The sequence below is a fragment of the Panthera pardus genome, unplaced genomic scaffold, assembly GCF_024362965.1.
Source record: "Panthera pardus isolate Hobbes unplaced genomic scaffold, ASM2436296v1 HiC_scaffold_6, whole genome shotgun sequence".
In the NCBI taxonomy this organism is placed as follows: Eukaryota; Metazoa; Chordata; class Mammalia; order Carnivora; family Felidae; genus Panthera; species Panthera pardus.
In genome coordinates, this window is record NW_026526991.1 from 111113997 (window position 1) to 111402354 (window position 288358).

Here is a 288358-nt window from a genome sequence, read left to right on the forward strand (position 1 = left end):
CAGGGCTGCTGGGCAGGGGGGGAGAAGCAGATGGTGGGGAAGCCAGCAAGAAGGCTGTCGCAGTAGTGTGAGTGAAACAGAAGCATAAAGATCTTCCTCTGTTATGCGGGCAAACTGTAACAAAGAGACCCAAGCAGGCCACAGCTCAACACAAGAGGCATTTCCTGGGCAGTGGGTCAGCACCGGGGGTAGTTCCTCCACATGGGTTGTGCCATCCGCATCTCCACCACCTCATGGGGACTCATGGCGAGCAGTGTACAACCAACAGAAAATGAAAGAGCACAGAAGACCTCGTGTGGCAGGTTCTCAGAGACCACACCTGAAAAAAACACATTTCTATTCTGTGTCCCATTGGCATGGCCTGGATGATACAACAGAGTCTGGGAAAACCATGTACTCCTTGACAGTCCCAGGAAGACAAAAACTTTTGGAAAACTACTGGAAGTGTCTGCTACAAGATGTGAGCTGACAAAGTAGCAAAGACAATAAGATGAGGGAAGGATGGAATTAGGAGACATTTCTGAGATTAAATCACAGAATGTGGTGACAATTTGGAAGGAAGCTAGGGAACGAAAGGGAGACATTTGGTGATGACCCTGAAATTTCTAGCTTAGTAAACTGAAATTAAAAATATTGCCAATAAGAAATAATGTTTTTGAAGGGCAACTTAGTGTTATCCATCAAAACTTCAAATGGAGCATATCTTTCATACAGACATTCTACTCTAGGAACTTCTATATAGAAAAATTGATTCTCTCTCTCTCTCTCTCTCTCTCTCTCACACACACACACACACACACACACACACACACTTACACACACACATACACACATGCAAAAGCATTTCTTGCAACATAGCTTGCATTAGTCAAATAAGGGAAAACTACTTAAATGTCCATCAAAGAATACAATAGGATGAAATATGATATAGCCACATAAGTGACAACCATTAAAAATTGCAAGAGTGATCTATATGTATTGACAAGAAAAGATGTTTAAATTGTACTGTCACATTTAAAAAGCAAGTTGCAGAATGATATATACAACTGTTTTTGGAATAAAAATATATGTATGCATATTCATTGAAGAAAAATTCTAAAATAATATACCAAAAACCATTAAGTCATTACTTTGAGAATTATGTATTATTTAAGTTTATTTTTATAGAGTTTCTATCTTCACTTGAATAATCAGGAAAATATATGATTAGGGGTTTTATTATTCATCTATTCATCTAGCTAGCTAGCTATCTAATTTATTTCCCAGGATCTAATTTATTTCAAGGAGTACATAGTTTCCCATGCCTGTTTAGGTTTAGGAGAATGGTCAGAATGTGAACATGTATGTGTGCATGTGTGGAAATGTGTGTTATTTTTGCTGTTCCTCCAAAACGCTTCATAACATCAGCAGCTTTCCCATTTTAGACAAGAGTCTCTGAGAAGTTAATGTGCTTCCTCCATATCACAAACATCCATATGAAGGATCTTTCCTTGGGCTTCAGGGAAAATATGAAGGCCTTCTTCTGCTATCCTTGTCTGCACAAGACCCCCACAGGCAGACATTAGTGGTGGCTTGGTGGCAGAAGGGTGGGCTGAGTGGGCAGAGAGGGAAAGGCAATGAGCAAAATAAAGAAAGCTGTGTCTTCTTTTGGAAGATCATGTGGAATGTCAGCTAAAACAACCCCCTGTCTATTTTCACTTTTCCTAGTTCTTGTTTCCCTTTTCTCTTGATCCTTCTCTCTGACTCTGTTTTTCTCCCCTCTGCCTTTCAGCAAAAGATGATAATGAGAAGAGATATAAAAGCCAACAAACCTTTAGCTGTTTTTGATATTTGGAAATGTTGCCTTAGTATTTTTTTGTTTGTTTTGTTTTTGTTTTTGTTTCTGATCACAAGCCCTTGAGAGATACAAGCCGTGCAATTTTGAATTTTTGTTTGTTTGTTTGTTTGTTTGTTTGTTTAGAAAGAGCAGGAGGTATGTAGAGAGAGGGAGGGAGAGAGAATCCCAAGCAGGCTCCACACCATCAGCACAGAGCTCAATATGGGGCCTGAACTCACAAACCACAAGATCATGACCTGAGCCAAAACCACGAATCAGATGTTAAACAACTGAGCTACCAAGGCATCCCACAATTTGAAAATTGTGTACCCTGTCTTCTAGAGGGACATAGTCATGCCCATAAAATTCTATTATTAAGCTCTTGATCACAGGTACCATTTGAGAAATAAACAGCAATTGTTGAGTTTTTTAGTTGTATATTGATGTTACCAGTTAATTTTTGTTTTTCTCTTTCTTCTCAATCCAGTTATCTCTCTCAAATGTATTGAGTGAAATAAATAACAAGGGTGTACATTTTGTCTTCCTGTCTTGTTTTTTTATTTCTTTTTTTTTTTTAACATTTTATTTATCTTTGAGAGACAGAGCATGAGCAGGGGAGGGGCAGAGAAAGACAGAGAATTCGAAGAAGGCTCCAGGCTCTAGCACAGAGCCAGATGCAGGGCTTGTGAACTGTGTGATCATGACCTGAGCCAAAGTCAGAGACTCAACTAAATGAGCCACCCAGGTGCCCCTGCCTGTCTTGTTTTTGATGAATCATAAAAGGATCCATATCAAAAAAAGGAAAAGTCGTTTCACATGCAAAATATTTCACAAAAAATGAAACTAAGACATAAGATATCACATATATTTGTATCAGCTCACAGAAACCTGTTATTTCCATGTAATAAGACATTTCATAAGCTACCCATGAAGTCTGTTTCTTAATATTATAGCCACTACACACACACACACACACACACACACGCACGCACACACACATGTACACACACACAGCGAGTTGGGGGAGAGACAAAGACTGACTTGGCTTAGCAAATATCACTAATAGCCAGTATTGTTGAAAATTCATCTTTATTGCTTTATGTATAAAAATAAATTTAAGTATATATTTAATATGCATCTAATGTAACAATAAATTTGTTATAAAAATAATCATTAGAATGCAGATGGTAAGATTTGTTTCTAAATAAAGTCGGCAAAAATTACTAAAAATGGTTTATTAGGTTCTTTTTTAAATAAAGGAAAATGATAAGCCTCAGTGTGTGTAGGATATGTCTGCATCATGCAGGTTTACTTGGAGCATAAGAATGCATACTGCTTCAGTAATTCGGATGAGAAGAAAGAAGTTACGATATTTTAACTTGTAATAAAAATCCATCAAATATGCTTTTCAAAAAATATTATTGTGTGAATGTCTTAAATGGCTATCATTTCTAGGAATCTTCTTTAGCTATCTCTGCCCTCAAGAAAATCAAATAAATTACACTAGACCAAGCATTAATTGGTTGCCAAGATTCATTTTGGTAAAAATCATTCTGGAGTTATAGATGTTCATAAAAAGACTAATTGCAAAGTGGTTTAAATTATTGTTATTATGATTTAATTGTTCAAAACAATTTTCCTTTAGGAGTATTTTTTCCAAGTCATTTATTTCACTTTACCAAATGACCTTTTAAGAAGTTCTGTAATCAGCATACTTTGTCAAGCCAAAATAGGAAATATGCAGAAATACTCTGGACTGTTTGCTCTCTTTTCTTCTCTGTCTCTTTCTTTCTTTAGGAAAGCCATGAATTTTATTATTAAAGTAATTCAAAAAGATAGGCACCTATAAAATTAAAAACAAAAGCTCAACCTTAATGCCATTAGGCTCATTAATTTTATGTGAAAAATAGAAACAGTATGTTAAAGTAGTATGCTGAATATTTAATATGAAAAATAATGTGAAATGGCTTAAACATATTAGATGTAATATTAATATATAATATAATATAAATATAAAATTAAAATATAAAATGCAATACCTAAATATATGATGTGAATATATTTATCTTGTAACACTTTGTATTTAAAGTCTTCTTTATAGGGAGTCTTTGAAAGGCCCCAAATATTTTCCTTTCCACAGCGTATAATTTAGCAACATGTCCTTTCTGTGCACTGACTGATATCAAAGTGGTTCAATAATCAAAATATATACAGAAAAAGAAATTCAACTCAGTATATTTGCATCTGCTTAATGTGAAAAATTTTATTGTCATCTGAGTTCCCAAAATAAAGAGGAGGATTGGAGACTGACAGTCTAGCTTGTGGCCCTTTTTCTATCCACACATTGAGCACAGGGTCCATGGGGTAAATATGAAGATGTGGGCCAGCTGACCTTCCCATCTTATGAAGAACCTGAGTAAATAATAAAGCTAGGAAACAGGATGGAGTTCATCTACAGATGATCAAACTCAATATTTTTTCATAGTTAAAAGCTGGGTGTATTTAAAATAGAATTTACTCTTGGGGCGCCTGGGTGGCTCAGTTGGTTGAGCATCGGACTTCGGCTCAGGTCATGATCTCACGGTCTGTGAGTTCGAGCGCCGCATCGGGCTCTGTGCTGACAGCTCAGAGCCTGGAGCCTGCTTCAGATTCTGTGTCTCTCTCTCTCTCTGCCCCTCCCCTGTTCATGCTCTGTCTCTCTCTGTCTCAAAATTAAATAAACGTTTAAAAAAATTTTTATAAAATAGAATGTACTCTTGATAATAGTTTGAGATTTCATCTATATAATATTAATCAGTAAAAACACAGGTTTATCAGATTCTCTTTTAAATCTAGCATTTATCTCTGGTCTTCAAATGGTATAAGAAGGTGGTGACCAGTGTCACGTATGCACAAAAGGTGTCTTCTACCAAAAAAGAAAAAAGAAAGAAAGAAAGAAAGAGAAATCAGCAGATGTAGTATGCATTAACTGTTCTTTAAAACTTTGTGGCCATGGTAGGAATATGGAGGAAAAACAGAAGGTGAAAATGTATGCAGATGAAAGGATCTTGTTATGGACTGAATTGTGCTCCTTCCCCCAAATTCATATGTTGAAGCCCTAACTTCCAATGTGACTATATTTGGATATAAGACATTTAGGGAATAATTAAGGTTAACAAAAGTCAAATGGGTGGGGTCCTATTCTAACACCGATGGTGGCCTTATAAGAACACAAAGAGACACCAGAGTTCTCTCTTTCTGCTAGTGCACAGAGGAATTCCATAGGAAGACACCATGAGAAGGTGGCCAACTGCAAGCCAAGAAAAGAAGTCTCATTAGAAACCAACCCTAACAACACCTTCACCTTGGACATTTAGCCTTCAGAACTGTGAGAAAATTAGTGTTTTGTTGTTTAAGCCACCCAGCCTGTGGCATTCTGTTATGGCAGCCCAGAAAGACAATGCCAGTTTAAAAAGTGCTTCCATTTGTTAGCTAATGGAAGGTGAATGAAAAGAAAAAGGAGACACAGGACAGGGGCAACAACTGATTGAACAAGTCCCAGAGGAGACTAAAGATGATGGAGTCTTGAACACAGAACACAGTTCACAGAACACAGATGACTTTCATTGAATAAATCAATTGCTCTAGAACATTTTAGACAGAATTTAGAGAACTTAACAAGCATTCTGACTTAGTAGGTGCAGTATTTTCAAAAATGCTTCAAAACAGTACCCTTTCCCTTTTATCTCAGAAGAAATAGCTCCTACTCCAGAACCAAACCTTCCACTTGTGCTTAGGATTTCAAAACTTCCCACCCCCTGAAGACATCTTAGACTTTCTCTTCATTACATTCCTGGCCAGGCCTCTCCTTGAGGTCTCTCCCCACCAACAACCACACCCATATACCCTATGCCCAGGCTTGAATTTTCTAGCCTCTTGTGACTTACAAACCCCTTTCATAATGATCTTGCAAATCATCTCCTTTAAATTTCTCCATGGTATAAAATGAGTAAATTTTAAGTTAAATTTTTTTTAAATTTTACATCAGTGTATTATTAAAAATTATATCACAAAATTCATTTAAAATACTCTCCTATAATATTAAATCTGTGTATAAAAATGTTTAGCTTTTTCCATTTATTATATGACATAGTACTGTTTGATTTGCTTTAATTATGTAAAAAAAAAAAAAAAAAGATGGTTTAGTAACAAATCCCAAAATGATACTGTATGCAATTTGGAGACTGATGTATATTAAAATGTAGATTAAAATTTAATTACGTGTTACATCATCAGGATTTGACTACTTTAGTAGCTGATGTTTAGAATCCCTATATTTTGCAGTTTAAAAATCAACTGGTTCATTTATATAATTGTTAAGTTCTAATGATGATATGAAAGGAGTTTTCAGGCTGTTATTTGCAAGCACTTTCCAAATAACGTATCTTTATTAGATGAAAAGCCAAACTAGATATGATAACTACTCTATTTTTTTCTCTTTTTATGTTTTTTTTAAGCATTTGAGGCATCTTGAAGAGCTTCTTCAGAATTTTGATATATGACTTAGGTGGATTAGGTGAAAATCACATAGAGGCAAACATGCAGAAATATTATCATGTGCTTTTCAATAATTTCTATTCTGACATCAACATTCCTTACTTTATGCCTTAAACCCAGAGGCCCCTTTGTCAGCTCCAAGACGAAATTGAACAAATTGCTTAAAAATTATATGATGATTAAAACCAGTGGTATTCAGTCTAGTGACAACCTTGTTATTTCCATCTCCACTTTCTACCATGCTTGCCTATCTGGTGTGTATAGGGACTCTGGCATCCTGCTGCTATTACTTACTAGGGCACAAATCCCTTGGAAAATCTTGGGGAATCTCTGGGTGTCCACAGATCACAGATCAGAACACATTGCTTTAGCCCCTTGCTCTCAAACTTGAGTGAGCATCAGAATCAAATGAAGGAACTGTTAAAGCACAAACTGCTGGGCCCCAGAAAATCCAAATTTTCTGATTCAGTAAATCTGGAGAGGTGCAACAATTTGCATCTCTAGTGAGTTCTCAGATGATGCTGAAGCTGCCAGGTCCAGAAGCAGGCAGGAAGAAGCACTGCTCCACCATTGCAGACTGTTTAAAGTGTTCCCATTTGTATCCAGGGTCCAGGTCTCAGCTTTTTCCCTTCCTGGAATGCCACTCCCCCAGCTCTTCCCATCCTCTGAGTTCTACCTGTGGAAACTCCACCCCCACCTGTCCTTCAAGGCAAATTTACTACACTTCCTCTAGCCAGCTTTCTATTCTGCCCAGAGTTCCCCATGTTCTCCCCTGTGAGACAGCCAGGTGGATGCTTGCCCAGCATGCACACATTGAGCACAGACTACGGGCTAGGCTGCAAGGAAAATGTCCAGGATACAAAGATGTGTAAGCTGCAGATCTTCCCTTTAAGGAGACCTCATTTATGGATCTCACTCTTGTTGGCTGAGTTGAAAACGCCTGGATTGTGACAACTATGTCTTATTAATCTCTATATCCCCTAAAGAGCCTCATGCACATTTAGGCATTTAATAAGGTTACTTCTAATTTTAATTGACTCATGAAAAATATTATTTACTTATTCAACAAATACTTATTGGATGTGCCATGATGGATGAGGAAGACCTAATCCCAGCCCTTATAATAATAATGACACATGATGGTTTATTGAGTGCTTATTATGTGTCAGACACTGTACTGAGTGCTTTATATTTATCAACTCATTTAAACCTCAAAACAAGTCTATATGATGAGTACTGTAATTACTTTGACTTTACATTGAGGAAGTCTAGGTAATCTGCTCAAGGTCACACAGCTAGGAAGAAAAGGAACCAGGATTTAGGGCCCAGGCAATCTGGCCCTAGAGTTTGCCATTTACCATGACAGTACAGCTGATGAAACCTATTTTATTTAGTAAGGGAGGAGGGCAGTAATGCTGAATGAATTACACACAATCCTAATATGTACTATGAAATGAGAAGTACAAGATGTTGTAATACTAGATGATGTAGGGGCAAACTTGGTCTTTGGGGATGGTCAGGAAAAGCTTTCTTGAAAAAATAATTTCAAGCTAAAATACAAAGTGCAAACAGGAGTAAAGAAAGCAAAAGAGAAAGAGGGTAAAGTGGTGTTACAAGTCAAAGAAAAGGTATGTGCTTAGTTTGAAAGGGGTGAAATATGTTTAAGGAACTGAATGCTGGGGCGCCTGGGTGGTTCAGTCAGTTGGGTGTCAGCTCAGGTGGTGATCTCAGGGTTCCTGAGTTCAAGCCCCGCATCCACCTCTGTGCTGACAGCTTGGAGCCTGGAACCTGCTTCAGATTCTGTGACTCCCTCTCTCTCTGCCCCTCCCCCATTCACACTCTCTCTGTCTCTCCAAAATAAATAAAACGTTAAAAATTTTTTTTTAATTAAAAAATTTTTAAAAAGGAACTGAATGCTTATGTCTGAAAAGATGCAGCTGAAAAACACTGGAAGCAGATCAGTCAGATTTAGGCATCCTGTTGGGGATTCTGAAAATCATCCTAAGAACAATGGGAAGCCACTGAAGTTGTCTATGTAAGACAGTTGTATGATTGGATGTACACAGATTGGAAAAGAACAAGTACAAATATGGACACTGGCTGGTAGGCTACTTCTATAGACTAAGCAAGAGAGGAAGATGGCTTATATTATGGTGTTGGCAGTGGAAAAATTGAGAAATGAATGGATTTTAGCAAGACTGAGAGAGAAGATAAAACTTATTGCTAACTGAATGGGAGGGCTGAGGGAGAAGTGCCAAAAAGGACTCTGATTTCTGTCATGCAGAGGGAGGTGACAGAGAGTGACTGAAGGGTGACTTTTAAATTGAAACCAGAGTGATAAAGAAGAACCAGAAATGTAGGGATCTAGACGAGGAAATTGCAGGCAGAGGTGAAAGTAAGTTCCAAAGCCCTGATGTGGGAATGAGCTTGATGTGTGTGGGATGGCAGTGTGACTGGGGCACAGTGGGAGAAGCAGGGTGTGGAGGAGAGCAAAAAAGAAGACTAGACCTGAGTCATCACAGCCTTGAGAGTGAAGGCAGAGAATTTAGAATTATTCTAAGTGAAATGGGAGCCACAGAAGAGTTGCCACATAATGGAGACATACATGCACATGTTTAAAAATTGTTTTAGCGGGGTGCCCGAGTGGTGCAGCTGGTTAAGGATCTGACTCTTGTTCTCGGCTCAGGTCATGATTTTGTGGTTCATGAGTTTGAGCCCAGCATCTAGGTCTGTGCTGCTGGTGCAGAGCCTGCTTGGGATTCTGTCTCTCCTTCTCTCTGCCCCTCCTCCATTTGTTCTCTCTCTCTCTCTCTCTCTCTCTCAATCTTAAAATAAATAAATAAACATAAAAAATTGTTTTAGCTGCTTTTGTAGAGAATTGTTTATAGCGAAGTCAGAGTATACATAGAAAGACTTGCAAGAAGCTACTATAATAGATCAGGTGAGAGATACTGGAAGCTTTAACTGGGGAAATGATTATACTTAACATTTAAAAGATCATGGGTGTTAGATTTTGGCCTAGACAACTTATGAATGGTGGTATTTACTACTTACTAATGTGGTGCATGCTGGGGAAGAACTTCTCAGGTGGACAAATATCAAGGGTTCTGTTTCCAATGTGTAGTTTAAGATGCCCAGCAGACTTCCCAGTGGAGTTACACTGACAATCAGGTATGTGGGTCCAGGGCTCAAGACGAGAGCTACTAAGAGTACATTTGGAGCTTTGCTTGAAGCCATGGGACTGAATAAGATCACTGAGTGAAACATGGAAAGGGAAGGGACAAACCCTGAGCTCTGGGACACCTCAAATATGGGCCACCTGGATCGTTAGGATGAAACTAAAGAAGTGACCACCACGTATGGCCACCTGCACATCATTGTGACCTTGACCAGGGCGATGTCAGTGGTATGGTGGCAGCGATAGCCTCACGGAATTCCAGTGAGGAGACAAATCAGAGGGAATGACACTGACTACTTGTGTCTTAAGTTGTGTTGTGATGAAACCCAGGGGAGTGGCGGGGGGCTGGAGAGGGTGTGGGAAATACTATAGCATATCTGGGTGCAGGGGAGAATGACTTTGAATAAAGGAGTGGCAGGGAGTGGGTAGCGAGAGAGAGAGAGAAAGAATAACCATAGGACTTAGTCCTTGAGAAGGCCAAAGGGGGTGACAGAAGTAGAGGAGATGGCTTTAGACAGCAACAGGGATAGCTCATCAACTGAAATAAGAGAGAAGGAATACTATATGGGTGCAGATAGTTAGGTTGGTACAGATAGGTTAGATAGATACAGATAGCAGTTAAGTTGTTAGATAACGTGGAGGGAAGATGAATTAATTCAGTTTCACTCTCTGCTTATATTTTTCAATGAAGTATGAGTTGAGGTCATCAGCTGAGCAAGATGGGAAATTGAATACAGATATTAAAAGCAAATAAAAAGTGACATAGTCAGAGAAGCAAGTGGAAAAAGAAACTACCAGAGAAATAAAGCAGGGTTGTACAACAATGTCCAGTACAGATTGTGGTTATGAATATAAGTGAGACCGGTCAGCACAGTTATGTGATCTTTTCCCCCAACATTGTTCAGCTGTTTTGGTGAAGCGTGGATGCATGGAAAGATGGATAATTGGTTGAAGCAAGGGTGTACATATGCCAAGCAGGTGCAATGAAAGAAGAGAGGGACAACAAAATGAAGGAAGTGGTTGTAATTATGGGCTGTGCAAATAAAGGTAGGTGAGGAGGGAAGGAAGAGAGGCACTAGATTTGAGATCTTGATAACATTTAAGAATCTCCGGTATAAGGTACCAGAGCATGTAATAGGGTAGCAAGGATAGGCTGTGGTGTCTCAAAAGAATTATGTTTAAAACCAAGCTAGTTTCTCTTGCATTATAGGTCATAATCACTTATTCAAAGCTAATCTGGCCAGATGCATTCACTATTCAGAATTTTTCAAATTTCCCAAAACATAGTGCATATGTGTCATATTCCAATGGGAAACAGGGGCACTCTCCAATCAAACACATTAATATTTCTGTAGCAAAACCACGAATTTTCATGTGAAGTAGGATAAAGACTATTAATACCCTTGGAACAAATCAGATCAGGTCATCTTGCCAGATGAGTTGTCAGAACTGGTGGGATGTGGCCTCCAAATGAGTGGCAAATAAATAAATAATCAAATAAACAAAGGTGTCAGAGCTATTTGATTGGGGATTTCAGATAAGAGATTGTGAATACAACAACCTCTGTGCCCCCAAGTCATTTGATTTTTAATTTTCTCTCGTTTTCTTTTTCTCCAAGAAATTTCATATACTTCCCAATTAACACAGCCATAATGCTCAAACAATAGCCATAATTTTAAAGGTCACACATGTTTACAATTGCTCACCTAGAGGAATAAAGTTTTACACCAACCCATGAAAAACTTAACCTCCTGTAAAAATATGTGAACAAATGTAGACTTGCTTCCGTAGGGAAGGGAAGCAGGGGGCAATTATCCCAGAGTGTGCCAGCTCTGGAATTGCTCTGGGGTCAGCTCCATCCTCTGGTTTACATTCGTGGGGAGCATCCACCCAACAGCTGTGTTTCAATCATCTATAGAGATACTGTCTCCCACCCACTACCCTAAGTTAGTGAATTGTAATAAAAAGCACAGAATTGAATGTGCTGCGAAATATACATTATGTTCCATTGTGTAACTGTGTAATTACTGTACTATACATGCTGGGCCAGAGAATGACTGAAAACTGAAGAATTAACCAAAGTTATGGCTAATCCTGGGCCAGATCCAGCAGGAAGATGAAAGGGAAAGTCCTGATATTTTGCCAAGGCCAGGGCTGTAGATAACTGAGCGACACATGGGGTAATCGAAAGAATTAATTGACTGAAAGTTCAGATTAGAAGGTTGTTGAGTGTGGCAAGCTTTGTCCAGAATGGTCTCTTGGGATGTGGTGTTAAAACAAACAAAGAAAACCACATAGGATATTAATATTATTTTAATAATCAATAAAAATCTACATAACCTTAAGTTTTAATAATCTTTCTCTGTATCAAGCAATGTTTCCATTCCACCATTTAGCAATGTTTCATCATGTTGTTGCAAGTATCAACCTTCTTCCTTGTTTCTTTTGTAATTTACTGAGGTAAATCTGTTTTCTTTTAGGATAATCTTTCTAGCCCAACATTCCTAAGCAGACAGAGTTTGCAAGAGTGGTCCATTAAGAATTTCATCTTTCCAAAAGCTTAAGAAAACCATACATTTAATTAGGATAAGGCTAAGAAGCTAATTAACCTTGCAAGTATATTCCTGAGAAAGTACATTCCAAGTGGGAGAAAGAGTGAATGAAAGTAGAAAGGTAGAGAGATGTAGATGCCCAGGGAGTTCATTCCAGCAGGACAGAGAGTGTAGGTAGAATTAAGGAAATTGAAGAGCAGAAATGAATGTCACCATCCAGTTTTGAGTCTCTTAAATGCTAGCCTGACAAATTGGAATTTATTTAGTTTGTTTGCAAAGACAACACGAAGGTTTTTGAATAAGACAATGGCATTATCATATTTATATAGCTTTTTTCCGTAGAACTCAAACCACTTCACGTTCTTCTGAGTCATTAAATATGTCTGTGGCTTTAGGGTAACATCAAGTTAATTTGAGTCCTTGTCCTAGTTTTTACTGACTTCCAAGACCTGGAATCTATAAATTAAAGTCTGCCAGTGACTCAAACTCTCTGAACTTCATTTTACTTCTATGTAAGTGGGGATAATAATACTAATTTTATAAAGTCCCTGTGAGGATCAAATGAGAGAATATGTAAACCACATTGTGGAGTATATGGTACAAAGTCAATGCTCATTATAAGTCAGTTCTCCTCCCAGGCCTTCCATGTCTTCTAATAATTAGAATGATAACATCAGAAAGAAAATATCCCTCCTGTAAGCCTTTTCATTTTCTCTTTATTCAATTTGAGAGACTTTTATATGGCAACTTGCTAGATCCTAGGACACCAAGATGAATAAAATAAGGCTCTTTTTCTCAAGAATTCCACAGGCTAGTGAAGGGAGCAGAAACCACATCAATAACCAGAACACCAAGTAAGGAGAATTAACAAAACACTGGAGGCTTAGAGGATGGGAGCTAATCCTTGCCAGTGGATCTGAGATTTCACAGGAGAGCTGATAGTTTAGCTAGGCTTTCAAGAATGAGGAGGTAGACATGTGAGCAAATCACAGAGGCATAGAGGGTGAGTTCCTAAAACAAGAAGGCCAATAGGTTGGACTAACCCAGTATGAATCCGGAAGGAATATGAGAACAGGTTATTAAGGAATGTATTTATCCTACTGTGAGTATGAGTTTCATCCTACATAGAAGCAGAAACCACAAAAAGCGTTCAAGCTGATTTGATATTTTAGGCAGTGGTGCAATAGGATATACTGGAACACCAGAGCAGGACCACCTCCAAGATCCACAGAGACCTTCATGTTTCCAGCATTGGTATCACGATGGAAACTGTAACCAAGATGAAGGGTCCAAGGAGAAGAAAAGTAGGGAGAAGTGGGTTGAGGAGTGAGATGAAATTATTTGGGAGCCCTTAGACTTGCATTGGCTGTGGCACAACCAGATTAAATCTGCTTTGAAGTTCAGTAAAGAGATCATGATGGATTCAAGGAATCACAGGTTATAGGTAAGGGCTGAAGCCTCGCATGTGACCAGGTTCAACCATGAAAATATGGAGTGTGAAGGAAAGAGGGCTAAGGGTGAAATGAATGATGGGGATCACAGGGTAAAACATGGTGTGAAGAAAAGAAAGGATTGGTAACAATAACACAGGGGCACCTAGCAGGCTTGAGCTATACAGCATGCAACTTTTAATCCCGAGGTTGTGAGTTCAAACTGTATGTTGGGTATAGATATTACTTAAAAAAATAAAAAATAAAATAAGTAATACAAGTGGAAAAAAAACAGAAAAAGAATGTCTATGAAGTCAATGGAGAAAGCCAGAAAAGACCAACTGTGTTGTTGTTTTTTTCTAATGTTTTTATTTGTTTTTGAGGCAGAGAGAGAGAGCATGAGCAGGGGAGGGGCAGAGAGAGAGGGAGACACAGAATCCGAAGCAGGCTCCAGGCTCTGCGCTGTCGGCACAGAGCCCGACGCTGGGCTTGAACTCACCGACCATGAGATAATGACTTGAGCTGAAGCCAGAGGCTTAACTGACTGAGCCACCCAGGGGCCCCAGACCAACTGCATTTTATGCAGAAAGAAGGTCAAAACATGTTTAGAGTGAAAATACATATATAGGTCTTTTTCCTTTATTCCTTTATTTATGTATAAATAAATATAATAAAATATAATATAGAATAAAAATAAATATATATAATATAAATTTAATACATAAAACATATCTTTTATCGCCATTTAACAAACAAGATGAAATGCTTACCTGATTTTTTCCATGTATTATGTAATGGCTCCAAGTAGAAAACATTTCCTGAAGAGAATATCATTTTTTCTCATTCTTAGATGATCTAGATGGCATCATTCAGTCTTTTGTGTCCACACTCATTATAATACAATCAATCCTATATAATGACACAAGATACATTTTCCTGAGACTACCAATCTGCTACTTTCCTATTCAAAGAACTTTGAGTTACTCCTAATTGCTTACAGGATAAAGAATAAATCTTTTCCTTTGTCATTAATGACCCTTCGTATGCAAGCAACAACTTCCTGTCCTGTTACTCTATTACATGAATCTTCTCTCTCTGGTTTATTCATTGTCCTCAAACAAATCTTATGCATTTATGCTTCTAATAGTTTTTTAATACCTGATATAATTCCCTTTATCCGACCCTTAGAAACAAAACGAAATGCTGCTATGTAATTCCTGAGCATCCTGGAAGGCTTATCTCAAGTATCATTCCCACTAAAGTCCACTCTGCTTTCTAGACCTTTGATAGTTTTCATTTGGTACTTATCAGGCCAGAGATGAGAGAATCTGAGCAGGGCCCCTGAAAGACTGTGTGACCTTTGGAAATATCTCCAGCCCTCGGTTTTCTCATCTGTAAAATGAGATAATTTTTAAGATTCTCAAGCTCCAAAATCATTTTGTTAGAGTGGGCAGTAGGTTCTAACAGGATACTAGAGGCCAGCAAAGAGGAAGACATGGGGCAACACTCCACAAGAGTTGGATCAAACCAGACAGCCCAAGATGGTGGATGCCATGACAGGAACCACCCCCCAACCCCGACCAAATTAGGAAGAAAAAGCAGGAAACACTGCTTCCCACCCCAAGAGATGAATATTCCATCCCCTAGCTAACAACTATCAATACAAGATAGAAACCCAACCCCCAGGGCATGCAGCACCTGTGCAGTGCTCTATCTCTGTCTCTCTCTCCCACTCTCATATCTCCAGAGTGTACTTTTTGCTTTCATTTTCATAAACTTTCTTGCTTGTGTTGCTCATCCCCTGTGTTGTACGTCTGTCCTCGAATTCTTTCTTGAGACAAGACCAAGAACCATCTGCACCTCCTTCAGGATGGGCTAGGTCTAGGCCCTAGGGTTCAGGGTCTCCCCAGTTCACCCAGCAACAATTTGATCCTATATGTTATAGTGCGTGTCTAGCTAAAGAGATAGGCACAGAACAAAACAGAACAGAATAAAACAAACCATGATACTAGGCACACACATGCGGATGTGCACGCACAGACACACACAGACACACACAATATTCCAGCAAGGAATGAAATTGAATATCTTCTAATGAAATGAATGTACTAATACTGATGAAGGAGCATGAGGTAGGCGGAGGGGCGAAACACAAGCTAGCACACACCCCCTCCCAAGGTGGGATTTGTGTGATATTCCTTGGACACTCCCGGCTGCCCAAAAACAAGACAGGACAAAAAAATAAATTGTTAAACTGATAGGAGTCTCCACCAGCTTACCAGAAAAAAGCAATCCCATCAACAGCCTAAAGTCCAGGAACTGCCTACTGTCTTAATGTTAATGTTTTGCTGGAGGGAAAAACAACCTTAGCTTGACAATAGCTAGGCCTCCGATTGTCTGTGAGCCTTTACCATATGACAATCCCTTTAGGAACTTCCTCTTTACTTTATCTCCCCCACTCTATAAAATGGTCACCCCTGACACTTACAGCGACGCTCTTCCTGCCCATGGGTACTGTCCCCATGCTTCAATAAAATTACCTTTTTGCAGCAGAGACGTCTTTAAGAATTTTTTCTTGGCCTCCATCTCCGGACGGCCCCTCCCCCCCACCATCACCTCAAAATTTCATCAATACTAAGACTTTGCCAATGAACTTGAGTTTGGAAAAGAACATATATATGGAATAGAATGACAGTAACACAGGAATCAATTCAAGCACCTCACAAAATTGGAAGCTAAAAGTGTAGAACAAACTTAAGCTTTTAAAAAACGTTGTCAATAAAATGAACTTAGGGTCCCTATTTTCTGACTTTGATGACCTCCTGGGATTCATTTCATGTTCCCCTCTCATGCACACTGTCCCATTTTGACATACAATATCCTCTCAAATCTCTCTGAGTATATTAGTCATAGTTTCCATATTTTTTTAAGTTCTTTTTTTCCTCCCTGAATTTTCTCTCTTTCTTATCTATCTATTTTTGTTTTCTGGTGTTTTGCTTTCACACTGCAGGATTTTCTCAAATGCTTTGTGATCCATGGTTGGCCCTTCAGACTTAAGATGAGGGAGCAAAACAGTTGTTTATATATCTGCTTTTCTTACTGAACAGTAAGTCCTTTGACCAGAAGGATTATGTTTTGTTTACCTTTTTTTTCTTAAACACTTTTGCAAACTTGACATGCAATATTAAAATTATAGTATTTAGAACACAGGAACTGACCCACTCTTTTCTATCCATACCATATTTGGAGTAAGAGTACCATTAACAACCAATAAGGAAGACTGAATCAGTTATGAAACTTCATTCTGTAATCAAAAGTTGAATAGTTATATCATTGATCACACAAATGGAGAGGTCACCTGGAAAAGAACAGGCAGAAGGAAGTAAGGAAAAATGGGACATTAAAGGCAAGTCAGATATCTGAATGACTAGACATGACTGTTGTACAAATACCATTACTATGATAGGCACTCTCCCTATATCAGGCACTATCCTGAAAATTAAACATCTAACTCTTGCAGTCCTATGAGGTAGGTATTATTTTTTGCCCCATTTTACAGATGTGAGATCAAAAGGCAAAAATACTAAGTACTTTGCCCAAGGCAACACTGTTCATAATTGGCAAAGCTGAAATTTGTACCTAGGCTATTCCTAGAATAGTCATTTAATCTCTATAGACCTAATTATCATACATTAAGGGCTTTAGAATTTGGAAGTGAATGGAATTTATTAGAATTTAGAATTTCAATCAGAAATTCAATTCAATTAGAATTTCCCAGTGATGAACTAATAGAATCAAATGTCAGGGACATCAAGAGGGCATGTTTGCAATGGTCAAGAAGTTAAGTCTTCAAGATCTACTCTAAATCCAAGAGTCTCTGATGGCAGTTTTATGTGCATATATGTAGTCATCCTTTCCAAGTAAAATGTAAGATTCTTGGAGGTATGAATAATGTCTTAACCTTTTCCGTGTTCTATGTTCTCTCCATACTGTTCTGTATGCATAGTAAGCAACAACTATTTGTTGTTTAATTTTGAAATACTTTCCACTGACTAGCCTTTTAGAACAGGGTCGATTATCTCTTCTCTGTGATGTTTAGCATGAAGGCAACAGAACAGATTGATGACTTCTAAAGCTCCCTTCCAGAGCTATGATTTGGTAGGGGACAAAAATAGACAGGAAAAAGCACCAACATCCTTATGTCCCTCTGTGGCACAGTTGGAGAGTGCTATGCCAGGGTTTCTGATTTTAAAGGTTGTTTTAAAAAAGAGAGAGAGAGAAAGAGAGAAAGATAAAATGAAGTTCTGAGCAAGTCTCAAAATGGCTTATTGATCATGTCACGCAGGTCTTCTAAACACCATCCTGAGTATATACAAAATATCAAATACGTGTTGGGAAAAGGAGCTAGCCTTTCTGATGGCCTCAAGGATATGTCAGATATAGCAGCAAGTTATCTAAATATTTCAAGACTACAACATTGAAGACAAGACAAGAGGAGCAATCACAAAGATTTTGCAAAACAATTGTCAGCAATAAGAACATATCTGACAAGTTTGGGGGTAATACTTCTTAAATATCTCTCTAGGTTGTTTAAATCCATTTGAAATCATCATTTTGTCTCCAAACAATGACAATTTGATATTACAAGTAGAACATTACAGTAATTTTGAAGCAAATGTTACTGGGTCACTTTGTAACTGACACTACATTTAAATACATTATATTATTTTTTTAAAAGCTGAATGAAAGTGCAAAAAATATTACTGAGTTAAGAAAGTGAGAGTATAGGATAATAATAATGATACTTTAAACCTAGTCTTGAAATTTTTAGACAGCATACATAACTATTTTCATCCAATAGCAAAAGCATACAGACATAAAGATTTGAACAAAGAGAATTAGATGTTCTTGTGTTGAGAGAGAACTGAAGAGCAGACCTCAAAAGTCTTTGAAAGCATCAAATGATCCTATAATAGTGAGATATGGTTGCTTATAAAGTTATAATTATATCCACATTGACTAAAACAGCTCCTAACCTCCAAAAAAGCCATTTACAGAGAAGATAGAAATTCTACTTACCTGTGGCCCCACCCTCCCAAACCACAAAGCCTCACTGATGGCAGCTGTTCCCTCTCACCCTCATCTTCAACTGCATGTCTTTGGCTGATCAGGCTCTTCCTTCAGGAATATGAGTACTATCAGGACCTCAACCAAGGCACTTCTTTAGAGCCCCACTATCCAGAAAATTTCCCCTCACAATCCTAGGAGTAGAACCCAGCTGCCAAAGCCTGGCTTTTTTGAGCTTTTCCCTATTATTACCCTATTGACTTAGTGTCCTTGCCCTTCTTAAAAATAACCAGGTCTAGGATCATAAGAAGCCTCACAGCTCATGGCTACCAATAATGAAAGTTCAGCTATGGGTGAGTTTACAATGTCTTAGTGAACTGGCCTGTTGCCTATCTTGTAAAACCTTGTCTCTGTGGGGAACCATGTACAACCCTAACCAACTAATTTTGAAACAGATATCTAGAGCATAACCCATGCCTAGGCTAGGGACCACCCATAATAATAATCACCCCCAAATAAGCAGCAGGAGCTAAAACTACAAATTGAAAATATTCCACCAGGGAAAGAAGAGGAACTAAGACATTGGGAATGCATATTTAATAGTTGTAGCTATAGAAAAAGAAAATAAATTAATACCCAAAAACAAAAGCAAATTAAGAAGGCTTTTTAGGTGAAACTACTAGCTAATAATGCTGTCATGGGAACTCTGATAAAATGCTTACATTGCAGTCTGACAGATCCCAGAATCCTCTGATGGTCTAGGAAATCAAGTTATTGAAAACAGTGTCTTTTGTATTTAGAATGTCTTCTCTGCTTTGGAGTAAAAAAAATGTGTCCACACTGGATGTTAAAAATAACCAAAAGGAAAAGAAAGGAAACAAGCAAACAAACAAAAATCACTCTCTTTTTTTTCTTCTTTTCCAATGGAAGCACTAGAAGGAACAGTAAAATAACAAGGCCATGGTATCAATCTGTCAGAATTAAAAGGGACATAGTAAAGGTCACAATTGCGTAGAGTGCACGAACTCAACACCAAGAAGATTTGGAAGTCATTTGACTTTGACTTAATACCGTAAAAGTGTTTGTGCTTAATTATGGAAGCCCTTGGGGACTCGTCCCTTTCCCCTTTGAAGGTGGGGAGTCACCAGTAATGGAAATTACCTGGTTGTGAGATTAAGAAAGACAATGTGCTGGACACCAACGAGGGGCCAACATGGTTCTGACAAATTACAACCAAGCCTCTCTTTTAGGGCAGCAGGATATCACTCTGGGGGATTTTTCCATCAACCAAAGTACACCTACCTGGATCTTTGTAGATGTGACCTTCAATTAAGGCAATGATTTCCTCATTACCCATTTTCCACAGGCTTATTTTACAGAGAAACTCCCAGGGAGCATGAAATAGGAAAACTCAGAAGGAACAACAAAAGGGATTTTAAAATCAGGATAGTCATTACAGCCTCAGGGGAAAAGGAAGAATGTTTTGGGAGCCTTTATAAAACTTTTATTTTATTTATATTGTTTTCCAAGGACAGCTTTTACTAAGGGATGTGGTTGTTAAAATCACAGCAAAGGTACGCTTTGTCAGATAGATGAAGAAGCTCTACTCTGACCTCCTCATGCTTTGGGCCAGCAAGACACTGAGGAATATTTTTATCTTAGCCACAAAAACAAACCTATCTTCTGGACTTAATAACATGGGGAATATTTGCTAGAGCCAACCACAGCTTAATCAGTATGAGCTCATCTAATACCCCTATGAAGAACCAAAAATTGCCCCAGAAAATGCTCCTGTGTCAAAAGCATGGTACTGGGTAGGTAGAGCTTTCAATCTCACGAGCAAGTCTGCAACTGAGGTCCAGATTAATCTGAAAAATACTCTGAAACATAATGTGCCCTTGATATGGAAGCTAGAGGTAACATAAAAGGAGACCCACAAACCAAATGTGTTATTTTTTGTCTTCAACTTGACCTAGCACTGGCAAGTCTCCATTATTGCTCCCTGAAGGGAAGTGGGAATGAAAGAGCAGAAACCCAGCTTGGTGCATATCCCGCTTCCATTGACAAGGGTACCCAGAAAGGCAGAGCATGTCCATTAGCACAACAGCACATGGTCAGAGAAACATAAAGAGGAACAGCCTTGCTTTAACCTGTACTTTCTCAATAAACCTTTTCTTAAATTTTTAATCTAGTTAACTCACAAAGATCCTTTATGAAATAAGTACTCCTGTTCCCAGCTGAATAGGAATGCTGACTTGCCCTATACTTATGAGAAATCAGGCAAAGAAGAGTTTTGGTGAGGGGTGTTTTGTGGTTTCTTTATTTTGCTTTCTCTTATGGTTTTCGTCACTCCCTGCCATTCCTCCAATAGTACTATTTTTTTTTTATTTTATTTTATTTTATTTTATTTTATTTTATTTTATTTTATTTTATTTTATTTTAATTTCTTACTGACAGTATATACAGATGGACACAGGACACAGTCTTCAAGTCCACTGCAAAGCTTCATGGTCCATGTTAGGAAAACAATTCAGAAAGAAAATACACTGGGAAGGTTTTAAATATCACATGAGCAAAGGAGCCAGTGTGAGAGACTCCCTGAGATGTCCTGGAATAGCACCCATACATTCAAGGTCTTACAGAATATTGGAGAATGAGACACCCACTCTAATGTTTAAAAAAAAAAACTGCTCTCAAATAGTAAAATTATCATCCAATTTTGCCACTGATAAGGCCTTGAAAGATTACTGAATCCAATGCCTGTGTTTTACAGATGAAAACCCTGGCAGCCCAGCAGGATGAAGCGATGTGTTCAGTACTGCACAGAGTTGTGGTAAAATGGTAGCCTGGACCCTCTGGGTCTGGACTCTCAGCACAGTGCTCTGAAATTAAGTTGTACTTTCCTGTTATATGCTTTCATAGGTAAGCATCTCTCTGACATTGTTCACATCCTTATTTAAGCATGTATCTTAAAAAATTTTTAGGGACAGCTGGTGGCTCAGCCAGTTAAGTTTCTGACTCTTGATTTCAGCTCAGGTCATGATTTCACAGTTAATGAGATCGAGCCCCAAGTGGGGGCTCTGTGCTGACAACAGGAACCTGCTTGGGATTCTCTCTCCCTCTTTCTCTTCTCCACGCCCCCCAACCCCTCTCTCTCTCAAAATATACATTAAAAAATACTATTTTTAAAGAGTAACATTATGTAAAAAAAAAAAGTCTGGTACTATAAATGTGTGTGGGCCTGTTCCAAATATGTCTCAATATAGTCAAGTAGTTCTTTTGTTCCATGAGGCTTAACATACCTCAAGAAAACGTACCACATAAGACCTGCATTAGAACATATTGTTCCGAGTTCTTTTTAGGATGTGATTACTGTTTATTGCGAACTTCACACCAGAGTCTACCAATCATGTCACCCTAAAAACTGTTTATTTGTTGAAGAAAACAAATTATTTTATAAGTGATTCTTAGGCTGTGTCTTCACAGCAATCTCCCCAAAGTAGATATGTTTTTATTTCCCCCTTGAAGGCAACTTAACATTTTGGAACCCCAGTGGTGGTACTCTGACACCATTGTGCACAGATTCCTTATTCATATCCTTATGAAGGTATCCTGAAAATTTCCTGGCCTCTAAGAGCTTACTAACTTGGATTACATAGCCCCTGAAATTTCACCATTCTGTGGGTCTTGTGCTCTTACAGTGAGTGCTATATTTTTTTTAAAGGCCTTTGTGAAGGAGCAGGGAGAAGAGAAATAAAATGCAGGAGAGTCACTGAAAAGAAGGTGGAGTTAAAAAGGAACTCCTTGGGGCGCCTGGATGGCGCAGTCGGTTGAGCGTCCGACTTCAGCCAGGTCACGATCTCGCGGTCCGTGAGTTCGAGCCCCGCGTCAGGCTCTGGGCTGATGGCTCGGAGCCTGGAGCCTGTTTCCGATTCTGTGTCTCCCTCTCTCTCTGCCCCTCCCCCGTTCATGCTCTGTCTCTCTCTGTCCCAAAAATAAATAAAAAACGTTGAAAAAATTTTAAAAAAAAAGGAACTCCTTCACCTGCTTTATCATTTTACTGACAGCTAACCTTAAATGAAGTTTGAAATAAAAACTATAGATGCATGCTATGTCACAGTTGGATATTTGGATAAAAATCTAAAAACAAAGGAAAGCAAAACAAACACACACTGTCATCCACCATAATAAAAATGAAGAACTGAAAGTTTGGTAACTGGTCACTCCCAAACAACAAAGAGACTGGTCTGCTGAATAGTGGACACTTGTGGCTTCTGGTGACCTGGCATTCCTTCCTACTTCTTCCAGGAAACTAGAGACCCTCTTTTTCTTTTGGAGACTGCCTCTCTGCACTCTGTCTATCATGCGCCCTCATGCCCACAGCTCTGGTTGGGCAAGTGACCTGGGATGACGAACAAGAGGAATCCATCTCCCTTGACAACTGTCTGCTCCAGGGATGGGCACATAAACCAAGGAGATCCATCTGGATTTTATGGAAGGTAAGTACATATTTTGGGAAAGAAAGCCTACCTCTGAACCCTTTCTCTACTAACACAATCTACAAAGAAGGAAGCTTTAAGTATGGACTTGCTATTACCCTTGACACTGCCTGGAGAGTGCCCGTTGGAGAATGAAGCCAGCTCAGATGAAAACACACATATCCTGCTGATTGGCACCAATTGAACCTTTGGCCTAGCTATGCCTGAGGCTAGGTCCACATCTTGATTTCCCAATTAGGACCATTAAATCACTTTTTTGTTTAAGCTAAAACGGACTGACAAGTGACAACCTTGATTACCCCTCATCAACCTGGAATTTAGGAGATGCTTCCTTTTATACCTGCCAGGAAAGTTGCTGTCTTATATCTACATAATAAAAGATATTCACCTGACATGATCAGAGCTAATAGGAACTACACAGATATCAAGAGTTGATCTGTTTCCTACAGTAGCACCTGTTTAAAAACCCAAGGCAGACCATTTCAAACCAAGGTCCAAAGAATCTTAAAAATCAATGAGACAAGAGTTTGCTTAGGCAGGCAACATTAAATTTGAGTATGTTTGAGTAAATCTGAGAATGAGTTAAATTTGACTACATCCAGTCCGTGTCTCAATATAATTCCAAAGTCTGAGATATCACAAAGGAATTTTAAAATCCAATGGAGAAATATGCCTTTGAATGCCAGACTAGAGACAATAGCACAGTGTGAATTTAAGATGCCATTTGACCTCATAAAACACAAGCTAGTGGATATTTTATGAATTTTCTAAAGAATAAACCAATTGTGTTAAACTTATTTTATAGTTTTACTTCTATCTTCCTTAAGATACAAAGGAACATCAGTTGGTAAAGATAAATTCAGAACATCAATTTCCCACAGTTTATTCCATCATAGAATTGCTGCATAATCTTGCCAGATTTGAATTCTCCATGTATCTTGGTTCTTCAACCTGTGGCATAAGAGGGAGAAATGATCTCTTTAGAGGCTGGTGAGACCCAGGTCCACTTTGAACTCTGAATGCAAATTGTAAGTAGTAAAGTTCTCATGGATGCTTGCTTTTTGTTTCTTTCTTTCTTTTTCTTTTTTTTTTTTTTTTGCTTTTCATTTCAAAATGCAAGCCCATATATTTTGTTTTATCACCTATCGCTTAACAATTTTGCTGTCTCAACTTTTACATTTCTATTATTTTTAATTTCTACAACTAAAAGTTACACCAACAAAATTGAGAAGAGAAAGTGCAGGAGTGTCTCTTACTAAATATTTTCCCTTCCTGTCTACATTGCTATTTATTGTCCCTGCTGAAGTGTTTATAGCATTTGTGCAGGAGGAGAATGTGCCTGCAAAAGGTAACTTGTTGAATGACTAGTCTGAGGAACTTTTACAGTACAAAGTTTCCCCAAAGGCTTCCCTTGTTCTGCATGCCTTCCTCAGGTCATACAAACTTTTATGTGGCATTAGGACAAGTCCATCAAAGCAATGAATTTTGTAGCTGAAAATCAACCAGCAAGTATATGTTACCTCTTATATAGGAGAAAAGGTGCTTTGACAATCTATTGGTTTAACATAATAAACTGAAGGAAGAGGGCTTGTTGAAAATGATGCCCACTGACAATAGTCTATCAAATACATTTGACTGAACTATCAAGGCAGGAAATTGTATAACAACTCAAAGTAAGCAAAACAATCACCTATGTATCTATGGAAAGTGTGTGCAATATTGTTGTTGAATCTTGACTTTCCAAAGTTGAAGAAACAGTTTATTTCACATGGGATATCCAAACAAGCAAGTCTGTGGATGGCTTCTATAGGGTGTAAGTGAACATTTAAAATTCTTCTTTGGCCATCTCCAGAAGGATAAAAGACAAAGAAGAGATTGGGTGGGAGTGGAAGACATTGCAAAGAGTTATTTGGAGTGACACTTTCCTGTACATTAGTAGACACATTCATTAATTTGTTATAAATAATAGTTAGAAAAATTCCCTTTTATTAAGGCATTATTAAACACCTACTTTGAGTCACTAAAACTGAAATAATACCATGAATATTTGATTACTAGGTCAGTAGGGGTTAAGCAAGCTTTTATGTTTCATGGAAGCCAATTTTTCTAGGAAAAGTGTCCCTAGTTCAAATTTTCAACCTACAAAATTATCAAAACAACAGGAACAGCTTCTCTGGTCAGTCTGTTCTTCATTCCAATTATGCTCATCTCCAGAGACTTTCAATACCTCTCTCTCTCCCTCTTATCGCATGGGACAGGAGAAAATGGAAGACACTGGAGAGAAACTGTCCCCTACCAGGACAGCAAACCTCCATGCAATTACATCCACCAGCTCCTCTTTCCTCACATGGCTATGACAGAGAGGCTGTGCCTTATTTTCAATATCTTTCCCAATACTAGATTCTACCCATTGGCGTTCAAGAGTGTTCGAGAGCACCCATCTTGAAAGCAAACAAGAAAGAGAAAAAATCAACCTCCCTCCACACTTCTTCTTCCAGGGCTATTTTCTGTCTCCCCCACCTTCAGTAGAAACTTGCAAACAGAATTATCTTTGCTCATTGTCGCTATTTCCTTACCTTCCACTCATTCACTAGCCTCCTCCACGCTGGCCTCTAGCCCTGTCCCTCCATCACTCCACTGGAAAGACTATTGTCAAAGTCACTGTCAGTAGTGATTGGCCACTACATCCAATTGCATTTCAGTCCTCATCCAACTAGGACTCTCAACAGTATTTCAACTTGCTTGTCTAGCATTTCCTGTTTGAAATCTCCCTTCTACTTGACTTTTATGACAATATACTCTCCTGGTTTTCCTTCTACTTCTCCAGCTGCTCGTTCTCCAGACCTTTTGTTGAATCACCCTGACAATCCAGTCTTTAAATGTTCCTCAGCATTCTGTCTTGCTCTCCTTTTCCAATTCCCTTAGTAATTTAATCCATTCCTTCCACTTCAATTACTAAATTCTTATAATTACTGGATTGTAATATCACAATCTATTGCTACATACCAAAGACTACGAATGTATATCTCCAATCCAAACCACTCCTCTGTATTCCTACCTCATTTGATTGTCTCAAAGACACTAAACACTAAACCTGGATCAGATCAAACTCATGATCTTCTTTCCACACTAGTCTTTCTTCCAGTGTCTTTTGCCTGTTTGAAGACTATCACCACCAATTATGAAAGCCATAACCTTAGGGGTTGTCCTTGACCACACCCTCTTCTTCATTAGCATAGCCATTTCACCATCTGTCCTGTTATTACACCTTCTAAATACACCAGAAATACATCTTTTTCCAACCTCCACTGCTATGATCTTTGTTCATGTTCATATTCAGATTCTACCATAGTTACTTCCTAACTGGTCTCTTGGCTTCTTCCCTTATTCTACTCTTAACCTATTCCCCACATAGCAGCTGGAATCATCTGATATGAACACAAAACAAAATTAAATTCTGCTAACATAAATTCTACAATTCTTAACTGTGGGTTTGTTTTGTTTTGTTGTTTTTGTTGTTGTTTTGATTTTTGTTTTCAACTTTTAAATTAGTTTTTACTAGTTTTTTTTTTCAAAATTCCTTAAAATTTTAGTTCTCTGTATAAAACTATGATTAAATGTTAAGAGAGAACTACTTCCCTGTTTGATTGCTCAAATTATATTTTATACATTGTCCTACTTAAAAACAATCCCTTGGAAATTTTGAATATGTTCTCCGTAATGTTTTTATTGGTCTGATGAGTGTTTCTATTGGTTATTATTACCTTAATTTTCCTAATTAAAAAGTAATTCAATAAAGGCAGAACAATCTAAGAATATTCTTTTAGACAAATAATACATAATTTTCAAATTCTAGCCCTGACCTCTAACACCAAAAACTGTTTTAAATCCGATAACATGCTTCCAATTTTAGCATTGTCTTCCTGCATCTTGTTATTGCATGTACTGTATTATAACTTTGTCTTAAAACTTTAGATGGTAGCATTTTCTCCAACATGTGAAGAATTTTTAAAGTAATTTTTTATTTACTTAAATTTTTTTTAACATTTATTTTGAGAGACAGAGACATAGAATGAGCAGGGGAGGGGCAGAGAGAGAGGGAAACACAGAATCTGAAGCAGGCTCCAGGCTCTGAGTTGTCAGCACAGAGCCTGACACGGGGCTCAAACCCATGAACCATGAGATCAGGACCTGAGCCTAAATTGGATACTTAACTGACTGAGCCACCCAGGTGCCCCTTAAAGTAATTTTTAAAAGGCCAAAACTGAAAGATAAGAAAGTAAAGGTTCATTTGTTTATTTTCTTCCTTCCTCTGCCAATCCAAATTAATGACATACCTGTGGATGAGGTCCAAAAGACACCTCCTGAATAGCAGAGTCCTTTGACAGAAGTGTCATTTGTAATATAATTTTAAAAAATAGTAGTAGGGACTCCTGGCTGGCTCAGTAGGAAGAGTATGCAACTCTTGATCTCAGGGTTGTAAGTTCGAGCCCCACCTTGGGTGTAGAGATTACTAAAAATAAATAAATAAACCTAAAATAAAATAAAATAATAGTAAATTAATTTAAATTTAAATTTCTAATCTTTCCCCAGTTTCACTTCTTCCATCCTTACATTTCAAATGTAGGTTAGCTCCTGCTAAAAATATGTTGTTTTATTGCTTTTCTGAAATATGTGGGCTTGGTGCTTTAAAAAACTTGCCTAGACTTGATATAGTTTTGAAATACCAACCTCAATCTCCATATTGCATCAACCTGGAATACTTTGAGGAAGTTTGTGGCTCAAATGGCCCTCCCGGAGCAATGGATCTCATCTTATTTCTGATAAATTGATGAGAGCTTGATGAAAAGAACCAAACATTTACCACCCAGTCTATTCTTAATGGCGGGCAAAGATTCCAGCCCTGCTAGGGAGGTCTGAGTCCCTTATTCCTCTGCAGTTCCAGTGTGGGAGTCTATGGGCCTCGGTGTTGCCCACCCAGGGCCTCCGCCTGGCATTCTGGAAGTATGCTCCATGAATCTTCCCTTCACTGAAACTGGGTCCTATCTAGTCTGGGGATTTGTGATGTCAGGAAGAGCAATGTGTTCGTGGGATCAAAATAAAATCAACCTAGGAACACTGCCAAATTCTTCCTCTGTCTATCACTTATTCTCATATAAAGGTCGGTCTGTCTCCCTTGCTGGAGAATTGCGGAAATCTAAAACTGACCCTCTTCAGCACTTAAGCGGAATCTAACAGCAGAGGAAAGAGGTTGTTAGCAAGGACAATTTGCTCTGTACCAACCCACTAGCTGGCAATTATCAATCAGTGTGGTAGGGCTCCATTCCCCAGTACTGTGTAGAAACTAAGAAGTCTAGAAAAGCCTCAGATCAGGTAAGCCCAGAAAAATCAGAGGCAGAACTTAAATTTGATATTTCCCCCCAGCACTTAGTGCAAGTCTTATTAGTTGCTTGGAGAAAGCCTGGCTAAAGTGTTCACCGGTGAGCAAGAGAGAAGACAGGAGTTTTTTTGTTTTTTTGTTTTTGTTTTTGTTTTTTTCCTGCGTGTTGACACGCTGGAGGAGCCCTTCCTCCGGGAAAGGAGGAAGGGAGCCAGAGGGGGCGGCGAGGTTGCAGAGTGGGGGTAGTCCCTCTCTGAGCGTCTGATCTGGTGGCTTTATTTGTTAGCGCGGTGGGTCCAGGCTGGGAACTGCACACTCAGCAGGGAAAGGGGAAGAGAGATTGGCGGCAGTTTTATAAAAACAATACAGCTCAAGTCTCCCGCGTGTGCCCCCTCGCTCACCCCGCGGAGGCACAGTCCGGTCAGAAACGGCTCCCTGGAGCGAGTGCGGCCTCCTAGTTCCCAGTAGGAAGAAGGCGGGTGTTTGCGACTGGAGGACGCCCTGACCGCTGCACGCCCCTCCCCATTCCCCTTCTCTGTCAAACCGCCAGGTTCTGAGAGGCGCCTTTCTCTCCGAGCCCGGGACGGAGGTCGCTCGGGGTCACCCCAAATCTGATGATGCCGCTCGCCCTGCGCAGCTGGGGCTTGGGACTGGCGGGGGTGCGCTGGAGGCAGAGAGGACACGGGGAGGAGGCGACGTGCGCCTGTCGTAGCCAAGCGCCGGGGCTTTCCTCCGCAGCGCCTGCTCCCCCGGGTCTGCGCTGGGCGCGGCTGGCGCCCTGGTCTCGCCTCCCTCCCGCCCTCCCGCCGGCCGCCTGGGCCCCCGGACGCCGGGCTGCCCACCGCCCCGCCACTGTCCCTTCCGCTCAACCCGGGCATTTGACTCCCGGCCTCGTAGCGCCACCTCCCCACCCAGCGCCTCCCGGGGGTCCGAGAGCCAAGACTCGGGAAACTGATGAGGGGAAGGAGGCGCCCTGAGGCCGGGTCTCCAGCTTGGAGGCGGGGGCTTCCCGCACGCCCGCAGCGGGAAGGAAAGCTGGACCCGGAGAGAGCGCGCGGTGAATGCCGGCGCCACGGCTGCACCTCCGCCCGGCCACTAGCCCGCCGGCACCCCGAGGGGCGCGCGCCATCGCGCGTTGCCGGGGCCGCGCGCCTCGGGCTGCCCTCCTCCCGTCCCGCCCCTAGTTCTTCCGCCAAAACCCTTGACCAGAGTCTCCTGGCCAACATTCTTAAATCTCTTTTGCCAGCTCTTTGCGCCAGGTAGGAATAAAGCTCTGCTTTCAGGGTGTGTGAAGAACGCCTATTCCCAGAAGGTGTAGTGACCTTTTCACCTCCCGCACGAACTCCTTGGGAGGGGGGTCCGAGGGCATTTACCCTCTCAAGGGCCTGATCGGTGGCCGAAACGTTTGTTCCCTATTCTTGCTATCCATATCCTCAGAGGCCTTATGCAGCAGTTCCGGGAAAGCCTTTGGGGATGGAACTGGGGGGCATCCAGTCCACAGTGAGGACGCGCCGCCACGGGAGGTGGGGGTGGACAGGAGCTGGAGGACTGGCATGACAATTGCCTGTGGCCTGGGGCGGGCACCGTGCGAGCCCTGCCAAGAGCCCTCCTACCCCGCTACCGTTCTCCCTCCCAGCAGAGGCACAGAAACGGGGGCCCCTGGACCCCTAATTGCCAACCCCCGGGAACACCTGGGCTCCAGAGAGACAAGAGTCTGGGCGGGGTCGGGCGACGGCTGCCCCCTAGCTGAAGGCGCACCACTTCCCACCCTCCCGCGTTCCCTCTGTCCCGCAGGAGAGGGCCCCAGATCTCAGTTAACAATGGAGCCCCCGGTGCGCGGCGGGCACCCGGGCACCACTGGCGCCCGGCAGCGCGCCCTGCTGCGGGACAGGGAGGCCGTGTGCGGCTGCAGCACAGCCTCGCCCGCTCGAGTGGTCTGATTCGGATTTACGTGGCAGCGACACTGTCAACCCTTGCCTGGCTCTGTGGTGCGTCTCCCACTCCAGCCTAGCTTTCCCCGGTCTCCCTCGTCCTGGCCCGGAGCGCCAGGGGAGCCCTGCTCCTCCTCGCCCCAGGCCTCGGGCCGGCACAGCGGGAGTGACCCGGCAGGCCCAGCGCTCCTCGCCGCCGCGGGTCGGGGATTTGAAGTTGCTCGAAGCTGCAGCCAGCTCCCGGGCGCGCCGCACTCCTCCGCGGCCGGATCCCGGGGATCCTCCACCAGCTGCCGGGCTCTCCCCCGGGGGTCCTGAGCGAGCGCGCAGAGGTAGGCTAGCCTGACCCAGTCAGTCGCTGGCACCGACCTCGATGCTTTCTTTCCAAACACACACACACACACACACACACACACACACACACACACACACACAGACGCCCTGGGCGCAGACCCCCCAACGCCTCCCTTCCCGTGGATATCCTTCAGGGCCTCCGGGAGAGACCGACAGACGGACGGGGAAAGCACACGGAGGGAAACTTGTTCCTTCCAGTCTCCTGTCAGGCAATTACTGGCGAGCCTGTGCCGGCAGAGGGGAGGGAGGAAGCGAGGGAAGGGCTCCAGAAGGGGAGGGGGAGGACGAAGGAGGTGGGGGAGGCGGGGGTGCAGTTGGTGAAACTCCTCTGTCTCCCGCTCATCTTTTCATTGCGTGCTCCTCTCCTTCGCGCAGACACCCCAGACCTCCCCTGGGCGCCAGCTCCTCGGCTCCAACGGGTCCAGAAACAAGCCGGATTTTTTTTTTTTTTTTTTTTTTTTTCTGGAAATTGGCTTTGGTGTGTTTCCCTACCTCCCTCCTCCCCCGTCTAGCCCCCCCTCCCTTTTTTTTTTTTTTTTTTTTTTTTTTTTTTTTTTTTTTTGAGACATGGCCCGGGCAGTGGCTCCTGGAAGAGGAACAAGTGTGGGAAAAGAGAGAGGAAACCGGAGCTAAATGACAGGATGCAGACGACTTGAGACACAAAAAGAGAAGCATTTCTCTCGGATCAAGGCATTGCATCGCTGCTCTCCTTTCTCCAAGACGGACTGAGGATTTTACGGCTCTAGGCGGAGTTGAAGCTCTTCAGATTGTTTAGATTCCCCGCTTTGCTCTATTTTCCCCGCACGTTCTGGTTCTCCCGCGTCTGCCTGGGGATCCGGCGAAGGGAGAATGGAGAGGGGGCTGCCGCTCCTCTGCGCCGCGCTCGCCGTCGCCTTCGCCCCGGCCAGCGCTTTTCGAAACGGTAAGTGACAGGCGGAGGCGCGTGTGACAGCGCGGCGCCCGGGCTCCCCCGCTGCCCGCGTCCGGCCGGGACTTGGGCTTCCCGCTCCAGCCACGGGACTCACGCGGAACTGCCGGGATGCACCGGGAATAGCCACCTCCTGGGCGGAGGAAACTTTTGTCCAGGAGGAGAAATAAAAAAATAAGAACGGTCGGTTCTGGGCAGGAAGATTTCAAGTCCTCCGCCTCCCTCCCGAAGTTGGTTGTTTGGTTATGGGGGTTTTCCTACCTCTGTTACAAGGCAAAGCTGCCTACCTTCCCAGATCAGCACACCAATTATCTTAATAATGTTTCCTCCCAAAGGCAATTAGATGAGACTCCCTTTCAAAAATCTGATGGCTGTTGAAAGTTAATGAACACTTTGCCGGGAGAACTTCCTGGTTGTTTTGCAGCTCTTTGAAACCATCTCCTCTGGTGGGTGCCTGCAAGAGATAGCGGCTTGCTGGACCTCCCTCCTCTGTCTTTACATATCGCCCCTCATCTGTCTGAAGTATGAATGAAAGTTACATAGTGTCAATAAAGGAATCTGATATATACAGTGTAAGACACCGGGATATCTGAAAATCCCTAACCTAGCTACAGCTTCCACTTAGCTTCTAACACCACTCACTGCTAAGTAAATGAAAGAGTGCTGGGATATAAACAGTATTCTGTAAACTAAATAATATATTTTAAAATGTGATCTGGTTATAGGCATGTTTAACTTACACTTTAAAGTAGGTGAAGGCAAGGATATGGAATTATCTTTACAGTAATTCTTCAGCAATTATTATTAACTATTTATCAAATATTTACTTTTGTCTGGCTTAGGTTTCAATCAAAGTAATTAGGAAAAAAAAAGAACACCCACTACTTACTGTGGTATATTGTTTTAATAAGAGGCCACAAGTGGAGGGGTTCATACCAAGAGGAATTTAAATCACGTCTTTATGATAGGAGTTAATCTCTCTAATATGCTTTTTGGAGGTTTTGTGTTTGAAGCAATAGATTTCCCCCAACAGCCACCAAGCAGTGTTCTAAAAGAAAAGCTTAGAGGTGACACACACACACACACACACACACACACACACACACACACACCTGTAAATATGGAGTTCAGTTTATTAATGAACCTGAGTTAGTGGCATCTTTCTATTATCTGGCTGGCAAGGGATGAAAAACATTCTCCTCCAATTGAAAGAGGTCAAGTGGTTAGACTTTAGAAATTACAGTAACCCAACCTCTGCCCTCTACAACTCCCGAGATTAAGTCCTTAGTAGGGATATTCACAGGATGGATTCGTAGCCTAATGCAAATAGCTTCCAGACTTTAGATTGTGAAGTCCATGGAGATATATATATATATATATATATATATATATATATATGGTATATTTTTAAATTTTCTTAGCAGAAATCTGGGGAATGCTGAGAACCTGAGCTCCAGTCTGTGAGCTTGCCTGGTTAAAGCCATGTTGCTATGCGTTCAGTGACCAGAGCCAGTAAATGCCTCTGTAACACAGCAGACCTCTTAAAGCCATGTCCACCTCCACCAAGTACCAGTGTCTGCTAAATTAATTCATTAACCTTATTTAGGTCTAATGGTCCAGAGTCATTAGAAATTGCTCTTTCTTAATCAACTGTTAGAGAGATTTAACAGAGCCAGGGAGTCTAGCAGTCCACATTATCTTATTACACTGTCACTTTCTCAGAAGTCACAGATTAAAGAGCTCTGGTGTGGTACCGAGTCTACCTAAATGTCTTCTGAAGTGACTCTGTGGAGTGACTAGAAACAGTGCTGTTTTATTTCACTCCTCTTACGGATGCCAGACACTGCCATGATGTTTGTATAGAGCTGGATGAGACTTAATGAGATGGGGTCACTTTCCAAGTTTTCTACACATTTGAAATAATGGAAAAGCCTCAGTAGAATCACATAACAGAGTCCAACATGATCATTAGTTGAGATCCTGAACTCTAGTTGCAACATTTCTTCTTGGCAAGCCTTAAGCTTTTAAAAGCCAAGGCAAAGGAAACCAGTAGAAGGGTACCCCCCAGTCTAAGAAACAGGGTCAGAAACATCTAGCAATTGAGAAAAACAATGTGATTTATATTGTCTTCTTTTTAATTTATGGGAAATGATTTCTGTAATGCATGTAGCTTTATGCATTTTTGATGTGCACTTCATCTTTCATTTCCATTTGACCTGGTTTTCCTGTAATAAAATTCTGTAGATTTATAAATTCATGCTGAGAGCAAAGAATGCCATTCTCTTTCCACAGGGAATCTATTAGATGCAATATTAAAATCTATATATACCATTACTGAAAATTTGTGATTGATAGGCTTATATATTTCACTGCTTTCATACCTATTCCTCTTACATAGTTTATGCACCAAATTTTTATTGCTTAAAATTAAGCATCAATAAATGTGGCAGCATTTCAGGCTGAGACTCTCCAGCATGAAATCCATCATAAAAAGTGACAATGAGAATCTATGCTGAACAATAAAGCAGCCCAGTGACTGGTTTATTTGGCTCTCAGTGAATCACTTCAGCATTTGGTTTTTGTTTTTGTTTTTTAAATGAGGGCTCAAAACTAGTTAGCTCACCTTTCGCAGAATGTGAGACTATGGCTTACCATACCCGGACCTCATGTGTGGTAGGATTTTTTTTTCAACATATAGGGAATTAGAATTAATGCTGGGTGGCTATTTATTTTTCTTTCTGCCCAGTAGCTTTGATCTAGTCTCTAGGACTGAACAACTTTACTTGGAGCGGTAGAGCAGAATTATTTCTGCTTCACCAAATACACTTTGTTCTCTGTTGATCTGGATCTCCAGAGCAGAGATAACTCAAAATCACTTAGATTTATGGGCAGATAAAACAACAACACAAAAGGTTTGGCTTTAAGCCAATCGAAATCTTGGATGACAATCCCCACTGATCAATGACATAGACCAGGCTTATCATCAAAAAGCCACACAAGGGGTCGAATCACTTCTTTTAGTCACCTTCCACTCAGAACTTGCTACTTAATGCGATTACACTTCTTGGGGGATAATTAAGTCTAGTAGAAGCTCCCTGGGGACCATGTTAACATCCATTGAGAGGATTTAATGTTTTTAACGCTAGAAGACCTTTTTTCTTGGGAAGGAACTTTGTGGGGGTAAGGGTGGAGTCCTGTCAGATGTCAGTCTACTTTTCTCCTGTGCTAACCTTCCTGGGATCAAAGAGTGTTCCTTGGTGGGGGGTTGCTATCAGTGCCACCTGAAGGGCCTGTGGGGACCTCTTGGAGTTCCCCCTACAGAGTTGTGGAATGTTTAATAACCAGTAATGTTTGTATAAAGCTAGAATACCTAAATGGTTGTCAGGGAAAGATGTTATAAAAATGTTATTTTTATTACAGATAAATGTGGTGATACTATAAAAATTGAAAGCCCAGGGTACCTTACATCTCCTGGTTATCCTCATTCTTATCACCCAAGTGAAAAATGTGAATGGCTGATTCAGGCTCCTGACCCATACCAGAGAATTATGATCAACTTCAACCCTCACTTTGATTTGGAGGACAGAGACTGCAAGTAAGTGAGAAAGTATTTGAACAGGGCACCACACCACCATCTAGTGGTCATGGATGCCTAAGGGGGGAAGTCTGTGTGTACAGTATGGGATATAAATGGATCCAGGAGGGATTCTGATCTAGACCAGATCATGTATCAATGGTATGGAAATTAAATTATGTTAAGTAATTTCTGAGTTCCCCAAACTAGCATATTATGTTTAAATGTATAATCTCTCAATTTTTTTTTTCCTGTTAACACTTATGGTTTCAGAACTCTTTTGTTAAGAAATGTATATTTACATTTCTTTCTCTCTTTTTTTTTGTTCCTGGAAAGGGGAAGAACTAGAAACCCAAACTTTCACTTCAGATTTTTTTTTAATATTGTGGGGTACTAACATATATAGCATCAACAGATGATGAGGTTGGGTATTTTTTAACAAATCTGTGACACATTTTGTGATTTAAGGACTGAATCTTATTGAGTTTGACATGACAAAAGCAAAGTGTCATTGAATAAAAATAAGGCATATAGTGTAAGCTGGATGAGGGGTTTTCGTTGTAGATTAATGATTGCAAGTGTCTTATGGAAAATGCAAAAAAAAATGTTAATGCATAATGAATACAATGGGGCTCAAATGTAAATTATTATTTCATCTATCTGCTTTCATCTTGCTAACGCCTTCTACTGTGAAGTAAATAAGCATCAATTTATGCCAGATTTCCTTATTATCAAAATATCCTCACTATAGATACAGTCTAAATTTTATCTCTTCACTTTATATGAATGAGCTAGTGTGTGGGTCTTGCTTTGCACAGTGTAGAAAATGTGTTTTAACATTGCAGGCAGCAGTCTTCTCAGATCCAGGATTTGCTCTTCTCTCTGGACATCCACGAGACCACCTGTCTCTGTCTTGTCCACGTTACCACATTCTGCCACCCTGCATGTGATGTGTTCTCCAGACACTTGAACCTGAGTATCTATCTTTAATGAATGTTTGGACAACGAAATAGTTTTAGCCAAGGAAAACAATCTACTTAAATCTCAGTTCTAAAGTGTTTCTCGGGGACCAATATGTTTTCCCAAGTTTTAAAATGGATCAGTTTGATATAATTTCATACGATGTGAGTAGGCTATGGTTTCCATTGGATATGAACATTATTATGCAGGCACATTCGTTATTAAAAATGTTCTATTTGCAAACACATAGCCTTTTTAGGGAAGAACAGAGTAATATGAAAACGTTCCCACCTGTAGGAAGTCCTTAACGACCTGTTGAGTTGGTGGGGTAAACTAGTGTTTCATGGGCAGGGAAATGAGGTCATCGGACTAATTCAACATTCTGGTACCTAGAGAATTAGCATACATTCATACACTGTTGATCAATTTCCAAATAATCAGCATACACTAGGGTGTAAAAAAAGTATGCTGATTCCAATTTAATCCTTGTTCTGTGCCTCAGGGCATTATATTGACTTCTTAATCTTATATGAAAGTTGCCATTAATAGAGTGTTCCAGTGACTGCTAAGAAACAGGGAGTTTATTGTTGTTGCCAATATTCTGTATGGTGGTTTTACAGCATCAGTCACCTAGAGAAGCTGGATATTTGTTCTCTCTTTCATTTTATTTTGTTTTATTTTTTGCTTTTTGAAAATATTTAAACTGCTATAAGAGATATTTTTAAGAGATGGTAAAACATGTTCAAGTAATAACATTTTTCCAAAGATAAGATGCCATTACATTTTAGTAAACTCATGTCTACTAAATCCTGATCTGAAAATCATGACCACAACTGCATATGATATAATAGCTAAAACATTCAAAATAATCAGTAGTCAGTAGCAATGGTGTGCTGGTAAGGGTTGAACAACTGGTTCTTGGAAGGGGGTGGGTCAAGTCCTCATTTGTAACATTTGCCAATTTCTGTAGTGTAAATATTCCCACCATGGCCAGTTTCAAACTATCTATGTGATGTCACTGTATGCAGACTTGCAAAGAGACGTGCATGAGGGGTTCTTGTGAGCTGGTGCAAGCTGGAGTAGAAGTGTATGAAGGGGAAGCCAGTCAAGTGAGTTAATATGTGTTAAGTGCGTATCACAGTGTCTGGCAGGCAGTAAGTCTGCAATAACTATTTGCTATTTCATAATGGGAGGTGGAGGGTTGTGGAATTGGAAGAGCACTTTTTCAATGTTCTTTCTTAAACATGACAAGAAAAGGGATAATTATAATTTATAGCAAGGGAAAATTTTAGTGATGTCGACAAGGTATTCAAGAAACTGACATGACCAAGAAGATTGTTGCTGTTGTTCTGATAGAGGCGAGACTTTTCAAGGCTACAGAGTGAAGTGGTTTCTTAACTGTAGCGAGTAGGGATTTGTTCTCTGTGAAGGTGCCATCTCCTGGCCAGCCTTGAAAGGCTGATAATGTTTAGCCTGATGAAGTCAACGGAGATGATGGCATAGAAAAATAGCTTTGTGCCCTGTTTTGAAGTGTTGCTACCTGATTGTTTTATCAATAAAAATTCAAAAAATGATATAGGAAGAGCAGCTTAAGACATTGCTGTCACTATATTTTCAGGCTGGTCCATATGTGACTCCTGGTCACTGTTGCACGTTGCAGTTGAGATATAAGTGTAGCACAATTCTGACAATCTTTTGTGAAGGCTGTGAGAATAATCTACAGCTTTAATTTAAAATTAAAATTCCCTACAAAAATGAAAAATACCAATAACCCTTGGGAGAACAAATTCATAGGCAAAAATTTTTTGTTGGATGTGCAAGAGCATAGTTTCTTTGTTTTTTACATTTTAGTGGGTTTGGGGTGGGTTTTTGTTTTTGTTTTTGTTTGTTTGTTTGTTTTTTGGTCATTTATAATAGGCTCCTTCCAAAAACATATTTGAGTTGATACAAAATTAGGTACAATAAACCAAATACAGCGAGCTGGCAAGCTTTTAGTTATCATTCCTGTTAAGATCAAACTGATTGTCTTATTTGAGATATTTAATATCTTCCCCTGTTTCAGCTACATTTTATATCTAAGAGCAGTAAAAAGTCCAATGTCATTGGGTTATTGGCAAGATAAAATAGGGTAGTGGCTATGAAAGCCCTTTGAAAAGTTAAAAAGCTTCCCTCAAAAGAAGTTGCCACTGTTATTATGATACCTTTAACAACTTGGTGATGGTTAGAACATTTAGAAATATGAAACTTAAGCATATGTCAAACTAAATACATAGATCCAGTAATGGGATGATCCACATAAAATATACCTGGCAATTTCTCTTGAAGCTTTCTAATATTTGTACAGTCAACTTCCACCATGTGAAAGTTTAAGAAATCAATTCCCTAGCACATTTGCTTATTGAGGAACATCCTTAAAACCCAGGTAAAATTCTTTTTGTGGAGTGTAGTGATGGGTAAGTAATTAAATAGATTAGCTCTGGTAGGAAAAATATTTACTTATTTAAATTGGTATTGTTTTATTTATAATTAAATTAAAAACTATGTGATATTTTTTAACAATATACTAATGCAGTATCAATTTTTCATGTGAAGAGCTCCAAGACCAACCCAACACATAAGCACTATGAACCTAACCTTACAAAAGGTTTTTAGAATGGATATCAAGGCGTTACTTCCTTAGGGAAAATGGATGTGCAAGTTTGTGCCTGATAATTTTAAAATGCAACAATCTATGCTTCAGGTTGCAGTATGAAAGTCAGGTTTCATTACTAATAAACATAAAGACATACTATTATAACTACCAGAGTTCTTTTATTGAACAATGTATAGTATTGATCAATCAATCAATCAACCAATAGAGCAGTAGAGAATCTGTCTGTGGCTAACATTGCACTAAGACGTTTAGCTAGAATTACCACCTGGTTTTATTGTTATGTTGATAAAAGAGAGGTGGCTAGAGAATATTCTGAAGGAGGAGAAGGTATGGAAGGAATGTACCAGTAAAATCCTCCATACCTGTGAAGTGTCAAAGCATAGTTACAAACAGAAAAGAAAGAAAAAGGCAACCTGCTGAAGTGTTTTTCAGAAAACAGTGTTCATTGTGACCTGTAAATGGTTTTCAGCATTTACATTGAGCTAGTTAGCTCTTACTCAGCTACAGTTTTCTTCGGTGGTAAAGCAGACATCTTGAATCTCATAAAACTTTATATCTGCATAATAAACAAGAATGTCATTGATACAGTAGTTAGAATTTATGGAACTTTTCCGGTTTCCCAGCAATGCAAACTATCAGCATGATAATTTATAATGGGTTGTGACAAATACTGCTGAGCAAAGAGGTGTGTGATTACATTCAGATCAGATGTCCTCATCTAGGGAGCAATAAAAATTTCACAGACTTTGGGTTAAAAACATTAAGAAAATGAATGTGGAGCTCCAGAAAGAGTCTAAAAAGGTGGTAGTATTGGAGGGAGCAAACTCAGTAGTGGTCTTCTTACTGACTGGTTCCTGGCTCCAATGGCTGATTTGTCAGTTGCTGTTTTGCAGGATTTCACCAAGACACAAGCTAACATGGTACAGATGCTTTTTTGTCTATAAGAGATTTGTAATCTGTTCTTTGTGTAACCAAAAGTAGGTTTTTTTTCTAATTCAATGGAATCAAAGGAGATTTCACTCTTGTAACTTCATGTGAAGTTTAGTTATAAGAAAATTCTAACTAAACAGAGATAATACTCAAGTTTGGGCATTTTGTTGGAATAGATCACACACTGTTTCTTTAGTGCCACTTTTAAAATTACCTAAGTTATTACGAACTTAGAAACACTGGTCATTTCATTTATTTTCATAGACTATAAACTCACTGAATGAAAATTAATGTTATGCTAGTTTCTCAGGTCTGATAATTTCCACCAATTTAATTATCCAATGGCCACTTTGTCATTTATTGCCAATTTGGGGAAGTATAAGTTCCATTTTTGGTTTCCCTGAGTGCTATTTTCTGTTTCAGTCTTTTCTTATTTTCCTTTGTTCCACATGGGTTTTTTTTTTCCCCAATTAATTTTGATTTTTTTAAATGCTGCATTAAAATATTATTTATCTTGATTGGTAAGTTTTTCATTTTTTTGTTTTTGAGGTGAGTGCCTTACTCTAGTCCCAGTCTTGCATTTGAGAGCATCACTTACACCCAGACAAAGTCTTTGTTTTATGGAAAACAGTATTTTAAACCAAAATACTTCTCCATTTTCTATATGAAATATAGAAGTATAGGTTCTTTTAATTAAGGTATGATATGTATGTAGAAAATACACACAGTGTGAAGTTTGATAAAATTTTATAAGGTGAGCACATCCATATAACCAATCCAAAGTAAACATTTCCAGCTTCCTATGAAGAAGCCCCTTATGTTCGCTTTCAGTCACTAGCCTTTAGCTTTTTAAGGATGACTACTATCCTAACTTCTGTGATTCCATTTCTATAAATTTCAAAGTCAGACAAAACTAAACTATAGTCTTAGAAGTCTGTATGCACTATCCTTCAATATGATAAAACTCTTTGGAATAGAGATAGAACAATGCATACTATTCCCTTTCTAATAATAATAATAGTAATAATAGTAATAACAATCATACTGAAGTGTACTCTAATATTTTTTAGTAACTCCTGTAGAAATCTCTTGTATTTGTTACATATATTATGCATATGTTAAAATATACACAAAGTTTTCAATCTGGAGCTTGCTTTAGATTCAAGGCAAATGCAGAAAAATCTTCCTTTGCTTTACTTTTCAGTTTTTCATTGTTGATTTTCATCCCAAGTAACTTCCTGACATGGTCAGTGTGAGAGACACCACTCAATTAAAAACTTTTGAGTGGATAAGAATGAACCCTTCTTAGAACAACTGCTGGCCAATGTTGTTGCTACCACCTGCAGCCTCCTTGGTTACTACTCAGGCAGATAATTATCTACTTTCTTCCTTTTGATTTTTTTTTCCATTAGCACTGATTCAATTTGAACAAAACCCCATGTGTTTAATAAAATTAACTTTCTTTATTATTTTTTACTATAAGCAGTCACATTTGATCATAATGAATTTTGAGTATTATAGGGTTGTTTCGCGTTAGGCATTTTGGTAATTTGAAAGAAGAAACCTTTATGAGAAACTAAAAGAGAAGGTTAGTTGAAATCTTATCAAATTGAATCAACATGTGCATGGCATTTCCAACCAGATTTCACTTGGGGAGCAGACACTTAAAAATTGATCCAAATGAGACATATGCCTTCAGCCGGCATGCATATTCTCAGCTCCTTTCTTTCCAGCATAAAACTTGATACTTGCATGCATGCTGACATACTCCGGCAGAAGCACACACACAAACACATATGTGCATGTGTGTGTGTGCTTGTAAAGGAGGCTACAAAATAAACTTAACTAATTGCTGTTGTAGTATTCATCAAGGCTGATCATTAAGCCCAAAGAAGAACAAGAGACAAGATTAGTGTTCAGATCAGGTTCCAAATGCCTCTTAATTGGGTGTTTGTAATCAATCCTGATTGTAGGAGTCAGTGACTTGGCAGAACATAGCACCTCAAAAAAAGATTTTTCCTGCTATTCTGTGGTTGATAGAACTGTGTCTAGTATCTAGGTCAGTTAGGGATGGCATGAGGTCAGGATAACTCTCAGATTGGCTGTGAAGCATGCCAAACACATTATGCTGCTTATGTTTGAAATCACTTAGTCTTTGCAGTTAGCTTAGCAAATGAACTTCATTCATTCAGAACTCTACTAAATTCTGCAGAAGAGCAGAGAGGAAAAATAATCTTTTGGCTTCTGTCCACTCAATTGCCTTGTAACTTGGATTCTTTCCTGATCACACCCAGGTCTATATTGTACACATTTTATATCTTATTCAGTCAACATGTTTTTTTCCCCTTTAATTTAAATAGTTGATAGAGTGTTTAGAAAGTAATGGTCATGGCTGGTTCTTATTGTTGGGTCCTCACTCCATGCCTGCCATGGCACTCACTAAGCACTATGTACGTGCACGGGATGTCACTTAATCTTCCTATCATCCCAATTTTACAGATGGCAGCACTGAGGTTTACAAAAGTTAGACTGAGCCCAAATGCTCAGCTGCTGCACCAAATCTCTTTCCATCTTTGTGACTGATGTGGCTTGTGATGTCCCTTTTGAATGAGAAAATTCTTATGAAGGGTTGCCACCTTATCTTTTATTCAAGTAGCCATTTTCTTCTATGAAACACCTCACACAAAACTTTGAATACAAACCAACTAACTCTGGGGAAGGACTCAGTTTTGGAACTCTCAGTTCAGATTAGGTAAGAACCGCTAAAAATGGTGCACAGAAACTTCACACCAATTGGTGATTTTCCACTCAGTTAAAACTTGCCTTGGGGTTGGGTGGCTTAGTTAGTTGAGTGTCGAGTCTTGATTTTGGCTCAGGTCATGATCCCAGGGTTGTGGGATTGAGCCCCGCATAGGGCTCCACACTCAGTGTGGAGCCTGCTTAAGATTCTCTCTCTCCCCCTTTCCCTCTCCCTGCTCACTCTCTCTCTCTCTCTCTCTGTCTGTCTCTCTCTCTCTCAAAAATAAATAAAAAATAATATAAAACAAAATAAAATAAAATGAAATTAAAGTAAAGTAAAATAACTTGCCTTAACTTGGGGATGAAATCCTGGGGGGGAAATATCTAAATTCTGGTCCCTTTGGTTGGTGGAGTTGGAAAGCACAAAGCACATACAAACACAATATTTATGTAAAGCCTGATAACCAGGCAGCACAAGCGTTAGATTTATGCAATTGGTTCGGGGGACATGTGAGATCCCAGCTGGGTCCAGGGCTTTTTCGCAGGCCCAGAAGGCAGCAGGATGCCTAGTCTTCCAAGCATGGCTCATTTACTTAATCTCAGGCAAATGTCAGGAAAGTTTTGCTCTCTCATGTCTTCCCTGTCTGTAAAGTTTTGATACTTCTCTTTGCCATCATGACTCTGTAAGGGTTAAATGGAGAATGTTTGCTCAGGCACTGGATTCCTATGAGAAACAGAAGAGTGTTTTTTGAGAAGAAACAGATGCTCCAGAGTATTTTGTTTTTATCTGGTCAGATACTTGTATAATCAGCTGGCCAGGTTGGAGGTGATGGCTTGTTGCTTCTGATTGACTGGCATGTCACAGAGAGAGCAGCCAGTCCCAGGCTGAAAGAGGATGCTGAATGTCTCCTTATTCAACTTCTTAAATTTCTTTAGAACAGCCAGAGGTGCCAAAGGCCAGTCAATATATTTGTGATTCCAACTTCTTGCCTGACTCTCCAACCAGCAGATGCTATGAGCAGGGAAGCTATTGTGTGAAATATAAGCAGTCACTGAAATGGCATGGAAAAAAAATTAAATGTGCTCAAAATCTTGTTCTGAGAGAGATAACTTTAAAAAAAAAATTGAAGGCACTAGGGATGCCTGGGTGGCTCAGTCGGTTAAGCATCCAACTTCAGCTCAAGTCATGATCTCCCTGTTTCCTGAGTTCGAGCCCCACACTGGGCTCTGCACTGTCAGTTGTCAGCGCACAGCCTGCTTGGGATTCTCTCTCCCTCTCTCTTTCTCTGCCCTTCCCCACTCATGTGCTCTCTCTCTTTCAAAATAAGTGAACTTAAAAAAAAAATTAAGAGCACTAAATTCCCAAATTTAAAGAAAAAAGAACAGGCTCTTGACCCAAACAAAATAAAGGACACAAAACCCCACAAGCATGGTAGCTTGACTTCATCTCGTTTGGGATGATGATTTTTAGACAGAGCAATCCCTGGCAAATGAGACTGATATTTTACCTTTTATCTCAGTTCATACCTGCCTGTTCATTCTTGAATAGCTTGAGAAAACAGGCGTTTATTTGTAACACAGTTGGTCACAGAAAAAGATGATTAAAATTTTAATTTCTGGATCAATCCACTGTTGAAAAAATTTCAGCCACTAGAAATGACAAATTCTCATTAGTTCGACAATGAGAGTGCATTTGCATCTCTCTCCTACCACCCATCTGTTCAGGTTCTTCATTGTAACAGTACAGGTAAAGGTTGGTCTCCCCATTGGGTAGTGAACTCTTTGGAAGTAGACACTGTGTCTTACTTTCATTTCTACTCTCTACCATCCCCACAGTGCTTTGCACATATAAGTTAGTGGAACTGCACAGCTGACTTTTCTTGAAATTGAAGTCTGGAAAGAAGAGAAGAGAAGAAAACAATGTTGCCCTGAGTAGAGTTCACAGTGGGCAGTCTGGGGGACAGACTAGCAAAAGTCAGTGAAGGGAGAGCAAAGGAGCAATTCTGGTAACTGTCCAAGTGGGTGTTCTCTTGGTCTCAGTGCCAGTTTTTCGAAAAGACATGATGGCAGCCACTCCCCAGACACGGAGGTGCGTTACCGAAATCTGGCCAGGTTCCCCCTCCTCCATCCCCACCTGCCTAGTCAGAGGCATCAGAACTGGAACTTTCTTTGTTTTTTGTTTTGTTTTGTTTTGTTTTGTTTTGTTTGTTTGTTTTAATTTATTGTCAAGTGAGCTAACATACAGTGTAGTCTTGGCTTCAGGAGTAGATTCCGTGATTCATCCCTTACTGATGACACTCAGTGCTCATCCCAACAAGTACCCTTCTCAATGCCCATCACCCATTTTCCCCGCCTTCTCCAACCCCCCACCCCCATCAACCCTCAGTTTCTTCTCTGTATTTAAGAGTCTCTTATGGTTTGCCTCCCTCTCTGTATCTTATCTTTCCTTCCCTTCCCCCTATGGTCTTCTGTTAAGTTTCTCAAAGTCCACATATCAGTGAAATCATATGATATCTGTCTTTCTCTGACTGACTTATTTTGCTTAGCATAACTTTGGAGTCTCAGTTCCCAGCCACACAGGCAAGGCTGGCTGATCAGCTGGGGAGTGATCAAGCAGAAGGTGGGGGGGGGGGGGCAGGGGTTAGCCTCTCATACATGTACAGCCCACTGCTCTTACCCTGTGTATGTTTGAAATGCATTTTAGCCCTGGTTCCACTGGAGCCAAAACATCACCAGAACTGCCCTAGAAGCGTCTTCCCTTCTACAAGCGGTAGCCCGTAATTTCATTTTTCAGTGAAGGTTGTTGACCCCGGGCAGAAGGAAGAGTGAGGTTTTTTTATAGAACTGATTGGATTTTCTTTCTTTCTTTCTTTCTTTCTTTCTTTCTTTCTTTCTTTCTTTCTTTCTTTCTTTCTTTCTTTCTTTCTTTTGAAAAAGTTTTATGTTTTCCTTATCCTTTATTCCATTGCCAATTTTTTTGTCCCTGAGCAACTGTTAGGTTATCTTGGTTCAGTCCGTTAAGACATCCTCCTTTCCCTCCTTAGCGGATCTAGCCTCATATCTGGTGTGTGTTAGTTCATTAACAGGAGCTGGAGATTTCTGATTGTCGGGGGAACATGTTAGCAGCTCCTGTGAAAAGTGTTCTGGTGAGGATCAGGGGCATGGAGTATAATTGCACGTCTGCCCTTCATTTCCATCTGTGAGGCAGGACACAGGGAAGGTGGGCGGGGTCACAATCTGTGAATGGCTGGGTTGTGGCGCTGTGAATACTGTGGTTTTCACAACGTCAACCAGTGCATCTCAGGCAGATGTAACAACATCAGGCTCTGATGGAGCAACACAGCCTAGACATAGCTTCAATTCCTCTTTTTCCTTCTCTTTCTGGAGAAAAAAAAAATTGCTTTCCTTCCTCTACCTATCTCGGTGACACAGTGTTGATGAGATAACGTAGGTGGAAGTAGCTTAGGAATACAAGAGAAATATGTTAAATAAAGCCTAGGTATTACTATAACAGGAAGTGCATCCGCAGGTTTTGTTCCTCAAAATAAGTTCAGACTGTAAACAATAACGTCTGCATCCTTACGAGGAGGCACTTATAAATATTTCAAAAGCACTGCACATGTCTACAATGGAGATAGTATCTCATGCCCAGCATGTATTCAGCAAACAAGAATTTCTGAACGTTCTTATACTAAGTTTGGCTGGATAAGTGGGCTATAATTGCTGTCTTCTAAAACTCTGGATGGGTGGAGTTTCTGGAAAAATCTCATGGAAGATGCTATCTCAATGTCACAGACTTGATAATAAAATTCATGGCTTTAAAAACATAATTTTCTCAAGTTTGCCTGAGGACTTATAAATATATGGTACATTCAGACAGTAAACCAGCCAATACTTTATGTACAGCAGGAGCCAATATCATGGTGGCTGTTACAGGAGGGATGCCAGTCCTTTCCGACCAGTTAACCAAAATTGTGCCAGTCCATTCATGTCCACAAAAGAGGAAATTAGACGGATTTTGTGTTAGAAATTTGTACAGAAAAGCAACTGGGAAAATACATGTCTTTAAATTGATGATTCATTGCATTCCTGTCCCTGTCCCTGCACTTCTGGTGGCCCCGGGTCTTTTAACTTTGCTGTCTCCTTCCCCTATTTCTGGTTGTGAGAGATTTCCCAATCGTGAGGAGATGTCTCGGTGGCTGTGATGAAAAGCACGTTCTCAGGAAGTCCCTTGAGAGAGTGGCAGAGGAGAGATTGCTGTTTTAGCCCCCTCTCCCCACTTCACCCTCATAAATGGCCTTAGATGATACAGTCATATCTGTAGCTTCTCAAATGCACTTTCAATTCTGTTTTCATTTGAAATGCCTTCAGGTGCGTGTGTCCGGGAGCTCCAGCAGAAGTGGTTTGCTTTCCTTCTTGTGGGACCATTGTGGTTCTTCACAGGTCAGATAGATTCTGTAGGACTTTCTTACTCATGAGTAAAAGAAATCCTCCTGGGAACTTGTTACCCTTCACACAAATATTTCATCTCTCTCTCTCCCTTTCCTCTTACTGCCACAAATACTACACTCCACAACTCTACCTTCTCACTTAACTCTTTTCCACATAATTCCTGTCCCCTCCAGTTGATTGAAACCTCTTGTTGAAACGTTACATTCCAATTATTCTTCTAATGCCTCGACCACTAGCCTTGCCTTGGCTCTAATTTCAATCTATGTACAACATTATACACAATTTGCTACTCTCTACACGTCGGGGCTTCCTTCTTTCCTGCATCTCGTCATACTGAACCATCATGGTTTCCTCCCCACCTCTTTTTTTCTGACTTTCTCTTTCTCTTCTAACTAAAAGACAGGCCCTTGCCAAGTTTCTGCCTTTGCCCTGAATGTCTTCTCCCTGAATTGCCTTGTTGATCTTAGTCACTCAGCTCAGATAATACCCAAATTTCTGTCCAGCCCTAGACTTGACCTACGCATTGGACTCAAACTTCCAAATTCATATGGGATGATGTTGACTGCCTGAGTGGTAGACCATTGCTACAAATGAAAAATCCGATTTTGTCCCACCCCTGCATTTTCTTTCTCTTATTGACTCCTTTCTTTCCTGTTTATCCAAACTCGACACTCTGGAATGTCTCCCAATGCCTATTTGTCCCCCAGGTGCAGTCAGTTTAAAGGCCTCTAAATTACAAATCTAGAAGGTCTTTTTTGTTACATTTCTTCTGTAACCACTCAAGCCCTAACACTTTTAACCCCTTCTTGGTGCTATTGCGCTAGCCTTATAAAGGGACTTTCCTTATTCTTCTTTGCTTAGAAACATGGAGCTTCCCATTTCTCCTTGCTTCTGTCTGTACTTCTCAGTCCGTCTTTCACAACATAATTTCCCCCATCCCTCTGGCCTATCTCCTGTGGTTCCCCTATACATCCTAACCAAAATACATTGTAGTTCTTTAGACTTACTCCTGCTTTCCCACCCCACACCTATTCATAAGATGTTTCCTTCAGAAAGGTGGGAAGGGTAAACACCGTTCCCTGTGAAAATGTTACATATCATTCTAGTTGAATCTGAAATGCTGCTTCCTTCATAAAACCATTCACCGAATAAACATGGTTTCTCTTTCTCTGTCCTCCAACACCTTAAAAACTGTATTTATACCTCATTCATGTTCTTTAAAATATTCTACATTGTGTCACAATCATTAATATTCTGCTACTCTTCATTCAACTAGTTCGTGAGTTGCTCAAGAATGGAGGATGACATTGATTTCCACTGCTTGCAGGGCCTTGCGTAGTGTTTCAGCTATTATAGGTGTTTAATTAACATTTCCGAACTGAACTGACCAACTGACACCCAGCGAGTCTTCTCCAGTGTGTCTATCTAGCGTGGAAGAACCAAGCCAGCTTTACAGGGAAAGCTCTAACTTAATCAGACTATTAAAATGCACACTTACACTTCTCATTTACATAGTAAACCCTTCATTTTCACGGGTAGTGGAGTCAAACTTACATTTTCCTTCTAAAAACTGCTAGTTTTAAAAACCTAGATTTCAACAGGTGAATTGCTTTAGCTAAATCTCGAAAAAATATGCAGAGGTAGTGCTTGACTGAAAGCTTTGCTTTCTGTCTTACACTCATCTCCATAACCTGTTTTGGATTTAGAGACATAACATGAATACTATTGTATAGGTATATGTCCTGATTGCTGAGTGTTTTCTGATATCCCCACAACTCTTAAGACCTTGTGTCACTACTCTGAATATTTTGTCCATTGTATATTTATATCTGGGCTCATGTTCAAACCACCTTTATGTAAATTTAACACAAATAATTTAGAGCTTTCGTCCATTCCAGCTGGCAACCTCAGTATATGCACATGTTAACTTCCCAGCAGATCACTGGGGAAGTTGTATAAAGTTAGGTTCTCTATGATAGAAGTCAACAGGGCATACAAACTGTGCAGAATGGTGTAAGTTTGTTAGTCTATATCGCCAGATAAATACCATGCCCCAGGCCTTGGTACAGCCACTTGTAAATACCACTCTGGGGAGGTGTTAGATTGAGCTAGCCCAGGGGTTGCTGCAGTGGGGTGTTTTCTAAAATGGACAGTACAGGGTTTCAGCTACTCCTCTGGTTGACAGCATGGCAGTGTTTCCTAAGTGTTTCTTAAAGTTGTGTGTCACAATGAGCTAGTGTCAACCCAAGGGGAAGACACAAAGAAAATTGTAGGTTCATGGCTACACCTACAATAGCAAGTAACCTCAGCCACCATGGCTCATTTTTAGATTTCTTACTACTTTACACTGAGTTCTCTGGGATAGTTCCAGATGTTTCTGTTATCTGTCTTATCTAGAAACCCACAGCACATCCTCATTCTCCCATGTCCAGGTTGCCTGCAACCAGAGAACAGAATGACTTAGATGACAAACTCTTGCATTTCCATGGGTATAAAAGATTAGCTGGGGCAGAGGTGGGAGTGCTACCTGACCAGGCCCTCATTTTATGCTACTTTGTGCCAGTCTGTGTTGACCATGTTCATCGGTCCCTCGGGAGACTTGCTTAGTTAACAGTGTGCCCTTCATGTATGATGCCTATAGGAACCTATAGTGATCCTGAATTCTAGAAGCGATTCAGCCTTTATGTAGCTGTGGGCTCCAGTATTTCATCTTTCTGGGCTTGCATTTCCTCATCTGTGAAGTGAGAGGATTGGGCTCTGTGCTTTCAGCTGTCTTGCCTCTAATATAACAAGAGTGAATGTGTGCAGGGGAATTCTGCTGCCATAAGAGCATATTCCAAAGATGTCTTTTCTGGCGATTTTTCCTGGCCCTGATCCCTGGGCCTTCCTTTTTCTTTGACAAGACCCCTGCCCCTTTTTCTTTTGTCTGTCTTAGCTGTAAGCTATCCCCACTCAGCCTTTTGTAAAATGGCCCCTCCCATTTCCTTACTCTTTTTTTTTTTTTTTTTTTTTTTTTGCCTCTGAGACACTCTTATGTCAGAGACACTCTTTTATGTCAGTTTTCTACCCCCAAATGGTATCAGACATTTTAAACTCTATTTCAGCAACATTTATTCCGAGGAATTGCCCATTTTCCCACCTGACTTTAATCTTCCCCATTACCAGGTCTGTTTCAGCTAATCAGTCATTTGGAAGAACTGAGAATGTGGTCCTCAGAAATACTCATCTCTCGTTCTGCTGTCGTTGAATATATTTGCGGGCAGTGGAAATTTCGCATAGGAATGAGTTGTTTATTCTTGAAACTAAATGAGCCACAGGCCAAGTTCGAAGTGTAATTTAACTGCAATTGATAGCCTAAGTGTTAATCGAAACTTGGATTTGATCACTAACACAGAAGTAGCTCTACCTTACCTTTTTGTTTAACATAGTTTCTTAAAATTAGATTATAAAAAATAGAAATTACATTGGAAAAAATACAAAGGAATGACAACAGCGATTTTGTTAATGAATCCCACCTCACTCTTTATGTCTCAGAGGCAGTGTAAACTGTGTAATAAGCTATGCATCTATTTGTAAAACAGCCTCGAATTAAGGAGCTTGTTCAGATGCCATTGTAAAAATAATTTTCTGAAATTGTGGTCTATCAACAGGAGATAAGATGGCACTTTGTTGTCGCCTGCTGAGGCCCATTATGAATATTCTATTTCAGAAGCAAATCACACTGTAAATACAATGTTCAGATTCATTTATTTCCACAATAGCATTTTTGCAAAGGTGCAATTTCATAATTTGACTTAGCATTGATAGCACATCATCATTTCAAAGCTCTTTATAACCACTGGTTAATTCACACATCCTTAGGAAATTGTTTATTTGTACCAGCCCCATTTTACAGTGAAATCACCAAAATGTACACAGATAAAGCAACTTACCAAAGACTAAACAGGGAGAGAGATGTGATTAAAATGTGCTGTCCTTCTCCTGAGCACATCTGACTAGGCACTTCTGAACATACATGTGTTCCCAATAAAAACTAAGAGCTCTCTTAATGATTCTATTACAGGCAGGAAACTTGGTTTAAAACAATAAATCCAAGTCATTCAAGATGCAAATGTAAACAGGACCTGAAATGAAAGAACATATTAATTGTACTTTTCTCCTCCCTTTGGTCCCCCGAGCCATATTTTTGTTAAAGCAAGTGATCAATGGTGGACTAATGTCTAAAGTTATTTAGCTAATTCCCAGCATTAATTGGAAAATGTCTAGTATTTCTAAACACCGCAATAAAAAAAGAACTTGAACTGTCAACCCCCATTATTTTTGTCATTACATCCTTCCTAGGACTGACTCTGGGATTTAAGCTCTTCATGCTTCTTATCCATGTTGTTTTAGGGTTTGGTGTAGATATCATTTATACAGGCCCTGAGGCTGATGATGATCATGAGTTTACCGTTCAACATCCATCACAACATATTCTTAAAAAAATACATGGTGATAAATTCAGAACTTATAACCTTGGAAGTTGAGGTCAATTCAGGCACTTTCCAAAACATTGTTTATTTGGACACCAACATTCCTCCTTTGAATACCTCAACTGTTGCCTACTATTTCATTCATTTGACAAGTAATTATTGACTACACAGTATGTGCCAATGACTGTTCGGTGATATAGCAGTGACTGTAACAGACATCATCCCCTTCCATCATGGCACTTATATTCTAGAAAGACGGTGATAAACAGAAGAGAGCCTCTGTGGCAGGAGCTGTCCTTTGTGCTCACTCTGTGCCCTTCCATCTTGATCCTCATTATCTTCACCTGCAGTTTCCAGACTGTCCCACCTGGGACCTGACTCTCTCTCCAAATAAGATGCATATAAAAACATCTGGCTTAGGCAATTGTTGGTTGAGTGTCATGTTTGTTCCTGGTTGCTGATGCTCTCTACATGTAACCTCTGCTGAGGTTCCAGACCCTCTCTGATTCAGCCTTCAGTCACTACTCTTGCTTCCCAAGCTCACTCAATCTCCAGCCCTAAATACTTGACCGGTGCATGCCGGCTATCCACATCTGACACTGGCTAGGAAGGTCCTGCCTCGGGTCCTGGCTCCTTTGACTATAATTATGGATCCCAGTCCATCCTCTTTTACTCTCCAGCAGGCTCTGAGTGACAGGTTTCAGGAAGCAGTGGACATGGACAGAGTGAACATGTGGCCTCCAAAGTTCCAGGATGGTTTTGGGTTGCTTTAAAGTATATGTTTGCTAGAGCCGGCTCGACAGGGCTGCAGGGGACATGGCCTCTGGGTGATTCATATACAAGAATCTCTCAGTGGGGACCAAGCTCAATCAGCCCTCACATTTTAGAGTTGGCTTATAGCCTGAGCAACCATTTTACTCTTTCTTCAAGTGGCAGAAATTAAAGAGAAGACAGAAGGAAACTATAGGAAATCTTTTCTCTCTCATATCCCTAGCTGGAGTATAAAAATAATAATACTTTAACAAAAATGGAGCAGAATGCTTTACCTTACCATTCCATCTTCGTCTCTTTCCATTAAAGGTCCCCATCCACTTCCTGAACATAGTGAGGGGTAATAGAAATAGAAAGGAAGAGATAATCCTCAAGGAGACATGGACAGAACTTGACCAATGATTGGATCTAAGGGGAGATGGAGGCTGGGATTAGCGACTCTGGGTATCCCTGTCTTCAAGACCTGAAAAAACAATAGTACCAGTAACATAGATAGTAAAAAAGCAAGGTAGTAGGTCCCATTATGGACATTTTGAGATGCTTTTGAAATGTATACACAACATTCGATTGCTTTCGAAGTAAGATGATCCAGTTCAATGCTGATAAAAATGGGTTTGACCATTTCGTCTTAAGAGAAGGAGGAAAACTAGAATTCACCTACCAAATCTGTCAAAGATGGCAAATATGTTTGGTATGGATTAGCAGTGGCCTTCTGTAGTACATTTGAGAAAACTTCTTGGAAAGGAATGGCACAGTAGAATGCAGTGCCTCCCACAGGCTTGAGAAAGAGGTGGTAGTTCAAGTGCTACAAATAGCCATCTTTAGTCCGTACACAGAAGCAACCTCTTTTGGAAATAGGCTAACCACAGAATGGTAGACAAGAGTTTTATGTAGAACAAACATTTTTGTTGATTAAGTTAAGGCACGAGTATTTTTTTTTCTTGAGCACAGAGTTATCCGAAATAGATTTTTAAATCTAATTGTTATCAGCCCAATGACAATTTTTGGATTATTTGTCTTGAAAGAAGTCTTATGTATATATTCTATAGAATCAATTTTAAAAACTCAAGATTTGCAGATACTGTGAAAATATACATTATCATTTTTATAGTTCTAAATAAAGATTTTCTCTGTGGCTTGGCAAACTCTACGTTCTGATTTACACAATAGGCCTTCTATAGAGACATGCACACCACACTGAGGTTGCATATATATGATGGACTCATGCTGCATATTTTTCCTTTGAATAAATATTTGAAAAAAAAAAGACACAAGAAAATAAGTTACCCGTAATCCTACCACTCAAAGATAACACTGTCTTCTTTTTGTGTATCTTTTTTTAGGCTTTTCTCTTTGCATTTGGAAATATGCATATGTTAAAAAAAATGAGACAATTCTCTGTAAACACTTTTTATCCTACCATTTTCTCTTCAAATTACATTTTAAGTATTATATTAGGCCCTTAAATAGCTTTTAAGACATGACTTTTATAAATCACATTGTCTTTGCAAAAATAATAATTTTTATTAAACTGCTTAGGACATTTATTTTCAATTATTCAAAATTATAAGTAATAACAATAATGGTGAGATGAACATCTCTATGCACATCGTTTTGTATCTTTGAGAATTTCTTTGGAAGAGATTTCTAGAATTATGATTTCTGAACTGAACAGTAAGGACAGTATTAAGCCTCTTGAATACAAATTAGCAGCTTGCTTAAGAGGGTAATTCTCAGAGATAGGGGAGGTTGGTGAGATTTACTTTAAAATCATCTACATTTTCAAAGAAGCTGATATTTTTATGACATAAATTGACACTTTAAATCAGGAATTGGCACACTTTCTGAAAAGGATCAGCTAGTAAATATTTTAGGTTTTGCTGACAAGATGATCTCAATCTCAACTTCTCAGCTCCTCCATGATAGTGTGAAAGCCCTAGACAAGTAAATGAATGAGCATGGCTGTGTTTCAATAAAACTTTATTTACAAAAACACACAGACCAGTTTGCTGTGCTGACCATAGTTTCCCAACCCCTGTCTCACCTGAAAATTCTGCCAGTCTGTGAAAACATCTAAATTTGTCACCAGCAAGATTTGGGAGCCATGTTTTGCAGTGTTCCCTTTGTAAAGATTTGAGCTTGTAGGATTGTAAATCCCAACTATAGTCTAGGGAAGGGAGTAAATTTGCTATTGTTGAAAGGCAATTTGGAAACTAAGCAAGGAAGCTATGAATCAGCCTGTTGTTTCAACATATGTAGACTATGAAGAAGTCTATACAGTTAAGCTTCTGTTTGCCTCTGTTGGGCAGCTGTAGCTCTGCCTTGCATCTTTTCTTAGTGTGCTTCCTTGAGATATTCACTCTAGCTTCCACAAAAGTAGTCCCATCTATGTACACAAACTAATTTAACTCAACATTGATTCAATCAAGGGCTCCATCACTCATTAATTCCAGCATTACTGCACAATTCCTAGGAAAACAAAGCTGATGCTGGAAGAAAAAAAAAATCTTATGAGAAATAACTTTGTTCTCATGAAACTTACTGAACAGGGAATATTTTTCCCAGATGTTAATCATGTAATTGCTTTTCCTTAGGTGACCCTTTATGGACCAGCTAAAAGACATCACTGACTACCTTTAACAAAGGTATAAAACAAAGGAAATAAACCAAGTGTAGTCTAAATAATGCTACTATGTCATAGATAACTAGCAATTATTTGTCAAGGAAATTAGTAAACTAGCCACAGGTGTAATATATATTTTAACAGTCTTTATGGCAAAATAGAGGATGAAGGAAATTACTTTCAGTGACTGTCGGATCTTACAGAAATGGGCATGCATGTGCGTGTACACACACACACACACACACACACACACACAGACACCCCCTTATGACTTTAAGAATGCAAAAGCAGCTGCCTTGGTAAACACCACATCTGAGTCCAGCAGTAGTTTTATGCTCATTGTTTCTGTCTCTTTTATTTATGCTAGGGAAACAATGTGAGCTAGATGCAGACAGCATCTCTGCCAATAATAGAACTGTGTTTGCTGGGGAGCCCAAGCAAATAACAAAGAGTTAGAAAAAAATGGATTTGACCTTAGCAAATTAATATAAACAATAACTTCCCTGCACACACGCACCCGTACTCATACACACATACACATATTCACACCATGTATGTATAACAGCTACAGTTAAAATTTTGGTTAGAATTTTTTTGTTTTACTAAAGGACCCCAAATTGTGTTCCTATCATAAGCTTTTAGGTCTAACATAGTTTTTAAAATGTATGGAAGTTATAAACACATACACTGCTTGGCAGTTAGCTAAAATGATAACCCCAGATTTATATTCTGACCCTTCTGTTGGGTGGATGAAGAAACTGGAGATTTAACAGTGAGTGACTTTCCCAGTGAGTGAGGCTGTGTTACAAGCTTGTTTCTCCTGATTCCCAGAACAATAATTCCTTCACCCATTCACACTGCCTCTGTACCTATGTTTCTTTTCCTATTTGTTGTTTGTTCTGGGTAGTATATATTCATGATTTGTTGTTTGGGACACATGTATCTCTTCTGCAGCTTGTCCTTCAAGAGGTTGAGAACTTATTCTGTGTCATCTTGAAAGGTAGGACTGGGACCAGTGAGTAAAAATGATGGTCCTAACACACCATCACAACCCTTCTAATTGTCATAAAATATGACTTCCTGGGAATGTAAGCTCAATCTTGAGCTATTTTAATTTGAAAGGTTTACACGTTAAAAAAATAGTTTTAGTACATTATATATGTTTATACAAATGCAATTCAGTACCTTATAATAGTTGCTATATGACAGAAAATCTTCAGACAGAGTTATCAGTGAGGTCACGCAAATCAATGATTCCCACTATCACTGTGTGCTGTGAATTGGTCCATGGTAATGTCACAGAGTGCCCATTTGTAGCCTGGCAGAACACACGTTCCTGATGCACAGTGTTCTATAGCAAATCACTTTTCAATTACAAAGAATTGATTTGATTCTTTACATTACTTTAAATCAAGCTGGATGCTTTTGCTTTTCTGACTTTCATTGTTTAGACTCAAAGTATGTGGTTTTCTACTCAATTTCTACTCTAGTGAGGGACTATTTCATAAAGCAGTGGGCTCCCATTACCCCCAGAAGCTTTCAAGCAGTGGCTTGATGCCATCTGTGAGGAGTGTCATGCAATTCTGTAAAATTTCAGACCGAGACTGAATCGGGTCCACAAATAAATGGAGATGAGTAGATTGAATGCCAACGCCATGGCCATTGGTTTAGATGGAGTCATTTTCATTTCATTCCCCAGAGTGCATAATGAAAGACACAGCTTATCTCAGAGCTAAGTTTGACTTGGAAAATAGCATCACAACAGCTGCTATGGGACAATCATCATGTTGTAGAGTCCTGGTGCCCTTGGGTACTGAGAAGCAAAGGAACCAGTGAGGCAGTATGGATTAAAAATAAATAAATAAATAAATAAATAAATAAATAAATAAATAAATAAAAGGCATCCCAACCAGGATGACAGAGAACCTCACTGAAGACAAAATGCTACCAACTGTCTCTTATGGTTGGGGTTTGGTTTCTTCCCCATTCTTTTCTTAGCTTTCTCAGTCTTTTGCAGTGATGAGTTAGTACTCCTGGGGGGCTAGGGGTTCAGTTCAAATAAAGAGAAGTAAATCAGTGAAAGAAGAGGAAAGGGAAGCCAAAAATAAAAGGTACTATAGTGAAAACATGTCTTGGGTCAACTCCTAAACTAATTATTATAATGTATTTCAGTTACCTTCAACCGTTTGACCTTTTTTTTCGTGTGTTAACCAAATTACTTTTCGTTATTTCCCAAGAACAGCTAAGTATCATACAGGGAATATTTGTTCTGTCATATGATTTGGTTGAATCCCCCATTTATATCTTGATGGAAAAATGGATTCTCAAAATTTGAAAAAATCAGAATCTTCATTTCTTCTTCCTTATCACGATACCAATACTGTTTTATTCTATTCAGTAAAAACAAAAGGCAGGGGCATATATCGCATGAAGTACCACAGTGGGCAGTGGGCACTGGGCTCAGGATGATGAATAACGCCTTGTTTACCATCCTCAAAGGGGCTACAGTAAATGGGGGAAGCAGGACTGGTAAACAGATGTTTTATAATTTAAGATGGTAAATGCTATAACTGATGAGTAAATGAGGCGGTTTCCAAGTTTGGTTATGTGGGCAAAGCTTCACTTTTCTCCTGCCACTTCCATCCCATTTAACATTATTTACTTTTTTCTCATTAACCACCAACCTCCCATTTAGAGAGGAAACTGAATATCCATTCACACCCACAAATTTTGGCCTTTCACTTCATTTCCCTATTATAATGAAATAAGGCCCTAATCATTGTCAACTGGAAACTAAATAAGGTAGAGTTTAAACATGAATTGTTATTGATCTGTACCACCTACAACTGCATGAAAGGCAGAGACAAAGAACTGTACCCTGGAATGCATCCCTTGATATTTAAAAGTTTATCATCTCTTTTGGAATATGGAGTTTATCCAAATAATGAGATAGCAAATGAAACAAGGCAGTCTGGAAGTGCCAGCTGAGTGTTACAGAGGAATGTGTGATAAGAATTCAAAGCACCCGTTTTTCCTTGTCAGGTAATTAAAAAGAAGAATGAGTTCTACAGATAAGACGAATACAAGAGAGAAGGTCTTTTAGAAATGTTTGTTTGTTTGAGTACACTTTGATCTATTTGTCCAATTTAGAGAGAAGGTAACTGATAGCGTTGATTGCTCTCTCTCACTTCACTCTTACATAATGAGGTTCACATACAGGTGTGATTCACTAGAAAGGAATGCAAAATCTCGCTATGGTGGAGGGACAAATTTTGCCTGAAATTGGTAGATTGTAGTGAAATTACAGAGGGGTGATTAACTGCCTTGGACAAAGATGTATTCAACTTTGGAAATATGAGCTGTGACTATAAAATGATAAAGTTTACTTTATAAACAATCATACCCAGAATTTCTGCCTGGAATGATGTCTCTACCTTTTAAGTCATTGACTGTGCTCCCATTTGTCAAAACCAGTTTCAAAGTGACCTCAGGGCCCTTACTAACCACAGGGATAGAAGCGATCTTTGTGTTTACAGTTATTATTTTTATTTCTAAACTTCGAGGTCCCCAAACTTGCCAGAGCACCTCCCACACCTCTCCTGTCCCCCTTTGTACTGTGAACAGGTCTGATCAGCTTGCCTTCCTTGGCTGTTAATCAGGACAGAGGCTCCAGGCCTGGGCCTGGATTTCTCAGAGGAAATCTTAACTTTTCTCCAAGCCCCACCTCCTCATTAACAGACCAGCTACAACTTACTCTTCCTGCATTTTCTGTGTGGCTCTTGCAGTCCTGGCAAGATGCCGGCACCTCTGCCACGGATGGTAATAAAGTGCCCTCCAAGAGAACATCTGATCTGCAAAGTGTTAATGGTGAAAAACTGGGGGGAAGTCCTTATCCAAAAGCCATCTTTTGATCAAGGAGGGGCCCTCTGCCTCAGAGGAAATCTTTCCTGTTTACAGACTTCTGGGGCTTTGAAAAGCCTTGGCAGACAGTGGGCCAGGCTCCTTAGCTTTTACAGAGGGGCAAACAGGATGAGACCAGGATGGAAACTACATATCATAGGAACCCAGAAGGACAGGAAGTAACAACATGAGAGGGAACTCTTGATTAAAAGTATAATTGGAAAGGTTTGTGGGAGGTGGGAAGGGGATAATGACATTAAAATATGTCTGTAGATTTTGTTCGTGTTTGTGATAGTACAGCCATTAGCCCACCTTTTCTTCAATTGGTTTTCTTTGTCACATTATTCTCCAGTTTGGAGAAATTTGATCTTTTTTTTTTTTTTTTTTTCCCCTGCATGAAGATTTTGTGCTAAGTCTATTTGGGAGAAAAGGCAATCACACTTCATTATTTTGATTATTATTAATTTCTTTTTTTTTCTTTTTTTAAATATGAAATTTATCATCAAATTGGTTTCCATACAACACCCAGTGCTCATCCCAACAGGTGCCCTCCTCAATACCCATCACCCACCCTCTCCTACCTCCCAACACCCATCAACCTTCAGTTTGTTCTCAGTTTCTAAGAGTCTCTTATGTTTTGGCTCCCTCCCTCTCTAACCTCTTTTTTTTTCCTTCCCAATCCCCATGGTCTTCTGTTAAGTTTCTCAGGATCCACATAAGAGTGAAAACATATGGTATCTGTCTTTCTCTGTATAACTTGTTAAGTGAAATAAGTCATTCAGATTATTATTAATTTCTATGTGAAGTGGAACTTGGGAAAGACCTTATTATCCTTTGTAGAATTAATTATTCTAGAATTAATAATGAGGATATTGAAAATAAAAGAAGTAGGTAAAGGATGAAATTGCCATTCACTATGCTTTTCCTACATCCATCCTGTTCTCCAAGAATGACATAGATGGTTGTGAATTCTTTTTAAAAAATGGCTCAAAATTAGACATTACTATTAAAGGAACATTTTTTTCTCCCTTCAAAAACTGTGTTGTGTGTGTGTGGTGGTGGTGGTGGTGGTGGCCATTGAACTCCCACTTGTGGATGGGGATGTCCACGAAATGCCCCACTAATCTTTACTCCATTTCCTGGCTCCACCCAGCCTTCATGTCACCACTGAGCCACACCCACCCAGCTCTGTATCCCACACTACAGGGTGAGCCATGATCATCTGTTTCCAGACAGAAGTCAGTAGTAACATGTTTTATAATTGTAGTCCTATGCCAACTAGAGAATAAATTGTCATTACCAGATGGCTCCATGTTGCAGAAAATGTGCTAGTACAGAATTCTGCATCAGCCTCCTTGACTTGCACCCAGCAGGTGATATTTATGGACTGTTTACAAGTTGCTCACATATGGCATTCTAAAGAGGTTTGTAACTTTTATATGCTGTCATCCAGTTTATTTATTTTATGAAAATCCCACTCCAAAGGTCAGTCTCGTTCTGTCTACCTCCCTAACTTCAGACTGAAGGAAAAATCCTGAATGTAATCTCAGGACAAAAGAGCTAAACAAAGGGACTTTCAAACTCTCCAAATGTAGTGCTCCCCCACACACACACACGTCCCTGCCACGCTGCTCATCCTGACTGCGGGCGTAACCCCAGTGAGAATGGGGTAGCATCTCTCACTTATTCAAATGATACAACATTCATGTGCTTCTGTGTGGAATCATCTGCCAGCACTGGGCTTGGTTCAGCTCATATGGAGGAGAGACCCCAGCAGCAACCCTGCGGAGTGAAGTGTAGTCAGTCACATGGGAGGGCAAGCCATGGGCACAGAAGCAGAAGTGCCCACAGACCCCTCCTGCCACGCACGCCTGCCTCAGTCCTCAATGGGCCCTGGCCATCAGGTAGGAGCCTTGCCTGGCCACCGTCCAAAGTGGAGCATCAGGGCTCCCACCTGAGACAGTGACACATCGGTTCCTGAAAATAGTTCTTCCTGACCTGGATGCACTTTGCTCTGGACATTGGCATTCCCGACTTCATCATCCTTGGTCCAGGTAGACACTCAAGATGCGTGGAAATTCTACTCATTTTTAGGTCAAGGAAAATAGGAAGAAGATGTTTTCTTGTCCTCGGGAGAGCTAATCTACAGGAGTGACATTATTTGGTCATTGGAAACATTTCAATACTGAAATGAACACAAGGTGTCCCCATGGTGGAAAGAAGGGGCAGGAAAGAGGGGAGAAAGAGGGGGCAGGCTGCCCAGGAGCCACAAGGTCCAAGGACCATGAAGATTTTAGACGTCTTGAAAGTCAAGTTCTTCATCTTCATTTGGTAGGAAATAGGAGACAGCAGGAAATTTTTTAGAGCATGAACTTTTCAAGTGACTTTTCCAAGTCACATAGGTAATCTTTTCCCTTTTCACAGATTTCTTTAGGTAATTAGAGAGCATATCATAACACAGAGTTCATATGGGGAAAATGGAGGCCAGTGATTCCCCCACAGTTCAACAGGCACTGTCAAGCTAACCAGGATCCAGTCGTTATTCTCAACTGATTGCACCCCTCCGAATCAGTTCCTGCAGCAACTTGTATTTTTATTTTTTCAAAACGTTTATTTGCTTATTTTTTAGAGAGTGCAAGTGGGGGAGGGGCAGAGAGAGGGGACAGAGAATCCAAAGCAGGCTCTGAGCTGACGGTCTGACAGCAGCAAGCCCAATGTGGGGCTGGAACTCAGGAACAGTGAGATCATGACCTGACTGGAAGTCCGACTCAACCAACTGAGCCACCCAGGTGCCCCTGCAGCAATTTTTTAAAAAATACCTAAAACTGGGCCCTCAGATAATCCTGAGCTAAGAGCCTGGGGATGGTGCTCAATACTGGTGAGCGGAACAGACAGAGACCCTGCCTCAGCACCCAGGCCTCTGGCCCACAGGTCAGCCTGCAAGGCTGATGGACCCCTGCCTGGGAGAGCCAGTGGGTCTAGGGAAGGCTGCTTCTGGGGGAAAGGAGACAAGGCTTCTATGGTAGGGGTGGGGCAGGTTTGGCTCAGCCTCTAGAAAGAGTAGGGCATGGTTTATAGAGCCCTTTCTCTGGACCACACTGACCCAGGGTCAGCCACTTACTCTGTGACCTTGGGCAATGTAATCTCATTAAGCCTCATTTCTCTCAAGGACAAAGTGGACCTAAAAATAGTACCTGGTGGGGTTATTGGAGTATGGAATGAGATTATACAGGGCAAGTGCCTAGAAAAGCTCCTGGCGCACGTAAATGCTCATGAATAGTAGGTGGTAACAGTAGTGGCGGTGGTGGGAGTATTTTGATTAGTGGGAAGAATCTGGGGTTTCCATTCTGGCAACATTCCAGCCTCAGCCTATAACAATAACAGCTACGGTTCCTGTGGTGTCTACTGCGTGCCTGATGGCATGTGTATATCTTTAATCCTCACAAGCATGCTGCAAGATATTGCCATCCCCATTTTATGAAAGAGAAATGAAGTATAAAAAAGTTAAAAGATCTGGCTAAAACCACAGAACTTGCAGTGGCAGAACAAGGGTTTGAAGCCAGAGGTCCTTCTGATGCCAAAACCACTGGAGGATCTAGGTTACCTGACCAGATACTGAATTATGGGAACTTGTGTTCCCTTCCAGCTGAGCAGGGATCCCAGAACCCCTGACCACATGACTGGTACTAATGTGCTTATTTCCGGGGCAATAACTGAAAAGCACTTGGGATCTTGGGAATTCAGGCATGACATAAGGTTAGGACATTAAATTGGACCTCCAACTCTGAAGTTGAAAAATCAGGCTTTTCTCAGGGCAAAAGATGGCTGTGAATAATGAACAGGGGCTGCCTAGATGGGTGGGTGTTGGCTGTGTGCAGGCAGACCCCTCAGATCCCCGAGACTCCCTTCAACCTGGGCAGCACACCCTAATGGAGCAGGAACCACATGAGCCCACCTGCTGGTAAGTCCCTAGTCACCCAGGGTAGAAAGAAGACTTTCACATGCTGCTCCTGGGACCAGTGCTGGAAATAGGCTCTCTTAAAGTTCCCTATCACAAACTGAAAAAAAATTTCCTAGGGATCCCAAGATCTTAAAAATCTGCTTGGCTCCAGAAAAACAGGTACATTTAATGCTCATCTTGAGCAAGATTAACAGGATAACGTGAATTTCCACTGTGAACTGACGTTGATAAGTATATTATTAATAGGAAAATGTAGTACTCGTTTTCAGAGAATAATGTAATTCCTAAGAATGTTTTCTTAGAGCAGTGTCCAAGGGTCTAATTATTTTTTAAGTTTATTTATTTATTTATTTATTTATTTTGAGAGAGACTGACACAGCACGAGCTGGGAAGGGGCAGAGAGAGAGGGGGGCAGAGAGAATCTCAAGCAGGCTCCACACTGCCAGCACAGAGCCCAGTGAGGGGCTTGAACTCACAGACTGTGAGATCATGACCTGAGCTGAAACCAAGAGTCGGTCACTTAACCAACTGAGCCATCCAGGTGCCCCAAGTCTAATTTTCTAGAGCCATGAGATCCATCTGACTACAGGATCTCAGGACATCATTGAGAAGGTGGTCCTCTGTTTTTTTCCCCTCCCCTCCCTCTGTCCTCAGACCTGCACAATTTAAGGCAGTTAAACCCTACCTTGAGGCCCAAAGTGTTTGAAGGAAAAGTAGGTTTGCTGGAATGGAGTGCACTTTGACAATATGAGATACAAGATGGAAAGTAAAACTGCAGAGTCCCCAGAAATATTTCAGAATCCATATTTATATTCAATTGAAATCTAAAGAAACAGAAATTCATGCAGGTGGCTTATAGGAACACCCTTGAAGAAAACAGTTCATTAATAGACTACAAGTGAAATATTCACCCCTTAAACAGTGTGCTGCTTTTTATAATAAGACACACAGGCTGTGGCCATAACTAAATTTGCCATAAATTATATGGCATCACCACAGACAGTAGTGTTTAGTGTTGGGTTACAGTACAGATTGTGTAGACTCCCAATCTGTAATTTATAATCAATTTGTAGAGTATTTAAAGTTGCAGTGAAGGAAAGATTTTTATTTGTTTAAATTGGATTATTAGGACTGACATGCTAATGCTGTCTGGACTCTGGTAGCCCAGTAGGTGCCTTCCAGGGAACTGACTGACTTGCCTAAACCAAACTTGGTGTGTGGCCTTGGAGCACTTGGCTGCCAGATTACCTGTTCCCATCCTATCCCTGCAGCTCTAGAGTAAGAACAGACCCCTTGTGCCACTCCTGGGTAGTGACTGCTCCAGATCAACCTTCCTGGCACTCCTGTCTGCATTAGGCCTACCCTGAGAGTGCAGAAACTTCTTGTGCTTCTCATCAAAGAAAAAGCTTATTTCCAGCTGGCTCTGGGCTGGTTTGGGTATAAGAAGCAGGATTAAGATGAAAGGAATCATTTTTCATAGGTCTACTTAAAGTAACTAAAAGGAAAAGGAGATGGAGAGTTCCAGAACAGTCAAACTAACCTCCTGAGAGGTCAGTGGACCAGGGGCAGCTTGCCTTCAAACAGATCTTCCTGTCTGGCTGTCGGTTCCTGCCCTCACTGAAAAGCCTGAGGATACAGCTGAAAGAAAAGTGTTTCCCAAACTTAAGGAATATACTTATCCCCCCTTCAAGAAAAGCATTCCCGCCAACCTTTAGTGTTGAAAATTATTTTATTATTATATTGCTTACTATATACGTACAAACATGTGTTCATGTCCTATTTATGTTTAGCATTCCCACAGAATAAATAAAATAATGCAAGTTTACACATTAATCTTGACATAACAACAAAACCAAAACACTCAGATAACAGCGTCAATTTTACGTGATGAATCATGGCATTTGGTAGAAACAAAATCCCTGTCATTGAGTAACGTAATAATAGCATGATGGGTTTGCAGTTTTATACTTAACTTATTATTAACTTAATTTTCTTGAGTTTCAGCACAATGGACAACCCTTCTGGCTACTAGCATGGCCTTTGCTGTTTTTCCTTTTTAATTTTTTATTGTTTAATTTGTTTTAGCCACTGATGGTGGTTTAAAGTAATGACGTATTAACGATGGATTAATTTAATGGTGTAGCCCAAAATATTATTATGTTGGAAAATAATAAAAAGTTGTTCACTGCCTATTTATGTCTGGAGTTGTCACTTGTGAACTACTGCCTATTAGTTCCCCAGTGACTAGACCATGGTGCCAATGGCCAGGATCCCAGTGTTTTAGGGTTCAGTTCTATGTTACTCCTGTGTTATCTGGTATGACTCGCCCACCCCAACCACTTGTGTCTGTTTGAATGAACGGGAAGCCTTTGTCTACACAGGGAGCCATGCCTTCAGGTGGTCTGCACTGCTCACTCATTTAATCATAAACGCAAATACACGCGTGACTACAGAAAGACATGGCAATGTTCCTTATATGATGGTTATCGAGGCGATCTAGAATATGTTTGCAGTGCAGGTTTTTAAAAAGATAATCATCAGAAGGAAAACCCCATAATGTTAAATTCTTTTATAACTGTTTGACACTTGAAGAATGACTGGCCTTAGGTCCAAGTGCCCACATATGACGTATTAGAGATCGTATCAGGGCAAGCCACAGGCTCTGGATCTTGATCATAGCTATGGTAAAACCAGAACCAACATGACTATTTTTAAATCCTGGTGTGTTGTTAATGGAAAAGGCCTTTGAGATCTTCTGGGGCAATACCTTTAGGTTACAGATGAAACAAAGGCCCAGACCAGTCAAGTGACCTACCCAGCATCACCCGAGTCCCTCCTGACTCTTTGACCAAGGCTGTCCTGTCACTGCATTGGCTTCAGAGGGGCAGTCAACCCTGGCAGCTCAGCAAGTTGGTAGCTGTGGCACAGAGGAAATGTTCCTTGTTTAATGTTATGGATTTTGCTCAGATACAAAGTGGATGTCGGTTCTCTCCCAGGTTTCACTTACATCGGGTGAACCCTTCAGGATTTCACAAAGACTGGCTTATTACTGCTTTTCTTCCTCATTAACTTTCCAGTGCTTATCCTTCTGGCCCTTTCTATCTCTGAGCAGTTGCTAGAAATGAGTTTTGCTGAAACATTATTTTGTGAAAAAGATCACACCCAGAAATAAGGACTTACATATGTTAGCAGGAAGTTAGATGTCACTTTAGACTTCGTTACGATTCTCACATTCTAAGAGCTTAACCCAAAGCTTTTGAGAAATGTAGGGACCTCACCACTACATAAAACGTCACATATACATAAAAATCAGTAAGTGATCAACACCTTACATTGCAAGAAATAACATCAATTTTAACTTGAGGTTGTAAACCCCACTCTGATTTTATATAAAGTTCTACTTTGTTGAATTTGCTCACACATGTTATTGTTCAAGGTAACATGAAGTAAAGAATATATTTAGCTGGTATTAGTGACCTCTTTGAGTTGTCTGAAGAAGGAACATTATCCACGCTACAACTGTGATGGAGGACTACACATTGGATATGGGGGAGTGAAATTCATTCATTCACATGGTAATGCAAAAATTGATAAATCCTCAGTATGGTGATAATGCCACATACCTATTATACAAATCAGCTATGTTTTAAGGGATGTTTGTGACTTTTAAGCATGTGTGTGTGTGTGTGTGTGTGTGTGTGTGTGTGCTGTTGGCAGATGTCAAGCATTCCTCCTTCAAAGATAACAAATATGTTTTTTGTCTTCTCCCTCTTGCTGAATGCTGAGTGAGTGTGTTTTAATAGAAATGCTGGAATGGGGAGAGACAATCCAGAGTCCACTACTGACTCTGCTGCAGTCTCCTGGTCGTATGACCTGTAGCAGTCACATCACTTACTAGGGGCTCTGTTTCCTTATCTGTAACATTTAGGGGTCAGAGAAGATGCCTGCCAAATTCCCTTCTGTAATTCTTGTTCTTGATAGCTTTCTTTGTTTCTAGCACGATGAAACAAATTGTGTGTGATTAAATACACCATCACCATTATAAAGATGTAATAGTCCAAACAGGTTGTAAAATTCTAAGGATGCAACGCTCTTTCTGTTTTCTTCCACACTGGAAGCCAAGGTATCTACTAAAGATGTTAGAATCAAAATTGGCTGGGCCAAAAACATTCCAGGGAAGGAAAAGCCTGGAAAATTCCTTCTCAGATTACTATATTAAAGTCTATATTTCATAAATGTCTCTTATCTCATCTCAAAAGAAATAGAGAATCTAAGTATTCTGGAATAAAAATAGATTGTTATTTAAGTATATGTGCATGCGTACATTGAAATAAATTGGAGAAAAGAAGAAATGTTCTGAAACTGAAACGAAACAGGTTGGAACTGTCTTCAAAAATTTTCTTTAAAGTAGAGGTTACAGAATGCAGGAATAAGTTACTAGGGAAGCTGTGGAATTTCCTTCTTCAATGGGTTTTAAACGTAGGACAGACACAAATCTGCTCATCTGCCTGAACTGGATTAGGTTGTACAAATGAACTCAAGCCCTTCATTGTTGATTCCCATGAAAATGCTCAGATGCCTTTCTCTGCCCATTAAGGTTCAGGGTCAAAGTCAGCACAATGGTACATGCATAGAAAACTTAATTTCCTCTCCTCCCATATTTGTAGCTAAACATTAACTGAGCCCATCAGAAGGCTTGAAATCATTTATTTTTTTCAAGTGGGGACTTTAAAAATCACTTTGCTTGCTGTTCACATATGTGCTAGAGAAACAAAGGAGCCAACAACTGTAGAATCCTGTTATTCAAGAAAAATCAGGGCAAAAGTAAATTTGTAGAGAAAGTTCATGTTCTTAAACCATGCAAGTGAAAACATGTTTAGGAAGTCTGTGGAAAAATAGTAGCTAGGGTATCAGGATGTTAAAACTCACTCTGATCTTGGCTACTCCACTTCTCTGTCTCAGTTTCCATATTTAAAAATAAGGAGCTCAAACAGACAATTTTCAAGGACATTTCAACTTGAAAATAGATATATAAAAACCTTTCTCCCTCCCTCGCTCTCTCTCTTTATGTAATATATGGCAATATATATATGACTGTATATGGCATATATGTGACTATATATATAAGATAGATATGTGTGTGTGTGTGTGTGTGTGTGTGTGTGTGTGTGTGTGGAGAGAGAGAGAGAGAGAGAGGGAGAGAGAGAGACAGACAGACAGAGAGAGAGAGACAAGGTATATAGATATATACGTATCTTCTAAATTTTGTCCCCATTTAATTGACTCTCTAATTCCAGGAAACACTTTTTGACCCATGTTTTAAATGTTTATTATAAATGAGTTTGCAAGCCCTCGGTTTTCTCTAGAATTCATGCCGACACTCTTTTGAAGATTCTATTTGCATCTACTCTACGTACCCCACAGATGTCTTACTGCTCTCCACGTCTCCACAACACAGCTCTGTTTAGTGGCGCGCTATGGTTGCTGTTGTTCGTAGTTGTCTGGAAAAGTCTTGTCTCCAAATTACAGTGGCTTTCTTTTCTCTTGCCCTGAAGCAACAAATGATGGGAGAAATCTGTGTATGTTTCTGTTCTTCAGAGTCAGAGCTGCCTCAGGCGTAGAATTCTTAACCCTCTAGTTTATTCCAAATGCAATGAATTGCTAAATAAATGAGAACCATGGGCTGCCTATCAGGGCATTTGTGTAAGTTAAATTAATTTTTAGAACCAGATTGCATTAGTTAAGGCTGGGATCTTAATGTGCGCCGACAAAAATGTCCAATCAGCCTACCAAGGTGCCTGAGATGTATTGCCCAGATAATAGCTGAAAATTTGAACTTGGCATTTTTATGGATTGGTTTGTGTCTAAAAGGCAGGCAGCTTTTAAAAGCCCTGCATAAACACTGCTTTCTGTGGACACCTATGGCGTGACTATTTATAAAAGTACCCAATCATTTTTCCCCTCCTAAAAGTGCTATTGGCAGAGGAGGGCTTGATATTTAATCCATAACCTGCAACTCACTGCACCCCACAGTGGCAAAGAACACACAAGAGCCAGAAGAAAGAGATCAAGAAAGCATTAAAAATGTCAGGCCACAAGACCATGTTTAAATTATTAGGTGAGATGCTGTCCTGCATTTAACAATGGCCCAGCACACCTCCAGGCCCAACTTCCTCTCCACTTGCTCTGTTTTGATGGGTTACTGCAATCTGTTCTGAAATTGAATTTCAGTTTGTTTCAATAGCATTTTGCAGTAAATAAGAGTGACTCTGGTATCTTGTTTGCGAATCTTGATGTAATAATCAGAAGTAATTGAAGCATGCACAAGCCACAGAGACTTATGACATGTTTTTAAACAAGTATTGACTGATATGAAACTAATTTAACTAAAACTGGAAATCGGACTCCTCGGAGAAGGCGTGCACAGAACACAGGGTCTGTTGCAGTTGCACTGAATTGGCCTTAAAAAATGGCTCGTTCAAGTCTCCTTACCTTTCCTGAGGAGTTTAGGTGCAAGTTAGTGGCAGGCAAGGTTGTGACCCCATGAATAGGGCTAATCATCTGACAACCGGAATTAATCATTTGTCAGTCCTGTGGTTTGGATTAAGTGGGGTCAGTCATCCACGACTGCCTCGGTGGCTCCTATGGATAAGAAAACCTCTTGGTAACAGAGGCACACAAAATCGACTGCAAATGACAACATTTTGTGTAAACCAGCACAGATTTGGAATCTTTTTGTTTTATAAGTGAAACTTCCTTAGATAAGATTGTAATCTTTTGTATTTATGCTCATGCTTACATGGATCTATGTAACTACAGACATCCCACATAACCATCATATACATTCTCACTTGCAGTGTGCCTGCTGGACTTATATTCCACTTAATGCTACTTAGGTACTGAAAAGGAGAAATAAAAGAACAAACCTATAATTTACATCTCTAAGCCTTATTACAGACAAAGATTATTAGAACAGGCCGTGCTATTCTCCTTAGGCTCCGGATTTAAAGCAGGTGAAAAGCGTTTGAGGATAAGAATTTGGAATTCAAGTGATGGAAAAAAATAGTCTAAAATGTTGGCTTCCACAGATACTGACCTTAGGTACAAATGGTGGTGAATTCTTTTGTTCACACACTAAAGAAAAGAGAATGGATTGTGTTTAGTGCACTCAGATTAGTGATAAAGTCTCTGAAACCTTTTGATGCTTGCCCCCTAATTGAAGGAAGTAGAAGAGAGTGATAATGCAGAGAGGGAACATAACAGAAAGAAAATAATTAACAGCTTCATTAGGCAAATTTTACCATTTGAATGTGTTTCTAGCACACAACTAATGTCAGTTGGATTGAGACTTTATGTGGAGCAAATTTCTTTAAAAGACAATGAATTACAACATATAATTTGAAATGCATAAATGCTGCCCTTATCAGTAACACTACCAGAGATCACAGAAAAGTTGAGGTCTAAACAGTATATTTTCCTAAATAGAATCTTGAAGACATGGACCTCATTAGAATCATCATTCCACCTGTGGAAACAGGATTGACAGAGCGACTGGGGATTTATAGACGTAATACCTATTATCACTAATAGGAGTTAGGTACCCAAATCCCAGAACGGTAGATGAGACTATGCCCCTAAGTATTTGGCATACTCCTCTGCAGAGGTGTTGTTGTCGTGATGGCTATTTTAATAAGGTTTAATGTAATTGGAACAAAAGTAGAACCACCCGGGGTCTTGAGTTTTCCCCACAGTGATTGATATCATTTGTAGAAAAAATTTCTTAGAGCATAATATGTTTTCTTCCAGAACCTTTAGTAAGCAAATTAGACAATGCAGCTGAAATGTTGTTACAATATCAATACCAAAGAGTTGGACTACCTGAGTTATGTGATGTTTGTTGCGATTTTTCTTGTTTATTCATTTTCTCCATAAGCATGAGCTTTTTTCCAGGGAGGCAGTTTTGTTTCTGATTCTCATAAAAGCCCGAGATAAATAGAGAGACATATTTTCTACCTACCAGAAATCTTATCAGGGAAAAAACTAGGGCATGGCAACACCTAAAAACCAATTCCAGGGCAACACTGGGCAAATATAATTACCTGGTCCATACTGGCTAACAAAGGGCTCCATAAATTCAAGTGGAGGAAACATCTACAGATGACTGACTATAAGGAAAGCTTCACAGAACAGATGAACCTTGAGTTGGGCTTTGAAAGAATGGAATTTGGTTTGGCAAAAATAAGAAAAGAGGAACTTCTAGGAAAAGAGATGCCAGAACAATTCTGTGCAGTTAATCTTAGGTGAGGGGTGTTAGGGAAGTTGTCTCTGGTCTTTGGAAGAGTAGTACTATCCCAGGGGTGGTGACTGGGCAGAGAGGCTGGGAGCAGAGGCCCACAGGAGTAGCCAGGAGAAGACTCTTTGGGTTTGTGTCTTCAGACGACACACATTTGCCTTCAAGTCATCGTTTCTAATTTCCTTTTTACCCTGCCATTTCTCTAGTAGGCCTTTTTTTAAGGCCATTATCAGCATTTCTATCTACATTTAAACACTGTTTTTCAAAAGTCCAGGGGAGAACAAGGGAGAGATGTGTCATGTTGTTTGCAGCCCCAGAAGAGCCTGGCTGACACTCTACCTTGAGCCAGCTCTGAAGTACTGAACGAGCAGAGCGTGCTTGAGAGGCAGTGGGAAACACCTTGCTAGAGAGATATCTTCACATCATCTTCAACTGGCACGACTTCTATTTCTTGGACTTTCCGTCTAGCATCCATGCTATTGGTTTGCTTTTTGGTCCCTGACAGTGAGGTCGAGAGCCAAGGATGAGAAGTCAGCTCTGTCTACACTGCCACTCATACCCTTGACTCTATTCCAGGCACTTCTGTGCGACTCTAGGTGAGCAATTCAGGAGTTAATTCAGCTTATTCATTAGTAAGTTCAGTAAAGAATTGCCTGTGACACCAATGGTTTAACAAAATCGACCAGCTACTCTGGTCATGATGTGGACATAGCTGCAGTAAAGACACCCTCACATGTCACAGGACACCATGTATTCACTCTTTCCTTTCAAGCCTTTAAAACAATGCCAAGTGTAAAAGCTCTGTCAGCTTTGCAGAAAAAGAGTGCTGCATAAATATAAGCTATTATTGCTTTTCTCACCAAAAATTATATATACACATATATGTGTCACACATGCTAAGAATACTTTCCTCCTTAATTGCAAAGCATAATGGGAGTAAAAATCAAAGCTTTTGCTAATAGTCTGCCATTTGTACAGAACATTTCCATTGAACAGATCAATATTATTACTGTTCAAACATTTACACAGCCTGTGTTTAACACGTCTGTCACACATTAAGGGGCAAGTATTTTTGAAGACATTGGATTTTAAAGAAGAAAAATTAGAAAAACATCAAGTTGAAGTTATTATTTTTAATGACTGCTAAACCCACCATTCCTTCTGCTTTGATAGTATTTGAACTATTAACCTGTGTTTCTGGAGTGTATGTTCATCAGTGAATAATTAAGGAGGAATTCAGTAGTAAAAAACTGATATAAAAGCCATTTGATTCTAAACTTACAAAAGCCTATTTTAAGGTTTAAAAAAATGATTAAGGCTATATGTGTGCTTAATTAGTGAAAATGGGTATTTCGCCTATGTCTGGCAAGGAGAATTATTACAACCTGTCATTAGGAAAAGTATCCTGAATCAATGACATTTCTACAGTATAGCAACAATCTTGCTATATTACACTCACACACACACACACACACACACACACACACACAAATGTTAAAGGGACTATCACTTGGCATGAAATTACATAGTAGTGTGTGTGAGGAGGAAGGGAGTAAGAGAAAATTCAGCATATAAATTTAACAGTTACAAAAATAGGAACATTCTCAGTCCAGCATTGGGAGTTCTTGGCTGGTGTGCCTAGTTTGTAAAAGAAAAATCAGCAAAATAAATTCTTTCTCTGGCATCAGAAAGCCAACCCTCAATGTGAATGTGGAAATTTTTTGTATTAAATTGTCATCTGGGCATTTCTTTTGCCCTCTGGCTCCATCCATGGGGAGACCTAGAGCAGCCCTTCCTCTGCCCTGAACCTCTCTCCATTTCCTGGGTCCCTGCTCCACAGAGACAATTTGTCATTCCCATGGCAAGACCCTGCGTCAAGATTGCCTAGCCCCAAATCAATAGGAAAGGTGGAGGCTGGAGAGTATGGGAATGGAGGGAGAAGGAAAGCATGGTGGGGTAGGGAAGAGAGGAGAATAGAAGTCTAGCCACCCACCCTGCCTTTTGTGGCACCAACACTACTCCAAGTGCCCACAACATTACAGTGTTTGAAATACATATGCACCTTCCATAGTGCTCACTGTCCTTATACTTGCTAAAATAAGCTTGTCTCAACAACCTTTGAGCAATTTGAGAAGTGGTTCCTTACATATCTGTGCTTTTGCCTGTTTTCAAAAGTGTCAGTCTCCTATATGTGTTCTTTAATTTTTTTCTATTCTTATAATACCAAAAAAGTTAGAGACTTTAGGGTTGTAATGCTTATCCACAGATACCTGAAGAGCTGTCTTGTGGAGGAGGAATTGAATGTGGTCTTAGGATAATGGGTGGAAGCTACATTAAATACTGAAGAAGCATTTATTGAGGGAGCAGATCCAAGGTAAAACAAGGAACACACAATAATCATCAGGATGACAAAGATGGAATGAACTCCTTGTCTGGACTCAGTCCATCTCCTCTTCCTATAGGTTTTGGAGCAAGGCTGAGCAGTCCCTTGGTAGGAATCTCAAATTGGAAGTAAATCCTGATGACCATCAAGACCCTTTCATCATCTCCTCACAAATGGGATGTAATGGTTTGTCGTTCATCAAAATACAGTAGAATGTTCTGGTTCTTCTGGTAACTGGATTTGAAATATTGCTCCACTCCCCTTAAGTGTTTTTGGCTTCAGTTTTCTCATCTATAAAATTTAATTTTTTTTAATTTTTTTTATTTTAGAGAGAGAGGGAGAGAGTGCATGAGTGGGGGAGAGGAGCAGAGGGAGAGAGAAAGAGAATCTTAAGCAAGCTCCATGCTCAGCACAGAACCAGACAGGGGATTTGATCTCATGACCCTGGAATCATGACCTGAGTCGAAATCAGGAGTCGGATGCTCAACCACCTGAGCCTGCCAGGCATCCCTATACAATGCAGTATTGGTCTCCTATCCCTCAGATCTCTTCCCACTGTAAAATTTGCTAGTTCTCTTCATGGTGCTCACCACAACATGAACTACATAGTAAAAATCAGGACATTCCCAATTCCTGCTCTCAGAGTTGCAAACTAGAGTAATCTAACCAAGTGCATCTGTCAGGTGTGGTCAAGCCTGTTTTACCAAGTATAGGGATCAGTCTTAGGGATCAGCATTGTACTTGTTTAGCTAGAAACAGTTGCTAAAACAGTTTTCCAAGCACTGATTAAAATTAAATTCCTAACATTTAAGGCAGAAAAGAGGAAGGAATTATGTTGCCAAATTTATCTCTGTCTTCGCAAATTTATGTCATCACTTACAAAATTGATTCCCTTCCTGAATTTTTTATTATTTTTGACCTGTGGCTAGTTCAAAGTCAGTGACTTTCCAAAATAACACTTTGAAAATACTTTCTGATGAACAATAGTTCCACAGGTATTATGTAATAAAAGATGCTTACAATCAATAGATTGGCACATGTTGGGTTAAACCAAGTTAAATCAAGGTTTCGGACCTGTGGGACTTCTCAGAGCCTTTAATATACTGACATAAATTGTGAATATTCACAAAAGGAACATTATGACATGTAGCATTCCCAGATGATTTGGGAAAAAAAAACCTATTTTTTCCATGAAACATTTCATGAGTATTCTGGGGAACACATTTTAGGACCAATTCTCCACTGTTTCTGCTTCCGTTAAAAAATAATAATAATAAAGGCAAACACAACAGATTGGAAATTGATGAAAACAACAATAATATTATCTAGGTAATTGGCCATTACTAGAGAAAAAAAGCAATCACAATTAATGAAATATCTGAAATATGGGATATTTTTAATGTAATGTGATAATCTCAAAGACCTGCACTATTTTAAGTAAGTTTCCCCTGAAGGATTCTCAAAGGGCCTGTTTTATTGTACATTTGTAAGTGAGCACTTATTTGCCCCCAAATAATTCAAGAACGAAAATGCTGAAAAACTACCTTGCTATCTCTCCGTGTGACTTTATACTATCAATTCTCTTAACAAACTTTTATTTATAAAGTGCAATAAACTGTAGCCCTCTACGTTAAAAGCGTTCAAAGAAAGTAAGCTGTTTAAATACAGTGAAATGTTCAATGTTTCATGTATTCTGGTTTTTAATGCAAAAAGTCACCTTTCCTTATGGAATAATTAGTCAAAGTAAGGGAAGATAAAGCACAACCTTCTATCTCCTTTGCCTACCTGTCTTGTTTTTACAGCTGAGTCTTTACTATCATCAAGAGGAAATTTTTTATGGCTTTCTCTAGCTTATGTTGTGATAAAGAGAAGAGTGTATTTGGAAATGCTCCCTTTATGCTCCTTTTTGTTTCAGCAAACTTGACCATATTCCCTTTTCCTTTCTGTGAAGCTTGCCATTAAAGACACCTTGGGGTTGGGGAGGAGTTTAGATGGTAGGACGGAGGTTGTCTGATCTCCCGGTTGAGTCAAATCCATGCTTCCCCCACAGAGCCATTTTGGCACACTGACCCCCTCTATGTTCATATGGTTAAACTTAGATGGTGCTTCTGCTTTTAGTCTACTGGCAATGTTTATGGCCACTGCTTTCTTTTCTTCTAAACACGCAGTTACTCTTTAAGGTCTGCATAAATCATGGGGCCACCTAGATCATTAAAATCCTTTCTTCTCTCCATGAGCTTGCTCCTAACACAGAGATAGTTCGAGTCTTGCTCTATACCAATTAATTACTGAGTCTGTAATGCAAATCAGTGATAAGAAAAAATCATATAAACTAATGTTTAGGCCAATAACCAATGATTCCCTGAATATATTTTTTAACTGGTTTGCACGTTGCAATATAGAAGAAACCCTAGTTGACATTTGAAGTATTTTATGTCCATAGATATATTTCTTATTACATAAATTATTCTCTGTATTACTAATCGACTTAGGGGTTCAGAATATATGCTAGGTTAGTAAAACTACTAGTGACCCAGTCATGTGCAGCTGATACACCTGTTTTTCAAGTTAATAGAATCTTAAATAATGAAAACCAAAAAACAGAAAAGAATACTGTAAGCATGGATGCACCGAACTCTAAAGATGGCCTACAGCAATTCAACAGTACACTGCTTTCAGTAAACATTAGGGGTTAAAGAAAAGACAAATCTCCCTTTGACCATGATCTATTTTTCTCAAGTGTATTTCATTCTAGTATTATAAATGCATTAGGCCCACGGTGCCTGGGTGGCTCAGTCGGTTGGGCGTCCAATTTTGACTCAGGTCATGACCTCACAGTTCATGGGTTCGAACCCCATCTCGGGCTCTCTGCTGTCAGCACAGAGTCCACTCTGGATCCTCTGTCCCTCTCTCTCTCTCTCTGCCCCTCCCCTGCTTGTGCTGTCTTTCTCTCTCTCTCTCAAAAACAAACATTAAAATATAATTTTTTTTAAATAAATGCATTAGGCCTATACCTAAAAGATTCATATTTCTTGGTTATGGCTAGCTTAGTGATTTGTATCTTAGGTAAACTCTAGGACCTACTGAACAGAAGTGTAGAGTTCCAACTAGGGTCAGTGCTCCCTGTCCATACTAAAATTCAACTCAATGTTGCTTTCACTGGTCGTGTCACTAAAAGGAAAACTAATCTGTGTCACTAGACACATTTTTCTTTGGCATTTTTTTTTCTTTCCACTTTTTTTTCAGAAAAGATGGGTAGCCATTCCAGGGTAAGGGACTTCCCCATTCCAGAATGAGTAATCTCACCTACCTGACACCATAGCATTCTACTGTAATTAACCTGCAAAGAAAAAAAAAACTTAAAAAAATGAGTATTTGCCAACTTTAGTTCCTGCAGCTCTGATTTGCAAACTACCTAGATCCCCACTGAATAATTACTAATTAATCAGGAGGATATTTTTAAAATTCTTAAAACTAGCACCTCAGGTCCTATAGTCTAAAGCAGAATTATTGCTTTATTTCTTTTTCCAAACAATGAAAAAGGAAACTTGAGGATTATGATTTTGTGACACTATAAGCCAGAGTCACTGCCTTTCTATAACTGGAAGTTGCACCCAGGGTGCTTCCATTGTACCAATTATGGGGGCTTTTGGAGAAAATTCAGCACTGCATGCTAAGAGTACTAATCCAACTGCACATCATTAAATCAGTTGGGCACATCAGTGGAAACACTTAACAGACTTAGTGATTTAAAAAAACATATTGTGGTTATCTATAAATTGATTTCTTTAATTCCATTATTGACAATGGCTTTCATTGATTGACTTCTGGTGGTAGTACTGGGGCAAGACCTACTGCCATCCCAAGTCATATTTTTCAGAATAACATGTTATCATGGTCATATTCTGAGACTTAGTCATGTGACTGATGGATCCCCCTGGGAGATAACAGTAGTTAGATTTCCTGCACTACCTGAACTACACAGTCTGTTTTGAGCTTGGTGGCATACCTTTTGGAAAACAAAGCTTTGCCCCATTTACTTTTTGATACATTCATCTCTTTCCTTCTTATGCATTCCAACCTCACTTGGGAAGGGACATCAAGCCTGGCAAAGGTCATTACATTCATTACCTAATTTAACCCTCCCTATTGTCCTGTAGGTTAATCCTCACATGAGTTGTCCATTGTACAGGTGAGCAACAGAGGCTCACAGAGTTTGGTTAATACCTGCCCAAGGCACTCAGCTAGTCAGTGGCACAGTGTAAGGACTTGGATCACAGTTGTCCCAATTTGGCTAAATTGACTGCCTGATGGTCAGGCACGTGGCACTTCCTTGCCTCACTGACCCCTGTGACACTTTGTGGGAGGTCAAATATAGTGACACATCTTGACAGACCAAAGGTGCCTGAGTGGTTCCTGAAGTTCAGAGCCCAGACCAGAACCCTGTTCTTCCTGCCCCAGATCTCTCCACTGGGCCACGTTATAAAAAGCTCAGTTAACTTAAAAAACTCAAAATTATTCCCTTTGGAGGGCCAAGAGGAGAGGAGCAGAGAGAAGAGAATATCTTTTTAGAAAAAAAAAAAAAAACCTTAAAGATACAAGGATTTAAAATAAATAAGAAGGAAGTAAATGTGTCCAAAAAAACCCCTCTGTCACTTCCTGATGGCTTGACTTGCTATATAAACCCATCTTGAGACAATCCATACAAGTAATTCCTTTTTTTTTTTTTTCCCTGAGAACAGTGGAAAGTTGGCAAGAAGTAAAAATTTTCTATGAAATAGGGAGGCGAACAAGTTGTAAATGATGTTAATATCTTCCAGATGGCACAGTTTTACTTGGGAACTGAGTTTATTGTAATTAAAGGCATGTGAATTTTTCTATAAATACTGAACTTTGCAAGTTTGACACTGAAAGACTCCATCACTTCTGGAGGATAGTTGTTTTAAGGGAGGTGTTCCTTCTCTTCCATTTAAAATGCATCATTGAATTTCATAATCTGAGTTAAATCATAGAAATATTTTCCCATGTGAAGGACTCTTTTTTATCTTCCATTCCAATAAATCTTAATTACGAAGTGAGATTCCTCAGAAATGAGAAATTTTAACTCCAAACATTTTCTATTAAAATTATGTATTTTGACCATTATTTTATACCACATGTCTTGAATTCTTTTATGTATTTATTTTTAAATTAAGCTATTATCACTTTTCTGTCTCCAGACATATGTGTTGGGCAATCTTGGAAGTTCTGTTTTTGCTTCAAACAGGAGAGTCTGGCTCACTCCAGAACCCTGCTTTCCTTTTCCCTGCAAGCAATGCCTGTGGGCTCAGGGATCCCAAACCAGCAGCCAACATGACATGAGAACATTAAAATTGTTTCCACGATTGCTCCAATTTCCTAATCCCATCCTTAGTCTTACCCTGTATCTACTAATCTCTGCTCTACCAGGTGATGCAAGTGGATGATCCCTGTTGGCTTCGGTTTCTACTGTAGCTTCCAAGCCCCGTATGTCCTACCAGAGCTTGGTCTGTGTGGTAGGCAGAATTCTAAGAAGGGCCCCCAGGATCTTTGGCCCCTGGGATGCACACACCTTCTCCCAGTTATTCAATCAGCCATTAATCCAGGTGCTGCTACAAAGGGATTTTGCTGATTTAATTAAGTGGCTAAACCAGCAGACCTCAAGAAAGGGAGATGATCCTGAATGAGCCTGACCTAATCAAATGAGCCCTTAGAAGGGACTGAACTTTTCCTGAAGACCATGAGGCATGAGTAAGGCAGATTTTCTGCTGTTGGCTTTGAAGCTGGAGAGGGCCACATGATGACAGGTGCAGGTGGTCTGTAGGATCTGAGAGCAGCCCCCAGCTGACAGCCAGCAAGAGAGTGGGGATTGCAGTCCTGCAGCTACAAGAAACTGAATTCTGCCCTGGTGGTGTGGGCTTTGACAAGGACACCAAGCTCAAGTTGAGAATGCAACCCTGCTGACACCTTGATTTTGGTCTTAGGTTGCCCCGAGCAGAGAGCCCCAGCCATGCCATGCCAGACTGCTGAACTATGTGACCTAATAAATATGTGTTGTCTTCGGCCCCTCTCTTCACGGTGATTTGTTATGCAGCAGCAGGGATCTGTCTATAACCTGCTGGACATTTATTATCTCAGTTTTTCTCCTATGCTAGTCCTGACCAGCCACGGCATCCCTCGTAATCAACTGCCATCCCTTTGCATGGCTCCAGGGAGAACCATTTAATATCTCTTAATTTTACTCCAGTAAAACTTTTTTCTTTAACACTTTCTTTCTTTACTTTTGTAATGCCTCATTTCCTGGGACTGTTAACTCTCATACATATTATTATGTTACTATCTAGTCTATTAATCATCAGTTTTCAATAGCTGCAATAAAATTATGGATATTCATTATAATGACCCTGAGGCATCACAAAAGCTTAAAGATGAAAATTTTAATGTGTGAGATTAGCTTTATGAGTTTTACTATACTCTGATTATTGAGAACAAGTTATCTGACTACCTACATAAAGAAACCCTTACTATACTGAATCAGCAGAACCACCTTCTGGAAAAGATGCTAGGGAGACTGTATTGTGTTGGGATTTCCTGCAGGAGAATTATCTGGAAGCCTGTGGACAAGTGCAAGATTAACATCTTGCAAGCCTTTGAGGAGGACAATGACAAGACAAAAGCGTTTGCAACAGTTTTTGTTCTAAGAGAGGTAGGGGGTTGGCCTCCCATTCACAATCTGTAAAGTCAGTTACAGGAGGCATGGTTTGGCTGGAGTACATCCAGCAGCCACTAAGCAAAGCTACCTGTTCTCTTTAGCACCACCTACTTCCCAGCTCTGTGGCATGGGCGCAGCCAGCTGGCCAGGGTTGTCATCCCTGCCCTCTGGACCTTGAGCTCTGTACTGAAGAACTCCAGGGTAGAGAAATGGCAATGTTGATAAAATGCCACTCTCCTTATAAGTGAATGGGGTCACCACTATGTTGGGTAGCTCTGCAACTGAAATAATGCTCCCCCATGCCCAGACACTGTCAAGAGCATATCACTTAGGGCAACTATTCGTAACCACATCATAAGTATAGCTATAGTCAGGCTATGGACTAGAAGTTAGGGGTGTATCAAAAGGATAACTAGACTTGGGGCATATCAGAAGGATTGCCAGAATAGAAATAAGGGAGACTGACTTTTAGAAAGTGTCAGCACAAGTTAAAATGAGGCTTAGCTTAAAGACTCATGTCCTACAATCCTACTTATAATACACAGAGTGCATACAGAAAGAAAATATATATATATGTATATATATATATATATACATATATATATTATATATGAAAAAACATGTATCATTAGGAAAAGATATTTAGCATTATTTTAATAAGGGAAAATTACTTTATTAAGTTAGAAACAAACATTAAAGGGGAATATGACAAAATATTAAACAAAACAATTTTCTGTCTATAGTATAAATTTAAAATTTTTGCCAGATTCAGAATGGCTTTCTTAGAAATTGGCACTTCATAGAATCAGCCAGCACAACCCAGTTTCTCTGTCCCTCTGAAAATGTCAAGGGCTCTCTGGCCATGCCCAAGGCTCAGGCCCTCTGCTTGTCCTGAGTTTGGTGTGTTACTACCTCCTTCCTGGGAGGAGTGGCCCAGGCCGACTCCAGCTCTGGTGGCAGTCAGAGGGGTCTGCCTTTCCCACTTATCCATCCTGGGGAGTGCAGATAGGCCTGCATAACCCAGTCTCTGTGCCTGCCCCATCCTTACTGGAGTAATCTGTGTTCAGACCCCAGTGCCAGCAGTGGGGAGAAACCAAAATTTGAGCTGCTATTCGATAACACTCTAGCACCCTCCTCTGTTTCATCTCTATTTCTCTACTGCCCAGGCGGGGCTTGGATTCTAGTCATGTGGTCCCTGAACATCCAGCCCAAGCAGGAGGACCAGGACCAGGACTAGAATAGCTCTGGAAGAGGCCCATTAAATGACCACCACCAATTCCACTGAAACTTTCAACCCACGTGACTCCCTGGAGGCCAGTGGCTCTCTCTTATCTCTGTCTATGTCTGTCTCACACATGCACACATGCACATAAACCTCCATACACACTGATATGTCTGTGTATATAGCTCTAGCACACTGTTAAGAAAAAAATCAATGAGATATTAGTCGATATGGTGGTTTTCTAGCAACAATGACCAGTTGAAAATGAATTATGAGTTGTTAATAAGTAATTCTAAAATAATAAGGTCATACCCATCCTCCACCTCTCAAAATATATGTATGAGAAAGAGTAACAAGAACAAAAATAGGAATCAAATTTGCCCAAAAGTAGGCAATGTCGAAAGGATGCAAATTTCTTCATCTGTGTCTCCCACCCAGTGCTTCCCCAGCTCTGTGCTCCCTCTGGGTTGGTACCACCTGATCAGTGCCTTCCTGGGATCATGGGAAAGACTATGTTAGATAGTACATCTGACAGCACTTTGTAACGTGGAAATTACCATACAAATGGCAAGTATTATTGCCAGTATCAGATCACATCTGATTCATTTTTACTTTCTAATACTTAAAAAAAAAAAAAAGCACACAGACTTTCATTGATCCAGTTATTTTTTAAAAAGATGAAGCCTTTGATTTATTTCCAAATAAAACCTCATAAAAAATAGTGTTTGCTGACCAAGAAATAAAAAATTATTAGCTAGGCAACAGGATATTGATTTGCTACTTTATATACAGATAGTTAATGCTTTTCAAAATAACTTTTATTTGATTACAAAGAACACTTATCCATTGTAAAAATTTTGAAAAATACAGAAATGACTGAGGAACATAATCTCACTACCTGGAGACAATCACTTATTAATGGCTCTACATACTCCCTTCCATTTCTTTTTCTTCATATGATTAAGAATTGAGAATATACTGTATATAGGGTTTTATGCTCTTACTTTTCACTTATGATATCATTAACATTTTTCCTATGTTATAAAAAAATCTTTTGTTGAATATGCTTTTAGTGGCTGAATAATATTCCATGATATGAATGTATATAAATTCCTTCTTGTTTCCTTCCTGCCTGCCTTATTTCCATTTTCCCCCATTATTCTAAATAAAATTTCAGGAAATATTTTTGCATAAATATTTGACATGATTCCAGATTATTTCCTTTGAATGGATTTCTAAAAATTGTTTTTACTCAATAAGAAGCCATGAACCTTATAAGCCTCTTCATATATCTTGATTAGAACATTGCAAGCAAGCCAGAACTTAGGGGTGAATATCATGTAAAATCACTCAGAAACACAGATACAGATACAGACTAATTGGCTTCTTCTAGCTCCATCATTGTATATTTTTATTTCCAAATCCTTCTCTAATGCTCTGAGAGTAAAGCCCGTTCTCTGCTGGGGAATATGTAAGGTAATTCTTGGACAGCGGTGTAGTAATCGTTTACAGGTTGTTCAGTAGGAATAGCTATTAATGCCTTGTGCAAAATAAACCAAAGATCCAAAGAAACACATTTTTGCAGGTGAAAATTATGTTAGCCAACATCATTTCTCACTCTGGTTTATGATGTCAGGTATCAGGTTTCTCCATTATTAATGTACACATGCACGTGGGGGCAGATCCTCTTGGAAGGAGATTAAAAAGACGCCACCACCTATAACCCCCCTTCCTAATCATACGAGAATGTCCAGAAGCTGTGAGGGGCTGGTACAGTAGCTCCCCTGTACAGACAACACCCCGCAGAGGATTAGCTTTCTTCCCATTAGCGGGCTCCACCATGGAGAGTCAGGGGTCATTTGTACTCACCAGAGAAAACCTGACTTGAGTAAAGTGTGCTATTCTTCTCTTCAGCACTGCGTACCTATAAAGCCTCTGAAACCACTCTTTAGTGACTGAGTACATTTCTCATTTCCCATCCCTTCTCCCCCTACTTGGCGATTTTCCTAAAGCCGTAATTCAAACTTCCCAAGAGAAAAAAAAAAAAAATCTCTGGGTAATCCTTTCAAGAATTCTTAGAAGGAAATCTTTATTCTTTTATCATTCTTATGGGAAACCTAACTCGTGATTAGTATTAGGACTCAGAATGTTTCACCACACACGTATACCCAGGTAGGGTGAGGGAAGGGGGAGTGTGGGGGCAAAACACCCTTTAGCTTAAGGAATTTGTGCTCCTGGGGCGCCTGGGGGACTCAGTCAGTGGAGCATCTGACTTCAGCTCAAGTCAGGATCTGGGTTCGTGAGTTGGAGTCCCACATCGGGCTCATTGCTGTCAGTGCAGAGCCCACTTTGGATCCTCTGTCTCCCTCTCTCTGCCTCTACCCTGCTTGTGCTCTCTCAAGACTAAATAAACATTTAAAAAAAAAAAAAAAAAAGAGCTTGCTCTCCCAAGCCCGGGACACTCTTGAGAAGTGCCACCATAGTACCATACCCTAAACCAGGAACCATGGTAAAGTGTCTTTAAGTTGTAAAAGAGTTAGTTCCCAGTAAATGCAGTCTCCTTAAGGGAATGCATTAAGGTAGGAGAGTTAAGAAAAAAAGTGGCAGGATACCTAAAGGGGGAGAGGTTGGTTGTCCTCTAAATATTTAAAAAATCCACGTGACGTTTACATTCCTGTGCTAAGTGGACAGGATGAGGTTTGAGGAAGGGCTTCCCTGGCTGGGACCCTCCAGGCCCCTGCACAGAAAGACAGTGCGCTTTGGACTCAGACGCAGCTTCCCTGTCACCTGGAGCAGTCATGCTCTGGAGCAGGGCTCCAAACGGATGGGCATGTCAGCTTGCTGGCCCCTCCTCTAGCTTCTATGCGTGGGCCCAGCTCCTGAGACAAAGTTCCCGGTTCTCCTCCGGCTCTTCTCCAGCGTGTGGGTTCAGCACGAGAGTCAAGCAAGTGGCCCGGCTTCCACCTGTATAGGTCCCCGCCGTCATGACCAGGGATCTTGACATTCCAAGAAGTGCGGCGTTTGCCACACTGGAGCACTAACAGAGCAATGTGCAGCCGCCTGGGGGAGCGAAATTTGCAAACTCAGTATCTCGGGCCTCAGGCCAATGCAGGCTGGGTGCGTTGCTGTGGTGACACATTTAGTCTCTAGGGAGGGATTGCTGGCATGCCTGCTGCATTCCTGGCACCACGTTTGCCAGCAAGAAACTTATGGAGTGGAACTGGTATCAACTCCAGAGGGAGATGCAAGCTGCTTTCTTAACTTCCTTGGCAGTACTACCCTTTGCAACTTGTGCACATAAACCCTCCTGAATATTTACATGAACTGCTATTTGTGACACTCTTTGGGGCCCTGTTGGATGGTGCTTTGAAGGGAAGTGCTAAAATGATAGCAGCCTTCCAGTTTATAAATGTAACTATTGTATCCCCGAATAATTCAATTTCCTAAAATTGGCACTTAACGATGCAATGACTTATCTCTTGCTGGGAAGAGATTCTAATCCCTCTCCTCCTGTTAAAAATAGCTTTTACTGTTGCCAAGAGGAGAGCCTGGTATTTACTATTAGAAGATATGTGAATTAAAATACTAGCTTCTTTCTCTGTTGCAACTCACTGGCACTATCTTAGCTGAGCTCTCTCCTACCTGGGAGGAAAGGCTCCTCACAGAAGTGCCCCCAGTTCTTAGGAAAGCCTGACCCACCTCCCTTATTTGTGCCTGGAAAGCAAAATGCACTAAGATTTGGCCACTTAGTATTCAGACCATGTCAAGATTCAAGTAAAAAGCCTATATTGCACCATCACCAGGCCAAACATAGCCAACAGTTCAAACCACAGTTAAATTATAAGCAAACATGGGGCAAAACAGGCAGACCTGTCTAGTCAATGAAGCAGTAGAGATAAAAGGAATTACTACATAAATGCCAATGTGGAGGCTTAATGAATACAGAGATGGTGTCCTTTCCAGCTGCCCCCAGTTAAGTGTAAAAGACCAGTAAGGATTTTGAGCATAATGCTTTCTTCCTCCTCTTCCTCCTCCTCCTCCTCCTCCTCCGCTTTTTCTTCTCCCCCTCCTGCTTCATCTTCTTTTAACATGCAAAGCGTCTCCCAAGGTATTGAGAAATGAACAATTCTTCTGTGCATGTCCATAGTTTTGCAGAGGGGTCAGCCAATGATTACTACTGGAAACATCAGATGCAGCAAAGGAAATGCAGTTAATACAATAATTCACATATGTTAATGCTTAGTTCCATCAATGTCAGCTTTATTTTCTTCTTGATATACACAAAGCTGGCACACAATTTTAACTGATGAGGTAATGTCATGTTTAATTTAGAGAGCCTTAAGCTGTCCACTCTAACTAGTGATATCATCTTTGCAGTTCCCTCGTGAGACTTTATGTAAACATAAGTAATGTGTCCTGGACAGTTTGAAAAGAGATTGTTAAAGATGACATTGGTTATCATGAAGATTTCCCCCACTTTGATCTCTTTTAAATTGCCAGATACAGTTTATATTACTGCCATATTCTAGCCATTCCTGAAATTAATATATCCCAGGACTTTTGAACCAAGTCAAACGCAGAAATAAAATAAAGGTTTGAAATGAATGGACTGTAATGTTTTCATGTCAGTTCTAGAAGAAAAATGGAAGACAGCTCAGATTATCTGGATCCTAGGTGACTTGGTAAATAACAAGAGAGGAAAGGGAAAGGCACTAAGAAGTGTGTAACACCAAACAAACAAAACTCTTCCTATTTTTGAGGGGGAATGCTAGTTTGTTGGAGATGGCTCCCCACCTCTTGGAGGTAAAGAAGCATATGTGTTATCTCAGTACAATATTTAGAATAATATTTTATTGTGACTTCCTTTACCATTTGTCTCCTTAGTGTATTATTATTAAGCCCGATTTTTTAAAAAATCACATCACTTTGGTGACTTGGAGTGTGTCACATTTCCTTTTCAAGCAACAATATTCCTTTAAAGATTCAGGCTGGTGGGTATAAACACAGTAATTTTCCATTTTTAAATAAACCTTTTTCTTTGGAGAGATTATGTTCTGCAATTCAAGTATAGCTTTGGAGAAGATGATCTGTGTTTTAACCACTGTGGATACTGAGAGAGTTTTTCCTAAGAAGTCTGGAGTTTGGTAGAATTGAGTTAAATAGTAAAGAATCTGTTTATTATTCTGTGGCCATATGTTTAGAGAGTCGCTCACAGAAATCAAAGTATTTTTCATGGAGAGCTCCAGCCAAGGAGACATTTTGGATTCATAAAAGAACTTCACAGTTTGAAAAGAATGCATAGCATTATGTATTGACACCCCACCACCACAGACAAAGGAACACAATTTAATAACAGAGAATTGTGCTCGTGAGATTTTTCTTTTTCTTGTTAATTGGTTACTTTAACTGACATTGTCTGCAAGTATAATGGACACCATTATTCTTAATAGTTCTGTGTTGCCAGATGATGTATACAGACATGATGTAGTCCATTTTGATTATTTCATTTTGCTAGATTTTTATCCCTCCATGTAATACAGTGGTGAATACAGATAGCACTGTTTTCCTAACAGACTATGCTGGATAATGCTGCCTTCTATATCACTGAAATTAAAAGGGCATTTCTCACTAACCTGTTGTCTCCTGTATTTATGTTAGGTATGACTACGTGGAGGTCATCGATGGAGACAATGAAAATGGACGCTTATGGGGAAAGTTTTGTGGGAAGATTGCTCCTTCCCCTGTAGTGTCTTCAGGGCCATTTCTTTTTATTAAATTTGTCTCTGACTATGAGACACATGGTGCTGGATTTTCCATACGTTATGAAATTTTCAAGAGAGGTGAGTGACTTCCTGCAGAACAAGTGTGGCTAAATGTTCATTACCATTGTTTGATTCCATGAATGACAAAGGGAAAAGAAGACAAAGGCATAATGCTTTGATCTTCTTGTAAAAAATTGTATATTCCCATTACAAAACTGTTGGAAAATACTTTAAACAAAGGAAAATTACCCAATGTATGGAAGAAGTCGTGTTTAAAGATTTTTTTAAGTGGGTCACCTGGGTGACGCAGTTGGTTGAGGGTCCAACTCTTGGTTTCGGCTCAGGTCATGATCTCACAGTTCATGAGTTTCAGCCGCACATCAGGCTCTGCGCTGATGGCGTGGAGCCTGCTTCAGATTCTGTCTCTCCTTCTCTCTGCCCCTCCCCAACTTGTGAGCACGCGCGTGCGCTCTCTCTCTCTCTCTAATAAATAAATAAACTTTAAAAAATATTTTTAAAGTATTTCAGGACTCAAAATTGCATCATTTTAATGTGTGACCAGTGTTTATAGGGTATATATTCTGTAAAACTCTCTAAGAGCATTTATTCTTATCTTTCTTCAAAAATAAGTGTGATCTTCTCTTGAAGTTTTATTTCTTTCATTCAAAATGTGTGAGTCTCCTTTATCTTAAAGCCATGTACATACATCCTGTTCCCTTTATTTCATTACAAAATTCAAAACTAGTATTTCCCAGGAAAGGGAAAGCAGTCTACTGGTGTTAGAGTTTCTAAAGCTGCTGAAGGAAGAAGAGGCTTTCTATTAATGTCTGTTAAGAAGAGGAATAGTTAGAGAAAGAACCTCTTGGAGGAAACAAAACAGTAAAGCTTTAAATGCCATTCCCCTTAGGAAATAAAGATCTTTCTCCCTCTACAATATAATCACTTAGTAGTAATCTTCTGTTCAAATGGTATATATTGAGATGGATAGAATCTGACAATTCCTAGTCTCCCAGCCTTGAAGAATTGAATGCACATATCAGTCAATTGATAAACAATGTATCTTTATCCAGATGTCACTGTTTTTTACAACAGCTGGTAGATTCCTTTAATGTGTTAAATTTAACCTTCCATTTTAGGTTGGCAGTAATGTGGTGGGTGGGAGTTCCAATCCAGGGACAGAAGCTTAAGATTTGAGTGTACTGTCCTAGAATAGGAGCTTTTTTTAATAGAAAAAAATCTAGTTACATCAATTACAGAGTCTCAGCGGCAACTGAGAATAACAAATAGGAGTCATTAGGAGTTTCTAGGAACATAGGTACAACTTCTTAAAATTTCAAAGAAATCTGCCATTGCCCCATACAAGTATGGATAGATAGAAACAATTCTGCAAACATTTGAATAAATAATAGTATACATATGACTTCAGTATGTACAGCTGATTACATATATACATATTTTCTTGTGTTGAAAGCTGTTTGACCTGTTGTAGAAATCATATTGTACATGTATGTATATGGACACACACACACACACACGTATCTACATTTGCTCACTTACCAGCATATGGCACTATAAAAGAAAATAAGGTGTCAGAAAGGAATTTAGGAGTAGCCTTTCATTTTCAGTGTTTCTCGAAGATCTGAAGATAGTTGAAAGAGGAGAGAGAGAGAGAGAGAGAGAGAGAGAGAGAGATCTATAACTAAGTCATTGAGAATTCTTCATATTCCTTCCTAATGAACTCAGCCCCCTATACTTCCATTTCCTCAGAGGTACTGTAATTTCCTTATCCTGATCTCCAACACCACCTTTGAAACTTGAAGCCTTATTTTTTCTCTCTCTTCTTGCCTCTCTACGTCCAATATGGCTTCTAGTTCTTTTGAATTTACATCCAAAAGCCTCCAAGAGTCATGCTGCCTTTCTGCATTCACTACATTAACTGAATAGGCCCAATTTGGGTTCTCCCTATGTTTTCTCATGCTACACACAGCTTCTCAAACAGTCATCAAGCCACTGTCCTCCAAATGCCTATGGCAGGTGTCCATCACCTATTGGGTCAAACCTCAGTGTCCCATTGGGTCAAGCTTAAGGCTTGACATCAAGTACTCCCAACCTTCTCCAGCTTCAAATCCCACAGATCCACACCTGGTTTCCTGCCTCGGATAGTGCACTGGGTAATGTCCAGCAAACGTGAATGTGAAGTTTAATTCTGCCTCTGACTATCAATCTGAATGTTCAGAGACTTGGATTCCTCATCTGGTAAATGGATAATAGTATCCAACACAGGTTTATTGAGAAGATAAGTTGAGATGAAAACATGAGAAACATGTAGCCAGTGCCTGTCACCAAAGATGTGTTCAGTAAACAATGCTTATGGATGAAGCTGGTGCCATTAGCTTTCAGAGCCTTCGCTCTCTATCAGTTTATATCCCTTAACCTCCATGGAAGCCTGGCTCTGGCTCTTTTCTTTCTTCTTCTCAAAAGCTTTTTTTAATTCTTCTACTTTTTTTTTCCTATGCATATACCCAACTTGTCCTCTACACATGCAAGTGCACACACACATACACACAATATACACATAATGCATATTATGTATACACACATATATCCAAGTATGTTTCACTAACCATTATGCTTCTTAATATTTTCAAATTTGTTCATATATGCATATTTTATTTCCCAACCAGATTGGTACCACCTGAAAAATGCAAAGAAAACATCTTTCCCCCCCTCACTGCATATACTATAGTCCTTACAGGTGTTTCATAGAAAGTCATTAACGAATACATTTATGCATACATATACAGGTTCATGGATATTTTTTTTCCTCAAAAGCCATTTAATGATATTATAGAATCCATGAATCTCCTTTTTTTATTTTTGAAAACATACCACCTCTTCCAGAGTGCAGCAATTTCAAGTTTCCTCAAAACACATAAATTATACTAATTATAGTTGGCCCAATAAATGAGTCTTTCACCTGTTGGCCTTGAGGTTTTTCTGGCACTAGATTACAGTTCTAAGGAAATTTTAGGCCATTTCTGCATCCCTAAGGCTGCATTTCTCGAAGGCCACCTTTGCAAATGTCAGTCAGCAAAGGCAGTCCCCACCTCTTCCCATGCTTCCTGGAGCCACCCTGGACACCCTAACTTTCTACCCAGGTCCCTCACTTTCCCCTTCTATGTGTCTTTTCCTAGATGGTGAAAGATTGGGCCATCAACCTGAAAATTATTCCCACTCACCTAAAACAATTTCTCCAGGAAACCCAAGCATCACTACCTATCACTCCTCCCCTGTCCTTCCCTTGGTCTGGGTTATCCAGCCTCAACTGCTGGAAGAAGCTGTAGACATTTTCTTTGTGTGTCCATGTGGGGAAGACATGGCATTTATTGAGAGCAAGACTGATCCCTTCACATGTTATTTGGTTATGAGTCTGGATTTTAATAATAATTCCAAGGAGACCGGGGCACCTGGGTGGCGCAGTCGGTTAAGCGTCCGACTTCAGCCAGGTCACGATCTCGCGGTCCGTGAGTTCGAGCCCCGCGTCAGGCTCTGGGCTGATGGCTCGGAGCCTGGAGCCTGTTTCCGATTCTGTGTCTCCCTCTCTCTCTGCCCCTCCCCCGTTCATGCTCTGTCTCTCTCTGTCCCAAAAATAGATAAAAAATGTTGAAAAAAAAAATTTAAAAAAAAAATAAAATAAATAAATAAATAAATAAATAAAAATAATTCCAAGGAGACCATCTTAGCTGTTACCATTGTGTACCCTTATTGTCATTAACAATGAAGCGTGGCATTCTTACAGCCACACAAGGTCCTCCAAGTCTTACAAATAAATCAAAAGCACAGTGTTCACTGGCGGCCAATGCCGTGTGTCACCTCTCACAGCAGCAGCTCACTCATGCCTAGACACACGGGGCTGCTCTCCCTCTCTCCTGTTTAGTGCTTCTGTACTCTCTACAGAGTTCCTTCACCCACTCCTGCCTTGCTCGTTTTGGGGAAGTGCTTGCTCATCTGTGGCAAACCTATGCAACAGTGAACAGGAAAAATATTAAAACAAATGTTGATGTTTACTGGACAAGTAGGAAAATACAGAATCTTGAAGTTTAAAGGGATTTTTTTCCCAAATCCTAAAGCCCACCTCCGATTTGTTATGTACAAAATCTGAAGACTGGGAAGGTTAGGAGGCCACTCAAGTTTACACAGCAGGTTAGCAGTAGAAGTAGGACTGGATCACAGATCTGGTGCTCAACCCAGTTCTCTTCTACTACTCCATGGAATTTCTCCAGTTTTTGTCACACTCCTTAGCAAACCTGGGCCAGCCTTAGTGAAAGCATTGAAATTATTTGATTTTGAAAGTATGCCTTTAATCCCTGTCATTTTTTCCTCTTATTAAATCTTGATCTCACCTGGATAATTTTACCTTTTTAAGAAGGAAAAAATATTAGTACCTGAATTGAACCCCACTGTCAGCTTTTCCTTATAAGGATCTTAAAAAAGCATCCCCCCCCACCCCGCACTGCCCCAGGGAGGAAGCTGGAGGTCTCCAGGGTCACTGTTCCTACATCTTAAAAATAAAATGAAAGGGATTCCAATATTATATATATATACATATATATATATATATATGTATATATATTTATATATGTGTGTGTGTGTATATATATATATATATAATTGTAAACTATAATGTCTTTGTAAATTAATGTCTTAAATTGGCAAAGTCCCTGTCATCTTAGAAGCCACCCATGAACTTAGAAACAGAATATAAATGATACAGCACATTCTGTAATCTTCTTACCTGTAATTGACATGGTAAATGTCACATGTTAGTAACTTTAACCAGAATCAAATAAGTGAGTATCTGAAGCCACCATGGTGAAGGATGAGCCACATCTGTGAAGGCTTTGGAAGGCATTTTAAACAAGTCAGACCTCTAAAGGCCAGGTTTATTGTGTACATCTAGTAATTTTTATTCTTCTGTGTCTCCAGTGCCACGAACATCTAGTATGTACATGGAGAGCAAACAATTGATTTGTTTTCTCAAAAGTCTGCCAGACGCACTGAGGTGGAGATTCAGCGTAGCAATTCTAAACACTAAAAATAGAGATCTGTTGGTTTAATTTAATCTGTATTGATGCCTACAGTGTTGTCTCTAGTACTTGGCTCTGTGGGAGAATATTTAGTTAAGAACACTCTCAACCAACCTCCTTATTAGAGCTGAATCCATGCATGCCATCACAGGGTGCCCATCAGTGAGACAATGGCCCAGGGAAAGAATTGTTGAATTGAATATTCCCAGGTTGGATCTTGAGTTTCAAGAGGATCAAGTCGTTGCTGATTCCCAGAGATCCTTAGGATCCCTTTGAAAATCATAGCAGCGGTGATGGTGATAAGGGGTCAAGTTGATGTGCTCATATTCTTGTAGATGGGCCATTTTCAATGGTGTGGTGAATACCACCCCATTTGCCGCTGGACGCCATGAATCAAAATTGTGGTCATTCATACGGTCATAAGGTCAACTTGCACTATAGATGTGTATGAGCTTGACCAATTTAAATTACCAATTACCATAATTTGTAAAGTGTTGAAAACCCTGAATAGTCACTAAAATTATACACTATAAATAGACACATTACACACCCACACATGTATGTTAAAAATAATTTTAGAATGGCACTGTATCTGATACATTGGGGAAGGCAACAATGTCAACATTGATATCAAGTGACTTCTAGCAACACGGCCTGTAATCACAGTTTATCGTGCCCTCACTAACAGCCACACTTTACCGGCACACCTGTGTCAACACCACTCAAAATGAGTCACTCACCCTGGATACATGTACGAATTACCTTTCACATTTAGTTTGTCAAAGAGGCATAGGTCACATCTGGCAGAGTTACTGAGTCACTGGTGTAGGAATCTGAAACCCAAACTCCCTCCACTGAATTCTCTCCCTCGCCTTTGTAAATGTTCTATTTCACCAATAAAGGGCTGTCAGCCTCAAGATTTAAAGATTTAAGCTTGAAGGGGCTATAATTATTTCTCTAGGGCTCTGTCGAGATTTCTGTAGCTTACTCATTCATTGTTCCCACATGATTTGATATTTGTCATTTTTTTTTCTCTGCAACAGCAGAAGTTTTTAAATTGCTTCACACAAATGGAAAACTAAGGTGAACACAATAAATCTGAACTTGACTTTCCATACCTATCACTCCTATAGTAAGGCTGAGTAATGAGTGATTTGGAAAGTGACTATAATCATGAGCTTTTGTTAGAAAGATATGCTGCCTTTACCCAGGTTATTTGTTGGTGAAGTTGTGTGAGTGGGATTTTCACTTTGCTCTTTCTTTTCTTTTGCTTCTAGGTCCTGAATGTTCTCAGAATTACACAGCACCTAGTGGAGTGATAAAGTCCCCAGGATTCCCGGAAAAATATCCCAACAGCCTTGAATGCACTTATATTATCTTTGCACCAAAGATGTCAGAGATTATCCTGGAATTTGAAAGCTTTGACCTGGAGCTTGACTCAAACCCTCCAGGGGGGATGTTCTGTCGCTATGACCGGCTAGAAATCTGGGATGGATTCCCTGATGGTAAGAAGGGCAGGAAGCATCCCCAAAAGGGGAGAATCTGGGGGAAGGGCACTGAGATCCTTTTACAAGTGTCATGATACATGCATCATTTTTTAAAAAAATAGTTCAGAAGGAGGAGATAAAACAAAGCAAAATGGTAACTCTCTTTATGAAGAGTAGTGATGAAATATTTGAGCTCAAAAGACAGTAAATATCTAGTCTAATTTCTTCAATTTATAGGTAAGGAAACTGGGGCCATGAACGATTATACATGGTCTCATAGCTATTTTTGTGATAGAATTAGGACCAACACATGGTTTTCCTGACTAAAGTATTTGCCTCATTTCATTGACCTGCCTACTGGTCATTAATTCACAGACCTGAAGAGATCAGTTAAGTCAAACAATTCACTTGACAAATGCAGAGACTAAAGACCAGAGAGGTTAAGTACTTGATACAATTTTAAGGGTGAAATGGCATCCATTATGCGGTTACCAAAAATTTAGAAATTTAGAAAAAGAAAGAGGATGTTTGGACATTCCTAATTTAGACAGATTCCTTATCTGCTCCCTAGGGAATTTTTATCTTTGGCAATTTGAATCATCTCAACACATCATCTGCATACATTGTTTTTATCATCTAAATTTATCCTACATTTTAAAATATATTTACTGAATACCTGCCATGTACCAGGCACTGGTCTAGCTACTTAGTAACAGAACAATCAAAGATGGCTGCCCTGCCCCCCACCCCCACCCCCCCCCACCCGGAGTTTCGATTCTGCCAGGGGCCATTGGACAATAAACAATACACTTACAGATGAAAGAATTCTGTCCTTGGAATGCAAAAAGTGAGAACTTCTGTAAACAACAACAACAACAAAAATGAAAGAAAGGAAAGTAGAGTAGAGCAAAGGCATGAAAAGTACTAGGGTTAAGAGACGGGGATATTTAGGTTGAAATTTTAAATAAGGTGGTCAGGTTCTGCCTTATTACAAAAATGTCATTTTAGCAAAGATTTGAAGGAGGTAGGGGGCAGGGGGGTGGCCATGTGGACAGCTAGATGAAAGTTTTCCATTTCTATCCTTGTGAATTAGAAGGTGAATGGCAAAAATACACACCCAAATCCTGAAAAGAGGGAGATAATATCAAATAATTTGTTGCAGCTGCATTGCTTGTCTTGTGTTTAGTCTGGTTTAATATTAAGATTTCTCTAGAGAACACACTCTACACAGATCAGGAAGGGCAGCTTGGAAGTTCTTACGAATCATGCAGTTAGAAATATGTAACCACCTATAAAATAGAGTCAGATATTATGATCAGGCTGGAGGAAAGAATATTTAAATAAATATTAAATTGTAAATGAAGGGCAAGTATCATGTGAAAGAGATTGCCTTTGCCTTTGAAATGACATTAAAATTCTCAGCGTAATTCAATTTAGCTATGTTCCTCAACAGTAAACAGCAATGGAGATAAACTGGGTTTAGAGAAAGCTTATATTGTCATTGCAGTAAGTGGGTGAGTTATCATTGGTGTAGTTTCGTCTTTGCTCTTTTACTATATAAATAGGGTTATGATGATCTTATCGAAACTCTTCATTAAGTAATGAGATTTGCCCAAACAGAGTGCTGATTGATTTCTAAGTATTCAATCTGATAATTAGGAAAACAATATTATAACAGTATTGTAATAATAGTTGGAACATTTAATAATGGGTTTATTTGTTCACAGCCCAAATTTGCACCCTTCCATTCTAGAACTTACATTTAAATTGACATTTGAAAAGGAGGTCCAATCAACCAACTTATTTAGAATACTTTCAGAAAGAAGCACATTGTTATTAGTGTCAAGGGTTTTTCAAAGTAGTAATTTTCTGGCTCTAGAAAATCACTGAGTTGAAGAGAGGAACAATTAACAATAAGAGTTATCAGCCTTGCAATTCACTAATGTTTTAAACTACAGTGCACTTGACTTATTCCCAGAGAAAACTGGCCTTGTCCAGCCTACACCAGCATAACAGCTCTCTCCTTTTTAGGCAAAAATGACAGACTTCCCCTCCTGGGTTTGTCAGTGGCACTAGAAACATTTTTGTTATAGTAGTTCAACACATACAGCCCCTTGCCAGCAAAATTGCTTTTACTCTTTGATATCCCTTCCAAAAACAACAACCAGAAGGCGCTGAAGGCTTTTAACCATCAAGTGATTTTATGTTGCCTTTTATCATACACATTGAATTAGGTGACTATGTAATTGAAAGCTACCCATTGAATAGGATTGACTTTGAAGAAAAGCAGTTTACTCCCAAACTCAAGTCGAGGTACGCATTGTTGTGAATCACACATCTCTGTCTATCACTCCTTAAGCTCCATGGATTCGGAAGTAGCGACTCTGTAGTAATTGGTGGAAGTTTACATATGGTTTGTGAGCCATGAGCTGAGCACACTGCCCGGCCCTGGTGGATATTGCAAATGTTTGTGCTGAATTCTGGAGCCAAACACGAATGCTTAGCTCACACCACATGGGCACACATGAAGTCAACTCTCCCCCCAGGCTTTAGCTGCTGTCGTTACCTACATTCCAAAAACTATCAACTATTTGAGGAGTAAGTTTCATGAACGCTAGATTGAGCTCTGTTTGGATTTTATTGACTTACTGTTTATATTAAAATTAACTTCTGGGGCGCCTGGGTGGCTCAGTGGGTTAAACGTCCAACTTCAGCTCAGGTCATGGTCTCACAGTCCGTGGGTTCAGGCCCTGCACTGGGCTCTGTGCTGACAGCTCAGAGCCTGGAGCCCGCTTTGGATTCTGTGTTTCCCTCTCTCTCTCTGCCCCTCCCCCACTCATATGCTGTCTGTCTCTCTTAAAAACAAATAAAAACATTTAAAAATAAAAAATAAAATTAAATTAAACTTCTAAAATAGAAATGATATAAACATAAAATTATAAACATTCCAAAATGTAAATGACATAAATGTGCAATTTTTTTTTTTTCTGGGGAAAAGTTGCCAAGTCCAGATATTCTCCAACAAAAAGTTTATTATTGTAGGAAAACAATACCTGGTCTATTTTGTACTTTTTCGAAGTGATTACCTTTTTTGTTTAGTTATTCAGAATGCCTCCTTTTGAAAGTCTGTCTTTATAGCAGATTGCTGCCTTTATTTTTTTGCCCCCCACCATAGAAAGGGAACAGGAGACCAAACTGTCTCATTCTGAGGTGAGAGATTGGAGAGATTAATTATTGGAGAAATTAATGGAAAAATACAAATAACAGGGTAATGCCATTCCCAGTTGCAGTTATATATTTTAAATAGCACAAATACTTTATTGCCTTCACACCTGGAAAGATATGGTCACTATGCACCTACTGTCCCCCCAAGAGATTGTTTAGCACATATTGCTTACTTAAATTCTTCAGTAATGCAATTGCTGAGTTCCACTTCTGTTTTTGTGGGTTTCCATTCATCTCCTTGGCCTAACGGAAAGAGGAAATCCAATAGCTGTGTTCATGTAAATACACAAATGAGCACATGCATGAGATAGATAAGTACTGTGCCCACTCTTGCTCAGATCAATATTGCATTAGCTTGCTAGGCTAAGTTCTTGCTGTTGTTCAGGAAAATTCAATACTTCTTTGTCTTATAGTCGAAAAAGCCTTTTCACTCTCATATCTTGAGGGCTCCTAAAGAGAGTTGCACACTGCTATCCGGGGGCAAGGTTCTAAAGGACAGAAGGCAGATTTACCCGGCATGTCTTAAACATTATAAACCAGTGAGTCATGGAGACTCTCTAAATTATGAGTCTGCATTAGACAAGTTCTCTTCTGTTTGCTCTTTCAAAGAGACTCCCCCTCCCCGCTCCCCAGAGGAATGGAGTGGTGGGGGGAGGGTGGAGAATCTGCAGCCAGAGCTTAAGGGGTTGAGTGTGGCTTCCCTTGTGCACTTGTATTCTTGGCGGGTCAATGGCTGTGGTGATCAGAGACCGGCTCCAAGGACTAAGGCTGTAAATGTTTGCCCACAAGCTAAAGAAAAAGAAAGTTATGAAACCACAATAATGGAATTTAAATGAGGGGAAAAAGTGAGAACCTACGAATGGACTCTAGGCCTCTCATTAAGATTGTAAATCAGAAATGGGATTCTTTTCAAGGAAAGGAAAGACCGGAGTTTATGGCTCTAGCTCGGTGTTTTCATGCATATGTCATGGGCAACTTTGTGCTCCATAGGGAAGAAAAAAGTGTTGAATTCATTCAGAATGATGAAAATCTGCCAAAGGACTAGCACTTGTAGAAGAAGCTGAGGCTCAGATTAAAGCTCAAGAGAAACAAAACTGCGAGTTTCATCTCCTGAGATGCTCTCTTCTGCCAACTGGGAAACCTGATAGAACAACATTTCTTCCCATAACAGAGTCCCTGTTCATGACCATGGCATGCCCCGTAGATAATCTGTATCAATTCTCCTAATGGGCCAGGGTCCTTGTTTTCTTCATAATAAAGCAGGCTACACACACACACACACACACACACACACACACACACACACAATGGTTGGTTGCTGGAGAATGAGGAGTTACAGTAGAGAAAACTCTTTAAATTCAATCACATCAATTACTATGAATGCATGGAGAAGTTATCAGATGTTCGAAGTAACCATTTTTCACTAACTCGAATGTGGAAACACTTTGGTTTAGTTGTAGTTTTAGGTTTGCTTTGTTTTAAGAGGGCCAGCCAAGAGCTGAAAACCTGTCAGCCAAGGATCTGAGCACTCCGAAAAGCAGGGTGCTTGGACTAGCCAGCTGCCTACTAGGAACTCAGTGGGTAGGTGAGGCTCCAGGGAGATCAGTTCTTATGAGACTCACTTTTCCAATCACATTGGAAGCTGCTTCTAGTCTTCATCAGCTGCTTTCTGCATCCAAGCTCCACACACGGGCCTTGGCACACCAAGTCCCTTCTATAGGCCCATCCTTCCAGAGAGGGGTCCACCCACTGTGCTTCCTTGAACAAAGCAATAACTCTTAGTTGAAATGCAGAGAACCATGGATTTCTTGGAGGGGAAAATGGTCCACACCAGATTGTCCTTCTAAGCCCAAACCATCTGCTATGTTTTTACCATATGTGCAATGGAAAAAAAAAAAAAAAAAAAACTAGAGAAAAGGGGATTTTTTTTTTCCTTGCTGATGATCTGGACAGGGAATTGGAGAGATTCTCCAAGCCCAGAGGGCTTGTGCACTATCTATGTGGCAAGTTGCAATTACTAACTGCCAAGGTTTATCTAAAAGCACTTCAACAAAGGGGTGGCCAGTTTAAGCCTAGTTGCAGTTTGACATATCACAAATTAATCAGTGTTCCCAATTTTTCACTGCCCCAGGTACTACTTTTTTTCCTGATATGCACAGTCAAATGGCTCCTTTGGGCCATCTTTTAGCCACAGGACCTAAGTGCAATGTGGTCATGTCTCTTAAGTTTGGGAGAGAAAAAAAACAGAGAAAAGTCAGATGCATTTTCTTTTCATTTTGTTTACAACTTATTATTACGTATAAATTATTGGTGTCTGTAGCTTCTAATTTTTTTAAATTGTTACAATTATAAATTATCCATTAGATAGAGCCCTGTCTGTGATGTTCATCATAATAAGGCTCCAGAACTAAAAGATGGAATGAAGAAGGAAATTGGGGTTACTCAATGTTGAATCAGATTCCTGGCACTGGTCTGGTTGCATCCGGAACCAGTTCCCTGGATCTCCTCATAGGGTGGGGAAAGTGAGTAAAGCATCTTCCAGAACCCTTGGTGATCACAGCCTAGCTGGAATCTTTCAGCACTGGGCAATGTGTGCAGTTTGGTCCTGGAGATGAATGTCAAGGTGACACTTGACAGCCCAAATCTCATTCACTGCAGATGAAGCAAGCATTTTGATTCTGTTCCTGAAAACAATCCTGCTCAGTGGGGAATGAGGTTATATGCCTGTTATTGCCCTTCTAAGCACACTTTAAATCCCTCTCCACAAACCTGATCCAATATGTTCACAGTGAACCAATTAACCAGGGAAGACTTGCTTTGGGTAAGAAAACACTTCTGGGTTCTGCCGGGACCCATGTTTGCAAATGGTTATTCTTGCATCTGCGGTGGAACAAAAGATACTTTAATGTTCTCTGCATTTCTCCCTTTCTAGTTGGTCCTCACATCGGGCGTTACTGTGGACAGAAGACACCAGGTCGAATCCGTTCCTCCTCGGGCATTCTCTCCATGGTTTTTTATACTGACAGTGCAATCGCAAAAGAAGGCTTCTCAGCAAACTACAGTGTTTTGCAGAGTAGTGTCTCAGAAGGTCAGTATTTATTCACCCTGCAAAGCCCTGTGGTAAACACTCCATGTTATTCCTCCTCACACATCTGTGGCCACATGAAACACTAAAGAAATGGTTTGTGAATTGGAATGTCAAATATTTATTTTTCTCTTTTAAATGGTTTTTATGGATATCAATAGGAAGAACTGTTTGGTGTGCTTTCTTAAGGAAATTGTGGATGAGAAGGCTGCTTGTGAGCCTCTGAAATTATGGGAGAAAGTGGGAAATGGCAAAACAGTGTCCTGAAACAACGAACTATAGCCAGACCCTATCTGGCACCCTTGAATGTGTACTGGGCTGAGAATCATAAAAGGACAGGCATTGATCACAAGGGGTAGGAACAAATCCGCCATAGTTTATTGACAAGGCAGTCTTACAGAATAGATGACACCTGGTGGATTGGTTTGTGAAGACACCAATGGAAGCCATTTGTTTTTTGTTTTTAGGTGAATAAAAGCGGATATTCGTGTAAAAGAAGCATGTTTTAATTTCGGTTATAGCTTTCCACAAAAGAAAGAGGAAGTACTATGTTTCACATCTTATTAAAATGCTCAACTAACTCAACCCTTCTTCAAAGTTTATGTGGTGTCCAGCTCTTTTAAGGGCCCAAGGAAAACACCAGAAAGAACAATGAATAAATTGTGTATTTCATCAGGTCTAGCTGCCAGGTTGTAAAGTAACATAGGGAAGAGGACAGGGGCTGTTCGGAGACCTTTCCTGCAGATATACTAGTATCTTTTTTTTTTTTTTTTTTTTTTAAATATTTGTCACATGGGTGCCCTGGGTGGCTCAGCTGGTTGGGCATCCCACTCTTTTTTTTTTTTTTAAGCTTTATTTATCTTTGAGAGAGACAGACCAACAGAGCGTGAGCAGGAGAAGGGCAGAGAGAGGGAGACAGCATCTGAAGCAGGCTCAAGGCTCTGAACTGTCAGCACAGAGCCTGATGCGGGGCTCAAACTTACGAATGATGAGATCATGGCCCAAGCCAAAGTCAGACACTTAGCCAACTGAGCCACCCAGGTGCCCCATAGATATGCTAACATCTTTTCTTTTTTAAATTTTTTTTTTTTAACGTTTATTCATTTTTGAGACAGAGAGAGACAGAGCATGAACAGGGGAGGAGCAGAGAGAGTGGGAGACACAGAATCTGAAACAGGCTCCAGGCTCTGAGCTGTCAGCACAGAGCCCGACGCGGGGCTCGAACTCACGGACCGTGAGATCATGACCTGAGCCGAAGTCGGACGCTTAACCGACCAAGCCACCCAGATGCCCCTGCTAACATCTTTTCTACCAGATCTTACTGGAAAATGAAAAGGCCAATTAAATTTCAAGATCTTATTTGTGCTTAATTTGATTAATTAATTTATATATGTTTGTGTCTATAAATATTTGTAAATGTTTATTGAGAGAGATAGAGAGAGAGAGAGAGAGAGAGAGAACATGGGGGAGAGGCAGACAGAAGTAGAGAGAGAGAGAAGCCCAAGCAGATTCCACGCTGTCAGCACAGAGCGCGACACAGGGCTGGATCCCATGAACCATGAGATCATGACCTGAGCTGAAATCTAGAGGTGGATGTTCAACCAGCTGAGCCACCCAGGCACCCCTATAAATATTTCTATATTACAAATAACAAATCTAAGCTTAAAAGTATGAAACCAGTGAAAGAAAACCTTCTATGCCATAAAACTTCACCTATTATGATAGAAAATTCAGAAAATGTGCAAGTTTGGTTAGTTGGCATTTTTCTTGATGATTGAGAATCCTTAATCTCTAAAGCTTTTTTTCCCCATGTTAGTACTTTTAGATTCACATTTCTTAAAGTTGATTATTTATTTCTCTATGTCATATTTCATATCAATGTCATATTTCATTGTTTCACTGAGTATATGAGGCCTAATGGAATACATGCTTTCATGATTCATAGTCATCATTGTGAGCATTATCATTTTATGTTGTAAAACTGTGGTCCTCCTTGGGACCATATGATACTGTGGTTTACTTCTGATGGATACTCTCGTGTTTTAATAATATAAACTAATGATGTTAATAATCATGACAAGGCCAGGGCAGGAGGCATGAGAACAAAGGGAATCAGGGAGAAGTGGCCCAGGTGCCAACTACAAAGAAATCTGAAAGACAGAGAATTAAGGTCTACTATTCACCAAATATGGATTATAAACAGACATAGAATCTTTTTTCACTTTTACTGGATCTTAGAGAAAATACTAAAACTTTTGGTGTGTACTCGTATGAACTTTGAAAATAAATCAAAAGTGCCATCATTTCCTAGTAATTTTTTTAAAGTATATTTATTTATTTTGAGAACAACAGAGTCAGAGCAAGTGGGGGGAGGGGCAGAGACAGAACTGCAAGCAAGGTCTGCACTGCCAGCACAGTCTGATGTGGGGCTTAAACTCATGAACCATGAGATCATGAGCTGAGCCAAAACCAAGAGTCGGGACCCTCAACTGACTGAGCCACCCAAGCACCCCCTAATAGATTTCTAATAGTATTTCTGTCAACCTAGGTCCAGTTAGGAAAATAATTAATCCACTACAAGATCTTCAGAACCCTGTTTTTAAAAATTACTGCCATGAATTTATTCCCACGTATCAGTACCACATCTCAATAAGTCCCCCACTGTCATCTTCTGTAAGATTTTGTGTGAATGTCAACATGAATGTTTTAGTTTGCCAGATTATAAAAAGAATCTGCCTTTCAGGTCCCCTATGTTTTCATGACTTTGGGCCATTTTTTCCCCTCTAGATTTCAAATGTATGGAAGCTCTGGGCATGGAATCAGGGGAGATTCATTCTGACCAAATCACAGCTTCTTCCCAGTATAGCACTAACTGGTCTGCAGAACGCTCTCGCCTCAACTACCCTGAGAATGGGTGGACTCCCGGAGAAGATTCCTACAGAGAGTGGATACAGGTATGTAGCAGGAGATGTGGCATCTTTAGGGTGGAAGATTTTGGTCATCTAGAAAAGGTGTTGAAAAAAAGCAGTGCAATGCCTGATGCCTGCAGGTGAGAAGACAAAAGGAATGGGCACCAAGTGGCATCACCCTGCAGAACCATCAGGTCACTGCAGTCTAAGAAAAGCAGGCCTGGTTGATGTCCTTAAAATTCTTTTTTTTTTTTTTTTTTAACTCTTCAGAGAATGCCCAGTTGTCTCACTTTGGTAACAACTAAAAGATCTGATTTTTCCTAACAACTACACATTTTATATTCATATACTTCCTCCTTCAACAGATTTTTATTTCCTTGATGAAATATATTGGCTCAACCAGTAGACTTGCATGAAATAGTTATATCAAAGTACAAGGCTTCTTATTTGTTCAGAGTAGAAGAAGGAAAGAAAGGAGCTGAGGTTTGCTTTTCCATACAAGTGTACATAGCACATGCCCAAGAAAGCAGTGGGAGCAGATCAAGGGCACTGGTCTTTGTGGGCTGTGTATATACACATGTATGTCTGAAATGGACACATTTGTATCCTTATTATGACCTTGCTTCTGCTTCCCTCCCTTTGCCCTGATACCCCCTTCCTTACCATTACCCTTACATCCCTGACAGACTCTCCTCTTCTGCACCATGACTCCCTTGCCCCAACTCATCCCTGGCACCAATCCTAATACCTAAGCCTGGCCAACCTTGATGTCTGGATATGCCCACTCAAGACCTGATGCTCATGTTCTTGAGTTTTTCACCCACTGTCAAATGAAACATTGGGTATCTGGCTGTGTGGGTTAAACTGTGGGCAAATTATACAAAGTTATTTGCTGAAGGATACAGGCTTAATTTTCATAGAGTAGGCAAAGCTTGTCTTACATACATTGCAAGATATATAAAAATGACTAATTCCCAGAGAGAGTTTCTAAGCAAGAAAAAAAGCAAGATGATTAATCCCCTACTTTCTATATTCATTGCTGTTTCAGTCTTTTGAGCACAAATCCCAGATTTTGTTTTACTTTGTAAAGGTCAATATTAGTTTAACATACACTTAAAGTGAAATGGCCTATTACAGGAGACTGAACTCCTGCTAACCTCTAAATGATAACACTGAGAAATGTGTAGACGGTGAGAAAAGATGAGATTTTTACCTAAGGATTGCTGAATCCAGCTCTAGATTAAGTCAGAAGTTAAATGAATTTGCCTATGTCAAAATAGCTCTTGGTAACTTGTTTTTTCACATCCCCAAACCAACAGGCAGTTCAGTATGATTGACAGACGTGTCTCCAGAGGAAAGCTTGCATTTTGCAGTGCTAAGCATGTTTGCATGGTAACGTGGTCCTATTCTTGGTAATGTGGAGAGTGCTCAATAATTTAGGGACAGTGTTGGGCTTGCAAGACTTCTGAAATTGCAACTGTAGCAATTCTTCTGTGCAAGACAATTCTGTGTCAGTAGAAACATTGAGACAAGATGGGCTCTCACAAAGCATTTGTCAACAAGACAGGATTTACATCCTTCTCAGGAGCTAGGCAAAAGGAAAAAAAAATCTGAAATGGTCCGACTTTTTCTATCAAAGCATAGAAAGCAATGGTTAGGAGAAGCTACGTAACCAAAATCTCTCAAACAAGGTTTACTTATTACTCAAGCTACTCTCCATCGGTCAGCTGGGGGTCTGTTCCACATCTTCTTTTTTTAAAATTTTTTTTTCAACGTTTTTTATTTATTTTTGAGACAGAGAGAGACAGAGCATGAACGGGGGAGGGGCAGAGAGAGAGGGAGACACAGAATCGGAAACAGGCTCCAGGCTCCGAGCCATCAGCCCAGAGCCTGACGCAGGGCTCGAACTCACGGACCGCGAGATCGTGACCTGGCTGAAGTCCGACGCTTAACCGACTGCGCCACCCAGGCGCCCCTGTTCCACATCTTCTAACACCAGGACCTGGACAGAGGGGACAGCTGTCATCTCAAATATTGCTGGTCACCAAGCAAGCAAAGGGAAAAAGAGAGCACAGCCATTGTGCTAACTCTTATGGTCCCCTCAAAGAGCGCTTTCACCCATTTTCATTGCCAAAGCACATCCCATGGCCACACTTAGCTTCTGAGGGGTAGCAATTCACTTCATGCTGGATGGAGGAGAGCTAGAAATTTGGTGAACAGCATGAATGACAATTGTGCCATTCGTAGAATAGTTACCATTTATTGAGGGTTTACTATGGGGCCCCACTTCTGCTGAGTACTTGACATATTTGTATTTCATCCTCACAGTAATCCTGTGAAGGAGGTGCTATTATCCTCATTTTACAAAGGAGGACCCTGAGGTTCCGAGAGATTAGTAAATGCCCAAGATCACAGTGAATGACTGGGTTTGGAATCAGGGTCTGCCAAACTCCCAACACCTGCTTCTTTACACTTCAGTCTCCTCTGTCTTTATCATTTGTTACCTTTCATATGAATTCAGGTATATCTTGGGACATAATTCCCTTCATGCCTTTCCTTGTGAGAGGACACACGGAGATGAGTCGGGTGCTTACTCTTTCTAAGTCTAGCATTCAATGCCCTTATGCCTCCATCCCTATGGACGATGAATATCAGAGAGACTCAGCATCAGTTCACCTTGAGGTAAGATTATCTTTTGCTCCTTCTGGAGCTCACTGGACTCATTTACATGTTTGTTGTATCTTTTCCCTCATGATGGGAGCTCTTATCATTCACCCATCACCTAATTATGAATAATTTTGTATGTTTCCAGCTTTTCTGAAACTCCTTGGAAGTGGTTGGCTTGTTGTTTTCATTGGGTAGATGTTTTACATTAACCACCAAGTAAAGCATAATTGAGGCTGAGGGCAAGAGGCGCGTACCTCCAATCACAGGAGCATTAGCGCACAGACATTTCTATTTATATGCACATCAGTATGCGATTGGTATTTGTTTTCTTTTTCTACTTTTTCACATTTTGCATAAGATATACCCCCACAAAACATGTTGCTGTAGCAACAAGAACAAACACTTGCATGTGTTAAATTAATAAGACAGTGTTGGAAGCTGACTTTCCTTCAAGACAGGAACAGTCTTTGGTTGCCATTGTTTTCTCTAGGAAATTACTGAGTGACATAAAAAAAACAATGCGTCGTTAACCGTGGGTATGAACGTCTACATTGGTGCTTCCTGTGAGATCTGTTGTCTGCCAGAAAGCTTAAAAACAAGTCAAGAGGCAATTTAGTGGGAAGGGGCATAAGGGAAGTCCCCACTCGGAGCTTTGCACATGGTCACATCCTGCTCAAAAGGCCACTTCATATCCTGAGCAGCTAAAACCTCCTAATGGTCAACAGCAGAGTTTAATCACACTTTGAAATTTGCCCATGTTTTTCAGAGTATTCCACTCTGTCCTGTTTCTTGGAGCTGCTTATCTTATTATTCATTTAGTCTTTTTCTTCCTTTTGTTTCTGGTTAAACAATAAAGGATTCAAAGTAAAGACTCCGTATATCAGTGGTGTTATAAAAATTCTTAATTTTCAAGCATATCATCAGAGCCCAAGCCATTAACCTCATTGAAGCTGAATTTCTTTCCCTGTAAAATAAAGGTATGGTAGCCTTCTCCATTCAAGCTGTCGCAGTTCATGATACTGTGAATCTCAGAGAAATGCAGTCTTGGGCTTTCTTCTCCTCTGTGCATACTAAGTGCGTAGCATACTGTCTGCTCCGGAAACGTGTTCTCATGGATCCTAAGTGTAGTCATTCACACACAAAGCAGAATTTAATTCGTTAATTATTTCAATGTTTTATTAATGATAGTGTTCACCACACTGTAAACAGATTTATCCTTCTCGCTTTAATTAAAGCTCTTGGGAGCGCTCTCCTCAAAACAACTGTGACTTTTCCCTGATTAAAATGCCAGGAGACGAGGGGGAAAAAAGGCAAGAGATATAATGCCTAGATGGGATATGACCTTTGTTGATCCGAAGAAATAAAATGGCACCAGGGACTAATCGATTACCACACCCTCCAGTGAGTTTAGAAATAGAATTGCTTGATAAACCGACTCAGGCTGAAACTCCACTCTTCTCCAAATTTGGGGGCATTGTCTTTTGTGGGAAAATTTTTGGGTACTAGATTATTTATGCTGTCACTTATCCCAGAGAAGCAGAAAGTGAAAGCGCTGGCTCCTAAACCCCATCCTGTTTGGTTTGGTAAATCAGCCCTTTTATGGATTAATCACACAGAAGAAAGAAGCCTCCACAAAGATACTCTGTAGCTCTGAGAATACATCACCGAGCCCCCAGAGCAAAATCGTCTTCTCTCTCCACTACCTCTCTCTATTTACTAGTACAGATGTTCATTCTGAGGAATGAGGAGAAGGAAAGTTCCAGAAGAGAGGAGCTAGCACTAACTTTATGAGGAGGCTTGATTCTATATTTTCCTTTTGCCTTATGTATGTTCCTGTTGGATAATATTCCACATTTTCTAACTGAAGGAACTTTGAAAGCAGACATCAGCAACAAAAGGCCTTAGTGTGGAAAGGAGGTAATCTGAACTGAGTCATTACACACCCACAATACCACACACCACACACCCTCAGTCGTGTTCACTCACTTACAATCATAGTGTCAAAGAAAGTAAATGCCCTTGTTAATGTTCAACATGTGAAACTGATCAGGCCAGGCCTTAGGGTTGTTTTGTGGATTTTAAAATTAGTTATAAGATTGGGGTGCTGGGTGGCTCAGTCGATTAAGCGTCCGACTCTTCATTTTGGCTCAGGTCATGATCTCATGGTTTTGAGATCAAGCACTGTGTTGGGCTATGCTCTAGGCATGGAACGTGCTAGGGATTCTCTCTGTCCCTCTGCCCCTCCCCCCACTTGCACTCTCATTCTTTCTCTCAAAAATTTAAATAAATAAATAAATAAATAATAAAATTAATTGTAAGACACGCTCTAACAACAAAACTTTATGTTCCTATTGCACTTTTTCTTTTTTCTTTTATTTATTTATCTTTAATTTTATTTTATTTTGAGAGAGAGAGAAAGAGAAAATGCAAGTGGCAGAGAGGGGCAGAGGGAAAGAGAAAGAGAATCTGAAGCAGGCTCCATGTTCAGTGTGGAGCCTGACGCAGGGCTTGATCCCATGACCCTGGGATCTTGAAGTGAGCCGAAATCAAGAGTCAGCTGCTCGACCGACTAAGCCACCCGGGCTCCCTACTTTTCCTTTTTTAAAGCACCTTTTTGTACACATCCCAGTTTAGTCTTAGAATGTAAGTTAAATAGGCCAAAGATTTACATCCTCAACTTCATGTGAGAAAACAGAGGCTCAAAGAAGTTAAATGGTTCATGAGTCCCAACTTGCAGAAAAGATGCAACTTGTGGGGAAAATCGGGCTTACACAATGGAAGTGGACTTCCTTTCTCACACGTGAGAATGGAGTCAGTAGGTACAGAGAGATCATGAAGGCAGACAGCAGCTGGTGAGTCACCACTTGTGGCTGGACCTGACCCAGGCCCAGCGTGCAGCTGGCTTTTCCATAGCTCTTTGGCCATTCGAACTGTGAGTTTTTCACCTTACACTCTCAAATTCTCAAATGCAGTAAACTGAGCAATTCTCTCACGCCGACTCTACAGAGGAAAACCACAAAGTCCGGTGAGGTCGTAAGGCCCCACAGGTCCTGGAGGAGAGACAGTCATTCAAATAGCCAAGTTCCTATAATCCCCAGGCCAAGGGTCTTTCCTCTAGGCCAGGAGGTCCTTCCTGGCTTATTGCCCAAAGGCTTCCCAACATCTCTCCAGGGCTGTGAGTTGGAGCTACCAGCAACTTCCAGAGTGGCTCAGTCATCATTAAAACATGGAATTAACAGTTATGACTTGCTGATAATGGAGACAAAAGGCAATTTAAAGGCATGGGCTTGATTTCAGGAGCTAAGAAGGGGCCAGCTGGATGCCCTGTATTGGAATAGTAACAAATGGAATGAAGTAACTCATGAATTCTTGGAAATATTCCCTCTGAGACATGGAATTATTACACATTTTTAGGAAATCTTAGGTGGGAAAAGTTAGTGCTCCTCATTCAGTTAAAAGAATTTATTTGGAATCCTTGTTTTTATCTTTAAAGTTACTTGTCTCCCAAAATTAGGATAGAAACTGAAATCATTTATCGTAAAGCCTTAGAATATCATTTATTTTAACAGGCTTCATGTATAATTTTCTTCTAAACTTTCTGGAAAAATCTTTTGTTCTCATAATGATGTGTTGAGTATGGAACAGGTATCGTGGATGAAATAGTTTTTGACATTTTCATACAATTGCTAGTTTTTAGCAGGTTTATAATCTGTAATGCTGTATTCATAATTGGTTCCATTTGCTGAATTGACTGGTCCAGAACATATATTGAGCCACGTTATCCTGACTGTAAATGGTCTGCTTATAAACCAGACACTTTAGAGGGTACATTATCTCATTCAGATCATTAGTAAATTGCTGAAATCGCAATAAAATGATCCTTTATAAATGTGTAACTAGAGAACTGACAAAAATAGCTCACTGGGTTACCCAAATGTGGAATGAGACATGTAAAATATAGTGTTGGCAAATTTAGGGAAAATATAGCTGTTTGACTGAATGTTTATTCCCCAGGTGTGCTGCCTGTGTGTGTGTGTGTGTGTGTGTGTGTGTGTGTGTGTGTGTGTCTGTGGTGCAACTAATATTAATATGCTGTTTTAGCTAAAACATTGATCTGGAAGGGAGAAAAATTGCTTTAAAAAAAATTCCCCCAAGATAAGTCTTTCATTATCTTACCCTGTTTCTGCAGGGACCTCTACTTCCTGATAAAATGAATGCTTTACATCCTATCACAGGGCTGTTTTCTCTGACTAGGTTCCACCCAGGAAGTCTCTGTTCCCAAAATTCCTCTCTGGAGGAACTTTTCCTTTGCTTTCTCTTGTACCTTGTTTTCTCAAGTTGTTGAAAGTCATTTGAAGGAAATACTTACAGAAAACATGTACAGGGATGGGTTAAAGTCAGAACTTGTTGCTGCATTAAAGGAGGTTATGATTTGGGGAACATGGAATAAACGTGTGGCATAATTATTTAAGATATTTTTACCTGACTGTTTTGTCATCTACAAAATACCAAGATCATTTTAACTGTTTTGATCAAATCAACCACTTAATTCAGTTTTAAAAATCAGTCAAATGATTTTGCTAATTAGTATTTCATGTCAACACACCCCAAAGAGAATGTGTGACATTTAAAGAAACCTCTTAGATTTTTATGATGAAATCGCTGGAAAGACAATATTGAAAAAAAACACAACTATTCAGGTAGAACTACACTTCACATAGATTAATTTGCATACCACACACATTTCATTTGTTTATGGTTTTGGTTTCTTAATTGTTTTATGTCTATTTGGAACCAATATTCATAGTTATATTCTAGAGGAGAATTGTTTTCTTTCCAGGATAGCTCAGCTTTAAGTATAAGGCTAAAAGCAGATGCAAACATCATTTTATCTAAATTCCTTATTTTGCTTGAGTTAAGAGGTTAAGTGATTTCCAAGACCACATAGCAAGTTAATGACCCAGACCCTGGACTAGAATCTTAGCATCCTTGCTGCCCCTTCTTTGTTGCTACTCAGTTGTAATACTGTGCAAACATGAATTTGGGTCCTTCTTAAAGGTGACATCATGAAGACCAGGTAAGCACATTTAAGTCCCAGCATATTCCTGCTTAGTTACTGATTGGTAAAGGATGTCTATCAAATTGAGCAGTCATTGCCAAAGCTTTACCTTTGGCCAATGACTGGACTCTGTCCCGACCAGAGTTTCTTGGTCTAAACAATACTGATGTTTTAGATTAGATAATTCTTTAATTTTTTTAATGTTTATTTATTTTTGACAGACAGAGAGAGAGAGAGAGGGTGAGAGAGAAAGAGCATGAGCAGGGAGGGGCAGAATCCGAAGCAGGCTCCAGGCTTGGAGCACAGAGCCCGATGCAGGGCTTGAACTCATGAACCGTGAGATCATGACCTGAGCCAAAGTCGGATGCTTAACCAACTGAGTTGCCCATGCTCCCCTAGATTAGATAACTGTTTATTGTGGAGGCTATCTGTGCATTGTAAGATATCTAGCAGTACCTCTGGCCTCCACCCACTAGAAGTCAGTAACACACACACACACACACACACACACACACACACACACCACACAAACACACACACACACACACCTCAATTATGACAGCCAAAAATGTCTGTAGGTATTGTACAATGTCCTACTGGGGACAAAAATCCCCCTCCATTGAAAACCATCGGTATAGAAGATGCCCCAAGTCCTAATCAAGTCATTTTTTAAATAAAAAGGGTAATCACCATTAATAAGGTTGATCACAAAGGAAAGGTAAACTGGTTGCTTGGCTGTTTTTTGTCACATTTCAATTGCTTATCATAGATAATCATTTGAATAGAACCGTAGTTCTTTTGTTTTCCAAAAATACAGATGCATCTGTTTACCTTATGCAGGAAAACAGCATCATAAACCTCCTGGTTTATTTATCTTAAGCTTCACTATTTTTAGCTTTTAAACGTGAACTGTTTTTAGCTAAATAAATACAGATGTGATTTCAAAATACTGTAGCTTGGGTCTCAAAATGCACTGATAAGGATTGGATTATGAAAAGGAAACACAAGGATAAAATCACAAGTCATTGTTGACAAGATATAGGAAAAATAAGACTGAAATGAGCCCCTCCACACCTGGACATTATGTGTCACTGACCTTTGCCAATGTATTTTAATTTTTTTGCAGTATGTAAATCAAACGTGTGTGTGTGTGTGTGTGTGTGTGTGTGTGTGTGTGTGTTTTCACTTCCATGGTAATCAAGAGTAAGGAGCTGTGTTTGAAAAACTTGTCTATTGCTTATTAACTTATCTTTTCATGGGAAAAATACTATTAAGTTTCCAATTTTGTAACCTAAACAACAACACATTAAGAGCTATCAATTCCAACCAGTTTCATATCTGTGGACCAATAAGAAGGCAAGGTTGATGGTTTCACATCTGTTTTGGGTGAAAGGCTGTTCCTGTCTGTGGTATTTAAAATTTAAAGAACTTCTGTTATTATACAATTGGGAATCCTCAGGGAGTAAAATGTTAATGAAATCCATAACATGCACAGATTTTATGATAGCAGTTTTAAGAAATTCCTTTGGTGGGGTTTGTTGATTTCTGTCCCGGCGGTAATAATTGTACCTTTTACAGAGTGCATTAATGTTCGCATTTAGGAGCAATGGCTACGTTTATGCAGCGTGTAATGTAACACACGAACTCCTAAGCTTTAAATAACTTTCATATCGTAATTTGAAAGCCCTGGAGCAAAAAATGTGTGTTCTTCAGAACTGGAACAACCCACAGTTTAAAACTTACCTAGCACGTTCACAACAACCTCCTCCAAAGATGGAAAAGGTACACCCTGCAAATTCCAAAGCCTGGATACAGATGGACATTCCAGACCCTCTTATATTTCTCATTTAATGCACCATTTGAAAGCTCTGCATCAAAAAGGCAATTTTGATCAGCATCACAATAACAATTTGGGATGCTGACCTACAAGAGAGACAGATACTCATATTTGTTTCCTTTCTCCACTTCCACTGCCCTCCCCGAAGCTTTCGAATTTCATTTAATTCTGTGTTCAGATAAAGAGAGGAAAGCAGATTAAATCAAAAATGCTCTATAAATCCCAATAGTAATAAAATGCATTATGCTTTCATATTTCCAGCTATTGAACGGAGTAAGCATGTGAAACTAATTGCACACATTATGACTCAGAATAATCACATATGTACTCATGCATGTGACATGCAGGGTTTTTTTTTTAAGCTCTCTTTGCCTTAAGGGGTTAAAACTGCATTTATGACACTCTTAGAATTGCCTGTCTTCAGAATAGTGAAGTCTTACTTTTACCAAAGTTTTGTTTTCTCACAATTCTAATGCTTTAAATTTCTGACTACATTTTCAGGATTTAGCAGAAAAATAAATCAGCTCCTTTATTCTTTGAGCAGGCCTGAGAAGGACTATCTATTGATAGAATTCTTCAGGGGATGGATGATTGGACCAGACAGCTTCTGAAGTCTTTTCAAGCATTTAAGATTCTGTGATTCTATTAGAAATAAATTTGCTCTATCAGCTGGTGCCCTGGGCTTTGCCTAAATGAAAACATAAATATATGAAGCATAAGTGAAATTCATTTTAAATACTCCTGATTACTGTGTGAGGCAGCACATAGCAAAAATGTATTCTCAGTTCAAAACATTTTCTCTTCTTCGATCAAGTAATTGTTTAGGTTGGTTTCACCATGAAGTTTATCTGAGGATTTCACATAGAAACTTCACTAGTGAGGCCTGTCTTCCTTGGTTCTTTTGTACTAGCTCACAGGGATGTGCAGCCCACCAGGGAAGATAAGATGAGGCCCAGAGAGTTCATCGTTCGTGTCTCCCCAATCTTTGAAGAAAATATCTGTAAGGCATAAGCTTACCTACCATTACGGACTGTTCACACCTTAAAGTCCTGCCAATACTCAGTCTTTTTTTCTTTCCTTAAGAAGACAAATACCACATTCAATTCTGAGGATGTTATAGGCCATAATACTAGCCCAGAAAAGTGACAGGGAAAAAAAGCGGCCCCAGGGAACCTGGATGAAGCTGTATGAAGAAGGACATTACAGTTGTCTTATGCCTCCAAGACTTGATGTATTTACTTTGGGCTAAAGCTGATGCAGATAGATCCATCTCAGAGGAGAGAAAGACCAAGACCCAGGGAGATACGCAGGCTAATAGCTACAGAAAGTGCAAGAATCTGACAGAGCTTTTAGTTTGAGAATCTGGAAATGAAATCTAAAATTTGCAGTGGGGAGTACCTGTGATAATAAAAAGAAACTAGCAAATTATGAAATATGAAATACTGAAGAAAACGTTCTTTTATATTTTAGGAGAGACACCACGCTCACGGGAAGAAGAGATAATAGCTCTTTTTTATGTTCCTAGTCTTAAAAAATGAAGGTATAGCACGTAGGATTTTCATGGGCTAATTATTTAAACCTTATTTTAAAAATCCAGGCTAGTCATTGCTACTCAATCAGCAACATTCTATCACACACACATTATACTATTTCTGTAGTTTTAACTTATGTTTCCAAATATTGCAATAAGGAGGCTCTAATTTATTTAGAAAGCTCCAATGCCAAGACAGCAAGAATTCATTTACTTAACAATTCAATTTCCATGGAAAGAAAAACCAGTCAATACATTTGTACATTCAATATGGTATTTCCTCTCAATCAACCACTAGGAAATAAATGAATCTTCTTTATTGCGACAAACGTGGAAGGCATCTTACATGATCTCCATCTGCACATTCCTGTGTTTTCTGGGCAGTAGGACAAAAAGGAAAAGGAGGCAGGAATAGGCAATTTGGGGTTCGTCCTGTATATGCTGAAATTCAACTGTGATTATTAATTCCTGTAATACAATAATCCAGTCCCCTTAGCCTAAGAACTTTGCGGTTTCAAGAAGAATTTACGTTAACATCTGTTTATCTACTTATCTTTCTTTGAAGTGTCTAGACTTAGAATATTCATGTGTCTCATAGAATTCATCTTAATTAAAATCTTTTTATCAAAAGTAATTCAAATGTTATGAAGCAGTTCATTTGATTTCTTTTTAAATACTGGCAGTTTTAGTAAAACCATGCAAAGTGATGTGTTCTTATCCTTAACTTTGTGTCTAAAATTATAGTAACAATGGGATAGGATTCTTTCTGCTCCAAAAACTTGCAAGGGTATATGAAAGGGATGCTTTTTTTAACATTTCCAAATATGTGCCTTAGCTCCATGTTTTTCTGTCAAGAAGTGCCCCTTACACACACACACACACACACACACACACACACACACACACACACACAGCAGTGTGGCCATGTTCCCCAAGAAAGCATTTCACCTCTTGTCACCTCCAAGTGTATGGTTGAAATAGATGTATCCAACCACGTGTTAAGAATGGTTCCAGTGGATAAATGCAAGTCATAGCTTCCATTATGTTAAGGACTTTAGGCAGTGCTAGGGGACGAATAACATGATATGCTTAGTGTAACATCTGTGCTCATTCTCCTGTGGTTTGAAAGTAGTCATGCACATGCATTTTTCCCGTTGTGTGACCCAGGCTGAAATGCATGAAATTAATATAGATTTTTTTTTCAGCCTGCATTTGGATGGCAAAGCAGCATATCTTCAGAACACAGAATGATGTCATGCTTTTTCCCTTTCTTCTAAGGGGAGCCTGGAAATCACTAATCATTATATAACATTTCTCCTCTCCTTGTTTTCATTGCCCAGCTCCAACACGGAATCAGTCAGTCCAAAACTACAGAACGTTCCTTGTGAATTGTAAATGCAAATGATTTTCTTAGAGAGTAATTTTTGAAAATGCATTATTTCAAGGCTTTTCTTGTCCCCCTTTCTCAGTGATCTTCAAAAAGAATCAGTATACACTTCCTGGATGAAAGATAAGCTTCCAACAGGGAAAACACAGTTGACCAAATATTCAATCGTGACGTTCATTTCATCTCTTCTCAGGAATGATTGGCATCCCTTCAGAGACTAACTGTTGACACACACTTTCTGATGGCCAGCTGTACCTAGGCAGTCTGTTCTTTCTCTCCTTTCTCGTCTCCAGGGCAGCATTCCTTATAACCTTAGGCGGTGACTGACTTTAATCTCAATAATCCCATCAGCTCCTTGCTGGATTGTTCATGCCAAGTGGACGAGTTTTCTTGGACACCTGCACTTGCAGATTTGCCATCAGCACATGAAATTCTCATTAATGTGACAGGCCCACCTAGCTCCCTGAGAAATACATGGAAAGTCAGTATAAAAGGATGCTGTCAGAGTTTATAGGCCAAGAAGCTGATTTAGACGGTTGCCCTCATCTGCAAGTCTTTAGTTTCCAGAAATTCATCCTTGTGTTTGTTTTTGAAACCAAGCTTTTAGGAGGAGGGAGAAAAATTAAAGTCATGACTTACTGGAAAACTAATAATAAACAAGTCTTTTTGTTTGTGCTGGAATAGACAGATGCCTTTGGAGTACAAATGTGTGTTTATCTTGAGTCAGTTAGGGATCTCCCCACTAATGCAGATAAAACTTAACAGGAAGAGTGGAACAACAGCTTCTGAAACAAGTAAATACACTTTACCTGTACATGACGTTTAATATGCTTTTTGGTCTTTTAGGCTTGAAAATCTCTTTAAACTCCTGATAGACCTGAAAGATGTATGTGTCATAACTGAGATCACTGCATCTAGAAAGGGGTGATGTGATTTTTGCCTTGGTGCAGAGCTCTAGTACTCCTGCCAGGAGGCTAACTTACGAGGCTGTTTCTCAGACACCATAGACAAAAAAACCCACAAAATTCACCAAAGGCCTGAAATCTGCATGCATTTCCTAGCCACATACAGCTATAATTCCAACGTCTTATAAAGCCCACACGTTAATTTGGTAAAACCGTAGAGACCTATAGTTATGCAGTGAAATGTTGATGTTGTTCCTTTTTAGAAAATACAGGAAGGGTATGGGAAAAGTCTAAGATACCAGATACATAAACAGCCAATACATAAACATCCTGTGGACATCATGTTTGCAATTAACTTAGCTCTAAAATAAAAGGTTTGCGTGAGGTTGAGAGCCTGATAGACATTGTGAAAAAAAAATTTATGGAAGTCCTACTGTCCTTTGGGGTGACTTGTGGGAGGAAGGACACATACTAAGTTACTTGAGAGGTCATCTGAGAAATAAGTGAAAAGGAATACTTCACACAGCGTCAACCTAGCCCATGAAACTCATTGTTCAGTGGACTCCAGCCTCAAGTAGTGGGCTTTTCAAAGGACTGGAAATTTTATGAGTAGTTATACTAGTTGCAGTTATAAACGCCAAGATAAAAATAATCACATTCCTAGCTTACGTGCACAAGTTAGTTGGCCAAACACTAACTTTGCCTTTAATGACAGGCAGTTGGCTTTTGTTTGGAAGAAAGGGGTTTCAGATCTTGCCAACAATGGTGGACAGACACAGCATTGAGTTTAAATCCAACAGATATATACTGAGTATCTGCTAAAGATTAGACACTGTATGTAAGAGCCAGGTGAATTTAAAATGAAAGTTTCTGTCCCTCCTTCAGAAGAGTTAAAATCCAGGTACACTCACACACACACACACACACACACACACACACACACACACACACCAATTACCCAAGTGACTAAGAGAAAAAAATATTAGGGTCACATTCTTATGGTTAATGTGTGTACGAATGCTTCATTATGATCCTCATAATAACCATGGGTTGTAACTAAATAGAGTAAGCCTTAGTGTTTTTGCTGGCAAGACGAGAAGACTAAGGCTTGGGATGGCTAATTAACTTGCTTAACATTGTCCAGGTCACTTTTTAATGTCAAAGCTACAGAGGTACTTCTGGACCCTGTGCTATCTGCCACCAGTTGCTGCCTGCATCACCCCAATTTTTTCCCTGAAGTCTAGAATTGATTGAGCATATATAATGCAGTCTCTCTACTCTGTACTGAGATTTATTGTTTACTTTACTTTTTCCCTCACTGACTAGAGGGCAGGAATCTGGGAACCTTCCCTCTCTTTCACCCAAGTATCTAAGACTTATTTGTGTTATAAATGAGTAATTGCCAGTCACCAACTTCCCTCCACCGAAACAAAAACGCTCACCATTATAAGCTCATGTTCTTTTTTTTTTTTTTTTTTTTTTTTTTTTTATAAGCTCATGTTCTGAACTCGATGCCCTCTCCTTAAATGTTTGAGGAGCGAATGGTATGATTTCAACAGCAGTATGAATCCCTGAAGTAAACAAAAGGTTTTTATGCCACTTCACTGAAATGTTTTCTTTTAAATGTAGATATAAACTTAGGGTAAGACTGCAGAGTGTGCCATTAGAGCTCAAGAGAGAAGTCCCTGACTCATGCAGATTGAGGTTTAGGTATGTTCCCAGGAATGCTTGGATTCCCAGAGGCAGGGAGAGCCCGTATTTCAGCAGGATTATCTCAGCAACACAGTACATGCTCCTGAGCTTAAAGCTTAATTACAAATAAGATGTCATTGTCTCTCTGTCACTAGCCACGCCCTTCCTGGCCTGGACTTGTGGACCACATGAAGGCCCATGCAAAGAGTGATACATGCTAGGGGGAGGGGGCAGGGAGGACACTTAACCTTGATCTCTAAAGCAACTTTGCCAGGAGATATTAGATAGAAAGAAAATATTCATCATATCCAGTATTTCAAAATACAGACAGTTGGGTGAGATATTTTTCCAGTTGATTCTGCCTTTAGCTCAACAATCTTGGCCCCTTCCCCTGCCAAAATCTTACCCCATCTTATGAGATCCAGTTTGATTCAAATGACCCTTTTACCATAAACCCTGTTCTTTCTCTTCCTGGAAGAAATCTTCCTTCTTTGGAATCCCATAATGCCTCATCTGTCAACATGGTGGTGTTTTTTACTTTCAGCCTTGTGTTATCATTATTTCCACATAGGCCTACCTGCTTCCAGAGCCTGGCAAACAGTACATGTGTGTTGAGTTTAATGGATTAGCTGTTTTTACTGGACACTTGAGATCCTTCAATTTAATTTCACACTTTCAGCTTGAACATCTATGATGTGTAACGTGCCCTAATTGTGAGCATGCTCCCTCGCTCCATTTATTTGTTTATAGTTTGCCCCCAAACGTTTTTAAGAAGAAGAACAGTAATTAATGTTTATCTACATAATACAGTGTGTCTTAATGTCCAGATTTTAGAGGTTTCTCAAGTAAGAGAGGAATTCAAATGGAATAACTGTCTGGTTTTTCTGCACACAATTATATCTGTTCAAGAAAATCTAGAAGGAAAAATACCCTCAGGTTTTGCAGAGAATATGTGAAGACTTTCTGCTCATACGTGTCTTAAAGATGTTTTTCATAAACTAAGCTGAGCATTTTCGGGTGGGTGTCACAGTCCCATGTGCTGCTGTCAATCCAAAGATCTTCAAAGCCTAATCTATCTTCAAAGCCTGTATCTATCACATGGAGGAAATGTAGACCAGTGGTGGTGCCTCCATTCTAGAACATTCCATCTTTATCGTTTCCATATTGGAGTGATTTGAGTAGCTGGATTCTGGAAATGACTCTAGTTGAAATGCTAAAGTATTAACCTGCTGCGCGGAGTCCCTTTTGTTTCTTTTTTTGCCTATGCCACTTGCCAATTTTAACAGCTACAGCAGATTTTACTATTTAAACAGAACCAGATGGAACTCCAGTTCAAAGAACATAGCAGAATTAAATATTACTTTTTTAATTAGTTGTTTCTGATTTATACCCAAAAAAATTAACATGAGATAGAAAGAATGTGCAATAAATTCAGACACAAAGGAACCCACTTAAGCATTGTCTCTCTTTATTAGCCAAAAAAAGACAAAGGTCTGCCCTTGTTTAGGGACATGGTTTTTCTTGCCCCTGTCCTTGTTCTTATGCTGGAAGTATAGTGGCAAGTCAGGGAAACCAGGCTTTCCATTGCGTTTCTGCTGTTACATCCTTATCTAATGTTATTCTAACTGGCTGGCTCACATCTTCCGATAGAAGAATTCATCTGTTCATTCATGTAGGATTGTTGTACTACTGGAGTTTTGTTATAACCAGTAGTTTGTTTCCACCCAAGAAAAATGCTTTCCTTTAATTTAGCTATGGGGGAGAAAAGAGACAGAGAGAGATTAATACAGGCAATTAAGACCAGAAAAGAAAATAGGTAAGGTTCTTCCTGCCTTGCACTTTTCTCATACTTGGATATTTTTACTCTTTACCAGAATTTAAAAAATATTTCCTCATTATCTTTTGCTTAAAACAATCCATCCCTACCATCTTATTTTTCAACAGCATAACTGAGTCATTTGCAAAGTTTTGCTTTCTGGTAGCCTGTGTAAATTTTAAACCCACAGTCAAGGTAATCATAAATGGTTTCATATTTTCTATGATTATACAAAAACGTAATTTTTAAAAAGAATGATCAGATTTCATTATTCTTGACAAAACAATTCTTTCAATACTTATCAAGTTTTTGCAATACAGATGGTGCAACAGCATGGGTGAGTGTTTGTACATGGGCCACGGGTCTCCTCTGGGTAAGTCCTGGCCCAGTCACAGGTGAGCTCTGTGACTCTGGGCAAGGTCCACCCACCAGTTAGTTCCTCAGTTGCTTTGCCCATAAAATCTTCCATGTGTGACTATTGAGAATTCAAAGAGATAATCTTGTAAATTTAGCCCTTAATAAATGCCTGATACATAGGGACTGCCCTGTGGTTTTCCTGTTAATATAGTAACTTCAGCCATAAGTATATTTTTTATGTAATACAATTATAGTGAAAAAACACATAGATAGAGAATTATGTCACTGGCTATAAAGTGGTTATATTCCAGTTGGTAACTATACAAAGTCCAAGATGCTAGGTTAAGGAATGCAATGATCAGATGCTTGAATTAAGCCCTCAGATCCTACAACAGCATTGATGTTCAAATGACCAGGCTCTATCAGAAAACATGTGTGTTATCTAAGGAAATGAGACAATTACTTAAAAAATATTTTCTTTAGCTTGTGGTGTCTAGTGATGAATTAAACAGTTCTTTGAGTCATCAGAGATGCTCCAAAAAAAAACCAAACACACTCTCCCCCTGCTTCAAAGTATTTTTCCTGTTTTTAATCAGACTTCAGTTCTTTGTCCTTTATTTTTTCAGGCTCTTGTATTGACCTGCTATGGGAATGTTAGAAGATGGTAAACGCTTCCTTACCAATGCTACCTCAATGGGCAGTATTTTATTGAGCAAGACAGATTTTCATTTTAGAAATGAGGCTTTCCACATTATGACATTACCAATGGCTGGTTATGTATTATTATAGAAAGCAACGATATTCATTTCATGGCTCGGAGGCTGCATGCTGGTGTTTAAATGGTAGTTTGCAAAGGTTTGCTACGTGATTTACTACACAATGCTAAGATGTGTGCTTTGTCCAAAAGTGATTCCCAGTAAAATGTGTGCCTCTCCTGGCTTCTCTTTATCTGGGGAATGTGTTTCCTGCCATTACTAAGACAATGCCATGGCCATAAAGTGCATGTGGATTATACCTGTAGACATCTTACAACAAACGTTGAGTCAAGATCATGGTCAGGATCTATGCTGTAGGGGGTCCTCACCCCACAGGTGCTGCTAGCTCTCTACCCCCTCCCCCCCCAGAAGTGGATGAGGACAGGATTTTACTATTGCACCTCTCCCCAAACCCGAAATGAAAATTGGGCTTTCCTCTTCTGCATCTGCTGTCTGACAATATTTTCTCTTTGAGGATAGAGCACAGTGAAAGTAAGATGTGGGTAGACATTCTACTAGCAGTGTTAGAATTTATATTTATATTTATATTTATATTTATATTTATATTTATATTTATATTGGAAACAGGATATATTGGGTAAGCTATTGTAAGCTAACTCAGAGAGTGGCCGACAGAACTCAAAAGTAGCGTGCTAGACTTCTGCAAAATAGTCTACATACTACCAGATAAGTACCAGATGTTTATGTGCATCACACACACAGAGTGAAACATTCAACAATTTTAGCGAATGCATTGATGCTCGGCTCCATGCATACCCGTCCCATCATCACACCCCCTTACCATCACCCTTAATGTCAAACAGAAGTGCATCAAACTCAGCTGTAAAATCACATCCATCTTCCAATTAAAAGTAAAGCAGCTGTGAAATAATGATATTCTTTCAAAATAAGAAGATAGTGATTGGAACAGAGCTGATTGGATTTAGGGAAAGCAGGTTACTTAATTATGGTTATTGTGTGAATGAGTTTTTATGGAAAGAAAGGAATTATCGTTCAGGATGATGAACCCTCCAAAACACAGAGGGGTGGCATTATGTAAAACAATTCTGGGGTTATATCTTTGTCTTTCCAGCCGCCTGTCTTGGGTCACCAATCTTGTCTATTATGATGTGAGGTGGTAAGAGCTCATCATAATTCAAAAAGCTAAACCAGCAAGAGGATGGCCAGTGGCTGATTTGGAAAGGTTTTTGTGAAAACTATTTCTTTTGGCTTGAAAATGACCGGAGCACAATACTCTTTAAAGAGCCATATACTTCTTAACAAATAATGTCTATAGTGGTGAGGGAGGCACAGTAAGTTGTTTAGGGTCCATTTATTTCATTCATTCATTTCCTCCTGCTTACCTCTGCACTTCCTGCTCCTCCTTCTCACCAGAACATTCCTTCCCTTTGTGCCCATTTGTCCACTTCTACTGGGTACCCTTCAATACCCATCTTAGACATCAAAGTCTGCAGTGAAATGTCTGCAGTGCCCCAACTTCCAATTCTCTGGGTAAAATTTTACTCCTTCCCCTGTGCTGGATCACATTTCATGTGTATTGATTGCCCCATTCTGTCATCATGTGTTTGTGTTTCCAACACTCTGACTGCTCTTTATATCCTCACCACTTGATACAGAACTTAAAAGATGAGTGGTATTAAGTGTTCACTGAATGAATGTCAGTTAGGTTGAATAAAAATGTTCACAGGTTGAACAGATCATGCTACAACCATACTGTGGAACACCATGAAGCCATTGAAAATACTTTGGGCAAAAACTTCTATCCATAAAACTAAACAGAAAGCAGGTCATCAAACATAGACTTAATATGACCTCATTTTTTCTGATACTAATAAAACATACAACACAACATTCACATATAGTTTGCATAGGAAAGAATACTCTGGAAGGCTATTATTGGTGGCTTTCTCCTAATGTTGGTCTTATGGAGATTTTATTTTCTTTAATCTTTTCTGCAGCTTATACATTTTCAATAGACATCTATTACTTTTCTATATAGAAAAGCAGATGTCCCTTGCAAGAAATCCTAAAAGTCTGTATGGAAGTAGAGCAAAGACGCAACCTGATGGGTTCGGTGGTGGAGACATGAGCTATCCCCCAAACATCCCGGGGGAAGAAGGTACTTCATTCTGTCTACCGGACTGAAAAGATGAAAGAGTGATTTGTTGTCAGAAAAGAGGAAAAGGTTATTTTAGGTCAAGAGAACTTCACGTGGCGAAACAGGGAAACAGAAAGGCTTATTTTGTGTTAGGAATAACAAATAATTTCATGTGGCTGGAAGGGATGGTTGGAGAGGGATAGATGCAGCAGGTAGGACTACAAAGGCCAATGGAGGCCAATGTCATGGTTAGCAGAGCTGGCTTCACTGGTGAGAATGGTGTAAACACCCAGGCTTTAGGCAGTGAGTCCTTCTGAGTCTCCTGACACAGACACGGGAAGTGTGCCCAGCAGGGCTTCTGAGGCTGATGGTTTTGCTTCTCTCCCAAACCCAGTGAGTCACTCCAGGGTTGTTGTTAGGGCATTCCTCAAAAATACCTAGGAAGAAGGACTTGAAAGAACACCCCTGGTGTTGCCCATGAGAATTCCCGCAGTGATAGGGAGGCTGTGTCTTGGTAGAGTTCTGGCTACCATCCGGTTTTAATTGCAAAGGTTCAGGCCCCAGCCCTGATCATTTTGTGAGGTTGTCATTCATCCTTACTAAACCCAGTGGCAGTAATGTGAGGAAGAAAAATGAAATGAAATTTCAAGTATCCCAGTGCGGTATAAACAAGAGAATCTGCAGAGTTTTGAAGCACAGCAGGAAATTTTATGCAATTACAAGAGGAGGTTGCTAATGCATTTCATTGCTGTTGAGAAAAGAAAATATTTTTTTCTTTTTTACAAGTGATTCGTGTACATGTTTTAGGGCCTTTCTATCTGGGACCTTGGACGTTTCCCCTGTTGGATACCCAGTTAATTCCAGTCTGTTGCTCCTTCCTTTAAGTCAGTTGTTTCTAATGCCTAGGGTTCTTCCAGTTGACTACCAATTAAATTCTCTCCTACCTGGTAACCAAATTTTACCCTAAAAACAAAGTTTAAAAATTAGGAAAAGGACAGCCAGGGAATGAAGTACTAGAGCTATTTCAAATCAGCCTAAGCTGAATGTGCACTCTTGAGAATTTAATCATTTCCAAACTGAAGAGCCATTTGTAAGTTGGACAGGAAGAGTTTATTTAAATAGCTCTGCTTCATGCTCCCTTGGACGTCAAGACCTGAAGGGCCCTTCAGCTTGAAAGTGGATATGGCATTGGGCATGACTCAATGGATAGTCAGTAAAGCACTAAGTGTTCTGAGAGCATTTGAAAACAGTTGAAATTGTTGAGTGCAACCATGTCCAGAGTGCCCATTAACTTTCAGATTGCAGCGTTAGGAAATCAGAGAGTTTTTGCGGCAACTTAAAATCACCTGATTATTTGTCTGGAATAGAGTTAGATTTAGGGTTGCCAGAACATCCAGTTAAATCTGAATTTCAAGTAAACAATGGACCAGTTGTTCATATGTCCCAAATATTGCACGGGACGTACATGTACTAAAAACATTTGTTGTTGCTCTGAAATTCAAATTTAACCTAACAGTCTATATTTTTATTTGCTAAATCTGGCAAACGTGGATTTGCCTCCTTTTTTTGAGCTTTGTATACAAATTCATACAAAGTATTATAGTTCACTTGTGAAAAAAACTCAAATTTCAGAAAAAAATTCAAATAGCAAGTACAGGCACTTGATAAAAATGTGTTGGGTAAATATTTATTTGTTAAAATTAAAGCATCTACCATTATCCAAAAATATTAATTTCTATTAAAGTCATGCTCATTTTTTCTCTTAAATCTGGTAATAGCAACCAGAGCATAGACTTTACATCTTTAAAATCAGGTAAATGAGGGGCGCCTGGGTGGCTCAGTCGGTTGGGTGTCCGACTTCAGCTCAGGTCATGATCTCACAGTCTGTGGGTTCGAGCCCCACGTCAGGCTCTGTTCTAACAGCTCAGAGCCTAGAGCCTCTTTCGGATTCTGTGTCTCCCTCTCTCTCTGACCCTCCCCCGTTCATGTTCTGTCTCTCTCTGTCTCAAAAATAAACGTTAAAAAAAAATTTAAATCAGGTAAATGAGATAAAGATGTTTTTACATTGAATGGTATCCTCTTCCTTTCTAGATGAAGTCTCCTATTATTGAATTGTGTGACTTCAACTTGGCTTTTATGAGCTAGTAATACAGCTGTTTTTCCTGGATTTAACTTTGTGTTCAGTTTTGAAGTGAATAGGCAATATGTTGATTTAACTACTCTAAGGGCCTTCAGGAAAAAGCAATTCATGAAAGACAATAGTCATTCTTCATGAGGCTGACTGTACATAAAATGGAAATTATTTAGGTGTCCATGGCCTATAGGACTGGAGGGTTAATTGAAATTTTGTTTTCTGAAAATTGGGTTGTCATGTAGTACGTGGAAAGCAGGATTCAGAAGTTTTGGTGGTAGGTAGAGGGTATACTGCAGGGGAGGGGGTTGTTTTCTTTTTCTTTTTCTTTTCTTTTCTTTTTTTTTTTTTTTTTTTGGCTTTTGTTGCTATTTTCATTGGAAAATGGCATTCTATTACCTAATAATGAATGTACTGTTGAAACATCTTGTTACTGTTAAGCAGTTGTGATATGCAATTACTTTCTGTGTCCTGTAAAAAGTATTTGCCAGGGGTGCCTGGATGGCTCAGTTGGTTGGGCATCCAACTCTTGACTTCAGCTCATGTTCTCATGGCTCATGGGTTCAAGCCCCACATCAGGCTCTGCACTGATGGTGTGGAGCCTGCTTGGGATTATCTCTCTCCCTTTCTCTCTGCTCCTCCCCTGCTTGCACTCTATCTCTCTCTCTCTCCAGATAAATCAATAAACATTTTTTTAAAAAAACTTTCAAAAGTATTTGCCATATATTTGTATCATTTCTTTAAAGTATTTGCATTATACAGAAATACAATAGAGGGTATGACAAATGGAGGAAAACAATTTTAAACAAATAATCAAATGTATCCCTAAAAGAAAACTGAAAACATTTCTAATCTATAGAAACAAGTAATGATTTTTGTTTTAAGATCATTCTTGGTTATTGGGGCACCTGGGTGGCTCAGTCAGTTAAGCGTCTGACTCTCGGTTTCAGCATGCAAGGTCATGATCTCACAGTTTGGTGAGTTCAAGCCCCACATCAGGCTATGCACTGACAGTGTGGAGCCTGCTTGGGATTCTCTCTCTCTCTTCCTCTCTCTCTCTGCCCCTCTCCTACTCACACTGACTCTCTCTTAAAATAAATAAATGAACTAAATTTGTTTTTAAAGATTATTCTTGGTTATTAATGATGGAAATAAGGGAAGTAAAAGAAAAAAAAAACACTGTAGTTGACCCTTACACAACATGGGTTTGAACTATGGGGGCACACTAAAAAGTGTATTTTTTATAGTATTGTACTGGAGGTGTATTTCCTTATGATTTCCTTAATAACATTTTCTTTTCTGCAACTTACTTTATTGTAAGCATACAGTATATAACTCATATAACATATAAACTATGTGTGTATCAATTATTTATATTATCTGTAAGGTTTCTGGTCAACAGTGGATTATTAGTAGTTAGGTTTTGGGGGAGTCAAAAGTTATACACTGATCTTCAACTATGGAGCAGGTCAGAGCCCCTAACCCCCCTCATTGTTCAAGGGTCAACAGTATTTTACTTTACAGAGTACATGGAATCATAGGAAGTCAGACTTGAAAGGAGCCTTCCAGGTTATCTAGCCCAACTCTTTTATTTAACGGGCGAAGAACTGGAAATCTAAAGTCATTAAAGATGAAGTGATTTGTCCAAGGCCCAACAGCTAGCTAGTGGCAGAACCAATACTAGAGATTTGAGGGCCCGATGCTTAGATCTTTGCCCCACCCACTCATATCACAGGGTCACAGGAACAACCCAAGCCACTGCACACCTCTGCCAGGAAATCGTGGACCTTCAGGCTTTGGTCACCCTCTGTCATCACTGCTGTGATGCTTTCCAAGTAGCCCAACCTTCAGGGGTACGAGACAGGCTAGTGAGAGATGAAGATGAGGCTACAGTGTTGAGGAACTTCTCCACTGGAAACTTACAGTAGGAGCTTGTGAACTCTAGCCATTGTCACTTGGAGGCATCAGTCCTTCCCAGATGATGCCTTGGAATCCACTTGCCTCTTGAGCTGAACTGCAAGAGAGGCCATGGGAAGATATGGGGAAGAAAGAAATCTAAAGATGAAACAGATATCCTTACTTTGCCTTCCTGGTCTCCCCTCCATTCCAGATTATAAGTCTCTGGCCCATTCTCCAAACCACAGCACTCCTAGTGCTTTCAAAGTCCTCTTGTTTCTGTCTGGAAGGGGACAGATGCTGAAGAGTGATGAGAAATGGGAGCCCATTAGACCTGAGTTTTAGTCCAAGCCTCTCCAACATCCAATTTGCAAGTTTATCTTGTCTTTTCTAATTTTATCTTATCTTTTCTAATTGTAAAATAACACATACCAATGCATTGTTTGGAAAGAATTTTTAATCTCTTAGAAAATATAGCAAAATGATATTGAAACCAGTGTTCACTTTTGTACCAAGATCAAGCAGTTGTGGTTGCAGCAGTCTCTTCCTGGAACTGCCAAACTCGGACAATTGCTGTCTTAATCCTAGCCATGCCTTTCTTTAGAAGGAATGAAATGGAGAAGTTAGGGGATGTTGATGCCAGGTGGAAGTAGGACCTATAACTCTCAGGTGGCTGAAAACTGCACTGTGGAACCCACGGGAAAAGATGTTTCAGGTTATGATGGTGCAGGGTGAATGATTGACTAAGCTTGTATTGTTTTGCAGGTAGACTTGGGCCTTCTGCGCTTTGTCACTGCTGTCGGGACACAGGGAGCCATTTCAAAGGAAACCAAGAAGAAATATTATGTCAAGACTTACAGAATAGACATTAGCTCCAATGGGGAAGACTGGATCACCATAAAGGAAGGAAATAAACCTGTCGTAAGTTTCACTGTCAGCCCCTCAACCAATTCAGTCTTTGAAACGGATGATCAATTTTTACTTGTTTGTTTGGGAGCTTTCTGTCTGGCCTGGTTTAGTTTGGGATTGATTTAAAATGAAAAGTGCAATTTGAGGTTTATATCTGACCAAGGGGTGGGGGTGGAGGGGTCTCATGTTCCCAGATCCAGAAGCCAAGAGGAAATTATACAGATGCTTCCTAGAAAAGTCAATACCAGCCAAATTAAGTGTTAGACTCAAGAATCACTTTAACCCTCCCATGGGGACACTGAGCATGTATAGGATAAGCACTGTCTTTTTAGAACCTGAGGAGTTGTTCTGTTTTGCTTCCCCGTGTTTCTTCATTGTCTTTCATAGATTCCTTCTTTCTTCCTCTCAGTCATGGGCTGGTTTTAGAAAACTCCTTTTCATCTACCCTCTGTGGCTCACAAACTAATTTACAAGAGTGTTTGGCCGTTTATGTGAAAATGAATAGAAGAAAGGCAGTTCACAGTGTTCCCTCAGATCACACAAATGACATGATGTTACCTCCTCACTGCTCTTAACAAAAGAAGACACACCAACCATGCCCTGCCCTGGGTGCCCTGCCCTAAATCATTTGGAGCTGAGTTGTTTTTCTCAGCCTGCGTGTTTATTTGAAGTTATGCTTGCTCTGATTTACTCATCAAAAGATTTCTGAGATCTCATATTCACTGTTTCCTCAAAACTAAAAGCTTGCCCTGAAGGCCAAATAAAATGCACAGAAATGATAAGGATAGTAGCAAAGATCCAGGTAACTTGAAATTCAGGGTTTGGGAAGAGGCCACTTAACATGTCCTTGTCTCTGTTTTGAGCATGCATGGCCTGATTTTCTCCTTCTGGGTCTGGAACTAAGAAGAGCCATAGTGTGAAGTGAGAGAACTGTTAATTCCTTTTGATTAGCTGCAAAGCCCCCACTCTTATTTAGGGCAGAGAAAATGAAAGTAGATATATAGACAGTTGCCCTGTGGGAGGGAAGGTCTATGGACAGCAAGTTCAAGGCCACTGACTAGCCCTGGAGGACATGGAACCAGTCCTCCATCTGAGGAAGAAAAATCCTCACAGCCAGCATTTGTGAAGCTTTAGCAAGTAAAATTTGACCCTAAGTTTCATGACTTAATCTTGACATATTTTTGAAGACATGCTTTAATTTCAAACAAACAAACAAACAAACAAACAAGATATTAATGCCCAGGACACAACAAGAAGAGTAAGGAGAACTGACCTCAGGCCTTCAGGCCATTTCTTTAAAACATGAGTGCTACTTCTCCACGGTGTCCTCGTCAGCCGCTGGCCATCAGTCATTGGCATGGCCCAGAAGGGGCTGTCCGAGAGCACACACCAGGTTCTGAGGGGGTGTCTGACAATGCACAGAGCTCACTCTAGGTCCACTATCAGGAACATCCTGGCACATGGAAGGGCTTCCAGAGTGGGAGGCAGAAAGAATAAAGAAGGATTCAGCAAAGATATAGGTGCGACATCCATCTGAGCACTTTTATTGAACCTAAATGCAAGCCAGACGTCCACCTGGCGTCCAGTTATTGTTGTCCACCCTCCTTTCCCTTTACTTTGCGGCCTCTCAGACACTGACCCCTACCCCCTTCCCTGCTTTCTTAGCCAATGACAAGGCCAGCAGCCCTCTTTATGTTGAGTGGAATGTATGTACCTCCATGGTTTTCAGCAAATGTGAAGTCCCCTCAGTGTGAGCCAGAGTTCACCCCCAGCCTGTGCCGGGGCATGCAGTGCTCTTAACTGACTGTCAGGCTCTCCCTGAAGTGGACTTGTTGACCCTTCAAGCGTTATATGGCTTGGGACTCTGCTTCCTCTGGCAGCTGCCCATTCTTCTCTGTCACACAAAAATGCTCCCACACAGATTGTTTCCCAGAGAGATTTGCTGAAGTAGGACAGAAATCCAAAGGCCATCACAGGCGAGATAAATTATGATATTAAACCATCTCTGGAGAGGGATCAGGCTAACGGCCAACTTTGTAAAGCATTTGACCACCTTCAGTCACACAGGCCACTTAAGCTAAATGAAGTAAAAACATCAGCTCGACCTTTAGAAGTCCTTTCTCCCAGGGGAAGAACAAGTCTTGGGAAATTGTGGTTCTCCTCTGAGAACTTACCTGGAAACGTGGGGAGGAATCTCCAGGCCTCCAATGGGCTCAGTAATGCTCAAGTGACACAACATAATAGGAATATGGTGTGGCTGTGTAAGAAGCAGAGCACTAGCTGATTTACTTTGACACGGAATATCCCCAGTTCAGGGCCAAAGTGAAAGACAGGGAAGTAGAGGCTTTCAGTTCCTCCTGAGGTGGGTCTAGTGCCGGATGTTCCAGCATGGAACCTGCTGAAGAACACAGCAGTGGAGCCACGCCCAGGAAGAGTAGTCCCGACACATCCTTGTGGGAAACTCATTCATGACTGGCACTTACTACATTTGCAGTTACAAGCCTCATCTTTCTTAAAATAAAATGGCTCATTTTTAAAACTAGAAGCAGGAGCCCTGGAAAAGCTGATTTCCAGTTACATATCATTTATAACTCAATGTTGATTTTGACCGCTAAAACATGATTTTACCAATATCCAAAAAAGATGAAAGATCATTACTTAGTTGGTGTCAGGGATAAAGTTTCCCATCAAGAAATGGAGTTAAAAGAGGGGAAGCTACTTGACACAGTGCTGTAGCTGGGAATATAACCTAGAATTTTCAAAAAGCCAAACCCTATGGGGGCACCTGGGTAACTCAGTTGGTTAAGCATCTGACTTCAGCTCAGGTCATGATTTCACAGTTCGTGGGTTTGAGCCCCATGTTGGGCTTTGTGCGGACAGCTCAAAACTTGGAGCCTGCTTCAAATGCTGTGTGTGTCTCTCTCTCCCCACTTCCCCGCTTGTGCTGTCTCTCGTGAATAAACGTTAAAAAAATTTTTTTTTTTTTAAAGCCAGACCCTACACTGAACTCAAAAAGTCCTCCTTCTGGGGGTTCCTGGGAAAGTAAAATAGAGTGACTTCCCATGCACCGTCTATAGTATTATGTAGGTCCTTATGATAAAGTTAATAATTTCCAACTTTTTTGGATAGCCTTTTTTAGGTAGCCTTTAACAAATGTTGTCTTTGTAATAGTGCTTTTGGAGTCTCTAGGATCTCAGAAAATTGAATGGATGATTAGAACAACATTCTACATTACACGTGATTTCTTCTGATTGCCATCATTTGAAAAAAATAACATGACAAATTACTAATGCCACCTCAACCTTTGATGGGCAATGCTGAAATTATAAATAATTTTTATAGGCATTTGTGGAAACATATTTTTGTATTTGTCTTAAATCTGAAGAGTCTGTCATTAAAGGACCCTTTCTTTTTCTATATAGATCTTTCAGGGAAACACCAACCCCACAGATGTTGTGTTTGGAGTTTTCCCTAAACCACTAATAACTCGATTTGTCCGAATCAAACCGGTGACTTGGGAAACTGGCATATCTATGAGGTTTGAAGTCTATGGCTGCAAGATAACAGGTGAGCTCCAGCTTGAAGATGGCCCAGTTTTGATTTATGTAAGCTTTGCAGTATAGGGAGTTTTTATAATTTTATGAATGGGAATTTTATAATTTTATATAAAGCTGGTCGTTTTCTTTATATAAATCTGGTCATTTTCAGTTGGTAGTTAAGGGCATATGCTTTGAGTTTAGACATCTGCGTTCAAATGCTGTTGATACTCCTCACTAGCTTATTTTGTGAGGGAATTTATTGTCTTTCAAAGCCTTAGTGATCTCAACTAGAAAACAGTCATCATGCACCATGCAGGATTGTTGTGATAATGGAGTAGCTCGTGGATATAAAGTGCTCAGCACAGCCTGGTGCTAAGCAACACCTTTCCACTTGACTCCAAGCTCCATGATGGTGAGCACTGTGCTTTTCATCCCTGTTTCCTGGGTGCAGGGCACACTGACAGGTGCTTAGTCGATTTGCAGTGAAAAATTATTGCATGGCATGCTCTCCACCTTTTTCATTTTGATGCCTATGGGTGGCTCTGTCAGCCACAGTCAAGAAGGAGTTTAACTTATGAGAATTTCTCTCTTCACTCACTCTACCTGGACAACTTTTTGTCTCAATATCTATCCCTCTTTTATTGAATGCATACACTAATATTAGAAATTGATCGGTCAATGTTTCCTCTCTTTTTGTTTGTTTCTTCTGACATTCACAGGACTTAAAAAATCTCTGTTAAATTGATGTAAGTAGAGGGATTATACCCATTTGAGAGATGAAGGTGTACTCTGGAGGCACGAAATGGCTAAAAAAGTGGGCCAGCTCGGGTCAGAGCTGGAAGTAAAAGAACTGTCGTTACTGTCACTCTCACTGCATTTCTCTGGCGATTCACTGATCTTTCTGTGCCACCATTCTGTATTCTGAAGTAAATACTAGTCAGGCCACAATTCCTCTCCATTTAAGTAAATACATTGCAAAGGTTTCACACACACACACACACACACACACACACACAAAGCAGTACAATGTAACCTTCAGTGTAAGTTTAAAAGTTAAATGGAATCAGTAACTGATTCACCAAAAAGTAATTAAAAGTGAACCACTTTTAAAAGTCTCTGAACTGTCTTTTAATATTATGTTAGTGTACATAGTTAGGACAGTTCATCTCTTCTTCCATGAATGCTAGTACTATTGTTTTTATTTTTATCCTTTGTAGGATAATTATATCGAGACAAGGAAACTACTGAATTTAAAAAAAAACAAAAACAAAAACAAAAGCCCCACCACCTGGGCAATTTTCAATGAAATTACAAGCCATTTGGACAAGAGCACCACAAGAAAAAACTAAGGAGAAAAAAACTATCCTTGTTTATAGGAGAGTCCATTTTGGCAAGTAATAACTGACACCTGATTTTACCAAAATCATATTTATTTCCATACCAGAGACAGGTTTGTTTATTGTTTCAGGACCTAAGACTAAGAAAGTTCAAGGCCTTGGAGGCAGGAATTGGGTGGAGAGAGGTTTGGAGGAAGAAGGGATGTTGAAAAGTTAGATATAACCTTGGCTTTTTTTTGATCAGCAGTTACATGAGAAAAGTTCTAGGTCATTTTCAGAGAATTACAAATTTCAGAAGTTGCTCATAAATTTGTAGAAACAAGGCCATTTGAGGTCAGGGTGGAAATAATTTCTGGCTCATTTCTAATTTAATGTCATTGCACCAAAAAAAAAAAAAAAAAAAAAGAAAAAGAAAAAAAAAAAGAAGACGAAGAAGAAGTAACTTTGTAAAGACTCCAAACGTATTAGTCTAAACTCTGATTTCTGAAATTCTCCTTTTAGTTCAATAAAACACACTTAAATTTGAACCTCTCTTTCCATTTTCACAAGGATTTCCCTGAGAGTTCATTCTAGGTGTGTGAGTCTTCACAGGTGAAGAAGGCAAATACTTTATTGGATTTGAAAACCAAAAATGTTACATGACTCAATGTTAAAGGACTAATTAAATGTCTAGTTTATTTATTTAAACATAGATGTCTAAAATAGCATACACTATTTTCACATATATTTTATTTTACTATTATTTTAAGGAGCTATTTTTTCCCAAAAAAGATACTGCTTTTAAGTTCATAGTGCTAGTATTTTTATCATGACCCCTGATATATTTTATATACTTCTCTCTAGTAAGGTAGCTACAATCTCCAAATAACTGACCAAGGCAGATTTTTGGGAAGGCAGCATGTTATAAGGACGGTCACGTGGACAGAAAGTGTGCAGACATCTATCCAGGCCTCACTCTCGACTGTCCACTTGGTGAATGTGAGACCATGGGCAAGACATTTTGTCCCTCTGAACTCCATTTCCTGGTCAGTAAGATTAACCTTAATTCAGCTGAAATGAAGATTAAATTGAAAGTATTTATAATACACTTGGCCTAGAGTCAGTGTTAACTAAATGGTACCCAGTAAATTACACAGTGAATGGTACTGCATGAACTGAACCTAGGACAAGTCCCAGCAAGCAGAGTTTTCTTCTTGATGACCAGAAGCAGATAGTTTTCAGCTTTCAGAGGCCCTAGTCCCCTCAGAATAGAGACTGATGCAAGAGAACAAGGCTGCAGTGTCCCTGCTGGACTGTAAGATCCGTGAAAGCAGGGGCCATGTTTGCCTTACTTTCTATTGTATCCTGTATGCCTGGAACAAGTGCTCAATACATTTATTTTTGAATGAATGAATGGATGAATGAATTGCAGTTCTATCCACAAATGACTGAATTTCAAAATACCACCCTCTCCTCTTCAGTTGGCAATTCCTAACTCAAACTGGATTAAAACAAACAAAAACTATTGAATTAAGTTATCCTGTGAATACATCACTCGACTTCCAAAGTCTCCAGAGCCCTTAAGTTTTAACCTAATTTTTGTATTCAGAAATTATTTTTTAGAAATACAATAATCCTAGAGAAGCCAGAGTATACAGTGTGGTCACCATGTAGAGATATAAAGAAAACAAGATTGGAGCAAAAACCATTCTGTTTTAAAGGTGATTGCCAAAGGAGCATTTTCATTATTTTGACAAAGCAGGCTTCATCATTTTGGCAAATATGGATATGTGGGGAAGATAGTCTTGGAGGATTACTGCTTGATGTATGAGAACATACCACAAACTCGTTTAACTTGTGTTTGTTAACCAGAAGTGTCTTAACTGGTATTTCTGCTCACATCAGTGTGTTCCTATGTTAATCAAAGTTTGGAGGGATGATCTCAGGTGCCACAATATCCTGAGTCATCATGGGAAGATTAAATTATGCTCACTCAGTTTCACCCATCAAATGCAGTTATCATGAATGAACCCTCTCATTCTCTAAAACAGAGTATTTGATTTACCAGTATATCTCAGTTTTCCTATTAAAACTGTATAATTTTACCATAATATATCAATGAAAAGAATCACCTTAATTCCCCACCACAGAACTCATCTCTCCCTTCCATCTAATATTGCTTTTTAAGTTTTCAAACAGGGTTGCCAGGTAAAATACAGAATGTCCAGTTAAATTTGATGCCAATAAATGACAAAGAATTTTTTAGTATAAGTATGTCCCATGCAATATTTGGGACATACTTATACCAAAAAATTATTCATTATTTTAAATTCTAATTTAGTCTGGCATCCTGTTTCCTGTTTTGTTGTTTTTCTTTGATTGTTTGCTAAATTTGGCAACACTATTTCCAAAGGATTTGACATGCAGCCAGGCTAAAGCACATCTGAGCAAGCCTGCTATGGAAGAATAGAACTAGATCCTAGCATCTTATTCAAACCTTGAAATGTTAGTGTAACTTTTCTCCTAATCATTGCTAAAAGTGAGTTATTAAATTGTTGAATTAATAATTGTTATTTAACATTGTTAAAAGTGCTAATTTTTAGTTAAAGGCAAATCAATGTGCCTCTTCACTGTTCTTTTTTGGATGAGGCAGACTTATAGAAGGAACAAGGGTCTAACTGTAGTGTGGATATGTTAGCAGAATGGGGGCTGGGCATCACTAGGTTTGTTGATATGTAAACTCTGCCTTAGCCAAGTCTGCATTAGAGAAAGGACGTTAATCTGGTAAGGGTTGTGCTCTCCTTACAATATTCAAGTTAATTGTGTTTTTGTCCAGATGGTAACATCTGGTACTTATTACTAGCTAAACATTTTCTTTATAAAAGCTGATTTTGAATCAGACAGGTGTGACCACAGTGACCAAAAATGTGACTTCTATTTTTAGCACTACAATTTCATAGACTTTGTATAATTTTTTTTTTAATCCTCATTGAATTTATTGTATCCAGGTCCCAGCCAAGAGCAGCTACTGTGACTGAATTACAGGAAAGGGTGCTTGAGAAAAATGGCAGTTGCCTTTATTGTGTTAATAAGTTGATTCACTTATCAAATATTTGTTAAGTAAATACCATAGAAAGCAGGGCTCAAGGAGTCCTAGAAAAAATTTAAATATGACTTGGCTCATGTCCTCAAAGACAAAATCTGGTGAGGCCAGTAGCAGCGATCCAAGGAGCTGCATAGGGTCATCAATATAGAGAAATGCACAAAAGTGCTAAAGAAGATTCTCATAGAAAGAAAACCATGCCTAGTGGGAAATATTGGGAAAATTGTAGCATTCAAAAATGGCTCAAGATTTGTAGTGGTTTAGGTAGTGGGAAGGGCAAGATAATGGGGACTTCCTAGTGGAGGGAACAGAATGAAAGAAAGCCTCCCTCCATCCCACCCCCATAAGGAAGTTTTTTATTCCATTATTTATGCCTGTCACAAATGGGGTAAAATGAGGAGAGGCTTTCAAGGCTGCAGTATGGCAGACAGGACATGCATAATTCCGAGCCGGGACTGAATGCTTGGATAAAGAAATGGCATGACCTGACATGTACAACTCAGTGGAAAGTATCTGAGCAATTAACTCTTAAGGACCAGCTGATAACATGGACACAGTTTAATCTCATTAAATGCATGCCTCTCATTTAGGATGGCTATATTTTTTAAGCTAAATTTTAGTTATATTATGCAGAACTGAGTTGTTTCAAAGAAAAATAGGTTATCATTCTTATGCATGTCTTTGACTGAGCATACAGTTTTGAAAGGAGAATAAATGAATGATTTGTTATTAAGTGGCCAATCAATTAATCAATGATTGATACTCTCCTTATGCTCAGAAGCTACTTGGACTGCTGCAGAAGATGTAAAAAGATCTGATGCTGTTTGTTGCTTTTTTTTTAAATGTTTATTTATTTTTGAGACAGAGAGTGAACAGGGGAGGGTCAGAGAGAGAGGGAGACACAGAATCTAAAGCAGGCTCCTTCCAGGCTCTGAGCTGTCAGCACAGGGCCTGACGCAGGGCTCGAACCCACGAACTCTGAGATCATGACCTGAGCCGAAGTTGAATGCTTAACTGACTGAGCCACCCAGGTGCCCCTGATGCTGTTTGTTGCTTTTGAGAAATTTATAATTTAGCTGTGGATGCAAGATAACCAATCTTAAAGCATGGAGAGAACAATTTAATGCTAAACTGTGTGCTACTTCCTGCACATGCAATCATATTTCTGACAAGGGAGACTTTGGAATAAAGGCTAGAATAGTTTCAGACGTTTTCATGAAGTGTTTAAGATGGGTTTTAAAATTTCAGCAGAACTTACCTCTGTCAACAGGAGGATAAGGGGCAGCAGGAACATTTTGAGCAAAGATAATGATGAGGATTGTATCTAGGGTATACAAAAAGATGGATTCACTGAAATATGCTGTCAGTAAGAGGAAACAAAATTAGATAAACAGAATGAAACCAAAATGAAGATTTCAAAGGCTGGATAGACTTTTTATATAGTCCTATAAATAATGGGGGGACATGGAAATTTTTTAAAGCTCTCTTTCTTTTATTATTGTGGTGAATACACATCACATAAAATTTATAATTTTGGCCATTTTAAGTGTACAATTAAGTTGTGTGAAGTACAATCACATTATTGTGCAGCCATCACCACACTCCATCTTCATAGCTTTTCACGATCACAAACTGAAACTCTGTACCCATTAAATACCACCTCCCCATTCCTGCCTCCCACCAGTTCCTGTGGCCACCATTCTACTTCCTCTCTTTGTGTATTTGAATCCTCTCCATACCCCACATCAATGGAATCATACAATATTTGTCCTTTTGTGTCTGGCTTATTTTACTTAGCAATGGAAGATTTTTGAGCTTAAGAATGACATTGCAAAAAAAAATTTTTTATGGAAAGTGAATTGGCAGTTATGGATGGTATAGATTCATAACTGGGGTCTGACAAGCCAACCAGACCAGTTAGCACCTTGGCCAGGAGGGTGCAGACCAGAGTAATGCCAAAAGGAAATGAGGACCACAAGGCAGGACCAACCAACATACTTTTTTTTTTTTTTTTAATGAAAATATGACAGGATTTAATAGCAGAACAGGAATGGAATATATAAAATAGAGAAAGACTAGATGACTAGGCAGAAACTAGCTGGTTGGCGGTTCCACTGGTTAAAACACAGAGTTTGATAAAGAGATTCAGTATCAAGGGGAAAAGGACCGTTTGGGTTTGGACATGGTACGTTTGTGACAACAATGGGATTTTCGTGTGGAAAGCTCCTACAGCAGTTAGAACAAGGGGTGGGCAGAACAGCCTCCGGCTGTTGGAATTACTGATTTCCTACCTCCAGCCTATCATAAACTGAACCTCTGTTGGGCAGGGCCTGTACTGGATCTAGGGCTAAGTTCTAGATACCAAAGGGACTGGAACATCAGTACTTTGACATTAAGCTTGGAAGAACTCAAAAATGGGGAAATGTATATCTTCACGGAAGAGTTTCCTTCTTGGAATGTGAGTGTGGGAGGGAGTGCTATAAGTCTAGGAGAAAGGTTTGAGGGAGGGAGAGCTTTGGTTTAATGTCAAATGATCCAGAGACTTAAAAATGTATATGAATGGGTACAATGTTCCTATTCAGTCTGTGGTATTCTCTTTCTAAGCATGGAGAGTTATAGAAAATCATTTTACATCATCTATTTCCACCTTCTAGATTATCCTTGCTCTGGCATGTTGGGTATGGTGTCTGGACTGATCTCTGACTCCCAGATAACAGCATCAAACCAAGGGGACAGAAACTGGATGCCTGAAAATATTCGCCTGGTAACCAGTCGCTCCGGCTGGGCACTGCCACCTGCTCCTCACCCATACATAAACGAGTGGCTCCAAGTGGACCTGGGGGAAGAGAAGATTGTGAGGGGCATCATCATTCAGGGGGGGAAGCACAGGGAAAACAAGGTGTTCATGAGGAAATTCAAGATCGGGTACAGCAACAATGGCTCAGACTGGAAAATGATCATGGATGACAGCAAGCGCAAGGCTAAGGTGAGATCCAGGGATGGGAGCAGCTGCTGGGGAGGAAGTCATGTCATTGACTTAAATCCAGGACCTCCAGCATTTTCCTGAGGAAGTACGACTTTGTATTTCTTTTAAGCCATGACATCAGTGGAAGTGTGGATGGTGTCCGTAAGACCCCCATTCTAGGGAAGACAGGAATGAGATGCTAAAAGTGGTATCTGAGATCAACGCAGAAAAGAATTACATTGCTGGCCGCCTCTCCTTCCTTAGGGAACAGGGGAAAGCTCGACACTCAGGAGACAGGGCGGCCCAGAGCCTGGGAGCCTGGGGACTGACAGGGCAGCCCAGAAGAAACTCAGAATCTCTCAACAAATTTTAATCTGTTAGCCACTGCCCCACCCCCATCCCTTTTCCCTTCTCTCACCCATCCCTCATTTAAGTGGTTTTTGGGGGGTTTTTGTTGCTGTTTGTTTGTTTGTTTGTTTGTTTACATTTTAATTGTGGTGACATACACATAACCTAAAATTTACCATCTTAACCTTTTCAGATGTAAAGTTCAGTGGTGTTAGGTACATTCCTACTGTTGTGCAACCGATCTCCAGAACTTCCTCATCTTGCAAAACTGAGAATCTGTACCCACCCCGCAATGACTCCCATTTCCTGATGCCCCAGCTCCTGGCGACCACCATTCCACTTTCTGTCTCTGTGAATTTGACTTCTTCAGGAGCCTCCCATAAGTGGAATTATACAATATTTGTTCCTTTGTGACTGGCTTACTTTACTTAGCACAGTGTCCTCAAGTTGGAGCAACAGGATTCCATTTCTTTTTAAAGCTGAATGATACTCTACTGTATGCACATACCACATTTTGCGTATCCATTCATCCACCTATTGCCACTTTCATTGTTTCTGCCTTTTGGCTTTTGTGAATAATGCTGGAGTATGTTTTTTTATGCCTTGGAACCTTTTAAAATACACTTGGCTCTTGATCCAATGATAAGGGAGATATTCCAACATTCATCACAACACGTGGTATCGTTTTTTTTTTTTAACCAAACAGATTCTTTAGGGATTATGTTTTACTCAGGCTGGTGGTCAAACTAATTTGCATTTTCTTTTTTTTAGTATATGTGCTGCCGAAGTGAGCACTGATTTGCATTTTCTGAGCACACAACACCAGCTAGGCCTGATGATGGCTGGTTTGAGTGTGAATAAGTAACAACCCATAGACCATCAGTTCTGTGTGCACTGAGGGAAGTATTCAGCTGATGGCACTTCTCACACCCAACACAACTGGCTTTCCATCCCAGCTTTTGCATCTCCGCTTTGCTCAGGACCTACTCCTTTTGTGAAAAGATTTTAGCCCATTGGAGGGAACGTTATCCTTGCTCCTACTCTAAACGACTGTGGTGATGTGCCTTGAATATAGTGACTCAGGCCAAGGGCTTTGCAGGCAGGAAACAAAAGCCCAATGGCACAGCCAGATCCCCCTCTGTCCAGAAGCTGGACTCTGCAGAGACCACCTGTCCCCACTGGCTACCTATCCACCAAGGCCGTGGTCAGCACCAGTGTGGCAGGCCACTGACAGTGATGATGCTGTCAGAAATGTAAGAATCTCTCTCCAATCTCGCCCCTACTTAACTTGTGGTTTCTAAACCATTTCCAGTGTGTTTTTTTTTTAAATCTACATTACAGCTACTTTCCTCCTTGTGTTCATTTCATTCCCCACCCCCTTTATGCCTGCCCATCTTGTTTTGATAAAAGAAAAAGTAAAATAAACACCAGAAACCGGAGTTCCCCTTAAGAGCCCATCTTTTCAGAGGAGCTGTGAGCCTTCTGACTTTGTCACAAAGTGTGAATATGCCACACATCAGCAGCATCCTGGTGCTGTTGTGACAACAGCAGGTGTTGTGACACCTTCAACATGAGGGTTCTAGGAGAGAAAGAAAACAAATTACCATATGCTTTGGATAAGGTGCCTCATCGAGTCTGCAATTAAGTCTAGAGCTATCACTCTACTGTAGTACATTGCGCATAGAATTCCACCAGGAGCCAGCACACAGGTTTCGATCTTAACAAAAAACTCCACTCATGAGTATGTGAGATTTTTCTCCTCAAATATGATCTTATCCGTCATTATCATCCCCCTATGATATTTAAAACCACAAAAGCCTCTAAATTATTTACATAGAGCCTAATCTGTCATTCCTGACATGTCCTTCTCCTTAAATAAAATCTTTAAGATGCAAAAGGACATGGGTAAAGCCTTCAGTTTAGGTGCAGTGCATATTACTAAATTGTATAATGATACTTAAAACATACTCTATTTAAACTTACAAATGAAGGTCACCTGCTTAGGATGCCAAGTATCTTTTGTGTAATAGTAGAATGAGTACTGGGTTTTATGAATAAAACAGTACTTGATGGCTATAAAATCCCCTATATCCTGCTCCTCACTTCCTACCCTCAAGTAGTACATGATGGACAAGGTATATCAGAGTCTTTGAATTAAGCAGAGAGGAGATCTAAATGCTCAAATCCCTCTTCTTCTAAACCACGGTGAGTAACAGGACACAAAGATATTTCATAAACAATCTTATGTTAGCAGTGTTAGCTCATTTCCATATAGATCCTCGCTGCTAATATTCTTTCCAGCTCATCACGGACAGCTTTTATAATTTTCTACATTGTCCTAATTCTTTACTCAAGTTAAAATTAGAAGAAGAGCTGGGAGTCTATAGCTATAAGTGCTTTTCTCCTGTGATTGTTGGAGCTATATTAACATAGAACAGGCATGCATAGTAATGTTGTTTTCATTATAATTATATCTCACTGACGACACTTAATTGGGCCTAACAATAATATATGTCAGATTCCCAATTACTGGAAGCAACTGTGTTCCATCAAGAGTGCAGAACCCCAATAATGATTTTACTCTTCAAAATAGAGAAGGCAGCTTTAGGGGAAGAAGTGAGTCTGTGTTAACCATGTCCTTTAGATTTCTGGAGACTTTTCTGGATTGGATAGGACCAATTAATTTATTTCTGGAACTCAGAGAACCTCTGGCCAGATCACAGTCAACCCAATCTGTCTGTTTTCACTTACATGTGTGTCCCTTTTAGCCCTGATATTTCTACCACTGAATGATCACATCTTTTGCTGGCTTATGACATCTTGATCCGGGAATCGGGTATGGTCCCTGCTCCTGACTGACATGGCCTGGTGGCTGGCCATCCACTCAATCTAATCTACCAGTCAGTAACCAAACTGCAATACATTTAAAGAAAAATTAAGGAAACTAAGTATGTGGCCTTGGTTATAGACCTTAGTTGCCTGAATGTAATGAGATTAGACATGATTATTTCTAAGGGCAGAGGCATCATAGCAGTGTGGTGAAGGGCCCCAATTAAGACTGCCTAGGTTTGAATCCTGGCTCTGACACTTACTGTACGTATGGTCTTGGGCAAATTACTTGATGTCTCTGTGCCTCACCTGTCAACTGAGGATAATGATAGAATGTACCTCAAGGAGTTGTTTTGAGGATTAAATGAATTAATATACTTTAAGCACTTAGAACAACGCCTTGCACCAGGAAACATGATGCGATGTTTCATGTATAACAAGACACTCGCAATGATAAGGCAACTTGATTTTCCTAATCTCCTTCCCCACCTCCCTTTAGGGGTAGGATTAAAGAATAATGTTGGGAGAAGAGGATAGAAGAAGGCTTATCTATTTCTTGAAAAAAATATTGTTCCATTTTCTTATGATTCCACTCAAGGATTTTGACCTTCCTGTCAATGTAAAAAAGGAAATAAAATAATCAAGTAGCAGCACGGGCAATGGGTGGCCTGGCCCCTGAAGAATGTCACAGTGACTTCAAGTCAGGAATGTATTTCAAAAAAAGGAGCCCATTCACACTGCAGTTCAGCCAGGCATCAGAGCCTCACTTGATAGCCAGGGCCCTTGTTACTTTCCTGAGAGGCTCTTTTATCTACAAATGCCTCCAACTGGTGGTTCTGCTTAAGTAAATAGCAATTTCAATGAGTTGGAATAACCCCAGTTCCTAACTAAATAGCACTTGTACTACATTAAATTTAATATCTCCTTCTTCAGGAATTTAATCACTCCCTCTTCTACAGGTTTTAGCAAACTAAGACCCACTTCTTTAAGAGAATGTAACAGGAGTCGTCACTGAAAATGTGGTGTCTAACATAGCTCTGAAAAATGGCAGCTTCTCTTCCTGACTTCTCTTCCTCCACCTCAAGGAGGTGGTAGAAGTGTCACTTCTTGAAGGCACATCAGCATAGCATTGAAAACGTGTCTCATTAAATCCTCAGCTTCTGGTATAGCCTCAGTGTGTACTTCAAAGTTTCTGAGAAATGACATTTGTCACTTCTTAGAGAAGGTTTAGTTGTCCCCCCCCCCCTTCTCATTTATGAAAGAAATGTCAGCCATTTACGAGGTGGTGGGATGGGGTCTGTTTCTCTGCCCTATTAAGAGTCCTGGAGGGATTCCTCTATCAAAACGGAGGTTTTATTGATAATGGTGTTTCTCCTACTTCAGTCTTTTGAAGGAAACAACAACTACGATACACCAGAGCTACGGACTTTTCCACCTCTTTCCACACGATTCATCAGGATCTACCCTGAGAGAGCCACTCATGGAGGACTGGGGCTGAGGATGGAGCTGCTGGGCTGTGAAGTGGAAGGTAATTACAACGTCCCGAGTCCCTTCTAGTTTCCCGCTTTTTAATCTCTTTCTTCATGCATTTATGCCCCTGATGGCGCGGCTGCAAATTGCCAGCTTTTTCCCCTGGGTGATCCTACCTTGTGCCTGTCAGTCTGTGAGGCTCGACGTTCTAGCACATTCCACCAAACAGTGCCTTCAGAATCCCACTTTTGTATTGGTTGTTTGTGGAACTCTCCTCAGATTCTTTGGGTTGCCTTCTTTGACTTTTTTAAGTTTCCTGAGGTGAAATTTGCATAACATAAAATTCACCATTTTTAAGTAAACAATTCAGTGGCATTTAGTACATTCACAGTTATTTTTGCGACCACCGCTTTTATCTAGCTCCAAAGCAAAACCCCCACCCATCAGGCAATTTCCCCTAGACCCCTGGCAATCACTAATTCCTTTGACTTTTTAGTGTTGTTTAGCCATCTGTGTCCCATTCAACTTTCTGTCTGCAGTGTTGACTGCCATCTCATACTAGTGGGAAACAGCATTTGACAGACAGAACCACCACCATTATCTTGAATGAACTGCTTAGGCTACTGCAGAGAAACAAAACTTTACATGAGATAATATGTATGAATGTACGGTGAGGTCTGTTTGAGGATATTACTGCATACACTTATCATATGAAAGTCATCTCAAGGACAAATTCAGCTCACACACTGACCTCAGAACTGCACTTACCTCTGCATTTTTTAATCACATAATAAATAAAAGGAATGTTTGAAAAATGATATGATAGTTGTTTATTGTACCATCTAATGCTTTTGTGCATTAGAATTCCCATCTGCCTTAGATTTGGGCATAAAGAGTAACCAACTTTTCCATCCCCATAAAGGTCTTTCTCTAGTTTAGCTCAAAGAATGGCTATTGTTGGTACCCAGATGTTAATCAATTGAGCATATGCTCATGGTTGTTTCAAAGAATGCTTTTTAATATCATCTTCTTGTGGTTTCAAAATTATTTGTGTTTTGAGCTACCCAAATATAATTACATTCTTGAGCACATTAAACATCATAAAACTTTTCTTATGCACTAAAGAATCTGAAGCTATAAATCACCATACTAGTGAATAATTCATAGCTACTTTTGTATGTATTTATTTTAAAGCAGGCCATTATCTCCCATTCTTTATTGTGTAGTTGTTTCCTTATCTGTAGTCATATCTCAGACCTCTGAATTATCCAGTCACTATCAGCACAGACTAAGAATGACTATGTGCCAGGACTTTGGCAAAGACACCAAGAAACAAAGAGGGATGGGCAGATTGAACCCACTGCAGACAATGTTCGTTCCATTTACTGGGAAACGTGTTCATCTGGAAAAGGGAGTTGGTTGCCATGATGCAGGTCATCAGCCTGGATTCTAGAAAGCAACACTGATTTAAGAGGTGGAATGAATGGATGGCTGAAAAGACTGAGGCTGGTGGCAGTTTGCCAGTGTCAACTCTGTAGTGAGAGGTACAAATCGTTGGTGAAGAGATTTGCCACAGATGTTTCCAAGCACTCACAAAAGTGAGGAAGTTGCCCTTAGCCATAAGAGAAACCAACATCCGGGGAAAGTAATGTCAAAACTTTTTGACACAATCTGTGAAAGGGAGTGGTTTGTTTTTTTTTTTTTTTCTTCCTTAAAATGATTAACAGGCCCTATTAAAATATCTGCTTCATGACTGTGCCATGGGACATACCTAGAGAGATACGGGAAGACGGTGAGATATAGCTGAGCCTTCTGCAAGTGTCTATCCTGTTTGGGGCTAGCATTTACAAGACACAATTAGAGAATCACAGAAGATAAAATATATCCAAGTAGTAAAATTGGGAAATAAAAATTATCCACTTTCTATTTTTTAAATTTAAACCAAGTACTACCCTGGGCCACTTCCAATGAGGAATTCCTCCTTTATAAATCCCATAAGGAATGCAGATGAATAGAGAGTTTAAAATACTTAAAAGTGGCACGTAACTCAGTGAATACAAGCATCTGGATTAGCAGGGAGGATTCCACTGATTCACTGATAGCAGTAAGTGGAGCCCAAAATTTGTGTGTATGCATTTCACGAAGTCTAGATGGTGTGCCTAAACACTGTGCACATTCTCTGTACACGTTCCTAGTGTGTGCTCTGGGCAGCTGAGGAAGTTGAAGCTAGCTAAATTTCTTTCTTTTTTTTTTTTTTTAAATGCTTATTTATTTATTTTGAGAGGGGGGTGGGTCAGAGAAAGAATCCCAAGCAGGGTTTGCGCCGTCAGCTCAGAGCTGGACACAGTGCTCCATCTCATGAGATCATGACCTGAGCCGAAATCAAGAGTCGGACGCTTAACCGACTGAGCCACCCAGGCGCTCCTAACTACATTTCTATATTTGTCATAACTCTGCTCAGTAATTAAGCACAATAACAAAGACTATCAATTTTTTTATTGAGAAAGAAGCAGTTACCAACACATTCCCAGACACATGGCCAGAAGCTATTAGAGAACAGGCCCCCACTCCCAGTATCTTGTCTGGTTCTCAGACATTGAGAGCTGTACATTATCTCAAGCCTTGCAAAGTGAAAGGTAATGCCAAAAACTGTAAAATATTAAACAGATTGCAAGAATGAGTAACAGGCTGAAAAATAATAGACCAAACTAAGTTTAAAGAACTTCAAAAGCAGTCTTTGATTAATGTTGGCTACCTTTCAACTACACACTCAAAGATACAGGAATACCTGTCCACATTGGAATGCAGTCTTCCGGGAGTTAAGGGAAAATGACCCCAGGACATCTAAGACAGCTCCTCTCAAACACCTGCTCTGGAGAGGGGGATCACAAGTTGAGAAGCTTACTTAAAGAGAAATGGAGTCATTCACAATTTTCTTTCTTTTTTTTTTTTTTTTAAAGAACAATATTGTACTAAAAGTGAATCTTGAGACTCCCTTTTGGAGAAAAATTCTAATACAAACCTAGCAAGCTTAGCTAATACTAAGAAAGTAAAAGAATTCATGACAGGCGAATTCTCTAGCCCATTGAGAATGTAAGGAAAAACAGTTGAAGCAGAATCTCTGTCATCAAAGTTCTCAATTCCAGGGTCATGAATAAATAACCAGTGAGAATGCAAGCACTTTTCACAAAAAGGATGTTTATGTAGATAGCAATGTATAAAATGCTAGGGCAGCCAGCTCTACTGAACAGATATGGATCAAATACCAAAACAAAGCAGTCCCCAACGAATTCTGCCAAATCCAAGTAGATTTAGCTCCTGAAAGGGAGGCAAATCATGCTCCTGGCCTTCTTACCACAGATTAGAGTTTTCTGCAAAGGTGTTAGCAGACTCAATAGCCAGAGCCTTGCAAATACATTTCAGAGGTGTGAGGTAGTAATCCTTGGATCTTGTTTCAGCACCTACAGCTGGACCGACCACTCCCAACGGGAACCTGGTGGACGAGTGTGATGATGACCAGGCCAACTGCCACAGCGGAACAGGTGATGACTTCCAGCTCACAGGTGCAGAAACCATCTTCATCCCATTGCTGTGCCATTTCAGTCATGTCGTAGTGGAGACCTGCTAGTGCATGTCTGTTCATGTTTGTGTAGCTCCTCACGGTGGCGGCCATCATCAACTGGGGTCACTGCTTCCTTTCCTCATGCCGTCTGCCGCCGCCGTTCGACACAATTATTTTAGCCATTTTCAGAGCCAGAGGCTAGGATTTTCTTAATTCCATAAGAATTTCTCTATGGCTCCATGTGCTAAACTCATCCTCACCTTCAAACCCCCACCCCCCACAACACGTGCACCACCCCTACACAACCACACACTTTAGAATGTTTATTTGCATTTTTGAACAAGGGGAAAATGCTTTGAGTGGAACCTTTACCCCACTAATTGATGAAATTAGGCTTATATTTGAAATGCAGCTTTTAAGTTAGGGTTTTGTAAATCATTTTACATTGAAATTTACAAAGGCAGAATTACTTCTTATTTCACATCAGCAACGACTAGCAAATGTATCAGGGACGGTGTGTGCCAAATACCTCACTAATTAATTTAGAGTATTACTCCATAACATTCTAAAACCCTAAGAGCTACAAAGTGACCTTCTCTTCTACTTGGAATGGCAGAGGAAATATTAGACAAGTGGGGAAATGGGATTGTACCACTTGGAAATTGGCCAAGGCAGTAGGATTTTCACCCTATTGTTGCCAAAGGCACTGTGGGACCTTTATCGCCACTTGGGTCAAATGCAGTTTCATATAGCATCTGACTCTCATTTTAGATTAAACATGAGCCCTTGGATATAGGTCTGTATTTTTAGCCAGAGGTGACTCAGAGAGCCCACATAATTAATTTCCATGGGGGAAACTGAAGGCGTTACCATGTAACTTCATAATAGTGCCATGTTATTGGCTAATGCATTAATGTAAAAATCTGGAAGGAAATGTCCCACAGTACATTTCCAATTACTTCAAAAGCTCTCCTCTGAAGGAGCAAGAGAGCTCGGCACTCAGAATAAGAGGTGAAATGTAGCTCAGAGACATAGTACCATGAACTTGGTTTACATTTAAATCCCAGCTCCTAAGGCTGTCTCCCTCCAAACTTCCAGGCTAATCACTTACAGTCATAGGGCCAATAAATGTTACTATGGGCTTTTGAAAACAAATCTTGTGTGTAAGCAGCCAAAAGCCACAAAAATTAATTAATGTAGACGCATTTTCTTTGTGAGATGTCAAGTTCAAGCTGAAAACCCTACAGCTGATGTTAAGAACAGAGTACCATTCTATGAACCAGGTCCTGTGGAACCTTCCCAGGATTGCTTGTAAACACCCTGACACAGACCTCAGGCTCTTTGTGGACGCTGTCACACATCTGTAGTGAAATTCCTCATAAAAAGGAACGACTGTAGTCATCACAGTATACCCTTTCAATTGCCCTCTTGTGGAGAAGGTTCTTTTCTTTATAAACCCTAAAGTGGTCAGTTAATATTGATTAGAAACAAAGCCTCAGATTTACTTCTCATATCGGAACAACCAACCTTCTCATTTTTGGATCAGTTCATGACTGAATCAATTGAAACTGAACCCTTTGAATGAAATAGGGCAAGTATGTTAGCCTGGAGCAAATTATGTATGCCAAACGAGTAACAAACCACAGAAAATGGGTCATTTATAGTAGAAACACTGACAGTCTTTTAAATGTACAAGGTTATAGTTTATCTACAGCATTTAACATCATTTATTGGTAAGATAGAAAAAAGTTCTAGTTTTTTTTTTTTTTTTACATATTACAATGGCAAAAAAAAAGTTATTTTCTCGAGCCAGCCTGTTTGTCTCAACATTTCTATGAATCAGACATATATTAAGAACTTCCAGAGGTATTGATAATGCCTGCTCTATGCCCCCATCGAAGAGGTGATTTCAGAAGGCATCTCATGTTTCAAATTCATTTATTGCATTGCGGCCAGTTTTGGGTTTTCTTCTTGTTGTTGCTGTTTTTACTTGTTTTGCTTTATGAAGTTACTTGTTCTCCTTTTCTGAGAAAGGGTGTGCTCCTATGTAAGCTTTTCTGCAAGGAGCAAAATCCTCCCTGACCCAGGTATCGCCTTGCATGGAAACAGCTCACATCCTAGGCTCACACACACACCTTGCTCCTTCAGTCACAGGCTTTGCTGACAGAGCCTCAAACTTGGCACGTTGAGTGTAATGGAGCCAAAGTGAAAGCATCCTCACCTTATCCTGATAGGAGGGGGTGTGGAAATTAGGATGAATGCTCTCTTTCATGGTGTTTGGTTCCTTAATGCAGATGGTGTCCCTTTAATTTCTCCTCCTGGGTTGGCTGCTTTGAATATAGTGGCGAATAAGTATTTTAGCAAAATGCTCATTACTTACAAACAACACTGAATTCCAGGTGAACTCTACCAAAATGCATGGAAATGAGGAGAGATTTTGCTCTCCCACACTGCTTGCCAAGGTGAAAATTCACCCCTGAAGTTACTCATTTGCAAATGCTGTTGAAGTCATTAGATAATACAATTAGCTTCAAAGGCACCAGGAGGCCAAATTTCTCATTGGGTCTGTGCGTACCCAACATCAGAGTTTGGCTCCCAACGTATAACAAAACTGATAATCATATCAGTTTTAAAAAGTGAATTTTCACCTTGAGTCTTTCTCCCTTGAGACCACTGGGAACAGAATGCTAATGTATTCTGGCCTCCCTCCAATTCTGCCATTATAGATTCACCTCCTTAACCCATAATATATATAATTCTTTCTTCCTAATGCTTGCCTCATTGAGGCCACGCACACGTGTGACCGCTCATCCAGCGTATTTGCTGGGAAAGCAAGGGTAACATGACTTGGTGCTGTAGTCGATTAGCTCCAAAATCTTCATACCATCCCAAGAGCATGATTTTACGGCTCTCTGATTCATGATCTAGATGATTTCTGCTCTGTGGCAGCTACAGGGTGAAACTAGGACCTGGCCAGAATAGAGATGATCACACATCTTTATTGAATGATCCTACTGGAAGGTGTACAATGGCACCTTATAACCACCTCCCAAACTTTCCCTGATACTCATGAGCCCACCCCATGTCCTTCCCCTGAGTCTGCCCTGGGCTTTCCCTCTTGGGGTAACAAATAGATTATCTCTGATCATAATCTGCAAAACAGATACACATAAGGAGAAATGGCTCCAACACCTTATGTAATAAACAGCAAACCGGTGTTTCCCCTGCACTTAGTGGGTTATAAGCCTCACCTGAGAAGCTTTTGCAAATTCAGATTTAAAGGCCTGAATTTTGGACATTCTGGTTCAAGGAGTTCCAAGGAGGACAGGCGGATTGGCAGCTGCAGTTTCAGCCAGCGTTCAGGTGATTCTTGTGTTTGGCAAGTTCAAGAACACGACTTTAAAACAGAAGTGTAGGGGCACCTGGTGGCTCAGTTGGTTAAGCTCAGGTCCTGATCTTGTGGTTCATGGGTTTGAGCCCCGCATCTAGCTCTGTGCTGACAGCTCAGAGCCTGGAGCCTGCTTCAGGTTCTGTATCTCCAGCTCTATCTGCCCCTCCCTCTCTCTCTCAAAAATAAACAAACATTAAAAAAACTAAACCAGAACCAGAAGTGTAATAATGAGGAGGAGCAGAAAATGGAAGCGCCAGGGTGCAGAAGAAAAGAGGGTGGAGCTAAATCAGCACCTGGTTCCCTCACCAGGAATTCCAAAGTTGCCCCACTGATTGAGAGCTCACAACATTCAGGATATTCTTTGTGCAAACTTCCAGTTCTCTGGGCCTGTGAACTTTTTCTACAGCTTCTCCAAATCACACACTGGGCAGAATATTTGTCCTTGGGAAAAATAAACAACTACAGCAGCAAAAGAAAGGAACTGCTGTCGCCCTCTTAAACCTACGGTTTTCAAAATAGATTGTGGGGAGCAGCCCTACACCGCCCCTGAAGGCACACATCTGAAACCTTGGGAAACTATTTGAAGCTTAAGAGGCCCAGGTCAAGTTTAATTCCCAAGTCACTGGGGACTTGTGGAGGCTTTTGCCCTTCACTGTCACAATGGTGTAGCACGCTTAGCCTGGGAACCAGGGAATGCCCTTGGAACAAAGTCTGAGACTGTCCATACCGCCTGGATGCTTTATGAGCAAATGTGTTGAGTAAAAACTAGTGGTTTATTTGAACTTGCTATCGTGGTGGACAAAATCTAAGTAAAACAAATTACTACAGGCGGAATTAAAGGAAGGATTTTCTGTGGAAAATGTTCGCCTCTAACAGATGTATGCACACATGCAGCATTTCTTTAATGCTTATTATCCCCAATGCTTACTTTTTCTCATTTTTGTCTGTCACTATTTTTGTTTTTCAGGTGGGACCACCGTGCTGACCACAGAAAAACCAACAATAATAGACAGCACAATACAATCAGGTATCCAACAAAACAAAATGGCGTAGATTCCACGTGTGCTTCTCCCCCTCCCCCCCCTCCAAATAGTGCATGTCCGCCCCCCTCCACGCCCTGAAATAGTGCCCTGCGCAGCTTCTTGGTTTCGGTTTCCCCCAAAGTCCTAGAAGAGGGACGCCACGCAGCATCTGGTCTCTAAGCATGAGCCATAAATATTGCTTTCCTTTCATCCACATGTATGTGCAGCCGGGAGTGAGGTTTCCTTCTCCATCAGTAATTGCCAAATGGTGACAATCCCAGCTCCCGACTGAAGGAACTGAGTAACATACTTTGTTTAACGCAGCACATCTAGGACATGGACTGTGTTTGCAAACTACAGGAGAAGGAAATCTCACAGGCAGCAGCCTGACTATTTATTTTCATCACAATTCTGCAAAACCGAGACAGGCAAAGTTTGTCAGTTTTGCCTGCCACGAAGTTGGCAGTTTGACAACAGCGTTTCCAGTGGGCGTGCCACGAAGTGGGGTGCAGGAAACCAGGGCTCTGATTGTGCGGGGGGAGAGCGGCGCCCTCGGGAGCGCCTCCGCATCCTTTTATTCATAGGAAAGCATAATGACTTTTCAAACCCTTGGCTTGCTGTTTATCAGCGGCCAGCGGCAGTGAAATGGCAGCCTCCCCCCTTCTCTCTTTTGTATTTTGTTAGTATTCTGTAAAACTCTTCCCCCCAGACACACACGAAGGGAAATGGTCAGTATAAGCAATCAGAGGTTTTAAATACTTTAAAGTTAATCATTAGAGTAAGGTGACCAGGTCAGTTTTCCAGCTTCTCCCATTTCCTTTATTGAAGCTCACTCAGCCTTGGCCTCCACAGTCATTTATTAATGGGGCGTGTGGTGTATATCAATGTTTCCTCAACAGTATGACACTACCCAGCTAGGCAGAAAGTAGAAAGGACTGCTCTAATTAGTATGCTTCCTTAAAGGACACTGTCACCGTTGACCTGATTAAACTGCAAAACAAACTTCTCTTCACTTGAACTTAACCCCAAGTTTCCCTGTGGTGTGCTCAGGTTGACAGAGTTCTTGCTACCCCATGGCTCAGACACCCCCAACTACGGAAAGGTGAAACAGAAGAGTATCTGTTCACCTAAATTCAGAAAAAACTATAGTCCAAAGTACTTTACAAGTTGTAAAGTATGGCCTCCAGGGGTTGTGCAACCACGCTGGATGGCTGCAGTTGGTCATGAGTGAAGCCCGGCCCCTCGCTTGTTTCCTGACTTTTCTGGGGGCCCTTGGCCCTCTTGGGTGGTTTTCTGTGGAGTAACTGCCGGCTGGCTTTTTGTGACCTTCTGTCATAGGGAAGAGGGCTGAGGTGAAAACATGAAGTTCTAATGATGTAACAAACATATTAACTGCTCTGTTAGTTTTTTCTCTTGCCAGAGAGTTAATTAAAACCACTCTAAGGGGCGGCCGGGTGGCTCAGTTGGTTAAGCGTCTGACTTTGGCTAGGTCATGATCTCAGAGTTCGTGGGTTTGAGCCCTGCGGCAGGCTCTGTGCTGACAGTTCAGAGCCTGAAGCCTGCTTTGGATTCTGTGTCTCCTTCTCTCTCTGCCCCTCCTCTGCTTGCATGCTCTCTCTCTCTCTCTCTCTCTCTCTGTCTCTCAAAAATAATAAACATTAAGGGGCGCCTGGGTGGCTCAGTCAGTTAAGCGTCCGACTTCGGCTCAGGTCACGATCTCGCGGTCCGTGGGTTCGGGCCCCGCGTCGGGCTCTGGGCTGATGGCTCAGGGCCTGGAGCCTGCTTCCGATTCTGTGTCTCCCTCTCTCTCTGCCCCTCCCCCGTTCATGCTCTGTCTCTCTCTGTCTCAAAAATAAATAACGTTAAAAAAAAATTAAAAAAAAATAATAAACATTAAATTTTTTTTAATAAATATTTTTAAAAATTAAAAAATAAAGCCACTCTGAAGTTGCCAATGAACTTGTTTCAACTCCTCTCTCCTCTTGCCTATCAAAAGAGCTAGGGATCATTTAAAAACTAAAAGTGAGCAACAGTTCTAGAGAAAATGGAAATGTATACACCGGATTCCAAAATGGGATAATTCTCCCTGGAGGTGGAAGGTTAGGCATGACTTTGTGAATGCATTCGGTTTGTGCATGAGTTCAAGGGCCAGCCATCTCAGAGGGTGTACTGTGGTCAGAGCACAGATGTACAGATCGAGAACCAGTAAGACCCATAGCGACCACCATCTAAACCAGTTTATGTCAAACCAGAGCTTACTGATAAAGGCTGTCTGCTCTGGTTTTGAGTTCCACTAATGACCTTGGTTTCCTGTTTTTCCATTGCTTGAGTCCTGAATCTGTCTCCCAGTCTTTGTGGATAATGGATAGTCTGACCTTCTTTGAGGAGTTCTGTTCATTGTCACCTTCTGGCTAAACCAATGCTCAGAACAGTTCAGTAGGCCCAGAGTGTACATAAAGTCAGATGCCAAGTCTGATTTTGAGGTGTTCACCCAGTGGTGGGACCCACCTATCTGATAATTTGATCTACACTGTTCTGCAGTTTTCAGATTCTTTGGACATCTTTACAAGCAGCAAACTGAACCCCTGAACTTTCATCTAATCTCATTTTGCTGAAACCATTAGATACTCAAGCAGAGTCTTAAAATTTCATTTTTGTGGATTCTTATCAATATAATAAACTCAGTGGATATATAACATTCATATACTGCCTCGGTTGTAATCAGATGCATAAAAGCCTATTAATGCTTTGCCAGGAAATGATGAGAAACCCTGCATTTTAAATCTAACTCCCCCTGATGAAACATCTCACCCTCTGAGGATCTGCAAACACTCCTATAGCAGCTCAGAGTATATTCCTAACCTCTGATTACATGGGCCTGAGCACCTCCACTTATTTGGACTGAAAGACCAGTCTGTGAGTAAGCTAGTTAACATCCTCAAAAGAAGTTTTGAAAAGCAGATTCTAAAATTAAATCCTTGTGCATATATGGTGCTAATGATTCGACTGTGGGCAAGATAGTTCAACAATTGCAGCTGGTGCGTGCTCACAGCGGCTGTAAATTTGTTTTAAGTTCAGAATATTGTTTCCTGCTATTTTTAAGAGTCAAGAAGGGATTTAGCCAGATTATTCCCAATGAATTTAATGAGAATCATGCAGCCACAGGGCCTGGAGAATATTTTGAAGACGGAAAGGTCAATAGTCCTATATACTTAACTTCATTCATCAATTTGCTTTTTTCTCTTTCTCTTTCCTCTTTTCTGCTTCTGTCCTTCTTTTTTCCTCCCTCAATCTCTTTTTTCTTTCCCTTCCCTATAAATGTTTGTGTATATTTTATGTGTTTAATAGCCTTTCTGGCCAGGCTTGAATTTTCAACATTTTCTCACCCCACACCCCTTGCCACCATATGCATTGATTAAAAAAAAAAAAAAAAAAAAAAAAAAAAAAGAGTATTTCCTTTAAATTAGCAAGATTGCCAGAGATTATATGATTGGGACAAGAAGATGAAAGAGTAGTAAAATACATAACGTTAGAGCAGATTGCCTTGTTAAATTCCTAGGACTGGAAAAAACATGAGAAGATAAACACAGACCACTGAGCAGTACAGCTGCAGAAATGCTTGAGTCCTCCTTTCAAGCAAGGCTGTCCTATGTCCTGGTCATTACCAAAACATCCAACTTCATATATTGTATTGTTATCACCAGAAAATTAAGAGCCAAAATAATGCATGGTGTGGTTTTCTATACTATACAATAATAATTTGATGTATTAACCAGAAATACAACCAGAAATGTGTGCGCTGTAATGGCTTGCTGCCTTCCTACATGCGCATGTCTTCTAAACTACATTTAAGGAGGAAACTCAAAACCACACACATATTAACATTTTCCAATATTAACATTTTCTAACATGAGATTATGCGGCAGTACATTCCAGGTTTGTGGGTGTTGACATCCAAGGTTGCTCAACCATTCAGTCACTGTTCAATGGACTGTAGTTCATCTGCATAATTCAATCTTGCTGCTCAAAAGTGTGGTAAATTTTGGAGAGGGTTTCTCATGCTTTAAGAAGCCCTATTTCATGGTTAGGATAAACTAGACATGAAATATATCACTCCAGTGACACCATAGCTGTGAAATACAGCCCTTTTGCACTAACACAAAGTCCGCACGTTATATGCATCACGTGGCTCACACTAGAGTTACTTTCCCAAACTGGCCCTAGGCACCCTTCCACCCCTCACCCCTCAGGAGGTCTCCTTGTCCCTGGATGGGAGAATCCATCCAGTTCCCTTTTGACAATGCATATGGTGCATTCCTTCCAAAATTCTACATTAGCATTTGAAAAGGGTTCCTTGGAAACTAAAAATGCAAAGTAAATCATCCTTATCTATTCACTAAATCTTCCCATTAAAATCCCTCCTGCCATTGTTAAAGTGGGGGAGGGGCAATGGAGCCCAGGCTCCGAGAAGAAAGCAGGCTACGTCGTGTTAAACGCGGACAAAGTTAAAGATCAAAGCGAGCTAGGATCTCAGGCTGACCCTAATACAACATACGATACTATACCTCCCTTATTGTACATAGGAATTGTTTGAGGAATGTTCAAGATCCAATTGGCGAGACGCCCTGGGCACCTTTCTCTCCGTTTCAATGCTGCCATCTTGTGGACTACCTAAACTCAAGAAGCGGTGACCTTCCTTCATTAGAGAAAACAGCCGCGCTTTGTGTGTTTAATTTTATGTAATGGGGGAGGAGTGGGACTGGCAGAGGCAGGAGAATTTTATCTTTAGGATTATTTTTATTATTCGCTTCAGTTTACCAAAAACAAAATCCAAGCCATTATGATTTCATTTTTTCCATACTTAACAAGAGAAGCTACTTCTAAGAAAAAAAGGAGTTGAGTAAAAAAAGTAAAGCTATGGGGGTTTAAAAAAACACCACAGTCAAATAGCACCTTGTAGAACACACAAAATAAATAATCCCTCTGAGAATCCATTCATACTTTCTTTTTAGATTCCAAAGGAAACACTTTGAACATGAAAAAAAAATTTTTTTTTAATGCGCAGCTATTTAAAAATGCTTTGGCTTTACGTGAACTTGCCTGGGTTTTAAGTGGGGTGAACAATTTACATACACATTTTAAAATTCACTAAAAAAGCAGAAACTTACATTTAAAATTGATTGACCTGATACAAAGCACAGAAGAAAAAATAATCTTAAGAAATGCTTCAGAGATCTGACCTAAAGACCTGAGGCATTAGCCAGAATGGTGAGAATACACATAGCCTCCAGAATGAGACATCCAGCCCAGTCACATTTCTAGACTTTTAAGGTTCACAGGTCAATCTGTACTTAAGATTCTTTTCATTGGTGGATATCAATTTATATAATACTCAAAAATAGAGTATCTTTCATATTAAATATTGTGGACCAAGGGAGAATGCTACGGATGTAATATATATGCCTTGGAAAGTAACCTTTCTGGAAATTTTATGTAAAACCAATTTGGCAGGCAGTCCATAATCTTTTTAAAGCTGGATAAAAAAAAAAAAAAATCCTAAACGTGATTTTGCAAACATTTTGACATCTCCATGCGTCTTTTGAGTTTCCTGATAATCCTGGATTTTGTGGCTTTCCCAGAATTTTCAAACATACGTTAAATTATATAAATTGTGCCTTCTGTGAGCAAATTAAAGGCCTTTCTGACCTAAATGATTAAATTTGTCTTTCTCTGCTTTTCTCTATTTTTCTTTTCCACCCACTGAAGAGTTTCCAACATACGGTTTTAACTGCGAATTTGGCTGGGGCTCTCACAAGACATTCTGTCACTGGGAACATGACAATCACGTGCAGCTCAAGTGGAGCGTGTTGACCAGCAAAACCGGACCGATTCAGGATCACACAGGTAACGGAGAGTTCACTTCAGCCTCATTTCTTTGAATTAGCAAAGGTGTGGCTATGGAGGGTTTCTGTGGTCTGTGGGACCAGCGGTGTTTGAAAAGACTACCATGCGTTCACTCATGCCTTCCTTTCCTGGAATTACCAAGCTCTCCTTTCCTAGAAGGGATGCTTGTCCGCCAAGTGGTAGAGAAAGCTGATTAAATTTGGCAACTGGCTGCCTTTCTGGTAAATAGCAAACTGGGTAAAGATGTGTGAATAAGTACCTGTTTCATACTTTTCCTGAGCTGTTTATGGCAATTTCTTTTTTTTTTTTTTTTTTTTTTTTTTTTATTTATTTATTTTTATTTTTGGGACAGAGAGAGACAGAGCATGAACGGGGGAGGGGCAGAGAGAGAGGGAGACACAGAATCAGAAACAGGCTCCAGGCTCCGAGCCATCAGCCCAGAGCCTGACGCGGGGCTCGAACTCACGGACCGCGAGATCGTGACCTGGCTGAAGTCGGACGCTTAACCGACTGCGCCACCCAGGCGCCCCATGTTTATGGCAATTTCAAGTATACTCAAACAGAAAAGGCTTAGTGAAATGAACCCTATATGTATATAACCCAACTTCAACAGGCACTAAATCACAGGACTCTTATTTTATCCCTATCACCCCTGACTCTGGATTATTTTGAAGTAAGTCCAGACATATGTCATCTCATTTATTTTGCAGCTAAAGAAACAATAAGTGAGACTATTGCTTGCTCTCTCTTGACCCTTGACGTGGAAGTGGAAGAAGGTGGGGTGGGATTCTTATTCTTTAGAGGAAGGTTGTAAATCTAGCCCATTTTTTCTGAGCAGGTGGAAACCTCACCCCACGCCACCTCCTGTCTTGCTTTCCTGCTAAGATTAATGAGGGGCAGAGGGATGGGCTGGGGGTTACAGGGGGCTGACAGCCACTCCAAGAACTTTTTATCCACCGCCATCCTGTTTTCCTCTTAGTCATCTTGTCACCCAGTGTAAAGATCCAGCGACGTCCTACAAAGACCACATATACACACACTCCCATACACAACAGATACAACCCACCGACTTCTACCCTACTCAGGGAGACTTACAGGACTGTTCACTGAAGAGGTGGCTTCTCAAATGATACCTTTGAGGGGCATTTTCTGAGGCTGAGAAATCTCATTAAGCAAAATTGCCCCATGCTAGGGCTTTGGGCCAGTGGGTCAGTGGGCCAATGGACGGGCAGAGGGCACTTCATGCCTCTCACATTTTATTGTTCACTTCTTTTCCCCCAGTGAATATAACCATTAAGTAGGTTGAATTGGCCGCCTTCCACCACAGCTACCTCTTTTCCTAATGAGAATGACAAGGAAATTGGATAAAATTGGACTCCTTCAATTCTGAGACACTTTCAATTGAATCTTAAGACAAGCAGTTTTAGAAAACTTAAAATACTTTGACTGTAAATGGCACTGTACATATAAATGGCATCAAATTAACCAAATGCAATTAGCTGAAATGAAGGCAGTAATGGTGGAAAAATTGATGCAAAGTGAAGCAAAATGGCTCAGTAGGATCTGACATTCAAAGGAGGTTAAAAGCTATGTTAGCCAGAGACAAAAGCTAAAAGGCTTGCAGAAGTAAAGTGCTAATTGAGAAAATGAAGACAGAGTTCCTGACCCAGAACTGTGATAAAACCCCTGAAAGGGAAAAATATCAACGCTTTATGTGTTGGAGTATCAGAAAAGGAGGGCTTGTCTTAGATTAACAGCTGAGAAGTGTGATTCCTTCAGAAGGATTTGTCTCTTTTGTTCTCCCAGACACCCAGATTTACCAGGCCTGCCCTGAAGAGAAAAAGCCTCCTGTAGCACTAGGAAGGCAATCATTTGCTGAGAGAGAGGGGCGAGACTGATATCTGAAAGGCAGGAACTTGTTAACATAAAAATCCTACACGAAAAGAGCCTACACCCAGCACACATGCACATGGACCGACATTACACAGTATTCCGCACTTTGCAAATCAGACCTGGAGATTTCTTTAAATTAGCAATATCTAGGTAAAATATCCTGCTGTTCAATTTTGAATTTTTTCAAAGAAACCCACGTGGTTTTCTGCAGTTGACTTCTAAGAGGGAAGCTATGTACCTCCTTAAGGAGGATTCCTGAAGCCCGTCATCTTCCCTGGTTCATTGAACAAGGGTTGTTTGAGGAGCTCTATTACTTTAGATTAGATGCTGAACTGGACACTGGAGATTCGGGAATAAAGGAGGGTAGCCCTGCCCTGAGGAGCTCACAGTCTGGTTGCAGGTGAGAAATGATTACTGTGCTGGCGTGAGGGTGCCCCAAGGTGGGGGTGAGCAGAGACAAGAAAGGTAACACAGGGGATCAGAGAAAGCAGTTCTGTCCCGGAGACTGTCTGAGCTAGGATGGCGTGTGCAGACGTGGAGGAGGGATGGCAGGTGGTATGGTTGGGCAGGTTCCTCTGTGAAGCAGTTAGATATGTGGCAGGGGGGGTGTGTGGCCTCGGGTGTCACGTGAAGAAGTGAAGAAGCTAACGGTAGTGAGGAGCCACTGACAAGCTTTGAGCAGAGGAGTGACAGGAGCATGTTTTTAGAAGACCACGGTGCATCGGGGCAGAGGTCATGACAGATTTCTCAGGCAGCCATCTTTCCTCTATCCAAGTCCAGTTTTCTCCTTCTTTCTTCCACCTCTTCACTGACTAGCCAAAATAAACCTCTTGGACTCCATTAGTGTGCTTCCTCTCTGCAGCATCTCTAACTTCAGTATTTTTCCCTAAGATGGGCATGTTGGGCACAGAGGCACGATGGGTGTGTTTTCTACCTGTCCCTGCTGGTAGACTGATACCCTACTCACCTCAGGGAAATGACAGTGTCACACAGATAGGGTAAAGTAGTGGGAGAAAACAAACCCCAAGAGTGACTGAGTTCCCTTGGTCATGGGAGCGCGCCACAAAAACAGTATCAAACATACTGCTGGAATTTCCACCCTCTTCGTATTTCACCCGTTGGTTTCATTAAGAGTGTTTTGGTGCAATCTCATCTAAGCAGCCAGGTGATGGAAGCAAGTTGCCCACTGATGCATCCACCTGGACACTGTTGATGCAGGCGAGCAGATACAAGGACATGCCCACATGTGCACAGTGAAAAAGTATCTCACAAACACACAAACCCCTTGGGCAGCAAACAAAACATCCTGCTGCCCACTGAGGCCCAAGCGTCAGATTCGCACTTACATCAGGTGAAGCGTTAGAGTAGGTATTTCTATTTGCAGAGCAAACAATGAAACATGAGTTGTGTGTATAGACCAGGTGGTGGCAGGAGGAAATGTTCCCACTGGGGGTAATTAAAAGCAAAGCCAAGAGTAAGTCCTTGCCGCCCGGCAAGTGTCTACGCTGCCAAAATGGCAAGTTCTAATAAGCCTCAAATATGCAACCTTGCCTCTCCTTGAACCAGAAGCCCACATCAAACAAGAGTGGGACTTGAGCTGAGATTCAAGCTCTCAGGTGTATTTAAGGAATTTATAAGCCATTAAAATAAATGAGGAAAAAATCATCTGACTTTGTGGGAAAAAGAAGATGACTAGATTATTTGGAAAAACTGCAACTTTATTATTATCAAGAAGCTATAGTGACCTAAGTATCCTCACCCAGCTGAAATGATAAATAAGAAAACATCAAAATATGTTCCATTTAATGTCTGTGTTCACATCAGTGCTGCTGAAACTATTCTAAAGTTGCATGAAAGTAGGTCTGCCCTCTGCTTTCAGGGTGCTTGCAACGATGCAAAGGCCAACTGGAGTCACAGCCTAGATCCATGTGACAGTGCATTCCAAATATGTAGCATCCAAATTAATGCTGCTTCACAGCCTTCTCCCAATTAAGCATCCACTCACAGAGGCTTGGAGTGCAGACCCAGTTGCCAAAGAGGTTCCCCAACAACAGCACACCGCTCCCTTTCCACTGCACATTTGGGTTCTTGGTGCTTAGCCTAGGAGAGAAGGTTTGAGTCACGGAACTGGAAAGAAGAGGTAAAGGATTCATACATTCAGCCACTCTCCCTAACCTGGGTTTTTGTCACAGCAGGAGATGGCAACTTCATCTATTCCCAAGCCGACGAAAACCAGAAGGGCAAAGTGGCTCGTCTGGTGAGCCCCGTGGTTTATTCCCAGAACTCCGCCCACTGCATGACCTTCTGGTATCACATGTCCGGTTCACACGTGGGCACGCTGAGGGTCAAACTGCACTATCAGAAGCCAGAGGAGTATGACCAGTTAGTCTGGATGGCCATCGGACACCAGGGAGACCACTGGAAGGAAGGGCGTGTCCTGCTCCACAAGTCTCTGAAGCTTTATCAGGTATGCCCCTTTCCCTTCCCCGGGTGGGAGGGCAACTCCTTCAGAGACACTGAGATAATGTTGAAAATCATGGAGAAGAGATGTGGGAATTATTCCAAAGATGATTTCGGGCATTTCCCGAACCTGGGATTTCGCTGCAATCTCAGTAGCTTCGCAGTCTCCAACATTATAGGAATAGAACCAATTTGCTGAGAAAGAGGAGAATGCTACTTTATAATCTATTTCTGGCTGCCACAATGAACATTCCTTTTATTTGGTGCTTTCCCCAGTTTAACGTTTTGAGTTATAAAAAGAGAGTGTTAGAAGTTTGATGCCATCACCAGGCAGTTAACATAGATTGATGATCGAAGCGCACGCTTACGTGAAATCTCATGAATTTAATTTATGTGCCATAGATTGAACTGAACAAGCGTTTGTAAACACTGCTATTCAGGACCGAACATTTCAATACTGTGAAAATGATTTCATTTTGTTAGGTGATTTTTGAAGGTGAAATCGGAAAAGGAAACCTTGGCGGGATTGCAGTGGATGACATTAGTATTAATAACCACATTTCACAAGAGGACTGCGCAAGTAAGTGTGAAGTGCTGTCGAAACCAGACGCACTTTCCCAGGGCACAGTTATTTTCACGTGATGGTGTTTGTCTTGCTCATTTAGACCTAGAATTGCAATGCAGGCTATAGGCACATCCTGTGAAGTGCAAATTTTGATGCAACAGGGCATAAAATCAGGTCAGTTTATCTTTAGCTACGTCCTGTCCTAACCCAGTTCATTTAGTGTCTGATTGTACCTGCAAAACCACATAAATAATGTGGAATCCAAAAGCCGTAGCTCAGAAGAAAGACTCACAGTTTACAGGCTATATATACCATGCCAAAACATTTTGATGAAAAGTGGAAAACTCAGACATCTGGATAATTCCAAATATCTGAGTCTATAAACAAAACAGCAGGCCGTTGAAAATTTTGAGCACAGTGAACTTAATTAAGGTTACATTTTTAAGGAATCATAGAAGCTATAATTCTTTGCTTTATTACAAATAAGTAGATGTTTCTGACTCTGAAAATAGTGGAAATGACTCAAGAGAATAAATGAAATTTTGAGACTTTGCCTAGTATTACAGTTTATGGTTTTTATTGGTCTGGATGTATAGATGAAAGTTGACATAGAAAACCAATTCATATTCCCTGGTTCTTGATATGTAATTATAAATAGAATCACTAATGGCAATGTAATAGCACAGTAATTAGTCTTAAGCTCCATTTGCTACACTTAAACTTTTGCTATATATCATATAATAGGATGTTAATTATAACAAAATGGAGTAAGCCTACTGGGCAAATTTAAGACAAAGGGGGCCTGTTGGCTGTAATGGGTTTTTGGTCATTTCAGCAATTTACAAAGCTTTTAATATACAATATATTGAATATATGTAATCCTAAAGTGGCAATAATTTGATATGGTCAATTAAAGAAATTAGGGGAAAAAGAGCAGTGAATAAAGATCTGCTTCTTCGTGCTATGTAAGGAAATCTATTTAATGCCACGCTACTTAGCAGGTCTTCACAAGAAATGATAAGACTTAATATTTCAGTTGCAATTACTCTACAGATTGGCCACATCCAAGTCTACACTGTTGTTAAAATATGTATTTCAGGGGTGCCTTGGTGGCTCAGTCGGTTAAGCATCCAACTTCAGCTCAGGTCGTGATCTCACGGTTTGTGAGTTCAAGCCCTGCGTTGAGCTCTGTGCTGCCAGCTCAGAGCCTGGAGCCTGGTTCCGATTATTTGTCTCCCTCTCTCTCTCAAAAATAAACATTTAAAAAAATACGCATTTCATGCAGTTACACAGGCTTTCCTATTCCAAGATGAGAATTATATTTTTAGAATGTAAGAGTAAACTCCCTAAACTAAGGAAAAGAAATCAAATTTAATTCCATTCATCAAGTTTTAATGGACTGCATATTGTATGCAAAGCAGCATCCAAGTGCTCCGGTGAATATATAGAGGGATTGAGACAATTCTGTGAGCATTTTTCTTTTCATGTGACTGGTCCACATGGCTATAGTTGTTATGAAGCAATGTACTCAGAAAGTCACAACTAATGCATTGTCAAAATATTCTATGTTGCTGTCACAATAAAAAGATGTCTAAGATAACTGTATAATTATTCATCAAATATATATCCTTGAATATTTAGCTATGGATGCTATGAGACTATCAACTATTTATTACTTATCCACACATTTATGCAACAAATATTTATTGAGGCACCTTTTATGTTCTGGACACTGTTGTAAATGTTGGGAATATAGCAGTGAATAAAGTACTCAAACTCCCCACCTCCTACTCAAAACCACATGAGCTACTGGGACTCTTTTCCAGAGGGTTTTGTTTGTTTGTTTGTTTGTTTGTTTGTTTGTTTGTTAAGACACAGGACACAGTCTCTTGCCTCAAAGAGCTAGGAAGCAGTTATCTACAAAAGCACAGGATGGTAGCCATATGCACAACCCCACTACTGTTTCCTGTTTTCATCAGACTTCTCCCCACACTCCAGATGCCAAAACCATCACCCTCCACTCTTCTCTTCAAAACATGGATAGCTGTGCTACCTAGATTTTGATGTGACACAGATATCCTAGTCATCTGACATTGCCCCTCTATTGATCTATAGTTATGTGGTAGGGTGGGATTAGACTAAAAACTCTCAAGGAGATCTAGCAGAACCATTAGTGTGAAGAAGGGGTGTGTGTGTGTGTGTGTGTGTGAAGGTTTATGTGGTTGTGTGTATCGAATTTTGTTGGCAGTTCAAATATCTCTTTCAATTTTGTTTAACTTGTCAGAACCGGCAGACCTGGATAAAAGGAACCCAGAAAATAAAATTGATGAAACAGGTAAATTTTTCTTGCTGACCAATTTTTTTTTTTAATTTACTATGGCTTTCATGGTAAATTTTATGAAGCAACTTTCTGGAACGTTAGTGACCTGGTATATCAAAGCAGTTCAAATAAAATAAACGTCTCTGCCCATGGAGCTGCGAATTGTCACAGAGTGAGTGCTCTCTTCTAAGCTGTCTGGAGGTCTAGGGAAGCCATTGAGGCAAGTCCAGCTTGGGGGAGTGGCTGAGCCCTGGGGGAGCGTGCTCGCCCTGCCCTCCCCTGTCTGAGCTGGAGGAGCCCCTAGAGCATAACTGTGTGAAACACTCTCACTTTACAACTGTAGAAGTAGGAAACCAGTAAAGACCATGACTTACCCAGAGATCAGTGCTAATTTTCATACAGTAATTTGAAGCCAACCTAAATTCTTGTCTGGTTGATATCCAGACATGATCTTTGAGGACTGGAACCCAATTTTTGTGATAAGCTGTTGTGTTCAATCTGTTTCCCTCCTCCTCTTCATGGGACCCCTAACTTTGTGTTAATGAAGACAGTGATGAGGATGAGGATGATGATGATGATGATGGCAAGGATTTATTGAGGACCTAGTATGTTCCACACACTTTACATATGTATCTTCTATGCTCTCTAAAGCTTATTTATCCCCATTTTGTACACGAGGAGGCTGAAAAACTCAGATCAGTGACTTGCCTTTAAGTAGCACGGTTAATTGGGTGGTAGCCTCGGATCTTACACGGATTAATCTGAAAATGTATGTTTTTCTTGACTACTTTGTGATCAAATACAAGACATTTGATCAGAGTTGGGCCTTGCATACTGCTATTTTATTTCTAGAAGCTTCTGTACCTCCCAGCCAGCAGTTGTGGATTGATGGACACTTGCCCCGGAATCACTCACAGCTGCTGCCAGCATTTCTGTATCCTACACATTAGCATAGGCACCTGTTGCCCGTAGAAATGTGGACTGGCTATAGTCAGACTTGGACTTGATAGACACAGATAAATATGGCACTATACTATGACATTAGTAACATTAACACCCAGCTCATTCAGCTTAGTTACACAGCCCACCACGCTGAGATGTAAACTTTATTAGAGGTTGTTTCAAAACAATGTTTCAAGGGAGAGAATATTAATATGCCCCAAGGCTTGTTTTCCCCTGTTTAGGGACTTGCATCTCATATTTTTAGTTTTCTTTGATTGGAATCTTTGTTGATCAGAACACCATTAAGTAAACACTGAATGTTGTGCATTAACATTTTAGTCTCATTTCTAGTACCACATAATTAGGCTCAGAGCTCCCATGTTAATAATTTTTCATGTTCCACTCTAAAGAAAACATTTCCCCAGTGACTGAACTGCAGAGCAGTGTGACTGTCTCCAGTGAAACCACCAAGGCTGCAAAGATGCTGATTATTAACTGTGTTCTATTCAGCACAACACAGACACGGTCTCTAGCTCTGAGCCATAACCCATTTGAAATGTCAGCAGCAAGCATCCCCTTTGTCCTGAAAGCTCTCTCCTTCTTGAGTGAACCCACGGTGGATTTGGGGGGAATCTGTTTGACTTGAGGATTTTACATGTGGAGGAACAAACACGTGTATAAACTGTGCCCAGACTCGCTGGAAATGGTGCCACGTGAAAGGGCAGCTTGGAAGATTTCCTTGTGCCTGGTTTGGGGATCAGGCAAACACACAGGTCATGGTCAAATCCCCTTACTAGCCAAATGTGTGACTAAGCATTTTGCAGAGCTTGATGACCACATGTTTGGCCAGGGACTGTAAACACAGATTGTGATCTAGCACAGATGGTGGGCTGTGCAAAATCTGAATTCGATTAGAACATAACCCTCCCTGTATGTCCAGAATCAGTTGTTTCCATGTACTGAGCTATCAGAGTCACAGCACCGACTCCCCAGAACTCTCCCCTCCCATACCTCAGTTCTAAATCTTGGTGTTTCCCGCACATGGGGGAGCCAAACCCCACTTCAGAGATTGCCCGCGGGTCCTTGAGAGAGGACAGACGAAACTGGAGTGTGGGATTTGCTTTTTTCTCTCCTTTTTGTCTCTTCTGTTCACTTTCATCTGGTATGTTGGCATTGCTCATGGGGCCAATTGTTCTTTTCCCCTAGGGAGCACCCCAGGCTATGAAGGCACAGGAGAAAGCAATGAGAACATCTCCAGGAAGCCGGGCAACGTGTTGAAGACCTTGGATCCCATCCTCATCACCATCATAGCCATGAGTGCCCTGGGCGTCCTCCTGGGTGCCGTGTGTGGGGTCGTGCTGTACTGTGCCTGTTGGCACAATGGGATGTCCGAAAGAAACTTATCTGCCCTGGAGAACTATAACTTTGAACTCGTGGATGGCGTGAAGTTGAAAAAGGACAAACTGAATACACAGAGTACTTATTCGGAGGCATGAAGGCAGACAGATGAAAAGACGAGTCAGAGAATTGAAGGGGAAGGACGTAACTTGAACGTGCTGGGGAACTGTTTGTTGATCTCTCTCACTGTACAGGCTGGGAAGTGCGTTGATGACGCTGAGCCAGGCTTTTCTCAGGAGCATCCATGAGTACGGCCGACAGACATGAACAAGTTAGCTGTGTTCGCAATCGGAATCATGTACAGTCAGCTTTTTTCTGTTGGTTTCATTTGAATAATCCAATGCTGGTGTTGAGACCAAGTATGAATGACTTAATGATTCATTTCGACTCTCCCTCTCCATTCTCTCTCCTCTTCCTTTTATGGATTCTTTTCAGAAACTGTGCAAAATCCAAGATGCTGGCACCAAGTGTATTCAGCGGGGCCCTTTTGATGGACATGCTACCTGTAGCCCAGTGCCCAGAATCTATTAGAATAACTGCACTTCAGTGGACTCCTGAAGCTGTACTTGTGTATAATTGCCCGCGTCGTGCATAGGCAAAGAAGGGTTAGGATGTTTTATGTTAAAGTGCTGTAGCCTCAGTACCAGTATAGTGTGTCAGCTCTGTTTACAAAGCAATACCGTCAAATTTTCTTGATGTTTTCCAGTGTTGTACTAAACCTCGTGCTTGTGAACTCCATACAGGAAACCGTGCCATCACCAAACACTGCTGGCAACTGGGTGTGCTGCCGACAACCGCAATGAAAAATCCTTGGCACTGGCTAGTCTATGTCCTCTCAAGTGCCTTTTTGTTTGTACTGGTTCTCATTGTGTTACATTAACAACCTGCTCTGTTTCTCGCTGGTGAAAGCCCTACTCTTTAATCAAACCCTGGTGGCCCACTGACTAAGAAGAAAGTATATTTTAGTGTGAGATGTCAGCCCCTGGGAAGGCAAGGGCTCCGAAGATTTGGCAATGTGGCTTAATTGTTCTGCTTTTTCCGTAGTTCAATTTCATGTCTCTTGACCCTTTTGTATAAAGCTGCAATATTCTCTCTTATTGGTCTTTCATATGGAATGTATTTTCAAATGTAAACTCTTTCTCTCCTCTCTCTTTCTCTCTCTTTGTCTCTCTGTCTCTCTGTCTCTCTCTCTCTCTCTCTCTCTCTCTTTTTTCTCTCTTAGAATTTAAGCATTTGCCATTGTCCAGAAAAGAAACTTGCAGCTTTAACCTGCTGGTAATGGCAAGCAATTTTGCTAGACTTTATGTTTAAAAATAAATAAATAAGGGAAATTCCTAACTTTGCCCTCCAAAGTCTAACTTTGGTTTTCTTGTTAACTGGTTAAAGTGACAGTATCTTTTTTCCTTAAACCATTTGTCTGTCTGCTCCAATCAAAATGATCTGAGATAGAAATGTTTGCATTTAATAGAGTGAGAAGCTGAGGGAGAAGGAATACTAATTGGCTTTTAAGTGAGACCCAAAGGAAGGACTGAATACAATTCTCCAAGTATCCAAAAATATGAGATTTTTACATCCAAATATGCAAAATGACCCTTGAGAACCCTCTTGTTTTGCTATTGAATCAGACAAGGAAAATGGAAGAAAGAACAGTTAATTTAAGAAAGTGACTATAAATCCTGGTGCCTGGGGGGAAGTATTTTAAGATAATACGGGGAAAGAAAACAAGTAAAGTCAAAACAAATCTTTAAAAACATCCATTCAGCAGCAACGCTGAAAAAACAGACTTGAATGAATGCACCTAGAAACTTCCAATGACTCACAAAGAAAAAGCCTGCCTTGGGACTGGTAAGAAGGAAGCCTAGAACCAACAGCACAGAGCCGTAAATATCTTATCAGGCAGCATGCGAATTAATCCAAAGAAGCTGTGGTTGTTTCCCGTGTATTTGTATCAGGCCATGGTGTATAGAACTTTTAGATTGTCCTTCCTACATTGCCCTGGGTCTCTTTCAGACGCATTTGTGGGAGTCACATTTGCATCATGAATGGGTCAGTCCATTCATCTTGGTTTAATTGGATTATGAATGCCTTTTGTTTCCAGGAAAGTATTGATCACTAGGAAAAAAGAATAGATTTTTATCCCCAGAGGCATTCATTCAGTTGTTACAATCATACCAGGATGAAAGCACCAAGATGTGTTTTTGTTTTTTTGCTTTTTTTTTTTTTTTTTTTTTAAGGCAACAGACTTAGAGTTGTCCTTAGTCAAGGAAAAATGATACTGCAACTTTAAATTTTAAAGTATCTTGCACTGATAAATATATTTAAAAATTATATGTTTATAAAGTTATTAATTTGTAAAGGCAGTGTTACAAAATGTTCAGTTTATATTGTTTTAGATTGTTTCGTAATTTTTAAAGGTGTAAAATAACCTATTTTTTCTTTATTGAAATCTATAAGACTTTCTGTAGTAAAATGTTTTCATTTTACTGGTATATGATTGCTTCATGTTTTGTACCATCATAAAATTTTGTGCAAATTTTTTTTACAGAAATTTTTATTTTCTATGACAATATGACGCTTGTAAATTGTTGTTTCAAAATGAACAGCGAAGCCTTAACTTTCAATGACATTTGTATTCTCAGACACTGAGTAGCATAAAAACCACATAGAACTGAACTGTAACTTAGATTCCAAACTATGACTACTACATTCCAAAGAAACAGTTGAATTAAACATTTTCATAAAACACCCACACCTGATGGCTTTTATTATATTAGCTTTGTTCTTGTTAAAGAAATTGGTATTGTGCCAACATTGAAACACTTCCAAGATTTTTTAAAGTTCTTTTTCTTTTCAAAATTTTATTTTTCAAAATTTATTTTACAAAGAGAGAGAGTGAGCTGGGAAGAGGGGCAGAGGGAGAGAGAGAAAGAATTCCAAGCAGGCTTCACGCTCAGTGCAGAGCCTGGCATGGGGCTCCATCCCACGACCTGAGCTGAAATCAACAGTCACTCAACTGACTGAGCCACCTAGGTGCCCCTAAAGTTCTTTTTTTAATTTTTAAAGTATATCCTAATTAGGAGAGAAAGTTAAGAAGACATATACCAAAGTAGAATACTGACCCAAATTAGACACTGTCCGGATATAGGAATATAGAATTTAGCCTTATACACAGAAATTTTTCAACCCCAAATCTTATGTCAAATGCTCTTTATTCCATTTGGTAAATCTTTTTTTTTTTTTTTTAATGAAATTCACAAACATCTGTTGGTAAGTTTTGTTTTTATAGAAAGTAGGTATTAAACTGACAGGGTTTATGCATGTGCCTATGTAGGTGTAAGGCAGTGTTAAGCATGGCATTACAACTGGCCATTTGCTAATTCTTAGGAAAGTTTCTATTCCATCTGGGACTAAAATAATAGTAATAGTAATAATAATGACAGCAACACGAAAGCAAGAGAAATGTTAAGCCAAAGCATGCTGAGTATGACTCTTTACAAAACTTCTTCCAGCAACCCTACTGTCCACAGACCAACAATTCTTTGTTTATCTATAATACTTTGATTGTAGGGAAATTTGAAAGCATAGGAACTTCTTGAGAAGTGGGCTGTTCTGTATAGCTCTTTGCAGGGAACCAATATTCCTGCTTCTCTGGACATTTTTGCCTTTTGCATCTTCCAAGATTTATCTAAGAATAAGACATTTTCCCTACTGAGGGAATTTTCAAGTCTCTCTGCTTAGAAGAGAGAGACAGAGCTGGGTAATCACTTCACCGAAGTTAAATTCTACCTACTTTCAGGGATGTTTCCAGAAAACATGATGACTGGCAAGTGTCTATCAGAATTCATCTAGAGATGCTTTCTGAAAAATGCTAAGGGCCCTCAATTAATATTTTCTCTGTCTCATGTTTGAGAAGGCCTTAAACATAGATGTTTTCACCCTGTGTCACCCCTGGTTAGCTGCTAGGCTATGTCCTTCTTACTGGGTGTAATGAGCTACATCACTCTATAATACTTCCCAAAGTCAGGAATTAAATGTATCATAAGGGTTGAAACACTTAAAAACATGAAAATTATTTATTGTTTCATCTCCTGTCTTCCCTAATTACTTATTAATTGCCACTCGGGCTGAATTACACTAGTTCTTTTTGGAAATCAAATGGATTTTGTAACATTCCATAATATTTCTGCTTCCCAATGGTAATTATAGCTGTTGTGTTGCATTAAAAAGCAGTTCTGTTAAGCATTAGTTCTATTTCCCTAACCTATATCCACTAAGGGATCTTTACCAGCTTTTCAACTTGGAGGTTGAGAAAGGGAGTAAAGGGAGCCCCAAAGTAAGTAGAACTGAGCACCAAAAGTAGGTAAGACTAGATTAATAACCTTTTTAAAAACCTGTCCAATGAAACATTGCAAGATGATTCAAATGAGAGCATCACATTATCACATTGCATGCAATGTGTTAGCAATAAATGTCCTTTGAACCAATCGTATCATTTTAGGAGGAAAAGAGTAAACTCCACTGCACCAGAATTTTCTATGGTGATGTCATTGTACTGCTTTTTATTGAAAGCATTACCTATTTTCACAGCAGCTCTTTGAGGTAAGGTTTGCAATATTATTCCACCTTATAAATGAGGAATCCAAAGTTTAGGGAGGTTGAATGATGAGTTCAGTGTATCTCTAATCTCATCTCCTCTTCCTTTGCTCCTACCATCTCACAGCCCTGCATTTTCTTGCAAGGTGCTTGCATAGGGCCTTGCTACTCAAAGTGTGGCCCAAGAATCAGCATCAATAGTGGCATCACCTGGACACCTATTAGAGCTACAGAATCTTAGGCCATACCCCAGACACACAGAGTCATTTTAATAATATCCCCAGATAACCTGTATTCCCATCCATTTAGGTTTGAGAAGTGCCAAAATAGTCTTCAGTTAATGCTGAGCCAGGTGTGTGAAAGTTTGCCTCACTTCCAATAGTGATTTTGAGACACTCAGAGATGGGGAAAATACACATGCCTGCAGGTTTCACAAAGCACTTTCCAGATGAGTCGGAAAACAGACTGGATGCAACCTGGAAAACAGAAAGTAAAATTAGCAAATGGGCAATCCCACTCAGAAGCACGATTGCTCTGGAGGGACCTACACATACATGGGCTTTTCTGAGACTGCAGAAATAGTGCTGATGAAGTATTTTGCTGGGCAAAAACTTTAAAGTGCTACAGAGCATAGCAAATACTCTACTCATCAGAGTATAATCGGGGGTGGGGTGGGGAAAGGAGGACCCATTTGTAAAGAGCCAAATCCTCCTACCCAAAAGAAGTTGCCTTATTTATTCAACACACACAGTTTACTACTTTACAAAGATGTTAAAATCCTGAATGGTAAAACTAGACTGAATCCTACTTGATCTTCCTTTGATGATTTCTAATCTTATTCCTTAGGGTCATCTGTACAGCTGAATGGAATGGTACCTATTATGATATAAGAGCTTAAGAAATGCGTAACACTTATAGCCAGTACCTACTGGTATCATTGCCCTGTTCGTGGTGTTAGGAAGCTGCTTGCTCTGGTAGAGTGTGATGCTGGGATTGGACATGCTGTCCTGTGAGGAGCTGTTGAGTCTCACCCTTGTGCTACTCAAATGAAATGTCTTGCCCAGATGGAAAGCAGGTCCTGGTCCATCATGATGCTCCTTTCAGGGATTCAGACATCCCCCCTACTCCATCATTTCTGACATGCACTAATGCCACACCCTTCTTCAAGGCCTGATCATCACCCTGACAGGATACAGTGCTGGCAATGCTAACAATGCTAACAATCTTGATGTAATCCAGTCGGGAAACTGTACCATTGTTAACTTGAGCTATCCTTTCTCTAATTTTGTCCAATTTCTGAAAATCATTGATGTTGATTAAATTGCTTCTTGACTTTGAATATGTGATATCTTTGAAGCAGATTCAAATCCTCAGGTTTTTGTTTTGTTTTGGTTTTGGTTTTTGGGGGTTTTTTTGTTTGTTTTTTGGGGTTTTTTTTGTAATTCTTCTGCTGTGATTCAAGCCCTCCATCTAAAAGGATCTTCTTTTTGGAGTCAAACATAGTTTTTGTTACATCAGCTTCTAATTCTCTATGTATTTAAGTTGCTGTTAGTTATAAGGAGAAATACTCTTTCTGGCATCCAGATAACAAATCATCCCTTTGATTTAATTTCATCTATTGATTAGGAGGTTTGGGTGGGTGGAGAGGCCCAGGAAGTGGCACCCATTCCATATTTTCCCTGTTCCTTAAGCACACGGAACTAGGACATCAGCTACGTGTACTTCAGCTAATGAATGAGCATATGGTGGCATCTACTTCGCATAAATTTCTTAACTCCTTATCATCATAACCACTACAATTTCCTGAATGTTTACTGTGTACCAAACTTCACTATATGCTTCAGTTAATCCTTAAAACAACCTTATTATGTTTTAAAGTTACAAAACAAGTCCAGCAAGGCTGAGAAATATAATTGATATCAAACAATTAGTTAGTAAGTAGCATTTCCAAGATTCAAACCCAGATCTGTCTATATTCCAAATGCTACTCTAAGCTACCTCCACAGGTGAAGGAAAGGTCTTCTTGTTACCAATGTCATTTGTTACAGGAATGTTCTAGAATGAATGGAACTGTGATCTCACTTTACTGTTGGTCCAGGTGTTAGCTTAGGCTAACTATGGCTTGGCTATGCAGTAGTAAGAAATAAACTTCCAAGTATTACTGAGTCAACACATAAAAGGATATATTTCACTCATATAAGGCTATGGTGAATCAGGTAGCTCTGCAGGACACTTCTGTTCCAAGCAGTGACTCAAGGATCTGGGCTGTTTGCCTCTGGCTGCAATACCAACCAGAACACGGAGCTTCTAGTCTCCGTATAAAAAAAGACTAGCACTGTCTCTTAAGTGCTGCAGCCTGGGATTGGCCCATGGCCCTAATTTTAAGGGTTTTGAGAAAAGCGGGGGAATACATGTATACTAAAGAAGTAGGAGGTGTCTCTACCACAACTTGCAAAGGCAAAGCCAAACTCTTGCTGTACAAGGTAACTGAGATTATTCACTATGCCTGCCTCATAGGGAAGTGAGGTCTTTCAGACTGGAAACCAATCATAACCTAGGGAGAGAAATAACCAAGGATGAGCAGTAACATGAGATGAGATTGCTTATGTCAAAGATGAGACTCCTGGGGCACCTGATTGCCTCAGTTGGATGAGAATCCAACTCTGGATTTTGGCTCAAGTCATGGTCCCAGGGTTGTGGGACTGAGTCCTGCATTAGGCTCTGAGTTGAGCATGGGGCCTGCTTAAGATTCTCTCTCTCTCTCCCTCTCTCTCTCTCTCTCTCCCTCTGTGCCTACCCCCTGCTCTCATGCTCAGGCACTCTCTCTCTAAAATATACAAAATAAAATAGGAGGGGACAAGATGGTGGAACAGCATGGAAGCTTTTTTTGCATCTCTCACCCCTGAAATACAGCCAGATCAACACTAAACCATCCTGCACACCTACAAAACTGATTTGAGGATTAACACAACAATCTGCACAACCTGAACCAGAGAACTCAGCAGGTACACAGCACGGAGAGGTGAACTGAGGGAGAGAGAAGCTGTGGAGGTCAGGGAGCTGTTTTGCTTGCAGAGAGAGGACGGACACAGGGGGAGAGTAAGAAAGAAGCTGGAGAGAAAAGAAAGAGTATGTAAGGGACTGAACAAAAAAGGGAGAAAGGAGAAAGAAGAGGATTTAAATTCCATTAAGACTCTATAAACAAGGGGAGTGCAGAGTCTGAAACTCCACAGCTCACTAGCTGGTGGAACTCTGGTGCAAAGAGCGAATCCCCAGGAGCAGACAGTGAGGTCCTCAGGGTCCTTGGGCTCCATGGGGTGAGGCAGTTCCCCTGCTGGGAGGACATTTGGTAGAGGCTGTGAGGCCACCCCACAACCAAAGATCCCAGCGGACCCTGGAGAACAACCACATTCACAGGTGTTGGAACAAGGACGTTAAGGGGGAAGCCTGGTGTCAGATGTGTGTTGTGATTTTTCATATTCCCTGAAACTCTGCTGCTACATGATTGTGTGAACTTTTTCTGGGGTGGGCTGGCACCCAGCCATAGTCTCTGGGCATCAGCAGCAGCACGGTCCTGCAAACATTCTTGGTTGAGGACCATTGCTCAGTGAGACCATCTCTTGGAAGGTCTGAGTGGGTCAAAGCCGCAGTCTCTCTGAAGTATGGGATTGGGAAACACAGCTGCATCTGAGAAAAACTCAGGAGGGAGGTGCCTGATGGCTTGGTCCTGGACAGTGTAAAAGCAGGGTGTGGACAGAGGGAAGTGTGAATGCTGGTTGGGGAGAGCACAGAGTTCTGATACTAGAAACTGGGTAGCTGGGTAATACCATTTTCACCCTTCCTGTGCATGCACATACACACCTACATGCGCCACTACAATCCAGCCCATTAAGCTAAGCAGCACCATCTAGTGGATAACAAAGCCATTACACTAAGCCCCACCCACTGGGCCAACCTCGTTCTTCAGGACACCACAAGTCTCTCTGCCTGCTTAGTTTACGGACTGTAAACTGCTTCATAGTTTGACTTCTAGGGGAAACCAATGTAATTTCAATCATATTTCAGTCTGTTTGCTGGTCCATCTATTCAATTTTTTTTATTTTCTTATTCTTGAACACAGAAAGAGAAATTTCTTTTTATTTTCCATTTTTATTAAAATATTTTCTTTCATTTTTTCTATTATATATTTTTTACTTTTTTGTAAATTTTTTAAATTCTATTTTACTTCCATCATTTCATTTTATTCTATTTAATTGTACTTATTTTTTCAAATTTTCAAACTTTTTTTTCTTTTCTTATCTTTCCCTTTTTTCTCTCTCAAGCTCCTTTCAACAACCAGACCAAAACACACGTAGGATTTAGCATCCTTTATTTGATTTTTTTGTGTTGTTTTTATTTAATTTTATATTCAATGTGCTGAATCAGAAAAATATGCAGCCAAAATTCTTTATCCAGCAAGGCTGTCATTCAAAATAGAAGGAGGGATAAAAACTTTTTCAGACAAACAAAAATTAAAAGAGCTTATGACCACTAAACCAGCCCTGCAAGAAATTTTAAGGGGGACTTTCTGAGGGGAGAAAAGATGAAAAACAAAACAAAACAAAAACAAAAGCAAAAACACTAGAAAGGACCAGAAAACACCACTAGCAACTGCAAATCTACAGGCAACATAATGGCAATAAATTCATCTTTCAGTACTCACTTTAAATGTCAATGGACTAAATGCTCCAATCAAAAGACATAGGGTAACAGAATTGATAGAAAACAAGATCCATCTATATGCTGTTTACAAGAGACCCACTTTAGACCTAAAGACACCTTCAGGTGGAAAGTAAGGGGATGGAGAACCATCTATCATGCTAATGGTCACTAAAAGAAAGCCAGAGTAGCCATACTTATATCAGGCAATCTAGACTTTGAAATAAAGACTCACAAGAGATGAAGAAGGGCATTATGTCATAATTAAGAGGTCTATCCACAAAGAAGACCTAACAATTGTAAGCATTTATGCTCCAAATGTGAAACAACCCAAATATATAAATCAATTAATCGCAAACATAAAGAAACTCATTGATAATAATACTGTAATAGTTGGGGACTTCAACACCACACTTACAACAATGGACAGATTATCTAAACAGAAAATCAACAAGGAAACAATGGCTTTAAATGACACACTGGACCAGATAGACTTAACAGATATATTCAGAACATTTCATCCTACACACATTCTTGTCCAGTGCACATGGAACGTTCTCCAGAATAGCTCACCTACTGGGACATAAATCAGCCCTCAACAAATACAAAAAGATTGAGGTCATACTGTGCATATTTTCAGACCACAATGCTATGAAACTCAAAATCAGCCACAAGAAAAAATATGGAAAGATAACAAATACTTGGAAACTAAAGACCATTCTACTAAAGAATGAATGGGATAACCAAGAAGTTAAAGAGGAAATTAAAAAGTACATAGAAGCCAATGAAAATGATAACACCATAGCCCAAAACCTCTGGGACACAGAAAAAACAGTCATAAGAGAGAAGTAAATAGTAATCCAGGACTTCCTAAAGAAACAAGAAAGGTCTCAGATATACAACTTAGCCTTACAACTTAAAGAGCTGGAAAAAATAACAGCAAATAAAGCCCCAAACCAGTAGAAAATAGGAAATAATAAAGATTAGGGCAGAAACTAATGCTATCGAAACCAAAAATAACAAACAAACAAAAAAACAGAAGAACAGATCAATGAAACCAGAAACTGGTTCTTTGAAAGAGTTAACAAAATTGATAAACCACTAGCCAGTTTTATCAAAAAGAAACAGGAAAGGACCCAAATAAATAAAATGAAAGAGGAGAAATCACAACCAACATAGCAGAAATATAAACAATAATAAGAGAATATTACGAGCAATTATACGCCAATAAAATGGGCAATCTGGAAGAAATGGTCAAATTCCCAGAAACATATACACTACCAAAACTGAAACAGGAAGAAAAAGAAAATTTGAAAAGACCCATAACCAGTAAAGAAATCAAATTAGAAATCAAAAACAAGAATCCAGAGCCAGATGGCTTTCCAAGGGAATTCTACCAAATATTTAAAGAAGAGTTAACACCTATTCTCTTGAAGGTGTTCCAAAAAATAGAAATGGAAGGAAAACTTCCAAACTTCTTTCTATGAAGCCAGCATTAACTTGATTCCAAAACCAGACAAAGACCCCACTAAAAAGGAAAATTATAGACCAATTTCCCTGGTGAACATGGATGCAAAAATCCTCAACAAGATACTAGTCAACTGGATCCAACAATACATTTAAAAAATTATTCACCACGATCAAGTGGGATTTATACCTGGGATGCAGGGCTGGTTCAATATCCAAAAAACAGTCTATGTGATACATCACATCAATAAAATAAAGGATAAGAACCACATGATCCTCTCAATAGATGCAGAGAAAGCATTTGACAAAATACAGCATCCTTTCTTGATAAAAACCCTTAAGAAAGTAGGGATAGAAGGATCATACCTCAAGATCATAAAAGCCACATATGAAAGATCCACCACTAATATCATCCTCAATGGAGAAAAACTTAGAACTTTCCTGCTAAGGTCAGGAACAAGACAGGGATATCCACTCTTGCCAGTGTTATTCAACATAGCATTGGCAACCTTAGCCTCAGCAGTCAGACAATGCAAAGAAATAAAAGGCATCCAAATTGGCCAGGAGGAGGTCAAACTTTCACTCTTTGCAGATGACATGATACTATATATGGAAAACCCAAAAGATTCCACAAAAAAACTGCTAGAACTGATCCATGAATTCAGCAAATTCACAGGATATAAAATCAGTGCACCGAAGTCAGTTGCATTCCTATACACCAATAATGAAGCAACAGAAAGAGAAATCAAGGAATAAATCCTGTTTATAATTGCACTAAAAACCATAAAATACCTAGGAGTAAATCTAAGCAAAGAGGTGAAAAATCTATACACTGAAAAGTATAGAAAGCTTATGAAAGAAATTGAAGAAGACACAAAAAATGGAAAAAGATTTCATGCTCCTGGATAGGAAGAACAAATGTTGTTAAAATGTCGATACTACCCAAAACAATCTACATATACAATGCAATCCCTATCAAAACAACACCAGCATTCTTCACAGAGCTAGAATAAACAATCCTCAATTGTACTACTAGGTATTTATCCAAGGGATACAGGTATGCTGTTTCAAAGGGATGCATGCACCCTTATGATTATAGCAGCACTATCAACAATAGCCAAAGTATGGAAAAAGCTCAAATGTCCATCGACACATGAACGGATGAAGAAGATGTGGTATATATATATACAATGGAGTATTACTCAGCAATCAAAAAGAATGAAATCTTGTCATCTGCAACTACATGGATGGAACTAGAGGGTATTTTGCTAAGTGAAATCAGTCAGTCAGAGAAAGACAATTATTGCATGAGTTCACTCATATGAGGACTTTAAGGTACAAAATAGATGAACATAAGAGAAGGGAAGCAAAAATCATATAAAAACAGGGAGGAGGATAAAACATAAGAGACTCTTAAATACAGAGAACAAACAGAGGGTTGCTGGAGAGATTGTGGGAGGGGGGATGGGTTAAATGGGTAAGGGGCATTAAGCAATCTACTCCTGAAATCATTGTTGCACCATATGCTAACTTGGATGTAAATTAACAAAATAAATAAATTATTAAAAAATAAAATTAAAATAAGATAAGATAAGATAAGATAAGATAAAATAAAATAAAATAAAATAAAATAAAATAAAATAAAATAAAATAAATGAGACTCCTGAATATTGGATTAGGAGGGGGCATCCGCCACGTGGAGGCAGGTCAAGAGACAGGAAGTGAGGAAACTGAGCTAAGGGCCTCTGAAATTATTTTAAACCATCGGGTCCAGAGAATAAGGACCTTAGGGGGCAGTATGTGGGAGTTCTCTGTGAGTTTGGGGAAAAACTTTTGTATTTCTCATACATTTTGTGTATTTCTATTTGATTTTCCTGTTATATTTAGTCATTTAGTTTTTAGTCATTTGGTACTAGTTAGTAATTTTTAAGTCCCTATGGATCTCAACTGTCCAAATATGAGACAGGGAAGGGTTTTTGTTCATATGTGGCCAAAACATAAGCAAGGAAAGCAAACAATACCCAGAGCTCCTCCTTTCCTTCTCTACTGCTGTTCCTATCTCCACTCCCTATTATAGTTCTTTCCGTAGAATTTATCACCTTTCATTCATGCTATTATTCATCCACACTAAACATGCAAATTTCATGAGGGCAGTGGTAAATATTTGTTGAATAAAGGAAGCATGGTGAGCAGCTGGGAGAAGATAATTTTGAAGGAAATGGGAAAAGAAGACACAAAGTTAGGGTCAGGCTTAACCTCCCAGGATGTTCTTCTAGAGCAAGAACTTGGAGGGTTGGCACACCACAATTTTTTCTTAAAAGAGATTTCTTTCACACCCTGCTTGTTATGGAATTTCTCAATAACAGAATGGCATCTCCTCTAATATTTATGTCTTGCATAGAGACAGGCAATCCCCCTACCTAAGTTTCTCTTTTTCTTATTCCTACCCAAAGGCAACATCATTATCATATAAGATTTATAAAGTGAGAAATCACCCACAGTGTCTCATAGAAGCCCAACTAACAACACTGAGAGGATGAACTTTCTAGAAACCCTGTTGAAGATGCCATGTCAGTTTAGCTCTGTGGGATGCCAACTTTAGAGATGAATTTGGGGAACACAACTGGGCCACCCACAGGATCAGTTAGGAAAGCAGACATCTTCCTTGAGTGATATTGCTTGAGGATTATTGAAAGATTTCCAAAAACCTAGCTTTGACCCTGCTTCTCATACCAAAATATAGATGAAACAAAGCTACTATTTTCTCTTCTCCCAAGATTTCATTTTCCATGTAAAAATGATACTTTTAAAATAATAAGACTGTGGTAGAGCTACAAAAACAAGCACACTCACAGAATGGAAAAGTTGAAGAAATTTAGGAAGATGGAAAACAAGCAAGACAGACCCTGGACTTTCTGAGTGAAAATAGTGAATAATTTTAACTGCCTCACATAAGTGAAGGGGAGAAAATTAAGCAAAGAGGGAGACAGAGAATGCTGGGAGGGGGGTTATAAATAGTCAAAGAGAAAAGAGAGAGGAATTGTAATTAAAAAACCCTGTATCACAAACTTTCCCTCTCCTGGTAACTATGAAAATGAGATTAAAGTTAGCAAAAATCAGCAAATATAATCATTAAAAGCAAGTAAAAATGGTAATAAAACCTATTTAAGGAACTTCAAAACCTGAAACCAAACAATTAGAAAACTCTAGAGCAGCCAGGAGCAGCAGGGGGTGTAGCATAGCCTAGCTTATCACCTGATTCGACCCCCAGAGGGACATATCCAGGTAAGTCGAAGACATGTGAAGGAGTCTCACTAACAGTGCCAAATATTGAGCTACACAAACTGAAAGGATGTTCTCATCTTTTTTTTTTTTTTTCCTTTTTCAACTGAGAAATGAAAACTTTTGGAAACTATTTCCCGAAATAAAGGGAAAACTGGTGGAATGAGGAGAGGAGAGGACCACGAAGCTCTCTGAATTGGGGAAGCTGTCTGAAGTCCAAGAATACACCCTGGGAATGAGCTACAGTCCACTGTTAGGTGAAGGGAAACTTGGTGAGAGAGAACTGGCTGTTTCTTCAATTTCTTCCTTTAATAATAGAATTCCCAACTTTCCTCTGCACACATGAATGTCCAGAAGAAAGACTGCATTTCCTAGCCTCCCTTGCAACTAAGTGTGGCCATGTGACTATATCCTATCCAATCATATGGAAGAAGTAATGCTTGAAACCTCAGGTTAATGGCTTTAAAAAAGAGAGAGATCTGGCCCTTTCTTCCCTCCTCTCCCCTTGCACTGGCTGGACATGAGTGTGCTATAAGAGCTCGTATCCACTGTAATGCATAGAAAACTTGTCAGACAACTAGATACAAAAATTTAGGATCCCTGATACTACAGAGCTTCTGCTGCCTCTGTACTGTCAACCTGGACTGCTTACATTCAAGTCATTAAGTAAGAGAAATATAAATATCTACATTATGTAAATCACTACTGTTTTGGCCTTTGTAGCTGTATCAGTATTATATCTAACACTTGATTAGATATGTAATTTAGAATGTTTAACAAAATCTTAGAGGAGAGAACTGGGCCCAGATATTCATGAAGACTGCACCAAGATGGTCTTGCTTCCTTTCTCATTTTCTCACCCTATAGGTCAGATAGAGTGGGAAGAGAGTGAAGACTTACTCATGCTAGGGGCACATGGGTGGCTCAGTCGGTTGAGTGTCCAACTCTTGATTTTTGCCTGGGTCATGATCCCAGGGTCCTGGGATATAGACGCATGTCAGGCTCCACATTGAGCGTGCAGCCTCTTTGGGCTTCTCTCTCTCTCTCTCTCTCTCTCTCTCTCTCTCTCTCTCTCTCCTCTGGTCCTCTCTCTCCCCAGATCATGTGGTCTCTCTCTATAAAATTAAAAACAGAATAACACACTCTATATCACAACAAAGAGAAGGTCCAGTCCATGTGGTCTAAACATAACAAGATAAAGAAGAAGCTGGCACCAGGCAAACAAATAACAGAAAACACGAAAACATCATGAAAAAAAAACAAAACAAAACAGATATTGTAATCTAGAAGAAAACAGAAATCAAAAAACAAGAGATTTACTCACAATGACTTGGTCTTATGTAGAGAACATGAACATAATAAATGAAAATATAGAATGACAGAAATGGGGTTTTTAGACTCAAGACAAATTGAGGATCAAAATAGCATTATTACAGGTTTAATAAATAATTTAAGACAAAGCAAAAATACTATTGAACATAGAATTACTGACATAGAAAGGCAAGGTTTGAGGTTATTATGATAACTGCAGATGAAAAAGAAAAATCAAAGCATTTGATGAACACTACTATAAACAGAATAAAAGGCAATCCAGCATCAAGATACTTTGTATCCCTGTGTGAGAGATTCCACCTAAGGAAAAGAGGATGTGTTGAGAGATAATACAAGAAAATGACCTTGAAATAGAGAGGATACTGAATATGCTTATTGAAAAGAATACTGTGTTTCAGGAAAAAGTGATACAGAATCCTGGTTACATCCTAGTTAGGCTGTTGGAGTATAAGAATACTAATTAATGTTTCAGATATCCATGCAGTAAAGGCAAACAACTAAGAAATAAGGGGAAAAGCCAGTTTGGCCCTTCCTCAGAGTAACATACAAGTATCCATTTAAAACAATGGAGTAAAGCCTACAAAATGCTGAGGGAAAGAAAATGTAACACCAAGAAAACTCTGCCAATCTGGAATGTTATTCAAATACAGAACAGATATTCTTAACAATAAACACAAAATTCATGGAGCATAGTACCCCGAGCTGCTCTTGAAAGAACTACCAGGGGTGCCCGGGTGGCTCAGTTGTTTAAGCCTTGGACTCTTGATTTCCGCTCAGGTCACGATCCCATGGTCGTGGGATCAAGCCCCACAATGAGCTCCACTCTGCGTGGAGCTTGTTTAAGATTCTCTGTCTCTGTCTTTCTCTCTCTCTCTGCCCCTCTCCCCCACTCATGTACACGCACACTCTGTCTCCCCCCTCTAAAATGAAAAAAAGATAATTAAAAAAAAGAGAAAGAACTACCAAACAATTAAATTCATACAATTCAGAGATAGATTGAAAATAAGAAAACCAGGAATAGAGAAAGTGGTGAAAGGTAAAAGCTATGTGGGAATTAAAGTCATCCTACAGAATGTGAATGTTATAAATTTAAGTAATGCAAAACAAATGATATGGCTAGAATACCTATATCAGGATGTAAGGATAGTGAGTCGAGAGAGAGGGGGAGATTGCTGATGCCCTCTTGTTTCAGAGCTAGGATTCAGAACACATTGCTTTAGATTACAACACCTGCTTGCTCTTTGTCACAATTCTGACTCCTTAAAAAAATTTTCCCAAACTCCTCTGCTGAACATAAAATGATCTTTTAGACACTAATATTGCTGGTAGTAAAGAATCATTTTTTGACATTCTACATTTCCTTCATTTTCCTTTAATTTTTCCCATTGAGTAAAAATGAATTCAATAATTTTCATTAAAATTGAATGTACAATACGATCAATCACATTTATATAAAATAATTTTCTCAATCCATTTATCAATCTGCATTATATCTTTACTGTTCTAAAAGTAGGGCTATTAACAAGTGTTACTTTTTGACCTGTATTTTTCTGTACTTACAAAAATTACAATAAGAAAAGAAAGAAACAGGTATCTGATTGATGCAAACACTTGATGTGCCATGGCAATTTATTGTTTTACTATCTATTTTCTTTTTCCCCTTATTTCAAACAGGCAACCGTGTAACTCCTCGTGTCCAGCATTTTTGCTAGATGACAAGCAGCTGACGTCAACTTTGCAAAAACATTAATGCATTAAAAATTAACATTAAAAATCTTACAGTGAACGAGAAGAGGGAAAAGATTTTGGGGGCAAGGAGTGATGGCATTGAGATTTGCTCAGTCTGGAAATGGAAGAAAAGTCTCTGGATTCTATGCACCCCACAATGGCTCCTAGGAAGGGAAGGGGAGATCCTACCAGCCTATAATTTCTTATGACCTGAGGATGGGAACAATGAAGAAATTATAAAACAAAATGGAAATTAATATTTATTATATTCTAAATAATAAATAAAGTGTATTTTTAAAATAGCTTAAAAGTATCACTTTAAGTTTAAAGTCCACATGTCAGCTCTTAAGGCTATATTACTAAGATAATATATTAGTTAGTCGAAAACTTGGTAAGAATTGGTTTATCTCATAATGTTAGTTTACCCACTATCACTGAAGGAAAGTGTGGCTCTTATTTTTTTTTTAATTTTTATAATGTTTATTTATTTTTGAGAGACAGAGAGAGAGAGAGGCAGGGAGAGAGGGAGACAGAGGATCCGAAGAGGGCTCTGTGCTGATAGCAGGTGTGGGGCTCAAACTCATGAACTGTGAGATCATGACCTGAGCTGAAATTGAATACTCACTGACTGAGCCACCCATGTGCCCCAAAAGTCTCATAGAAGATGAAACATTGGGTCAAGAAGACCTTCTGGGGTGGAAGGAAACCAGGAGCACTGGGAGAGGAAACAGCTCTGGAGGGAACCTGGATACCTGGAGAAAGTATCAACAAGGGAAAGAAGATGGGAATATGGGAAGAAAGAAGGGAAGGAAGTATGAGAACAAAAAACAAATGGCCTGTATTCTCATTTTTCAAACAGTTCCCAGCAGGAAAATGAGGTTTTTGTTGTGTTTGTTTTTCTTCCCTAAACCAGTAGGTTGTCAATCCACACTGGGATCATATAGTAAGTCAGAGTATTGGAACAGCCAGCCTGGCACAAAGTAGGAGCTCAGTGAGTTAAGAAATAAGTGATAAACTTTATAAATAAGTTAATAAATGATTGAAAAATTCCATAATCCATAGAGTATAAGGTCCGATGGAGTGGGGTCTAGAAGGTTATATTTGGCTGGCCAATGACTTGGCCTGTGTAAATCATAAGAAACAAACAACTGTTTATAAAGCATTTAAATGTTACAGGCCTCAAGGACATCTTTGTTTTAGAAACCACCCTGGGAGTAACTTATTCTAGAAAGGAGATGCTTGTGACAGCAGGTCAGAGTTAAATGGCCTGGCTCAGGCCTGTCTTTGGCTACCCGATGGCCCAGACCCCTGGCACCCACCCTTCACCAGGGTGCATTTGTGAACCTGTGGCTGACAGACATTCTAGGCTCTCTTACAAAAGAGGGTAACACACCCCTCAATCTCACCCCATTGCCACACCTTCATCATCAAATCCCTGGCAACATTTGAGGATTTGAAGGTCATCTTGAAAGCAGTATTATTTGTTCTGTCACCTGACAATGTTACCCCACAAAGTCATTCTAGTTTATAACTCCTTGATGTAAGTTCCTGCATTTACACTCTTTTTAGCTCACACGAGAATATAGCAGGCAAAGCACTTTGCAGGTAAGCACCTTAGTAAAGGTGTTTTTCCAAAGGAAATGTTATTATTAGGTCACATTTTCCCATCATGCTCAGAATTCCTTTTGAAGTCAGTGAAACCTCTCTGCGGAGTAGCCCAAGCACAGAGTTCTGCCATTGTGTAATGTGCCTGCTTGCCTTGGGAGCCTCAGTCCTGGGGGAGATGGGGCAGGGAGATGGAGTGAATGTTTATAAAATACAGATCCACAGATAGACACTTGCAAGTGGAAAGTATTCTTATTATGGAATCCCAAGGTAAAGAGCACCTTCTAATGCAGAATGGCCAATGTGTCATGCTGTGTTGCAGTGACTTTCGACTGCTACTCTGAGCTCCGGAGAGCATGTTCTGCAAAGCACATGTCAAACGCTACCATTAAGCTCTTCTAACCTCTTGTTAGTAAGCTGGGCAGAAACCATAAGTGAAAAAAGTCACAAACACAATGATCTATTATTTAAAAAAACTAGACTGCTATAGATCTTAAAGAAATTCCGAATGATTCCATTTCACTTCTGAAATACATAAAAGATTGTTAGATGAAATAAAAGCAAGCAAAATGTTTATGTTTGTATAGTGACACTTCAGTCATTTCTCATACTTGGTTGGCAATAGGTATCTTGAACGATCTGCATTATACAAATCTTATTTCTAAGTTCACATACTTTTGTTTAAGCAGTGGAGAGAAATTTCTTTGTTAAACATTGCATTAACTCTTCATAACTCATGCTAACTTGCAAACCAACACGTGCTACTTTAAATCAATATCATCACATGAAAGAAGGATGGAAACCAGAAATACATCAAGATAGAAAATGGAAACCAGAAATGTATCAGGGTGATTCAATGTAGGCTTATACCTTGGATTTGTTCTGATCATTAATAGTCAAGATAGCATTTTGTATAGTGGAGAGGACAATGGCTTTGACTTCAAGAGACCTAAGTATTTATCTAATTCCTCTTTTACTTCCCTCCTTCCCTCCCTCCCTCCTTCCATTCTTCCTTTCTTCCCTACATCCTTCCTTCCCTCCTTCCTTTTTTCCTCTTTTCCCTCCCTTCCTTTCTCCATAAATATTTACTAAACACCTATTTGCACAAAGTGTTATGTGACATAAAGAGATATGTAAGATCCAATTTATGCCCTCAAGTGATCTATAGATTTGTATGGGAAATAGGAATGACAGGATGATAAAGCTATAACAAGGGTTGAAATTTACCAGTCCTAGATGAAAATGCAAATTCAATTGTGCACTGACTTCGTAACTTCATTCACATTACTTAACTTTGCTAAATCTGTTTACACATCAAAATGGAGTTTACTTATAAAAATGAAGATAGTTCTATCTGACTCAGAGACTGCCTGTAGAGAGAAAATTGTCAAGGTGTCTAAAATACACAGAAAACTGTCCAGTGAGTTCTTTTCTTAAAAAAAATTCCGGACTCGAAGTCAGAAGAGGTGTGTACAAATTCTAACTCTGTGGCAGGAATGACGAGGTCCTGTAACCTCTCTAGATCCCATAATCTCCCTCAGTGCAAGAAGAGAATTGAGTTCACTGATGCTCAACACCTCCTCCACTTCTAAAAGTTACTTTTATCTCAGCCAGTGGAGAGACCCTTGGGATTTTTGGCAGAAAAATTACTTAGGTTGATTAGAAAAGTTTAATTTGGTAGCAGTAGATTGAGCAGGGAGTGTGCATAGAGTTAGCAGAAAAAGACAAGGATATCTGTTAAGAAAAATCTCTTTTCTCCACACCACAAAACAGCCACCTAAATAAGCAGCACCTACCTAATAAAAGAACATAGAACCTTTTGTTGTTTTTTGATTCCCCCATAGAACCACGCACATAAGCTATCGCTTATAGCAGAGTTTTATTTAAAGTTTGGGAGTGAAGAGTGTATGTCTTGGGGACAGGGTAATAGGAAGTGGGCATGAGAGCCACACCATAGCAATGATTTAAAACAGAACCGTACATGGTACATCCCTTAAAAGTCCTGAAGAAGCTATTCCCAACACTGGGAACTTCGCAATGGGCTTCTCTTCTAGAAAGCCCCCGGCCTCACGCACCACCCCATGCTGTTTCTTTGCTGCTAAGATACACAGGTACAGTTTCTCTTCTTCTTGGCCTTGCTCATGCACTGCTCCTCCCCAGTCCAACTGTAATGACAGCTGATATTTATTTAGTGTTGATAATATTCCCGATATTTAAGAACTTACTGTGTGCCCAGAGCTATTTTAAGCATGTATTATTTAATCCATACAATTCTGTGAGTTGAGTATCATTGTGATAATCACCATTTTCACTTACAAAGTATGAGATTTAGGCACAAGGAGGTGAAGGTGACCCCAGTGAGAACGTGGAGGCAGAACTCAGGGATAAGCAAGCTTGATTTCAAGGTATGTGGCATGCTTCCCTCACCAGCTTTGTCTCTCCTTACCACAAACCCTTAGTCCTTCTTTTTCTTATCTTCCAGGTCCCAGGGTAAAAATCCCTTCCTTTTTTGGTGCTCAGAAATTTCAGCTTTCTTGTCTTGTTTTACCCAATCCCATGGCCTTGTCTAAAGCAAGGCAGCATCTCTGGGCCTCTGATCAATGTCCTTCATTGGCTGTCCCCTGTTGCTCTTCCTGGGACAAACCTGTTTTCACCTGATTCTTGTTCTCCCTGGGCAGGATGGGCTCTCTCCCAGGACTCCCTGGATTCTCTCCAAAGCCAGAGTCAGCAAACAAGGCACAAGGAAAGAATGCAGGTGCCTTAGTGTCCCCTCACTTATAACTCCAATCAGACTGCCACTCATCTCAATCTGAATATAAATAACTTGATTAAAGGTGACTTACAGCCAAGTCATCCATTAATTTCCATCTGAAAATGTGCCATCCCCTAGAGTTTATTATAAAAGGATTGTACCTGTACCACTGTCTTCAACATCAAGAAAGGAATCAATGTACTAACCTTGAAATAAGAAAAAAAATTGAAGACCCTATTACTGTCTGTGGCAGTCACCTTCCAACTATTTTACAGACTTATACTTTTGCGGCTTGTGTTTACTTTTCAAACTCATTTCCTAACAATCTCCTGTTGGTTGCTAAAAATCCCTTTTTGACAGAGAAAACACAAAGGTAGTAACCACCTGACCTAGTGATTCTGGATCCATAGTGGCCAACGTAGTAATGAAACACAGCTCCTTCTAGAGAAACTTGACCTCTGAAATCCACTACCATGGGTTGTAACCTCCTCTTGCACTAAAGCCTGTCTCAGGACTAATCATGCCTATTTCAGCACAGGTCCTGGAGGAACTGTTAGTGAGGCACAGAATGGAGTGAAGAACAATATTTCAGAGGGAACAGGAGGAAAAATTGAGGATCTTGTCATTTTAAATCATGGAGAGGTGATCATATAAATTCCTGGGATCTTAGAGATTCATATTTCATTAACTCTTAGAGGAATAGTATCAGAATATGGCACAGTTCCAATAGGATTGAAATTTGTCAATTCTTCTGTTGAGACCACTGATTTTTCTTTAACATCTACTTATTTATATTGAGAGAGAGCATGGGAGAAGGGCAGAGAGAGAAAGAGGGAGAGAGAATCCCAAGCAGGCCCTGCACTGTCAGCTCAGAGCTCATTAACTGTGAGATCATTCCCTGAGCTGAAATCAAGAGTCTGATGCTTGACGAACTGTGCCCCGAGAACACTGATTTTTATCTATTAGGTGTCAAGGTGTCAGCATGCTGTTCTAACACGAAAGATAAGGGAAACTGGTGGAATTACTGCTATAAAGAAGACATGGGGCAACATGGTCACCCCGCACATGGGAGGGTGGGATCTCTAGATGATGCTTCAGGACATTTTCACTTTCCTGGTGCAAAGATTCTATCAAAATCGGCTAGTGGCTGTCTTGCTCCAAACGTGAGGAAAAGGTGGACAAAACACAGTGACTGTGTTATAGAGGGAACAAACTGAAACTAGTGAGCTGGCTGGAAAAGACAAACAGAAGAGAAAAGCTCTTCACCAAAAGTCTCCAAAGAAACCTTGGTTCTTTGAGATATTTCTATAAAAAGGACTCTGTGGACTGATGTTTTTGAGAAACATTACATGGAACTACATCCTCTGGAAGAATCAATCACAGCTGCTTTGATGTGCTAATATACACTTTAATCTTTGATTCAGAATTTTCTATACTTATTTACCTATGGAAGAATTGTGTGTGTGCAATACTCTGAAAATATCCCCATTCTGAGAAATGGTTAGATAATAATAGACTAAAAATTAGATTTAGTTGCAGGAACGAAAGACAGGAACATCATGGCATGTTACTGCTGGAAACGTTGCCTCAAAATGAAGTGGTCCTTAAGATCCTTTGTTCTGGTTGAGCAGATAAAAAGACCAAAAAAACCTAAGACAATTATTGATGAGGGGGCACAGATGTTTAGGAATCTTAGGCAAGAACTCTTGACCAGAATTTACAACTTGTTCCCTATTCCATTCTTTCAACAGTTTCTTTATGCTAATGAGCCTGGCATTATCGCTCATCATCATCTCCTTGCTTAATCACCCTTGATTGCCTCTGTTGTGCATTCATAACCTCAGGTTAAACAATGCAGACAACGCTTTCCTCTTCCCTGACTGTGACAATGTATCATAATTGAGCCATTTCTGCCTCTCTGGTCACCCTCCTATTCTCCCAAGTGCATCCTCTGTACATTAATCTGCTAGTTAAATATTGATAGCAAGTGGCTCCCTTAATATTTACTTTCTTGCTCCATTATTGCTACATACAGGGTGATTATTTGTTTCTGTCTTCCCAGCCTGTTTAATCAGAACTGAGTCAACTTTCCTATGTTTAACCTTCTTGTCCAATCAGAGTTGGAGAGTGTTTGGAGTGTGTTCTGACATCAGCTCTGAAATAATTCTCTAGGTTTGGTACATGTGCCATCGTAGCCAGCAGGGGTCAGAAGGGCATTTCTCTCTGGGGTCAAGAGCGTTGGTAGTGAGAAAGGAAAACCCTAGAGGCACCCTCTGGAGTTGAACAACTCTTTGAGCATTGTCTTCTAAGTGTAGCCTAAGAGAATTGGAGTGATCTGCCAGCTTTTGTATTTTTTATGGAATGTTGGTGCTGGAACCCCTACAGTGGGTAAACTGGTTGCAAGACTGGGCATCCCAACAAAGACTGTATGGAATTGGGGAAAGTGTCCCTACCAAAAATAAAGAAACCTGGATGCAACCCCTGATCTGGATGAGATTCCACTGGAGACTTTTGAGCAGGTAACTGAACTCTCTCCATTTGCCCCACAGGGTCATGTGGGAGCATCAAGTGCTAAGTTGACAGAAAGCATCTTTAAAAACATACCATTCTCTGCTGCTAAGGCATAGAAATGTAAATATACTGCTCAAAGGCAAGCAAACAAATCATTTTGCTTTAATCAGAATGGTGTGGGTGGTAGTCTTCAACTCTTGTTTTTCAAACTGGAAGCTTCAATACCTGCCCCCAACAGAAAGATCACAGTTGCCTTGCATAGGTGTGTATTTAGGGGGACAGGACGATGATTAAATTTGGGACACACTGGTGTTACTATCAAAAGAAAAAGAAACAGGTGTGCTCTGGGCTGTTTCTAAATCCTGGGTCTGGTTGGTTTATCAGTGACTTAGGAACTGTCTCCCTGCCTCTCCACCCTACAGAGGAATACAGGCAAGCAAGAAGTGAATCCTCCAGAAGGTCACTATCTGATTTTCAACAAGAGTGCCTGGCAGTTGAGAGATTTTAAGTAACATAAGAATCACATGCAAGCACGTGGTTTAAAGTTTCCCCAGTGGTTGCTGATAAGGCGAATATTCCTCTGCATTGATAGAGTGAGTGGAAGGACACAGTGCTAACTTTTCCAGGTGATTCAACCCGTCCTCCGAGTCCTGGGAAATGCAAGGTATCTGTGGCACTAGTGACATCCACAGTCATGGAAACTGGAAACTAAAGAGCTATCTTCCAAGTAGTCCCCTTGTTTTGTGCCTGGCCTATTCTTCAATGGTTTTGATTATTTGACATTCCTCTAAACTCCATATCCTATCACACTGCCATACATTTTGCAAATGATTAGAATCTCTCTCCTCTCCTGCTTCCTCTTCCTCAATTGATTGTCTTGGAACTTCCTACACATTCTCAGAGATGCAGTTCAAATTTCTCATTTGGTATAAGCCTTCCTAGTCCCCACGGTGAGAGAGAGTTACCTTCTAGGCCTCTGTAACACCTTGCACAAACTCTGTTTATGGGAACATCACATTAACTTTATAACTATGTGTTTATTTCCTTTACTGGTAAGCCTACAGACAATAAAATAAAGCTCATTCCAGGTGGTTCAATAGGAGGAATTCAATCAATAAACTAGTTACAAAGGTGTTGAAAGAGTTGATAAGCCACAGAGGAAACAATGAGACAAGGCAGATTTTGGTGACACTGGAAGGTGCCAATGACTGCCTGACCTGGAGAAACAGAGGCAAAAAGAGCTGTTGTCAGAGCCCAGAAGCCAGGGCTGGATCTGATCCATGAGAGCTGGCCCCACTGGGACACCACCCAAAAGCAGAGAGATATGGGGACAGATGTGCCTGCATCTCCCTAACACCCATCCTCCAGTCTCCTGCTGATAATCCCACTACCTTAACTGTGGCCCCAAGCCAGTTGCTAAGGGAATCTGGAGAATGCAGGTTTCAGGAAAAAGTCTGAGGTTAGATCTGAGAGCAAAGAAGCAGATGACTGGCTCAGTTTCCTCCCTCAGAAGACCATGAGCTTCATTTTTGTATCCTAGGCACTAGAAAGACACTACATGAATCTGTTGAGTAAGGTACTGAAAAAGTGAGATGTATTTTTTTTGTATTCTTGTCAGAGGGGCTTAAACCTTTTTAGAAAAATAGTATCCACTTTTTTGGCCTACCTTAAACCACTTTCTTTTTTTTCATCAAATTGAAAAGTACTCTTTTTTTTTCCTTTAATGATGGGATTTCCATCTTTGTCTGTTGGCTTTTCACAGTTTCTACATGCCCAGAGTTCCAAGAGGATGATGATAAGAGGCAGCTGGTAATCTTGTTTGAAATTTGCATTGAGTTCAGTCATCGGTTCCCCAGGGCCCTACTCTGTAGGCCAGTCAGGCTAAGAAAGGAGCTTCTTTGCTATCAGATATTTTTTAAGTCTTTTCATTACCAATTCACCAGGACAACACGTAATGAGGTCTTGCAGTAGCAGATAGGGAATTCATTTCTCTGCCAAGCGGCTGAACTTGTAGCTGCCACATTGTGGACCATTATCTATAATTACTTCATGGGTATTCCACAAAGATAATTTTCCTTGTGGGATATAAAAGGCAGGTCTCACTGAAGGTTTTGTAGATTAAGCCCAGGCCAAAGCAAGATGAGCTGGTGTTGATATCTAAGTGGGGGTGTTTCTTTTTTCCAGGAACCATTTGGCTTCTGCCTTAACCATGAAGCCACCTTCAGTGAAACAAGGGACAGTGACAACTGGATGGATGCGTCATTATTAGTCTCTAAAACTTGGGGTTCCTGGCTCTTTACCAATCTTTATATGCAAATGCTCTATGCACAAGTTTCTATTTCAGTCATGCCATTCCTCAGAACTTGCTTATAAATCAGCTGGGTGCCAGATGCCTCACACAAAATCAGGAAAAGAAAAGACCATAGGGGGTGTCTGGGTAGCTTGGTCTGTTAGGCATCTGACTTCAACTCATGTCACGATCTCACAGTTTGTGAGTTTGAGCCTCACATCAGGGCTCGTGCTGTCAGCGTGGAGCCTCTTGAGATCCTCTGTCTCCCACTCTTTCTGCCCCTCCCCGACTCACCCTCCCTCAAAACTAAACATAAAAAAAAAAAGACAGAAAGAAAGAAAAGAGCATAGGCTCCTCCATGGAGAAACAAATTCTGGAAAACTCAATGAAGGGAAAAATAAGTTCTTGTCTGAGGAAGGTGGGTGAGGAAACAGCAGGGGTGTGGCAGCACCGTATCATCTGCCTGAAAGCTGACCGTGCATGTCTCCTCCCAACTCCATGTTCGGTGATGTCACAGTGGTAGCTGGAATTGGATAAGAGTGGGAATATTTATACTATGCACACTGGCAAACTCTACAAAGTAGGGCTTCTTCATTTTCCTTCCTCTTCAGGGATCTAGTTGTAACACATTTACCAGTGCGGCACCAGGGGCTGAAGAATCCTTTTATTTGTTTGTTTATTTGTTTGTTATTTTTCAGAGAGAGAGAGATAGTGTGAGTGCGGGAAGGGCAGAGACAGCAGGAGACACAGAATCTAAAGCAGGATCCAGGCTCCCAGCTTTCAGCACAGAGCCCCGTTCAGGGCTTGAACTCACAGACAGTGAGACCATGACTTGAGCCGAAGTCAGACCCTTAATCCACTGAGCTACCCAGGCACCCCTGAAGAATACCATTTTGCCAATGCCTGCCTTTGATAGAGGCCATCAAATAAAGACCAGCAGGAACTCACCAGCAACCAAACAAATCCAGTTGATTAACTTGCTGTACCCAGGGTGATGGGACACCACAGAGACCGTGGAATGTCTCATGATGGTTAAAAGGGACTGGGAGGCACCTGGGTGGCTCAGTCAGTTACGCGTCAGACTTTAGCTCAGGTCATAATCTCCGGGTTCATGAGTTTGAGCCCTGCATCGGGTTCTGCACTGACAGCCTGGAGCCTGCTTGGGATCCTCTCTCTCTCTGTGTGTCTCTCTCTGCCCCTGTGCTTCACTCTCTCTTCTCTCTCTCTCTCTCAAAATAAATAAATAAACTTAAAAGAAAAGATGGACTGGGGAAGGGGGAACAACACTACACTGGAGGCTGCCATGAAGCAGCAGGCTAGAAATTGGCTTTGCAGGTGTCCTCCATTATTCAGGAGGCAGGAGAATGAAGCAGGGCTGAGGAAGCCCCTGGGAAAGGAGCTGTCCTCAGGTAAGAGAATAGTGACCCTTCAAAAGGAGAGAAGTTAGCCATTATTTAGCAGCAGTGGTATTGCCGTGGAGACACCTGTCTGTTCAGCCTTGACCATGTTCCATCAGAAACTTTTTTTTTTAAAGGTTCTATTAGGAACATCACAGTCTGATTAGCAGCAGTGCTAAGAAGTGAAGTTGAGGTCCTGTTTTCTTGGAAACTGCCAAGTTTAGATAACTGTAGAATGCTGTGTCCAAGCCCCTTGTTGCCTGCTTTGAATCCAAGGCTGTCTTCCCTGTGTCAAAGTGACCCACAGGCTCAGAGCCTCCAGGCAAGAGTGGGGTGTTCGTTCCCAACAAAGTGAATCAAAAGCAACACTTCTAAAAGTGTAGGATGTGAAAAAACACAGTTTCTCAGCATAATTTCACTCCTTTCAATGAACAAAAGCTGTTTTCCCAGGTTCATACCTTCTACCAACCTTCTTCCTGCTCACCATCACATGCTTCAGACTCACCAGTCTGGCCACTGGATTCATGGGGAACATGGTGGTATTTTTACTCAAAGGAGGTAGAGACACAGTGAAAGCTTTTAAGACCTCTATGTCTTAAACACCTTTTGTCTCCAGTGCCTGGCACCAAGTAAACACCTAATAAAGCCTGATAGAATGAAATCCTCCATGATGGGGGTCCTGGGGACAGAAATGGGTCTTTGGACACTTCTCAGACCACCCTGTTTGGGCAGTCTTATGCTCTGTGCATTTACAGGTTGTTTGTTACCATCCCTGCCAAGTTCCTTTTTCTGTAGAGAGGGCCACTTGGGTACCACACAGATAGGAAGGAAAGTGTGGTATTTGCAGCTGTGCCCTCTAGGTGTGGCCCTTGATGCAAGAAAACATATAGCGTGATTGTTTTCTATACTTCAAATCCGTAAGGCCACAGATTATCGGAACCTTTCATCAGGGTTTCTCTTATGCGACCCACCAACCACCTGCACCAGGATCACCTGAGATGCTTGTTTATAAAGTGCACATTCCCGTCTCTAGCCACATTGACTGAATTGGAACCTGTAGCATTGGAAACCGGGGTCTGCGGTTTTCACAACCTCCCCTGCATGTTGTTTGTGTGCACTATGGTTTGAGAACAGCGCATTCAGACGATGTGATTTTTTCTTTTCTTTAAGGTCTGCTCGTCTAATAAAAAAATGAGAATCTATTGAGTCACTTGTCCATTCGACCAACATTTACTGAGTGCCAGGAGCAGAGTTATCTGTAGTGAAAAAGATACTCAGGGAGCTTACAGTCTTCCAGCCAACTCATCTGTCAAGACTGTTTGCCATGATATGAGGGAGATTTTGTTTTCCTTTTTTTAAAATTAACTTATTTATTTTTGAGAGAGAGAGAGCAAGAGAAGGCAGAGAGAGAGGGAGACAGAGAATCCCAAGCAAGCTCCCTGTTCTCAGCACAGAGCACAATGCAAGACTCCAACTCATGAGCCATGAGATCATAACCTGAGCTATGATCAAGAGACGGACACAACCAACTGAGCCACGCAGATGTCCCTTTTGTTTTCCTTTTTTAGACCATTTTAGAAAAAAAATGGCATCATGCTTCCTGACCAATGATCAGAATTGCTAATGTTTACAAACTAAGCTGTTTATAGTGGTTACTTCTCAGAGGATGGGATGCTTGGGAGTAGGAACAGAAATACACTTCAAAGGACTGCCCCAGGTTTTATTGTGTCCTCCACCCAGTCCACCCTCCACATTCTGACCTTAGTGACAGGTCAGTGCAGAGTGTGACATCCAGGCTCATCCGCTTCTGCTGCCAGCTGCCTCAGTCTCTCCCAGGCTCTGATCGTGGTCATGGTGCTGGTCATGGCAGTGGCTGAGGCAGGGGCCTGAGCTCCCATGCCTTGGCTCCACCTGCCCAGACTCCCTGGAAAGTCTGCTTCTGCCATCACCTCCAGGCTCTGAGGATGTTCTCTATAGTGTGGGATCTCACTTGCTCCGAGGGCTAGTAGGTGTCCCACATAGGGCAAACTTTGACTAAAAGGGACAAGACAAGCAAGAGACATCAGAGAAGTATCTTGCCATCCCACCTCCAACTCGCACACCCATGGACTGTTCCAGGCAAGGTGGTTCCTAAGTCTGCTGAGAGATGCCTGTCCCCTTCCTTTTTTCATTACTATTGCCTTAAGAGAGCATCCCTAGGGACTAGCATATAAACTTCACCTCAGGCTTTGTTTTTCAAGGAAACCAGGCAAAGATGTCGTCTCTGTTTAAAAATTAATTTCTTCCAATTCATCTATTAAAATATTTAAATTGTCTAACTTTGGCATTATGGCCAAGTGTCCACCTCTGTCCTGAAGTTGGGCATGGTGGCTAGCTCATATTTGTTTTTCTGGCCAAAGAATCATGCCCTCAAAATAGTAGAAAGTCAGTAAGCATTGCATTTGATGCAAAAAAATGCAAAATCTTTGCCTTTGACAAGCTGGTGATTAGAATTTTCAGGCGCCTGGTGTCATCCTGGAAATGGGTTTGGTTTCCTCAACCACTCAGGCACCTGGATAGTGAGCTAGAGCCACCCTATGTGGTCATGCAACAACAAGAGTACAAAATGGGTGGGAGCCTGGCAAGAAAATAACAGAAGTTAGATTATACCTTTCAAATTCCCAAAAGGAATGCTAAGGGGACTGTGATTTTCCTGGGCTATGGAAATCACTGGTACACCAGAGGATGCTTTGAATCACTTCCATACCAAGATCAGTCAAGTGAAGCCACTGAGAAGCTCATCCCACATACAAATGAATCTCTAGATTTTAATGTGCAGATTACCCATCATCTTATTTTTCAAAGAACTTTTTATTTCATAAATTTTCATGCATTGACAATACTATTTTTAGTTTTTTATATTTTTGTCAAACACAGATTTTACATCCTACATGGTTATTGAAATTGTTCTTAAAGGCAGTCTCCTGCCCCTCCAGTCCCAGTTGTCTAGGCATGGTCCCCAAAATTAACTATTAAGCAGCTCTTTTGACTGTTCCCTAAAGTGTTTAGAGTATTTTCCCTCTAAATACTCTATGTTCTCTCAAGTATTTCATGTTTCTAAACAATATATTTCTGATTCTGATTCTTGATTGTCCACTTTAGACATCAACTCTTAACATCCCACCATGGCATATTAGATATATAGCCTATTTCCCCATATCCCTGCTGCCTTCTCCCACCCTTCCAACTAGACTTTTCACAAGATTTAGCTGTATCAATAGTCAGTTGCATATACTTATGTAATTATTATTCGCCACTGAGCCCATTAACACACAGGCCAATACTCCTTTACTACAAATTATTTTCCTGGGGTTAATAATTACTCCATTTAATTCATTTGCCTGATTTTCTTTGTAGGTGTCCTGGTTTTTTTCCACATACTCCAATAATTCTGTCAGATATCTATAAATTTTCCTCTGCCATACACTTATTAATATTTCCCCATCCACAGTTCTCCATCCTGTTTGAACAATGACCTGGGGTCCTTCTGAGCTTGCCTAAATGTGTAGCTGTCACTCTGAGCCTCCTCCACTTTGGGGTCTTCTATTTTTTAGATTGTGTCCTGTCCAATAAATGTAAGTGTGGAATAAAGACCCGTGCTTATATGTAGGGACTGAGATTATCCATTTCTCTAGGAAACTATTAGAGGATATGATCCTGCCAATGAAAGAGTAAACCAAAAACAGGAAGTCACAGACCCTAGTCACAGAGGTTCAAAAACAGGAGAATGCTGAAGGAAGCTGAGTCGTTTCTCTGCCAGAACAAGACCTCTTTAATGCTGTCCTAAGGAGATGACCACAATGTATCCATATATCAAATCACCATCATGTACACTTGAAATATCTTATAATTTTGTGTGTCAGTTATAACTCAATTAAACCAGAAGAAGAAGAAGAAGAAGAAGAAGAAGAAGAAGAAGAAGAAGAAGAAAAGGACTGAAAACACTTTAAAAAAGTGTTTGATAGCAGATTCTTTCTTAGTCTGGCTTAGAGCAGGATCATAGGGGAAAAATAATCTTACAAGAATTCAGTGTAGACTTCAACGTGATTACCAGCATATTCCTGCTGATTGGTAAGCAGAGATTCAGAGGTCGGAATTTATTCTCCCTGGGCACTCTGAAGGCCTTGATCTAAGTCTTCTGGCTTACAGTGTGACAATTGAGAAGTCTGGTGCTGCTCCCATTACCAAACCTTTGTATGTGACCTGTTTCTGGAATCTTTTAGGGTGATTTTATTACCCCAAGTTCCACGATGCTTTGCCTCTAGGTGGGTCTTTCTTGACCCCTCAGTGTATCATTATGAGTACATTATGGGCCCTTGCAATCTAGACACTTATGTCCTTTGGTTCTGGGAAGTTGCCTTGGATTAATCCTTTTATAATTCTGTGCACTTCATTTGCTTTATTTCCTGCTTCTGGGACTCTTTTCAGTCAGATGTTCAATTTCCTGACTTAGTCTGTAAATTCCTAGTTCTTCATTTCTTTATCTCCATCTGTCCTTTTATCCTGTTTTTTTTTTCTAGAATATTTCCTTCTCTTCTCTCCTAATCTTCCTAATAAAATGGTGGAAGGAGTATCCTAGTTTTAATTTCAATGATCTCTTTCCTGTTCTTTAATTATTCCTTTTTTTAAAGTTTATTTATTTATTTTGAGGAGGGGGGAAGAGGGAGGAGCAGAAAGAAAGAAGTACACAGAGAATCCCAAGCATATTCAGGGGCTGTCAGCATAGAACCTGATGCTGGGTTCAGTCTCACAAACCATGAGATCATGACCCAAGTTGAGATCAAAAGTCAGACACCCAACTGACTGAGCCACCCAGGAGCCCCTTATAATTCCCATTTTTATCTTTTTAAAAAATTATGGTAGAATACATCTAACATAAACATTTTCCCTTTTAACCACTTTTAAAGTGGAATTCAGTTGCATTAAGTATATTCACAATGTTGCACAAACACCACTATTTATTTCCAGAACTTTCTCACGATCCTGTACTAAAACTCGGTACTCATTAAACAACTCCCCCTTCAGCCCCCTGCCCTGTTTTTAGCAGCCCCTGAAAACCACCATCCATTCTACTTTCTGTCTCTATAAACTTGTCTACTCTAGGTATCTCATTTAAGTGAAATCACACAACATTTATCCCCTTGTGTTGGGATATATCACCTAGCATGTTTTCAAGGTTCATCCACATTGTAGCATGCATCAGAATTTCATTCCTTTTTAAGGCTGAATAGTATCCCCATTGCATGCATACACATTTTGTTTACCCATTCATCCAACAAGGAACACTCAGGCTACTTCCACCTTTGGCAATGGTGAATAATGCTTCCATGAACATTGGTGTACAAATATCTTTGTATACATTAGTGAGCAAACATGTTCAAGTTCCTGTTTTCAATCGTGGGGAGTCTATAACCCCAAAGTGGAATTGCTTGATCATATGTATAGCAATTCTGTTTTATTTGGGGCGGGGGTTGAGGGGAACCATAATGTTTCCCACAGTGGCTCTACCATTTTACATTTCTATATGTGCAAGACTTCCAAGTTCTCCACATCCTCATCAACACTTGTTATTTTCTTATTTTTTTAATAACAGGTACCCTAACAGGTGTGAAAAGTTACCTCATTGCAGTTTTGATTCCCATTTCCCTGATTAGGGAATGTTCCCTGGTTAGGTAACTTCTCATGTGCTCATTGGCCACTGTACATTTTCTTTGCAGAAATACCTAGTGAAGTACTTTGCCCATTTTTATACTAGGTTATTTTTGTTGTTGAGTTTTAAGAGTTATTTTTTTTTATTTTTTAATGTTTTTATTAATTTTGAGAGAGAGATACTGAATGCACTTGGGGAGAGGGGCACAGAGAGAGCTTCAACTCAGGATGGTTAACTGATTGAGCCACCCAGGTGCCCCTAAGAGTTTTTTGTTTTTTGTTTTTTGTTTTTTTTGTATTACGGTTATTAATCTTTTTCAGGTATATGATTTGCAAATAGATTTCCCATTCTATGGATTGACTTTTCACTCCCTTACAGTGTCCTTTGATGCACAAAAATTATGAGGTCCCACTTAATCTATTTTTTTCTCCTTTTGTGCCTCTGCTTTTGGTGTATGTCTTATTTCCTTTTTAATAGTAACGTTATCTAGTTTCATGGATGTGATAACATCTCTTGACTTGCAAGTATATGAATTTGCAAGTTTGCTTGTTTGATTTTCACATTTTCTTCTGTTCCCTGCATTATCTCTGTTTTCTTATTTGTCACTATTCCTGGTATTTATTTCTTTGGTTTTGGTCTTGTCTTTCATACTGGAGGTTTTCCTTAAACGCTTGTTAAGCCTTAGCAGTTATTCAGATTTAAAGGTGAGATATTAAAGCCTGATGGGGACTAACTGCATGAGTGACTATGAACAAAATAAAATAGTGGACTTTACTCTAAGATGATAAAATGGCAATTCAGCCTTTTTAAGGTAAGTGTCACTAAATGTCAATATATGCATTTCTCTGGGGCCTTTAATAGAAGAAGCTTCTATCATCTGACTTCCTGATTTGGGGACATTTGGTTGGCTACCAGTACTATGGAAGCAGATGGGGGAAAAGGATAGTTGAGCCCATCATTCACTGCAAATACATTTACATAATATCCTTGTTTTCATGTGTGTCCTTCTCTATTCCCCACCCTCTATATCTTTGTCTGACATGTTGGAATTCAGAGCCTCTTAGGTTCCATTGCCCCCAAAAAGAATGAACTTCTAGTTCTTGATTAAAGAGCACATGAGAAAAGGAAATGTACCTGGAGACCTAGCCTTTCTTCATGTAGCATTTCTACTGGCTTCCATATTATAGTACCTGTCTTAGTCAGCTTAGACTAAAACAGAATACGATAGACAAGATGGTTAATAAACAACAGAAATTTGCTTCTCATAATTTAGGAGGCTGGAAATCCAAGATCAGGGTGCCCAGATGGCTGGGTTCTGGTGAGGATCTCTTCCAGGTTGCACACTGCTGTCTTCTCATAGTCTTACATGGTGGAGAACAGAGATGGGAAGCAAGCTCTCTGGTGATTCTTATAAGGACACTAATTCCATTCACAAGGGCTCCACACTCATGACCTCATCTAATCCTTATAATTACCTCCCCAAATCCCTGCCTCATAATACCACTGCTCAGGGGTTTAGGCTTCAACATAGGAATCTTGCAGGGGACACATTCACTTCACAATAGCATCTCATCTAACCAATTGTGTTTTAAAGCAATTATCTTGTGCCTCCAAATTCTTAGCCTCCTTCAGTGCTGAGGGCAAATCAGCTCACCTCTCTACAGTATCTCCTCCTGAAATCTAGGTTTAGATCCTCCACTTTCCTAAGTCATTGGCATCACCATGAGCTTCACATTTCCTAGGAATTTTCCCACTGTTGTCTTCTACCTTTGAAAGTTTACATCCCTTTTTGGTTTTTTTTTTTTTCCTTTGCTGGCACATTTGGAGAGAAAAAAGAGATGTATGGGGTCAATTTACCTTGTCTTACCAGACGTTTCTACTGTCTCCCTGAGTTTCTGCATGTCCTTTTCTTTGTGATTACTGTAGTTCACCATGTCCCAAAGGACATTTAGAGACATAATGGTTACACAGGCTGTTAATAAAGATGTACAAAGAAAGAATCTCATGGCCAAATAAGTGTGGGAGACATTGGACAATAGAGACTTTCCAGGAATGCTTGTATTTTTCAAACAAGTTGAGTACTACTTTTCAAGAAATGCCACCAGGGGCACCTGGGTGCCCCAGTTGGTCAAGTGTCTGACTCTTGATTTCGGCTTAGGTTATGATCTCACAGTTTATGAGATCGAGCCCTGTGTCAGCACAGAGCCTGCTTGGGATTCATTCTCTCTCCTCTTTCTCTCCTCTCTCTCTGCCTCTCCTCCCACTTTCTCTCTCTCTCTTTCTCTCAAAATAAATAAATAAACATTTAAAATAAAAAAAGAAATGTCACCAGAGCCAGCTTAAATTCACATAAGAAAACCATTCTCATTGCATTATGACACTCCTCTTTTGTGATCAGACACACACACACACACACACACACACACACACAACTTATATTAGACTCGTCTTACACATCTATCTTAGTTCCCAGATTTGGTTCTATATTATTTCAGATCTAAAATATTCAAAAGAATGTGCTTTGGTCTCTGAAGAATTCCAAATATGTTTTAAGTGATGACATAGTCAGCTTAAGTCTAGAGCCATGTAAGATAAGTACTTTGGAAGGAACAGCATGTAATGGAATGCACAGCAATGCCTATGAATATTTTGTAAGTCTTTTGATTTTATGGCTACATGTCATATACTCAAATGAGGCAATCTTGTACAGTAGCTTCCTATTTCCTAAAAAAAAAAAAAAAAAAAAAAAAAAAAAACTTAATCTCCTTCAATGACCAAAGAAGTCTTCTCTTCTGACAGGCATCAAAATCAGGAAGGGTTTTGGCTCTGTTTTCTTTATTCTTCCTGTTAAGCTCTTCCTATGAAGTTGTCCCACATTTGATGTGTTCTTTGTTAAATACCACTCATTCTCTGCCAATTTAGAAAAACATGCTTTAGTTCTACTGCTACAGCTGAAAAGGAGGATAAAAGAGGGGGTGGGATTTTTTTTCCAGAGTGGGTGGGGCGAAGCATTTCCAAAGGCACCCAGTGATTTTCTCCATTCCCAATTTTGACATTTCTTTCATGGTTCGTCTCGTTTCTGAGGAAAAGACGTTTCTTGTATGCTGCCACTTGTTACAAATGCAGTCAGTGTCCCTGGAACACTTGTAGGGTAACTTCATGATCTGCTGAAGTGTCTGGCTGACACACGGTGCGGCTCAGCTGCCAGGACCCTAAATGAACGCCGATTACAATTAAATGCAAATTAGTTGCAGCAGTTCATACATAATTTCTTCAGCTGCCTCTATTTTCCAAGGCACAAATGCCATTCCAGACTGTTGTAATTAATTACCCCCAGATAAGTGTGCAGTAAGGATATCCCTATCATTTCATTTTTCATCATTGATTTACACATCTGACATGGGAGCACGTCGTTTGCCAGTTAGGCAGTTTAATTAGGTTAATTGACGCAGCCACTAGTATCCTACGGAAGTCACTAGACTCATGCTACCCAGCCACCTTGTCTTTATGCAGTGCAGTACACTCAGGTTAGACTGCAGCTGGAACCAGGCACAAATCTTGTAGTGGATAATCCTGCCCTCTGTCAGTCTGTGCACAGTGATAATAAGCATAGTAGGCGCTTATTGCATTTGTTAAATAAATGGATGGATGAATGTTCTAAAGCCTTATTTTCATCACTGTGATGTTTGGCTTCCATGGGAAATCGGAGCAGCTCTATGAATGAAGGGGCCAGAGGACATACAGAGAGAAAAGCTGGTGAAGACAGAGCCTGCGGCCAAGTGTCCAATCTTGCCATATTTCTGCAGCTACCAAGCTGAGCCTCTGGTCTGTCTAGCCTGGGGGTTCTACTGGAATGTGCTGAAGGTGGAGAGTGTCAGAATGCCATCTGGGCACCACATGGCTGCACTCTCCCCTTAAGCAGAACCTCAAGTGCTTGCAGCAGGATGCTGCTTTCTCTGCCAACACCCTACAAAGTGTCTTTGCAGATGTCTCCATTTGACCAGTGAGCATTACAATGGGTCCATTCATGAAATGAAAAAGTGCCTTATTGCACGTGACAGAGGTTCCTCACTATACCCAAAATGTGGGCTTTCCAGCCATCATTGCCCCTTTCAAGTGGTTGCACAAGGGCTATATTTTCTAATGCAAGATTCATCTTGCATCTAGATGGCTTCATTTGATTACATCTCACCAATATAATTGTGGCAGATTGTATGATCTAAAGTCATCCATACCACGGGGTCCCATTCAGACATAGTTTTATAATGTGATGTTGTACTCCTGTATCAATCAGTGAGCTCTATGTTCTCTCCCTTTCATCTGGGTGAGCTTGTGAGGTTTATCAGGCCAAATCATAAAAGGTGACACAGCTTCTGCCCAGACCTCTTGGGACACTCATGCTGGGAACCCAGTCACTGTGGCAGCCCAGCAGCCACATGGAAACTCCAAGTGTAGATGTTGTGGCTACAGCCACAGCTAATGTACCATCAGACACCAGCCTACAATAGAAGGAGGTGAGTTAGCCAACAGCTGTAGCCCTCGGCCTTTGAGCCACCCCAGGAGACACCAAATGGAGCAGAAATAAGCTGTCCCTGCCAAACCCTGTCCAAATCACAAATTCATGAGCAAAGCAAATATCATTGTTGTAAACCCCTAAGTTTGGGTGATTTGTTACACAATCATAAAGAACCAGAACAGGAATGTGAGTAAAAATTATATATGTTACTTCCAAGATGAGGCATTGAAGAACTAGCAGTGTCTTCTCCATATCCTGTCTCTTTCCCCAAGGTCTTGAGGCAACTGAACTACAAGAGGGAGTGACCCAAGTATCTTGGTTACCATGCTGTGGCAAGCTTTCCATCACTCAAGAATGCCTGCATCAGACTGTTCTGGGAATAGAAATAAATTTTTGTTGTGTTAAGACATTAAAATTAAAGGGTTTATATTTTTATAGCATCTAGGGTTATCCTAACAAACTCAATACATTTTTTCTAATCTCCCCTAAATCTTCTACTCCTACCAGTATCTTCCTGTCCTTTATTTTCCCAGTTATCTGTGTCATACTGACTGTTGTCACTTAGGTTTCTGTTCAGTTATCCTCACACCTATAGATGAACTCTGTGTGTCATCAGAAGGATAATACTTAAAAACTTCACATCTCCTGGAGGATGTAGAGCCAGAAGACAAAGGAAGGGAGGGAACTCGTGATTCTTATCCCTCCTCAACACCTCAATGACAAAGGCAGCACTAGCACAAGGCACAGAGGGAAGGAACCACTATGGTCCATAGAATAAACCAACACAGGTCAGTGGAATAGATCGCCAAGTTCCCTTCCAGAGGCTGTCTTGTCTAATGGAGCCAAAATTGTCACACACAGACCATTAGGAGTAGACCATGCTCATATCCTTTCCCCATTACATAACCAGTTCAGAGGGAGCAGGTAGATCTTGGGTTCCCATGGGGCTTTGGTGCCAGATAGAGGGCTAAGAAAATTAGAGGTCCAGGGCAGCATCTGCACCCCCACGTCTAGTGGCTCTTCCATAGGTCTCAGGGATCTGGGTCTAGTGCTTATTTCTGCAGCTCTCCATTGACAATAATCTCCCTGCTTCCCTGATTCTCAAAGATCATAGGCTACCCAATCTTCCCATGTAATAACAATGCAATGTCCTGTAGCATCATGTATGACACTTGGGAACACAAAAACAGAATGCTTGCTCGGTTTTAAATATTCACATGAGTCAGTGCTACAGGAGGCTTCAGTGGGTCTCTCTTTGCATTTTTTTCTTTTTCTATTATTTTTTAAAATACAATTTATTGTCAAATTGGCTAACATACAGTGTGTAAAGTGTGCTTTTGGTTTTTGGGATAGATTCCTGTGGTTCATTGTGGGACCCATACAACACCCAGTGCTCATCCCAAGTGCCCTCCTCAATGCCCATCACCTATTTTCCCCTCTCCCCAACACCCCATCAACAATCAGTTTGTCCTTCTGCATTTCTGAATGCTGAGAGATCCTCAAAGATCTTGCCTTCTGCCTAGTATTAAAGTTTACTCCTTAACCTTAAATGCGCTTGAAAAAAAACTGGAGAAATTCTATTGGGGAGCTCAGATTGTGTCCCCGACATTGTGGAGGGGAATCTTGGTGTGAACCATACTGTTCTAGGAAGTGGATTTCGAATGTTCAGCATAAAATATACTCAGCATAAAATATCAGTACCTGACCTGACCTGATACCTGCCCCGTGTATCTTCCTACGACAAAGGGACCTGCCCTCATCCACCCGCAGCTTCCTTCCTGATGATACCTCTCACCCCTATTACTTACAGCTGCCTAAAGCCTTCTCTGCTGAATTTTTCTTTTTCTTTTCAACACTGAATGGCAGCAGCCCACAGAGCACTTGGGATCCAATCCAAAATGAGAAAGCTTTACCACTAAATGGAAAAGTACAATAAAAATACCCTTGGTTTATGTTTACTTTTTGAATTACTTCATCTGTGAGTTCCAAATCCTCTAAACTCACAACTGCCTGGCATTTTGGGGGGTACAATCACAAACCAGGGTCTGTGGAGTTCACTCTGGATGTTGCTAGCCCCAGAACAGTATGAGACCAGATCATGTGCCATTTCCCCAAATGGCCTGTGGGAGAATTTTTTTGTTTTTTATGCTTCAGTGGAAATCCCAGAGTGGAATTCGACTTTTCACAGTTCATTCCTAAGTTGAACAAACCCCTTTTCTATGGGGACCTCAAGAATGTCAGAGATTCCCTCATCTTTCCATGGTTCCAAGCGTGGTCTAATCCCTTATCTCTTCATGAGCTGTTTGGCTCATGCTGTTTTGATTTCACCGGAACGGCTGAGCCTCTGAGATCCCTAGCTCTGGCCTCCTCTCTTCAATGTGTCCCTCTGGGCCTCTGGGCTTAATGTCTTCAATGGAGATCTTGTGGGATAATGTTTCCAAATTTGTTTTCCAGAGCCTCAGCCCCTGGGAGCAGACTTGCCTGGGTTTTGTCAGTCCCTGCCCAGCCCCTCCCCATCAATCTCTCCTCGCCCCCCTTCCCCTCCATCAGCAGCTCTGTCCCTGTTGGCTCCATCACTCACTGCTGACCTTGGAGAAGCGATAAAGACTTTGGTGGCTGTGCTCAGCCAGGGAGACACAGAGGTGCCAAAAGCCAATTTCTAGTTTTCAGTCACTTCTATCTTTCACTAGCTTCTAAAAGATTTGAGGGTTTTAAAGGCTTTGTCAATCCAGGAAACCTCTTTCCACCCATCTCTGTCCTTGAAGCTCCTCATTAAGGGACCAGCCCCCTGTTGACAAGACTCTGTCTTCTTAGTATTGGAGCCAGGGATGATCTATTTTTGTGGCGGCCCAGCACTGCTGAGTGAATGGTGGCCTCACTGAACCCCCAGGACTAGGTCTAGCTGTTACCCCATTTCTGATATTCTAGTCAGCCTGAAAACTACCTGGGGATTGGGGGTCTTTCTAGGTGGCCCCCCAGCAGTGCTGTCCCCTCCCCTCCTACAGACGTGGGTTCTGTTTCCAATCCCAAGTTTGCTGGGCCAATACGAGCATCTGTCTGAAGCAAATGAGCCGAGAGCCTTGACAGATCCAGGTTCCCTAGCAAATCAGATGAAGAGGAATGTAAATCAGGGATGAAACTCATTATCTTTAGACCCAGCATCACTCAGGCCACAGGCTCACAGCTGTGTGACTATTTTTTGCCTTCAAGTTACAATCAAGTTTCAAAACTGACCCTCCACACCCTTCCTAGCGCATTTCACAAGCAGGGGCTGTTAAAAGCTTAGAGGCACAAAGGAAATGAAGGACAGACTGTTCTAACAGTGTATTTCCCAGACACAGACCCTCACACCAGAGAGGATGGCTTGATCAAAGCCACCTTACAGTCATTGGAGCTCTCAGTTTAGGAGCACTTATAAAACAGGGGCTTTAGCCAGGGGACAGATACCATCCCCAGCCTGAAGGAAGCCCCAGACTATTCAGGAAGATGAGTTGGGAAAACCCGAGCTTCTCCCACACCCAGCTCCCAGCCACATCACCCAGAATCTCTGGATCTGGACTTCAGGATATGCATTTTTAGACACCACAGATTATCGTGATGTTCACTTGGGGTGGGAAATCCTTAAATACACACCAAAGAATGTGATGGCAGAATGAAAGAGGAGCAGCTTACATATCCAGAGGGAAGGAGAGAAGAGTGCAGAGGACCAGGAGGTGCCTGGGTGGCTCAGTTGGTTAAGCATCCGACTTCGGCTCAGGTTATGATCTCATGGTTTGTGGGTTCGAGCCCCACGTTGGGCTCTGTGCTGACAGCTCAGAGCCTGGAGCCTGTTATGGATTCTGTCTCCCTCTCATTCTGCCCCTACCCCCCCAAAAATAAATAAACATTAAAATTTTTGTTAAGAATTTAAGAATCCATTTATTGACAGTTGATTATATGTCAGCCAGTCTTCTGAGTGCTGGGACTATGCCAGTACACAAAACGGATTTTTAAAAATCCTTGTTCTGGGGTACCTGGGTGGCTCAGTCAGTTAAGTGTCCAACTCTTGATTTCAGCTCATGTCATGATCTCACAGTTTTATGGGATTGAGCCATGTGTTGAACTCCTCATTGACAGTAGAGCCTGCTTGGGATTCTCTCTCCCCCTCTCTCTGCCCCTCCCCTGCTTGTACACACTCTCTCTCAAAATAAATAAATAAACTTAAAAAAAATCCTTCTTCTCATGGAGATTATGGACATTGGTCTCCTTGAATAGGGTCCACCTTGGGGAGAGGTGAGGAAGGGAAAGCAGATTCTACTTTCAGTGTGCAATTGAGGAACCCAAGGCTTTGGCACTTACAAATGGCAGATGGTAGGTGGAAATGCAGGCCTCCCAAACCCACTACGTGCTGCTACATAAAGGTATCAATTAAGATGAAGTCAGAGAGCCCTGGTAAAACACACACAGATGCTGACATTTAATGTGGTTGGGAGTTTGGTCCTTCAGTTATTTTTCCCTTCCTAGCAGAACCTTCTGGGGACACAAGGTTATCAATGCATCCATCTTTTTGCTCAGCACTTTTAGTATTACCTCCTAGGCCTATCGAATAGATATATTCATCTATACAAATAACACAATTCCCTTAAGGAATTCAAGACATTTTAGAAATGGCAATCAAATTTGCAAAATAAGGCAAAGCAAGGCATAACAAAAAGACAACAAAAAAGTTAGTAACCATTTTTTGTTATGCGAAGCTATAATTAAGAACAAAAATGGGGCGCCTGGGTGGCTCAGTCGGTTAAGCGTCCGACTTCGGCTCAGGTCATGATCTCGTGGTCCGTGGGTTCAAGCCCCGCATCGGGCTCTGTGCTGACAGCTCAGAGCCTGGAGCCTGTTTCAGATTCTGTGTCTCCCTCTTTCTCTGACCCTCCCCTGTTCATGCTCTCTCTCTCTCTCTGTCTCAAAAATAAATAAATGTTAAAAAAAAAATTTAAAAAGAACAAAATTAATGGGCAAAAGACATGAATAGACACTTCTCCAAAGAAGACATCCAGATGGCCAACTGACACATGAAAAAATGCTCAACATCACTCATCATCAGGGAAATACAAATCAAAACTACCATGAGATACCACCTTACACCTGTCAGAATGGCTAAAATTAACAACTCAGGCAACAACAGATGTTGGTGATGATGCGGAGAAAGAGGATCTCTTTTGCATCATTGGTGGGAATGCAAGCTGGTGCAGCCACTCTGGAAAACAGTATGGAGGTTCCTCAAAAAAACTAAAAATAGAACTACCTTATGACCTAGCAATTGCACTACTAGGCATTTATGCACAGGATACAGGAGCTGTTTCAAAGGGACACATGCACCCCCATGTTTATAGCAGCACTACCAACAATAGCCAAAGTATGGAAAGAGTCCAAATGTCCATCGATGGATGAATGAATAAAGAAGATGTGGTATATATATACAATGGAGTATTACTCGGCAATCAAAAACTAGAGGGTATTATGCTAAGTGAAATTAGTCAGTCAGAGAAAGACAAAAATCATATGACTTCACTCATATGAGGACTTTAAGAGACAAAACATATGAACATAAGGGAAGGGAAACAAAAATAATATAACAACAGGGAGGGGGACAAAACAGAAGAGACTCATAAATATGGAGAACAAACTGAGAGTTACTGGAGGGGTTGTGGGAGGGGGAATGGGCTAAATGGGTAAGGGGCACTAAGGAATGTACTCCTGAAATCATTGTTGCACTACATGCTAACTAATTTGGATGTAAATTTTAAAAATTAAAAATAAAATTAAAAAAAAAGAACAAAATTAGACAAATATACAACAAAAGAGCAAAAATACAACAAAAGAGCAAAAGACAAATATACAACAAAAGAGCAAAAAAGAGTTTATCAGTGTATTATTTTCAGGACAAACTATAAAAGCAAATGTGTATTCAGGGGATTTCATATGTGTGATATCCCAGACAAATTGAAAAATTCCTGTTTTAACAAAAAAATTATCATCCTCCACTAGAGAAGTAAAGCATGGAATACATTGGTACTTTCCAGCAATTTCTTTCTTTCAAATCTATACTGGTTACAGGAAAGAATACACTTTTTTATGACAATCAACCCCAGCTTGGTTTTAAGAGGGAAACTGAGATACATATATATCTACCCATGGTTATTTCCGTTCAAAGAGAAAGAAAACAAACCCCAAATCCTTGAAGTGATAACAACAGTTAGTTTTATTTCACAGCTGATAACAGTTTGTCCTTTAATAGGTAGAAGATACAAAAACAAGACTGTGTGTGACTTCTGTTTCAGTGAATGGGCAGGTCCATGGACTTCACTTCTCTGACAGTGGCTCCTACCTCTCTGCCTGGCCATCACTCAGCTCCTACCTATTTACTCCACCTCAATGCCACTTCCCACAGGCACAACTTAAACCTTGTCATCATCTGCAACATGTTCTGTGTCCCCACCTTGACCTCCCTGTCCCCTCGGTTCTTCCCCTTTTGCCCCCCTTTTCCTCCCATTTACCCTTCAAGCCATCCCTATTCAGTAGAGCTGCTCTTCATCTGTCACTTACACCTCTCCCATCTTGCTCTGCTGCTGTCTTTAGAATCTCCTCTCCTTCTCTCACCTCTCCACCAAGCTGTTCCTTACTCAAGGAGATCAAGGCTCACCATCTCCATGAGAACAGGGATTTTTTAAAAATATCTGTTTTGTTCACTGCCATAGTCCCAGCACCCAAAAGAGTGGCTGGCATATAATCAGCTCTCAATAAAAAACTACTGAATGAATAAATGAACAACTTCACTACTTAACTCCCCTGGTCCTCTACACTATTCTGTCTTTCCCTTTGGATGAGAGACCTGCCCCTCCTTTGTTTTCCTATCACATTCTGTGTTCACCTCCAGGACTTCTCAACCCTGAGTGAAGCCTGGTGCATAGCAAACGTTTGCCATGGGTAGCTGTGTGAATATCATGATCCTAAGGTCTGTGGGTCTTCTCCTCATCCCCAATGGCCCAGGTGTCTGGCAATCAATCCCAAAGCCCCCTTCACAGCTTCGCCCAGACAGTGGAACCTCAACTTGTGGGGTAACTAACATTCTGGTTGAAAATCCTAGAGCCCCTGAGGAAATATGGTAGCACACACATGGAGTCCTAAATGATCCTAGAAAAGAAAAGTTTTGTTGTTTTGTTTTGTTTTATCTGCATGATTTTCCAAAAGAAGCTAGTATATTTTAGAGGGAAGAGCATTGAGTTTGGAGACCTGGGACTGGACTTTGTGACACAGGGAGGATCCCTTAGTGATTAGTAAGTAATCTATGTATTTCTTCCCTTTCCTGTCACCTTCCCTCCTGTCATCCACACACCCAACCCCTTGGTCACTTCACTGCATCTTCCAACAGAAAGGATGTATAAGAAAGATGTATTCTTTTAAATCCTAATACATTACTTAATGAAAGACAGAAGAGGTTATGTCTGTTTGGGCTGAAATGAGTTTTATGAGTGAGTTGCAGATTGCTCAGTTAGCCATGCCTGCCCCGCAGTTTCCGTGGAGAGAGGCTGCACTCTGCACCCGGAGCATACACCTGTCTCCTGTCATGTCGTATCCGAGTCAGCTCTTCATCTTACATGAGCAGGCTTTCTCTTCAGAACACTCCCATTTTGCTACTACATGACCCCCTCTCGTGCAGGGGAGTTTGCCACACACCACTCCTCAACACGGGTCTGTGCTCATAACTGCATCATCTCCTTGGCTTGGCACATCTACACAAATAGCTTTGATTAGTTTCAGTCTCTTTTAACCGTAACAGTTGTGTCTGCCAAGGGAAGCTAAACTTGGGCTTAGACTAAACCAATTAGCAGCAAGACCCCTACTCTCCCTGCCTTTCTGTGCTGCTCCTGCATCAATGCCTGCACTGGCAGCACGAGCAATCTCCACAGTGGCTGTGCCAAGTTCTAATCCAGGACCTTCCAAAGCCCTTGCCTGGCTGCTGTCCCCACTGGACACAACCTTTGAGAGCACTGGTCGGTCTGGGCTGAGCCTAGCCATCTCTGCCAAGAACGACCTTTTCTGTAAGGTGCTCTTCTGATGGTTTCTGTTGTTTATACCACAGTTGAATGCTGGCCTCTACTTTTAGCTTCACCCAGTAGAGCAAAGTGGTGACACGGTTGTTTTAAATGTTATTCCAGTTATATAATATGCTTTACACTGTGAAACACAGTGAATATGTAAAAGCCCCCAATTTTAGATCAGTGCCAAGGGGCTGCACTGGTGGGTGATAGATGACCCACAGGGTGTGTGTAAGCTGGCAGATAAGCTGGAAGTGAAAGTGGCTACTTTGCTGCCTCCAGTCCCTTTGGGCTGGCTGAGCCTCAGAGATGAGCTCCAAACACAATCTAGAGATGACTGGTTATCTCCTGTTTGTTGATGATCGTTGACTGGAAAGTATTACTGAGTGTTGAACTGGCACAATCTTACCTTGAAATGACTAGGCTTGCATGACTAGGATGAGTCACAGGCACTGCCAACTTTCAGGCACAGGCCCCAGGGTTGGGCTTTTGTTACCCGATTGAGGGTTCAGGCATCATCCAGTTAGGACTCAAAGGTGGCCTATCCCATCTTCAATACAAAGGAGGTGACAAAGTTGAGCACAGCGTGTGGTGGATGACAATTTGTATCCCCTGGGAAAAGTGAGGTTTTTTTTGTTTGTTTGTTTGTTTTTGTTTTTTTGCCCCTGCTCATCATTTCTGATAAAGATTTGGCAAGATTTGCCTTTGCTTCTCACTCACAGACAGAACTGATTCCTGTCTGATAGTTGGAGAATTTGTTCCTTTCCCTACCTGGTCACTAGATCCTGACTCTGAAACCTCAGGAGAGTTACCTTCAATGACTAATATGTCATCTTTCTCTTCCCTTTGTATTTTATTTCCAAGGGGGCAGGATGATAGTGGTACGGTACAGTTTTATTTAATTAGCTAAAAGGCTCTGTGTCTACCTCCACTGCCCATAAATTAATGTGCACTGTGACATGCTGTGTATAGAAACATTCAAGGTTACGATTAGCATGTCAAGAGCTAGAGTTTGATCTTTACTAGTCGTCCCTGTCCTGCCCAAAGGAAACAAGTGACTGAATAGACCAAGGACAAGGATCTGTGAATCATGTAACATCACATAAGCAAAGAAAAGAAGGAAACACATCATCACCAGCTAAGATGAGCAGCTGCTGGACTGAAGTTTCCAACTGCTAGTGGTAAGTTCAGGGTGCTGTGGGAACCAGGGAGGGACATCCAACCCTGCCTGGGTGAACATAAAATGGAGGTTACCCCTGCGTGGAGTCCCAAGGTTCAACAGGGATCAGCCATTTGCAGAGTGTGAAGTTATCATGCAGAGGGAGCAGCAAACATGAAAGGTCAAGAGGAGTGAGGAAGTTCAGCATAGCCACAGAGGTGGAGAGTGGTTAATGAGGGCTCTAAAGAGGAAGGCAGGACTGGATCAAGAAGGGCCTGTGTGGCTTGCAGGAAGGATTTTAAGCAGAGAAGAAACATGATCAGAAATGCAGTTTATAGAGCTCACTCTGGTGGAAGAGTTAAGGAGACAAGAGTTGAAGTAGAGCCGTCAGTAGGGAAGCCAGGAAAGAAACGTGGATGACTTGGAATCTAGCAGTGCTGGTAAAGGGGAAAGAAGACAGAACAGAGGAATGGTAAGATGCTCAATGATATATGGGGGTTGGTGAGGGACAAAGGGGGTACCTGGTTTCCCAGGCTTGGAGCTTGAGCATCTGGAGGAATATCAGCGCCATTTGCTAAGACTAGGCACACAGCAAGTGGAGTGGGTCAGTAAAAGCGGGGCACAGAGGGAGGATGCAGTGATGACAAGTTCCATTTGAGAATGTTAACATGTTAAACTGGAAGCTCTTGGGCTCCTCAATTTCTGGTCAAATCAGCATGCACATGTGTGGTCTAGTGGCATAGGCTTAGGTAGTTGTAACACCCTCTGTGTCCTATGTGACCCTCACCTCCCCCACTTCGGGTGGGAACACAGAAAGACAAACTGCAGGCTAGTGTAGTGCAGGACTGGGAATACTGGTGAGCGACAGGTATTCTGTGAATCACACAAACACAAATGGAGCTGCATTAGTGCACACCATCGAAATGCTATGCGGCTCATGAGATTAAAAAGACAACAGTCTTTTTAATCCTGATATAAAGGACTATAATCATTTTTGTCACACGAAGCAAAAACTATAGCTCCACTACAAATTTGGAAAGAGCTGACTGGTAGGATTCAATTTTGCTACACTAGTAAAAGTCTCAAGATTCAGGTAGCCAATCAGTAAATAATTAATAGGGTTCATTATGTGAAAAGGCATCTAGGAGATGCAAAGATGTGGTGATGGTCCACATCCTCAAAGAATTTGTAATTTTAAAGGCATTTAGGAGTACAAATGGCTGTAAATAAAGGTAATATTTCATATGTATCAATAGCCAACTATCAGCAAAACCCCAGGGTCAGAGAGATTAATTGTGATTGGGGCAGGGGGAAGTCATGAGGGGCTTCTCAGGCCTGGGGTGGCATGGGCTGACCATGCTTTATGAACCAGCTCGCACCTTTGAGCAGCAGTAGGATTTCCTTCTACATGCCACATGGGGTCTTTCCGCCACCTCAAAATGAAGAGATCAGAATCAAGTGCCCACACTAAGTCAAATCGCATGAAACTGCCATTTTGTACAGGTAAAAATGGTCAAATATCAACAGTCTCATGAAGTTTAATATAATAATCCTATCTGATCTGAAGCCTCCGGTCAAAGAACCACTAATATATGCTAGAACTCCCACAGCCTGCTGAAGAGACGTGGCTGGTGCTCACTCCCAGCATCTTCACATGGGCCTCCAAGGGAGGAACAACATTCCAAGGAGCTGGCTCTTTCCGCTGGAACAAATTCACAAGGTTGGAAGCCTCTGGGCAGTTTGGAAAATTCACTGGTGACATCTACGTCATTCCCCAGATTTGATTCCCAGTCTTGTGGCCAGTGAAGGAAAATCAACTTGATTAGGCCACGTTCCTGATGGCAAATGCTCCTGACAGTCTCTCGCATCTGAAATTCTCACTAAAACAAATTCTTCTAAGCCTCAGCAGCTTCTGTGAAATCCATGTTAACTTCCTGCTTAATCTTTTGTGGAGAAGATTAATCACAAGCGCACCCCCACCGTCTCAACCCTGCTTTGCTAAAACTTGCCCAGTGTGGAAAAAAACCCGGTTTGACCCCAGACTTGCATCCCACAGGAAAGTCCTGTAAAGGCCTGGGCTGAGTCAGGCTTTTTGAAGCACACATGCTTTTTTGGAGCTGACTGATTACTGATGCTGTCACCTGATGAGGATGTAAAGATTCCCTGAAGCTGAGGTCATGAACCTAGAGCTTATTTTTAAAACTGTAATATTAGAGAACCATTTCAATATCCATGTGGGGATGAGAAGAAACACTTTTTTTTTTAAATAAATAATTTAAATGGTTACATTTTGGCCCTGCCCAGGATCGTGGATTCAACCACAGTTTGTCTATGGGATTACTGTGCACAGCATATTTAAATTCACCCCACAAATGGCCTTGTTTCTTTTTTAAAGGGACAGTCTCATTCTAGAATTAGAAAGAAAAATGTTTTGCGCACCCAAAGATCTCTGAAACGTTTGCAGACATTACTTCATTGGCCCCTGCAGCACCTTTTATGGCTCCTATTTGGCTCGGCTCAGATGCTGAGGCAAAACGGGGAGCTGAGCCAAGGTCAGCCCCCCGCACCGGCAGGGGTATGCCGCGCACAGGATGGCACACGCGCTGCGACAGCCAGAGAAAACGCTGCCTCAGCAGCTTGGTGGGATTAGTAACGGCTTTCTTTCTGCCCCCGTGGCACCAAATGTGGGCAGGAAAGAAAAAGAAAAATACTGTGAGAGCTTACTTCAACGGTCGAATGATTTGGTGATTTGGAGTCTGCCAGTTCCTCGGAGGCCCTCTGAAGCTGCCCGGCTGGGCTGGCCGGGGCAGTTTGGAGAAGGCTCGAGACCCTAGGTCATCACTTTAGCAAGCTCAGCTCTGTATTCATGCTCCTAAACTGTAGTCCAATCTCCTGCTCCTGTGCATGAGGAAAGTGAGGACCAGAGGGGTAAGGGTCCATTCTAAGGTCACAAGGGGATGGGTGCAAGCCAGATTTCTTGGTTTCTAACAACTGGGCAAGGAAGAAAACTTGGGCAAGCGGAAAGGAGACAAAGGGAGAAAAGGGGGGAAGATGGAAGAAAAAGGACAGAGGAGAGAATAAAGTATTGGAAGTGTCAGATGCTTTTGTGTCCCTGACAGCGGTCTGCGGCCTGCTGACCACCCTGGGTGGGCGTGCGTGTGGCCCGAGTATGGCCTGACTGGCAGTCCTGTGAGAACCTGCCATGGGTAAAGTGGCTCCGGGCAGAACCCCAGCCACTGTCCCTGTAGGAATGGAGACTCAGGAACTGAGCATCACCCCGGGCCCAGGCGTTACGCATACAATGGATGCCCTGCTCCTTGTCAGTCAGCCGAGGCAGGGCCCTGCCTCCTGGGCGCATCCCTCCTGCATCTGCCCTCCCATCAACAGGCTAGTACGGTATGCGTGCCCGCTGTGTGCGTGCTGCGTGCCCGCTGCGTGCCCGTTGCGTATGTGCTGCAGTCCTAACACTGGGGTGCTGGGAGGGCAGGTGGAAGGCAGCAAGGGAAAAAGCAAAGGACATGTTATTTTTTCCCTTTGCTTTTGTGATCCCAAACAAGAATCTTCCATGTAGTTTAAAAAAAGAAAAAGGCCCCCGAGAAGGACCTAACATTATTGTCCCCAACACTCAAACTCTAAATGTCTGTTCTGGGACGCAGTGTGTGTGTTTGAGGGAAGAGGACAGTTTGTTCTGTTTTTCGAGTGGTGAATGGTGATGGTTTTCTGGGCGCCCTGAACTCCAAGGGAAGAGCAGTGCTGTCCTGACCCTTGAGCCGCGTCTACTGAGAGTCTGTGGCAGTACCTCTGTAGGGGACAGACAGTATGATCGCTGGGACTTGCAAGTTAGAGTCAGGGAGAGCTGCAGGGGCCAGAAGCTCCTAGAACAGCAGGAGCAGCCATGCTGCACCCCGCCTCTGGGGTCACAAGATGGCACCTGTGCAGTAGGGACATGTGGTCAGAAACTCATATGGATGGAAAAGAGAAAGTCCTTGTGCCTCTGGCTGAAGGTGATTACCAAAGGGTGAGTGTGGCAACTGACTCTTGCAGCTGTGAGTATCATGGTTAAGAGAGACCCTGAAAGGGAATGTTCTATCATGGTTTGCTTGCTAATTGTTTTTCTTCCATGACTCCCAAATTCAGTTACACTCTCCCTGACATCAAGACTCTTCTGATCAATGGTGCTCCTTTCTGGAGCTGCAGAAGGCAGCCCCAGAGAGCCCAGCGGTCCCCTGGGTGAGCATGAACATACCAGAGATCTGGGCATTGGCTACAACTTTGAGGGTAAGAGGCAAAGTAGAATATCTGCATGTCCTTGGCAGGCAGGAAGTATGAGCTGGTCTTCATATGGCCTAGGGCAAGACTGGCACACCAGATGTAACCAACACAGACTGTGGATAGTGTGTGTGATGAAGGGTGAGCAGCATGGCAGTGTTTCAGCAAAGTCTGTCTTATGCCCAGGGAAAGCCCTGGAATGGTGGGCCCCACCCTTCTCTCTTCCTTTTCTGAAAGGCCTGGCTCATCTACCTCTTGGCCTGACTATAAATTCCTAAGAACATGTCAGATCTCAAGAGAAAGAGGGCGCTGCCTGAGGAAGCACCACCACATGCCACAGAAATGAGCAGGAAGTGGAGGCAAGGACACAGCTTGTGGAAATAGGTCAAGCAAAGGGAATGCCTTGGAAAATCACCTTCCATTTGCCTTTGGAAGCTATTAAACATGAAAGGAAATTCCCAGAGGAAGAGGTGAGGTATCTGTCCCAGTCCATCTCCACAAATAGCCCAGATACTCAGCATTCTGGAATGATTGGAGACGTGACGGCGCTGGCTGAAGGTGAGGAAAGGATGAGGCCACTCCTCACAGTTCTCCACCCACAGGAGTGCACACTAAAGCTCCGGGTTTGTTGCTCCAGCCAAACTCACAAGACCCATGCTCTATCTGAGTATTTTTATTCACATTATGCTAAGTACAGCTGGCTTTTGAACAACAGGGGTTTAAATTGTGTGGGTCTACTTATACACAGATCTTTTTTTAATAAATACAGCACAGAACTGTAAGTGTATTTTCTTTTCTTTTTTCTCTCTTACTTTACTTTAAGGATAAAGTGTATAATACATATAATTTACAAAATACGTGTTAATGGACCGTTTACGTTATCAGTAAGCCTTCTAGTCAGCAGTAGCCTATTAGTAGTTAAGTTTTGGGGGACTCAAAAGTTACACGGGGATTTTTGACTCTGCAGGGGGTTAGCATCCCAACCCCTGTGTTGTTCAAGGGTCAGCTGTAACTTAGTAAGCATCACCTAAACCTCCTGGGTTCTTTGAAAAGAATGCCCCAACTATCCACACTGTCCAGGAATGTATGAAGGACAACGATCTGCAGATCAGCCTACCTCATGGCCTTCAGTGTTCGTACCTAAACACCCCTCTCCAGTCCTGGATGTTCCAGCTCCACTTCTGTGCTTCAAATCTTGGCTATTCATTCTGCTTTGTTCTCCAAGTTCTGATGACTGGGCAGTGCGCCTATTAATCTTGAATGGAATGAAGTCGCCGTCACTTCCATTTGAAAAAGAAATAGCTTTGCCTTTTCCATTTGATTCAACAGTATAAAATATTTATTATTCCTCTGGCACCTCAAAGCCCCCTCTCTCCCATCGATTCTCTCAGTCAGCACTAAGTGCTCACTTGGAGGAAAGTACTTCCCGTCCATCAGGGACAAGCCCAGGGTGACAACATGCAGTGAGCCCAGCTGCCCTGAGCCCACTGGGTCACCAGCAAAGCTCCTGCTCCTCACATCGGGGGCTTTCAAGGCTTTCCAAGCCACTCTGTGGAAGATTGCGTCCCCTGGGGTTCCGGGGTCCTGCTTTTCCTTATACCGTAGTTCTTCAAGCTGACAAAAGGTTTTCCTCTTGCCTCTCAGGGGTGACTCCTGCTCTCCCCTTGCTGGTCATCGCACGATACTTCTGCCTCTGCTGTACTGGTAATTCCTCCAAACTCACTCACTGCCTTATGGGCAGGAAGTGGTGTGAGATCTCACCTGACCCAAAGAAAGATACAAAGCTCTATAAGTCCCTAAATCCTTCTGTGCCTTAATTCCTGGGGGTAATAATGGTAGTCACCATCCTGAGTGATTAGGATTTATTATAATAAATGTAAAGAGCTTAAAACTGTCTGACATTTAGTAAGTACTCAGCAAATAGGAGCTTCTATTGTGATTGTTCTCAGTTTTACTTGACGAGGCATTATCAGTCCCAACCATCAATGACAAGGTGATGTCTTGTCTTTGGCAGATGGCAGGGAAACACACTGGGCTAAAAACCCCGGGACAAGGAGAACTTAATTTGGAGAAACTGCTGCTTCAGACTGGGAGCCCCTCTATACTTCCTGTCATTGGCCTAGAGCCAGCAAGGTAGAGGCAGATGAAGTGTGTTGGGCCATGGGTTAATTAGGCTAACCCCACACCTCAGTGCCTGCTATAATTCTCTATACATAGTATATGTTAAATAAATCCCGAATGTGTGCACATGTGTTCTGCACCCCCCGCCCCAACACATATCCTATTTTTGCATCTTCGTAGTGTCCTAAGTGTTCTCCCTAAGGAAGAATACTATACTCTTTCTCTGCCCTGGCCATCACCATCAAAACATTACCGTCAGGTATTCTGAATTTCCAAATGCCCAGAGTCTTGCAGTTTGCCAAGTGGGTAACTGTGCAACTGTACAGTGGCATGGTAACTACAAACTGTAAACAAGAGTTTTAGAGTAAGACAGACTTGGGTTCAAATCCTGACTCTGATAACTCATCCACAGTGCCCAGGGCAAGCTATTTAACCTCCAGAAGACTCTGTTTCCTTATCTATGAAATGAATAATAATAGTGATTGCCTCACAAAGTTGTCACTCATAAAGTAAGGATTTTTTGAGGTATTGCAAGACGAGAAATCAGCAGAGTGTCTGGCACATACTAAGTGCTCAATAAATGTTGATTGTTATGGCCACTGTTGCTCATGAGTTAATGCACTTAACTGGAGGACATTTGAATTTACTGAACTTTCTAGAAGTGACTATGCCACAAGACTATCAGAATGGCAGTTAGTTGTGGACATTTTGTTCAGGCCAGAGGGAGAGAGATTTTTCAATACGTGATATTCTGGGCAGACATCCCTTCACCACCAGCAAGAGAGTGCTACCTCCCCTGGCCCTGACCAAGGAAAACAGAGGAAAGAAAACCCTGCTACTGGACTGGAAGGTGAACCCAGCTCATTCAGTCTTTTCACTGTGCCAAAGAGGAAGGATGGAGAGAGACAGAACAAGTAGAAAACATTTTGAGTCAAGTGTGGTCAACCTGGCAATGGGGTGAATTTCAGTCACGAAATTATTTTAAGTGGTGGCAGTAGGAGGCTTGAGGTTACTTAATTGTATTGCAAAATATCCAAAAGCTGGAGGACACAAAAGAAATGATTAAAAGTCACTGTGGCTAACATAGTATATTCCCCTGAAAGCTCATAAACAGGCTGCTGCTCAAATGTCTCCTGTACTGAAATGGTACTGCCCAGCCTCTCCCAGGTGGACCCTGAGAGAGTATTGGCTGTATGCCTCCCTGATGTGAAACTTTTGAGCCCTCCTGGAAAGGGCTGAGCAAACACAGTTGTTTAATGCAGCTCCATTTGCCCAACCAGTGTCAGCATGTTACTGCATTAGAATGTATTATGCTCGGCCATGCTGGCACTTTCTCCATCTGTTTACATTTAGAATGGGACTCATTGCCAAAGATTAGGAATCCCAGTGCCCACAATCCAGAAAGCACAAGCCAAAGGGTAGAAATAAAACAAATTGAAAAACTACTTGTAGCTCAGTTGAATTCAGAAGGACTAGGAATTATTTTCCCTAGAGCATTCAGTCCCAGGAGAATTGGCCTTAGTGGCAGAAAACCCAAATGGGCTTCTCAGTGTCCCTCTCCAAGCTTGTCACCTTGACTCTAGGCTACCTATTCAAACATCATGATCAAACCATGAACTCCTCAAGGCAGGCAGGGACATGCTGAATCTGTTTTAGTTTTCCCAACCTAGAGCTGGGAACCTGTGCTTAACAAATGCTGGTTGGTTGAATAAAGAAATGAACTACAGTCAGTTCTTGTGTTGGTTTTCAAACATGGCTGCAAATTCTTTGACACTCTCCATTAAGAAGTAATGTCTGCTGGGGTGCCTGGGTGGTCAGTCAGTTAAGCATCCGACTTTGGCTCAGGTCAAGATCTCGCAGTTTGTGAGTTCCAGCCTCAAGTGGGGCTCTGTGCTGACAGCTCAGGGCCTGGAGTCTGCTTCAGATTCTGTATATCCTTCTCTCTGCCCCTCCCCCACTTTCTCTCTGTCTCTCTCTTTCTCAAAAAATAAACATTAAAAAAAAAAAAAAGTAATGTCTGCATTTCCTCCTTTTGAATCTGGACTGGATTCTGACTACTCTCACCATCCCAGTTGAGCAGAACTGACATTTATATGATTCCACAGCTAAGTGATATAAGACCATGCAGCTTTTGCCTTTGCTGTTGGAGCCTAGAGCCACATATAAGACGTTCAACCACTCTGAGGCAGCAATAATGACATGACGTCTTGATACTACATAAACAGAGATGCCCAACGTGACCCCAGACATATGATATGTGAGTAAAGAAACTTACACACGATGTCAGCCCTACATTGCAAGTTACTCCCAGCTTTTTCAATCTTTCCAACTGAGTCCCCAGCCATCGAGGAGCAGACACGAGCCCTTCTTGCTGTGCCTGTCTGAATCCCTGATCCACTGATTCCACAAGGACTATGAAATGATGCTTGTTTGTTTTACACCACGAAGTTTCAGGACAATTCATACATGTCAGTAGACAAATGTAACATTCTTCGAGACTCAGGGCAGAAGAGCCTGTGCTATTCTAGCCCCTTCTAGTTGGTAAAAATCCCCACAGTCAGGAAGTTGTTCTTAAAAAAACTTAAATTCTCTGTTCAGTTGAAGCCCGTAACTTCTGTATTTGACCTCTGCAGAGATGGGCAGCAGCTGGCTTTCTGCTCTCACTTTATCATAGGCCTGTACATACTTGAGAATACTGAGTAAGTCAATTTTCAGGGTTCTTTTTCTTTGGGTTGAATACTCTGAAATCTTTGCAGATCCTTTTATCTTTACCTTGTCTTTGCCATCCTCTAAAAACAGATGTCAACAGCTTTTGGAGAGATGGAAAACATCATCATGAAATGAGAGCCTTTGATCAAAATAACAATCCTTTTGGCATTTCAGGCCCCTTATGATATGTAAATTATTTTCACCTGTATTATCCTTAGATTTCCATAACTACCCAGTGACATGAATGAGGTGGACAGTTATTCCCACTTATCAAAGTTAAGCTCCTTTCTCAGAATTATATTTGTTAATAGCTGAGCTAAGACTAGAAAACACACCTCCTTGAATTGCAAGTATATCTGTGCAGAACAGAACGGAAATGAGAAAGAATGAAGTCAGCTGATGTATTTGAATAGTGAATTATTTTCACTTCAATTTTCCTTGATTACAATTTTGTCCTTTCAATAAACAAAATCAGGACATTTTTGAAAAAAGAAATACAGGTTTTTATAAAGTGTTTGGACAGTATTGAAATATTTTGAAGTATGTAATTTTAAACATAAATAACTCAAATTGTAGGCACAACAGAAACTACACAGTGAATTAGGTTCTCATTGCTGTCATTGACTTTAATTTTCCAGTTCTGGAGAAAACGGTAGAAAATTTGTTGTGGTCAGAATTAGATGTATACACTGAGCATCACTGTGTTGGTGTAAAAATATATCTGTATTTAAATGCCAATTACAAATGTGTTCTATTATGTGAACAATGTAAGTATTAGACCATAAAGAAGCACCAGGATTTTATGGATACCATGTAACATCTTCACCAACAAAGCCCTTGAATCAAAATTCCAGCTTTGTCTTGTACTATCCTAGCGATAGAGCATAGCAAGTTGAGACATAATGGCCTATGCCCTGTAATAGGCCATTACTGTAGGCATAGGTTCACATTTCTTCTCAATTTTAGACCTTCCACAGGCATGATAAGGCAAACAGCTAGATAGGATGTGTATTTCTGTGTCCTGAATAGAGCCAAGGGAGGAGAGAAGTGATGATCCAGAAGACAGAGGGATGGAGATGGATTGTAAGAAGAACAAGGCTGACCAAGATTCCTACTTAGCAAAGGGAAGCTACACTCTCATGATCATATTTGTCAATGGCTGAGCTAAGACTAGAAAACAGTGAAGAGACAGCTGCCTAATCCTGTTCCATCACAACATCAAGACTCCCATTTGTCTCCACAAATTGTTCCATGAAGAATGGCCCGTGGAAACCTGAATCCCAGCTCTGCTGGAGTATTGGGAGAGAGTCTGGAGTCTGCACTTTTAACAAATATTCCAGGAAATTCTGAGCCACACTAAAGCATGCGTGTTTATCCATGTCATCTTCTCAACAAGTCAAAAGGTAACAAAGAGTAATGCAAGACTCAGAGAGGTTCTGTTGAGTGGTCACTGGAGGAGTCAAACTTGAACCCTTCTGACTTTAGGAGCAGATTCTATTCTCTACTATGCATTTTCACAAAATGGTGGCAAGTTACTACCCTTCTCTGCAGTTCAGTGTTCTTGTACACAAAGTGAGAAGTTGAACTACATTAGCTTTAAGAATTCTCTTGTGGATGATATTTGATGATGATTTGAAATGAAACAGTGGCTGAATCCAAGGTACCTGGACACAAGGTGCCATTTTTGGTTGGAGAAACTTGTACAAATGTTGGGCCAAATGTTTTTCTAGTGGTCTCTGAATCCCTCGGACTGATTTAAAATCTATCCAAGAAGAAAAAGCATATGGCGCATTTATATCAAGATCCAGCTCTAATTGGCACTGTATCCGCCAGATCTTGCAGAGAAGATTGCCACCAGCAACCCAGCTACAGCGGAAAGGATGTGGGCACAAACCCTTCAAGACTTGGGTGTGTCACTTTAGACCAGGCCAGGGCCATCAAAGCACTGTGCTTTCCTCCACCCTTTCCGACTGCCCCAAGACTGGCACAGGGCTTACTAAGAGTGAAAGTAACACTTGCCTATCTGGGGGCCAACAGTCTTTTGTAGGTGGTTGAATGAGGTGCCAGACAGAGAGCTGCCACCAGAGATGAATTTTTCACAGCCTCGAACCAGATACTTCTGCTGCCTGATGTGCCAACTCACCCAGGCCTGACCCTTCTGCTCTACCAGACCACACTGCAGCAAGCAACAAGTGCACGTTTACTGTCAGGATTTGACTGCAAATTCTTGTCACTTTTAACTTGTCATCCCAAAATGTATAATGGCACCTACTTAGGCCCTACAGCCTTCTTTTGCCTAACGGTGTTTTAGAGATAAATTGGCAATGAGAGGATACTGCATCATCATGGGGCTGTTTGTCAGTTGATTCCATTTATCAATTTATCAGTGCCATTTTGCAAGAAATAGTCTCCACTTTCAAGATGACACTTCATACATAACAGGGGAGGGTTTGAATGTTACTCAATCGCCAGCACATTACATAATAGAACGTGTCACCAGGCTTCAAATGAAGCAGTAAGGCTGCGTGTGTAGATGACACCAAAGCCAATATGTGATTAGCCAAAAAATGATTCAATGCCTTCAGAATGTGGGATGCAAAGTGAGATTCTGTGGGAGTCAGAGATCAATGGTGTGGAGTGCAAAAGAAAGATCTGACAGCTCCCAAATTCTGGGCAATCTGTTCTCAGTTATCCTATAGTAGGGAGGAAACAGCGAAGGATGAAGCACTAATACTCCTAAACACTTGAATCAGTTTCACTATTTGGCCTGATTTTATGTGTCTGTTTCCTATCCCTCCCTGATTCCTTCTTTGGGCTGCAGAATAGACCTAATTAGCTAGTTTGGTCATCAGCTATCAACTTTAAGGGAAATAAATGGCAGTTAGGGGATGGTGAGGAAAGGAACCCATCTGTGAAGTCCCAGTGAACTGCCAAGCCAGACAACCATCCCTAATTAATCAAGAGAAAATGAAGGCTGTTGATGGTTTTCATTCAAAGACAGCACAGCACCATTTTGAGAACTCCCCGGGATATAATGCATATAACGCAAAAACCCTGAGTTTTCTTTCTAGCTCTCTCTGGTTCTGGACTGAATGCCCCAAACCATCCAGTTAGCCTCTCTGGATCTGTCTTCTGAAAAGGGAGGCTAACGTGAATGTGGCCTTCTGCAGAAAAGGACTGGGGACGAATGATCAAAAATTATTTTGAAGCCCTTTGCAATATAACAGTGGTCATGAAGCAGTAACCTTTGACTAGAAGTTCTATTTTTCATGAGGCAGTTGCTTTAATTGCTCCTGTTTGTTATTAAACTGGTGCAAGGGTGTGGAGGAAGGCATAAGGAAAGTGCTTTGGTCTCAGGTTGTAGAGTATGGCTTTTGCAGATATGCAACACTGCCCTCTGTCGGCATGCAACATATTAATATGCTGCTGAAGCTGAACAGTCCATTTTCCTCAGCCATGTGTCTTTGTCGTACCTCGCAGCAGAGGCCCAGAGAGCTAGTGTGCAAGGGCCTGTGACCAGACCACGCTGTGGAGGGCTTTTGCTTCACAGAGTGTGGTGTGTGTCCATTAGAAAGCTGCTGAGTGGAAATCTTATTCCCTGGGATTTTAAACAGCCACATTTTCTGGTATTTGACATCAATGGGACATTTAGCAAATGGAGTGCCAGATGGAGCTCCTGTCTCTATTTTCCGTAAGACACTTGAGAGTCGGAAACCTCCGGATGTTTGCGTCTGATAGGCTTGCTCACCATAGAGCTGGCCATGGCTCAGTGGACACGGGGCATTCTGTGGGCTGTGAGTTGAAGGGAGAGCTGGGACACACAGGACAGCAAGTGGCAGCTCTGCTCTACAGTGCTACACATAAAAGCATCCTTGGCAACTCACTTTAACACTCAAGCACTCAATTCTCTACTACCCTCTGATTTTCTTAAACCACAGGCAAGAATGCAGATAATAATTGACTACTGCTTTCGCAAGCCTCCAAAGGAAGGTAGGGCAGACACTGGGAACCCCATTTTACAGATCAGAAAACTGGGCCCAGAATGGTGAGAGATTTGCCCACAGTTTCACATTTGACACAAGACCATGTAAATACAGGAAAACGAACTCTCAGGTCTTCTCTTATAGCTAAGCAGCCCCCACCCCCCAACACACACTTTTTATGTAACCACATGTACATATGTAGATCATTTTGTTATTTCGTGTTACTAGTTAACATTCATGTGAATCAAAGCCCAAATTATAGTCCCTTCAAATTGCTTTATTAATCACTGTCTTTATGAAGCCTTGGAGAAAATCTGAGTGGTGATATTCTAAGAGTCTTCAATATGTTCAAAATTGTCCTGTAGTTATGCTGAAGATGGCTGACAATGATCAAGTCAATGAAATAATGATTGTCTGAGAAAGAGCATTTGGATCTTTTCTTCCCATCCAGTTGCTAGTGCCTTTGGTGTTCAGGCAAATAGATGTTACATTGCTTTGTTAAATTGGCATGATATAGAATGGCTGTTGTTCTTTGTCTTACACAGAGATCATCTAAAATTCTAGATCTATGATTTATCCCTGAGGATTTTTTACTCATCGCACAATAACCAGAAAGTGTTTAGGACCCAGACTGTTAAATGGGCACAGCCCCGTCTTTCTGTAGTTTGCATGTTGTTATTTTTAGAGATTCTCCTCAGTTCCCACCTTAATTCAGGTCAGGGGAGTTACTGGGAAATGAAACTGTGTTTCCTCTGTTTCCCTCCTCCTTGCACGGTTGACTTGAATTGTAAGCCCACAGATATGCTCTACCGGTCCACATTTGAGTTGTTTATCACCTCAACCAGGAGATGCAATAATTACCTGTTTTTGCTGGCTTTAGATAAGGGTTGCTTCATCAATGTATGAGGAGATGGTCCATAGGTCGAGCACTCCTTATCTTTGACTTGAATTATCCAGTGGTGCCTACTTCCTTAAGGAAAGGCTACACCAGTCTCGTGCTGCTCCTACAGAAGAAGCTACAATATGTGTCACAATTTAAGATGATTTCCCACACACCAAACAAACTGCTCTGTTCTAATTCCAAAACAAAAACTCTCATCCCTTAAGACTCTCTCAACAACAACAAAACTAATAAAGAACACTTTTAGTTTTCAAATAAAACTACTACTTATAATAATAACAACAAAACCTTCCATTTACATGTATGACACTTCCCTTGGCTCACCTACATTGAACTAAGTGTTTGAGTCATTTCAGCAAATCTGAAATTTCAAAAGGAATTTTAGTGTCTCTTCCAATCTTCCAGTTAACACAGAAACATGCTCCCTTTATAAATACATCCCCTGAAAAAGAGTCCTCTCTTTAGAAGGTTGTGCACTCCATTTCCAAAGAGCTCCAATAAACGATAATCAAAAGGAAAGGCCTTCCTCTCCCTGGACTTTGCAAGTGTTCCTTTCGGATATATTCAAGAGTAAGAGGAGAGTGGACTACACAACTCAAGAATAGGCCATTTCTGTGAAATAACAGCACAACAGACAAAAGTTGATAAATTTGATCAATTTTATCAATTGTGAAAAAAAGAAGTCTTATAGAAGCAGCCTGGGCAAACCCCCAAACTGACCCTTTTACATGATTAGTGATCATCTGGATAGAGTTGTGGAATGTGGCATTTTGGTCTAACATAAGCACAGAATATAACATGTAGCCTACACCCAAATTAAGTGAACCGCTAGTGAATAGGTCCTGAAAGCCTACAAAAACCAACCACAGGACTGTAATGAAAGAAAGTGATGACAGACAAGTTATAACATATAGCCAGCCAATTTCTGAACACAGTATTTTGGCTGACTAGTCTTAGACATGGGAAGAATTATGTTGCTCAATTTACAACTTATTAAAGAGGGAGAGAAGCCGTCGATATAGATGGCTGGTTCTATATCAAAGAAGACTAGGGGAGGTGATATTACAGAGCTTCTATTGAGCAAACTGTCAAGCAGTCCTTAACTCACTTTTTTCCATACCTAATCATTAGAAAAGAATGAATTTTCAGAAGGTTAAAAAAAAATCTGCAGTATTCTTAGTAAGCCCTGGCTTTGCTCTCTTGTTATCTGCAAAAGCCTAGGCATGCTGATAGAATCAGGTTCAGTCCTTAGGCAAGGCAGTAATTACTTTTTCACATGGTGCATGTTCCTTGCAAGCAGTTGCCAACAACATGCAGAATGGAATGCTTTTGGAGGGGGGGAGTGAATTGGAAGTTTATAACAGTGTTTTATGCTAGTAGATGAAATCTTCCCCCAGCTATAACATAAAAACTATTTTTGATTTACCAGAAGAAACACATGGTACCTTATGTACAGTCTATGAACACTTTTAACAGTAAGCCCCAAAATAGGCACCAGAAGTATAGGATATATGAAGAAAAGAGCCATCCTAGCCTAAATGGATTTTGAATCTGTTTTACTACTCCATAAATGAGATTGTGTTCACTGTTTCTTTCGGTTGGTGTAATGCGAAGAGCCAGAAGACCCATGTTGTAAGCATGAGTTAAGCATGCATGCCTGATTTTGGATAATCTCACAGAGGCCTTATATATAAAAAGGAGAGAACTGGATTAAACTATATCCAAAATTCGTTCAGTCTTTATATTCTGTGATTTTATCTTCTCGGATTAAAAAGTTCACCACCTAGCAGTGGGAAATAAAAGACATCAGAAAACTCTCACACAGCCTTCGTCCATTGGAGGGCTTCTGGATAATATACTTCACAAGAGGAATGGGATGTTAGTCCCTTCATTTCTGTGTAGGTGTGAATTAATCATCCTACCACTGAATCATGTGTGACCTTAGAGAGACCCTTAAATTCCCTTTATTTTAATCCATTTATAAGTGGTGATACACTGTCTACCCAATCTGATCTCATTTATAAAAATTAATTAGATAACATCTTACATTTTTTATTCCATGAAAATAAATGTTCTAAAAATGTAACTAATGTTTATTTTTTAAAACAGCATGTAAGCAATCTGTTGTGCTGCCCTCTATAAGTTAAACTTTCCAAAAGAATATTTTGAGTCCACTCTTGACTCATGAATCAATTATCACTTTTATTTACCACCATGATCTCTCTGATTTTTTTTCCCCTGAATTTATAAGCTGTGTATCAGAATAAGTCACCAGCTTGGGCTATATTTCCTTTTCTCTGCAAAAGGATTTCACATGGTGAGTTGGAATTTCCTTAGTTTAAGATGCTTAGAAAATCTGGAATGGTCTCACTGGTTCATTTCTAGAGTGGGAGTATCCAACCAAGAGACAAAACTTGACATTATGCCTAAAAGGTCTCTATGGCTTGGCAGTAATTTATATTTTGTACATGAGCGGTTAATGCCAAGCAGTTGTTCAGCACATGCTGAACCAAATTTCATAGAATATAAACTCCCAAGTCAGAAATATCCTGATATATTTCAGAATTGGGTAAAGGGCCCAGCATATCTCCAGAATAGCTGTGTAAACAGTGGATAACCATTGGGCTTTAACTGCCATTAACAAAAAATCCGAACAGTTCCATGGGATTTTGGAAGACTAGTTAGCAATTATTTGATTTCTCTCCTCCTGTTTGATTTGCATCAATCTATGTGGAGACCCATATATGTTGAATTTTAATATTTCAGGATAATAAATTATGTCTCTCATTCTAATATCACCAGAACAAGATAAGAAGCAATAGATGATTTTTTTATTTGAAGTTAAGTCTACCTTAACTATTCTTTGCCTTAAAAAACCCAGCCACAATTTAGACCAGCAAATCAGTTCAGGTCTTCTGTTTGTCTCACATTCTGTGGGGGAATTTGTAGTTAATTTCCCACAGGTACACAAAACTTAGAAATACTTTTAGGCAGTATTATTTTTAAGAGCTAGTCAAAAAATCTTATTGAGTTAATTGAGATATTTCTGAACTTGAAATCGAAATTTGAGAATTACAGCATGGGGGAGCCCAGAGGGATCTTCCCACTAGGGCACACTCCCTTCAGGAGAGGGAGATGGCTAGTGAGGCAAGGGGCCAACCCAAAAACACCATTGAGAAACTAGGACCCAAAAGGAAAAGTTAAAGAAATTGTCTGGTTTTGGTCTGGCAAAGGGAAGGGCGAGGAGCGATTGACTGAGTCTTCCAAGTTTGTGAAGAACCTTGATACACAGGCAGTAAGCGGGTGTAGTCCACCTCCCTGAGGACTCGTCAGGAGAAGGCAGACACAGACAGCAGCACCCGGGGAAGCGTTTCCTGAAAGTGAGGGCTGTGAAACACCGGAACGAGGTACCAGAGGAGGCTGAGCAAGCTCCATTCTTGGCAGGCTTAGAAATTAGATAGATTCTTATCTGCTGGAATCAAAGCCATGGGGAGAGAACTGAACCACCTCTAGAGAACCTTTCAAGCATCAGAATCTTCACACTGTTGTGGTTGGAGGAAAGTAGATCATGTAAAAATGAAGAGAGCTCTCAACTGACTCTGTTTAAACCTTTCTTTTCTCTGTCAAAATGAGAATTTTTTTTTCTTTGCTGAGAGGATGTGTATCCTGAGGAAATTATTATTTTCTATTTGCTCTTGATAAAAATAGTGCTAACCACTTCTGGGTTTTTAGCAGAAGGCTTGGCAGAAGCTTTGTCAGTGGCGACAACAGCTCAATTATGAAGCCTCCAAGAAGTTTTTCATTAAGGGATGCACGAGGAGAAGGGCCACTCCGTGTCAGTTTGCAAGACCCCTTAGACTGTGTATCTGTGTGGTTCTTGAAAAGAAAAGGGAAATTTGAGTTTTCTCATGGCAGGTACCAGAGGGATTGGGTCACTGCCAATCCACAACATTCTGAAGACTGAGCAAATGAAAAAGAAGCCTTTTCAGGCTACACTTGCTTTCTCTCAGGGTGCTTCTAAGAAAGTTGCACGTGTTTCTTATAAACTTCCAGATAAGAATTGTGTAGAGTTGTATTGCATCAGAACATGTGGTTTTCACACATACTTTTGCAGACATCACAAGATTTGGGCACTTACAAGAACATCTTGGGAGAAACACCAAGAAAGAAATTTGAACCCCTCTACAGACTTTTTTTCCCATTAAGATTAATCTTAGCCCACATGTGATCTGTTCCACTCTCTCTGTTCCCATGCCTTATACCAGTAGTGCTATACTTTGTTAAATAAAAATGAAGACCCACCTGAAAAACACAGTACAGCCATTCCAATAAGTAAGGACAGGAATCCATTTTGTGTCTTTTAAATTGTAGAGTTAATAGTAACTTCAAGATTGTTTCTACAGCCCTTTGTGAGGGAGGCTGAAGCAAGTGCCCTTAGGGAGTGATTATCTAGTCTCTCTTGGTTGTTGTTTAGGGTACAATATCTAGTTTTCCCCTGGCAGCTGGGAAATTATGTTGTGGCAGGAAGGACATCATTCTGCCTGTCTTGAAAGGCTTTTCCCAAGGGATCTCAAGCTGAGGCTGTGTTGATGAAATGCACATAGAGAAAAGACCTTTCTCTCTTCTTTTCTTTCTTCTTTCTTTCTTTCTTTCTTTCTTTCTTTCTTTCTAACTTTTGGTTATACATCTTGGGAAGAAAACTAAAGATAGAAATAAAATGGAGAGAAAATTGAACACCTAATTTGACTTAGGCAGCCTCTGCCTATGTAGGGAATGGACTAAATTATGGAAACATTTATAGAACTGTTTCAGCTCCAGTGGAAATTATAGATTGGGGCACCTGTCTGCAAATAAACCAGTTGAACTTCTTCAAAAGTGTATATGCACAAACATCTGAACCCTGAACACAACAGATTTATGAAACCCCTGGGAAAAAGTTGTCCTGTCTTCATAGGCCTTCCTGACTCTCAAAAGCTATGTTTCAGAAACTCTCTCATTCCTCCCACTAGTGAACTTCACTGTTACACTTACTGTGTTTACTGACAACCACAAACCACTTCAAGGTCCCATCCCTATAATCACTTACAATGCAGGTGGTTTTGAAGAGTTGCTCTAATTACTCTCCATGCAGGAGGACAGCACCCACTTAACTATGACTGGGACCCTCTGTGAACAGATCAGACTTTAGAAATGAGTACAACAAAACAAATTTTTACCAACTTTTGGACAAATAAGTTCCTCTGGCATAAACTGTTCCCTTTCTGTTCTCCAAGACCTTGGAATAAGTAAAGCAAAGTGTATAGGCATTGTATTCCGGAGAGACCTGTATTTGAATTTCAACCTACATGGTTGTCTGAGCTGTATGACTTTAAACAAATTGTTTACCTTCTTTGAACCTGAGATTCCTTATCTGTAAAATGAGTTTCAGTCTCTTCTTTACAAGGTCATTGTGAAGATCAGTGGAGATGATAAATATGAGGCATGTGGTGCAGAGTACGCACATAGTCCAGTTGTTATTGTCCTTTGGTCCATTGTAGGATGTGCCCTAACCTCAGACTTGTATGAAGACTCTTAGAATATTATTGTAAAGAAGGCTTCAAATAATATAAAGGAAAGATAGATCCTAATATTAACACACTAGACTGCACAGAAACCCAGATAGTCCATCTTTCTTCCTATCTTTCTAATCTCTTTCTCTTTCTCTTACCTCCCAGATCTGCATGGGTTTCCAGATGCATAAACTGGTTTAAAGTCTGAAACTTGCAACCCTCATTACAGTGATTCAACTGTTCTGTTCTCTCTTTCCAGAAGAGTTCAGAGTGGCAGTGACCACAGGCTCTTCTAACCAGTTCCAACATTATTGCCTTTCCCATTCTCTTAAAAAAAAAAATGACCTTCCGGCCTGATCCAACTGGAAGGCTATTGTAACTTCCCAGGCCAGGGTCGCCTGGGGTCAGGTACATTTATAGCCATTCCCTCCTCTGAACTTTCCTGGGAATTTTAGAAACCTCCCTGATCCATGGTAATGAGCTTTAAGAGCCCTACTTCCCATTTCCAAAGGACTGTGGCATTTGATTTTACCAGATATCCAGCAAGACTGCATTACCCTCCCTGTATTTTTCCTTCCAACTCCATCAATTTATCATATACCATTTGACAATCTGAGAATTTATGAACTCCCTCATTTCTACAAAATATTTTTCCCATTGACTAAATTTGTTCATTAAAACCTTCCTTTTTCAGGAAGGGCTCTACTAAGAATTTATTGATAGGTCTTCAAAGTACTTAATATATTTATTGAATACATACTTCATAGCAGAGGTGGTTCTAAGAGCAGTATCTCAATCACTCTTCCTAACATTCCTATGAAACAAGTACTTTTGATTCAGACAAGGGAAACTGAAAACTGGAAGTCAGGGAAGCACCTAAAGGTAGGATACACAACAAACTCTGCCACCTGATGTCAGAGCCTGAACCCCCTCTGCGATCTTCCCCTGCATTTACTACCCCAAGCTGTTCATTCTCTTGCTTGAGTGAGCTCTACATTGATGAGCTCTACATATAGTTTCAGAGAAACTAAAGTCAACCATGAAAAATACTGACACAAAACTCAAGAAAATCCCAGAATTGTCAGAGAAAAAAGCAATCTTTCTGTTTGAGCCAAATCACCATAATATATGTTTCCAAAACCCAATAATTCTGCAAAGTTGAATGAGTCCAATAAGAATTTAAAACCATTATCAGGAGCAAACCACCAAAAGTTCTTTCCCTTTGCCACGGCAGCTATTTAATTACGGTGCACAGATTTCATCTCACTCTGCAACAAACAAGTTCCAGTGTCTTTCTACTTTGAGAAAAATAGCATGGGGATCATATAGGAAAAGTTAAGTTTCTATCAAGTGCAAGAACCAGTTTCAAAACCAACTCTTAAACACTTAGTCTTCACACACCTCCTCTGGTTCTTGCTGCCTAACTATCTGTGGTCTGAGTGCCCTCTTCTTGAACCACATAAACTTTCTAGCAAGGTGCCAGCATAGGTGGCTAGAATCTTGTGAGAATAATCAGCACAACCAAAGCACCAAGGATGTTTCTGACGTGTTAAATGCCACCTATACAAGAAGACATTCTTTGATCCTAATAAACAGTGAATGTTTATTTTAAATAAACTGCTAATTTGCAATGTTGAACTTGAGTTTAAAACAGTGCTAGCCACCAGTTTGCCTCCAGCTGATTAGAAATCCACTCCCAAATGTCCTTCAAGTACAATGCTAATAGGACCAAGTTTGAAGTCTGCCCTGTTTGTACAGTTTAAGAGTATGTTCCTTTTGGGGTGCTTGGATATTTCAGTCGGCTGAGCATCTGACTCTTGATTTGGGCTCAGGTCATGATCCCAGGGTCATGGGATAGAGCCCTGTGTGAGGCTCCATGCTAAGTGGGGAGCCTACTTAAGATTCCCTCTCTTTCAGGGCTTCTGGGTGGCTCAGTTGGTTAAGCATCCAACTCTGGCTCAGGTCATGATCTCATGGTTTAGGAGTTAGAGCCCCATGTCAGGCTCTGTGCTGATGACTGGGAGCCTGGAGCCTGATTCTGATTCTGTATCTCCCTCTCTCTCTCTGCCTCTCCCCTGCTCAAACACTGTCTCTCTCTCTTTTTCAAAAATAAATAAACATTAAAAAAAAGATTTCCTCTCTCTCCTGCCCCTCTCCCCAACTCACTCTCTTCCTCTCTCTCTAAAATTAAAAAAGAAAAAGAGTATGTTTTTTTCCTTTCTGATTCTACAATTAATGCACATTCAGTGCAGGAAATTTGTAAAGCAACAAAATATACCAGCCATAAATTTAATAATCCATGTTGTATACATGTGTTGGTGAATATAATTCCAGTATTTTTCATATATATCATGGACTACATAGTACAACTTGTTTAGTAACAACCTGCTATTGACAAATAAGAGCATATTGTGAATATTTTCCCATGTTATTAGTCTTCTACTTTGTTGTTTTAGTGACTGACCTATATCCTATCACAAGGGCATACCATAACTTTATCCCACAAACTCTATTAATGGATGTATTAGTTACCTATTGCTGTATTATAAATTATCTAAAATTTAGTGGCTTAAAGCAGCAAGTATTTATTGTCACAGTTTTTGTGGGTCAGAAATCCAGACACAGCTTAGCTGGGTTCTCTGACTTAGAGCCCTCACAAGGCTATAGTCTGGGTCTTGGCTGGGGCTACAGTCATCTCAAGGCTCAAACAGGGGATGATATGCTTTCAGGCATATTCACATGACCATTAACAGGTTTAAAGTCCTCACTAACTTTTGGCTGGCAATATCAATTCCTTGCCATGTGTGCCTCCCCATAAGAGTTGCCATAATGTAGTAACTGGCTTCCAGAACAAGGGTTCCAAGAGAGTGGACACCCAAAATGGATGGCAAAGTCGTTTTGTACCCTAATTGAGGAAATGCCATACCATCACTTTTACCATACTCTAAATGCTAGAAGTCAGTTACTACATCTAGCCCACACTCAAGTGGGGAGAATCACACAAAGGCATGAATTCACAAGACATATTATTTAGGACCATCTTAGAAAGACTAACACAGTGGACATTTAGTAACACACACATATGCACAGTTCAAATATTAATAATAGAGAAATATGTTTAAAATATCTTAGAGGAAATGACCAGTTGAAATTTTCAAGACTCAATGTTTGAAACATTGAATAAAAACAAGAAAAGATTGTCTTGGCAAATTTTTCAAGTCAGTTCAGAATGCAAGCCAGAAAAATCACCTGTGAAATAGATAATTTGTTGTTTTTAAAATTTTTTTTAATGCTTACTTATTTTTTTGAGAGAGAGAGGAAGACAGAGTGTGAGCAGGGGAGGGGCAGAGAAAGAGGGAGTCACAGAATCCGAAGCAGGCTCCAGGCTCTGAACTGTCAGCACAGAGCCTGAAGTAGGGTTCAAACTCAGAAACTGCAAGAACGTGACCTGAGCCAAAGTTGGACACTTAACCTATTGAGACACCCAGGCACCCCGGAAGTAGTTAATTTGTAAACATTTTACCAGTGTGGTGCTGGATTTAAAGAAGCAAGTTCTACATCAATGTACTTTCATCTTCTTCCTAAACAAAGCATTCATCACCGCAGTCCCCAGCTCATCTTCATCAGGCAGCCATAGTGATGGAAGAAGAGCCAAACTCCTCAGCCTAGCATTTAGCTCATCCGCAGCACAAGCACTGGCTGTTTTCCAGTCTCTTCATTACATGGTCTCTCTGGTCCACCCTCAACCTTAAAAAAGCGCTTTTGTATTCTCTTCTTTCCCACCTGTCTAAATCCTATCCACCCTTCCAAGTTCAGCCCAAATTAAGTCAAACCTCCTTCCTTCCTTTCTGTGACAGTCCCTACCATTGTCCCAGTGATCACTCCTGTCTGAGCTTTGGGCTCCAGGATTGAAAGGAATGAGAGAGTAGGAGTTAAGATAGGAAATGGAGTACCATAAAGAGAAAGCATAACATCTGCACCAACAATTGCCACAAAAGCAGCAATGGTAGCATGCCTGGTGCACCTTTGAAGATGCATTGAGCTAAAGAAGAGCTTAAGGGGTCCCCATACCAAATCAGGGAATACTTAGACTCAAAAATTAGGAAAGCAAAAATCCAAGAACAAAATATTCAGAGCTAAGACCAAGATGTAAACCTGGAGAGAAATGGTGATCAATGAGAGAGTTAGCCCCAGTTATCATGAAGAACTGCTAATTACAAAAGAAGACATATCTGAACATTACAAATGTAATCAGTCGCATGTTTCTGTGTTGTCCAGCCACATATATGTTTGACTGTTCCCATACACATATTTTTTTTAATTGCTGAGTGAAAAATCCCCACTGAATCCAAAGCAGTAAGGTCCAGAAGTCTAGGTGCGGTGACAGAAGTTGCATAAGTGGCCCCAGATCATCCCATCTTCCAACCCTAGGCAATGTGACTCCATCAATAGTGAGACACAACTGACCATACTACACAATTAGAAGGAAGTAAACTTCTCAGTCCTTCTATCACTTGGAAAGACAGCAACAAGTCAAGTGCTGATTATGTGTGGACTGTTCTTCAGTCCCTGGACATGTAAGAACATTGGGATTAGTGTGAGGACTGCAGAATTACTAGAGATGGCCTCCACATCTGGATGGCCTTCTTCCTGAAGACCTTTTAGAAACTGCAAGCTATGGGACAGTTTTCCAGCCTGCATGTATTTCTTGTCTTCTTTCTATGTTTATAGCAATTGATAGGGGCCCATGAGAAGAGCAAAGATGAATAGACTATAGTCCTTGTCCTCACAGTGCTTACAATCTGGCTGGTGAAATGAAACACATTCACCTTAAAAATGAAGTGACATGTGCTGCAGTGTATGATTAAGTACCAAATGAGTAGGTGATCAATCAATGGCATGTCAGGTTGTTAATCTGCACGCTGGTCTGCCAGCTACAGCTCAGTGCACAATGACATGAGTCAGGATGCAGGGGGACAGCGGGTAAAAATGACTCAAGGCACTTAGATGTGTATAATCAACCCAGAAAAGCAGCTACATCGGGGAGGGGAAGGGGGGCGACACAGGAGAGGGAGCTTCTGCCGCCCCCCCTTCCTTTCTGCCTCCCATCTCCACTCCCCCTCCCTGCCACCTTTCTAAAGAAGACCCTTGCATCTTTCCATCCCCCACCTCATTATAGGGAAGAGGTGTATTTAGGTTCTTTTTCATTTTTTCTCAGCACATTTCAGTTCTGCTTTTGGGCTTGCTCTATCTCAAGCTCATTAAACATGATTTAAAATATTTTACCTTACTTCTTTATTCATTTAGTTCTTTAAAGTTTCCCTTCCCCACTTGTGTTTTATTATCAGCTCTGCATTCTAATCATGTTCCCAGCTGCAAATATCCTCACACAGCCTTGTTTGAGCAATAGGTTTCTCTTTCCTTTCATCTTCTAATTGGAATTTACCTTCAAAAACTTTCCAAGACTCCTTCCTGCAGACTCCCCATTTTATTACCAGCCTTGCCTGTGATTCACACCCTCTCATGTCAAAGCTCCCTCCCTTCAGGAAGTCAAACACTAGCGTTTTCTCTAAGTTTCTCTCTATTCAGTCGCTCATTTCTTAGAAAGACTTGTATTAGAACCTAAAATTCAACATAAAATGCCCAGCTTAAGTTGTAATGGAAACCAGCTAATTTCTGTAGGATGAACCAAGAGTTCACTTTGATTCTACCATGTAATAGGCATCTATGAAGGAGGGTTAAAAGCAGAAAGAACAGAGAAAAAGAAACTACACTTGATTGTAATGGTGCCCTATGTGGGTTTTTTTTCCTTAAATAAGAAACTAAAAATAGAAAATTTGTCTGTTCCATAATTTGCTAGTGAGCAGGGTCCAGATGGCAAGGAACAATAGACTATTTAACTCTGTACAAAAAGAAAACCAAGTGTGAGTATGTCAGTCCATGACTCTAGGAAAGGCCACAGATGACTGTCCCCAGCTAGAGGCCTTCTGAGAAACAAGGAGGAACTTGTCCCTGCCAGGACCAGCCAAGGGCCTTCCAGGAGTAGTGACTGCCAAGACAGGCTATAGAGACAACAAAGAGGAGGTTGATCCTTCTCAGTTTTTCTTTTCAAATTTTGCCACCCCTGAGAAAATGGGCCAAGGATATATCCTGACTAGGCAACTGCTGCATTTAGAATTAATATCCTAGAATTAACATTCAGAATGGTGAGGGTGGGAGAGACAAGCCTATGAAGTAAATTCTGAGAAATCCCTGAATGTGGGGAATGGGTGGGCCTAAGTACTAACTAAATCTGCAGTTACACTCACCCAGGGCTGAGATACATTCCCAGCATTGAGATTCCATAGTCTATAATCAGGATGCCTAAAACTTTGACACAAAATAATCAGCAGGATGATATTCTTTATCCATTATAAACAATTTCCCCTTAATGATTGTGTTGAACTCAGAAGGAAAATAGAGCATTGAAAGGTGTATAAGTCATAGAATAAATTCATATGTATTCTTAGTAGAGGAGCAGCAAGCCCTAAATTAGTGGTAAACAGTTTGTGTTGAATGGTGATGTCATCCATTTTGGAAAGTCTTGGAAAGTGTCCTGAACTAAACTGTAGAGCCTCCATATGTAATAGCAGCACTTACATTTTTTATAACCACCATCACCCAGCCTGTGTCAATGTCATGGAATTAGCAGACAATGTCAGTCTTCCAGAAATCTGTAGTCACCTGTTTAGAATCTTTCTTGACCATTAGAGTCATAAAGAAGGCCCTTATACACAGTGGCTGTTTGATCAATAAGTATGAACGACTAGATTCTTCATCAGTATTATAAACTAGTCAATATTTGGTTTTGTCCTTAAGAAGCTACATTTTATTTGAATGTGCTGAGGGTTCTAATGAATGCAATTGCTCTACTAAAGTCTATGATCCTGTGAGCTAAAAACACATCTTACACTTGGACAGTAAGGAGACAAAACACAGAATCAGAAGAATGACCACCACAAGGACTGAAAGTCCAGTCTAGAAGCAAGGCTGATGTACTAAAAGGCAATGAACAATGAAAAACGTCTAGACAAGCAGTTGGCAATGAGATCCAAGACAAAGAAGGGGTGTCCTGAGATTGAAAAAACTCAGGGTGACAATTCCTATGCCTGACCATCATTAAAATATAGATCATGCCATAGACTGGGAAGAAATCATCATGTATGATTTGCACATATGGGATGTGCAAAACACATCCCATAAAAGACTTATATCTGGAATATTAAAAAAAAGCTCCTTTATTCAATAATAAGTCAATTTGAACAAACAAAACAAAGATATATGGATGGCATTTAGGTGCATGAAAATACTCATGAGTCATCAGGGAAATGCAAATTTAAACCACAAGAAGATACCACTGCTACCCGCTTGAATGGCTAAAATTACAAAGACCAATCTACAAAGGGTTGGCAAAAATGTGGAGAAACTGAGACTGTCATATACTTCTGGTAGGAATGTAAAATGGTTAAACCCCTTTGTAAAACAGTTCAGCAGTTTCTTACATAATTAAACATGTACCTACCCGACCATATAACCTAGCCATTTGACTCCCGGGTTGAGAACTGTAATCATATAAACACACAAAGACTTGTAGACCATGTTCATAGTAGCTTTCTTTGTGATAGCCCAAACCAGAAACATGTCAAATGTCCATCAATAGCTCAATGAATAAACAACTGTAGTATATTCATACAGTGGTAAACTATACCACAATAAGGAGGAACAGATTATTGACACATATCCCAATTATAAGGTAAATATTGTATGATTCACTTATATAAAATTCTAGAAACTACTACCTGTAGTGATATAAATCAGATCGGTGGTTGCTTGAAGGTGGGGAAGGGGTGAGAGGATGCAAAAGGAAAAGGTTGTGAGAGGCACCAGGAAACTTTTGGAACAAATCGTTCCTTATCTTGGCTGTGCTGATCAATTCGTGAGTTATACATATGTTAAAATTATCACATTTACACTTTTTATAATATGCAGTTTATTGTGCTTCAATTGTCATTACACTAGCATTTTTTTTTAAAAAAAAAGAAATGCCTATGTCTTCAGACTCTCCATTATTAAACTATAAGGACTGAAGTTCTATTTTAATTCAAAACTTCCAATGTATACCCACAAGAAATGTAAAATCATAATTGAGGCACACACAAAAAATGACAACATTAACCTACTACAGTACAGGAAATAGGAACATATCTGAGTCCATGTGTATTTAAAGGATGAATTGAACGAAAGCAGTATTCTAATGGAACAGGAGACAAAATAATAATTGGTTGACAACAGTCGAGAAAAATGTCTTAAAATACAAATACCAGAGTTAAAACTCCAGTCCCACCAGTTTCTAGCTTGTGGAACCTCGATCAATTTCAACACTTGTGAGCTTAGAGAATGTTTATAAAAAGAATGTTATAAAAGAGTAATACTAAAAATGTCAACAACATAGGTGGTAGTGAGGATCAGATGAGAAAAAATTTGTGAAGTTTCTACAAAACTGTAAATCATATAAGAATTAACAGCCATATTCTGATTATAATAAGTAGTGCATTCCAGGCAGCATCCTGAGAGCTTTTGACCTGTGCACTCTTGCCAACAGCCCTGGGAGGTGAGTACTGTGACTCCCCACCTGCAGATGAGTGTACAGTGGTTTAGAGGGCTGGGACAATTTGCTCGTGAGCACATATCTAGCACATGGTGGCAGGGCTCTGATTTTCCCCAGGTCTCTCAGATTCCATAGCCCTCAATCGTGAGTGTTGCATAATTATGACTTCTGCTATGATTTATGCAAGAAGGGAAGCCAAATGCATAAGTGGAGGCATGCATACCCTGGGAGGCCATATCCCCTACTAGGGATAGCTAGGCTTTCCATAACTCTGTGGAATGTCATGTGTGCTTCATTGTAAAGTATATATGGTATAAAATGGAACTTCGAATCCCCCCACATACACACATACACACATACAGGTGGGTAGAAACCATCTCTACCAATAGAATAGAGAACGATGCCATTCTTATAAAAAAGCAATACTGTGTGCATGTTTGTGCAGCCATTTTAACTATCAAAAGGAATAGTCTCAGACGAAAAAGTGGCTTCCCTTGAGGTGCCTGGGTGGCTCAGTCAGTTAAGCATCCAACTTCGGCTCAGGTCATGATCTTGCAGTTCATGAGTTTGAGCCCTGCATCAGGCTCTGTGCTGACAGCTCAGAGACTGGAGCCTGCTTCAGATTCTGTGTCTCCCTCTCTCTCTGCCCCTCCCCCACTCATGCTCTGTCTCTGTCTCTCAAAAATGAATAAACATTGAAAAAAAATTTGAAAGAGTGGCTTCCCATAGCACACAGCTGGATTGATTAGGAAAGATAGGAAGCAAGGTTTATGTCTCCAACACATACTTATCACATACTTTAATTTATTAGGCTTTTCGGTTTCATTCACCCATTCATTTTCCTACTCATTTCCCTATATTTCTGCTTTTTTAAAAAAATCGTTTCAATTCTCCTCTTCTACTTCCTACTTACTGTTCTTACACTGACCACTCATTGATGGTTTAATTAAATGTGTCTAATATCTTGAACGAGCCAATGAAATTGTCTTATAAAAATAAAATGGAGAAATGAGAATAAATAGTAGCTGAAAATGATATCCAGCCAACTTTCAATTTCCCCATTACGCTGGCAGAAACAGAGAACACAATTACAAAAAAAAAAAAAAAGACTCCAATTAAATCATTAAAAATATTACTTTAATCTTCTCTCTAATCACCTGTTTAAGTAATAATACTTAGTAGACTATCACTTAATGAGCTTCAAAATGGGCAAGCAAATAATAAAATGTAAAGCGAGAAATTGAGCAAAAGGAGAAATAAGACAAACTACATGTTCTGTGCTATGTATATTATATAAATCATACATTATGTATAATATATAACTATGTTATTTATTAAGATGATTGTTTTATATATTACGTATTAATGTGTAACATATATATTGTGCCATAGAATGAACTGAACCATGTATCAAATGTATGTGTAATATTTATTTATATAATTTAGTCTGAAGAGCAAAACCTCATGATAAAGATCCTTGTTGAACTTCATCGATTTGTTAAAATCATATATCCAGGTATAGATGCTCCAAAGTGTCTCTCTTTTGTAACAGAAACAAATTCTTTTCTATAAAAAAATCTTTTAAGTTTATTTATTTTGAGAGAGAGAGAGAGTGAGTTGGGGAGGGGCAGAGAGAGAGGGCGAGAGAGAGAGAGAGAGAGAGAGAGAGAGAGAGAGAGTCCTAAGCAGGCTCCATGCTGTCAGCACAGAGCTAGATGTGGGGCTCAATTCCACAAACTATGAGATCATGACCTAAGCTGAAATCAAGACTCCGAGGTTTAACCAACGGTCACTCAGTTGCCCCCCAAATTCTTATTATCCTAAAGGAATTGTTCTGTATATACATTTCAATCCAGATCTCTGCTGTACCCTATCTAACATTATTTGTTATTTTGCATAATTTTCTAGAGGAAATATTTCAAATGCAAGAATATAAGACAGCCTGTTTACTCTTTCACAATTATGTATCCTATTTCACATGTGCCCTGTATATAATGGAACTGCTTCCCTTGGGGAAAAAACCAGCATGCCCCCAAAGTGCACAAGATAGAGATATTCAGGTTCATCTCCATATGGTAAAAAAAAAAATTCAAATCTGGGTTAATTATTAAAACAAGCCAAGTTTTGGTTGCACTTGCTTGAGAATTTTACCTTCACGGGTATTGAATTTTTTTGCCTGAGCTAGGTTTCGGCTTCTGTGTATTTTTATATAACCAGCGTTAAGAAGACCCCTTGTGCTTCCGGGGAATTCCCCAGTTAGGTGTTGGTGCAAAGCAGGACCAGCTCCCACCACTGAAACTAGCAAGGGCAAATCCCCTTCCTCCACCTGCTAGCCACAAGGTATGAGCATGTGGCCTGGGCTCAGCCAATTGAATTTTAAAACTGAAGTCAGTGATCGTAGTGGAGCAGAGAAGCACCAACCTGGGCAGGCGCAGGGCCCACAGGCACGGTTCTGTTGGGGTTCCAGGAGCCAGTGTGCGGGATGGCCATGGGAGGGCAGCAATACGTCCAGAAAGAGCCTACCTGGCTTGTGCCTTGGCTGTGGTTCCAGCTACACACCTTCCCTCGGTCCCATCATTTAGTTCTTGAGTCTTTCCATTGATTGTAAGAGGTCCCAACATCATGGAACCAATTCCACTCTGGCTTAAGTCAAGCAGAACTTTTTTTCTAATGTAAAGCCAGAAACGCTGAAACGCTGCTAAGGCACAGAAGATAATTTTATGGAGCACCTGGGTGGCTCAGTCAGTTGAGCGTCCGACTTTAGCTCAAGTCATGATCTCACAGTTCGTGGATTTGAGCCCTGTGTCGGGCTCTGTGTTGACAGCTCAGAGCTTGGAGCCTGCTTCGGGTTCTGTGTCCCCTCTCCCTCTGCACCTCCCCCACTCACACTCTGTCTCTCTCTCTCTCTAAAAAATAAACAAACAGTAAAAAAAAGAAGATAGGGGCGCCTGGGTGGCGCAGTCGGTTAAGCGCCCGACTTCAGCCAGGTCACGATCTCGCGGTCTGTGAGTTCGAGCCCCACGTCAGGCTCTGGGCTGATGGCGACGGCTGGGAGCCTGGAGCCTGTTTCCGATTCTGTGTCTCCCTCTTTCTCTGCCCCTCCCCCGTTCATGCTCTGTCTCTCTCTGTCCCAAAAATAAATAAAAAACGTTGAAAAAAAAATTAAAAAAAAAAAAAAAAAAGAAGATAATTTTAATACCTCCCTAAGAAAATATAGTAAGGGCTATAGCATCAGCAGACCTCAGTTTAAATTTCAGATATCTCCCAACTATATGACCTTAGTTAAGATCTGAGCCTCTACGCATCTGTCTGTAAAATGGGGATAATATCAGCATCATGGAGGTTCATAAAGATTAAAAAATATATGTAAGATGCCTGCAACATTTGGGGCATAAAATAAGTGTTAGCTTTTTAACCCTTTCCTTTTCTTCCAACGGGAAGTGAATTCATTTTAAGAATGAATATTGTACTTATTAAATGGTGTATAAATTAAAATATGGAAACTCCTGGGTAGCTCAGTTGGTTAGGCATTGATTCTTGATTTTGGCTCAGGTCATGATCTCACAGTTTATGAGTTCATGGCCTGCGTCAGCCTCTGTGCTGACAGTGTGGAGCCTGCTTGGGATCCCCTCTCTCCCTCTCTCTCTGCCCCTCCCCTGCCCACTCTGTCTCTTTCTCTCTCTCTCTTTCTCTCAAAAATAAATAAATAGACTTAAAATAAAATATTAAAATAATGTATATGAAAATGTCCTATATGCTCTAAAGAGTAACAGTAAATATAAAACATTTTGAAAGGTAAAGCACTCCATAAAGCAGGGAATTTTCATTATTAATTATTATATAAATTCACTGAATTAATTTTGTCCTAATTTGCTCATCTTAATAGAGCACAGAGTTCCCAAAGAAGCTATTACTTATCATTTATATTTGTTGAAAGGAGTCATACACTACATATTCAAAGAGAGCAGATAATTTAAAAGTTAATTTTAGAAACTCACCTGCCCTTTGAAATGCATTTTATGTCACTCGAGGACAAGACACTCGGAGGTAGAAAACACCAATAACTCCTTTTTGTATCCCCAAATCCTTGCTCATAGGAGATGTCCTATAAACAGTTTTTGAGCTGGGGTGCGTGGATGGCTCAGTCAGTTAAGCGAATGACTCTTGATTTTGACTCAGGTCATGGTCTCACAGTTTGTGAGATGGAGCTCCACATTGGGCTCTGTACTGGCAATGAGGAGCCTGCTTGATATTCTCTCTCTCTTTCCCTCCCCAACTCATGCATGCTCTCTCTCTCTCTCTCAAAATAATTAAATAAACATTTTTAAATACATTTTTGAGCTGAATTTACTAAGTAAAAAGTCCAAAGTATTTATCAAGTGTATATGTGACATGGGAGAGTCAGAGGACAAACATGAGATTAGGAATTCATCTCATACATTTGCAAATAAGCCCCACCTCACAAGACCTGGATTCAGTGGAGAAAGATCCCCAAAAGGCCTCAGCACTGGGTCTGGAATAGCCGTGTGTGTGTGTCACATGTAGCCCCATCCATTAGCCACCTACCTCTGGCCCTGCTTCTCAGCACATAACTTTGTCTCCTGTTTGCTAAAGTATTAAAACAGCATCAGTCCCCACACACCAAATGTACCAACTCACCTGATCAGCATCCACTTTCTTCATCTTGCTTCCTACTACAAAGAAAGACTTTGCTTCCTCCTCATAAATGAATCTTCAACTTGCCCACACATCCCCAGCTGCAGCTGCCTTCTCTGGGGTCAAGACCCTCTGGATTGATTATTCCCTGTCCTGCATCTGTACCTCACACTTGCTGACTCTCTTCAGTCAGCATTGGAAACCCTGCAGGCATTCCCATCTTAAGGAGCAAACAACAAACAAAATCTCTTTTTACCATTCATTCTAGTTCTATCCCCACTTCCACAGAAAACCTGAGGAATCATCAATACTTGTGTGTGTCTGCTTCCTTACTTCCAGCATACTCCCTTGGCCACTCTCGTTACTCCCTGAGAACTCTTCTTACTGGGGTTTCCATCAATGATCTCCTTCTTGCTAAATGCAACAGATATGTGTCCTTATCTTAACCCTTCTGCAGTGTTTATCAATGTTGACCATCCCTCCTTTTCAAAGCATAATATTCCCTTTAAACAAACAGTATTCTTTTGTTTTTCTACCTCCTGTACTACTTGAATTTTCTCTTACATACCATTTCAGTCATATTTGAAGGTTCATCTTCCCTTGCCCATCTCTTCCACATTGGCATTTCTCAGGTTACTCTGCCCTAGGATCCTTCCTACCCACTAGATTTCACCAAGAAAAAATTATGTCTACCTCAGGCATTCTTGCATCCCCAGGACCTTGAACTGCTTGTTTAGGGAAGGCTCTGAGAGAGGTGAAGAGGACTATGAGTCCACATGGGCAAAAGGGCAGATGTTCAATTCACTCAGTTGTCCATTAGGTGCCTGACATGTGCACCTAAGACAGCTGGCACTCTGGAAGCTGGTTACTCAATGAGCCCAACAGGAAAAATTATAACATGAAGAGCTGAAGTATGATACTGGGATCATGGATCTGGAAGGTCCAGGGAAAACTGTTTAGGGATCTGTGCCACCAGAATGTCACTGCAAAATAAACCAACATCACCAGTTATCCTGCAGAGGATAAGCTCTTGACAGCAACTCTTTTCTGGCAGTGGGAATCAAAGGCGACCTGTCAAAAACTCCAGAGATTTTTTTCTATTCAGGCTCAGGGGAAAACAGCTCAAGAAGACCGTGTATCACAGGAGTACTGATGCATAGGGGCACTTGTACCCCAATGTTTATAGCAGCACTCTCAACAATAGCCAAATTATGGAAACAGCCTAAATGTCCATCAACCGATGAATGGATAAAGAAATTGTGGTTTATATACACAATGGAATACTACATGGCAATGAGAAAGAATGAAATCTGGCCTTTTGTAGCAACGTGGATGGAACTGGAGAGTGTGATGCTAAGTGAAATAAGCCATACAGAGAAAAACAGATACCATATGTTTTCACTCTTATGTGGATCCTGAGAAACTTAACAGAAACCCATGGGGGAGGGGAAGGAAAAAAAAAGAAACAAAAGAGGTTAGAGTGGGAGAAAGAGCCAAAGCGTAAGAGACTCTTAAAAACTGAGAACAAACTGAGGGCTGATGGGGGGTGGGAGGGACGGGAGGGTGGGTGATGGGTATTGAAGAGGGCATCTTTTGGGATGAGCACTGGATGTTGTATGGGAACCAGTTTGACAATAAATTTCATATATTTAAAAAAAAAAAAAGAATACCGTGTATCAACTGTGCATCCTACTGATATAGTATGCGAAGGTTGAAGTAATTCGTTGAAAAACACAAAGGAGAAGAGACCATATGCATACTTTAGGTGGGTGCACAGTGCATAGTAGGCACCCAGGCTAGGATGCTTATGTTACATTTATTTCTTAATGGTATTTTCTCTGTACCCAGAAGACTCAGCAAGAGAAGGAACAGACAGAATATGTGTTCTCAGTGACAGTCTTAAAAATAAGTAGCAATTTTATCTCTTGCTTATATTTCTCATGAAAATACTATGGCAAGTGTGTGCTTCCCCAAGAGCCCTGGAGGCAGCCAACACTTTGACATGCTCAGTAAATAATGAGCAAACTCCTTACAGAATGTCTTGTCATATGATGGCTTGCGACATGATATTTGCTACGACTGGGTGGAAATAACTTGCAAAAAGACCAGAGGCATTCAATCCTGCTTCTATGGAGCTCCTCACATGTATTTTACTCCTGAGCCTTGCTCAGATTGGAGTTGAAAGTGAAGGTGGTCTGGTTCCTTCAAGAACATGATGGAACATGGATGCATCCAAGAGTTAGGTATTCATACAGTGACGTATCCCTCAGGGATAAAATTCCCTCTTTTCTTTGTCACAGAGGAAACACATTTGCTCCAAAAAGCCTTCCATTTTTACCTAAAAATCAACCCCCAGGGTCTGTCACCATCCTCAGAATCTCAACAAAGTTGGAAATTCTTGCCTTTCCCTTCCACATCCTTCCTCCTTTTTTCAAATTGTCCCTTTTCAACTAATTCTGACCTCTGGCTGTGAAGGAGCCCCTTACCATCAAAGCCTGTGTCCAGACTCACCCTGACACTCAGGTCTCCACCACCACCCTAGTTATACTAGATGCCGTCCACTTCGGTCAGTTTTCTCCAGAAAGTAATATCTTACTGTGCTGATTTGTTAATGTGTGTTAACTTAAAGTACTTTTATTTTTTAAAACAACTTTCATAGACAAGTTTATTCTAAAGCTTTGAGATATGGATCAGTGACCTGAAAATGGGAGCTACAAAGGTAGAGAAAAAGAGGTCTATTTGGAAGCTGGAGAAACCCTAGTACTCTTCAAGATAAATTCTAGTACTACAAAGATGGCTGCCTCTTGCTTCCATTGGTAAACTCCCAAGATAATCAAAATTATATTAGCTCATAAATCAAGATAATAAGGCCTCATTAGAATTTGTTGAACAATAATCTCAGACAGCCATCTGCCTACTGGATTATTCACAGACAGTTCCAACTCAGTATGCCCCTATCTTAATTTATTGTCTACATATGACTTATCCCTCCACACACAAATACATATGCACAGAAAAATAAAAGTAAACACCTACTCCCAGCCACTCCTACAACCTCTCCCTGTACCCAGGTGCCCTCTGAGAAAAGACGGGAGGTTGAGAGAAATCACTTAAGATGGGAAAAATACTCCTCAGAGTAAATCTGTACTTTAAAATAAAAAATATTTACCGGAGAAATGTTATTTTTAACTAAAAGAGACTGTTATTTTTAATTGAGTTGCTTATATTTTCACCATCAGCAAGAATGAGATCAATTATAAGAAATATGAATATTTTGCCCTTCTATTACATATTTATGCTCCACATTTTTCCAGAAAAGATTTAAAGAAAAAAATATAAAATACAGGGTAACAGAAGGAAACAAAAAGAGTAATATAGGTGGAACCAGGGGAGGTGACAGTGTACATTCCAAGATGAATTCCTCACTTACAATTGTTGGGCTGCAAGGGAGTTCTTTATGTTCTCCAACAGTTAATGACAAAAGGGTGATTCACAGTGTCCATGACATTAAAAACAAAGCACTGCTTAGAGGAAGTACAACTTTCTCCTCAGGAAGTGGGAGGGGCCCTTCTAAGTAGGACACCATTCTTACAGCAAAGTCATAGTAAGTTACACAAGGCTACATTTTATAATAACCTACTTCTAGTGGGTATGGCATTACACCAAAATGTTCTTTGGAAGAAGCAATTCTTTAGGGGGACATTAGAGTGTAATATAAGCCTTCAGTTTCCAACTATACCACTTGATCCAGGGAGTAAAAATTGTTTTAATTTCTGAGGGAAGTAATGGGCTTAGCATACTTTGATCCACTGAGTTTCTCATAAATATTGGACAATATAACCACTCCCTAGCAAATATGTAGTTATCTGTATATCCATCTTCCATTACAGGTAAGTCGGGAGATTCATTGACAGCTTTTTGTAAATGCACAAAAAGTGGGAGAGCATGGTTCCAAGGTACTAATAAAATTATATAAACACACACAATTTACAAAATGGGTAAACCACATGATCACCTCAGGCAAACTAGTCACATCAAAAGAATGTGTCATTCTGAATAGGGCTGCCACTTTGCCTGACTTCCAAAATAAATTACTTGTAAATATGACCCAAGGAGCAAATTGAAATTACTTTTTGTGTGGGAGTTATTATGGACCAGATAAAAAATAGGTAACACCCATCAAATATAATAGCTTTAAATTTTGAGTTGTTCTTATATTATCTAACTAGTTGAGTTGCCGTGGTAAACACAACCATTCTATTTCTCCTCCTTCCACACAAATTATTTGGAGGATTGTGCTTCCCTGCCCCCTTGAAAGTTAGGCATGGCCATGTGACTTGAGATGTGAGCAAGAACATTGGCACTCTGGCACTCTCAAGTGGAGGATTTAAGAGCCAGTGTTCAATTCCCCACTATCCCTTTCCGCCCTTGGCAATCACTGCAATGTAGAGATGGAACTTTCTTCAACCAGAATCTCTGCATGAGGTCCACACCAACTTAGTCAATCTATCACACCAACATCAAGTGCATATTCACACGAGTACACCTTTTCTGACTTGGCAGCCTTGTGGATGCTAAGCTCTCAGCCTGGAAGGTCTTTTCATATCCTATTCCTTCAGTATCCCCACAGATAACTCCTTCTCTTAAGACCCAAGTCAGATCATCTCTTTCAGGCATTCCCTGGAAGACATTCCCAAACCACCATCCCATTCTGGCACAGCATTAGAAACACATTTTTTATGCTTCTAGAACATCTTGCACTTTGTTTTAATGTTGCATATCAAATTGAAATGATGGGTCCCTCCCTCACTTGGTTTTGAACCCCCTGACATAGAGACTAACCTATTCAGAACCTTTGTATTCTCAGGTGTCAACTCAGTACCTAGCCTATGGAATGTGCCAGTAAATGTTGGATGAACATGACTGACTTAATGAATGAGTGAATGAAAATTACTATGTGTTGAGGCAGAGAGAAGTCCTCTCCCCAAAAGCCATGCTAAAATCTTTAAAGATCCTATTGCTACTAGTTACCAGATAGTATATGATGACCACTGAATAAATATTTATGGAATGAATATCAGATTAAGGCCTTCCCCCCATCTTTTTATGTTCACATTTACTACCCATGTCAGAGAAGAAACTTCACTGTGGGAAATCTGTTATTTAGGCTCTCCAAGTTCTGTATACAATACTAATGAATTCTAGTGACAGAATTCTGGAGCTTGTTCAGTGTGGTGACATTGGGCAAACCAATTAACCTCTCCCTTTCTTCAACTATTAGATAAGAAAACAGGCCCTCATACCTCTCAGTCTTTAAGTGCTGAGAGACAACTCTACACAAAATTTTCAATTACAGGCACAGAATAGTTGGTCAAGGATTCTTTTGAAATTGAGCCAGAAAACAAAATCCTGGAATAAATATCTGAAGTACAGATTATGTGTATATTGTGACTCCAGCCTACTGATAAAAATTAGGTTGGCCATTCTCATAAAACAACTAGCATGCTAGCATTCTTCCCTGTGCTTGTGAAGGTCAAGGTTCAGGGTGTGAATGGTGTCTCTCCCATTATATTAACGTGTTCAGACACTGCACTGACATTTCAGGCTGGTTTATGAAGGAACAGAAAAAGGTCAGGATTTCAGTTCTTTATCTTCATTATTACACAGTTTATACAACAAACAACCATAGGCTCTCTTCTGTATTCATGTTGCTTAGTGACAAGAGCATCACCTTCTCCCCTTCCAATAAAATATATTAAAAAGGAAAGAAAAAAAAAACAGGGTCAAACTTTCCCAAAGTCTCAGGAAATGAGAAACCACAAACAAATCAAAACAATTTAAGATCCTTCTAAGGGTAATATGAAGTTTACTTTTTCTGACAGATCTCTTGTGAGAGACAGTGGGGGCTGGGGGTGTTGCACATTTTATGCTCTTCTTTGGATAAACACATTTTACTATTCTTCTTCACAGTAGCTGTGCAAATGGGCTCTAGTCACTGAAGTCTGCTTGCCTGCCCACCCAACCCCCCCCCCCCACACACACACACTGGCAGTCACCCTTGGGAGGGTGAGTAAAGGACAATAAATGTTGAACTTTCTCACAAGATGAAATTCTGCATTTTAAATTAGCCAAGCAGAGAAATCCAGCCAGAATGATTATCACAGGGTCACAGATATTCAGGACCATGAATCACGACCAGGAAACAAATGTTAAGATAGGCCCTCCTTGGAAGAATGAGCTCATTGTCACACTGGGGTGCCCTCTGTGAGAGCAAGATTGAAACTTCCCTGACACCATCCTTCCCCAGCTAGATGTTAAGAAAAATAATAATGCTACCTGGCATGGAGGGAGAACATGATGCTTATTCACAATGACAAAGGATTCAGCTGGCAGTTCACGGTCTTTCTAAATCACCGTTTTATAGATGAGCTACCAGTTACCCTAAGCGATCCCAGAGTCTGACACAGCAGGACTGGTGTCTCACCTGTGGGCTTGGCCTCCTGGCCATGCATATGGTTAGGAGGCTAATCAGATCTTACAGCCTGGAAAATCCAGGAGCAAACTGGTTGAGCCTTCACCTACCCCTTCTCACAGTGGTTTGGCAATGTGAGAAAGTCAATTACCAGATGTCTTTCTAGAAAGTTCCATGTCAGGAGACTGAGATTCAAAAAAAGTGCTAATAGTAAAGAAAAGAACAATACAATCAGTGAGGACAGGTTTAATTTTTGTTTATTTGTGTTTTAACTCCACAGAGCAAGGTACAGTGTCTACAGCCAGAGGTGGATGGTGCCCTATGATTCCCCAGCTATTTCCCAGGAAAAAAGATTGCATGGAGTTGGTCAATACAGGTGAATCATAGTGAAGATAACGGCTTTCACTCCGGCCCAGGAGTGAATGAGGAAGGGTAACTGCCTATTTAGTTCAAAACCAAACCTCTCTCAGCATCATAGCCCCACTGTAGCATTTATTTGAAGACCAGTCAGAATCTGCCTCATCGCTGCCTTTTGTTCCCTTTGCTAGAATTCCCCGAAGTTGCCTACAGCAAATAACCTCTACTCACAGGTTATCCTATGTGGACAGCAAACAGCATTCAATATTGAACCTACAAATACAGCATCGTAGAAACACACACTATGTGTACATCCATAACTGATAGATTGTGAATGATGGCCCATTATACAGAATTCCCACCTAGGTTTCCATGTTAATGTCTTGGATATATTAGTGGTGATGCCAAAGCAATTTGCAAGCAAATATTTCTCTATTCCAAATCTTTCAGGCATCTCAGAATTTCCCTGATTTTGCAAGAAAAGGATTTGTTACACACTTCATTCAGCTGATCATTAGATAAATCCTCTCCTTTCTTTCTTACTTCAAAGTGGCCCCAATCCCCACTTTCAGCCTAATCTGTTTTTAAGGCATAGACTATTAACCTAAGAGAGTCACATTTGAAATGCATCTGTAATGTATGAAGGAAGCGTTCAGAAGTATAAATTTTCTAAATAAAAGTGTCAAGCTCCTAGTAAAATAAGATGGATTTATTTTTCTTTTGTATCTCTGCAGCATAATTTGTTTCCACCATTATAAGCCCTGTGCAGAATACCAAGATTCAGGGTTTTCTCTTAGCGGGAGACATTAGCCTAATTCCTCCACTTAAAATGATTTAACTTCCCGGCAGATGTCCTAAGCAGGCTTGGGGTATGTTTAGAGGCTCTCAGCAAATTAGCTATAGTCATGTCCTGGGATGAGGAGACACTTTGAATGCCTAAAGCAGATTATTTAAGAGATGAAGAGAAGCAGACCAGCACTAGAATAATAATTGTGAAAACCCTCTCCAAGCATCTGTAATGCAACAAAATCTTGATGTAAAGAATGGCTTATTATTTCACAGATACAAATATGCTAAAGGTCACACCATGTCTCTAAAAACAACTGCATGCTGTGAAGCCTGGGTAAAATGCACTTTGACCATGAGGTGTATGTTAACGCTGTCTCCCAGACTTTTTTCAAAAGAGATTCCACTGTTTATTCCAATTTAATAGTGGGGCCTGGTGTTCTGCTTCTCCATTCACACGCTAAAAGGAATATGTGTCCTCCTGTGTTAGGTTCTAAGTTGTCAATGGATGACTATACTCTAATCAACAAACTATTGAAGAAAGCCAAGTATACCTATAAATTAAGTTTACTGCTATAATCAAATAAAACTTACAATAGTACTCTGGGGTACATACTTCATTATTATTGTATGTCACAGTAATTAAGAATAAAATTGGTGGGTTTATGCAAATGAATTTAATTAGTATTACTTTTATACAGTTGTATCAGTAGGAATTAGGTTTGGCTACTGGTAACAGAGTATCCAAAATAACAGAGGTGTAAAAGTCTGCTAGAACTGATACATGAATTTACCAAAGTTGCAGGATACAAAACCAATGTACAGAAATCAGTTGCATTCTTATACACTAATAATGAAGCGACAGAAAGACAAATAAAGAAACTGATCCCATTCACAATTGCACCAAGAAGCATAAAATACCTAGGAATAAATCTAACCAAAGATGTAAAAGATCTGTATGCTGAAAACTATAGAAAGCTTATGAAGGTAATTGAAGAAGATATAAAGAAATGGAAAGACATTCCCTGCTCATGGATTAGAAGAATAAATATTGTCAAAATGTCAATACTACCCAAAGCTATCTACACATTCAATGCAATCCCAATCAAAATTGCACCAGCATTCTTCTCGAAGCTAGAACAAGCAATCCTAAAATTCATATGGAACCACAAAAGGCCCCGAATAGCCAAAGTAATTTTGAAGAAGAAGACCAAAGCGGGAGGCATCACAATCCCAGACTTTAGCCTCTACTACAAAGCTATAATCATCAAAACAGCATGGTATAGGCACAAAAACAGACACATGGACCAATGGAATAGAATAGAAACCCAAGAACTAGACCCACAAACGTATGGCCAACTAATCTTTGACAAAACATTGGATGAAAGAACATCCAATGGAATAAAGGCAGTCTCTTTAACAAATGGTGCTGGGAGAACTGGACAGCAACATGCAGAAGATTGAAACTAGACCACTTTCTCACACCATTCACAAAAATAAACTCAAAATGGATAAAGGACGTGAATGTGAGACAGGAAACCATCAAAACCCTAGAGGAGAAAACAGGAAAAGACCTCTCTGACCTCAGCTGCAGCAATTTCTTACTTGACACATCCCCAAAGGCAAGGGAATTAAAAGCAAAAATGAACTACTGGGACATTATGAAGATAAAAAGCTTCTGCACAGCAAAGGAAACACCCAACAAAACTAAAAGGCAACCAAGGGAATGGGAAAAGATATTTGCAAATGACATATCGGACAAAGGGCTAGTATCCAAAATCTATAAAGAGCTCACCAAACCCCACACCCAAAAAACAAATAACTCAGTGAAGAAATGGGCAGAAAACATGCATAGACACTTCTCTAAAGAAGACATCCGGGTGGCCAACAGGCACATGAAAAGATGCTCAACGTCGCTCCTCATCAGGGAAATACAAATCAAAACCACACTCAGATATCACCTCATGCCAGTCAGAGTGGCCAAAATGAACAAATGAGGAGACTATAGATGCTGGAGAGGATGTGGAGAAACGGGAACCCTCTTGCACTGTTGGTGGGAATGCAAATTGGTACAACCACTCTGGAAAACAGTGTGGAGGTTCCTCAAAAAATTAAAAATAGACCTACCCTATGACCCAGCAATAGCACTGCTAGGAATTTACCCAAGGGATACAGGAGTACTGATGCATAGGGGCACTTGTACCCCAATGTTTATAGCAGCACTCTCAACAATAGCCAAATTATGGAAACAGCCTAAATGTCCATCAACTGATGAATGGATAAAGAAATGGTGGTTTATAGACACAATGGAGTACTATGTGGCAATGAGAAAGAATGAAATATGGCCCTTTGTAGCAACGTGGATGGAACTGGAGAGTGTGATGCTAAGTGAAATAAGCCATACAGAGAAAGACAGATACCATATGTTTTCACTCTTATGTGGATCCTGAGAAACTTAACAGAAACCCATGGGGGAGGGGAAGGAAAAAAAAAAAAGAGAGAGGTTAGAGTGGAGAGAGGAGAGAGCCAAAGCATAAGAGACTCTTGAAAACTGAGAACAAACTGAGGGTTGATGGGGGGTGGGAAGGAGGGAAGGGTGGGTGATGGGTATTGAGGAGGGCACCTTTTGGGATGAGCACTGGGTGTTGTATGGAAACCAATTTGACAATAAATTTCATATATTGAAAAAAAACAAAATAACAAAATAACAGAGGTGTAAAACATAATTGGCATTTATTTCTCTTGCTCATAAAAGGATTCTGGCTAGAAGATACAGCCCCTCCCCTCAGAAACCACACTGAAGTTCTCTGCAGAGGTGAGGTGGTGGCTGCAAAGCTTCTGGAATCAATCTGCATCCTTCGAGAAGAATCTGAACCCACGGTGGGACCCACTGAGTAGGGCGACCATCTGTCCTGGTTTGTTGGGACTATCCCTTTTTATCACTGAAAATCTCCCTTCCTGGAGCCCCGCCCCCCAGACTGGAATTGTTTGTCAACAATCACCTAGTACCTCTCCACAGTCCATAGAGGAAGATGAGTCTGGCAGGGTGTCTCCGTGGGAGTTCCATGAGCCCTTTGTGGAGTGGTCCCCTGATCAGGTCAGGCCTGGGGATAGATCTGTCAATCAGCCAGGCTCTGCAACTAATCTTGCCTCCCATACCACCTTTCCCCTATTAACAAATACTCTTTAGACACTCATTCTACACTCAGACAACATCCAGGCCCACCTCACACTGTACCCTGCTCCTGATGAATTTGGTATGCCAGGAACAGCATATGCCACATGTGAAGCATAATTTTATTTTCCTCTTTCTTCCATGGGAATTTAGGTCACCATTAACTGAAGAGGAGAAAAAGGCCATAGGGACTCTGTCTGAAAAATAGAAGACAAACCCTCAAATCCTCAACTACTATAGCGTTTGAAGAATATTGTGGATGGATATAAAATGATTTAGAAAGATGTTCACAATGCACTGTTAAGTGAAAAAAATGAGTTTAGAGAACAATGTGAACAGTATGATCCTAATTTATAAAAATATGTGCATAATCTTTACTCATTTGCTTCTTATAGTGATAGGAAAAAAAGCTGGAAAAACGTACCAAAATATTAGCAGTTATTACCTCTGAGCAGCAGGTGTAGAGGAGAAGCAGCTTTGAGGAAGGAGACCCACCCACAGCTATTGTGAAGGCAGAGTGTAAAGGCTTGACAGTCAATTTGATGCAGAGAGTAAGGAAGAAGGGGCAGCAAAAGATGATAGGCAGCCTGGGTGGAGAACAGTGGTGCAGTTAATAAAAACAAGGAAGTCAGAGAGAGGAGGAATAGGGGAGGGAGAGAGATGACCTGATCTTGAGACACAGGGAACTGTACAAGACTGTGGACCTTCAGGTCAAGATTCCCAACAGGTACTCAGAAACACAGAAGTAGAGCTCAGAGGGTGGAGAGAGCTGGCAATGCAGCTTTGGAAGTCATCCAGAAGGAAATAAATGTTGAAGCCCTGGGAGTGCATGAAAATCAACGGCCAGAGTAGAAACAAGAGAAGCAAGTCAAAGGCAGAAGACTGAGAAACATCCATACCTGAGGGCAGAAAAGGGGAAGAGGAGAAGGAAATTATGCAACATGATAGACAAGGGCACGTTGAAGCTGGAGAAGCAGGGGAAGCCAGGGTGAAATAAATAAAAAACAAGGAAGGAAGGGAAGGGAAAGTTCCCAGTCTGTTTTGGGCTGGCCTCTTACTCTCTGGCCTGGCAGAGTTTACAATTGATTCTCTCATGGGTTCTCTCTGTGTTCCCTCTATTGGGGATCTTCTATCTACAGTAAAGACAAGCCTGGAATGTTCCTCTTTTCCTCTCTTCTCTCCTTCAACTTCACAGAGGTGAGAAACCAGAGTGTGGGGAAGGGGAACTGGTGGATTAAAGCACAAGCTGGAGAAAAACTAAGCCAGCCACTCCCCTGCATGCTGCAAATAACCAGCACAGCAGCTGGGAAAGAGGTGCTGCTGTAACCTTGAGCCAAGTTGAATGCTTGGGCTATTACCCTGAATTGGACACATTAACTACTGATTAGAAGACCTTTTATTACCTGAAGGTGACCATAAAAGTCATGGTCATCCAGGAGCAAGAGACTAATCAGTTCCACGGAACAAAGGAGTGGTGGGAGCGAAAGTAAAATCGCTTAACAATTACACCCTGGAGTCACACTTAGTCAACATAATAGTTACAAAGGGATGAAGATACCTGGACTGGTGCCCCATCCTTGGGTGGCGGGATATTGAGCAAGTCTTTTTCTTTTGCCTGAGAATTGCAGCTAAAATTCAAAGTTAGAAATAATAGTGCTAACCGCCCCTACATTCTAAACAGAGCTGACTCCAGTGGCAGACAGACGTTTCTCAAGGGCCTTTTGACCCTGCTACCATCAACCCACCATCTACCTCCAATCTGCATGTGCAAAACAAATGAACAAACAAACAAAACCCACTAGTTGGAATTGGGAATTGTTGACTTAGTTGGAGACCACTAGAGTCTTCTCCCTCTTCCCTGTTAGCAGGAGAAGGAACAGTTTTCTATTGCTTTGTCACAAATCACCAAAAATTTAATGGCTTAAAACAGCAGGAGCTCATTAGCTCACAGTTCTGTAGGTCAGAAGCCCACGCATAATGTAGCCGGGTTCTCTGTTCAAGGGCTCACAGGCTGAAATCAAGGTGTTGGCAAGCTATAATCTCACCTGATGCTCTGTGTTCAACTCCAACCTTGCCTGGTTGTGGCGGAATTTGGTTCCTTGTAGCTGTAGGACTGAGGTCCCTGTTTCTTTGCTCTCAGCTGGGGGTTGCTCTTATAGGCCATCCACACTCCTCACCATGTGTTCCTCTCTACTTTCAAAGGCAGAACCAGAGCTCCCATATCCAATCCTTCTCCCACTTCAAGTTTCTTTCCAGGAAGAGCCTGATCCCTCTTAAACACTCCCCTTATTAGGTCAGGGGAACCCCCAATAGTTTCCCTTTCTTAAAGTCAACAGTGCCGTATGACCTGACCTAACCATGGAAGTAAAACCCATCATGTTCACAATCTTGGGATAATGCAGAAGGTATACACCAGGGCTGGGATCTTGGGGCTGTCTTACTGCCCAAGACAGATACTCCCTCCAAAAAAAGCCAAGAGCTCCAAAGTCTCACTTGTGAAGAATAAGAGCAAATGCAAGAGAAGTTACTGGTGAACATTCTTCAGTTGACATGCTGGTCTACCCTTAAGTCCTATCCGAGAGACACCACAGGATGGCCAGACCAGCAAAGTTGCACCCCATCATTTGCCTCACCAGGATGTGTGAGCTGTTCATGAACACTGCAGAATGTGGTCAGTTTTGAGTGGGTTTCTCACTGTGGCATTCAGGAAGCAGTTTGCTGTAGGTGTGCTGGAGGGCATAGGAGCTGAGGTCACAGTCAGAAAACAGGGGCGCCTGTGTGGCTTAGCTGGTTAAGTGTCTGACTTCGTCTCAGGTCGTGATTTCACTGTTTGTGGGTTCTAGCCCCATGTTGGGCCTGGTTCTGACAGTTCAGAGCCTGGAGCCTGCTTCAGATTCTGTGTCTTCCTCTCTCTCTGCCCCTCCCCCACTTGCTCTCTCTCTTTCTCTCTCTCAAAAATAAATAAACATTAAAAAGAAAAAAACATCAAGCCAATTGGATTTCCACATCAGGAGCCTTTGTGGGGGGAGGCAGCACATCACCCCCCTGCCAGAGCACCCACCTGCCCCCATTCCAGAGCTGGCCCTTTGAAGTCTCCATACAGGGACCATCAATAGCCAGGAGAAAACTCCAGTGGCAACAGCTACATAAAAGCTTTTGCCCCTTTTCTCTAATTATACCTCCTCCTTCATCCCAACAGAGGCTAGAAGCAGAGGTGAAAGCAACAAAAATGCCAAGCACGCTCCTCCTCTCTACAAGGTCCTGGGTGCCTGGACAGCTCTCAGGGAAGGGAGTGAATGAGCCCTAAGGCTGATAATATATTATGTTTTCATCTAGACCAGACTGTGGTTTTTTGGATGCCTGACAATAACTGAGAAGCTGTGGGATCTATCATTAAGGGAAGGAAATGGAGGTTTGACAAAGCATGGTGAAAGGTTGTGTTTGGAAAAATAATAAAACCACTTCATGTGTGTTCCTCACCACATTTATGCCATTTAATAAACCAGTTACACATATGAACACAGTAAGTTTTCAGCTTTTAGGAGTAGACACATGCAGTTCCAGCTACCTCAAAGAGTGGAAGAAATTCAGAGACTGGCCTTATGACCACAGCCCAGACATGGAGCCTCATGAATGTGTGCAAGAGTGTGTACATGTGTGCATGCATGAATGTGTGACAGAGTGTGTTTTCACATGTGAGTGTGTGTGAGGAGTGTGTGGTGAGTGAGTGTGAGGGAATGCATATGGGTGACTATGTGTGCTTGTATGTGTTCACAAATTAGTGTGTTTGCATGTGCGAGTGTGAGGAGTGTGTGTGGTGCATGAGTATGAAGGAATGCACATTAGTGAGCATGTGCATGTGTGAGAGTGTGTTCAAATGTTGTGTGCGTGCATGTGAGGTGTGTGGTGGGTAAGTGTGAGGGAGTGCACATGGGTGAGTGTGTGCAGGGGTGTGAGAGAGAGACCACCACACGAGAGTGAACACGACTCTGGGATGATGGGACAAAGAGGATGGCTCAAGGCCAAGAGGAAAGAAATGGAATGAGATGAAGCCGTGTACTCTGAGCTCTGACAAAATAAAAACAAGAGGGTAAAAAAGGGAGTTGAGTAAAGTAAAAAGTTTACTGTAATTTGGATTCTCATTTAGGAACTGGGATCTTAATCTAGGCAGAAGACCAACATGATGAACTGTTACTGAGATTTCCAGAGTTGCTAACTTTATTCACTCCCAAGCCATTTGCCTCCCTGGTAGCTTAATAATTTTGCACAGCTGTTGTGTAACATAACTACTGGTGCACTACTGAGCTGATTTCTCCCAGCCGGTCGGTCCTGCTTCCAAAGAAACTAATGGGAAGAGACAGCACCAGAATCTTTGCCACAAGCTTGCCAGAGCTTGAAGATTGGGTCGCAGTGTGCTCGGTGCTGGCGGCAAAGCCCAGACATGCTGCCACCTTCGTTCACTCATTCACTTCATTCGCTTCATTTCCCTGGGTCCTTCTCTTTCTTGCAAAGCACATCTTTCTCTTTGACTTCCAAAGAAATCTCTCCCTTTCTCATTGCCCTGGCTCTTTAAGGAAAAGAAAAAAAAGAAAGCAAAGCCAAAAAACTAAAGATATTCATTTAGGCACAGCTCACAGAAATAGTCATTCAACAGCTTTTGATTCTTTCTATAAAGAGCACGGCTTCTATTTCCATCATCTTTTGTCCCCCTGAAAGCATTTTACGGTTATTTCTTGTTCTCTGTTTTCCCAATTGGATGACTTAAACACCATTCCTGAGAGGCAGCTGTTTCCAGAATATTGCACAGTGTATTGAGTGCACGAGAATTGTGGCCGTCGGCAGCACCGACCTTTACAGAGAATCAAAGGTGCTCTCGTTCCAGTTTGCTGACTTACAGAGAAAGCAATTTCTCCGGGTGTGTCCCTTCATCCAGGAACAGGAGCCATCACACTTTCACAGACAGAGGGGGAAGGGCTCTTCACCACCATTTGTGCCAATCCTCTCATTTTACACATGAGAAAACAGACCTAGAGAAGTTAGGTTACTTGTTAAGTAGTCCCCCGGTAGCAAGCTGCAATTAGCTCTTAGCAAGCCTGATTCCCAGCCAAAGGCTGTCTCCCCTAATCTCTGCAGCCCCCTAGATGTTGGTCTTCTTAATATTGCAATACAGCATGTTTGCCCTGTGAAACTTCCTTATTCTGAAACAAACTGATTCCTAGACTTTCCTTAGTGGATATATAATTAGAGCTATTATTTATTAGGCTCCAACTGGGTGTCAAGGACTCTGCTGTTTTGTTCACATTAATGCAGTGAGAGAGCTATCATTTTCCTCCAAGCTATGAGATTTAGGAGATTGGTGAATGGCATAGGAAAAAAGATGGGAACATCGATAAAACAAAGCTGCAGCATAGAATATCTTCCCCCTTGATATAACCATGGAAACTAGCCTGGTCAATATTTGCAGTTCACAAAAGAAATCAAGGGCTTAAAGAAATATTCTCAGCTACTGAGTTAGGGGGCTGGCCAATGAATTTGGTGTAGGTATGTAAACGTGTGTGCTGGTTGTGTGTGTGTGTTATAGGAAGTGAAGTTAGAACGAAGCTGGGGGGTCTGACAGGTGATGGGAATGAAAAACAGCTTTCCAGGAGGGAGTTGGAAAAGCATAGGCACAGAGAGAATGAACGGGCCTGCGTCCAGTCACCTCATCTGCCCAGACGATCATAAGGAAGACATAAGGAAGACGATCACAAACTATGTAGTCTGCAAAAGCGTTGTCCTGCTCACCATAACATATAAAGACCAGTTCTAGCCTACCTGCCTGCTATTGTTACCTTTCTCTCTGTTACTTTGGCAAAATAGCTCATGGTCACCCCTGTGAAAACCCTAATGTCAATCTTCTTTCAGGAATTGAGGTGGTTTTTCTATAATTATGTGGGTATGATGAGTCTTGAGGAAATTGCTACTTCATAATCTTGCCCCAGATTTGACCTTGCCCTCAAGGTGAGGAGGAATAAGCATCCAGAGAGATCCAGTCTACCGCCAGAGGAGGCCAAGGAGGGAGGGAGGTGCAGAGAGAGGCCTGCTCAATTAAGTGCACACCATCATTTGGTATTTAAAGAAAACAAAACAAAATACCAAAGACTGGGGAACATCGACAGGGCCAAATGACATCAAACTGCAACGGAGAGACCCCCCTCCAGGAGGTGTTTAAGTGAGTCTGAGAAATCAAGGTATTCTAATTAAACACGTAGTTTGAAAGAAGTGTTAAAGTACTTGGCAGAGAATTACTGAGGTAGGAAATTAATAAAGTTCACTCCTAGTGTTAAATGAGCTTTCTGAATTCTAAAATCCAAAAAAAATGTCTTTGGTTGTGTTCTAAATTTAGTGGAATTAGGGGCACCTGGGTGTCTCAGTGGGTTGAGCATCTGACTTTCACTCAGGTCATGATCTCACCTCCTTGGGTTCAAGCCCTGCATTGGGCTCTGTGCTGGCAGCTCAAAGTCTGGAGCCTGTTTTGGATTCTTTGCCTCCCTCTCTCTCTGCCCCTCCCCTACTCATGCTCTCTCTCTCTCTCTCTCTCTCTCTCTCTCTCTCTCTCTCTCAAAAACAAATAAACATTATTTTTTTTTAATTTAGTGGAATTATATTCAAGAGTAAAGAGAGACAAGGCCTCTCCTTGCAGAGGTCATTATGGCCGCTGAGTGAGAGTCAGGAGGAGGTGACTGTGGAGTCAGATGCTGCTTTTATTTAAAATTTTGATATTTTGTTTATCTTGGGGTTTTTTTTATTCATTTTTTTTTTTTATTTTTTAATGTTTATTTTTGAGAGAGAGACAGAGCATGAGCAGAGAGAGAGAGAGGGAGACACAGAATCAGAAGCAGGCTCCAGGCTCTAAACTGTCTGCACAGAGACCAACACAAGGCTCGAACCCACAAACCGTGAGATCATGACCTGAACTGAAGTCGGATGCTTAACTGACTGAGCCACACAGATGCCTTGATTAATTTTTATTTTTAAACATATATCAGTGTAGTATTTACCTTGAATCCTGAGCTATTTTATATCCCCCAAATTTAGCACTCTATTTGAGTGCCTCAGTCTTCCCTCTAGTCTGGTAAAGAGCCTAATATGTACTCATGCAGGGAAAATCACCATCTATTATGGGCTGAATTGTGCCCCCATGGAAATATTCAAGTCCAAACCTCTAGTACCCAGGAACGTGAACTTATTTGGAAATAACATTGTTACAGATGTAGTTAAGAGGCGATCATACTGGAGTAGAGTGACCCCCTACTCCAGTATGACTGGTGTCCTTATAAAAAGGGGACATTTGGACACACACACACACACACACACACACAGAATGTCATGTGAACATGAAAGCAGAGGTGGAGTGGCTCATCTCTACCAAAGATTGCCAGAAAAGCACTAGAAGCTAGGAGAGAGGCATGGAACAGATTCTCCCCTATAGTCCTAAGAAGGAACTAACTCAGTTAACTCCTCGATTCTAGACTTCTGGTCTCCAGAACGTCAAGATGGTAAATTTCTGCTGTTTAAGCCACCCAGGTTGTGGCAGCTGTAGCAAACTAATACACCATCCTTGGTCTCAAGGAGAGAGAGCACCCCCATACCAGCTAGTCATAAGTGTCCTGTTTTAACCCTGTAGCCAGGGAAGACCAGATCAGCTCTCAACCCAGAGATGCAAAATCTAGCCAACTCCAGAGGCTAAGAGGGATACAAGGTAAGAGTTGGTTCGTTGTAGGGAGGATGCAGTAGAGTTGTAGTTAGGGCTGTGATAACTGTCAAACATGGCAACCCCAGAAAATGCCAGAGCCAGGAATGTCAGAGGAAGGAAACTCTGAGGGTGTGTCTGTGGTCAAAGAAAGGGGAGCCATGGGAGAGGGGAAGCGCATTTAGTATTGCCATCAGACGACAACTACTTTATCCCCACAGAGCCTTTATCCATCTGGGAAGCACACCTTTGAGCCCAGCATCTGACCTTGTGCCTTCTCAAAGCTCCAACTGTGTGCTCAGCTCAGTGCCAGTTGTTGTGTCAGAAAGTCTGTTAGAGTGAACGGGTCATCTCAAAACCTAAAGAGAAGGAGAGATATGAACGGTGGGACTCCCTTGACCTTGTCTTAAGGGTGCTTCTCATGAAGAATTTCTAATTGACTTGTGAAAAGAAAGAAACAGGAAGGCAGGGAGGAAAGAAGGAAATGGGAGGAGAAGTGGACAAAAAGAAGAGAATCGAGGATGAAGGGCAGTCTTTTACCCATAGCATCCCATATTGGACTTAGTCTATAGAGAAGCTGATTCTCATCCACGGTTTAGACCCTTCCCCACACTCTTACTTGCATGAACCTGAGGGAGAGACTGGTCTTGTTTGTGAAAGCCTGATCTTCATGGGTCAGGACAGCTATGCTAAAGGCTAGTTCCCTTGCAAGTGTGGCTTTTCTCCTCTCTTGCATTTTCTGGATTTCAACTGCCGGTATGATAGGAGGGAAAGGATCGCTCTCTCCTTGGGACAGGAGGCCTGAACATCTCCTGTCCAGTGTCAAGGGGAGCCTGGCTGGTCCAAACCATTGGCCTCACATAAACTAAGGGACTTATATTTTAAAGATTTCCGAAAAGTTCATCTAACACAGTGTTTCTTAAATTGAGGTCCATGGATCGGATCACTAACATCAGAATCTCCTGGGATAGGTATTAAAAATATTTTTTTCTGTCCAGCCTGCCCCAGATAGGAGCTTAAACAAGCTCCAAGATGTTTTTTATGCATCCTAAAGTCTGGGGTCTAGACTATTGTGTAGTTCATAGTAACATGGCTAGTGGTTTTCATGCCATGAGTATGAGAACTTAGTAAGTCCACTTTGACTGTTTCTCAGGGAGCTTCTGTTCCTCAGAGCCCGCTTTTGGATGACTAACTCAAATGGCTTCTTTTCTGACTGCCTCAAAGTCTCCCCTAACCCAGGGTCCTGATCCAATCCTTGCAGATATTCTAGAAGAGATCCTAGCACCCATGGGATTACTTGGGTGGAATAATTACCAAGAGCTCTTTAGAGTTAAAAGGCTTCACACATAAAGATAAGGACTTATTAGATGCTCAGTACCTAAGATGTTAAATGTAGTCAAATAACACTGCTTTCTAATCCAAAAAAAAAAGTCATTATCTTGGACGATCTCAACCAAGAGGGAACCACAAGATTAGTGAACATTAAACATACAGAAGTGTAAAGGGTAGATGTCCTAGTTTGGGGCTACATGACTTGGTTTCTCTTTCCTCCCCAGGGGACATATGGCAATGTCTGAAGACATTTGGGGTTGTGACAATGGTGTGTACTACTGAATAGAAGACAGAGGTGTTGCTTGTGATCCTATGGTAGCCAGGACAGCCTACACCTCTCCCCGCCAACAAGTAACTATGCATCTCAAAATGTCAAGTGCCAAGGTTCAGAAACCCCAGTTTCTCAGTTTCTAAAAGGGATCAGCCAGATATTCTAAAATTATAGGAGAACTGAGTGATATTAATGTTAAGAAATAAAAATTGAGGAACTCTGGAAAGCAAGAAACAGAAGCTATAGGACATCGTATTGGAGGAACAAGAACTGGGGATCCTTTGAGTACACTGACACCTGGAAAGAAAAGAAATTCATAGTGTGACAGATATCGTTGGTTTTCCTCCAAAATTCATTCATCCTTTATTCCAAAGTCATGCAGTTGCAGCCTGGCATATGGTTGCCCAACTAAAGACTACACACCTGGCTGTCAGATATGACCATGTGACCAGGTGAGCTGAAGTGATGTGTGCAACTTCCACCTTAAAAGGAAATTGTTGCCCTCAAATTTCTTTTCTTTTTTTAGAGAGCTGGAACATGGACACGGCCATATCTGAGCCTCCACCATGCACATGAGGATTATAGCAGGGGTCAACAAATGTTTTCCTTAAAGGTCCAGATAGTATATATATTTTTTTTTACCTCTATGGCCCATTTAGTCTTTATTGCAACTATTCAACTCTACCCATGGAAGCAGCTACAGACAGTATGTTAACAAATGGGCATGGATGGGTTCCAATAAAACTTACTTACAAAGACAACCTAAGGGCCATAATTGCAGATCCCTACCCTAGGAAATAACAGAAGACTGAGATAAGAGGTGCATGGGTTCCCCAGTGGACTTCATTGAGTAGGGGACCCCACCAAATTAAAGCATTATTAGGGATGAATTATCATGAGAAAGACATGAATATCTCTATTCTTTAAGTGTTTGTATCTTCAGAAGTCTTTGTTGAAGTCACTTAACCATTACCTTCACAGACTATAATATTCAGACAGAATTAGGCACCTTACATATTTTTCATTTAATCTTTTAAAAAACATGTTGAGTTAAATCTTATTATGTTTTATAAGTAGCAACACTGAGGCTCAGAGACATTTCTAGTGCCTCACCCACAAAGGTAGGAAATGGCAGCATTAGGAGTGGTGATTTGGATTCAGGCCTATCTTATTACTAGACTCTGGGGTCTTCCCACAACACCATCCTGCCTCTAAGAAGCAGCTAGTGTAAAAATCACATGCAAGAAAAGGTGTGTGGGTTCTCTTAGCAGCTCAAGGCCTCCTGGTTTGTACTTTAAAAATCCAGCCCAATGCCCACTTTTTCCAAAAAGGCTAAACCCCTTGCCCTCAATCTTTCAGGACAAATTGTAAACTTTGATGAATATTTCACTTTCCAACTCATATGGTTATCTTTGCATTGATATGGCAAATCTCCCTAAATGGATGGTAAACTCTTCTACGGCAGAGCCTGCTTGGTATCTCAGCAACCCCTCAATACCGAGGACCTCGGCTCACACACAGAACTCTGCCCTCAGTGAATGCCGCTCCCCCCGGCTGCAGGCTGTGCACGGGCCATGGCTCTGGGATTCTAACAAGACCTGGCAGGAGAAGAGACACAATGGGGGTGGGGGATTTAATCTGTTCACATCTCCGTGTTCTCGCTACTGCTGGACATCTACCTCGTGGGCAGAATCCTCCTGTGACCAACCCGAAGCATTCACATACTATAAGAATCAGATTGGATTGAATTGTTTATAGCATCACATGCTTCTTGAAAGCAAAACCTGAGGGGATCCAAGCACCCTCTTCTCACTGTGGCCAGCAGAGGTCTGCTTTCTTTTGCTTTGTGGCAGGTTTGCATGTCACTCTCATGTATGCCCAACATAGAACTTTTCGTTCATAGCTGGATTTTCTGTTGGTCTGGTTGAATTCTTTCTCAGATTCTCAAACGACATGTTGTTGTGAGCTAAATGGCGCCCAACAGGAATTGAATGCTGTGCGGAGACCACGCAGAACTATTCTCCAAGTGACGTCACCTATTCTCAGGTGACAGTTCTGCCACCAGTACCATCCATCTCACTGCAGTGCTTTCCAGTGACCAGGAAGAACCTCCAAGTCTGCGTCCTTCTTCGACCTCAAAACCTATCATGCTAGCCTCCTGCAAGTAAAGACCCACTAGAAGCTAGCTTCTTAAGTCACTGTTAGCTTTCTCATCACCAGCACTGCTAAACTAAAATTACTCATCAGTGGGAGATAATTCAAAAACTTCAGAGAAACTCCCGGGGTTAGGATTTCTGCTCTTCCTTCTGAGACTGAGGACCCTGCAGGGTAGGATCTGAGTCCTATTAATCTTTAAACCCTTAATGACTAGCCTGACATTTACTAGGTGATCAAGAAATCTTTGTAATCTACAATGATATTCATCATCCCCTGCACCGAAGAAAGACAGCTGTCCCTAGTGGGAGCCCACTGCAGGCGCTAGCCCCTGGGGACAGCAACTTTGGAAGTCAGACACTGTCATCCCATCCGCCTCCCCCACCTGAGGATCACCTGCCTGTTTCCCTTTATTATTGTAAGAACACACACTTCATGTGTTATGACTGGGATGCTGAGGGGCAGTCAAACGCCTCCTAATTAATTAAGGTGGATTAAATAACCTAAATAGAATATTCTGAGCATTCTGTTGTTTTAGCTTTATATTTAAATATTCAATGAGTACCTGCTCTTCTGTGTGCCATGAATCATGGCGTGAATAAGTGATTTAAGGTGACTACTAGATTATGCCCAGGAGGGCCTGTCAATATGGCTTGCTATCAACTGCCACTTTATATCAAGGCTAATGGAATGAAATGTAATATGAAATTCTGGTTTGGAGAAAAATAAAATAGTGGTTGTCCATTGATTAAATTTACCTGAAAGTCTGACATAGCCATCGACCAAATGTTATATTTCTGAATGAGTCATCTGCTTTTAAGGAGCTGCCAGTAAAATGCTGCTTGCATTTTAGACTGATCACTGAAAGCATTTGTGCCTTAGATTAACTCCTGGGCTCCTAGTTTGGACTGAGTGCTCAAACTCCAAACTTTCCCAGGCAGGACAGTGGTCCTTGAGTGATCCTGTCTGTCTCCTGCTGAAGATCCAAACCTGGTGGGCATAGACAGCAAACCAGAAAGAGCCGTGGGGTAAACAGGTCCAAAGCTCACATTTCATAGATGAAGACACCTTTCTGCTACACCATCTTCATTCATTTCCTCTTGATGCTATAACACATAACCACAAACTTAGTGACTTAAAACAACACAGTGATAATAAGATAATGATCTTACAGCTCTGGAGGTCAGAAGTCTATGATATGTACATAGCGCTGGGTTCCTTTTGCAAGTTCCAGGGAAGAATTCCTTTCATTTCCCTTCCCAGCTTCCAGAGGCTTCTGGCTCTTGTCTGCCTCCTTCTTCCTTAAAGCCAAGAGCATAACATTTCTCTCCCCCTGACCTCCTGCCTTGCTCTTGTAAAGGCCTGTGCATTTATATGGGGTTCAGACAGATAATCCAGGACCAACTCTCCATCTCAGTACCCTTAATTTAGTCATGTCTTCAAAATCCCTTTTGCCATATAGGCAACATATTCCCAGGTCCCAGGGATTCAATTATAGACATCTGGGCCATTGATATTATTCAGTCTACTATGCTGTTGCCAAAAAAAGGAAATGTTGCAAACAAGACACTGAAAATATTTCATTTTCATGGAAAATATTTCTGTCCGTCGACATAATGTTGTCTACCTTCGGTGAGTGTGGCGGTGAGAACCTAGAGCATCAGCACAAGGATCATGCAGGCTCCATCTGGCCTGGCTCTGCTGTTCACAAGCTCTGTAAACTTCGACCAAACAATTCATGAATTGTCCGTGTGGCTTAAGCATCAGCACCTTAAAGGAAGTAGCCGGAAATGAGAAAGGAGAGATAGCATGAGTGAACCTGAAATACCATGTTAAAGAATCACAGGCAAAAATGTGAGTTCCATGAAAGCAGAGCTCTCATTGCCATTTACCCCTGGACCGTCAGTACCTAAAATAGTATAACACGATGAATATTTCATGAATGAAAGAATGAGTGTTGTTTCATGAACCTGTATTATGAAGGCTTTTATGAAAATCATTTATGTGTCTCTGTCTTTCCAACTAGATTATAAACTCCTTGAGCAAGAGGGCCAAATCTTCTATTTTATATGCTCACAATACCTAATACCTAATAGGTGCATGCTTAGATACATCTAACAGGTAAAAACCTACTAGATGCATGCTCACATGCACTTAATAGTCAAACTACTAAAAGAATTTTAATTTAATGTTCTCAGTTTTCACAGACAAATGTAAACTTGAAAGAAATCATGTATTTAGTAGCATATTTATAAACTTTCTCACACTGGTCTCTTTAGGAAATCTTTTTGGCAATACATCCACTGGTTTTAATATAAAATGAAACAGGCTCAAGAGGAATCTTTTTTGTTGTTGTTTATTTATTTATTTTGAGAGAGAGAGAGAACATGAGCAAGGGAGGAGCAGGAGAGAGAGGAAGCAGGAGAGAGGAGCAGGAGAGAGAGGAAGACAGAGAATCCCAAGCAGGCTCTGTGCTATCAGCATGGAGCCTAACGCTGTGACTCAATCCCACAAACAGTGAGATCATGACCTGAGACAAAATCAAGAGTCGGACATTTAACTGACTGAGCAACCTAGGCACCCCCAAGAGAAATCTTAAAAACACCATCTACTACAGCAGATGTCCGGGCGTCGCCCAGAGCACTTGTGTCTACCCCTGCATCTGCCAATCCTACAGCTCCTTCTACTATGTGATAAAGGCTTTCTCTGGCCACCAGCTCGCAGCTCAGCCAATGGCTGATGGGAATTAGGATACATACCTAAGCCCTCACCTCTAGGATGAAAGAACCCCAAGGCCCATTCTACATAGTCTTCCAGCATTCCACAGTAGGATGGAGCCCTGGCTGCCCATAGTGGTAATATGGCCAAAAACATGTTTGTTGGCTTCCTTCCCTTCTCTTTCTCACTTTCCCACTCCCCTACCGGTGCTTTCCGAAATCACCTCCTAAGTAAAACTACCTGCATCAAATCTTTGTCTTGGGGTCTGCTTCTGAGGCCACAAATCAAGGCATGCCTACAGCCACCAGAAGCTGGAAGAGGCAAGGCTCCCCTAGAGCCTCTGGAGGGAACACAGCCCTCCTGTCACCTTGATTTAAGCTCAGTGAAGCAGATGTTGAACTTCTAGCCTCCAGAACTGTGAGAGAATACATTTCTGTTGTTTAAAGCCAGCAAATTGTGGTAATTTGTTACAGCAGCCCCAGGAAACTAATATACTTTTACACTGAATAAGTCATTCTTTTAGCAAAACTGAAGCATCTTGAGAAGTGCTTACTTCTTTTAAACATCTAGGATTTAATTTCTCTGTTTTGAAATGGAAAATGTCACATTCTGAAGCAGTCATTTGAAGCAGATAACACTACTCCCCTGTATAAAATTCTCCAGTGGTTTTCATCCATCTTAGAATAAAATCTGATCTCCATAGTGAGCTGCAAAGTGCCGCGTGGCTCTCTGCATGACCCCTCTGTCCAGCTACATGGACTTTCTTTCAGATCCTTGAGCGAGGCTCTGAGCTGCTAGAACCCTCTTCTCCCTGACAACTGCCTGGCTAACCCCTCTCCTGCATTCTGATCTCAGGATCTCAGCTTCCATACCAGCCCACAGAGAAGTCTTCCTGGGTCTCCATCTGAAGTCGCTATCAGATCACCCTGCATAGTGCCAGTTGGTGTGCTGAGTTTCTCCTGATTACTATTCATTCACTGTTTTCCCCTCTTAGATGGTAAGTTCCAATGCAGGAATCTTGTCTATATTGACTGTGCTATCCCCAGTGTTAGAATAGGCTCTGGCGTAGAGTCAGGGTTCAATAGATATTTGTGAGTGGGTGAATAGAAGAATAAATAAATTGTGGTGAAGATGCGATTTAGTGGCTTTAATTATTTCCTCTTTAATACAAGTTGCAAACCCAGATCCCTGCAGTGCCAGGGGCTCAGTAAGAGAATGCATGGCTGGTGGACAAGGCACAGACCTTGACAATTCTGCCATGAGGAATTTGGTTCCTGTGTGTGGCCAGCACTTCTAATGTTTTATTTATTATTATTATTATTATTATTATTATTATTAGTTTAATGTTTATTTATTTACCAGAGAGTGTAAGCAGGGGAGAGACAGAGAGTGGCGCGGGGGAAGAGGACCCAAAGAGGGCTCCACACTGACAGCACAGAGCCCGATATGGGGCTCAAACTGACCAACCGTGAGATCATGACCTGAGCCGAAGTCGGATGCTCAACTGACTGAGCCACCCAGGTGCCCCTGATTTTTTTTTTTTAAAGAGACATACCACAGGGGTGCTTGGGTAGCTCAGTCAATTGAATGTCCAACTTCGGCTCAGGTCATGATCTTACAGTTCACGAGTTTGATCCCTGCGTTGGGCTCTGTGCTGATGGCTCAGAGCCTGGAGCCTGCTTCAGATTCTTGGTCTCCCTCTCTCTGCTCCTCCCCAACTCATGCTCTGTCTTTCAAAAATAAGTAAATGTTAAAAGAGAGAGAGAGAGAGACATCCCAAATCCAGGTTTTCAAACAAAGCCACCAGTTTGTAAATATTGCCTCAAATTGTTTAAAGTACTGTTTGAGCCAACAAAATATGTCTGCCAGAAACATTCAGCCCAAGACTCTCATTTTGCTGCCTCCTCTTCAGCCTCCCTTAGTTTCCAGGGCAGTAGGTGATGGATTACAGAAGTACTTGAACTGCTAGATTATCAGAACTTAAAAAAGGAAGAGGAGAAGTGCCATTTCAGAAACACACACACACGTAGAAGCACATAGTCTGATGAGAAGATCCTGTTGGCCTTATCCTAAAAAAAAGAAAAAGAAAAAGAAAGAAGAAAAGAAAAGAGAAAGAAAGAGAGAAAAAAAAATTGAAAACCATCACATCTTGGAGCAGGTTAGGCCTACTATCAGACCCCAGCATCCAGAAAACACAACCCTCTTCTTGTGCTATTGCTAAATTAAGCAGAGCTCAAGGACAGTTATGGATCCTAGAACTTGACTTAAGTCTTCAACCCGCAATTACAGTTGTCCCCCCTCATCCACAGGGGATACGTTCCAAGACCCCCAGTGGTTACCTGAAACTGCAGATAGTATTGAAACGAGCCTATGTATACTGTTTTTCCTTGTACATTCATACCCATGATAAAGTTTCAGTTATGAATTAGACACAGTAACAGATTAACAACAATAACTAAGACTAATTAAAACAATATTATGCTAAGTGAAATAAGTCAGAAAGAGAAAGACAAATACCATATGATTTCACTTATTTGGAGACTCTAAAAAACAAAACAAATGAACAAATGAAAAAAACAGAAACAGACCCATAAATACAGAGAACAAACTGATGGTTGACAGAGGGGAGGGGTGGGAAGATGGGCAAAATGGGTGAAGGGGAGTGGGAGACACAGGATTCCAGTTATGGAATGAATAAGTCACGGGGATGAAAGCCAAAGCATAAGGAATATAGTCAATGACATTGTAATAAGCATTGTATGGTGACTGATGGTGGCTTCACTTGCGGTGAGCACAGCATAATGTATAGTCTTGTGGAATCACTGTATTGTACACCTGAAACTAATGTAACATTACATGTCAACTATATTTCAATTAAAAAATAAAACTATAACAAAAGTTATGAGAACATGGTCTCTCTCAAAATATCTTACTGTACCGGGGTGCCTGGGTGGCTCAGTTGGTTGAGCATCCGACTTTAGCTCAGGTCATGATCTCACAGTTCGTGGGTTCGAGCCCCGCATCGGGCTCTGTGCTGACAGCTCAGAGCCTGGAGCCTACTTTGGATTCTGTCTCCCTCTCTCTCTGCCCCTCCCCCACTCATGCTCTGTCTCTGTCTCTAAAAAATGAATAAACCTTAAAAAAATTTAAAAAAATATTTTACTGTACCATACTCACACTTCTTGTAATGATGTGAGATGATAAAATGCTTACATAATGTGGTGAAGTGAGGCGAGTGGCATGGACATTGTGACATAGTCTTAGGCTATGACTATTGACCTTCTCATGATTCTGCTTCCAAGCCACGAGTGACCATGCGTAACTAAAACTGTGAATCAGGGGGAACTACTGTATCAAGTAAGAAATACTACTTGGAACTTGTTGCAGTACACGGTCTTCATTATTAATGTGCACATGCTTGTTTACTGGCCATGGAATATTTCATTCAAACGTGTGTTCTTCACTTCCTGGGATTTCTGATGACAAAGTGTTACTGATGCACCCTTCTAGGTGTGTAGAGCACTCTCAGATTTTCAAGCCAAGTATGTGGTTGCTACTCTTTCAGCTGTAGACTTAAGGGGATGGAAATTTACATCCGATAAAACCCCTGAAATCTCACATGTCAGTATGGAATGGGGAAAAGCCCCAGGCTGGAGACTCAGCTTTTCCACGAACTATCAGGTGACCATGGAAAAGTCAGTGACTCTTCCTTGGCCTCAGTTTCCAAAGCTATAGAACAAAGAAACTGATTGTGAAATGGCTTGCAGATCCCTCCCTGAGGTGACAGTCTCTGATTCTATGACTGCCTCGTCACTGCCAGTGTCACTTGTGGGCTTCTGTGATGCCTACCAACATCTGCAAAAGTGGAAGCAATGGAGAATGAGTGCAAAGATCTAAGGAAGAAGAGAATAGGATCAGCTTCCTCCACATCCTCGCTTAACCAGATCAGGCTTTGGGAGAGAAATTTCTGTAGTAAACTCTTGTCAGGTGCACCCACCTATTTGTACCACGACCTCAGAGCCACAGCTGTCACCTTGAAGGAAAAGAAAATTGTTCTGTACGATTCTGGGAAGGGTGCTGGGGAGGATTATTTGTGATCACAGACAAACTCAGAAATATATTTGCTTCTTAATCCTTTGAATAAATGATTCATAGAATGCGTGCATTTTAAGGAATTGAATGCTTTTTGTTGTTTTCCCGGAACTCTCCATTTCTGAACAGTCTCTAGAGGCTAGTAATAAATATACACAGCCATAGAGTGAAGTGATCATGAGAATGCCCTGATGTGTCTGTTACATTTGCTTTAAAAAAATTCATTAATAAATAAACATATTCCATAAATATGCCAGATAAAACAAAGGTAATGAGATTCACTTTTAACAAGTCAATACTAAGAATAACAAATGATGACTTTTTCAGGGATTTTCCTGTAAGTTTCCTGAAAGCCTCATAAATCTCTTCCATCACCTACTTTTATCCTACTCCTGATTAAAAATTTACCCTCCTAACAATTAAAAATCCACAGTCAATTATGCAGAGTTACAGAAAGACATCACAGCAAAGAATCATGGGAATGAGTCTTCAGATAGTTCAAGCTCTCTTAATGTCCCAAATGACACAAGGCTGCAACCCTAGGTCTCTCCTCAGGCCGTGGTGTGGAAGGGGAATGGGCAACACGGATGAAGTGTGATTTAGGAGAGTTAGAAGTGTATTGTGCTGGGGCGCCTGGGTGGCTCAGTCGGTTGAGCATCCGACTTCGGCTCAGGTCACGATCTCGCGGTCCGTGAGTTCGAGCCCCGCGTCAGGCTCTGGGCCGATGGCTCAGAGCCTGGAGCCTGCTTCCGATTCTGTGTCTCCCTCTCTCTCTGCCCCTCCCCCGTTCATGCTCTGTCTCTCTCTGTCTCAAAAATAAATAAATGTTAAAAAAAAAAAGAAATGTATTGTGCTGAAATGACTTCCCCACCAGTACTGTCCTCTGTGCCTGCAATACCCCCAGTGTATGGTGCAAAGTAAGGACTCAAAGGAATGAATTACTTAAGTCAAAGTACAGGGTCACACTTGTTTTCTCAAACAAAGTATACGGAGTATAAGACAAGGATGGAGAAGGGGATCCCATTAGGCTTCCACAGCTTAATTAACATACCCTCTAAACTTATAGCAGCCATGAGAAAAGAGAACAGATTTCGAATCATTCACACCTGGTTGAATCTAAACTCCATACTTAGAAACCAACTGTGTGACCTTTCACAAGATATCTAATATCCCTGAGTCTGTATTATATTCTCTTCCACCAGGTGGCTACAATAATGGCTAAATCACATGATGTTTGAGAAGTATAATAAAACATCATATGTAAATTACTTAGCTCAGCACTGAATGTAGTAGATGTCCAACATATGTTTAGGTTTTCCTCTCGACTCGTCCTGGCACACTAACCTCTTGGCTTTTATTTTAATCCCGGTTCCTCTAGTAACCCAAGTAGGAAAAAAAAATGTTTAACAACCTAATGAATTTTTTTTTCTTCTATTAATTTCATTGCATAGTGATTTACTAATTAAAGTTTGTGTTATTATTTGGTTTTGGAACTTGATGGTTAGAATCTAGAAGAAGGAACCATTCTAATATACAAAGAGTTTCTATCTATACTGTGGTTTGGAGATGTGCATTCGCCTTTTTAAAGACTGATCTTTGCTTTGGGAAAATCTTTAAATGGCCCTTTAACTGTGTGGATCTGAAGGAAGGTACACTATTACTGTTCCTGGTACTTCGAAATGACCATTGACCTGAATGCAGTGTTCAACACTGAGAGACATTTTGTTTGAAGAATTGAAACATTGCTAGAATCAACTGAGCCAAAGCCATTTAAGATTTCTTGCCTTTTTTGAGGGTTTTGAGGGAAGGGTACTGGGAATGTTTCTTAGCTCTGTGTAACTTTAGAGGGCATTATACACACTGCTGCATGTAGTCTGGAGATTGCAAAAGAATCTAGATTGAAGAACTAGCAAAAGATAGAAAGGAATGGTGCTTCCCAACAAAACAGTCCTCTTAGCAGAACAGAATCCATGGAAAGAACTCAGCCTGGGCTTGACATAGTCCAACTTGGACCTGTGTATCAACTCTCCTAAATGATGTTATTAATTAATAATTAACTATTAAGTCAGAATATACCGATATCAAACCTTTACACATCCTTGTGCATAGGAGTGGGATTTCTCTGAGGGAAGTGGATATTTCTCTGGTTAATTATTGAAGGAAGAAGAAGTAAATTCTGGGACAGGAACCAAGGACTTGGGAGTGGCGCTTAAACTTGAGCCACTGAGCAAAAGGCTTTTGCTCTCTCTGTGCCTCATAATAGCCTGGCATAAACTATCCTACCAGTAATTCTTGGAATAGGGTCTCTTCTGGAGTCATGGCAGAGCACGGGAGCAGGCCATGAAGAACCACTGTGTCCAGAGCAACAGCCAGGATCAACTGAAACAGTTGTACAGTAGCTCTGAGAAAGATGCTGCCTGAGAACAGGAGAATTTATTTAAGAACACAAGCCAGACAGCACCAGGGGATGGCCTTGGCCTTGGGAAGGCTAAAGGTTCTTCATGCATAAACTGGAGGCTCAGTCAACATCCTTTGAGTAATAAAGGAACTCTAACCACATCATGTATTCATAGACTGCTTAGGCTTGGATATTTAGTCGACTCATGAATCACTTCCCTAACCATGCTCATTTCAACTGACTTGATTAAAATAGTTTCCAAACTAATTCTAAAGAGCAGAACCTGAACAAAATGGAAACCTTCTGTACCTAATCACCCAAATCTGGCATCCCATGTCAGCCCACCCAGTGAGCAAGCCTAGAGTTTTTGTGCTTGCTTTTAAAAGACTTTTCCCCCTGCGTTCTGCCTTTTAACACAAAGAACAAGAAAGGAGAAAAAAATATGTGGAGCCCAGTCCAGTCACGATTTTTATTCACCAGATACAAATTATTTCTGCATTATAAATTCAATCCTGAATTATGCGTTAGTAGCAAAACTGGCCCTGTGTTTTATTCATAAGGGGAGATGGTGAGATCCCCCAACCCTAGCTCAGTTGGAAAGAAGGACATTTCTGCAAGGCTGTTCATCTTTTGCCTAATCACATTTGCAGACACCACCTCAGCAAAATAAAGCAGAAGAGAAAATCACTTTGGAGGCATACCTAATGCACAAGATAAACACAAGCTACTGGAAAGCTGGGTAGGATCAGAAACAAGGACAGAAAAAAAGAAAGCACAGTACAGTTGGAACAGAGGGAGGGAACCACATACCAGTCAGCAGGGGAAATCACTGCATTTCATTGAGGCAGGTGCACTGAACATGTTTGTGTATTAAATCATTACTGAGATTTCAAGAGCCTATGTAAGGCAATGCCACAGATTGATTCGCATGCTATTTATAATTCCTTAACAATGTTTGATGTTTTGCAGTCAGACAAAAAGATCATGGGAATAGTTCACTGAAAAAAGAAAACACAAAACATATTTATTTAGTTTTCTGCTGAATGAAGTGGCACAACTACCATTTATACTTTTCTCCAACACCATAAAAATGTCCCCATTTGTTATGCATGACACTATATAAAAAACGGTAAGAAGACAATTCTTGCTTACCCCCCTGTGCAAGAGCAGAGGAAATGGGATGACAATCAGGCTCCCCACTAAACTTGTTCTGAGGTCCTATGCAAGACTCTGAGGGAGGAGACTATGGTAATGAACCTGTGAGCCTTCAGACTCACCCTTAGCAGCAGCCTCAAGACTGGGAATGAGATGCTCAAATTGCCCTTAAACCCTGTTTCTAATAAGCTTGGCCTGAGCTTCTTCACAAGCTTTCTTGGGAATGGAAGTGAGAATGTAGAAGCCCTGCCTACCACTCAGGAAGCTGGAGGCCTACCAGCTGACTCTGGCTCCAGTTCCCTTTGGAGCCCTGGCAGGAATTCCTGCCTTTAACAGCGGTGTGTCTGAGACAGGAGCCTCTGAAATTTCACAAAGCACTTCGTTCCCTACCACAGCTCTGCAAAGCTTGTTGGAGCTCTGCACTACAGGGCCATAGCTGCATTTTCCCATTGCTTCTGGAGAGAGTTGAAGAATCCCTATAGTGGCAAATAATCCCCAATCTTCAACCACCACCTTTGCTTGTGGACTCAGACGAGTGAGTTACTTCTTCTGGAACTCTTTTCTCACTCACAAAATGGAGGGATTGTTCTGGGCTCTCTGAGGTTCCTCCCAACTTTGAAACTCTACCCCTCTAAGTTTTAGTATGAAATAAATCATGTCCAGGGCTGCTAAGAAGATAAAAGAGGTGATGAATATAAGTATGCTTTATTACTTACTATCCAAGTGCCAGGCATTTCCATGGGATGCATAGTCCATGATACAACAGAAAATAAGCCAGGGGGATCAGTTCTCCTTTAGGCTTCCCTCCAGATGCACCACATGTGGGAACCTCTAGTCAATTGTATTTGAGCTCCATCACACTTTTATTAAAGTTCTAGGTATGTCTGCACATAATTTGCATATCCACACAGTTATGCATTTTGCACCAGGTACTTGGCCATATTTTCCCCTGCATACTCTCATGCAGTAAGTTAATACACTAGGGCATCACCAACAACTGCCTTAGAGGAGAGGTTGTCTTTGGGGGATTTCCATGACAAAACATTATGGGAAGGGTCACAAGGTATGTCTGCTAGCTCTGACTTCCATGCCTTAACAAACACGACTAAAACAAATCTGCATGTGTGCCCATTTCCCAGATGAAGAGAGACAATGAAAAAATTGATACTCCAATAACATAACTCAGACAGATATTTGGAAATAGCCGGATATTTGATTTTATTCAGACAACCATTGTTGACAGGTTTTTTCACAATATTTTGGCAAATGTTTTGAACCTCTTTCAAGACTAAGCCCCATGGAAATGACTGCACCGTTCCCAAGCTAAACCTTTTAAGAAGTAGCTCTTCACATTCAGTAATAGTCTGTTTTTTTCCTCTCTGGTTAATTCTGAGTTATACTTTGTGTCACTATTATATGTAATGTCTTATTTTCCACTACATGCTGAAGTTGATTAACGCTGGTATGGTGCAACACTGTCCATCTTCTACCCAGAGGCTTGCTGAATTCTCAACCAGTTCAAAGTTTTCCCAATGGTTGCCAAAGCAGAAAGCGAGTATCCAAAAGTCCAAAGACTAGAGGTGAGCTTCCTGGGTTTTAATCCCAGATTGACCATTTAATTTTGGAAAAACTTTTGTCGGTATGCCTGCAAATATTTTATCTCCTCTATTTTGCCTTTTCACTATTTCTGAGTCTCTTGTCCTGATATTTGTTTCTACTTCTCTACAGCTTTGCTTGTTTCTCAATCTATCTTTTTATCCCATTGTGATGTTTTTAAGAGAATTTTATTTATTCAGCTGTATCAATTCTGTTATTCAACCATCCACTAATTCCCTTATTTCAACAATTATATTTTTAAAGTCAAAATTTCAAATTGATTCTTCTTTATAATTGCTTGTTCCTGTGGCATTTTTTCAGTAGTCTTCCATATCTCTGTGGTGATGTTAATTGTACTTATTTTGTACTTGTATTTATGTACTTGATCAGTTTTTGAGGTTTTTTTTAAGTGGTTAACAACTTTATTGCCTTGGAGGTGTTGAGGGGGGGCAGGTACTCAGGAGCTGTTGGTGGGGCAGGCAGCTTCCTCTTCACTATCACAGGCTTCTGGCTGCACAGGATGGCACTGGCTCTGTGGACCGCAGCCAAGTACAGATCTGGGTGGTACATGTTCTTCTAGGTCATATGCCTGAACTCGAGGGTGGCCAGTGTGTTGTTGAAGGTGGTCTGCACCAGGAAGTCACAGGGTTTCACTGGCCAGATCTCTGCATCCTGACCACCACTACACCTCTGCCATAGCCCCAACTCCACGCCCACAGTCTTACAGTGAATCAGCCCATTGTAGCGAAGGAGTTGCAGCCTTCAGATGACTGGGGTTCATGCTGTATGACTGCTTATTCCTCTTGATCAGGAAGCCAGAGCAATTCCACTGGAGACCATCCATCACAGGTAGGCAGACATGGCGGCAGCTCCTCTCACTATAGTGGCCAAGAGGGAAAGAAGATTTTTAATTCTGCTTCCTCTGGGAGAATTTTGCCCATTTGTTGCCTTTTTTTTCTTTTTTTCATTATATTTGTACTCGTCAAATCCCTGGCAATTTCCCCTATGACTTTATTTTGTTTCCTCTTAGGACTAACAATTGCTTTAGTTAGTGGTGTCTACCCAGAGAAGAAAACCTAGGATCCAGTTCCTGCCCTATTAGAATAGACTCAGGTCAAAGAGACTTTAGGATTGTAGGGGTGCCTGGGTGGCTCAGTCGGTTAAGCATCTGACTTCGGCTCAGGTCATGATCTCGCAGTCCGTGAGTTCAACCCCGCGTCAGGCTCTGTGCTGACAGCTCAGAGCCTGGAGCCTGTTTCAGATTCTGTGTCTCCCTCTCTCTGACCCTCCCCCATTCATGCTCTGTCTCTCTCTGTGTCAAAAATAAATAAACGTTAAAAAAAAAATTTTTAAAAAAAGAGACTTTAGAATTGTAATTTCAGTTCAGACATCCCCTGTTCTCCTCAGGCATCCTACCATTCTCCAAGGGAACCTCATAGTTACTCAACCAAGCGTCTGCTCTCTGTAGCCCTGATTTGTAGCGTACCATCTTCTGTGTCTGTGATAATGACTTTGCCCTTAGGGGAAGTAGGGAAATTCCCGGGCCTGCCAATCTCCTGTACTTATCTACTGACTTACCCTCCCAGCTGGGCTCCTGAGCTATCCTAGGGTAACTAATCTTACTACGTCAGACTGGCTTTCTTGCCACAAGATTGCAATGGGGTTGACAGAGATCCTTCCAGAGAAGGAAAGGAGTTACTACTAGGAAGTTGTTCCCAGCACCTCTCCCATTCATAGTCATGGCCCTCTCCCACCCCAGGCCACCATTCATGCAACTGTTATTCTTCCCATACAGAAATCAACCATCATTTATCTCGACAAGTTTCTTGATGGTTTGGTCACTTGACCATCACATAATTTGTGCTGAAATTCCTTAGATACGTATTAAGACTTCATTAATGTGAACAATGCAAAAGTGGTCTTGAATTGTTGTTGCATCTTCTGAAATGTTTCCTTACCTCCAGTCACTGGCCCTACTCACCCACCTTTTCATGCTTGATATCACCAGCTAAACCATTCTGACACATCACCTCCATCTGGGCATCTACCCCTCAAAAATGTTTGCCCCTCAAAAAGGGCACTTTGCTGTATATGTCGTGAACTGAAGGTTTTGCAGGCTATCATTTCAGGCCCTCCCCCAGTGGGTCTCATCCTAATATCCCAGACTTTTTTTTTCTCCAGTCCCCAAAAACAAACTCACATAATTTTCCTTCCATTGTGGATTTCCTCTTCAGGACTATCCTTTTTTCTACATCCTACCCACATGCCACACAACTTTGTTCAGTAAATGGTTGCCTGAGTCTTCCCCATTGGGATTGCTTTTTCTGTCCCTTGGCTTCTAAAGCAAGGATTCAAACACTATTAATTGGGGACATATCATTGACTCCCCTTTAATATTTTGAGATGTCCTCAATTAGATTATGCATTCTTAGAAGGTAGGATTTTTTGTCCTGTCATGTACATCTCCCTTAGTCTTGAACATGGTGTTATGTACACACAAGGGAATCAATGGCTATTTTTCATTCATCAATTGATGGAGACCCTCAACAAATTCCACACGTCACATAATTTGGAAGCCCGTAGGCCAGATAGAGGTCAGATCATTTTTTTTCTCTCTGCTCTCTCAGCATTACACCCACTACCAAGATACTTGAAGCGCTATGTAATTCTATCCTTGACATCAGAACAGCTTCACTTCTATCCAAATCTATGAATAAGTAATGCCTTCTCTCTGGCATCTCATAATGAGAACCCCAAATAATGGTAATTCATTTGTTGTGCCCTGCACTAAAGAAAGCAGTGCCCTTCAGGAAGGTAGATGTGTTTTAAAGAAGGTAGACTGAGTGAAATGACCTTGCTTTATCCAAATTAGCAGACAGGAAGCAAACAGGAATCATCCCAGATGAGACTAAGCTTGCAATTTTTGCTCAGTAGCAGATAAGCTCTTGAACAAATCTAATTACTTGATATCTAATCTGCAAGCTTCCATAGGTCACCCTTCATTACTTGGGAGCATCTTAAATTTACAAGACAATTGGAAATGTTGAAGTCCTGAACATCGTGATTACTCACAAAATACTTTATTATAGGAAGTTTACTCCTGAGCAACTTGAACTTTTCTATTTACAATCCTGATCCCTGCAGTTTCAAAGTCAAAATACAACATCTACAACTTTTATGGGCCTCAAATACCAATACTTTGAACCATAGATTTGACTTCAAAATCATACATGTGAGAGTTTAAAATAGCATTACTTGAAAAATCATAAACACACAATTGCATTAACCATTTCTATCTTGGACTTCTGGTATGTTCAGCCTTCTCAAATACACAGGGAGAAAAGTTGGAAAATGTTAATCACTGTTACGTAATAGGAAAGAAGGAATCATTTGGAGCTAAAGGGTCTAGATTAAAATCTTATTTTGACAATTTTCTAGCTGTATAACTTGGGACATATTCTTGAATTCTCAAGGATCTATTTTCCTTTTCTGTAAAATGTGAATAATAATGCCTATCTCACAGGATAGCTGGGAGAGATAAATTAAATAACAGATATGGAAATGATTAAATAGAGCACTTTGTAAACTAGAAATTATTGCACATATGTTGGTCACCATCATCACTTTTCTTCATTTAAAAAGTCATAATGTCAATGTATGCATGACCCTAAATTAGGTACCCTTAATAGGTCAGGAAAGAGTCCCATTAAAAAACATTTATTTTAATTAATATACGTTATAATTCATCAGAACACTGTCTCTAATACTCAAGGACACTGATTTTCCACTTACCAGTATAGTTCAAAACATTCAAAGCACTTAGCTCCCAAGGAGATTGTCTAGAAATCTTGACATGGTCACCTAAGAATAATTAAATAAATGAGCAGTAGAAGCCACAGCAGCAGTAGCTAGAGGCTTCCTAATGTTGCCAAGTAGCAGGCTTTTGATGTGTAAATTTACTCTAGACTTTCCTTGTCAGGTTCATTGATACTTCAAGAGAAAGACCTCTTACTTTATGCAGAAACCACTTCAAAATTATCTCAGAAAGGCGAGAATGGTACATATTTTTTCAAGTATAGGAGGAAATAAATCTTGCATCCTCACTGATCCTGCTAAGCAATCCACGTTTTTTTTTTTTTAGGGAATCTGCTTTGCAAAACTTCTTTAAGAAAGAAATTCCTATGAAAGAATAAAAAAATTATATCTCCAAAAAGGAGAATAAAAGAACAAAAGCTATGTATTCTGCGTGTAGAGTAACTTTATATGCAGAAACTTAGGAACAATTCTATTCCCTTTGCATACTTAGATGATTTGGACTTCCCTAATAAGCTGCTATGAGTTATTTCTAAATTACTATCTGATAAAGAGAAGTAAAAAAAACATATTTTCCACTCTCTCATTTGATGTCAAAAGTGAAAGTAAGCAAATTAAAGACATAAAGTAAAATTATAGATTATGGTTAGGTATCTCCAATGGTCCGATGGGTTGTTCCAAGGTATATTTTATTTAATTCTCCTGGATGCCACTGAGCTGTTAAAACCAAAATTGTGCATTAAATTATGTTTCTTTCTATGTCCACTATCAGAATTCAAGTAATAATAATTCATAGTCAGAGTTACAATTTGTCATTTATAATGAGCCAGACAGTATGTTAATATACTTTTTTTTTTAATGTTTATTTATTTTTGAGAGAGAGAAAGAGAGAGAGTACAAGCAGGGGAGAAATAGAGAGAGAGAGAGAGAGATACAGAATGAGAAGCAGGCTGCAGGCTCTGAGCTGTCAGCACACAGCCCAACGTGGGGCTTGAACCCATGAACTATGAGATCATGACCTAAGCTGAAGTCGGACGCTTAACTGACTGAGCCCCCGGGCATCCCTGTTAACATACTTTCTAGTATGGAAAATTAAGTGATGTGCCTAAGATCACACATCCAATAAGTGGAAGATTCCAAGTCATGTTGGTAACAATGCAAACAACCTGTACACATGCTACTATGCATGAAGAAAGTGCTTAGATATTCACTGATTGTGGTTTGATGGAATACAATGGAAGTATACTTATTTATAAAAAGTCACCTGCCACATGGCTTCATTTTTACAGACTTGAGTTAAAAACCTGCCAAAATTGAAGCTTTATTGCATGTAGAGTATTTGATTAAATACTTCCAGATAGTCCAACTAAACCTAGAATAGGAGACTTGAACCTAGATCTATCTCTGATAAGTAATTTCTTTTCCAACATCATTTTACTTTTGAACAGATAGATTACGTAAGGGACTGGTACATGAAACAAGGTACTAAGAAAATCTGTTTTTAATATGCAATGATTAAAAGGTGAAATAGCCCTAACCCTGAATTCCCTCACAGCTTTAGTTATGCCCTGAACATTACATTTATGCTGTAATTTTGTTTCATTTTGGTTTAAAGAAAGAAGCTTTTATGGGCAATGCCTATTGAGCTACTGTGGTCAAATATTTATTAAAAAGAACATATTGATTTGCAGATTATAACTGACCACATATGAACCCTTCTTTCCAGTGACATTCTTATTTAAGGTATTGATTAAAGGCTTTTCATACAGAAAGCATTTTTCTTGTCAGTTCAGTTATGCTGGCTTTTGTAATAAGCTAATTTGATTTCCTTTTTTAACCTTTGTTTGATTAGGGGAACAGACATTTGCATTAAAATTCAAGAGAGATGAAGTCTATCATCGATCTTGACTTCCTCATGGACCTCTTGTACTCAGCGAAAGATGATTTAGAGAATGTCAAGAGTCTTGGAACAACCATAATGAGAGAGGAAAAAAAAAATCACTTCAGACTTACAAACCAGTAAGGGCTTATTTGACAGAAAGGGCAATTGCATTTGGTGGATATGTTTTAGAGAAATCAAATTCAGGAAGTTTAATTTTGTTCTTAAGCCAAGTCATTAAGAGATCTATGAGATGAACTGCCATTAATAAAGTACACGCCAGTTAAACCAAAACATTTCAAAACATCTGAAGAGGTTAAACAAAACACGTACATTGTTACTTGCCACAAAGAAAGACTAAAAGTAAATTCTAATATGTCTTTATAAACATGGTCTTGGTGAAACACTAACATCAAGACGAGTTTGTGATTTAATCCTCTATTGCTGTCTATTGCTGAAAATTGTAGGGATAAAGCCTGTATCAGCCACAGTCCTCCACTAGTGTACCCCAGAATTAATCAGTTGTCTTGTACAATAAGACTCAAATCTATCTGCAAATTGTTTTGGTTAACTTGGCCTCTGGATCCTTTTCCTAGCCAGGAACCAATGTATTCTGGGGCCTCAATAGGTCAGATCCATTGCTCATTCTGAAATCCCTCCCAAAGATCTGTATCTGGATCTTTTCTGGAAGAGGAGGCTTCCATTTTCTAAGGAGTTCCATTTTCTGTGGGGATAGTTTTAATGCAATAAGAATTGAGCACCTACAATGAACCTAGTAGTGTAGTAGATGGGCAGTGGGATACACCAAAAGTATACCAGGTCTGTCCACCCATCCTTCGTTCTTTTTGCTATAGCTATTCAGAACATTTTCAGCTAATACAATGCAACAGTGAGCAAAACCAAAAGACAGGAAAAGGAAAAAAAAAAAAAAACTTGGCTAGAACCTCCCAACAATTGGTAGAAAAATTTCTGGTTCCCAGGATAATTGGACTATGTCTCCTAACTCCACTGAATGAATTTTCATGATTCTAGGTTTCTTGGAAGAATTTCTGGAGTCAGCAGCCATTGCTAATTTCTTTCTCTCTCTGGAAGGGTCATTGAGTTTATTTACCAGAAGTGACTTTCTATTACCCACAATTCTAACAGAGATGGTTTATCTTTAGTACCAAATTTCTAGATTTCACAGCTGACAGTTGTGGTTTGACTATCTTTTTATATTAATTTTTAATTAATGTAAATTAATGTTTTTCACCTTTAAGTTAACATAGGCAAAGATTCTAGGAAACTAACTTTTTAAAAACTTCATCCAATTTAGAAGTAGAAGATACTTGATATTTGGCATTAGAGGTAAATCTAGTGTTTCCTCTGAGTAATATTATAAAATTACGTATATTTTAAGGACCACAGATGAAATGAGATTGTTTATATCTAAAATATTTTAAAATTAAGAAAACAATACAACTAACATACTTTTCAATTTCTGTGAAGTTGGGTCCTTTTACAGTCAAGATGGCACTGTTTT

General features: G+C 40.6%; 1 protein-coding gene and 4 long non-coding RNA genes across 9 annotated transcripts in view; 3 read left to right on the forward strand and 2 right to left on the reverse strand.

The window, feature by feature from the left end:
- Positions 1-31295: 31295 nt before the first annotated feature.
- On the forward strand, positions 31296-169726 carry NRP1 (neuropilin 1). 4 transcript variants are annotated; one of them, XM_019465170.2, is made up of 17 exons: positions 31296-31665; positions 35092-35266; positions 86993-87174; positions 93461-93688; positions 99828-99983; positions 102768-102934; positions 127807-127962; positions 131373-131517; positions 138563-138894; positions 143434-143578; positions 146979-147083; positions 151441-151500; positions 157262-157399; positions 161485-161759; positions 162236-162332; positions 164602-164652; positions 166786-169726. In XM_019465170.2, exons 1-17 carry the CDS (start codon positions 31593-31595, stop codon positions 167073-167075), a joined length of 2775 nt encoding a protein of 924 aa, XP_019320715.1. In that variant the 5' UTR covers positions 31296-31592; the 3' UTR covers positions 167076-169726. The 4 variants fall into 4 exon arrangements, with proteins under 4 accessions (XP_019320715.1, XP_019320718.1, XP_019320719.1 ...); XM_019465173.2 differs by having other exon boundaries at positions 146979-147062; XM_019465174.2 differs by having other exon boundaries at positions 146979-147062; positions 161488-161759.
- Positions 50708-52681, reverse strand: LOC109276306 (uncharacterized). Its single transcript, XR_002084582.2, has 2 exons — positions 52503-52681; positions 50708-51103 (listed from the first exon to the last, which is right to left on the reverse strand). It is a non-coding gene; the product is annotated as an uncharacterized LOC109276306 (long non-coding RNA).
- LOC128775045 (uncharacterized) lies at positions 64749-83367 on the reverse strand. Of its 2 annotated transcripts, none has more exons than XR_008419636.1 (3): positions 83204-83367; positions 69199-69348; positions 64749-65623 (listed from the first exon to the last, which is right to left on the reverse strand). It is a non-coding gene; the product is annotated as an uncharacterized LOC128775045 (long non-coding RNA). The 2 variants fall into 2 exon arrangements; XR_008419635.1 differs by lacking the exon at positions 64749-65623 and adding an exon at positions 67907-68255.
- Positions 131524-133353, forward strand: LOC109276305 (uncharacterized). The gene is made up of 2 exons (XR_002084581.2): positions 131524-131901; positions 132707-133353. It is a non-coding gene; the product is annotated as an uncharacterized LOC109276305 (long non-coding RNA).
- A 112021-nt stretch (positions 169727-281747) lies between the features above and the next one.
- LOC109276307 (uncharacterized) overlaps positions 281748-288358 on the forward strand; it is a 16787-nt gene continuing 10176 nt past the window's right edge. Inside the window, exon 1 of the long non-coding RNA XR_002084584.2 lies at positions 281748-281993. This is a non-coding gene — a long non-coding RNA (uncharacterized LOC109276307). The remainder of the gene's footprint in view (positions 281994-288358) is intronic.

Bases quoted from the DNA above. Each gene is read 5' to 3' on its own strand.
- NRP1 (XM_019465170.2), top strand. From the start codon at position 31,593: ATGGAGAGGGGGCTGCCGCTCCTCTGCGCCGCGCTCGCCGTCGCCTTC. The intron at 138,895-143,433 runs GTGAGATCCAGG...CTCCTACTTCAG, and splicing joins ACAGCAAGCGCAAGGCTAAG to TCTTTTGAAGGAAACAACAA. The intron at 147,084-151,440 runs GTGCAGAAACCA...TTTGTTTTTCAG, and splicing joins TGATGACTTCCAGCTCACAG to GTGGGACCACCGTGCTGACC.